At 53.9% G+C, this 260,356-nt stretch overlaps 1 protein-coding gene and 1 non-coding gene across 2 annotated transcripts; both read left to right on the top strand.

The window, feature by feature from the left end:
* The first annotated feature begins 5,633 nt into the window (after positions 1-5,633).
* Positions 5,634-5,705, top strand: trnac-gca (transfer RNA cysteine (anticodon GCA)). Its single transcript has one exon. It is a non-coding gene; the product is annotated as a tRNA-Cys (tRNA).
* Positions 5,706-20,444: 14,739 nt separating this feature from the next.
* Positions 20,445-222,327, top strand: LOC125456372 (vitellogenin-like). Its single transcript, XM_059647698.1, has 37 exons — positions 20,445-20,484; positions 20,590-20,604; positions 20,697-20,848; positions 145,751-146,002; positions 148,141-148,302; positions 149,578-149,726; positions 151,548-151,698; positions 155,228-155,367; positions 156,071-156,526; positions 157,311-157,482; positions 159,846-159,971; positions 160,060-160,278; positions 163,622-163,839; positions 163,938-164,035; positions 168,518-168,642; positions 168,760-168,861; positions 174,154-174,273; positions 174,528-174,717; positions 178,759-178,843; positions 179,003-179,188; positions 182,167-182,299; positions 188,473-188,692; positions 189,526-189,635; positions 190,886-191,128; positions 193,858-193,911; positions 196,487-196,559; positions 198,186-198,322; positions 204,328-204,540; positions 205,164-205,306; positions 205,392-205,521; positions 205,630-205,759; positions 210,087-210,279; positions 214,504-214,595; positions 216,306-216,397; positions 217,048-217,198; positions 217,499-217,650; positions 222,253-222,327. The coding sequence occupies exons 1-37, from the start codon at positions 20,445-20,447 to the stop codon at positions 222,325-222,327; spliced, it is 5,499 nt and encodes a 1,832-aa protein (XP_059503681.1).
* The last annotated feature ends 38,029 nt before the right edge of the window (positions 222,328-260,356 follow it).

Here is a 260,356-nt window from a genome sequence, read left to right as displayed (position 1 = left end):
TTTCCCGGATTCCTTCTGCCAAGCCTTTCTCGTGCCCCTTCCTGGCTCTCCTCAGACCATTTTTGAGCTGCTTCCTTGCCTGCGTGTAATCCTCTCTAGCTGAACTTGACCCTAGCTTCCTCCACCTTCCTAGCTACCTTCTTCCTTTTCACAAGAAGCTCCACCGCTCTCGTCATCCAAGGTTCCTTTATCTTACCCCTTCTTGCCTGTCTCAGAGGGACATATTTACTCATCACTCGCAACAACTGTTCCTTAAACAGTCTCCACATGTCTATAGTTCCCTTACCATGGAACAACTGCTCCCAGTCCATGCTTCCTAACTCGTGTCTAATCGCATCATAGTTTCCTCTTCCCCAATTAAATATCCTCCCATTCTGCCTAATCCTCTCCTTCTCCATAGCTATGTAGAATGTGAGGCAGTTATGGTCACTATCACCAAAATGCCCTCCCACCACAAGATCTGATACCTGCCCCGGCTCGTTTCCGAGCACCAAGTCTAGAATGGCCTCTCCCCTCATCGGCCTGTCAACGTACTGAGTTAGGAAACCCTCCTGAACAGACCTTACAAAAACAGCTCCATTCAAATCTTCTGCTCGAAGGAGGTTCCAATCAATATTAGGAAAGTTAAAGTCACCCATTACAACAACCCTACTGCGTCCACACTTTTCCAAAATCTGTCGACCTATGCTTTCTTCAGTCTCCCCGCTGTTATTGGGGGGCCTGTAGTAAACCCCTAACGAGGTGACTACTCCCTTGCTGTTCCTAATTTCCACCCATACTGACTCAGTAGGCAGATCTTCCTCGACAATGGAAGCTTCTGTAGCTGTGATGCCCTCTCTGATTAGTAGTGCTACACCCCCTCCTCTTTTTCCCCCCTCCCTATTCTTTTTAAATGTTCTAAACCCTGGAACATCCAGCAACCATTCCTGCCCATGAGAAACCCATGTCTCTGTTATGGCCACAACATCATAGCACCAGGTACTGATCCATGCTCTAAGTTCATCACTTTTATTCCTGATACTCCTTGCGTTAAAGCAAACACACATTAACTGATCCCTTGGTTCCTTCCCAGGAAAATCCTTCCCACTGGCTGGTCTACCTCTTGCTACTGCCTCACCTGCATCAACTCTCACCTCTGGTATACAGCTCAGGTTCCCACCCCCCTGCCATACTAGTTTAAACCCTCTCGAACTACTTGAGCAAACCTTCCACCCAGGACATTGGTCCCCTTCCAGTTCAGATGCAACCTGTCCTTCTTGTACAGGTCCCACCTTCCCCAGAAGGCATCCCAATTGTCTACATATCTGAAGCCCTCCCTCCTACACCAGCTGCGCAGCCACGTGTTAAGCTGCGCCCGCTCCCTGTTCCTCGCCTCGCTATCTCGTGGCACCGGTAGTAAACCAGAGAACACTACTCTGTTCGTCCTGCTCTGCAGCTTCCATCCTAACTCCCTGAAATCACTTTTTATTTCCTCAATCCTATTTCTGGCTATATCATTAGTGCCAATATGTAACACGGTTTCTGGCTGTTCGCCCTCCCCTTTTAGAACCTTGTACACCCGATCGGAGGCGTCCCGGACCCTGGCACCAGGGAGGCAACATACCTTCCGGGAATCCCGATCTTGCCCACAAAATCTCCTGTCGATTCCCCTAACTATCGAGTCCCCTACCACAAGTACTTTTCTATTCTGCCCCCTTCCCTTCTTTGCCACAGTGTCAGGCTCAGTGCCAGAGAACTGACTACTAATGGCTTTCCTCTGGTAGGTCATCCCCCCAGCAGTATCCAAAACGGTATACTTATTGCTGAGGGGAATGCCCAAAGGGGATCCCTGCACTACCTGCCGGTTCCCTTTCCTCCCCCTAACTGTAACCCATCTATCCTTGTCCTGAGCCTTAGGAGTGACCAACTCCCGGTAACTCCTCTCAATTAGCCCCTCTGCCTCCCGAATGATCCGTAGTTCATCCAGCTCCAGCTCCATTTCCCTAACGCGGTTTTCAAGGAGCTGTAGTTGGGTGCACTTCCCGCAGATGTAGCCAGCGGAGACGTGTGCCACGTCTCCCAACTGCCACATTCTGCAGGAGGAGCAAACAACTGCCCTAGCATCCATACCCCACTTATCTGAACACCCACTCAGTACTAAAGTAGAAAGCTTACTTCAAGTTGCTATAAAATTAATAACAAACTTATATTCAATTGAGAAAGTTTAGAATAAACCTTACCTTATTAACTAGGTTAGAGGAGGAGGACAGGTGGGAGACTCCACAGTTGTAGAGTCTCGGGTTTAGCCGCCTTGCTGATATATATGGTCACTGCTTTCCTTCCCGGCTGCCCCTCTGGTCCTCGTCACTTCCTCCGCTGCTTGGATAGATTTGGATAGTTTTCACTAGACAGTCAGAAGGTGAGGGACAACCTGATGGAAGTGTAACAGGTGTATGGAACCTGGCCAGGTGGTCAGCATCTCAGTTGGGGTGCAGCTTGGGAACAGTGATCACAATTCAGTAAGCTTTAACGTACTAATAGATAAAGATGAGTGTCAGGTAAAGGTGCTAAATTGGGGGAAGGCTAATTATGAGATGGTCCTTATGTTCGCTGTGTAACTGTTTCAACTCAAAAGGTGGCAGCCATCCTCTGGTTCATTGGTGAGAGCAATTTCTTGATCATTCAGTCAACCTTCCTGGTTTGAATTTAAACAAATTTGGCAGTTAATTGTCCACTACCTGGTGTTATCTCTATTTTAGTCTACCACTCTGAGTTCACCAGCCCCCTTCATACGGTATAAATGCTGGTTTTCCCTTTGAATTAGTATGCTTGTGAATTATCCTGACGAGTACAAAATTAGCAAGTTTTGAGAAGATTTGTGGCTCAGGTTAAGTTTCTGGATGTGAGTTTGCTCGCTGAGCTGGAAGGTTAGTTTTCAGACGTTTTGTCACCATTCTAGGTAACATAGGTAGTGCAAAATTAGTGGAAAATCAGTGAAGATGTGGGGTGCGGTTGGGCGTGGTGGAGGAGTAAACAATGGCTGGGGATGGAACCTAGAGAGAGTTGAGCAAAGAGGTGAATAATGGTGAGCAGGATAAAAAGCAAAGCTGATTTTTTAAAAAGTATATATTAATTAAGAGCACGCTGGATGAGGTGTCTTTTTTAACAATTCTCAAATGGGATATTGATGTTGCTGGTTGGGCCCAGCATTTATTGCCGTTCCCTAGTTATTCTTGAGAAGATAGTCAATAGCCAATAGGTGCAGGAGTAGGCCATTCGGCCTTCAAGCCAGCGCCACCATTCATTATGATCATGGCTGATCATCCATAATCAGTATCCTGTTCCCGCCTTATCCCCATAACCCTTGACTCCACTATCTTTAAGAGCTCTATCCATCTTTTTCTTGAAAGTATCCAAGACTAGGCCTCCACTGCCTTCTGGGGCAGAGCATTCCATATATCCACCACTCTCTGGGTGAAGAAGTTTTTTCTCAACTCTGCTCTAATTGGCCTACCCTTTATTTTTAAGCTGTGTCCTCTGGTTCTGGACTCACCCATCAGCGGAAACATGCTTCCTGCCTCCACAGTGTCCAATCCCTTAATAATCCTATACACCTCAATCAGATCCCCTCTGATTGCGGTGGGATGCCTTCATCCTACAGCCCTCCTCCAGTAGCTTTCTATTAGCATCATCTCATTGACAGGACAAGCTGGAGGAGCTGAAGAGCCAACAGGCAGTCCACTGTGAACAGGTTCTGAACCCAATGTAGCATGATATAAAGTAGCCTTTTCCAAGTACAGAAAATGTTGGTATGTTGGATATTTAAAATTACACCCTTGTGTAGGATGCATTTGTAAGTACAAACTTGCATAAGTCAGATGTTTGTAAATCCAGCACCCACCTGTACTCCTGTTCCTGAGTGTCTGTTGACCTGCTGTGGTGACCAACTTCTACTACTAGATGGAGCCTTTCAATAAGCATCCATTCGCTCCATCGATGCTCAGTAGCAGCAGTGTGTACTATCTACAAGATGCACTGCAGAAATTCACCAAAGATCCTCAGAAAGCACCTTCTAGAAGGACAAGGGCATCAGATATGTGGGAACACACCACTTCCAAGTTCCTCTCCAAGCCACTCACTCATCACTGGAAATATATCACTATTCCTTCACTGTCACTGGGTCAAAATCATAGAATTCCCTCCCTAAGGTCATTGTGGGTCAATCCATAGCAGTTGGACTGCAGCGGTTCAAGAAGGCAGTTCACCACCACCTTCTCAAGGGCAAATAGGGACAAGCAATAAATGCTGGCCAGCCAGCAATGCCCTCATCCCATAAAATGTGTTCAGATCCGTGGTCAAGAGAAAATGGAAAGGCTTTTAATGTTGAAGGCAGGTCATGACAGAGGGATAGATAGGGTCAATAGCAGGAAGTAAGGCCAGCATAACCTGGGAGGTAATGATATTAACTCAGAAATACCATCACTATTTTTGTGAGACAATATAAAATTGTATGTTCCACATGCCTGGTCATTTTTATCCCCCCTGAGGTCTGCTGTTCTATGCCCATCTATGAAGCTTAGAATGCCAAATGTTTTTTTAACAGCTATGTCAACTTGCCCTGCTCCCCTTTAATGACTGTGAATGTGCACTGAAATGTCTCTGTTCCTACACAGCCTTTAAAATAGTATCCTTTGTACTGTCTGTCCATTGTCTTTGTCAAAAGTGCATCCACCTACTTCATCATGCCAAGATCCTTTTTAGATCTACATTTGTCCTCACAGTTTGCAGTTCTCCCAAGTTCTGTGCTATTTACAAATTTTGAAATTGTCTGCTGCAGTTTTAAAATTGATTCACAGGATGTGGGCCAGCATTTATTGCCCATCCTTCATTGCCCCAGAGGGCAAGAGTCAACCACAAAACTGTGGGTCTGGAGTCACATGTAGGCCAGAAGCGGTAAGGCCAGCAGTTTCCTTTTCCAAAGGCATTGGAGAGCCAAATGGATGTTTCCAACAATTCACAGTTATCATCAGACTGTCAATTCCAGATATTTTATCTGCTGTAGTGGGATTTGAACCCAGGTCTCCAGATCATTACCTGAGTCCCTGGACTAATACTTCAGCAATAACACAACTAGAATATCACCTCCTGATTGTGACCAAAATTTTGAACATTTATAGATATTCCTTCTGGAGTACTGCATACTGTACTGGTCACCATAGTTACAAAAGGATATTAATGCATTGGAGATACCACAATGTGGATTTGGAGGAACACAGCAGGCCAGGCAGCATAGAGGAGCAGGAAAGCTGACGTTTCCGGGCAAGACCCTTCTTCAGAAATAGGAAGATCCACTTTGTGGATGATTGAGAGTAGAAGCCATTTGATTTTTCTAATTATGTATATAGTTGGATATTATCAGGTAGATAAAAGTGATGGCCTCGTGCTATTATCACTAGACTATTAATCCAGAGGCCCAGGTAATGTTCCAGCGACTTGGGCTCAAATCCTGGCATAGCAGATGGTGGGATTTGAATTTAATAATAATCTGGAATGAAGAGTCTAATGATGTCAACTGCTAGGAAAGACCCATGAGATTCACCAATGTCTTTTAGGGAAGGAAACTGCTATCTTTACCTACTCTGGCCTATCTTAATGGGGCTATAGCTCAGTGGTACAGCATTTGACTGCAGATCAAGAGGTCCCCGGTTCATATCCGGGTGCCCCCTAATTTGCTCTGGTTGTGTGATGTTGTTGTCAACACGCTGGTCTCAGAGCCCTGCGATCCGAGTTCAAGTCTGGGTGCAGCCATTTCCTGCCCAGGTTAAGGCTGAGCCTCAGGAAGAAAAGAAAAATTCTCAGGGTGGCACGGTGGCTCAGTGGTTCGCACTGCAGCCTCACAGCGCCAGGGACCCGGGTTTGATTCCAGCCTCAGGTGACTGTCTGTGTGGAGTTTGCACATTCTCCCCGTGTCTGCATGGGTTTCCTTCGGGTGCTCCGGATTCGTCCCACAGTCCAAAGATGTGCAGGCTAGGCGGATCGGCCATGCTAAATTGCCCATAGTGTTCAGGGGTGTGTGGGTTATAGGGGGATGGGTCTGGGTGGGATGCTTCAAGTGGCAGTGTGGGCTTGTTGGGCCGAAGGGCCGGTTTCCACACTGTAGGGAGTCTAATCTAATCTAATCTAGGAGAGGGGGAAGAGAGCTCTGAAATAAATAGCCAGAGGAAGGGTGGGGTTGAGGAAGGTAGTTGGGATGGTGATGGGTGAGTGCAGGTGGGCATTGGCGGGGATTAGCCAGGTGAGATGGGAGAGAAGACAGACAGATCAAGGAGGCAGTGTAATCCTGATTTAGACTCCGTCCTGATTTAGATTCCATGACTTCCTCTCTTACTCCAGCTCTACCTATAGGACGGAAGGCAATGGCCCAATGGTATTAATGCTGGACTGTTAATACAGAGACCCAGATAAATGTTTCTGGGACCTGGGTTTGAATCCTAACAGGGCAGATGGTGGAATTTTAATTCAATACAAATCTAGAATAGAGAATCTAATGGAGACCACGAATCCATTGTCAATTGTTGGAAAAACCCATCTGGCTCACTAATGTCCTGTAGGGAAGGAAACTGCCATCCTTACCTGGTCTGGCCTACATGTGACTCCAGACCCACAGCAATGTGGTTGACTCTTAACTGCCCTCTGGGCAAGTTGGGATGGACAATAAATACTAGCCTATCCTTGTTCCATGAATTAATTTTCTTTTAAAAACTCTTACTATTCTCTATTTGAATGCTCTCTGCCTCTCTCAGTATCTTGTGTACCCAGGTGTTACATTCCAATATTCTCTCCTAGTTGCCACATCTCTGCTGAGTTTGATTAAACATGCCCTAACAGCAGTAGCATCCGTAATACAAGCAGCAAGAAGGGAATTCCTTTATCCCAATTACTAGGACCTGAAAGAGGTCTACAAAATTATGAGAAGCATAGATAGGGTCGATAGTCAGAGGGTTTTTCACAAGGTAGAAGCTTCCATTACAAGGGGGCACAAGTTCAAGATGCGAGGGGGAAGTTTAAGATAGATGTGTGAGGGAAGTTTTCATAGACAGTGATGGGAGCCTGGAACGCATTGCCAGAGGAGGTGTTGGAAGCAGGCACATTGACAACATTTAAGAGGCATCTGAATGGTTAGATAAATAGGTAGGAAATGAAGGGATATGGACCAAATAAGGTCAGAAGGTTTGTTTTTTTAGTTTAGTCAGAGCATGCTGATGGGGTGGCCCAGTGGCTCAGTGGTTAGCACTGCAGCCTCACTGCACCATGGACCTGGGTTCGATTCCAGCCTCAGGCAACTGTCTGTGCAGAGTTTACACATTCTCCCTGTATGTGCATGGGTTTCTTCCAGGTGCTCTGGTTTCCTCCCACAGCCCAAAGATGTGCAGGCTAGGTGGATTGACCATGCTAAATTGCCCGTAGTGTTTAGGAGGATGGGTCTGGATGGGATGCTCCAAAGGGTGGTGTGGACTTGTTGGGCCAAAGGGCCTGTTTCCACACTGTAGGGAATCTAATCTAATCCAATGAGCATGTTCCTGTACTGTATTTCACTTTTGCTCTTTTGTATTCCCAATAGGATGCTTGACTCATGCTATTTACATTTGATGCTCCTAAGATTTTAGTTAAGCTAAATACGTAAATTCATAAACCATTCTTCATTGAATATGAATATAAAGAAATAAATATTTGTGACAAAATTTTGAATCTTAATCTGATTATAATCCATATTTTGATTAAAAATAGTTGAACTAACTTTTCCACTCTATTTTTACCATAATTTCACCAAAGGAACTGCTTGAGGAAATCTTGTCCCAGCACCTGTGATTGTTAAAAGATTCTTGGTTTGACTTATGGAATACGGTGTGCAATTCTGGTCTCCCTGCTTTAGGAGGATATTGTGAAATTTGAAAGGGTTTGGAAAAGATTTACAAGGATGTTGACATTGTTGGAGGGTTTGAGCTACAGGGAGAGGCTTGATACTCCAGGACTATTTTCACTGGAGCATCGGAGGCTGAGGAGTAATCTTACAGAGGTTTATAAAATCATGAGGAGCATGGTAGGATAAATAGTCAAGGTCTTTTGCCCAGCATGAGGGTGTCCAAAACCAGAGGGTATAAGTTTAAGATGAGAGGGGAAAGATTTAAGAGGGACCGAAGGGGCAACTTTTTCACACAGAGTATGGTGTGTGGATGGAATGAGCTGGCAGAGATGGTGGAAGGAGTCTGGTACAATAGCAACATCTAAAATGGATCTGGATGAGTACATGATTTGAAAGGGTTGAGGGATGTGAATCAAATGCTGGAAAATGGGAATATCTGGTTGGCAGGGATGAGTTGAACCAAAGGATCTGTTTCCGTACTATGTGACACTATGATTCTAAGACCTTCTCCCTTGCTGTCAGCCACCCGGCCAATTTTTGTGTCATCCGCAAACTAACTTATCGCGCCCTGTCACATTCTCATCTACATTGTTTGTGACATTCAGAAACGATAACAGACCCAGCACTAATTCCCCCACCTTTGCCACTCCACACTGGGTTCCCATCACACAAACAGCCTTCTACTACCACCCTCCGTCTCCTGTCACTGAGCACAGTCAGAATCCAACTTGGGCAGTTACCCTGGATCCCATGAGCTATTACCTTCTTTATCTGCTTACCATGTGGGACATTGTCAAAGGCCTCCCTGAAAATAACATAAACTACATAAATTACCCTACCCTCATCTACTCACTCGATCACCTCCTCGAAACAGATTTGTGAAGCATGACCTTTCCATGACAAAGTCACATTGACTATCCCTGATCAAACTTTGTCTCTAAATGGAGATTCATTTCCTCCTTCACTGTTTTCTCCAATAGTTTCCCTACCAGAAATGTTAGACTCACTAGTCTGTAATTCCCTGGTCTACCTCTAACTTGTAACTACCTCGACCTCTAACTCGAACCATGTTAGCTGTTCTCCAAACTCTGGCACTCCCCTGTGACCAGATTCAACTTGAAAACTTGGATCAAGCCCCTGTTAGTTCCTTCTTCATTTTCCACAATAGTCTGGACTGCAACGTATCCAAAACAGTGATGTATCCACTTTGAATCCTTCTAAACCTCCAATACCTTCTCACCTCTTTCATCAATCTGCTAAGCTGCGATTTATATTCTCCTCCAAGAGTACTATCATCTCTCTTCAGAAAGGCAGTCACTCAAACTCCTGAGATAATTTTCCAGAAGTTCAATTATTCAGCCCATGGATTTACAGATTTTCTGCAATGTCCCTTTTGTTGTTTTATCAACAAGAACTGACTGCAAAACACTATAGCGGAGAGCTTAAAGGTATCCTCAAACCAGACCATTTAGGGTTACTCATTAATTGCACTTTGCAAAGAGTAATCGAAGGAAAATGAAAAAGTGAGAAACAAGCCTAATACAAAAACAAAAACCGAAAGAACTGCGGATGCTGTAAATCAGGAACAAAAACAGAAGTTGCTGGAAAAGCTCAGCAAGTCTGGCAATATCTGCGAAGAGAAAATCAGAGTTAACATTTTGGGTCTGGTGACCCTTCCTCAGGCCTGAATACTAAAACAGCCTGTTTTAACTGGGAGGTAACCACCTGATACTGAATTGCCTGTGACAACTGTACCATTGTAAGAAGGCACGTGGGTCTGTTTTCCAGACAGTTTTGAAGGCCATTATGAAGTGGAGAATCTAGCAAATAATCTTAGAATCCGAACGGTATGAATATTAGAGACTTTGTCCCACTCATTGCACTTTTCACCTTTGGGCTGGGGTTCATCGACGGTGCCATAGAATCTGAGATAGAGCTCTGAGTGCTACTATTGCTAAAATCCCTGATGAATAGAACACAGTATGAGTGATAATGGGAACTGCAGATGCTGGAGAATCCAAGATAATAAAATGTGGGGCTGGATGAACACAGCAGGCCCAGCAGCATCTCAGGAGCACAAAAGCTGACGTTTCGGGCCTAGACCCTTCATCAGAGAGCTGTCATCAGACAGTATGAGACTCACTTGTTTGTATAGATATGTATATTTTGCAGTTTGAGCAAATAGATTCATTTATTCATTTGCATTTGTCTCTAATATATAAATAGATTAAGCTAATAAATTTACTTCACAGAACATAGAACAGTACAGCACAGTACAGGCCCTTCGGCCCACGATGTTGTGTCGAAATTTTACCCTAAACCCAAGTTCTATCTAACCTCCACCCCAACCTATACTGTCATCCATTTGCCAATCTAATAGCCACATAAATGCCCCCTAATGAGAATAACTCCACTACCCTCTCCGGCAATGCATTCCACGCCCCGACCACTCTCCGAGTAAAGAACCTACCTCTGACATCTCCCCTGTATCTACCTCCACTCACTTTAAAAATATGCTCCCTTGTAATAGCTACCTCCACCCTAGGAAAATGTATCTGGCTGTCCACTTTATCCATACCTCTGATCATATTGAAGTGCATGTGCCTTCTTGTATTAATTTTGACCAAAATTTTAAGAAGCATGAATTCAATAAAGGTAATGGTTATGTTGTTCTAATAGGGCAGCAGAACTAGGTAGATAGCTTAAGACTCAGTAAATGACCCAAAAAAAGCAAGATTGCCATTGCTAGGATTACCTTTATTTACCCCCAAATTATTGAAAAATTTCAAAAAGATCACTAACTTTTTATCCATCAAAAAGAACATTAAAGAACCCATCAGGTATTTTCAGCCTCTTCCTGGGCAGCTACAGCACAATGCTGGCTGCAGGACACTCTTCCCAGAGTACTTCACCATGATGCTGCCTGCGGTATGCTCTTCCCAGACCGATTCATCATGATGCTGACTGTGGGACACTCTTCCCAGACCGATTCATCACGATGCAGACCACGGGATACTATTCCCAGACCAATTCACCCGTGATGCTAACTCAGGGAGGCTCTTCCCAGACCACCGTGATGCGGACTGCGAGATGCTCTTCTCAGAGTGCTTCACTGTGATACTGACCTGGCCAGCCGAGGCCCTCTTGTTTCCAGCGGCAGCAGCATGAGTCAGAGTGTCGGTGGGAAGGGGAGGTCTTTTTTTTCTCCAGTATAACAACTTACCTCGTGCAGCAGAGGCCCTCTTGTTTTCAGCTGCAGGTGTGTGGACAGAATGCGAGCCAAGAAGGAACTGATATATTCCGGCATTCGGGCATTAGCTAAACCCGAAATACTACACGTGTAGTGTCTCCCACCCATTGCCCTCCTCCTCTAACCAAAGAAAAAGACTGAGTGGAGGGTCAGTAAGGTAAGGCTTTTTTTTATTCTTCTGGAAATCTAGAGTAGAGGGAATGGGAGCTAGAGCAGTTGCATGCTCCTCTTGCAGGATGTGGGAGGTAAGGGTCATTGCTGGTGCCCCTCTGACTTCACCTGCGAGAATATGGGGCGGCACGGTGGCTCAGTGATTAGCACTGCAGCCTCACAGCACCAGGGACCCAGGTTCGATTCTAGCCTCAGGCGACTGTCTGTATGGAGTTTGCGCATTCTCTCCGTGTCTGTGTGGGTTTCCTCCGGGTGCTCCGGTTTCCTCCCACAGCCCAAAGATGTGCAGGTTAGGTGGATCGGCCATGTTAAATTGCCCGTAGTGTTCAGGGATGTGTGGGTTATAGCGGGGATGGGTCTGGGTGCGATGCTCCAAGATCGGTGTGGACTTGTTGGGCCAAAGGGCCTGTTTCCACACTGTAGGGAATCTAATGTAATCTAAAAAGCGCACCCAACTCCAGCTCCGCACAAACCATGTTCGGGAACTGGAGCTGGAGCGGGATGAACTCCGGATCAGTCAGGAGGTAGAGGAGGTGACAGAGAGAAATTATAAGAAGGTGGTCACACCCAAGGTACAGGAAAAAGGTAGCTGGGTGACTGTCAGGAGGGGGAAAGGGGATAGGCAGACAGTGCAGGGATCCCCTGTGGCCGTTCCCCTCAATAATAAGGATACTGTTGGTGGGGATGACCTACCAGGGGAAGGCCATAGCAGACAGGTCTCTGGCACTGAGCCTGACCCTGTGGCACAGAAGGGAAGGGGGGAGAATAGAGAGCAACTGTAGTGGGGGATTCAATAGTAAGAGGCACAGACAGGCAGTTCTGTGGGTGTGACCGAGATAAATGGATGGGATGTTGCCTCCCATAAATGGATGGTGCCAGGGTCATGGTCCATGATGTCTCGGATCATGCCTTCAAGAACCTTAAGGGGGAGGGTGAGCAACCAGCAGGCATGGTACACATCGGTACCAATGACATAGGTCGAAAAAGGACAGAGATTGTGAAAAACAAGTACAGGGAGTTAAGTTGGAAGCTGAAGTCCAGGACTAGCAGGGTAGTTATCGCTGGATTACTACCAGTGCCACATGATAACGAGGTAAGAAATAGGAGAGAGTGCAGCTAAACACTTGGCTACAGGGCTGGTGTAGGAAGGAGGGCTCCCATTAATTGGAGCACATTCTGGGGAAGGTGGGACCTGTACAGTAAGGACGGGTTGCTCTTGAACCAGAAGGGCACAAATATCCTGGAGGAAAGTTTGCTCGATCTGTACGTGATGGTTTAAACTAGATTGGCAGGGGGTGGGGAACCAGATTTGTAATTCAGAGGATGAGGTATTCAGCCTTCCAACCGACACAACAGAGAGTGAGACTGTTTATAATGAAATGCGGTCGATGGAGCATAATTGTGGACACAGAGATGGTTTGAGGTGTGTATACTTCAATGCTAGAAGTGTCAGCAATAAGGCAGATGAACTTAGAGCATGGGTCGGTACTTGGAACTACGATGTCGTGGCCATTACAGAAACTTGGGTAACTCAGGAACAGGAATGGTTGCTGGAAGTTCTGGGATTTAGATGCTTTAAAAGAAATAGGGAGGGTGGAAAAAGAGATGGGGGAGTGGCACGGCTAGTCAGGGCAAGTACAGCAGCTACTGAAAGGCAGTTCGAGAATGATATGTCTATAGCGTCAGTTTGGGTTGAGATCCAGAACAAGAAAGGAACAGTCACTTTGTTGGGGTTTTTTACAGACCCCTTAATAGTTGCAGAGAAGGAGAGTGAATTGGGAGGCAGATACTGGAAACGTGCAAAAGTCACAGGGTTGTAGTCATGGGTGACTTCAGCTTTCGAAGTATTGGTTGGAAACATTTTTGTTGTAATAGTTTAGATGGCAAGGATTTTGTCTGGTGCGTTCAGGAAGGATTCCTGACACAGTACATAGATAGACCAACATGAGGAAAGGCCACTTTGGATTTGGTGCTTGGCAATGAACCGGGCCAAGTGTTAGACCTGTAGGTAGGAGAGCATTTTGGCAGTAGCGATCATAACTCTGTTACTTTTACAATAGTCATGGATAAGGATAGGTACATACAGCAGGATAAGGTTTACAACTGGGGGAAGGGTAATTACAATTCTGTTAGGCAAGAACTAAATTGGGAAGAGATGCTGTCAGGGAAGAGCACCACAGAAATGTGGAGATTGTTTAAGGAATGCATACTGCGTGTGCTCGATATGTATGTCCCTAGCAGGCAGGGAAGGTGCGGTCAAGTGAGGGAGCCTTGGTTCTCAAGAGAGGTCGAACGACTGGTTAAGAGGAAGAAGGAGGCTTATGTAAGGTTTAGGAAACAAGGAACAGAAGAGGATCTAGAGGGATACATGTTAGCCAGGAAGGAGCTGAAGAAAGGGTTTAGGAGAGCTATAAGGGGGCATGAGAAAACCTTGGCTGATAGGATCAAGGAAAACTCCAAGGTTTTTTACACATATGTGCAGAACAAGAGAATGACCAGAGAAAGGATAGGGCCGATCAAGGATTGTAAAGGGAATTTGTGCACGGAGCCTAAAGAGATAGGAGAGTTCCTTAATGAATACTTTTCTTCAGTATTCACAACTGACAGGGACACAGTTGTAGAGGAGGACAGTGTGAAACAGGCAGGTAGGCTAGAAGAGGTCGATGTTAGAAAGGGTGATGTGCTAGGAATTTTGAGGAAGTCGAATATAGATAAGTCCCCCGGGCCTGGTGGGATTTATCCATGGATTCTATGGGAGGCGAGGGAAGAGGTCACAGAGCCTTTGGCAATGATCTTTTCGTCCTTACTGTCCATGGGCATAGCTCCAGAAGATTGGAAAGAGGCAAATGTCATTCCCTAGTTCAAAAAAGGGAATCGGGATAATGCTGGACATTATAGGCCAGTTAGTCATACGTCAGTAGTGGGCAAATTATTGGAAAGGGCTCTGAGAGATAGGATTTATGATCACTTGGAAAGGCACAGTTTGATTCATGATAGTCAGCATGGATTTGTGACGGGTAGATCATGCCTCACAAACCCTATTGAATTCTTTGAAGAGGTGACCAAATATGTGGATGAAGATGGAACATACATGGATGTGGTATACATGGATTTAAGTAATGCGTTTGATAAGGTTCCCCATGGTAGGCTCATGCAGAAGGCAAGGAGGCATGGGACAGGGGAAAATGTGGCAGATTGGATTCAGAATTGGCTGACCCTTAGAAGACAAAGAATGGTAGTAGATGGAAAATATTCAACATCATGCTCAGTTACGAGTGGTGTACCACAAGGATAAGTCCTCTTCTATTTGTGATTTTTGTAAATGATTTGGATGTAGGAGTAGATGGGTGGATTAGTAAGTTCGCGGACGATACAAGGGTGGGTCGCGTTGTAGACAGCACAGAGGGCTGTTCTAGGCTAGAAAGGGACATTGATAGGATGCAAAGCTGGGCTGACAAGTGGCAGACAGAGTTTAACCCTGAAAATTTTGAGGTGATTCATTTTGGAAGGACAAACTTGAAAGTAGAATACTCAGTTAATGGAAAGATCCTTGGCAGAGTGGGGGAGCAGGGGGATCCTGGGGTTCATGCTCGCAGTGCCCTGAAAGCTGCCACCCAGGTGGATAGAGTTGTTAAGAAGGCAAGTGGTGTGTTAGCTTTTATTAATAGAGGGATTGAGTTCAACAGCCGTGAAGTAATGCTCCAGCTATACAAAAGCCTGGTTCGGCCACATCTGGAGTATTGTGTCCAGTTCTGGTCACCTCATTACAGGAAAGATGTGGAAGTGTTGGAAAAGGTGCAGAGGAGCTTTACCAGGATGTTGCCAGGAATGGAGGGAAGGTCTTACGAGGGAAGGTTGAGAGACCTAGGGCTTTTCTCTTTAGAGCGGCCAAGGATGGGAGGTGGCTTTATAGAGATGTAGAAAATGATCAGAGGTATAGATAGAGTGGACAGTCAGAGACTTTTTCCTGGGGTGGAGGTAGCTATTATGAGGGGACATAGTTTTAAAGTGAGTGGAGGTAGATAAAGGGGAGACATCAGAGGTAGATTCTTTACTCAGAGAGTTGTTGGGATGTGGAATGCACTACTGGAGAGGGCAGTGGAGTCGGCCTCATTAGGGACATTTAAGCGGCTATTAGATAGGCATGTGGATGATGGTATAAGGTAGGGGTAAAGGTTAGACAGACCTTAGAATTAGGGTAAAGATCAGGCACAACATCGTGGGCTGAAGGGCCTATACTGTGCTGTACTGTTCTATGTTCTATGACTGCAGTACACTCTTCCCAGACTGCTTCACGGTGATGCCGACTGTGGGAAACTCTTCTCAGGATTGGAGTTTGGAACTTCTGTCATTTATTGTGGCATCACAGCTCACTCCTATCCTGAAACCTACATCCTTTGAGCAGCATATTTACAAGCACAGTACGTAAACTGAGTTCTGAATAAGGATCACTGGAATCAACATGTTAACTCTATTTTATCCCGAAAGATGCTGCCAGATTTACTGAATTTCCGATTTACTGAATTACTGATCCTGAAAAGGTGAGATTACATTTTTAAAATTATGGTAAAATCACTTGTTATTAAAAGCCAAAGACTTGTGAGTCTGTCTCTGCTGACGGGAGGAAGAAAGAATGAGACTGATAGCGTTAGCCCAAGCTCTAGAAAACAAAAGGTACAAAAGTAGCGATAGTCTTGCCAGACCATCGGGTCACTCTCACTCTGATTAGAGAGAGACCAGTGGTTGTGGTTTAACCTGAAAGTCACTGTGCCTCAGGCGAGCAGAGAGTTTGAGAAAGAGAGTCCTTCGTTGTAAGCTCAGCTGATGTAGGAATCAAACTCACACTGTTGGTATCACTGTACATCACAATCCAGTCAATGAGCTAACTGATCATCTTCGAAAGAAATACAGCAGATCAATCTGGAGGTGATAGTTCCGTATCAAACAACCCGTCTCAGAAATTGAATCGCTGGTGTCTGAAGGACCTGGTGACAATGAGGAAATGGAGGCCGCTTCACACAACAGTCAATGAGGAACAGGCAGCAATTTACTGATTGGTAATTCCATCTGAGATGTGACAAAATTCTCCTATTGGATCACCAAATCCCAATAGCAGGTCATTGAGATACAAAGAAAACACAAGCTAAAATAGCAAAACATTTTCTGTTGCACAGGATTGCATGAAGGTATGGTGAAGTCTTACTCGCCAAGCCAGGTAACGTGATAATTTCAAACAAGAATTGCACCTATGCCTTTAGTTTTGATATCAGCTTTCAAAGAACCATTTAACAGAGTTTCAATGTGTGACCATAACCAGGATTCATAGAGTCATAGAACTGTAGAGTATGAAAATAGACCACTCAATCCACTTATCCATGCCAATCAGATATCCTAAATTAATAAAATCCCATTTGCCAGCATTTGGCCCTTCCTGTTCACACACTTATCCAGATGCCTTTTAAATGTTGTAATTGTACCAGCTGCCACCACTTCCTCTGGCAGCTCATTCCATACATGCACCACCCTCTGTGTGAAAACATTGCCCCTTAGGTCCATTTCAAATCTTTCCCCTCTCACCTTAACCCTATGCCCTCTAGTTTTACACTCTGCTACCCTGGGGAAAAGGCCTTGGCTATTCACCCTACCCATGCCCCTAATGATTTTACAAACTTTGAGAAGGTCACCCCTCAGCCTCCAATGCTTCAGGGAAAATAGCCCCAGCCTATTCAGCCTATCCCTATAGTTCAAACCCTCCAACTCTGGCAACTTCCTTGTAATTTTTTTCTGAACCCTGAAGTCCTAAAACAAGTGGTTCTGGATGCATTTGGTGGTTCTTTTCCAAAATTCAATAGACCCTGGAGCAGTTCCTACAGACTGGGGGCTCCCAGATGTAACCCCACTATTTAAGAAGGAGGGAGAGGAAAAACAAACAGAGAATCATTAATCTGCTACAAACGTGTCACTAACATCAATAACAAGGAAAATACTACAGTTTATTAAAATATGTAATAATAGAATATTTAGAAAGCATTAACTGGATTGGACAAAGCCAACATGGGTCTATGAAAGGCAGTTCATGCTTAACAAATTTACTGGAGTATTTTGAGGATGTGACGAATAGATCTGGGAGAACCAGTGCCAGCAGTAAATTTGGATTTTCAGAAGGATTTTGATAAGGTTCCTCACAAGAGCTAAGAGGCAAAGTTAAAGCACATGGGATTGGGGGTGGGGTAATGTATTCACATGGATTGAGAATTGGTTAATAGATAGGAAACAGAGAGTAGGAATAAATGGTCTTTTTCTGAGTGGCAGGTGATGACACTGATGGAGTATCTCAATGGCCAGAGCTTGGACCTGGATGAGAGAACCAAATGTAACATTGCCAAGTTTACTGATGTCACAAGGCTGTGCAGGATTGTGAGTTGTGAGGAGGATGAACAGGGGCTTCAAAATGCCTGAGGCAAGTTGTGTGAGTGGACAAATACACGGTAGATATATCACAATGTGGCTATGTTTAAAGTTATACACTTCAGTGCAAAATTTAGAGGTAGAGCATATTTATATGGTTATATATTAGGAAATGTGGACATACCAAGGGATCTGGGGGTCCTTGTGCACCAGTCAATGAAAGTAGACAGGCAGATCCAGCAAGCAATTAGAAAACCAAATGGTACGTTGGTCTTCATTGCAACAGGATTGGAATGCAGAGGCGATAGCTTACTGCAGTTACAAGGGCCTTGGTGAGACCACACTTGGAGAACTGTGTGCAGTTTTGGATGTACTGTCATAGAGTGAGTGCAGCAAAGGTTCACTGGGCTGATACCGGGGATGGTAGCACTGTCCATGAGGAGAGATTGGTTGGAATTTTAGAAGGATGAGAGAGGATCTGATTCAAATGCATAAAATTCTAACAGGGCTGGACAGACCAGTCATAAGGAGGATGTTTTCCCTGGTTGGGAGTCTGGAACCAGGGACACAGTCTCAGGATATGGGGTTCATCATTTGGGACTGAGACACAGAAACATTTCTCCACTCAGAGGGAAGGGAATCTGGAATTCTGTGCAACAGGAGGCCAAGCCACTGAATGTATTCAAGAAAGAGATAGATACTTTTGTAGGTTTTAAACTTATCAAAGGTATGGGGAGAAAATTGGCATATGAAATTGAAATAGAGGATCGGCCATGATCATATTGAATGGTGGAGCAGGATCAAAGGGCCAAATGGCCTATTTCTGTTCCTAGCTTCAATGTTTCTATGTATTCATCTTCATTGCCCTCTGTAAACTGCTAGCATGCAAAATTGTGGCCCTGTCTCCTTGCTACATTTCCAAGATGTTACATAAACATCTGCTACTTCGCGTTCTCTCCTCTCAGTTATAACAGCCCCATGACATATTCAGCCCCATGCCACTGAGGCAAAAGGTTGTGGGTGAATCTTTACTCCCTGGATTGAAGCAAACAATACAGACTGATACTCCCAGTGTAGACTGCGTGAAATGGGGAGTGGTGCACTGTTGATATTCTTTCGATGGGGCATGTAAAAGTTTCAGATCTGAGGAATTCCAGCTCAGCGAGCCAACCAACCTCAACAAACTCAACACTCACAACCCGAGCTACATATCTACTCCAAAACCTTACAGAGGAATTCCTCCCTGTGTCCCTGCTAATAGAGAACTTTTATTATTCATTCAGGCATGTTGATGTGGTGACAATCAACAGGCTTCTGTGTCCTGGGTGGTGTCGAGCTTCCTGAGTCTTGTTGGAGCTGCACTCATCCAGGCAAATGGAGAGAATTCCATCAAGCCCCTGACTAGTGCCTTGTAGATGGTGTACAGGCTTTGGGGAGTGAGGAGGTGAGCTACACATCGCAGGTTTCCTAGCCTCTGACCTGCTCTTGTAGCCACTACATTTAGTCCAGTTCAGTTTCTAGTCAATGGTAGCCCCCAGAACTGTGGGGAATTCATTTTGATTGCTGGAGTGTGTAACATTGAATTTCAAATGTTCCTTTCTTACTCCAGTTTTTGTTTTAGTACAATCAAAATGCAGCTACTTTAGTGCTATTGGTATCTAAAGGTTGTGATAAGGATGTGTTAGTTTGAACTAAACATAATGTAGGTACATGGGAATGAGAGGAGATTGTGCTCTCCCTTGAGCCTGTTTTGCAATCTGTTAGATCATGGCTGATGTGTATTTGAAGTACAAGGGTAATTAAAAAAAAGATCTGTAGTGCAACTGGGGACTGAGCCTTTAATCAGTAGATCTCCAGCTTTGGACAATTAAGTATATTTTGCGTAATTGTTGTCACTCACAACCATAGAGGCGTAATAAGCTAGAAGATCAGCCCAACACAAGTATTACTTGGAGATAATAAGGACTGCAGATGCTGGATGTCAGAGTCTATAGGTGTGAGGCTGGAAAAGCACAGCATTCAGCCCAAAATGCTGACTTACCTGCTCCTCTGATGCTGTCTGACCTGCTGTGCTTTTCCAGCATCACACCTATACATACAAGTATTACCTAAAGGACCAGGTACCTAGTGGTGAGTTCTTGGATTCTAACAGGAAGCCTAACTGCAATCTGCCAGGCAGGACAGACATGGTGATGAACTACTTTTAAATTACAGCTACCCTGCAACGCAACAAATGTTAAACTTTAATTTTGTAACTGTACTTTAACTACAATTGCATACATAGACTCCTAAGTCACTTTGCCGAAAACCTCCTGGTCTCCTTACTATTAAGAAAGCATTGCAATCTTCCCAAAATTAATACCTATTTTCCATAGTTTTCAGTTAGTCAGCAGTGACTGCCCTTCACAAGTCCACACTAATATTCTTTAGCCATACTCAACCTAGTCAGTCAACAGAGAAGCTTGATTAAACAAACATGTACCACATATTTGTTGTCTCAGTGAAGACTACAGGTCACCATAACCTGTGCCATTATATTTGATCTCCATCAGATCGATGATATTTTCTAACCAAATTGTACAGTTCCAAGTAGAATTTGACCCTGTGATCCACAAGAAGTCAGATACTCAACAAATTAACATAGTCAGGTGGTGTTGAATTAAACTTATATATCACAAGCCAGAGTTCCTAAAATCTCATTTGACTGTCGACATGAGGGCCATTATTTTCATGCTGATTGTATGCGTTGTAGGTGAGTTCCCACCACTGTTTGTGATACACTATTTTTGTATCCATCTTTCTCATTTTCGAATCTGATATTTGATATTAAATTCATGTTCTTCATTTCTCTTTCTAGGCAGTCAAAAATATGGTAAGTACCACTTCTGTCAGTTCAGTTTTACAACGACAGCTTCATTCAGCAGGCTTTGTTGCTGGTCTTTTACTGCTATTTTAATTTTGCAGAACCTACTTTTACCGAAGGTATGATGACTGTTTACACGTATGAAGGTGTTATTCTGACTGGACTTCCAGAAAGTGGCTTAAACAGAGCTGGTGTGAGAATTAACTGTGGATTGAACATTATTCCAATGGGGCAGAACACCTACCTCCTTAAGGTACTTCCTTGACCACACCCTAGGAATATGTTTACAATGTTTATGCTCTTGAAAGAAAATGTTCAGTATGCCCTCTTCTATCCTAATAATTGTATCTTCTAAAAAAAACCCGGTAGATATGTCAAACACAGCTTTTTCACAAATTGATGTTGAGTTTTCTGTAATGCTGCTGGTATTTTCTAACTGAAAATGTCACGTGCTTTACAATAAACTTCAGCCTTTTACCTTCTACTGCTGATAGGCTGACAGTTTTGTAATTCTCCTCTGTCGTTTTTAAACAGTGATGATACTTTTGGCACCCTTTAATCTGTTCCGACTATTTCATAATCTATAGAATTTTGGATGATGTCAACTAACACACCAACTATCTCCATGATCAACTTCTGTAGCACCCTGGGATTGGAATTATCGGGCCCTGGGGATTTATCAGCTTTCAGTCACTCTCATTTCTCCAACACTATATTTTTCTCTGATACTAATTTATTCCGTTCCTCCTTTCCAATTTTCAGAAACATTTTGATGCTGAAAATCAAAACACATGGAATTGGGGGTAATATACTGACATGGATTGAGAATTAGTTAATAGGAAATAGAGAATAAGGATAAATTGATCTTTTTCCGAATGGAAATCGGTGGGTGACAAGTGGGAATACTGTGGGTATCAGTGCTTAAGCCCTAGCTATTCACAAAATGACCAACACTTGGGTAAAGGAGTCAAAATTAGCATTCCCAAGTTTGTTCATGACACAAAATAGGAAGGAAGTGTGGGAGGTGAGGAGATTGTAAAGACACTCCAGGGCAATTTAGACAAGTTGTGAGTGAGTGACTGAAGAAGACTGTGGGGGCCAAGTATTTAAGAAAAAAATAGATTTGTTGAGGCTAAAGGCGTCAAGGGATACGGAAGGAGTGTATGAGTAGAGGATTGAGATAGAGGGTCAGCCACAAACCACAATCATTATGAAGCCTATTCCTGCTCCTATTTTACATTTTTCTATTTAAGTTTTGGAGAAACTGAATTTGAGACATTAGCACCATGAGAGGACCTTAAGAGGCTCATAAAATTGTGAGGGGCATGGATAGGGTGAATAGCCAAGGTCTTTTCCCCAGGGTAGGGGAGTCCAAAACTAGAGGGATAAGGTGGGAGGGGAAAGTTTTAAGAGATTTAAGGGGCAACTTTTTCATGCAGCAGGTGGTGTGTGTATGGAATGAACTGTCAGAGGAAGTCGTTACTGGACGCTGGAACAATTACAACATTTAAAATACATTCAGATGGGTATGTGAATAGGAAGGGCTTAGCGAAATGCTGGCAAACATCCTAAATTAATTTAGTATATCTAGTTGGCATGAAGAAGTTGGACTGAAGGGTCGGCTGTCCATCTCTATAACCATAGGTATCCATGAATTAAAAAGAAAAACTGCCTAGTAACACAGTGTGGAGCTGAAGGAATGCAGCATGCCAAGCATCATCGGGGGACCTGACCCAAAATGTCAACTTTCCTGCTTCTCTGATGCTGCCTGCTCTGCTGTGTTCCTCCAGCTCCACACAGTGTTATCTCCGACTCCAGCATCTGCGGTTCTTACTATTATCGTCTAATAACAGCTTTTTAGTTAAGCTGCGGTTTGTCACAGAAAAGTAGATAGCTGCACTCTGATCTCCTGAAAGCCGCAAGCCAAGACAGGTCTCTATCCCTCTCCTTGTGTTGTTTCAAATCTCTAGTGCCTGTATTATTCTATTGGATTTTTTTATTATTTGCTCCTGGAGGTTCCCCCAAATGAATCCATTGGGTTCTGTACATTTTGTTCCATGATCATGAGTTAAGAGGTCCATTAAAATTGTTCAAGTTTTAGAAGTTTTTCAGACAAAACAACAAACTTTCAACGAAAACAAAGTTGCTGGAAAAGCTCAGCAGGTCTGGCAGCACCTGTGAAAAAAAAATCAGAGTAACTGTTTCAGGTTCAGTGACTCTTCCTCAGGTAAGGCAAAACAGCAGGTTAGCAGGTGAAGAGGAAGCTTCAACTCCATTGAAAATTAGGAAAAAATGTTAAAGGGAAGGAGAACTCAAGAGCTGTTAGTAATGGAGGTGATAAGACCCAAAAGAAAGGTGCAAAAAGTGGCATAAGAGCACTTCATCTGAATGCTTGGAGCATTCGAAACAATGTGGATGAGCTGACGGTACAAATCATGGCAAATGGGTATGATTTAGTGGCCATTACAGAGACATGGTGGCAGGATGGTCATGACTGGGAGTTAAATATCCAGCGGTATCAAACTGTTCGGAAAGACAGACAGGAAGGTAAGGGAGGTGGTGTCGCTCTGATTTTTGAGGATGATATCAGGGTGGTAGTGAGAGACGATATAGGTTCTACTGAACAAAAGGTTGAATCCATGTGGGTGGTAATTAGGAATAGCAGGGAGAAGAAGTCTCTGATAGGTATAATGACATCGTGGTGGGGCGGGCAATAAACATAGAAACAGCTAATGCATGTAAAAATGATACTGCAATTATCATTCACTCCCTGTGTCTGCGTGGGTTTCCTCCGGGTGCTCCATTTCCTCCCACAGTCCAAAGATGTGCAGGCTAGGTGGATTGGCCATGCTAAATTGCCTGTATGTTCAGGGGTGAGTGGGTTATAGGGCAATGGGTCCGGGCGGGATGCTTCAAAAGATGGTGTGGACCGGTTGGGCCGAAGGGCCTGTTTCCACACTGTAGGGAACCTAATCTAATCATGGGGGATTTTAATCTACATATCGATTGGTCAAACCAGGTCAGTCATGGCAGCCGTGAGGAGGGGTTCATAGAATGCATCCATGATAATTTCCTTGAACAATATGTAATGGAGCCTATGAGGAACAAGCTATCCTAGATCTAGTCCTGTGTAATGAGACAGGAATAATTAATGATCTCACAGTTAGGGATCCTCTCGGAAGGAGCAATCACAGTGTGGTCGGATTTAAAATACAGATGGAGCGTGAGAAGGTCAAATCCAGTACCAATGTCCTTTGCTTAAACAAAGGTTACTATGATGGGATGAGGGAGGAGTTAGGTAGGGTAAAATGGGAGCAAAAACTTTATTGTGGGTTCAACTGAGGAACAGTGGAGGACTTTCAAAACGATTTTTCACTCTGCTCAGCAGAAGTATATTCCAGTGATAAGGAAGAACTGTGGGAAAAGAGAGAGCCAGCCATGGATGTCTAAGGAAATAAAGGAAAGTATCAGATTGAAAAAAAAAACACATACAAAAAGCAAAGAATAGTGGGAAACTGGTAGACTGGGAAATCTTTAAAGGCCAACAGAAAGCCACAAAAAAAGTTAAATCAAAACAGGCAGCAAACATTTCTTTAAATATGTAAATCGTAAAAGAGTGGTGAAGGTAGACACTGGTCCTTTAAAGGATGAGAAGGCCAACTTAATAACTGGGAATGAGGAAATGGCCGAGACATTAAACAGTTATTTCGTGTCGGTCTTCACAGTGGAAAGCACAATAACATGCCGAAAACTTTTGGCAAGGATGTTATAGCAGGTGACGACCTAGAAACTATCATTATCACTAAGCAGGCAGTGCTGGGCAAGCTAATGGGGCTAAAGGCAGACAAGTCTCCTGGCCCTGATGAAATGCATCCCAGGGTACAAAAACTAGTAATTATTTACCAAAATTCACTGGACTCTGGGGTGGTTCCATAGATTGTAAAACAGCTAATGTGACGCCACTGTTTAAAAAAGGAAGTAGACAAAAAAGCAGAAAACTATGGGCCAGTTAGCTTAACTTTGGTAGTGGGGAAAATGCTTGAAACTATCATTAAGAAAGAAATAGCAAGATGTCTGGATATAAATTGTCCCATCCCCAGCATGGGTTCATGAAGGGTAGGTCATGTTTAACTAATTTGATAGAATTCTTTGAGGACATTGCTTGCGTGGTGGATAATGAGGAACCTGTGGATATGGTGTATCTGGATTTCCAGAAGGCATTTGACAAGGTGTCACACCAAAGGCTGCTACACAAGATAAAGTTGCATGGTATTACAGGTAATATATTGGCATGGATAGAGGATTGGTTGACCAGTCGAAAGAAAAGAGTAGGGGTAAATGGGTGTTTTTCTGGTTGGCGATCAGTGGCTAGTAGTGTGCCTCAGGGATCAGTGTTGGGACCTCAATTATTTGCAAATTATGTAGACAATTTGGAGCTGGGGATTAAGTGTGGTGTGTCAAAATTTGCAGATGACACTAAGGTGAATAGTCAAGCAGAGTGTGCAGGAGACACTGAAAGTCTGCAGAGGGATATAGATAGTCTAAGTGAGTGGGTAAAGGTCTGGCAAATGGAGTACAATGTTGATAAGTGTGTGGTTATCCATTTTGGTAGGAATAACAACAAAATGGACTATGTTTTAAATGGTAAAAAATTGATATATAAGTCTTTGGAATTTAACTGGGGCAATTTTGACCTGAATGCCATGACTCATCATTGATACAATGCCTTTTGTGTAGCAAAAGCTGACATTTCTTCAGCTCTTGATGTTAATGGTACTTGCCTGTACAGGGGGTGCAGAGGGGATTCACTTGGTTGATTCCAGAGTTGAGAAGGTTAGATTATGAGGAGAGACTGAGTAGGCTGGGATTATACACATTGGAATTCAGAAGAATGAGGGGAGATCTTATAGAAACATATAAGATTACAAAGGGAATAGATAAAGTGGAGGCAGGGAGATTATTCCTGGGCATCACCTCAAAATAAAGAGAAGTAGATGTAGGACTGAGGTCAGGAGGAACTTCTTCACCCAAGGGCTTGTGAATCTGTGGAATTCCCTGCCCAGTGAAGCGGTTGAAGCTACCTCACTGAATGTTTTTAAGGCAAGGCTAGATACATTTTTCAAAAGTAATGGAATTAAGGGTGATGGTGAGTGGGCAGGTAGGTGGAGCTGAGTCTCCAAAAGATCAGCCATGATCTTATTAAATGGCGGGGCAGGATTGAGAGGGCAGATGGCCTAACCCTGCTCCTAGTTCTTATGTTCTTATTCTAATTCATTTGTTGAACTGGTACAGGCAAGTACCATTAAAATCAAGAGCTGAAGAAATGTCAGCTTTTGCTACACAAAAGGCATTGTATCAGTGATGAGTCATGGCACTCAGGCTCAAAAGTGCCCCAGTTAAATTCCAAGGACTGACACATCAAGTCACAGTGAGTGTGCCCAGCTGTGTAGTTTATTTTGATGATTACTTGATATGTAGGAACACCTGGGAAAAACATATAAAACTATTAAGAGACATTTTTTAAGCAGCTACAGTAAGTTGACTTGATAAGATTTCCAAGATTTTTAGCCAATTCCTACGCAATGTGCAGGAGGAGGTTTCGCAACTTTGAAAAATTGAACATAATTTTTTTTAACCAACCCCCGAGACAACTTGTAAGTTTGCCTGTGCCATATCGTTTTCAGCATTCATAATCTCCCCTCCCCCCACTGCATTCCAAACCCATCCCCTCCGCCCCACTGCATCCCAAAACCAGCCCAGCCCATCCCCTTCCCCCACTGCATCCCAAAACCAGCCCAGCCCATCCCCTCCCCCCACTGCATCCAAAACACAGCCCAGCCCATCCCCTCGCCCCACTGCATCCCAAACCCAGCCCAGACCATCCCCTCCCTCCACCGCATCCCAAACCCAGCCCAGACCATCCCCTCCCTCCACCGCATCCCAAACCCAGCCCAGACCATCCCCTCCCCCAACTGCATCCAAAAATGAGCCCATCCTCTCCCCCCACCGCATCCCAAAACGACCCCATCCCCTCCCCTCACAGCATCCAAAACCCAGCCCAGCCCATCCCAAACCCAGCCCATCCCCTCCCCCCACCATATCCCAAACCCAGCCCAACCCAACCCCTCCCCCCCACTGCATCCCAAAACCAGCCCAGCATATCTCCTCCCCCCACTGCATGCCAAACCCAGCCCATCCCCTCCCCCCACTGCATCCCAAACCCAGCCCATCCCCTCCCCCCACTGCATCCCAAACCCAGCCCAGCCCATCCCCTCCCGCCACTGCATCCCAAAACCAGCCCAGACCATCCCCTCCCCCACCACATCCCAAAACCAGCCCAGGCCATTCCCTCCCCCGACTGCATCCCAAACCCAGCCCAGCCCATCCCCTCCCCACACTACACCACACAACCAGCTCAGCACATCCCCTCCCCCCACTGCATCACAAAACCACACCAGCCGATCCCCTCCCCCCCACCGCATCCCAAACCCAGCCCATCCCCTCCCCCCACCATATCCCAAACCCAGCCCATCCCCTCCACCCCACTGCATCCCAAAACCAGCGCAGCCCATCACCTCCCGCCACTGCATCCCAAAACCAGCTCAGCCCATCCCCTCCCCGCCACTGCATCCCAAAACCAGCCCAGCCGATCCCCTCCCCCCCACTGCATCCCAAAACCAGCCCAGCCCATCCCCTCCCCACCACTGCATCCCAAAACCAGCCCAGACCATCCCCTCCCACCCCCGCATGCCAAAATAAGCCCAGCCCATCCCCTTCCCCCCACTGCATCCCAAAACCAACCCAGCCCATCCCCTCTCCCCACCGCATCAAAAACCCAGCCCATCCCATCCCCCCACTACATCCCAAAACCAGCCCTGCCCATTCCCTCCCCCCACTGCATCCCAAACCCAGCCCAGACCAACCCCTCCCCCCACTGCGCCACACAACCAGCCCAGCCCATCCCCACCCCCCCACTGCATCCCAAAACCAGCCCAGCCCATCCCCTCCCCCCACCGCACCCCAAACCCAGCCCATCCCATCCCCTCCCGCCACTGCATCCCAAAGCCAGCCCAGCCCATCCCCTCCCGCCACCGAATCCCAAACCCAGCCCATCCCCTCCCCCGACCATATCCCAAACCCAGCTCAGCCCATCCCCTCCCCCCACTGGATCCCAAAACCAGCCCAGTCCATCCGCTCCCCCCACTGGATCCCAAAACCAGCCCAGCCCATCCCCTCCCCCCGACTGCATCCCAAAACCAGCACAGCCCATCCCCTCCCCCCACCGCATCCCAAACCCAGCCCATCCCCTTCCCCCCACTGCATCCCAAAACCAGCCCAGCCCATCCCCTCCCCCAACTGGATCCCAAAACCAGCCCAGCCCACCCCCTCCCCCCACTGCATCCCAAACCCGGCCCATCCCCTCCCCCCACCATATCCCAAACCCAGCCCTGCCCATCCCCTCCCCCCACTGGATCCCTAAACCAGCCCAGCCCATCCCCTCACCCCACTGGATCCCAAAACCAGCCCAGACCATCCCCTCCCCCCACTGCATCACAAAACCAGCCCAGCCCATCCCCTCCCCCAACTGCATCCCAAACCCACCCCAGCCGATCCCCTCCCCCCCACTGCATCCCAAAACCAGCCCAGCCCATCACCCCCCCCCCACTGCATCCCAAAACCAGCCCAGCCCATCCCCTCCGACACCCGCATGCCAAAACCAGCCCAAGCCATCCCCTCCCCCCCACTGCATCCCAAAACCAGCCCAGTCCATCCCCTCCGCCCACTGCATCCCAAAACCAGCCCAGCCCATCCCCTCCCCCAATTGCATCCCAAAACCAGCCCATCCCCTCCCCCCACTGCATCCCAAAACCAGCCCAGCCCATCCCCTCCCCCCACTGCATCCCAAAACCAGCCCAGCCCATCCCCTCCCTCCACGGCATCCCAAACCCTGCCCATCCACCCCCCCACCGCATTCCAAACCCAGCCCAGCCCATCCCCTCCCCCCACTGCATCCCAAACCCAGCCCAGCCCATCCCCTCCCCCCACCGCATCCCAAACCCAGCCCATCCCCTCCCCCAACCATATCCCAAACCCACCCCAGCCCATCCCCTCCCCCCACTGCATCCCAAAACCAGCCCAGCCCATCCGCCCCCCACCACAGCATCCCAAAACCAGCGCAGCCCATCCCCTCCCCCCACCGCATCCCAAACCCAGCCCAACCCCTCCCCCCACTGCATCCCAAAAGCAGCCCAGTTCGTCCCCTCCCCCCACTGCATCCCAAAACCAGCCCAGCCCATCCCCTCCCACCCGAGCATGCCAAAACCAGCCCAGCCCATCCCCTCCCCCCACTGCATCCAAAACCCAGCCCAGCACATCCCAAACCCAGCCCATCCCCTCCCCCCACCATATACCAAACGGAGCCCAACCCAACCCCTCCCACACCCGCATCCCAAAACCAGCCCAGCATATCTCCTCCCCCCACTGCATGCCAAACCCAGCCCATCCCCTCCCCCCACTGCATCCCAAAAACAGACCAGCCCATTCCCTCCCCCCACTGCATCCCAAACCCAGCCCAGCCCATCCCCTCCCACCACCGCAACCCAAACCCAGCCCAGCCCATTCCCTCGCCCCCAATGCATACAAAAACTAGCCCAGCCCATCCCCTCCCCCCACTGCATCCCAAAACCAGCCCAGACCATCCCCTCCCCCACCACATCCCAAAACCAGCCCAGGCCATTCCCTCCCCCGACTGCATCCCAAACCCAGCCCAGCCCATCCCCTCCACCCCACTGCATCCCAAAACCAGCGCAGCCCATCACCTCCCGCCACTGCATCCCAAAACCAGCCCAGCCCATCCCCTCCCCACCACAGCATCCCAAAACCAGCCCATCCCATCTCCCCACTGCATCCCAAAACCAGCCCAGCCCATCCCCTCTCCCCACCGCATCCCAAACCCAGCCCATCCCATCTCCCCACTGCATCCCAAAACCAGCCCAGCCCATCCCCTCTCCCCACCGCATCCCAAACCCAGCCCATCCCATCTCCCCACTGCATCCCAAAACCAGCCCAGCCCATCCCCTCTCCCCACCGCATCCCAAACCCAGCCCATCCCATCTCCCCACTGCATCCCAAAACCAGCCCAGCCCATTCCCTCCCCCCACCACACCCCAAACCCAGCCCAGCCCATCCCCTCCCCCCACTGCATCCCAAAACCAGCCCAGCCCATCCCCTCCCCCCACCGAATCCCAAACCCAGCCCATCCCCTCCCCCAACTGCATCCCAAAACCAGCCCAGCCCATCCCCTCCCACCACTGCATCCCAAAGCCAGCCCAGCCCACCCCCTCCCCCCACCGCATCCCAAACCCAGCCCAGCCCATCCCCACCCCCAACTGCATCCCAAACCCAGCCCAGCCCATCCCCACCCCCCACTGCATCCCAAACCCAGCCCAACCCATCTCCTCCCCCCACTGCACCACACAACCAGCCCAGACCATCCCCTCCCCCCACTGCATCCCAAAACCTGCCCAGCCCATCCCCTCCCCCAACTGCATCCCAAACCCAGCCCATCCCCTCCCCCCACCATATCCCAAACCCAGCCCAGCCCATCCCCTCCCCCCACTGCATCCCAAAACCAGCCCAGCCCATCCCCTCCCTCCACGGCATCCCAAACCCTGCCCATTCCCTCCCCCCACCGCATTCCAAAACCAGCCCAGCCCATCCCCTCCCCACACTGTATCCCAAACCCAGCCCATCCCTTCCCCCGACCATATCCCAAACCCACCCCAGCCGATCCCCTCCCCCCCACTGCATCCCAAAACCAGCCCAGCCCATCACCCCCCCCCCCACTGCATCCCAAAACCAGCCCAGCCCATCCCCTCCGACACCCGCATGCCAAAACCAGCCCAAGCCATCCCCTCCCCCCCACTGCATCCCAAAACCAGCCCAGTCCATCCCCTCCGCCCACTGCATCCCAAAACCAGCCCAGACCATCCCCTCCCCCCACCATATCCCAAACCCAGCACAGCCCATCCCCTCCCCCCACTGCATCCCAAAACCAGCCCAGCCCATCCCCTCCGCCCACTGCATCCCAAAACCAGCCCATCCCCTCCCCCCACTGCACCCCAAAACCAGCCCAGCCCATCCCCTCCCCCCACTGCATCCCAAAACCAGCCCAGCCCATCCCCTCCCCCCACCGCATCCCAAACCCAGCCCATCCCCTCCCCCCACTGCATCACAAAACCACATCAGCCCATCCCCTCCCCCCCACTGCATCCCAAAACCAGCCCAGCCCATCCCCCCACTGCATCCCAAAACCAGCCCAGCCCATCCACTCCCCCCACCGCAACCCAAACCCAGCCCATCCCCTCCCCCCACCATATCCCAAACCCAGCCCAGCCCATCCCCTCCCCACACTGCATCCCAAAACGAGCTCAGCCCATCCCCTCCCTCCACGGCACCCCAAACCCTGCCCATCCCCTCCCCCCACCATATCCCAAACCCAGCCCAGCCCATCCCCTCCCCCCACTGCATCCCACAACCAGCCCAGCCCATCCCCTCCCCCCAATGCATCCCAAAACCAACCCATCCCCTCCCCCCACTGCATCCCAAAACCAGCCCAGCCCATCCCCTCCCTCCACGGCATCCCAAACCCTGCCCATCCACCCCCCACACCGCATTCCAAACCCAGCCCAGCCCATCCCCTCCCCCGACTGCATCCCAAACCCAGCTCATCCCCTCCCCCCACCAGATCCCAAACCCAGCCCATCCCCTCCCCCCACCATATCCCAAACCCACCCCAGCCCATCCCCTCCCCCCACTGCATCCCAAAACCAGCCCAGCCCATCCGCTCCCCGCCACTGCATCCCAAAACCAGCCCAGCCCATCCCATCCCCCCACCGCATCCCAAACCCAGCCCAACCCCTCCCCCCACTGCATCCCAAAAGCAGCCCAGTTCGTCCCCTCCCCCCACTGCATCCCAAAACCAGCCCAGCCCATCCCCTCCCCCCACTGCATCACAAAACCACACCTGCCCATCCCCTCCCCCCCAATGAATCCCAAAACCAGCCCAGCCCAATCCCCTCCCCCACCGCACCCCAAAACCACCCCAGCCCATCCCCTCCCCCCCACTGCATCCCAAAACCAGCCCAGCCCAACCCCTCCTGCCACTGCTTCCCAAAACCAGCCCAGCCATTCCCCTCCCACCCCCGCATGCCAAAACCAGCCCAGCCCATTCCCTTCCCCCCACTGCATCCCAAAACCAGCCCAGCCCATCCCCTCCCCACACCGCATCCCAAACCCAGCCCATCCCCTCCCCCCACTGCATCCCAAAACCAGCCCAGCCCATTCCGTCCCCCCAATGCAACCCAAACCCAGCCCAGCCCATCCCCTCCCCCGACTGCATCACAAAACCACATCAGCCCATCCCCTCCCCCCCAGTGCATCCCAAAACCAGCACAGCCCATCCCCTCCGGCCACTGCTTCCCAAAACCAGCCCAGCCCATCCCCTCCCAACCCCGCAAGCCAAAACCAGCCCAGCCCATTCCCTCCCCCCCACTGCATCCCAAAACCAGCCCAGCCCATCCCCTCCCCCCACCGCATCCCAAACCCAGCCCATCCCCTCACCCCACTGCATCCCAAAACCAGCCCAGCCCATTCCCTCCCCCCACTGCATCCCAAACCCAGCCCAGCCCATCCCCTCCCCCGACTGCACCACACAACCAGCACAGCCCATCCCCTCCCCCGAGTGCATCACAAAACCACACCAGCCCATCCCCTCCCCCCGACTGCATCCCAAACCCAGCCCAGCCCATCCCCTCCCCCAACTGCATCCCAAACCCAGCCCATCCCCTCCCCCCACCATATCCCAAACCCAGCCCAGCCCATCCCCTCCCCCCACTGCATCCCAAAACCAGCCCAGCCCATCCCCTCCCTCCACGGCATCCCAAACCCTGCCCATTCCCTCCCCCCACCGCATTCCAAAACCAGCCCAGCCCATCCCCTCCCCACACCGTATCCCAAACCCAGCCCATCCCTTCCCCCGACCATATCCCAAACCCACCCCAGCCGATCCCCTCCCCCCCACTGCATCCCAAAACCAGCCCAGCCCATCACCTCCCCCCCACTGCATCCCAAAACCAGCCCAAGCCATCCCCTCCCCCCCACTGCATCCCAAAACCAGCCCAGTCCATCCCCTCCGCCCACTGCATCCCAAAACCAGCCCAGCCCATCCACTCCCCCCACCGCAACCCAAACCCAGCCCAGCCCCTCCCCCCACCATATCCCAAACCCAGCACAGCCCATCCCCTCCCCCCACTGCATCCCAAAACCAGCCCAGCCCATCCCCTCCGCCCACTGCATCCCAAAACCAGCCCATCCCCTCCCCCCACTGCATCCCAAAACCAGCCCAGCCCATCCCCTCCCCCCACTGCATCCCAAAACCAGCCCAGCCCATCCCCTCCCCCCACCGCATCCCAAACCCAGCCCATCCCCTCCCCCCACTGCATCACAAAACCACATCAGCCCATCCCCTCCCCCCCACTGCATCCCAAAACCAGCCCAGCCCATCCCCCCACTGCGTCTCAAAACCAGCCCAGCCCATCCCCTCCCCACACTGCATCCCAAAACGAGCTCAGCCCATCCCCTCCCTCCACGGCACCCCAAACCCTGCCCATCCCCTCCCCCCACCATATCCCAAACCCAGCCCAGCCCATCCCCTCCCCCCACTGCATCCCACAACCAGCCCAGCCCATCCCCTCCCCCCAATGCATCCCAAAACCAACCCATCCCCTCCCCCCACTGCATCCCAAAACCAGCCCAGCCCATCCCCTCCCTCCACGGCATCCCAAACCCTGCCCATCCACCCCCCACACCGCATTCCAAACCCAGCCCAGCCCATCCCCTCCCCCGACTGCATCCCAAACCCAGCTCATCCCCTCCCCCCACCAGATCCCAAACCCAGCCCATCCCCTCCCCCCACCATATCCCAAACCCACCCCAGCCCATCCCCTCCCCCCACTGCATCCCAAAACCAGCCCAGCCCATCCGCTCCCCGCCACTGCATCCCAAAACCAGCCCAGCCCATCCCATCCCCCCACCGCATCCCAAACCCAGCCCAACCCCTCCCCCCACTGCATCCCAAAACCAGCCCAGCCCATTCCGTCCCCCCAATGCAACCCAAACCCAGCCCAGCCCATCCCCTCCCCCGACTGCTTCACAAAACCACATCAGCCCATCCCCTCCCCCCCAGTGCATCCCAAAACCAGCCCAGCCCATCCCCTCCCCCCACCGCACCCCAAAAACACCCCAGCCCATCCCCTCCCTGCCACGGCATCCCAAAACCAGCACTGCCCATCCCCTCCGGCCACTGCTTCCCAAAACCAGCCCAGCCCATCCCCTCCCAACCCCGCAAGCCAAAACCAGCCCAGCCCATTCCCTCCCCCCGACTGCATCCCAAAACCAGCCCAGCCCATCCCCTCCCCCCACCGCATCCCAAACCCAGCCCATCCCCTCACCCCACTGCATCCCAAAACCAGCCCAGCCCATTCCCTCCCCCCACTGCATCCCAAACCCAGCCCAGCCCATCCCCTCCCCCGACTGCACCACACAACCAGCCCAGACCATCCCCTCCCCCAACTGCATCCCAAACCCAGCCCATCCCCTCCCCCCACCATATCCCAAACCCAGCCCAGCCCATCCCCTCCCCCCACTGCATCCCAAAACCAGCCCAGCCCATCCCCTCCCCCCACTGCATCCCAAAACCAGCCCATCCCTTCCCCCCACTGCATCCCAAAACCAGCCCAGCCCATCCCGTCCCCCCACTGCATCCCAAACCCAGCCCAGCCCATCCCCTCCCTCCACGGCATCCCAAAACCTGCCCATCTCCTCCCCCCACCATATCCCAAACCCACCCCAGCCCATCCCCTCCCCCGCACTGCATCCCAAAACCAGCCCAGCCCATCCCCTCCCCCCTCTGCATCCAAAAACCAGCCCAGCCCATCCCCTCCCCCGCACTGCATCCCAAACCCACCCCAGCCCATCCCCTCCCCCGCACTGCATCCCAAAACCAGCCCAGCCCATCCCCTCCCCCCTCTGCATCCAAAAACCAGCCCAAGCCATCCCCTCCCCCCACCGCATCCCAAACCCAGCCCATCCCCTCACCCCACTGCATCCCAAAACCAGCCCAGCCCATCCCCTCCCCCAACTGCATCCCAAAACCAGCCCAGACCATCTCCTCCCCCCACTGCATCACAAAACCACACCAGCCCATCCCCTCCCCCCACCATATCCCAAAACCAGCCCAGCCCATCCCCTCCCCCCTCTGCATCCAAAAACCAGCCCAAGCCATCCCCTCCCCCCACCGCATCCCAAACCCAGCCCATCCCCTCCCCCCACTGGATCCCAAAACCAGCCCAGCCCATCCCCTCCCGCCCACTGCATCCCAAAACCAGCCCAGCCCATCCCCTCCTCCCACCGCATCCCAAACACAGCCCATCCCCTCCTCCCACCATATCCCAAACCCAGCCCAGCCCATCCCCTCCCGCCACAGCATCCCAAAACCAGCCCAGCCCATCCCCTCCCCCGACTGCATCCCAAAACCAGCCCATCCCCTCCCTCAACTGCATCCTAAACCCAGCCCAGCCCATCCCCTCCCCCCACCGCATCCCATACCCAGCCCATCCCCTCCACCCACCATATCCCAAACCCACCCCAGCCTATCCCCTCCCCCCACTGCATCCCAAAACCAGCCCAGCCCATCCCCTCCCCCCACCGCATTCCAAACCCAGCCCAGCCCATCCCCTCCCCCGACTGCATCCCAAACCCAGCTCATCCCCTCCCCCCACCAGATCCCAAACCCAGCCCATCCCCTCCCCCCACCATATCCCAAACCCACCCCAGCCCATCCCCTCACCCCACTGCATCCCAAAACCAGCCCAGCCCATCCGCTCCCCGCCACTGCATCCCAAAACCAGCCCAGCCCATCCCATCCCCCCACCGCATCCCAAACCCAGCCCAACCCCTCCCCCCACTGCATCCCAAAAGCAGCCCAGTTCGTCCCCTCCCCCCACTGCATCCCAAAACCAGCCCAGCCCATCCCCTCCCCCCACTGCATCACAAAACCACACCTGCCCATCCCCTCCCCCCCAATGAATCCCAAAACCAGCCCAGCCCAATCCCCTCCCCCACCGCACCCCAAAACCACCCCAGCCCATCCCCTCCCCCCCACTGCATCCCAAAACCAGCCCAGCCCAACCCCTCCTGCCACTGCTTCCCAAAACCAGCCCAGCCATTCCCCTCCCACCCCCGCATGCCAAAACCAGCCCAGCCCATTCCCTTCCCCCCACTGCATCCCAAAACCAGCCCAGCCCATCCCCTCCCCACACCGCATCCCAAACCCAGCCCATCCCCTCCCCCCACTGCATCCCAAAACCAGCCCAGCCCATTCCGTCCCCCCAATGCAACCCAAACCCAGCCCAGCCCATCCCCTCCCCCGACTGCATCACAAAACCACATCAGCCCATCCCCTCCCCCCAAGTGCATCCCAAAACCAGCACAGCCCATCCCCTCCGGCCACTGCTTCCCAAAACCAGCCCAGCCCATCCCCTCCCAACCCCGCAAGCCAAAACCAGCCCAGCCCATTCCCTCCCCCCCACTGCATCCCAAAACCAGCCCAGCCCATCCCCTCCCCCCACCGCATCCCAAACCCAGCCCATCCCCTCACCCCACTGCATCCCAAACCCAGCCCAGCCCATCCCCTCCCCCGACTGCACCACACAACCAGCACAGCCCATCCCCTCCCCCGAGTGCATCACAAAACCACAACAGCCCATCCCCTCCCCCCGACTGCATCCCAAACCCAGCCCAGCCCATCCCCTCCCCCAACTGCATCCCAAACCCAGCCCATCCCCTCCCCCCACCATATCCCAAACCCAGCCCAGCCCATCCCCTCCCCCCACTGCATCCCAAAACCAGCCCAGCCCATCCCCTCCCTCCACGGCATCCCAAACCCTGCCCATTCCCTCCCCCCACCGCATTCCAAAACCAGCCCAGCCCATCCCCTCCCCACACCGTATCCCAAACCCAGCCCATCCCTTCCCCCGACCATATCCCAAACCCACCCCAGCCGATCCCCTCCCCCCCACTGCATCCCAAAACCAGCCCAGCCCATCACCTCCCCCCCACTGCATCCCAAAACCAGCCCAAGCCATCCCCTCCCCCCCACTGCATCCCAAAACCAGCCCAGTCCATCCCCTCCGCCCACTGCATCCCAAAACCAGCCCAGCCCATCCACTCCCCCCACCGCAACCCAAACCCAGCCCATCCCCTCCCCCCACCATATCCCAAACCCAGCACAGCCCATCCCCTCCCCCCACTGCATCCCAAAACCAGCCCAGCCCATCCCCTCCGCCCACTGCATCCCAAAACCAGCCCATCCCCTCCCCCCACTGCATCCCAAAACCAGCCCAGCCCATCCCCTCCCCCCACTGCATCCCAAAACCAGCCCAGCCCATCCCCTCCCCCCACCGCATCCCAAACCCAGCCCATCCCCTCCCCCCACTGCATCACAAAACCACATCAGCCCATCCCCTCCCCCCCACTGCATCCCAAAACCAGCCCAGCCCATCCCCCCACTGCGTCTCAAAACCAGCCCAGCCCATCCCCTCCCCACACTGCATCCCAAAACGAGCTCAGCCCATCCCCTCCCTCCACGGCACCCCAAACCCTGCCCATCCCCTCCCCCCACCATATCCCAAACCCAGCCCAGCCCATCCCCTCCCCCCACTGCATCCCACAACCAGCCCAGCCCATCCCCTCCCCCCAATGCATCCCAAAACCAACCCATCCCCTCCCCCCACTGCATCCCAAAACCAGCCCAGCCCATCCCCTCCCTCCACGGCATCCCAAACCCTGCCCATCCACCCCCCACACCGCATTCCAAACCCAGCCCAGCCCATCCCCTCCCCCGACTGCATCCCAAACCCAGCTCATCCCCTCCCCCCACCAGATCCCAAACCCAGCCCATCCCCTCCCCCCACCATATCCCAAACCCACCCCAGCCCATCCCCTCCCCCCACTGCATCCCAAAACCAGCCCAGCCCATCCGCTCCCCGCCACTGCATCCCAAAACCAGCCCAGCCCATCCCATCCCCCCACCGCATCCCAAACCCAGCCCAACCCCTCCCCCCACTGCATCCCAAAACCAGCCCAGCCCATTCCGTCCCCCCAATGCAACCCAAACCCAGCCCAGCCCATCCCCTCCCCCGACTGCTTCACAAAACCACATCAGCCCATCCCCTCCCCCCCAGTGCATCCCAAAACCAGCCCAGCCCATCCCCTCCCCCCACCGCACCCCAAAAACACCCCAGCCCATCCCCTCCCTGCCACGGCATCCCAAAACCAGCACTGCCCATCCCCTCCGGCCACTGCTTCCCAAAACCAGCCCAGCCCATCCCCTCCCAACCCCGCAAGCCAAAACCAGCCCAGCCCATTCCCTCCCCCCGACTGCATCCCAAAACCAGCCCAGCCCATCCCCTCCCCCCACCGCATCCCAAACCCAGCCCATCCCCTCACCCCACTGCATCCCAAAACCAGCCCAGCCCATTCCCTCCCCCCACTGCATCCCAAACCCAGCCCAGCCCATCCCCTCCCCCGACTGCACCACACAACCAGCCCAGACCATCCCCTCCCCCAACTGCATCCCAAACCCAGCCCATCCCCTCCCCCCACCATATCCCAAACCCAGCCCAGCCCATCCCCTCCCCCCACTGCATCCCAAAACCAGCCCAGCCCATCCCCTCCCCCCACTGCATCCCAAAACCAGCCCATCCCTTCCCCCCACTGCATCCCAAAACCAGCCCAGCCCATCCCGTCCCCCCACTGCATCCCAAACCCAGCCCAGCCCATCCCCTCCCTCCACGGCATCCCAAAACCTGCCCATCTCCTCCCCCCACCATATCCCAAACCCACCCCAGCCCATCCCCTCCCCCGCACTGCATCCCAAAACCAGCCCAGCCCATCCCCTCCCCCCTCTGCATCCAAAAACCAGCCCAGCCCATCCCCTCCCCCGCACTGCATCCCAAACCCACCCCAGCCCATCCCCTCCCCCGCACTGCATCCCAAAACCAGCCCAGCCCATCCCCTCCCCCCTCTGCATCCAAAAACCAGCCCAAGCCATCCCCTCCCCCCACCGCATCCCAAACCCAGCCCATCCCCTCACCCCACTGCATCCCAAAACCAGCCCAGCCCATCCCCTCCCCCAACTGCATCCCAAAACCAGCCCAGACCATCTCCTCCCCCCACTGCATCACAAAACCACACCAGCCCATCCCCTCCCCCCACCATATCCCAAAACCAGCCCAGCCCATCCCCTCCCCCCTCTGCATCCAAAAACCAGCCCAAGCCATCCCCTCCCCCCACCGCATCCCAAACCCAGCCCATCCCCTCCCCCCACTGGATCCCAAAACCAGCCCAGCCCATCCCCTCCCGCCCACTGCATCCCAAAACCAGCCCAGCCCATCCCCTCCTCCCACCGCATCCCAAACACAGCCCATCCCCTCCTCCCACCATATCCCAAACCCAGCCCAGCCCATCCCCTCCCGCCACAGCATCCCAAAACCAGCCCAGCCCATCCCCTCCCCCGACTGCATCCCAAAACCAGCCCATCCCCTCCCTCAACTGCATCCTAAACCCAGCCCAGCCCATCCCCTCCCCCCACCGCATCCCATACCCAGCCCATCCCCTCCACCCACCATATCCCAAACCCACCCCAGCCTATCCCCTCCCCCCACTGCATCCCAAAACCAGCCCAGCCCATCCCCTCCCCCCACCGCATTCCAAACCCAGCCCAGCCCATCCCCTCCCCCGACTGCATCCCAAACCCAGCTCATCCCCTCCCCCCACCAGATCCCAAACCCAGCCCATCCCCTCCCCCCACCATATCCCAAAACCACCCCAGCCCATCCCCTCCCCCCACTGCATCCCAAAACCAGCCCAGCCCATCCGCTCCCCGCCACTGCATCCCAAAACCAGCCCAGCCCATCCCATCCCCCCACCGCATCCCAAACCCAGCCCAACCCCTCCCCCCACTGCATCCCAAAAGCAGCCCAGTTCGTCCCCTCCCCCCACTGCATCCCAAAACCAGCCCAGCCCATCCCCTCCCCCCACTGCATCACAAAACCACACCTGCCCATCCCCTCCCCCCCAATGAATCCCAAAACCAGCCCAGCCCAATCCCCTCCCCCACCGCACCCCAAAACCACCCCAGCCCATCCCCTCCCCCCCACTGCATCCCAAAACCAGCCCAGCCCAACCCCTCCTGCCACTGCTTCCCAAAACCAGCCCAGCCATTCCCCTCCCACCCCCGCATGCCAAAACCAGCCCAGCCCATTCCCTTCCCCCCACTGCATCCCAAAACCAGCCCAGCCCATCCCCTCCCCACACCGCATCCCAAACCCAGCCCATCCCCTCCCCCCACTGCATCCCAAAACCAGCCCAGCCCATTCCGTCCCCCCAATGCAACCCAAACCCAGCCCAGCCCATCCCCTCCCCCGACTGCATCACAAAACCACATCAGCCCATCCCCTTCCCCCCACTGCATCCCAAAACCAGCCCAGCCCATCCCCTCCCCCCACCGCATCCCAAACCCAGCCCATCCCCTCACCCCACTGCATCCCAAACCCAGCCCAGCCCATCCCCTCCCCCGACTGCACCACACAACCAGCACAGCCCATCCCCTCCCCCGAGAGCATCACAAAACCAGCCCAGCCCATCCCCTCCCTCCACGGCATCCCAAAACCAGCCCAGCCCATCCCCTCCCTCCACGGCATCCCAAACCCTGCCCATTCCCTCCCCCCACCGCATTCCAAAACCAGCCCAGCCCATCCCCTCCCCACACCGTATCCCAAACCCAGCCCATCCCTTCCCCCGACCATATCCCAAACCCACCCCAGCCGATCCCCTCCCCCCCACTGCATCCCAAAACCAGCCCAGCCCATCACCTCCCCCCCACTGCATCCCAAAACCAGCCCAAGCCATCCCCTCCCCCCCACTGCATCCCAAAACCAGCCCAGTCCATCCCCTCCGCCCACTGCATCCCAAAACCAGCCCAGCCCATCCACTCCCCCCACCGCAACCCAAACCCAGCCCATCCCCTCCCCCCACCATATCCCAAACCCAGCACAGCCCATCCCCTCCCCCCACTGCATCCCAAAACCAGCCCAGCCCATCCCCTCCGCCCACTGCATCCCAAAACCAGCCCATCCCCTCCCCCCACTGCATCCCAAAACCAGCCCAGCCCATCCCCTCCCCCCACTGCATCCCAAAACCAGCCCAGCCCATCCCCTCCCCCCACCGCATCCCAAACCCAGCCCATCCCCTCCCCCCACTGCATCACAAAACCACATCAGCCCATCCCCTCCCCCCCACTGCATCCCAAAACCAGCCCAGCCCATCCCCCCACTGCGTCTCAAAACCAGCCCAGCCCATCCCCTCCCCACACTGCATCCCAAAACGAGCTCAGCCCATCCCCTCCCTCCACGGCACCCCAAACCCTGCCCATCCCCTCCCCCCACCATATCCCAAACCCAGCCCAGCCCATCCCCTCCCCCCACTGCATCCCACAACCAGCCCAGCCCATCCCCTCCCCCCAATGCATCCCAAAACCAACCCATCCCCTCCCCCCACTGCATCCCAAAACCAGCCCAGCCCATCCCCTCCCTCCACGGCATCCCAAACCCTGCCCATCCACCCCCCACACCGCATTCCAAACCCAGCCCAGCCCATCCCCTCCCCCGACTGCATCCCAAACCCAGCTCATCCCCTCCCCCCACCAGATCCCAAACCCAGCCCATCCCCTCCCCCCACCATATCCCAAACCCACCCCAGCCCATCCCCTCCCCCCACTGCATCCCAAAACCAGCCCAGCCCATCCGCTCCCCGCCACTGCATCCCAAAACCAGCCCAGCCCATCCCATCCCCCCACCGCATCCCAAACCCAGCCCAACCCCTCCCCCCACTGCATCCCAAAACCAGCCCAGCCCATTCCGTCCCCCCAATGCAACCCAAACCCAGCCCAGCCCATCCCCTCCCCCGACTGCTTCACAAAACCACATCAGCCCATCCCCTCCCCCCCAGTGCATCCCAAAACCAGCCCAGCCCATCCCCTCCCCCCACCGCACCCCAAAAACACCCCAGCCCATCCCCTCCCTGCCACGGCATCCCAAAACCAGCACTGCCCATCCCCTCCGGCCACTGCTTCCCAAAACCAGCCCAGCCCATCCCCTCCCAACCCCGCAAGCCAAAACCAGCCCAGCCCATTCCCTCCCCCCGACTGCATCCCAAAACCAGCCCAGCCCATCCCCTCCCCCCACCGCATCCCAAACCCAGCCCATCCCCTCACCCCACTGCATCCCAAAACCAGCCCAGCCCATTCCCTCCCCCCACTGCATCCCAAACCCAGCCCAGCCCATCCCCTCCCCCGACTGCACCACACAACCAGCCCAGACCATCCCCTCCCCCAACTGCATCCCAAACCCAGCCCATCCCCTCCCCCCACCATATCCCAAACCCAGCCCAGCCCATCCCCTCCCCCCACTGCATCCCAAAACCAGCCCAGCCCATCCCCTCCCCCCACTGCATCCCAAAACCAGCCCATCCCTTCCCCCCACTGCATCCCAAAACCAGCCCAGCCCATCCCGTCCCCCCACTGCATCCCAAACCCAGCCCAGCCCATCCCCTCCCTCCACGGCATCCCAAAACCTGCCCATCTCCTCCCCCCACCATATCCCAAACCCACCCCAGCCCATCCCCTCCCCCGCACTGCATCCCAAAACCAGCCCAGCCCATCCCCTCCCCCCTCTGCATCCAAAAACCAGCCCAGCCCATCCCCTCCCCCGCACTGCATCCCAAAACCAGCCCAGCCCATCCCCTCCCCCCTCTGCATCCAAAAACCAGCCCAAGCCATCCCCTCCCCCCACCGCATCCCAAACCCAGCCCATCCCCTCACCCCACTGCATCCCAAAACCAGCCCAGCCCATCCCCTCCCCCAACTGCATCCCAAAACCAGCCCAGACCATCTCCTCCCCCCACTGCATCACAAAACCACACCAGCCCATCCCCTCCCCCCACCATATCCCAAAACCAGCCCAGCCCATCCCCTCCCCCCTCTGCATCCAAAAACCAGCCCAAGCCATCCCCTCCCCCCACCGCATCCCAAACCCAGCCCATCCCCTCCCCCCACTGGATCCCAAAACCAGCCCAGCCCATCCCCACCCGCCCACTGCATCCCAAAACCAGCCCAGCCCATCCCCTCCTCCCACCGCATCCCAAACACAGCCCATCCCCTCCTCCCACCATATCCCAAACCCAGCCCAGCCCATCCCCTCCCGCCACAGCATCCCAAAACCAGCCCAGCCCATCCCCTCCCCCGACTGCATCCCAAAACCAGCCCATCCCCTCCCTCAACTGCATCCTAAACCCAGCCCAGCCCATCCCCTCCCCCCACCGCATCCCATACCCAGCCCATCCCCTCCACCCACCATATCCCAAACCCACCCCAGCCTATCCCCTCCCCCCACTGCATCCCAAAACCAGCCCAGCCCATCCCCTCCCCCCACCGCATCCCAAACCCAGCCCAACCCCTCCCCCCACTGCATCCCAAAAGCAGCCCAGTTCGTCCCCTCCCCCCACTGCATCCCAAAACCAGCCCAGCCCATCCCCTCCCCCCACTGCATCACAAAACCACACCAGCCCATCCCGTCCCCCCACTGCATCCCAAACCCAGCCCAGCCCATCCCCTCCCTCCACGGCATCCCAAAACCTGCCCATCTCCTCCCCCCACCATATCCCAAACCCACCCCAGCCCATCCCCTCCCCCGCACTGCATCCCAAAACCAGCCCAGCCCATCCCCTCCCCCCTCTGCATCCAAAAACCAGCCCAGCCCATCCCCTCCCCCGACTGCATCCAAAAACCAGCCCAGCCCATCCCCTCCGACACCCGCAAGCCAAAACCAGCCCAAGCCATCCCCTCCCACCACCGCATCCCAAACCCAGCCCATCCCCTCACCCCACTGCATCCCAAAACCAGCCCAGCCCATCCCCTCCCCCGACTGCACCACACAACCAGCACAGAGCATCCCCTCCCCCGAGTGCATCACAAAACCACACCAGCCCATCCCCTCCCCCCCAATGAATCCCAAAACCAGCCCAGCCCAATCCCCTCCTGCCACTGCTTCCCAAAACCGGCCCAGCCATTCCCCTCCCACCCCCGCATGCCAAAACCAGCCCAGACCATTCCCTTCCCCCCACTGCATCCCAAAACCAGCCCAGCCCATCCCCTCCCCCCACCGCATCCCAAACCCAGCCCATCCCCTCCCCCCACTGCATCCCAAAACCGGCCCAGCCCATTCCCTCCCCCAACTGCATCCCAAAACCAGCCCAGCCCATCCCCTCCCCCCACCGCATCCCAAACCCAGCCCATCCCCTCCCCCCACTGCATCCCAAAACCGGCCCAGCCCATTCCCTCCCCCAACTGCATCCCAAAACCAGCCCAGCCCATCCCCTCCCCCCACCGCATCCCAAACCCAGCCCATCCCCTCCCCCCACTGCATCCCAAAACCGGCCCAGCCCATTCCGTCTCCCCACCGCATCCCATACCCAGCCCATCCCCTCCACCCACCATATCCCAAACCCACCCCAGCCTATCCCCTCCCCCCACTGCATCCCAAACCCAGCCCAGCCCATCCCCTCCCCCCACTGCATCGCAAAACCACATCAGCCCAACCCCTCCCCCCCACTGCATCCCAAAACCAGCCCAGCCCATCCCCCCACTGCGTCTCAAAACCAGCCCAGCCCATCCCCTCCCCCCACTGCATCCCAAAACGAGCTCAGCCCATCCCCTCCCTCCACGGCACCCCAAACCCTGCCCATTCCCTCCCCCCACCGCATTCCAAAACCAGCCCAGCCCATCCCCTCCCCACACCGTATCCCAAACCCAGCCCATCCCTTCCCCCGACCATATCCCAAACCCACCCCAGCCGAACCCCTCCCCACCACTGCATCCCAAAACCAGCCCAGCCCATCACCCCCGCACCCACTGCATCCCAAAACCAGCCCAGCCCATCCCCTCCAACACCCGCATGCCAAAACCAGCCCAAGCCATCCCCTCCCGCCGACTGCATCCCAAAACCAGCCCAGTCCATCCCCTCCGCCCACTGCATCCCAAAACCAGCCCAGTCCATCCCCTCCCCCCACCATATCCCAAACCCAGCACAGCCCATCCCCTCCCCCCACTGCATCCCAAAACCAGCCCAGTCCATCCCCTCCGCCCACTGCATCCCAAAACCAGCCCAGCCCATCCACTCCCCCCACCGCAACCCAAACCCAGCCCATCCCCTCCCCCCACCATATCCCAAACCCAGCACAGCCCATCCCCTCCCCCCACTGCATCCCAAAACCAGCCCAGCCCATCCCCTCCGCCCACTGCATCCCAAAACCAGCCCATCCCCTCCCCCCACTGCATCCCAAAACCAGCCCAGCACATCCCCTCCCCCCACTGCATCCCAAAACCAGCCCAGCCCATCCCCTCCCTCCACGGCATCCCAAACCCTGCCCATCCACACCCCACCGCATTCCAAACCCAGCCCAGCCCATCCCCTCCCCCCACTGCATCCTAAACCCAGCCCAGCCCATCCCCTCCCCCACCGCATCCCATACCCAGCCCATCCCCTCCACCCACCATATCCCAAACCCACCCCAGCCTATCCCCTCCCCCCACTGCATCCCAAAACCAGCCCAGCCCATCCGCTCCCCGCCACTGCATCCCAAAACCAGCCCAGCCCATCCCCTCCCCCCACCGCATCCCAAACCCAGCCCAACCCCTCCCCCCACTGCATCCCAAAAGCAGCCCAGTTCGTCCCCTCCCCCCACTGCATCCCAAAACCAGCCCAGCCCATCCCCTCCCACCCCCGCATGCCAAAACCAGCCCAGCCCATTCCCTCCCCCCACTGCATCCCAAACCCGGCCCAGCCCATCCCCTCCACCCACTGCATCACAAAACCACACCAGCCCATCCCCTCCCCACCAATGAATCCCAAAACCAGCCCAGCCCAATCCCCTCCCCCCACCGCACCCCAAAACCACCCCAACCCATCCCCTCCCCACCACTGCATCCCAAAACCAGCCCAGCCCATCCCCTCCTGCCACTGCTTCCCAAAACCGGCCCAGCCATTCCCCTCCCACCCCCGCATGCCAAAACCAGCCCAGCCCATTCCCTTCCCCCCACTGCATCCCAAAACCAGCCCAGCCCATCCCCTCCCCCCACCGCATCCCAAACCCAGCCCATCCCCTCCCCCCACTGCATCCTAAAACCGGCCCAGCCCATTCCGTCTCCCCACTGCAACCCAAACCCAGCCCAGCCTATCCCCTCCCCCCACTGCATCCCAAACCCAGCCCAGCCCATCCCCTCCCCCCACTGCATCCTAAAACCGGCCCAGCCCATTCCGTCTCCCCACTGCAACCCAAACCCACCCCAGCCTATCCCCTCCCCCCACTGCATCCCAAACCCAGCCCAGCCCATCCCCACCCCCACTGCATCCCAAAACCACATCAGCCCATCCCCTCCCCCCCACTGCATCCCAAAACCAGCCCAGCCCATCCCCCCACTGCGTCTCAAAACCAGCCCAGCCCATCCCCTCCCGCCACTGCATCCCAAAACGAGCTCAGCCCATCCCCTCCCTCCACGGCACCCCAAACCCAGCCCATCCCATCCCCTCCCGCCACTGCATCCCAAAGCCAGCCCAGCCCATCCCCTCCCCCCACCGAATCCCAAACCCAGCCCATCCCCTCCACCCACCATATCCCAAACCCACCCCAGCCCATCCGCTCCCCGCCACTGCATCCCAAAACCAGCCCAGCCCATCCCCTCCCCCCACCGCATCCCAAACCCAGCCCAACCCCTCCCCCCACTGCATCCCAAAAGCAGCCCAGTTCGTCCCCTCCCCCCACTGCATCCCAAAACCAGCCCAGCCCATCCCCTCCCACCCCCGCATGCCAAAACCAGCCCAGCCCATCCCCTCCCCCCACTGCATCACAAAACCACACCAGCCCATCCCCTCCCCCCACTGCATCACAAAACCACACCAGCCCATCCCCTCCCCCCCAATGAATCCCAAAACCAGCCCAGCCCAATCCCCTCCCCCACCGCACCCCAAAACCAGCCCAGCCCATTCCCTTCCCCCCACTGCATCCCAAAACCAGCCCAGCCCATCCCCTCCCCACACCGCATCCCAAACCCAGCCCATCCCCTCCCCCCACTGCATCCCAAAACCAGCCCAGCCCATTCCGTCCCCCCAATGCAACCCAAACCCAGCCCAGCCCATACCCTCCCCCCACTGCATCACAAAACCACATCAGCCCATCCCCTCCCCCCCACTGCATCCCAAAACCAGCCCAGCCCAGCCCCTCCCCCCACTGCACCCCAAAAACACCCCAGCCCATCCCCTCCCCGCCACGGCATCCCAAAACCAGCACAGCCCATCCCCTCCGGCCACTGCTTCCCAAAACCAGCCCAGCCCATCCCCTCCCAACCCCGCAAGCCAAAACCAGCCCAGCCCATTCCCTCCCCCCAACTGCATCCCAAAACCAGCCCAGCCCATCCCCTCCCCCCACCGCATCCCAAACCCAGCCCATCCCCTCACCCCACTGCATCCCAAAACCAGCCCAGCCCATTCCCTCCCCCCACTGCATCCCAAACCCAGCCCAGCCCATCCCCTCCCCCGACTGCACCACACAACCAGCACAGCCCATTCCCTTCCCCCCACTGCATCCCAAAACCAGCCCAGCCCATCCCCTCCCCACACCGCATCCCAAACCCAGCCCATCCCCTCCCCCCACTGCATCCCAAAACCAGCCCAGCCCATTCCGTCCCCCCAATGCAACCCAAACCCAGCCCAGCCCATACCCTCCCCCCACTGCATCACAAAACCACATCAGCCCATCCCCTCCCCCCCACTGCATCCCAAAACCAGCCCAGCCCAGCCCCTCCCCCCACTGCACCCCAAAAACACCCCAGCCCATCCCCTCCCCGCCACGGCATCCCAAAACCAGCACAGCCCATCCCCTCCGGCCACTGCTTCCCAAAACCAGCCCAGCCCATCCCCTCCCAACCCCGCAAGCCAAAACCAGCCCAGCCCATTCCCTCCCCCCCACTGCATCCCAAAACCAGCCCAGCCCATCCCCTCCCCCCACCGCATCCCAAACCCAGCCCATCCCCTCACCCCACTGCATCCCAAAACCAGCCCAGCCCATTCCCTCCCCCCACTGCATCCCAAACCCAGCCCAGCCCATCCCCTCCCCCGACTGCACCACACAACCAGCACAGCCCATCCCCTCCCCCGAGTGCATCCCAAAACCAGCCCAGCCCATCCCCTCCCCCCACTGCATCCCAAAACCAGCCCAGCCCATCCCCTCCCCCCACCGCATCCCAAACCCAGCCCATCCCCTCCCCCCGACTGCATCCCAAACCCAGCCCAGCCCATCCCCACCCCCCACTGCATCCCAAACCCAGCCCAGCCCATCTCCTCCCCCCACTGCACCACACAACCAGCCCAGCCCATCCCCTCCCCCAACTGCATCCCAAACCCAGCCCATCCCCTCCCCCCACCATATCCCAAACCCAGCCCAGCCCATCCCCTCCCCCCACTGCATCCCAAAACCAGCCCAGCCCATCCCCTCCCCCCACTGCATCCCAAAACCAGCCCATCCCTTCCCCCCACTGCATCCCAAAACCAGCCCAGCCCATCCCCTCCCTCCACGGCATCCCAAAACCTGCCCATCCACCCCCCACCATATCCCAAACCCACCCCAGCCCATCCCCTCCCCCGCACTGCATCCCAAAACCAGCCCAGCCCATCCCCTCCCCCCCTGCATCCAAAAACCAGCCCAGCCCATCCCCTCCGACACCCGCAAGCCAAAACCAGCCCAAGCCATCCCCTCCCCCCACCGCATCCCAAACCCAGCCCATCCCCTCACCCCACCGCATCCCAAACCCAGCCCATCCCCTCACCCCACTGCATCCCAAAACCAGCCCAGCCCATTCCCTCCCCCCACCATATCCCAAACCCAGCCCAGCCCATCCCCTCCCCCCACTGGATCCCATAGCCAGCCCAGCCCATCCCCTCCCGCCCACTGCATCCCAAAACCAGCCCAGCCCATCCCCTCCTCCCACCGCATCCCAAACACAGCCCATCCCCTCCTCCCACCATATCCCAAACCCAGCCCAGCCCATCCCCTCCCGCCACTGCATCCCAAAACCAGCCCAGCCCATCCACTCCCCCGACTGCATCCCAAAACCAGCCCATCCCCTCCCTCAACTGCATCCTAAACCCAGCCCAGCCCATCCCCTCCCCCCACCGCATCCCATACCCAGCCCATCCCCTCCACCCACCATATCCCAAACCCACCCCAGCCTATCCCCTCCCCCCACTGCATCCCAAAACCAGCCCAGCCCATCCGCTCCCCGCCACTGCATCCCAAAACCAGCCCAGCCCATCCCCTCCCCCCACCGCATCCCAAACCCAGCCCAACCCCTCCCCCCACTGCATCCCAAAAGCAGCCCAGTTCGTCCCCTCCCCCCACTGCATCCCAAACCCGGCCCAGCCCATCCCCTCCCCCCACTGCATCACAAAACCACACCAGCCCATCCCCTCCCCCCCACTGCATCCCAAAACCTGCCCAGCCCATCCCCTCCCCCAACTGCATCCCAAAACCAGCCCAGCCCATCCCGTCCCCCCACTGCATCCCAAACCCACCCCAGCCCATCCCCTCCCCCGCACTGCATCCCAAAACCAGCCCAGCCCATCCCCTCCCCCAACTGCATCCCAAAACCAGCCCAGCCCATCCCCTCCGACACCCGCAAGCCAAAACCAGCCCAGCCCATCCCGTCCCCCCACTGCATCCCAAACCCACCCCAGCCCATCCCTTCCCCCCACTGCATCCCAAAACCAGCCCAGCCCATCCCGTCCCCCCACTGCATCCCAAACCCACCCCAGCCCATCCCCTCCCCCGCACTGCATCCCAAAACCAGCCCAGCCCATCCCCTCCCCCCTCTGCATCCAAAAACCAGCCCAGCCCATCCCCTCCCCCGACTGCATCCAAAAACCAGCCCAGCCCATCCCCTCCGACACCCGCAAGCCAAAACCAGCCCAAGCCATCCCCTCCCACCACCGCATCCCAAACCCAGCCCATCCCCTCACCCCACTGCATCCCAAAACCAGCCCAGCCCATTCCCTCCCCCAACTGCATCCCAAACCCAGCCCAGCCCATCCCCTCCCCCGACTGCACCACACAACCAGCCCAGACCATCTCCTCCCCCCACTGCATCACAAAACCACACCAGCCCATCCCCTCCCCCCACCATATCCCAAACCCAGCCCAGCCCATTCCCTCCCCCCACTGGATCCCAAAACCAGCCCAGCCCATCCCCTCCCGCCCACTGCATCCCAAAACCAGCCCAGCCCATCCCCTCCTCCCACCGCATCCCAAACACAGCCCATCCCCTCCTCCCACCATATCCCAAACCCAGCCCAGCCCATCCCCTCCCGCCACTGCATTCCAAACCCAGCCCAGCCCATCCCCTCCCCCGACTGCATCCCAAAACCAGCCCATCCCCTCCCTCAACTGCATCCTAAACCCAGCCCAGCCCATCCCCTCCCCCCACCGCATCCCATACCCAGCCCATCCCCTCCACCCACCATATCCCAAACCCACCCCAGCCTATCCCCTCCCCCCACTGCATCCCAAAACCAGCCCAGCCCATCCACTCCCCGCCACTGCATCCCAAAACCAGCCCAGCCCATCCCCTCCCCCCACCGCATCCCAACCCAGCCCAACCCCTCCCCCCACTGCATCCCAAAAGCAGCCCAGTTCGTCCCCTCCCCCCACTGCATCCCAAAACCAGCCCAGCCCATCCCCTCCCACCCCCGCATGCCAAAACCAGCCCAGCCCATTCCCTCCCCCCACTGCATCCCAAACCCAGCCCATCCCCTCCCCCCACTGCATCCCAAAACCGGCCCAGCCCATTCCGTCTCCCCACCGCATCCCATACCCAGCCCATCCCCTCCACCCACCATATCCCAAACCCACCCCAGCCTATCCCCTCCCCCCACTGCATCCCAAACCCAGCCCAGCCCATCCCCTCCCCCCACTGCATCGCAAAACCACATCAGCCCAACCCCTCCCCCCCACTGCATCCCAAAACCAGCCCAGCCCATCCCCCCACTGCGTCTCAAAACCAGCCCAGCCCATCCCCTCCCCCCACTGCATCCCAAAACGAGCTCAGCCCATCCCCTCCCTCCACGGCACCCCAAACCCTGCCCATTCCCTCCCCCCACCGCATTCCAAAACCAGCCCAGCCCATCCCCTCCCCACACCGTATCCCAAACCCAGCCCATCCCTTCCCCCGACCATATCCCAAACCCACCCCAGCCGAACCCCTCCCCACCACTGCATCCCAAAACCAGCCCAGCCCATCACCCCCCCACCCACTGCATCCCAAAACCAGCCCAAGCCATCCCCTCCCGCCGACTGCATCCCAAAACCAGCCCAGTCCATCCCCTCCGCCCACTGCATCCCAAAACCAGCCCAGCCCATCCACTCCCCCCACCGCAACCCAAACCCAGCCCATCCCCTCCCCCCACCATATCCCAAACCCAGCCCATCCCCTCCCCCCACCATATCCCAAACCCAGCACAGCCCATCACCCCCCCACCCACTGCATCCCAAAACCAGCCCAAGCCATCCCCTCCCGCCGACTGCATCCCAAAACCAGCCCAGCCCATCCCCTCCCCCCACTGCATCCCAAAACCAGCCCAGCCCATCCCCTCCCCCCACTGCATCCCAAAACCAGCCCAGCCCATCCGCTCCCCGCCACTGCATCCCAAAAGCAGCCCAGCCCATCCCCTCCCCCCACCGCATCCCAAACCCAGCCCAACCCCTCCCCCCACCGCATCCCAAACCCAGCCCATCCCCTCCCCCCACCGCATCCCAAACCCAGCCCAACCCCTCCCCCCACTGCATCCCAAAAGCAGCCCAGTTCGTCCCCTCCCCCCACTGCATCCCAAAACCAGCCCAGCCCATCCCCTCCCACCCCCGCATCCCAAACTGAGCCCATCCCCTCCCCCCACCATATCCCAAACCCACCCCAGCCCATCCCCTCCACCCCACTGCATCCCAAAACCAGCCCAGCCCATCCCCTCCCCACCACTGCATCCCAAAACCAGCCCATCCCATCTCCCCACTGCATCCCAAAACCAGCCCAGCCCATCCCCTCTCCCCACCGCATCCCAAACCCAGCCCATCCCATCTCCCCACTGCATCCCAAAACCAGCCCAGCCCATCCCCTCTCCCCACCGCATCCCAAACCCAGCCCATCCCATCTCCCCACTGCATCCCAAAACCAGCCCAGCCCATTCCCTCCCCCCACCGCACCCCAAACCCAGCCCAGCCCATCCCCTCCCCCCACTGCATCCCAAAACCAGCCCAGCCCATCCCCTCCCCCCACCGCACCCCAAACCCAGCCCATCCCATCCCCTCCCGCTACTGCATCCCAAAGCCAGCCCAGCCCATCCCCTCCCCCCACCGAATCCCAAACCCAGCCCATCCCCTCCCCCCACTGGATCCCAAAACCAGCCCAGTCCATCCCCTCCCCCCCACTGCATCCCAAAACCAGCCCAGCCCATCCCCTCCCCCCACCGCATCCCAAACCCAGCCCATCCCCTCCCCCAACTGCATCCCAAAACCAGCCCAGCCCATCCCCTCCCACCACTGCATCCCAAAGCCAGCCCAGCCCACCCCCTCCCCCCAACGCATACCAAACCCGGCCCATCTCCTCCCCCCACCATATCCCAATCCCAGTCCAGCCCATCCCCTCCCCCCACTGGATCCCAAAACCAGCCCAGCCCATCCCCTCCCCCCACTGGATCCCAAAACCAGCCCAGACCATCCCCTCCCCCCACTGCATCACAAAACCAGCCAAGCCCATCCCCTCCCACCACTGCATCCCAAAGCCAGCCCACCCCACCCCCTCCCCCCACCGCATCCCAAACCCAGCCCATCCCCTCTCCCCACTGCATCCCAAACCCAGCCCAGCCCATCCCCACCCCCCACTGCATCCCAAACCCAGCCCAACCCATCTCCTCCCCCCACTGCACCACACACCCAGCCCAGACCATCCCCTCCCCCAACTGCATCCCAAAACCTGCCCAGCCCATCCCCTCCCCCAACTGCATCCCAAACCCAGCCCATCCCCTCCCCCCACCATATCCCAAACCCAGCCCAGCCCATCCCCTCCCCCCACTGCATCCCAAAACCAGCCCAGCCCATCCCCTCCCTCCACGGCATCCCAAACCCTGCCCATTCCCTCCCCCCACCGCATTCCAAAACCAGCCCAGCCCATCCCCTCCCCACACCGTATCCCAAAACCAGCCCAGCCCATCCCCTCCGCCCACTGCATCCCAAAACCAGCCCATCCCCTCCCCCCACTGCATCCCAAAACCAGCCCAGCCCATCCCCTCCCCCCACTGCATCCCAAAACCAGCCCAGCCCATCCCCTGCCCCCACCGCATCCCAAACCCAGCCCATCCCCTCCCCCCACTGCATCACAAAACCACATCAGCCCATCCCCTCCCCCCCACTGCATCCCAAAACCAGCCCAGCCCATCCCCCCACTGCGTCTCAAAACCAGCCCAGCGCATCCCCTCCCCCCACTGCATCCCAAAACGAGCTCAGCCCATCCCCTCCCCACACCGTATCCCAAACCCAGCCCATCCCTTCCCCCGACCATATCCCAAACCCACCCCAGCCGAACCCCTCCCCACCACTGCATCCCAAAACAAGCCCAGCCCATCACCCCCCCACCCACTGCATCCCAAAACCAGCCAAGCCCATCCCCTCCCCCCAATGCATCCCAAAACCAACCCATCCCCTCCCCCCACTGCATCCCAAAACCAGCCCAGCCCATCCCCTCCCTCCACGGCATCCCAAACCCTGCCCATCCACCCCCACCACCGCATTCCAAACCCAGCCCAGCCCATCCCCTCCCCCCACTGCATCCCAAACCCAGCTCATCCCCTCCCCCCACCAGATCCCAAACCCAGCCCATCCCCTCCCCCCACCATATCCCAAACCCACCCCAGCCCATCCCCTCCCCCCACTGCATCCCAAAACCAGCCCAGCCCATCCGCTCCCCGCCACTGCATCCCAAAACCAGCCCAGCCCATCCCATCCCCCCACCGCATCCCAAACCCAGCCCAACCCCTCCCCCCACTGCATCCCAAAAGCAGCCCAGTTCGTCCCCTCCCCCCACTGCATCCCAAAACCAGCCCAGCCCATCCCCTCCCCCCACTGCATCACAAAACCACACCAGCCCATCCCCTCCCCCCCAATGAATCCCAAAACCAGCCCAGCCCAATCCCCTCCCCCACCGCACCCCAAAACCACCCCAGCCCATCCCCTCCCCCCCACTGCATCCCAAAACCAGCCCAGCCCAACCCCTCCTGCCACTGCTTCCCAAAACCAGCCCAGCCCATCCCCTCCCCCCACCGCATCCCAAACCCAGCCCATCCCCTCCCCACACCGTATCCCAAACCCAGCCCATCCCTTCCCCCGACCATATCCCAAACCCACCCCAGCCGAACCCCTCCCCACCACTGCATCCCAAAACCAGCCCAGCCCATCCACTCCCCCCACCGCATCCCAAACCCAGCCCATCCCCTTCCCCCCACTGCATCACAAAACCAGCCCAGCCCATCCCCTCCCCCAACTGCATCCCAAAACCAGCCCAGCCCATCCCCTCCCCGCACTGGATCCCAACACCAGCCCAGACCATCCCCTCCCCCCACTGCATCACAAAACCAGCCCAGCCCATCCCCTCCCCCAACTGCATCCCAAAACCAGCCCAGCCCATCCCCTCCCACCACTGCATCCCAAAGCCAGCCCAGCCCACCCCCTCCCCCCACCGCATCCCAAACCCAGCCCATCCCCTCTCCCCACTGCATCCCAAACCCAGCCCAGCCCATCCCCACCCCCCACTGCATCCCAAACCCAGCCCAACCCATCTCCTCCCCCCACTGCACCACACAACCAGCCCAGACCATCCCCTCCCCCCACTGCATCCCAAAACCTGCCCAGCCCATCCCCTCCCCCAACTGCATCCCAAACCCAGCCCATCCCCTCCCCCCACCATATCCCAAACCCAGCCCAGCCCATCCCCTCCCCCCACTGCATCCCAAAACCAGCCCAGCCCATCCCCTGCCTCCACTGCATCCCAAACCCTGCCCATTCCCTCCCCCCACCGCATTCCAAAACCAGCCCAGCCCATCCCCTCCCCACACCGTATCCCAAGCCCAGCCCATCCCTTCCCCCGACCATATCCCAAACCCACCCCAGCCGATCCCCTCCCCCCGACTGCATCCCAAAACCAGCCCAAGCCACCCCCTCCCCCCGACTGCATCCCAAAACAAGCCCAGTCCATCCCCTCCGCCCATTGCATCCCAAAACCAGCCCAGCCCATCCACTCCCCCCACCGCATCCCAAACCAAGCCCATCCCCTCCCCCCACCATATCCCAAACCCAGCCCAGCCCATCGCCTCCCCCCACTGCATCCCACAACCAGCCCAGCCCATCCCCTCCCCCCAATGCATCCCAAAACCAACCCATCCTCTCCCCCCACTGCATCCCAAAACCAGCCCAGCCCATCCCCTCCCTACACGGCATCCCAAACCCTGCCCATCCACCCCCCCTACCGCATTCCAAACCCAGCCCAGCCCATCCCCTCCCCCCACTGCATCCCAAACCCAGCTCATCCCCTCCCCCCACCAGATCCCAAACCCAGCCCATCCCCTCCCCCCACCATATCCCAAACCCACCCCAGCCCATCCCCTCCCCCCACTGCATCCCAAAACCAGCCCAGCCCATCCGCTCCCCGCCACTGCATCCCAAAACCAGCCCAGCCCATCCCATCCCCCCACCGCATCCCAAACCCAGCCCGACCCCTCCCCCCACTGCATCCCAAAAGCAGCCCAGTTCGTCCCCTCCCCCCACTGCATCCCAAAACCAGCCCAGCCCATCCCCTCCCCCCACTGCATCACAAAACCACACCAGCCCATCCCCTCCCCCACAATGAATCCCAAAACCAGCCCAGCCCAATCCCCTCCCCCACCGCACCCCAAAACCACCCCAGCCCATCCCCTCCCCCCTACTGCATCCCAAAACCAGCCCAGCCCAACCCCTCCTGCCACTGCTTCCCAAAACCAGCCCAGCCCATTCCCTTCCCCCCACTGCATCCCAAAACCAGCCCAGCCCATCCCCTCCCCCCACCGCATCCCAAACCCAGCCCATCCCCTCCCGCCACTGCATCCCAAAACCAGCCCAGCCCATTCCGTCCCCCCAATGCAACCCAAACCCAGCCCAGCCCATGCCCTCCCCCCACTGCATCACAAAACCACATCAGCCCATCCCCTCCCCCCCACTGCATCCCAAAACCAGCCCAGCCCAACCCCTCCTGCCACTGCTTCCCAAAACCAGCCCAGCCCATCTCCTCCCCCCACTGCACCACACAACCAGCCCAGCCCATCCCGTCCCCCCACTGCATCCCAAAACCTGCCCAGCCCATCCCCTCCCCCAACTGCATCCCAAACCCAGCCCATCCACTCCCCCCACCATATCCCAAACCCAGCCCAGCCCATCCCCTCCCCCCACTGCATCCCAAAACAAGCCCAGCCCATCCCCTCCCCCCACTGCATCCCAAAACCAGCCCATCCCTTCCCCCCACTGCATCCCAAAACCAGCCCAGCCCATCCCGTCCCCCCACTGCATCCCAAACCCAGCCCAGCCCATCCCCTCCCTCCACGGCATCCCAAAACCTGCCCATCTCCTCCCCCCACCATATCCCAAACCCACCCCAGCCCATCCCCTCCCCCGCACTGCATCCCAAAACCAGCCCAGCCCATCCCCTCCCCCCTCTGCATCCAAAAACCAGCCCAGCCCATCCCCTCCCCCGACTGCATCCCAAAACCAGCCCAAGCCATCCCCTCCCCCCACCGCATCCCAAACCCAGCCCATCCCCTCACCCCACTGCATCCCAAAACCAGCCCAGTCCATTCCCTCCCCCAACTGCATCCCAAACCCAGCTCATCCCCTCCCCACACCAGATCCCAAACCCACCCCGTCCCCTCCCCCCACCACATCCCAAACCCACCCCAGCCCATCCCCTCCCCCCACTGCATCCCAAAACCAGCCCAGCCCATCTGCTCCCCGCCACTGCATCCCAAAACCAGCCCAGCCCATCCCATCCCCCCACCGCATCCCAAACCCAGCCCAACCCCTCCCCCCACTGCATCCCAAAAGCAGCCCAGTTCGTCCCCTCCCCCCACTGCATCCCAAAACCAGCCCAGCCCATCCCCTCCCCCCACTGCATCACAAAACCACACCAGCCCATCCCCTCCCCCCCAATGAATCCCAAAACCAGCCCAGCCCAATCCCCTCCCCCACCGCACCCCAAAACCACCCCAGCCCATCCCCTCCCCCCCACTGCATCCCAAAACCAGCCCAGCCCAACCCCTCCTGCCACTGCTTCCCAAAACCAGCCCAGCCATTCCCCTCCCACCCCCGCATGCCAAAACCAGCCCAGCCCATTCCCTTCCCCCCACTGCATCCCAAAACCAGCCCAGCCCATCCCCTCCCCCCACCGCATCCCAAACCCAGCCCATCCCCTCCCCACACCGTATCCCAAACCCAGCCCATCCCTTCCCCCGACCATATCCCAAACCCACCCCAGCCGAACCCCTCCCCACCACTGCATCCCAAAACAAGCCCAGCCCATCACCCCCCCACCCACTGCATCCCAAAACCAGCCAAGCCCATCCCCTCCCCCCAATGCATCCCAAAACCAACCCATCCCCTCCCCCCACTGCATCCCAAAACCAGCCCAGCCCATCCCCTCCCACAACGGCATCCCAAACCCTGCCCATCCACCCCCACCACCGCATTCCAAACCCAGCCCAGCCCATCCCCTCCCCCCACTGCATCCCAAACCCAGCTCATCCCCTCCCCCCACCAGATCCCAAACCCAGCCCATCCCCTCCCCCCACCATATCCCAAACCCACCCCAGCCCATCCCCTCCCCCCACTGCATCCCAAACCCAGCCCAGCCCATCCGCTCCCCGCCACTGCATCCCAAAACCAGCCCAGCCCATCCCATCCCCCCACCGCATCCCAAACCCAGCCCAACCCCTCCCCCCACTGCATCCCAAAAGCAGCCCAGTTCGTCCCCTCCCCCCACTGCATCCCAAAACCAGCCCAGCCCATCCCCTCCCCCCACTGCATCACAAAACCACACCAGCCCATCCCCTCCCCCCCAATGAATCCCAAAACCAGCCCAGCCCAATCCCCTCCCCCACCGCACCCCAAAACCACCCCAGCCCATCCCCTCCCCCCCACTGCATCCCAAAACCAGCCCAGCCCAACCCCTCCTGCCACTGCTTCCCAAAACCAGCCCAGCCCATCCCCTCCCCCCACCGCATCCCAAACCCAGCCCATCCCCTCCCCACACCGTATCCCAAACCCAGCCCATCCCTTCCCCCGACCATATCCCAAACCCACCCCAGCCGAACCCCTCCCCACCACTGCATCCCAAAACCAGCCCAGCCCATCCACTCCCCCCACCGCATCCCAAACCCAGCCCATCCCCTTCCCCCCACTGCATCACAAAACCAGCCCAGCCCATCCCCTCCCCCAACTGCATCCCAAAACCAGCCCAGCCCATCCCCTCCCCGCACTGGATCCCAACACCAGCCCAGACCATCCCCTCCCCCCACTGCATCACAAAACCAGCCCAGCCCATCCCCTCCCCCAACTGCATCCCAAAACCAGCCCAGCCCATCCCCTCCCACCACTGCATCCCAAAGCCAGCCCAGCCCACCCCCTCCCCCCACCGCATCCCAAACCCAGCCCATCCCCTCTCCCCACTGCATCCCAAACCCAGCCCAGCCCATCCCCACCCCCCACTGCATCCCAAACCCAGCCCAACCCATCTCCTCCCCCCACTGCACCACACAACCAGCCCAGACCATCCCCTCCCCCCACTGCATCCCAAAACCTGCCCAGCCCATCCCCTCCCCCAACTGCATCCCAAACCCAGCCCATCCCCTCCCCCCACCATATCCCAAACCCAGCCCAGCCCATCCCCTCCCCCCACTGCATCCCAAAACCAGCCCAGCCCATCCCCTGCCTCCACTGCATCCCAAACCCTGCCCATTCCCTCCCCCCACCGCATTCCAAAACCAGCCCAGCCCATCCCCTCCCCACACCGTATCCCAAGCCCAGCCCATCCCTTCCCCCGACCATATCCCAAACCCACCCCAGCCGATCCCCTCCCCCCGACTGCATCCCAAAACCAGCCCAAGCCACCCCCTCCCCCCGACTGCATCCCAAAACAAGCCCAGTCCATCCCCTCCGCCCATTGCATCCCAAAACCAGCCCAGCCCATCCACTCCCCCCACCGCATCCCAAACCAAGCCCATCCCCTCCCCCCACCATATCCCAAACCCAGCCCAGCCCATCGCCTCCCCCCACTGCATCCCACAACCAGCCCAGCCCATCCCCTCCCCCCAATGCATCCCAAAACCAACCCATCCTCTCCCCCCACTGCATCCCAAAACCAGCCCAGCCCATCCCCTCCCTCCACGGCATCCCAAACCCTGCCCATCCACCCCCCCTACCGCATTCCAAACCCAGCCCAGCCCATCCCCTCCCCCCACTGCATCCCAAACCCAGCTCATCCCCTCCCCCCACCAGATCCCAAACCCAGCCCATCCCCTCCCCCCACCATATCCCAAACCCACCCCAGCCCATCCCCTCCCCCCACTGCATCCCAAAACCAGCCCAGCCCATCCGCTCCCCGCCACTGCATCCCAAAACCAGCCCAGCCCATCCCATCCCCCCACCGCATCCCAAACCCAGCCCGACCCCTCCCCCCACTGCATCCCAAAAGCAGCCCAGTTCGTCCCCTCCCCCCACTGCATCCCAAAACCAGCCCAGCCCATCCCCTCCCCCCACTGCATCACAAAACCACACCAGCCCATCCCCTCCCCCACAATGAATCCCAAAACCAGCCCAGCCCAATCCCCTCCCCCACCGCACCCCAAAACCACCCCAGCCCATCCCCTCCCCCCTACTGCATCCCAAAACCAGCCCAGCCCAACCCCTCCTGCCACTGCTTCCCAAAACCAGCCCAGCCATTCCCCTCCCACCCCCGCATGCCAAAACCAGCCCAGCCCATTCCCTTCCCCCCACTGCATCCCAAAACCAGCCCAGCCCATCCCCTCCCCCCACCGCATCCCAAACCCAGCCCATCCCCTCCCGCCACTGCATCCCAAAACCAGCCCAGCCCATTCCGTCCCCCCAATGCAACCCAAACCCAGCCCAGCCCATGCCCTCCCCCCACTGCATCACAAAACCACATCAGCCCATCCCCTCCCCCCCACTGCATCCCAAAACCAGCCCAGCCCATCTCCTCCCCCCACTGCACCACACAACCAGCCCAGCCCATCCCGTCCCCCCACTGCATCCCAAAACCTGCCCAGCCCATCCCCTCCCCCAACTGCATCCCAAACCCAGCCCATCCACTCCCCCCACCATATCCCAAACCCAGCCCAGCCCATCCCCTCCCCCCACTGCATCCCAAAACAAGCCCAGCCCATCCCCTCCCCCCACTGCATCCCAAAACCAGCCCATCCCTTCCCCCCACTGCATCCCAAAACCAGCCCAGCCCATCCCGTCCCCCCACTGCATCCCAAACCCAGCCCAGCCCATCCCCTCCCTCCACGGCATCCCAAAACCTGCCCATCTCCTCCCCCCACCATATCCCAAACCCACCCCAGCCCATCCCCTCCCCCGCACTGCATCCCAAAACCAGCCCAGCCCATCCCCTCCCCCCTCTGCATCCAAAAACCAGCCCAGCCCATCCCCTCCCCCGACTGCATCCCAAAACCAGCCCAAGCCATCCCCTCCCCCCACCGCATCCCAAACCCAGCCCATCCCCTCACCCCACTGCATCCCAAAACCAGCCCAGCCCATTCCCTCCCCCAACTGCATCCCAAACCCAGCTCATCCCCTCCCCCCACCAGATCCCAAACCCACCCCGTCCCCTCCCCCCACCACATCCCAAACCCACCCCAGCCCATCCCCTCCCCCCACTGCATCCCAAAACCAGCCCAGCCCATCTGCTCCCCGCCACTGCATCCCAAAACCAGCCCAGCCCATCCCATCCCCCCACCGCATCCCAAACCCAGCCCAACCCCTCCCCCCACTGCATCCCAAAAGCAGCCCAGTTCGTCCCCTCCCCCCACTGCATCCCAAAACCAGCCCAGCCCATCCCCTCCCCCCACTGCATCACAAAACCACACCAGCCCATCCCCTCCCCCCCAATGAATCCCAAAACCAGCCCAGCCCAATCCCCTCCCCCACCGCACCCCAAAACCACCCCAGCCCATCCCCTCCCCCCCACTGCATCCCAAAACCAGCCCAGCCCAACCCCTCCTGCCACTGCTTCCCAAAACCAGCCCAGCCATTCCCCTCCCACCCCCGCATGCCAAAACCAGCCCAGCCCATTCCCTTCCCCCCACTGCATCCCAAAACCAGCCCAGCCCATCCCCTCCCCCCACCGCATCCCAAACCCAGCCCATCCCCTCCCCACACCGTATCCCAAACCCAGCCCATCCCTTCCCCCGACCATATCCCAAACCCACCCCAGCCGAACCCCTCCCCGCCACTGCATCCCAAAACCAGCCCAGCCCATCCACTCCCCCCACCGCATCCCAAACCCAGCCCATCCCCTTCCCCCCACTGCATCACAAAACCAGCCCAGCCCATCCCCTCCCCCAACTGCATCCCAAAACCAGCCCAGCCCATCCCCTCCCCGCACTGGATCCCAACACCAGCCCAGACCATCCCCTCCCCCCACTGCATCACAAAACCAGCCCAGCCCATCCCCTCCCCCAACTGCATCCCAAAACCAGCCCAGCCCATCCCCTCCCACCACTGCATCCCAAAGCCAGCCCAGCCCACCCCCTCCCCCCACCGCATCCCAAACCCAGCCCATCCCCTCTCCCCACTGCATCCCAAACCCAGCCCAGCCCATCCCCACCCCCCACTGCATCCCAAACCCAGCCCAACCCATCTCCTCCCCCCACTGCACCACACAACCAGCCCAGACCATCCCCTCCCCCCACTGCATCCCAAAACCTGCCCAGCCCATCCCCTCCCCCAACTGCATCCCAAACCCAGCCCATCCCCTCCCCCCACCATATCCCAAACCCAGCCCAGCCCATCCCCTCCCCCCACTGCATCCCAAAACCAGCCCAGCCCATCCCCTGCCTCCACTGCATCCCAAACCCTGCCCATTCCCTCCCCCCACCGCATTCCAAAACCAGCCCAGCCCATCCCCTCCCCACACCGTATCCCAAGCCCAGCCCATCCCTTCCCCCGACCATATCCCAAACCCACCCCAGCCGATCCCCTCCCCCCGACTGCATCCCAAAACCAGCCCAAGCCACCCCCTCCCCCCGACTGCATCCCAAAACAAGCCCAGTCCATCCCCTCCGCCCATTGCATCCCAAAACCAGCCCAGCCCATCCACTCCCCCCACCGCATCCCAAACCAAGCCCATCCCCTCCCCCCACCATATCCCAAACCCAGCCCAGCCCATCGCCTCCCCCCACTGCATCCCACAACCAGCCCAGCCCATCCCCTCCCCCCAATGCATCCCAAAACCAACCCATCCTCTCCCCCCACTGCATCCCAAAACCAGCCCAGCCCATCCCCTCCCTCCACGGCATCCCAAACCCTGCCCATCCACCCCCCCTACCGCATTCCAAACCCAGCCCAGCCCATCCCCTCCCCCCACTGCATCCCAAACCCAGCTCATCCCCTCCCCCCACCAGATCCCAAACCCAGCCCATCCCCTCCCCCCACCATATCCCAAACCCACCCCAGCCCATCCCCTCCCCCCACTGCATCCCAAAACCAGCCCAGCCCATCCGCTCCCCGCCACTGCATCCCAAAACCAGCCCAGCCCATCCCATCCCCACACCGCATCCCAAACCCAGCCCGACCCCTCCCCCCACTGCATCCCAAAAGCAGCCCAGTTCGTCCCCTCCCCCCACTGCATCCCAAAACCAGCCCAGCCCATCCCCTCCCCCCACTGCATCACAAAACCACACCAGCCCATCCCCTCCCCCACAATGAATCCCAAAACCAGCCCAGCCCAATCCCCTCCCCCACCGCACCCCAAAACCACCCCAGCCCATCCCCTCCCCCCTACTGCATCCCAAAACCAGCCCAGCCCAACCCCTCCTGCCACTGCTTCCCAAAACCAGCCCAGCCATTCCCCTCCCACCCCCGCATGCCAAAACCAGCCCAGCCCATTCCCTTCCCCCCACTGCATCCCAAAACCAGCCCAGCCCATCCCCTCCCCCCACCGCATCCCAAACCCAGCCCATCCCCTCCCGCCACTGCATCCCAAAACCAGCCCAGCCCATTCCGTCCCCCCAATGCAACCCAAACCCAGCCCAGCCCATGCCCTCCCCCCACTGCATCACAAAACCACATCAGCCCATCCCCTCCCCCCCACTGCATCCCAAAACCAGCCCAGCCCAACCCCTCCTGCCACTGCTTCCCAAAACCAGCCCAGCCCATCTCCTCCCCCCACTGCACCACACAACCAGCCCAGCCCATCCCGTCCCCCCACTGCATCCCAAAACCTGCCCAGCCCATCCCCTCCCCCAACTGCATCCCAAACCCAGCCCATCCCCTCCCCCCACCATATCCCAAACCCAGCCCAGCCCATCCCCTCCCCCCACTGCATCCCAAAACAAGCCCAGCCCATCCCCTCCCCCACTGCATCCCAAAACCAGCCCATCCCTTCCCCCCACTGCATCCCAAAACCAGCCCAGCCCATCCCGTCCCCCCACTGCATCCCAAACCCAGCCCAGCCCATCCCCTCCCTCCACGGCATCCCAAAACCTGCCCATCTCCTCCCCCCACCATATCCCAAACCCACCCCAGCCCATCCCCTCCCCCGCACTGCATCCCAAAACCAGCCCAGCCCATCCCCTCCCCCCTCTGCATCCAAAAACCAGCCCAGCCCATCCCCTCCCCCGACTGTATCCCAAAACCAGCCCTAGCCATCCCCTCCCCCCACCGCATCCCAAACCCAGCCCATCCCCTCACCCCACTGCATCCCAAAACCAGCCCAGCCCATTCCCTCCCCCAACTGCATCCCAAACCCAGCTCATCCCCTCCCCCCACCAGATCCCAAACCCACCCCGTCCCCTCCCCCCACCACATCCCAAACCCACCCCAGCCCATCCCCTCCCCCCACTGCATCCCAAAACCAGCCCAGCCCATCTGCTCCCCGCCACTGCATCCCAAAACCAGCCCAGCCCATCCCATCCCCCCACCGCATCCCAAACCCAGCCCAACCCCTCCCCCCACTGCATCCCAAAAGCAGCCCAGTTCGTCCCCTCCCCCCACTGCATCCCAAAACCAGCCCAGCCCATCCCCTCCCCCCACTGCATCACAAAACCACACCAGCCCATCCCCTCCCCCCCAATGAATCCCAAAACCAGCCCAGCCCAATCCCCTCCCCCACCGCACCCCAAAACCACCCCAGCCCATCCCCTCCCCCCCACTGCATCCCAAAACCAGCCCAGCCCAACCCCTCCTGCCACTGCTTCCCAAAACCAGCCCAGCCATTCCCCTCCCACCCCCGCATGCCAAAACCAGCCCAGCCCATTCCCATCACCCACTGCATCCCAAAACCAGCCCAGCCCATCCCCTCCCCCCACCGCATCCCAAACCCAGCCCATCCCCACCCCACACCGTATCCCAAACCCAGCCCATCCCTTCCCCCGACCATATCCCAAACCCACCCCAGCCGAACCCCTCCCCGCCACTGCATCCCAAAACCAGCCCAGCCCATCCACTCCCCCCACCGCATCCCAAACCCAGCCCAGCCCATCCCCTCCCCCAACTCCATCCCAAAACCAGCCCAGCCCATCCCCTCCCCCCACTGGATCCCAACACCAGCCCAGACCATCCCCTCCCCCCACTGCATCACAAAACCAGCCCAGCCCATCCCCTCCCCACACCGTATCCCAAACCCAGCCCATCCCTTCCCCCGACCATATCCCAAACCCACCCCAGCCGATCCCCTCCCCCCGACTGCATCCCAAAATCAGCCCAAGCCACCCCCTCCCCCCGACTGCATCCCAAAACAAGCCCAGTCCATCCCCTCCGCCCATTGCATCCCAAAACCAGCCCAGCCCATCCACTCCCCCCACCGCATCCCAAACCAAGCCCATCCCCTCCCCCCACCATATCCCAAACCCAGCCCAGCCCATCCCCTCCCCCCACTGCATCCCACAACCAGCCCAGCCCATCCCCTCCCTCCACGGCATCCCAAACCCTGCCCATCCACCCCCCCTCCACCGCATTCCAAACCCAGCCCATCCCCTCCCCCCACTGCATCCCAAACCCAGCCCAGCCCATCCCCTCCCTCCACGGCATCCCAAACCCTGCCCATCCACCCCCCCCCACCGCATTCCAAACCCAGCCCATCCCCTCCCCCCACTGCATCCCAAACCCAGCTCATCCCCTCCCCCCACTGCATCCCAAACCCAGCCCATCCCCACCCCCCACCATATCCCAAACCCACCCCAGCCCATCCCCTCCCCCCACTGCATCCCAAAACCAGCCCAGCCCATCCGCTCCCCGCCACTGCATCCCAAAACCAGCCCAGCCCATCCCATCCCCCCACCGCATCCCAAACCCAGCCCAACCCCTCCCCCCACTGCATCCCAAAAGCAGCCCAGTTCGTCCCCTCCCCCCACTGCATCCCAAAACCAGCCCAGCCCATCCCCTCCCCCCACTGCATCACAAAACCACACCTGCCCATCCCCTCCCCCCCAATGAATCCCAAAACCAGCCCAGCCCAATCCCCTCCCCCACCGCACCCCAAAACCACCCCAGCCCATCCCCTCCCTTCCACTGCATCCCAAAAGCAGCCCAGCCATTCCCCTCCCACCCCCGCATGCCAAAACCAGCCCAGCCCATTCCCTTCCCCCCACTGCATCCCAAAACCAGCCCAGCCCATCCCCTCCCCCCACCGCATCCCAAACCCAGCCCATCCCCTCCCCCCACTGCATCCCAAAACCAGCCCAGCCCATTCCGTCCCCCCAATGCAACCCAAACCCAGCCCAGCCCATCCCCTCCCCCCACTGCATCACAAAACCACATCAGCCCATCCCGTCCCCCCCACTGCATCCCAAAACCAGCCCAGCCCATCCCCTCCCCCCACCACACCCCAAAAACACCCCAGCCCATCCCCTCCCCGCCACGACATCCCAAAACCAGCACAGCCCATCCCCTCCGGCCACTGCTTCCCAAAACCAGCCCAGCCCATCCCCTCCCCCCACCGCACCCCAAAAACACCCCAGCCCATCCCCTCCCCGCCACGACATCCCAAAACCAGCACAGCCCATCCCCTCCGGCCACTGCTTCCCAAACCCAGCCCAGCCCATCCCCTCCCCCCACTGCATCCCAAAACCAGCCCAGCCCATCCCCTCCCCCCACTGCATCCCAAAACCAGCCCATCCCTTCCCCCCACTGCATCCCAAAACCAGCCCAGCCCATCCCGTCCCCCCACTGCATCCCAAACCCAGCCCAGCCCATCCCCTCCCTCCACGGCATCCCAAAACCTGCCCATCTCCTCCCCCCACCATATCCCAAACCCACCCCAGCCCATCCCCTCCCCCGCACTGCATCCCAAAACCAGCCCAGCCCATCCCCTCCCCCCTCTGCATCCAAAAACCAGCCCAGCCCATCCCCTCCCCCGACTGTATCCCAAAACCAGCCCTAGCCATCCCCTCCCCCCACCGCATCCCAAACCCAGCCCATCCCCTCACCCCACTGCATCCCAAAACCAGCCCAGCCCATTCCCTCCCCCAACTGCATCCCAAACCCAGCTCATCCCCTCCCCCCACCAGATCCCAAACCCACCCCGTCCCCTCCCCCCACCACATCCCAAACCCACCCCAGCCCATCCCCTCCCCCCACTGCATCCCAAAACCAGCCCAGCCCATCTGCTCCCCGCCACTGCATCCCAAAACCAGCCCAGCCCATCCCATCCCCCCACCGCATCCCAAACCCAGCCCAACCCCTCCCCCCACTGCATCCCAAAAGCAGCCCAGTTCGTCCCCTCCCCCCACTGCATCCCAAAACCAGCCCAGCCCATCCCCTCCCCCCACTGCATCACAAAACCACACCAGCCCATCCCCTCCCCCCCAATGAATCCCAAAACCAGCCCAGCCCAATCCCCTCCCCCACCGCACCCCAAAACCACCCCAGCCCATCCCCTCCCCCCCACTGCATCCCAAAACCAGCCCAGCCCAACCCCTCCTGCCACTGCTTCCCAAAACCAGCCCAGCCATTCCCCTCCCACCCCCGCATGCCAAAACCAGCCCAGCCCATTCCCATCACCCACTGCATCCCAAAACCAGCCCAGCCCATCCCCTCCCCCCACCGCATCCCAAACCCAGCCCATCCCCACCCCACACCGTATCCCAAACCCAGCCCATCCCTTCCCCCGACCATATCCCAAACCCACCCCAGCCGAACCCCTCCCCGCCACTGCATCCCAAAACCAGCCCAGCCCATCCACTCCCCCCACCGCATCCCAAACCCAGCCCAGCCCATCCCCTCCCCCAACTCCATCCCAAAACCAGCCCAGCCCATCCCCTCCCCCCACTGGATCCCAACACCAGCCCAGACCATCCCCTCCCCCCACTGCATCACAAAACCAGCCCAGCCCATCCCCTCCCCACACCGTATCCCAAACCCAGCCCATCCCTTCCCCCGACCATATCCCAAACCCACCCCAGCCGATCCCCTCCCCCCGACTGCATCCCAAAATCAGCCCAAGCCACCCCCTCCCCCCGACTGCATCCCAAAACAAGCCCAGTCCATCCCCTCCGCCCATTGCATCCCAAAACCAGCCCAGCCCATCCACTCCCCCCACCGCATCCCAAACCAAGCCCATCCCCTCCCCCCACCATATCCCAAACCCAGCCCAGCCCATCCCCTCCCCCCACTGCATCCCACAACCAGCCCAGCCCATCCCCTCCCTCCACGGCATCCCAAACCCTGCCCATCCACCCCCCCTCCACCGCATTCCAAACCCAGCCCATCCCCTCCCCCCACTGCATCCCAAACCCAGCCCAGCCCATCCCCTCCCTCCACGGCATCCCAAACCCTGCCCATCCACCCCCCCCCACCGCATTCCAAACCCAGCCCATCCCCTCCCCCCACTGCATCCCAAACCCAGCTCATCCCCTCCCCCCACTGCATCCCAAACCCAGCCCATCCCCACCCCCCACCATATCCCAAACCCACCCCAGCCCATCCCCTCCCCCCACTGCATCCCAAAACCAGCCCAGCCCATCCGCTCCCCGCCACTGCATCCCAAAACCAGCCCAGCCCATCCCATCCCCCCACCGCATCCCAAACCCAGCCCAACCCCTCCCCCCACTGCATCCCAAAAGCAGCCCAGTTCGTCCCCTCCCCCCACTGCATCCCAAAACCAGCCCAGCCCATCCCCTCCCCCCACTGCATCACAAAACCACACCTGCCCATCCCCTCCCCCCCAATGAATCCCAAAACCAGCCCAGCCCAATCCCCTCCCCCACCGCACCCCAAAACCACCCCAGCCCATCCCCTCCCTTCCACTGCATCCCAAAAGCAGCCCAGCCATTCCCCTCCCACCCCCGCATGCCAAAACCAGCCCAGCCCATTCCCTTCCCCCCACTGCATCCCAAAACCAGCCCAGCCCATCCCCTCCCCCCACCGCATCCCAAACCCAGCCCATCCCCTCCCCCCACTGCATCCCAAAACCAGCCCAGCCCATTCCGTCCCCCCAATGCAACCCAAACCCAGCCCAGCCCATCCCCTCCCCCCACTGCATCACAAAACCACATCAGCCCATCCCGTCCCCCCCACTGCATCCCAAAACCAGCCCAGCCCATCCCCTCCCCCCACCGCACCCCAAAAACACCCCAGCCCATCCCCTCCCCGCCACGACATCCCAAAACCAGCACAGCCCATCCCCTCCGGCCACTGCTTCCCAAAACCAGCCCAGCCCATCCCCTCCCCCCACCGCACCCCAAAAACACCCCAGCCCATCCCCTCCCCGCCACGACATCCCAAAACCAGCACAGCCCATCCCCTCCGGCCACTGCTTCCCAAAACCAGCCCAGCCCATTCCCTCCCCCCCACTGCATCCCAAAACCAGCCCAGCCCATCCCCTCCCCCCACCGCATCCCAAACCCAGCCCATCCCCTCACCCCACTGCATCCCAAAACCAGCCCAGCCCATTCCCTCCCCCCACTGCATCCCAAACCCAGCCCAGCCCATCCCCTCCCCCGACTGCACCACACAACCAGCACAGCCCATCCCCTCCCCCCCACTGCATCCCAAAACCAGCACAGCCCATCCCCTCCCCCCACCGCACCCCAAACCCAGCCCAGCCCATCCCCTCCCCCAACTGCCTCCCAAAACCGACCAAGCCCATCCCCTCTCCCCACTGCATCCCAAACCCAGCCCAGCCCATCCCCACCCCCCACTGCATCCCAAACCCAGCCCAGCCCATCCCCTCCCCCCACTGCATCCCAAAACCTGCCCAGCCCATCCCCTCCCCCAACTGCATCCCAAACCCAGCCCATCCCCTCCCCCGACCATATCCCAAACCCAGCCGAGCCCATCCCCTCCCCCCACTGCATCCCAAAACCAGCCCAGCCCATCCCCTCCCCCCACTGCATCCCAAAACCAGCCAATCCCTTCCCCCCACTGCATCCCAAAACCAGCCCAGCCCATCCCCTCCCTCCACGGCATCCCAAAACCTGCCCATCTCCTCCCCCCACCATATCCCAAACCCACCCCAGCCCATCCCCTCCCCCGCACTGCATCCCAAAACCAGCCCAGCCGATCCCCTCCCCCGCACTGCATCCCAAAACCAGCCCAGCCCATCCCCTCCCCCGACTGCATCCAAAAACCAGCCCAGCCCATCCCCTCCGACACCCGCAAGCCAAAACCAGCCCAAGCCATCCCCTCCCCCCACCGCATCCCAAACCCAGCCCATCCCATCCCCTCCCGCCACTGCATCCCAAAGCCAGCCCATCCCCTCACCCCACCGCATCCCAAACCCAGCCCATCCCATCCCCTCCCCCCACCGCATCCCAAACCCAGCCCATCCCCTCACCCCACTGCATCCCAAAACCAGCCCAGCCCATTCCCTCCCCCCACTGCATCCCAAACCCAGCCCAGCCCATCCCCTCCCCCGACTGCACCACACAACCAGCACAGCGCATCCCCTCCCCCGAGTGCATCAAAAAACCACACCAGCCCATCCCCTCCCCCCACTGCATCCCAAAGCCAGCCCAGCCCATCCGCTCCCCCACCACATCCCAAAACCAGCCCAGCCCATCCCCTCCCCCCACTGCATCCCAAACCCAGCCCAGCCCATCCCCTCCCCGTCACTGCATCCCAAAACCACCCCAGCCCATCCCCTCCCCCCCACTGCATCCCAAAACCAGCGCAGCCCATCCCCTCCTGCCACTGCTTCCCAAAACCAGCCCAGCCCATCCCCTCCCACCCCCGCAAGCCGAAACCAGCCCAGCCCATTCCATCCCCCCACTGCGTCCCAAAACCTGGCCAGCCCAACCCCTCCCCCCACTGCATCCCAAAACCAGCCCAGCCCATCCCCTCCCTCCACGGCATCCCAAACCCTGGCCATCCCCTCCCCCCACTGCATCCCAAAACCAGCCCAGCCCATTCCATCCCCCCACTGCGTCCCAAAACCTGGCCAGCCCATCCTCTCCCCCGACTGCCTCCCAAAACCGACCAAGCCCATCCCCTCCCGGCACTGCATCCCAAAACCAGCCCAGCCCATCCCCTCCCCGACCACATCCCAAAACCAGCACAGCCCATCCCCTCCCGCCACTGCATCCCAAAGCCAGCCCAGCCCATCCCCTCCCCCCACCGCATCCCAAACCCAGCCCATCCCCTCCCCCCACCATATCCCAAACCCAGCCCAGCCCATCCCCTCCCCCCACTGGATCCCAAAACCAGCCCAGCCCATCCCCTCCCCCCACGGCATCCCAAACCCAGCCCATCCACCCCCGCACCGCATTTCAAACCCGGCCCAGCCCATCCCCTCCCCCCACTGCATCCGAAACCCTACCCATCCTTCCCCCCACCGCATTCCAAAACCGACCAAGCCCATCCCCTCCCTCCAGGCATCCCAAACCCTGCCCATCCACCCCCCCACCGCGTTCCAAATCCAGCCCAGGCCATCCCCTCCCTCCACGGCATCCCACACCCTACCCATCCTTCCCCCCACCGCATTCCAAAACCCAGCCCAGCCCATCCCCTCCCCGCACTGCATCCCAAAACCAGCCCAGCCCATCCCCTCCCCGACCACATCCCAAAACCAGCACAGCCCATCCCCTCCCGCCACTGCATCCCAAAGCCAGCCCAGCCCATCCCCTCCCCCCACTGCACCCCAAACCCAGCCCAGCCCAACCCCTCCCCCCACTGCACCACACAACCAGCCCAGCCCATCCCCTCCCCGCACTGCATCCCAAAACCAGCCCAGCCCACCCCCTCCCCCACCACATCCCAAAACCCGCCCAGCCCATCCCCTCCCCCCACCGCATCCCAAACCCAGCCCATCCCCTCCCCCCACCATATCCCAAACCCAGCCCAGCCCATCCCCTACCCCCACTGGATCCCAAAACCAGCCCAGCCCATCCCCTCCCCCCATTGGGATCCCAAAACCTGCCCAGACCATCCCCTCCCCCCACTGCATCACAAAACCTGCCCAGCCCATCCCCTCCCCCCACTGCACCCCAAACCCAGCCCAGCCCACCCCCTCCCCTACCACATCCCAAAACCAGCGCAGCCCATCCCCTCCCGCCACTGCATCCCAAAGCCAGCCCAGCCCATCCCCTCCCCCCACCGCATCCCAAACCCAGCCCATCCCCTCCCCCCACCATATCCCAAACCCAGCCCAGCCCATCCCCTCCCCCCATTGGGATCCCAAAACCTGCCCAGCCCATCCCCTCCCCCCACTGCATCCAAAAGCCAGCCCAGCCCACCCCCTCCCCCGACCGCATCCCAAACCCGGCCCATCCCCTCCCCCAACCATATCCCAAACCCAGCCCAGCCCATCCCCTCCCCCCACTGCACCACACAACCAGCCCAGCCCATCCCCTCCCCGTCACTGCATCCCAAAACCACCCCAGCCCACCCCCTCCCCCCCACTGCATCCCAAAACCAGCCCAGCCCATCCCCTCCCACCCCCGCATGCCGAAACCAGCCCAGCCCATTCCATCCCCCCCACTGCGTCCCAAAACCTGGCCAGCCCAACCCCTCCCCCCACCGCATCCCAAACCCAGCCCATCCCCTCACCCCACTGCACCACACAACCAGCCCAGCCCATCCCCTCCCCCCATTGGGATCCCAAAACCTGCCCAGACCATCCCCTCCCCCCACTGCATCCCAAAGCCAGCCCAGCCCACCCCCTCTCCCGACCGCATCCCAAACCCGGCCCATCCCCACCCCCCACCATATCCCAAACCCAGCCCAGCCCATCCCCTCCTCCCACTGGATCCCAAAACCAGCCCAGCCCATCCCCTCCCCCCACTGGATCCCAAAACCAGCCCAGCCCATCCCCTCCCCCCACTGGATCCAAAACCAGCCCAGCCCATCGCCTCCCGCCCACTGCATCCCAAAACCAGCCCAGCCCATCCCCTCCCCCCACTGCATCCCAAAACCAGCCATTCCCCGCCCCCAACCGCATCCCAAACCCTGCCCATCCACCCCCCCACCGCATTCCAAACCCAGCCCAGCCCATCCCCTCCCCCCACCGCATTCCATACCCAGCCCAGCCCATCCCCTCCCGCCACTGCATCCCAAAGCCAGCCCAGCCCATCCCCTCCCCACACCGCACCCCAAACCAAGCCCAGCCCATCCCCTCCCCCCACTGCATCCCAAAGCCAGCCCAGCCCATCCCCTCCCCCCACCGCATCCCAAACCCAGCCCATTCCCTCCCCCCACCATATCCCAAACCCAGCCCAGCCCATCCCCTCCCCCCACTGGATCCCAAAACGAGCCCAGCCCATCCCCTCCCCCCACTGCACCCCAAAACCAGCCCAGCCCATCCCCTCCCCAAACCGCATCCCAAAACCAGCCCAGCCCATCCCCTCCCCCAACTGCATCCGAAAGCCAGCCCAGCCAACCCCCTCCCCCCACCGCATCCCAAACCCGGCCCATCCCCTCCCCCCACCATACCCCAAACCCAGCCCAGCCCATCCCCTCCCCCAACTGGATCCCAAAACCAGCCCAGCCCATCCCCTCCCCCCACTGCATCCCAAAACCAGCCCAGCCCAATCCCCTCCCCCCACCGCACCCCAAAACCACCCCAGCCCATCCCCTCCTGCCACTGCTTCCCAAAACCAGCCCAGCCCATTCCCTTCCCCCCACTGCATCCCAAAACCAGCCCAGCCCATCCCCTCCCCCCACCGCATCCCAAACCCAGCCCATCCCCTCCCCCCACTGCATCCCAAAACCGGCCCAGCCCATTCCGTCTCCCCACTGCAACCCAAACCCAGCCCAGCCCATCCCCTCCCCCCACTGCATCACAAAACCACATCAGCCCATCCCCTCCCCCACCACTGCATCCCAAAACCAGCCCAGCCCATCCCCCCACTGCGTCTCAAAACCAGCCCAGCCCATCCCCTCCCCCCACTGCATCCCAAAACGAACTCAGCCCATCCCCTCCCTCCACGGCAACCCAAAACCTGCCCATTCCCTCCCCCCACCGCATTCCAAAACCAGCCCAGCCCATCCCCTCCCCACACCGTATCCCAAACCCAGCCCATTGCTTCCCCCGACCATATCCCAAACCCACCCCAGCCGAACCCCTCCCCACCACTGCATCCCAAAACCAGCCCAGCCCATCACCCCCCCCACCCACTGCATCCCAAAACCAGCCCAGCCCATCCCCTCCGACACCCGCATGCCAAAACCAGCCCAAGCCATCCCCTCCCCCCGACTGCATCCCAAAACAAGCCCAGTCCATCCCCTCCGCCCATTGCATCCCAAAACCAGCCCAGCCCATCCACTCCCCCCACCGCATCCCAAACCCAGCCCATCCCCTCCCCCCACCATATCCCAAACCCAGCCCAGCCCATCCCCTCCCCCCACTGCATCCCACAACCAGCCCAGCCCATCCCCTCCCCCCACTGCATCCCAAAACCAACCCATCCCCTCCCCCCACTGCATCCAAAACCAGCCCAGCCCATCCCATCCCCCCACCGCATCTCAAACCCAGCCCAACCCCTCCCCCCACTGCATCCCAAAAGCAGCCCAGTTCGTCCCCTCCCCCCACTGCATCCCAACACCAGCCCAGCCCATCCCCTCCCACCACTGCATCACAAAACCACACCAGCCCATCCCCTCACCCCCAATGAATCCCAAAACCAGCCCAGCCCAATCCCCTCCCCCCACCGCACCCCAAAACCACCCCAGCCCATCCCCTCCCCCCCACTGCATCCCAAAACCAGCCCAGCCCAACCCCTCCTGCCACTGCTTCCCAAAACCAGCCCAGCCATTCCCCTCCCACCCCCGCATGCCAAAACCAGCCCAGCCCATTCCCTTCCCCCCACTGCATCCCAAATCCAGCCCAGCCCATCCCCTCCCCCCACCGCATCCCAAACCCAGCCCATCCCCTCCCCCCACTGCATCCCAAAACCAGCCCAGCCCATTCCGTCCCCCCAATGCAACCCAAACCCAGCCCAGCCCATCCCCTCCCCCCACTGCATCGCAAAACCACATCAGCCCATCCCCTCCCCCCCACTGCGTCCCAAAACCAGCCCAGCCCATCCCCTCCCCCCACCGCACCCCAAAAACACCCCAGCCCATCCCCTCCCCGCCATGGCATCCCAAAACCAGCACAGCCCATCCCCCCTGGCCACTGCTTCCCAAAACCAGCCCAGCCCATCCCCTCCCAACCCCGCAAGCCAAAACCAGCCCAGCCCATTCCCTCCCCCCCACTGCATCCCAAAACCAGCCCAGCCCATCCCCTCCCCCCACCGCATCCCAAACCCAGCCCATCCCCTCACCCCACTGCATCCCAAAACCAGCCCAGCCCATTCCCTCCCCCCACTGCATCCCAAACCCAGCCCAGCCCATCCCCTCCCCCGACTGCACCACACAACCAGCCCAGCCCATCCCCTCCCCCCACTGGATCACAAAACCAGCCCAGCCCATTCCCTCCCCCCCACTGCATCCCAAAACCAGCCCAGCCCATCCCCTCCCCCCACCGCATCCCAAACCCTGCCCATCCCCTTCCCCCACTGCATCCCAAAACCACACCAGCCCATCCCCTCCCCCCCACTGCATCCCAAAACCAGCCCAGCCCATCCCCTCGCACCCCCACAAGCCAAAACCAGCCCAGCCCGTTCCCTCCCCCCCACTGCGTCCCAAAACCAGGCCAGCCCATCCCCTCCCCCCACCGCATCCCAAACCCAGCCCAGCCCAACCCTCCCCCCACTGCATCCCAAAACCAGCCCAGCCCATCCGCTCCCCCACCACATCCCAAAACCAGCCCAGCCCATCCCCTCCCCCCACTGCATCCCAAAGCCAGCCCAGCCCATCCCGTCCCCCCACCGCATCCCATATCCAGCCCACCCCTCCCCCCACCATATCCCAAAACCAGCCCAGCCCACCCCCTCCCCCTACCGCTTCCCAAACACAGCCCATCCCCTCCTCCCACCATATCCCAAACCCAGCCCAGCCCATCCCCTCCCGCCACTGCATCCCAAAACCAGCACAGCCCATCCCCTCCCCCGACTGCATCCCAAAACCAGCCCATCCCCTCCCGCCACTGCATCCCAAAACCAGCACAGCCCATCCCCTCCCCCGACTGCATCCCAAAGCCAGCCCATCCCCTCCCCCCACTGCATCCCTAAACCAGCCCAGCCCATCCCCTCCCCCCACTGCATCCCAAAACCAGCCCAGCCCATCCCCTACCTCCACGGCATCCCAAACCCTGCCCATCCATCCCCCCACCGCATTCCAAACCCAGCCCAGCCCATCCCCTCCCCCCACTGCATCCCAAAACCAGCCCAGCCCATCCCCTCCCCACACCGCACCCCAAACCCTGCCCATTCCCTCCCCCCACCGCATTCCAAAACCAGCCCAGCCCATCCCCTCCCCACACCGTATCCCAAACCCAGCCCATTGCTTCCCCCGACCATATCCCAAACCCACCCCAGCCGAACCCCTCCCCACCACTGCATCCCAAAACCAGCCCAGCCCATCACCCCCCCCCACCCACTGCATCCCAAAACCAGCCCAAGCCATCCCCTCCCCCCGACTGCATCCCAAAACAAGCCCAGTCCATCCCCTCCGCCCATTGCATCCCAAAACCAGCCCAGCCCATCCACTCCCCCCACCGCATCCCAAACCCAGCCCATCCCCTCCCCCCACCATATCCCAAACCCAGCCCAGCCCATCCCCTCCCCCCACTGCATCCCACAACCAGCCCAGCCCATCCCCTCCCCCCACTGCATCCCAAAACCAACCCATCCCCTCCCCCCACTGCATCCCAAAACCAGCCCAGCCCATCCCCTCCCCCCACTGCATCCCAAAACCAGCCCAGCCCATCCCCTCCCTCCTCGGCATCCCAAACCCTGCCCATCCACCCCCCACACCGCATTCCAAACCCAGCCCAGCCCATCCCCTCCCCCCACTGCATCCCAATACCCAGCCCAGCCCATCCCCTCCCCCCACCACATCCCAAACCCAGCCCATCCCCTCCCCCCACCATATCCCAAACCCACCCCAGCCCATCCCCTCCCCCCACTGCATCCCAAAACCAGCCCAGCCCATCCGCTCCCCGCCACTGCATCCCAAAACCAGCCCAGCCCATCCCATCCCCCCACCGCATCTCAAACCCAGCCCAACCCCTCCCCCCACTGCATCCCAAAAGCAGCCCAGTTCGTCCCCTCCCCCCACTGCATCCCAACACCAGCCCAGCCCATCCCCTCCCGCCACTGCATCCCAAAACCAGCACAGCCCATCCCCTCCCCCGACTGCATCCCAAAACCAGCCCATCCCCTCCCCCCACTGCATCCCTAAACCAGCCCAGCCCATCCCCTCCCCCCACTGCATCCCAAAACCAGCCCAGCCCATCCGCTACCTCCACGGCATCCCAAACCCTGCCCATCCATCCCCCCACCGCATTCCAAACCCAGCCCAGCCCATCCCCTCCCCCCACTGCATCCCATAACCAGCCCAGCCCATCCCCTCCCCACACCGCACCCCAAACCCTGCCCATTCCCTCCCCCCACCGCATTCCAAAACCAGCCCAGCCCATCCCCTCCCCACACCGTATCCCAAACCCAGCCCATTGCTTCCCCCGACCATATCCCAAACCCACCCCAGCCGAACCCCTCCCCACCACTGCATCCCAAAACCAGCCCAGCCCAACACCCCCCCCACCCACTGCATCCCAAAACCAGCCCAGCCCATCCCCTCCGACACCCGCATGCCAAAACCAGCCCAAGCCATCCCCTCCCCCCGACTGCATCCCAAAACAAGCCCAGTCCATCCCCTCCGCCCATTGCATCCCAAAACCAGCCCAGCCCATCCCCTCCCTCCACGGCATCCCAAACCCTGCCCATCCACCCCCCCCACCGCATTCCAAACCCAGCCCAGCCCATCCCCTCCCCCCACTGCATCCCAATACCCAGCCCAGCCCATCCCCTCCCCCCACCACATCCCAAACCCAGCCCATCCCCTCCCCCCACCATATCCCAAACCCACCCCAGCCCATCCCCTCCCCCCACTGCATCCCAAAACCAGCCCAGCCCATCCGCTCCCCGCCACTGCATCCCAAAACCAGCCCAGTCCATCCCATCCCCCCACCGCATCTCAAACCCAGCCCAACCCCTCCCCCCACTGCATCCCAAAAGCAGCCCAGTTCGTCCCCTCCCCCCACTGCATCCCAACACCAGCCCAGCCCATCCCCTCCCCCCACTGCATCACAAAACCACACCAGCCCATCCCCTCACCCCCAATGAATCCCAAAACCAGCCCAGCCCAATCCCCTCCCCCCACCGCACCCCAAAACCACCCCAGCCCATCCCCTCCCCCCCACTGCATCCCAAAACCAGCCCAGCCCAACCCCTCCTGCCACTGCTTCCCAAAACCAGCCCAGCCATTCCCCTCCCACCCCCGCATGCCAAAACCAGCCCAGCCCATTCCCTTCCCCCCACTGCATCCCAAAACCAGCCCAGCCCATCCCCTCCCCCCACCGCATCCCAAACCCAGCCCATCCCCTCCCCCCACTGCATCCTAAAACCAGCCCAGCCCATTCCGTCCCCCCAATGCAACCCAAACCCAGCCCAGCCCATCCCCTCCCCCCACTGCATCGCAAAACCACATCAGCCCATCCCCTCCCCGCCACTTCGTCCCAAAACTAGCCCAGCCCATCCCCTCCCCCCACCACACCCCAAAAACACCCCAGCCCATCCCCTCCCCGCCACGGCATCCCAAAACCAGCACAGCCCATCCCCCCTGGCCACTACTTCCCAAAACCAGCCCAGCCCATCCCCTCCCAACCCCGCAAGCCAAAACCAGCCCAGCCCATTCCCTCCCCCCCACTGCATCCCAAAACCAGCCCAGCCCATCCCCTCCCCCCACCGCATCCCAAACCCAGCCCATCCCCTCACCCCACTGCATCCCAAAACCAGCCCAGCCCATTCCCTCCCCCCACTGCATCCCAAACCCAGCCCAGCCCATCCCCTCCCCCGACTGCACCACACAACCAGCCCAGCCCATCCCCTCCCCCCACTGGATCACAAAACCAGCCAAGCCCATCCCCTCCCTCCATGGCATCCCAAACCCTGCCCATCCCCTTCCCCCACTGCATCCCAAAACCACACCAGCCCATCCCCTCCCCCCCACTGCATCCCAAAACCAGCCCAGCCCATCCCCTCGCACCCCCACAAGCCAAAACCAGCCCAGCCCATTCCCTCCCCCCAACTGCGTCCCTAAACCAGGCCAGCCCATCCCCTGCCCCCACCGCATCCCAAACCCAGCCCAGCCCAACCCTCCCCCCACTGCATCCCAAAACCAGCCCAGCCCATCCGCTCCCCCACCACATCCCAAAAACCAGCCCAGCCCATCCCCTCCCCCCACTGCATCCCAAAGCCAGCCCAGCCCATCCCGTCCCCCCACCGCATCCCATATCCAGCCCACCCCTCCCCCCACCATATCCCAAAACCAGCCCAGCCCACCCCCTCCCCCCACCGCTTCCCAAACACAGCCCATCCCCTCCTCCCACCATATCCCAAACCCAGCCCAGCCCATCCCCTCCCCCGACTGCATCCCAAAACCAGCCCATCCCCTCCCACCACTGCATCCCAAAACCAGCACAGCCCATCCCCTCCCCCGACTGCATCCCAAAACCAGCCCATCCCCTCCCCCCACTGCATCCCTAAACCAGCCCAGCCCATCCCCTCCCCCCACTGCATCCCAAAACCAGCCCAGCCCATCCCCTACCTCCACGGCATCCCAAACCCTGCCCATCCATCCCCCCACCGCATTCCAAACCCAGCCCAGCCCATCCCCTCCCCCCACTGCATCCCAAAGCCAGCCCAGCCCATCCCCTCCCCCCACCGCATCCCATACCCAGCCCACCCCTCCCCCGACCATATCACAAACCCAGCCCAGCCCATCCCCTCCCCCCACTGGATCACAAAACCAGCCCAGCCCATCCCCTTCCCCCACTGCATCCCAAAACCAGCCCAGCCCATCCCCTCCCCCCACTGCCTCCCAAAAGCGACCAAGCCCATCCCCTCTCCCCACTGCATCCCAAACCCAGCCCAGCCCATCCCCACCCCCCACTGCATCCCAAACCCAGCCCAGCCCATCTCCTCCCCCCACTGCACCACACAACCAGCCCAGACCATCCCCTCCCCCCACTGCATCCCAAAACCAGCCCAGCCCATTCCCTCCCCCCACTGCATCCCAAACCCAGCCCATCCCCTCCCCCCACCATGTCCCAAACCCAGCCCAGCCCATCCCCTCCCCCCACTGCATCCCAAAACCAGCCCAGCCCAACCCCTCCCCCCACTGCATCCCAAAACCAGCCCATCCCTTCCCCCCACTGCATCCCAAAACCAGCCCAGCCCATCCCGTCCCCCCACTGCATCCCAAACCCAGCCCAGCCCATCCCCTCCCTCCACGGCAACCCAAAACCTGCCCATCTCCTCCCCCCACCATATCCCAAACCCACCCCAGCCCATCCCCTCCCCCGCACTGCATCCCAAAACCAGCCCAGCCCATCCCCTCCCCCGCACTGCATCCCAAAACCAGCCCAGCCCATCCCCTCCCCCGACTGCATCCAAAAACCAGCCCAGCCCATCCCCTCGGACACCCGCAAGCCAAAACCAGCCCAAGCCATCCCCTCCCCCCACCGCATCCCTAACCCAGCCCATCCCCTCACCCCACTGCATCCCAAAACCAGCCCAGCCCATTCCTTCCCCCCACTGCATCCCAAACCCAGCCCAGCCCATCCCCTCCCCCGACTGCACCACACAACCACACCAGCCCATCCCCTCCCCCCGACTGCATCCCAAAACCAGCCCAGCCCATCCCCTCCCCCCACTGCATCCCAAAACCAGCCCAGACCATCTCCTCCCCCCACTGCATCACAAAACCACACCAGCCCATCCCCTCCCCCCACCATATCCCAAACCCAGCCCAGCCCATTCCCTCCCCCCACTGGATCCCAAAACCAGCCCAGCCCATCCCCTCCCGCCCACTGCATCCCAAAACCAGCCCAGCCCATCCCCTCCTCCCACCGCATCCCAAACACAGCCCATCCCCTCCTCCCACCATATCCCAAACCCAGCCCAGCCCATCCCCTCCCGCCACTGCATCCCAAAACCAGCCCAGCCCATCCCCTCCCTCCACGGCATCCCAAACCCTGCCCATCCACCCGCCCACCGCATTCCAAACCCAGCCCAGCCCATCCCCTCCCCCGACTGCATCCCAAACCCAGCCCAGCCCATCCCCTCCCCCCACCGCATCCCAAACCAAGCCCATCACCTCCCCCAACCATATCCCAAACCCACCCCAGCCCATCCCCTCCCCCAACTGCATCCCAAAACCAGCCCAGCCCATTCCCTCCCCCCACTGCATCCCAAACCCAGCCCAGACCATCCCCTCCCCCAACTGCACCACACAACCAGCCCAGCCCATCCCCACCCGACCACCGCATCCCAAACCCAGCCCAGCCCAAACCTCCCCCCACTGCATCCCAAAACCAGCCCAGCCCATCCGCTCCCCTACCACATCCCAAAACCAGCCCAGCCCATCCCCTCCCCCCACTGCATCCCAAAGCCAGCCCAGCCCATCCCGTCCCCCCACCGCATCCCATATCCAGCCCACCCCTCCCCCCACCATATCCCAAAACCAGCCCAGCCCACCCCCTCCCCCCACCGCTTCCCAAACACAGCCCATCCCCTCCTCCCACCATATCCCAAACCCAGCCCAGCCCATCCCCTCCCGCCACTGCATCCCAAAACCAGCCCAGCCCATCCCCTCCCCCGACTGCATCCCAAAACCAGCCCATCCCCTCCCCCCACTGCATCCCTAAACCAGCCCAGCCCATCCCCTCCCCCCACTGCATCCCAAAACCAGCCCAGCCCATCCCCTACCTCCACGGCATCCCAAACCCTGCCCATCCATCCCCTCCCCCCACCGCATTCCAATCCCAGCCCAGCCCATCCCCTCCCCCCACCGCATCCCAAACCAAGCCCATCCCCTCCCCCAACCAGATCCCAAACCCACCCCAGCCCATCCCCTCCCCCCACTGCATCCCAAAAACAGCCCAGCCCATTCCCTCCCCCAACTGCCTCCCAAAACCGACCAAGCCCATCCCCTCCCCGCACTGCATCCCAAAACCAGCCCAGCCCATCCTCTCCCCCCACCGCACCCAAAAACCACCCCAGCTATTCCCCTCCCCCCCACTGCAGCCCAGCCCATCCCCTCCCTCCACGGCATCCCAAACCCTGCCCATCCACCCGCCCACCGCATTCCAAACCCAGCCCAGCCCATCCCCTCCCCCGACTGCATCCCAAAACCAGCCCATCCCCTCCCCGACCACATCCCAAAACCAGCACAGCCCACCCCCTCCCGCCACTGCATCCCAAAGCCAGCCCAGCCCATCCCCTCCCCCCACCGCATCTCAAACCCAGCCCATCCCCTCCCCCCACCATATCCCAAACCCAGCCCAGCCAATCCCCTCCCGCCACTGGATCCCAAAACCAGCCCAGACCATCCCCTCCCGCCACTGCATCCCAAAGCCAGCTCAGCCCATCCCCTCCCGCCACTGGATCCCAAAACCAGCCCAGCCCATCCCCTCCCCCAACTGCATCGCAAACCCAGCCCATCCCTTCCCCCCACCATATCCCACACCCACCCCAGCCAATCCCCTCCCCGGCACTGCATCCCAAAACCAGCCCATCCCCTCCCCCCACTGCAAACCATACCCAGCCCAGCCCATTCCCTCCCCCCACTGCATCCCAAACCCAGCCAAGCCCAACCCCTCCCCCCACTGCACCCCAAACCCAGCCCAGCCCATCCCCTCCCGCCACTGCATCCCAAAGCCAGCCCAGCCCATCCCCTCCCCCCACCGCATCCCAAACCCAGCCCATCCCCTCCCCCCACCATATCCCAAACCCAGCCCAGCCAATCCCCTCCCGCCACTGGATCCCAAAACCAGCCCAGCCCATCCCCTCCCGCCACTGCATCCCAAAGCCAGCCCAGCCCATCCCCTCCCCCCACCGCATCCCAAACCCAGCCCATCCCCTCCCCCCACCATATCCCAAACCCAGCCCAGCCCATCCCCTCCCCCCACTGCATCCCAATACCAGCCCAGCCCATCCCCTCCCCCCACGGCATCCCAAACCCTGCCCATTCACCCCCGCACCGCATTTCAAGCCCGGCCCAGCCCATCCCCTCCCCCCACTGCATCCGAAACCCAGCCCAGCCCATCCCGTCCCTCCAGGCATCCCAAACCCTGCCCATCCACCCCCCCCACCGCATTCCAAACCCAGCCCAGCCCATCCCCTCCCCCCATTGGGATCCCAAAACCAGCCCAGCCCATCCCCTCCCCCCACTGCATCACAAAACCTGCCCAGCCCATCCCCTCCCCCCACAGCATCCCATACCCAGCCCAGCCCATCCCCTCCCCCCACTGCATCCCAATACCAGCCCAGCCCATCCCCTCCCTCCACGGCATCCCAAACCCTGCCCATCCACCCGCCCACCGCATTCCAAACCCAGCCCAGCCCAACCCCTCCCCCGACTGCATCCCAAACCCAGCCCAGCCCATCCCCTCCCCCCACCGCACCCCAAACCCAGCCCATCCCCTCACCACACTGCATCCCAAAACCAGCCCATCCCCTCCCCGACCACATCCCAAAACCAGCACAGCCCACCCCCTCCCGCCACTGCATCCCAAAGCCAGCCCAGCCCATCCCCTCCCCCCACCGCATCTCAAACCCAGCCCATCCCCTCCCCCCACCATATCCCAAACCCAGCCCAGCCAATCCCCTCCCGCCACTGGATCCCAAAACCAGCCCAGCCCATCCCCTCCCGCCACTGCATCCCAAAGCCAGCTCAGCCCATCCCCTCCCGCCACTGGATCCCAAAACCAGCCCAGCCCATCCCCTCCCCCCACTGCATCCCAAACCCAGCCCAGCCCATCCCCTCCCTCCACGGCATCCCAAACCCTGCCCATCTCCACCCCCCACCGCATTCCAAAACCAGCCCAGCCCATCCCCTCCCCCAACTGCATCGCAAACCCAGCCCATCCCTTCCCCCCACCATATCCCACACCCACCCCAGCCAATCCCCTCCCCGGCACTGCATCCCAAAACCAGCCCAGCCCATCCCCTCCCCACACTGGATCCCAAAACCAGCCCATCCCCTCCCCCCACTGCAAACCATACCCAGCCCAGCCCATTCCCTCCCCCCACTGCATCTCAAACCCAGCCAAGCCCAACCCCTCCCCCCACTGCACCACACAACCAGCCCAGCCCATTCCCTCCCCCCACTGCATCTCAAACCCAGCCAAGCCCAACCCCTCCCCCCACTGCACCACACAACCAGCCCAGCCCATCCCCTCCCCACACCGCACCCCAAACCCAGCCCAGCCCATCCCCTCCCGCCACTGCATCCCAAAGCCAGCCCATCCCCTCCCCCCACCATATCCCAAACCCAGCCCAGCCAATCCCCTCCCGCCACTGGATCCCAAAACCAGCCCAGCCCATCCCCTCCCGCCACTGCATCCCAAAGCCAGCCCAGCCCATCCCCTCCCCCCACCGCATCCCAAACCCAGCCCATCCCCTCCCCCCACAATATCCCAAACCCAGCCCAGCCCATCCCCTCCCCCCACTGGATCCCAAAACCAGCCCAGCCCATCCCCTCCCCCCACGGCATCCCAAACCCTGCCCATCCACCCCCGCACCGCATTTCAAGCCCGGCCCAGCCCATCCCCTCCCCCCACTGTATCCGAAACCCAGCCCAGCCCATCCCGTCCCTCCAGGCATCCCAAACCCTGCCCATCCACCCCCCCCACCGCATTCCAAACCCAGCCCAGCCCATCCCCTCCCCCCATTGGGATCCCAAAACCAGCCCAGACCATCCCCTCCCCCCACTGCATCACAAAACCTGCCCAGCCCATCCCCTCCCCCCACTGCATCCCATACCCAGCCCAGCCCATCCCCTCCCCCCACTGCATCCCAAAGCCAGCCCAGCCCACCCCCTCCCCCGACCGCATCCCAAACCCGGCCCATCCCCTCCCCCCACTGCATCCCAAACCCAGCCCAGCCCATCCCCTCTTCCCACTGGATCCCAAAACCAGCTCAGCCCATCCCCTCCCCCGACTGGATCCCAACACCAGCCCAGCCCATCCCCTCCCCCCACTGGATCCAAAACCGGCCCAGCCCATCCCCTCCCCCCACTGGATCCAAAACCGGCCCAGACCATCCCCTCCCCCCACTGCATCACAAAACCAGCACAGACCATCCCCTCCCGCCCACTGCATCCCAAAACCAGCCCAGCCCATCCCCTCCCCCCAACTGCATCCCAAAACCAGCCCAGCCCATCCCCTCCCCACACCGCACCCCTAACCCAGCCCAGCCCATCCCCTCCCCCCACTGCATCCCAAAACCAGCCCAGCCCATCCCCTCCCCCACCACATCCCAAAACCAGCCCAGCCCATCCCCTCCCGCCACTGCATCCCAAAGCCAGCCCAGCCCATCCCCTCCCCCAACCGCATCCCAAACCCAGCCCATCCCCTCCCCCCACCATATCCCAAACTCAGCCCAGCCCATCCCCTCCCCCCACTGGATCCCAAAACCAGCCCAGCACATCCCCTCCCCCCACGGCATCCCAAACCCTGCCCATCCACCCCCGCACCGCATTTCAAACCCGGCCCAGCCCATCCCCTCCCCCCACTGCATCCGAAACCCAGCCCAGCCCATCCCGTCCCTCCAGGCATCCCAAACCCTGCCCATCCACCCCCCCACCGCATTCCAAACCCAGCCCAGCCCATCCCCTCCCCGCACTGCATCGCAAAACCAGCCCAGCCCACCCCCTCCCCCACCACATCCCAAAACCAGCGCAGCCCATCCCCTACCGCCACTGCATCCCAAAGCCAGCCCAGCCCACCCCCTCCCCCGACCGCATCCCAAACCCGGCCCATCCCCTCCCCCCACCATATCCCAAACCCAGCCCAGCCCATCCCCTCCTCCCACTGGATCCCAAAACCAGCCCAGCCCATCCCCTCCCCCCACTGGATCCCAACACCAGCCCAGCCCATCCCCTCCCTCCACGGCATCCCAAACCCTGGCCATCCCCTCCCCCCACTGCATCCCAAAACCAGCCCAGCCCATCCCCTCCCCCCACTGCATCCCAAAACCAGCCCAGCCCATCCCCTCCCGCCACTGCATCCCAAAGCCAGCCCAGCCCATCCCCTCCCCCCACCGCATCCCAAACCCAGCCCATCCCCTCCCCCCACAATATCCCAAACCCAGCCCAGCCCATCCCCTCCCCCCACTGGATCCCAAAACCAGCCCAGCCCATCCCCTCACCCCACGGCATCCCAAACCCTGCCCATCCACCCCCGCACCGCATTTCAAACCCGGCCCAGCCCATCCCCTCCCCCCACTGCATCGCAAACCCAGCCCAGCCCATCCCCTCCCCCCACTGGATCCCAAAACCAGCCCAGCCCATCCCCTCCCCCGACTGGATCCCAAAACCAGCCCAGCCCATCCCCTCCCCCCACTGCACCCCAAACCCAGCCCAGCCCAACCCCTCCCCCACTGCACCACACAACCAGACCAGCCCATCCCCTCCCCGCCACTGCACCCCAAAACCAGCCCAGCCCATCCCCTCCCCCCACCGCATCCCAAACCCAGCCCATCCCCTCCCCCCACCATATCCCAAACCCAGCCCAGCCCATCCCCTCCCCCCACTGCACCCCAAACCCAGCCCAGCCCATCCCCTACCCCTACTGCATCCCATACCCAGCCCAGCCCATCCCCTCCCCCCACTGCATCCCAAAGCCAGCCCAGCCCACCCCCTCCACCGACCGCATCCCAAACCCGGCCCATCACCTCCCCCCACCATATCCCAAACCCAGCCCAGCCCATCCCCTCCTCCCACTGGATCCCAAAACCAGCCCAGCCCATCCCCTCCCCCCACTGGATCCCAACACCAGCCCAGCCCATCCCCTCCCCCCACTGGATCCAAAACCAGCCCAGACCATCCCCTCCCCCCACCACATCACAAAACCAGCCCAGACCATCCCCTCCCGCCCACTGCATCCCAAAACCAGCCCAGCCCATCCCTTCCTCCCACCGCATCCCAAACCCAGCCCATCCCCACCTCCCACCATATCCCAAAACCAGCCCAGCCCATCCCCTCCCCCCATTGGGATCCCAAAACCAGCCCAGACCATCCCCTCCCCCCACTGCATCACAAAACCTGCCCAGCCCATCCCCTCCCCCCACTGCATCCCATACCCAGCCCAGCCCATCCCCTCCCCCCACTGCATCCCAAAACCAGCCCAGCCCATCCCCTCCCCCCACTGCATCCCAAAGCCAGCCCAGCCCACCCCCTCCCCCGACCGCATCCCAAACCCGGCACATCCCCTCCCCCCACCATATCCCAAACCCAGCCCAGCCCATCCCCTCCTCCCACTGGATCCCAAAACCAGCCCAGCCCATCCCCTCCCGCCACTGCATCCCAAAACCAGCCCAGCCCATCCTCTCCCCCCACCGCATCCCAAAACCAGCCATTCCCCGCCCCCCACCGCATCCCAAACCCTGCCCATCCCCTCCCCCCACTGCATCCCAAACCCAGCCCACGCCATCCCGTCCCTCCACAGCATCCCAAACACTGCCCATCCACCCCCCCACCACATTCCAAACCCAGCCCAGCCCATCCCCTCCCTCCACGGCATCCCAAACCCTGCCCATCCACCCCCCAACCGCATTCCAAAACCAGCCCAGCCCATCCCCTCCCCCCACTGGATCCCAAAACCAGCCCAGCCCATCCCCTCCGACACCCGCATGCCAAAACCAGCCCAAACCATCCCCTCCCCCCACCGCAACCCAAACCCAGCCCATCCCCTCCCCCCACTGCATCCCAAACCCATCCCCTCCCCCCAACTGCACCCCAAACCCAGCCCAGCCCATCCCCTCGCCCCACTGCATCCCAAAGCCAGCCCAGTCCATCCCCTCCCCACACCGCACCCCAAACCAAGCCCAGCCCATCCCCTCCCCCCACTGCATCCCAAACCCAGCCCAGCCCATCCCCTCCCCCCACCGCATCCCAAACCCAGACCATCCCCTCCCCCCACCATATCCCAAACCCAGCCCAGCCCATCCCCTCCCCCCAAAGATCCCAAAACCAGCCCAGCCCATCCCCTCCCCCCACTGGATCCCAAAACCAGCCCAGCCCATCCCCTCCCCAAACCGCATCCCAAAACCAGCCCAGCCCATCCCCTCCCCGCACTGCATTCGAAAGCCAGCCCAGCCAAACCCCTCCCCACACCGCATCCCAAACCCGGCCCATCCCCTCCCCCAACCATACCCCAAACCCAGCCCAGCCCATCCCCTCCCCCACCACATCCCAAAACCAGCCCAGCCCATCCCCTCCCCCCACTGCATCCCAAAACCAGCCCAGCCCATCCCCTCCCCCCACTGCCTCCCAAAACCGACCAAGCCCATCCCCTCCCCCCACTGCCTCCCAAAACCGACCAAACCCATCCCCTCCCCCCACTGCATCCCGAAACCAGCCCAGCCCATCCCCTCCCGCCACTGCATCCCAAAACCAGCCCAGCCCATCCCCTCCCCCCACCGCATCCCAAACCCAGCCCAGCCAATCCCCTCCCGCCACTGGATCCCAAAACCAGCCCAGCCCATCCCCTCCCCCCACTGCATCCCAAAGCCAGCCCAGCCCATCCCCTCCCCCCACCGCATCCCAAACCCAGCCCATCCCCTCCCCCCACCATATCCCAAACCCAGGTCAGCCCATCCCCTCCCCCCACTGGATCCCAAAACCAGCCCAGCCCATGCCCTCCCTCCACGGCATCCCAAACCCTGCCCATCCACCCCCGCACCGCATTCCAAACCCGGCCTAGCCCATCCCCTCCCCCCACTGCATCCGAAACCCAGCCCAGCCCATCCCGTCCCTCCAGGCATCCCAAACACTGCCCATCCACCCCCCCACCGCATTCCAAACCCAGCCCAGCCCATCCCCTCCCTCCACGGCATCCCAAACCCTGCCCATCCTTCCCCCCACCGCATTCCAAACCCAGCCCAGCCCATCCCCTCCCTCCACGGCATCCCAAACCCTGCCCATCCTTCCCCCCACCGCATTCCAAAACCAGCCCAGCCCATCCCCTCCCACCACAGGATCCCAAAACCAGCCCAGCCCATCCCCTCCCCCGACTGCATCCCAAAGCCAGCCCAGCCCATCCCCTCCCCACACCGCACCCCAAACCAAGCCCAGCCCATCCCCTCCCCCCACTGCATCCCAAACCCAGCCCAGCCCATCCCCTCCCCCCACCGCATCCCAAACCCAGCCCATCCCCTCCCCCCACCATACCCCAAACCCAGCCCAGCCCATCCCCTCCCCCCACTGCATCCCAAAACCAGCCCATCCCCTCCCTCCACGGCATCCCAAACCCTGCCCATCCTTCCCCCCACCGCATTCCAAAACCAGCCCAGCCCATCCCCTCCCACCACTGGATCCCAAAACCAGCCCAGCCCATCCCCTCCCCCGACTGGATCCCAAAACCAGCCCAGCCCATCCCCTCCCCCCACTGCACCACACAACCAGCCCAGCCCACCCCCTCCCCCACCACATCCCAAAACCAGCGCAGCCCATCCCCTCCCGCCACTGCATCCCAAAGCCAGCCCAGCCCATCCCCTCCCCCCACCGCATCCCAAACCCAGCCCATCCCCTCCCCCTACCATATCCCAAACCCAGCCCAGCCCATCCCCTACCCCCACTGGATCCCAAAACCAGCCCAGCCCATCCCCTCCCCCCATTGGGATCCCAAAACCAGCCCAGACCATCCCCTCCACCCACTGCATCACAAAACCTGCCCAGCCCATCCCCTCCCTCCACGGCATCCCAAACCCTGGCCATCCCCTCCCCCGACTGCATCCCAAAAGCAGCCCAGCCCATCCCCTCCCCCAACGGCCTCCCAAAACCGACCAAGCCCATCCCCTCCCCCCACTGCATCCCAAAACCAGCCCAGCCCATCCCCTCCCCGACCACATCCCAAAACCAGCCCAGCCCATCCCCTCCCCCCACCGCATCCCAAACCCAGCCCATCCCCTCCCCCCACCATATCCCAAACCCAGCTCAGCCAATCCCCTCCCCCCACCATATCCCAAACCCAGCCCAGCCAATCCCCTCCCGCCACTGCATCCCAAAGCCAGCCCAGCCCATCCCCTCCCCCCACCGCATCCCAAACCCAGCCCATCCCCTCCCCCTACCATATCCCAAACCCAGCCCAGCCAATCCCCTCCCCCCACTGGATCCCAAAACCAGCCCAGCCCATCCCCTCCCTCCACGGCATCCCAAACCCTGCCCATCCACCCCCGCACCGCATTCCAAACCCGGCCCAGCCCATCCCCTCCCCCCACGGCATCCGAAACCCAGCCCAGCCCATCCCGTCCCTCCAGGCATCCCAAACCCTGCCCATCCACCCCCCCACCGCATTCCAAACCCAGCCCAGCCCATCCCCTCCCTCCACGGCATCCCAAACCCTGCCCATCCTTCCCCCCACCGCATTCCAAAACCAGCCCAGCCCATCCCCTCCCCCCACTGCATCGCAAACCTAGCCCAGCCCATCCCCTCCCCCCACTGGATCCCAAAACCAGCCCAGCCCATCCCCTCCCCAGACTGGATCCCAAAACCAGCCCAGCCCATCCCCTCCCCCCACTGCACCCCAAACCCAGCCCAGCCCATCCCTTCCCCCCACCATATCCCACACCCACCCCAGCCCATCCCCTCCCCGACCACATCCCAAAACCAGCCCACCCCATCCCCTCCGCACACCGCACCCCAAACCCAGCCCAGCCCATCCCCTCCCCGCACTGCAACCCAAAACCAGCCCAGCCCACCCCCTCCCCCACCACATCCCAAAACCAGCCCAGCCCATCCCCTCCTCCCACTGGATCCCAAAACCAGCCCAGCCCATCCCCTCCCCCCACTGGATCCCAACACCAGCCCAGCCCATCCCCTCCCTCCACGGCATCCCAAACCCTGGCCATCCCCTCCCCCCACTGCATCCCAAAACCAGCCCAGCCCATCCCCACCCCCGACTGCCTCCCAAAACCGACCAAGCCCATCCCCTCCCCGCACTGCATCCCAAAACCAGCCCAGCCCATCCCCTCCCCGACCACATCCCAAAACCAGCACAGCCCATCCCCTCCCGCCACTGCATCCCAAAGCCAGCCCAGCCCATCCCCTCCCCCCACCGCATCCCAAACCCAGCCCATCCCCTCCCCCCACCATATCCCAAACCCAGCCCAGCCAATCCCCTCCCGCCACTGGATCCCAAAACCAGCCCAGCCCATCCCCTCCCGCCACTGCATCCCAAAGCCAGCCCAGCCCATCCCCTCCCCCCACCGCATCCCAAACCCAGCCCATCCCCTCCCCCCACCATATCCCAAACCCAGCCCAGCCCATCCCCTCCCCCCACTGGATCCCAAAACCAGCCCAGCCCATCCCCTCCCCCCACGGCATCCCAAACGCTGCCCATCCACCCCCGCACCGCATTTCAAACCCGGCCCAGCCCATCCCCTCCCCCCACTGCATCCGAAACCCTACCCATCCTTCCCCCCACCGCATTCCAAAACCGACCAAGCCCATCCCCTCCCTCCAGGCATCCCAAACCCTGCCCATCCACCCCCCCACCGCGTTCCAAATCCAGCCCAGGCCATCCCCTCCCTCCACGGCATCCCACACCCTACCCATCCTTCCCCCCACCGCATTCCAAAACCCAGCCCAGCCCATCCCCTCCCCGCACTGCATCCCAAAACCAGCCCAGCCCATCCCCTCCCCGACCACATCCCAAAACCAGCACAGCCCATCCCCTCCCGCCACTGCATCCCAAAGCCAGCCCAGCCCATCCCCTCCCCCCACTGCACCCCAAACCCAGCCCAGCCCAACCCCTCCCCCCACTGCACCACACAACCAGACCAGCCCATCCCCTCCCCACACCGCACCCCAAAACCAGCGCAGCCCATCCCCTCCTGCCACTGCATCCCAAAGCCAGCCCAGCCCATCCCCTCCCGCCACTGCATCCCAAAGCCAGCCCAGCCCATCCCCTGCCCCCACCGCATCCCAAACCCAGCCCATCCCCTCCCCCCACCATATCCCAAACCCAGCCCAGCCCATCCCCTCCCCCCACTGGATCCCAAAACCAGCCCAGCCCATCCCCTCCCCCCACTGGATCCAAAACCAGCCCAGCCCATCGCCTCCCGCCCACTGCATCCCAAAACCAGCCCAGCCCATCCCCTCCCCCCACTGCATCCCAAAACCAGCCATTCCCCGCCCCCCACCGCATCCCAAACCCTGCCCATCCACCCCCCCACCGCATTCCAAACCCAGCCCAGCCCATCCCCTCCCCCCACCGCATTCCAAACCCAGCCCAGCCCATCCCCTCCCCCCACCGCATCCCAAACCCTGCCCATCCACCCCCCCACCGCATTCCAAACACAGCCCAGCGCATCCCCTCCCCCCACTGCATCCCAAAACCAGCCCAGCCCATCCCCTCCGACCACGGTATCCCAAACCCAGCCCATCCCTTCCACCCACCATATCCCACACCCACCCCAGCCCATCCCCTCCCCCGCACTGCATCCCAAAACCAGCCCAGCCCATCCCCTCCCCCCACTGGATCCCAAAACCAGCCCAGCCCATCCCCTCCGACACCCGCATGCCAAAACCAGCCCAGACCATCCCCTCCCCCAACCGCAACCCAAACCAAGCCCAGCCCATCCCCTCCCCCCACTGCATCCCAAAGCCAGCCCAGCCCATCCCCTCCCCCCACCGCATCCCAAACCCAGCCCATTCCCTCCCCCCACCATATCCCAAACCCAGCCCAGCCCATCCCCTCCCCCCACTGGATCCCAAAACGAGCCCAGCCCATCCCCTCCCCCCACTGCACCCCAAAACCAGCCCAGCCCATCCCCTCCCCCAACTGCATCCGAAAGCCAGCCCAGCCAACCCCCTCCCCCCACCGCATCCCAAACCCGGCCCATCCCCTCCCCCCACCATACCCCAAACCCAGCCCAGCCCATCCCCTCCCCCAACTGGATCCCAAAACCAGCCCAGCCCATCCCCTCCCCCCACTGCATCCCAAAACCAGCCCAGCCCAATCCCCTCCCCCCACCGCACCCCAAAACCACCCCAGCCCATCCCCTCCTGCCACTGCTTCCCAAAACCGGCCCAGCCATTCCCCTCCCACCCCCGCATGCCAAAACCAGCCCAGCCCATTCCCTTCCCCCCACTGCATCCCAAAACCAGCCCAGCCCATCCCCTCCCCCCACCGCATCCCAAACCCAGCCCATCCCCTCCCCCCACTGCATCCCAAAACCGGCCCAGCCCATTCCGTCTCCCCACTGCAACCCAAACCCAGCCCAGCCCATCCCCTCCCCCCACTGCATCACAAAACCACATCAGCCCATCCCCTCCCCCACCACTGCATCCCAAAACCAGCCCAGCCCATCCCCCCACTGCGTCTCAAAACCAGCCCAGCCCATCCCCTCCCTCCACGGCAACCCAAAACCTGCCCATCCCCTCCCCCCACCGCATCCCAAACCCAGCCCAGCCCAACCCTCCCCCCACTGCATCCCAAAACCAGCCCAGCCCATCCGCTCCCCCACCACATCCCAAAACCAGCCCAGCCCATCCCCTCCCCCCACTGCATCCCAAAGCCAGCCCAGCCCATCCCGTCCCCCCACCGCATCCCATATCCAGCCCACCCCTCCCCCCACCATATCCCAAAACCAGCCCAGCCCACCCCCTCCCCCCACCGCTTCCCAAACACAGCCCATCCCCTCCTCCCACCATATCCCAAACCCAGCCCAGCCCATCCCCTCCCGCCACTGCATCCCAAAACCAGCACAGCCCATCCCCTCCCCCGACTGCATCCCAAAACCAGCCCATCCCCTCCCGCCACTGCATCCCAAAACCAGCACAGCCCATCCCCTCCCCCGACTGCATCCCAAAGCCAGCCCATCCCCTCCCCCCACTGCATCCCTAAACCAGCCCAGCCCATCCCCTCCCCCCACTGCATCCCAAAACCAGCCCAGCCCATCCCCTACCTCCACGGCATCCCAAACCCTGCCCATCCATCCCCCCACCGCATTCCAAACCCAGCCCAGCCCATCCCCTCCCCCCACTGCATCCCAAAACCAGCCCAGCCCATCCCCTCCCCACACCGCACCCCAAACCCTGCCCATTCCCTCCCCCCACCGCATTCCAAAACCAGCCCAGCCCATCCCCTCCCCACACCGTATCCCAAACCCAGCCCATTGCTTCCCCCGACCATATCCCAAACCCACCCCAGCCGAACCCCTCCCCACCACTGCATCCCAAAACCAGCCCAGCCCATCACCCCCCCCACCCACTGCATCCCAAAACCAGCCGAGCCCATCACCCCCCCCACCCACTGCATCCCAAAACCAGCCCAAGCCATCCCCTCCCCCCGACTGCATCCCAAAACAAGACCAGTCCATCCCCTCCGCCCATTGCATCCCAAAACCAGCCCAGCCCATCCACTCCCCCCACCGCATCCCAAACCCAGCCCATCCCCTCCCCCCACCATATCCCAAACCCAGCCCAGCCCATCCCCTCCCCCCACTGCATCCCACAACCAGCCCAGCCCATCCCCTCCCCCCACTGCATCCCAAAACCAACCCATCCCCTCCCCCCACTGCATCCCAAAACCAGCCCAGCCCATCCCCTCCCCCCACTGCATCCCAAAACCAGCCCAGCCCATCCCCTCCCTCCACGGCATCCCAAACCCTGCCCATCCACCCCCCACACCGCATTCCAAACCCAGCCCAGCCCATCCCCTCCCCCCACTGCATTCCAATACCCAGCCCAGCCCATCCCCTCCCCCCACCACATCCCAAACCCAGCCCATCCCCTCCCCCCACCATATCCCAAACCCACCCCAGCCCATCCCCTCCCCCCACTGCATCCCAAAACCAGCCCAGCCCATCCGCTCCCCGCCACTGCATCCCAAAACCAGCCCAGCCCATCCCATCCCCCCACCGCATCTCAAACCCAGCCCAACCCCTCCCCCCACTGCATCCCAAAAGCAGCCCAGTTCGTCCCCTCCCCCCACTGCATCCCAACACCAGCCCAGCCCATCCCCTCCCGCCACTGCATCCCAAAACCAGCACAGCCCATCCCCTCCCCCGACTGCATCCCAAAACCAGCCCATCCCCTCCCCCCACTGCATCCCTAAACCAGCCCAGCCCATCCCCTCCCCCCACTGCATCCCAAAACCAGCCCAGCCCATCCCCTACCTCCACGGCATCCCAAACCCTGCCCATCCATCCCCCCACCGCATTCCAAACCCAGCCCAGCCCATCCCCTCCCCCCACTGCATCCCATAACCAGCCCAGCCCATCCCCTCCCCACACCGCACCCCAAACCCTGCCCATTCCCTCCCCCCACCGCATTCCAAAACCAGCCCAGCCCATCCCCTCCCCACACCGTATCCCAAACCCAGCCCATTGCTTCCCCCGACCATATCCCAAACCCACCCCAGCCGAACCCCTCCCCACCACTGCATCCCAAAACCAGCCCAGCCCATCACCCCCCCCCACCCACTGCATCCCAAAACCAGCCCAGCCCATCCCCTCCGACACCCGCATGCCAAAACCAGCCCAAGCCATCCCCTCCCCCCGACTGCATCCCAAAACAAGCCCAGTCCATCCCCTCCGCCCATTGCATCCCAAAACCAGCCCAGCCCATCCACTCCCCCCACCGCATCCCAAACCCAGCCCATCCCCTCCCCCCACCATATCCCAAACCCAGCCCAGCCCATCCCCTCCCCCCACTGCATCCCAAAACCAGCCCAGCCCATCCCCTCCCCCCACTGCATCCCAAAACCAACCCATCCCCTCCCCCAACAGCATCCCAAACCCAGCCCATCCCCTCCCCCTACCATATCCCAAACCCAGCCCAGCCCATCCCCTACCCCCACTGGATCCCAAAACCAGCCCAGCCCATCCCCTCCCCCCATTGGGATCCCAAAACCAGCCCTGACCATCCCCTCCACCCACTGCATCACAAAACCTGCCCAGCCCATCCCCTCCCTCCACGGCATCCCAAACCCTGGCCATCCCCTCCCCCGACTGCATCCCAAAAGCAGCCCAGCCCATCCCCTCCCCCAACGGCCTCCCAAAACCGACCAAGCCCATCCCCTCCCCCCACTGCATCCCAAAACCAGCCCAGCCCATCCCCTCCCCGACCACATCCCAAAACCAGCCCAGCCCATCCCCTCCCCCCACCGCATCCCAAACCCAGCCCATCCCCTCCCCCCACCATATCCCAAACCCAGCTCAGCCAATCCCCTCCCCCCACCATATCCCAAACCCAGCCCAGCCAATCCCCTCCCGCCACTGCATCCCAAAGCCAGCCCAGCCCATCCCCTCCCCCCACCGCATCCCAAACCCAGCCCATCCCCTCCCCCTACCATATCCCAAACCCAGCCCAGCCAATCCCCTCCCCCCACTGGATCCCAAAACCAGCCCAGCCCATCCCCTCCCTCCACGGCATCCCAAACCCTGCCCATCCACCCCCGCACCGCATTCCAAACCCGGCCCAGCCCATCCCCTCCCCCCACGGCATCCGAAACCCAGCCCAGCCCATCCCGTCCCTCCAGGCATCCCAAACCCTGCCCATCCACCCCCCCACCGCATTCCAAACCCAGCCCAGCCCATCCCCTCCCTCCACGGCATCCCAAACCCTGCCCATCCTTCCCCCCACCGCATTCCAAAACCAGCCCAGCCCATCCCCTCCCCCCACTGCATCGCAAACCTAGCCCAGCCCATCCCCTCCCCCCACTGGATCCCAAAACCAGCCCAGCCCATCCCCTCCCCAGACTGGATCCCAAAACCAGCCCAGCCCATCCCCTCCCCCCACTGCACCCCAAACCCAGCCCAGCCCATCCCTTCCCCCCACCATATCCCACACCCACCCCAGCCCATCCCCTCCCCGACCACATCCCAAAACCAGCCCACCCCATCCCCTCCGCACACCGCACCCCAAACCCAGCCCAGCCCATCCCCTCCCCGCACTGCAACCCAAAACCAGCCCAGCCCACCCCCTCCCCCACCACATCCCAAAACCAGCCCAGCCCATCCCCTCCTCCCACTGGATCCCAAAACCAGCCCAGCCCATCCCCTCCCCCCACTGGATCCCAACACCAGCCCAGCCCATCCCCTCCCTCCACGGCATCCCAAACCCTGGCCATCCCCTCCCCCCACTGCATCCCAAAACCAGCCCAGCCCATCCCCACCCCCGACTGCCTCCCAAAACCGACCAAGCCCATCCCCTCCCCGCACTGCATCCCAAAACCAGCCCAGCCCATCCCCTCCCCGACCACATCCCAAAACCAGCACAGCCCATCCCCTCCCGCCACTGCATCCCAAAGCCAGCCCAGCCCATCCCCTCCCCCCACCGCATCCCAAACCCAGCCCATCCCCTCCCCCCACCATATCCCAAACCCAGCCCAGCCAATCCCCTCCCGCCACTGGATCCCAAAACCAGCCCAGCCCATCCCCTCCCGCCACTGCATCCCAAAGCCAGCCCAGCCCATCCCCTCCCCCCACCGCATCCCAAACCCAGCCCATCCCCTCCCCCCACCATATCCCAAACCCAGCCCAGCCCATCCCCTCCCCCCACTGGATCCCAAAACCAGCCCAGCCCATCCCCTCCCCCCACGGCATCCCAAACGCTGCCCATCCACCCCCGCACCGCATTTCAAACCCGGCCCAGCCCATCCCCTCCCCCCACTGCATCCGAAACCCTACCCATCCTTCCCCCCACCGCATTCCAAAACCGACCAAGCCCATCCCCTCCCTCCAGGCATCCCAAACCCTGCCCATCCACCCCCCCACCGCGTTCCAAATCCAGCCCAGGCCATCCCCTCCCTCCACGGCATCCCACACCCTACCCATCCTTCCCCCCACCGCATTCCAAAACCCAGCCCAGCCCATCCCCTCCCCGCACTGCATCCCAAAACCAGCCCAGCCCATCCCCTCCCCGACCACATCCCAAAACCAGCACAGCCCATCCCCTCCCGCCACTGCATCCCAAAGCCAGCCCAGCCCATCCCCTCCCCCCACTGCACCCCAAACCCAGCCCAGCCCAACCCCTCCCCCCACTGCACCACACAACCAGACCAGCCCATCCCCTCCCCACACCGCACCCCAAAACCAGCGCAGCCCATCCCCTCCTGCCACTGCATCCCAAAGCCAGCCCAGCCCATCCCCTCCCGCCACTGCATCCCAAAGCCAGCCCAGCCCATCCCCTGCCCCCACCGCATCCCAAACCCAGCCCATCCCCTCCCCCCACCATATCCCAAACCCAGCCCAGCCCATCCCCTCCCCCCACTGGATCCCAAAACCAGCCCAGCCCATCCCCTCCCCCCACTGGATCCAAAACCAGCCCAGCCCATCGCCTCCCGCCCACTGCATCCCAAAACCAGCCCAGCCCATCCCCTCCCCCCACTGCATCCCAAAACCAGCCATTCCCCGCCCCCCACCGCATCCCAAACCCTGCCCATCCACCCCCCCACCGCATTCCAAACCCAGCCCAGCCCATCCCCTCCCCCCACCGCATTCCAAACCCAGCCCAGCCCATCCCCTCCCTCCACGGCATCCCAAACCCTGCCCATCCACCCCGCAACCGCATTCCAAACACAGCCCAGCGCATCCCCTCCCCCCACTGCATCCCAAAACCAGCCCAGCCCATCCCCTCCGACCACGGTATCCCAAACCCAGCCCATCCCTTCCCCCCACCATATCCCACACCCACCCCAGCCCATCCCCTCCCCCGCACTGCATCCCAAAACCAGCCCAGCCCATCCCCTCCCCCCACTGGATCCCAAAACCAGCCCAGCCCATCCCCTCCGACACCCGCATGCCAAAACCAGCCCAGACCATCCCCTCCCCCAACCGCAACCCAAACCAAGCCCAGCCCATCCCCTCCCCCCTCTGCATCCCAAAGCCAGCCCAGCCCATCCCCTCCCCCCACCGCATCCCAAACCCAGCCCATTCCCTCCCCCCACCATATCCCAAACCCAGCCCAGCCCATCCCCTCCCCCCACTGGATCCCAAAACGAGCCCAGCCCATCCCCTCCCCCCACTGCACCCCAAAACCAGCCCAGCCCATCCCCTCCCCCAACTGCATCCGAAAGCCAGCCCAGCCAACCCCCTCCCCCCACCGCATCCCAAACCCGGCCCATCCCCTCCCCCCACCATACCCCAAACCCAGCCCAGCCCATCCCCTCCCCCAACTGGATCCCAAAACCAGCCCAGCCCATCCCCTCCCCCCACTGCATCCCAAAACCAGCCCAGCCCAATCCCCTCCCCCCACCGCACCCCAAAACCACCCCAGCCCATCCCCTCCTGCCACTGCTTCCCAAAACCGGCCCAGCCATTCCCCTCCCACCCCCGCATGCCAAAACCAGCCCAGCCCATTCCCTTCCCCCCACTGCATCCCAAAACCAGCCCAGCCCATCCCCTCCCCCCACCGCATCCCAAACCCAGCCCATCCCCTCCCCCCACTGCATCCCAAAACCGGCCCAGCCCATTCCGTCTCCCCACTGCAACCCAAACCCAGCCCAGCCCATCCCCTCCCCCCACTGCATCACAAAACCACATCAGCCCATCCCCTCCCCCACCACTGCATCCCAAAACCAGCCCAGCCCATCCCCCCACTGCGTCTCAAAACCAGCCCAGCCCATCCCCTCCCTCCACGGCAACCCAAAACCTGCCCATCCCCTCCCCCCACCGCATCCCAAACCCAGCCCAGCCCAACCCTCCCCCCACTGCATCCCAAAACCAGCCCAGCCCATCCGCTCCCCCACCACATCCCAAAACCAGCCCAGCCCATCCCCTCCCCCCACTGCATCCCAAAGCCAGCCCAGCCCATCCCGTCCCCCCACCGCATCCCATATCCAGCCCACCCCTCCCCCCACCATATCCCAAAACCAGCCCAGCCCACCCCCTCCCCCCACCGCTTCCCAAACACAGCCCATCCCCTCCTCCCACCATATCCCAAACCCAGCCCAGCCCATCCCCTCCCGCCACTGCATCCCAAAACCAGCACAGCCCATCCCCTCCCCCGACTGCATCCCAAAACCAGCCCATCCCCTCCCGCCACTGCATCCCAAAACCAGCACAGCCCATCCCCTCCCCCGACTGCATCCCAAAGCCAGCCCATCCCCTCCCCCCACTGCATCCCTAAACCAGCCCAGCCCATCCCCTCCCCCCACTGCATCCCAAAACCAGCCCAGCCCATCCCCTACCTCCACGGCATCCCAAACCCTGCCCATCCATCCCCCCACCGCATTCCAAACCCAGCCCAGCCCATCCCCTCCCCCCACTGCATCCCAAAACCAGCCCAGCCCATCCCCTCCCCACACCGCACCCCAAACCCTGCCCATTCCCTCCCCCCACCGCATTCCAAAACCAGCCCAGCCCATCCCCTCCCCACACCGTATCCCAAACCCAGCCCATTGCTTCCCCCGACCATATCCCAAACCCACCCCAGCCGAACCCCTCCCCACCACTGCATCCCAAAACCAGCCCAGCCCATCACCCCCCCCACCCACTGCATCCCAAAACCAGCCGAGCCCATCACCCCCCCCACCCACTGCATCCCAAAACCAGCCCAAGCCATCCCCTCCCCCCGACTGCATCCCAAAACAAGCCCAGTCCATCCCCTCCGCCCATTGCATCCCAAAACCAGCCCAGCCCATCCACTCCCCCCACCGCATCCCAAACCCAGCCCATCCCCTCCCCCCACCATATCCCAAACCCAGCCCAGCCCATCCCCTCCCCCCACTGCATCCCACAACCAGCCCAGCCCATCCCCTCCCCCCACTGCATCCCAAAACCAACCCATCCCCTCCCCCCACTGCATCCCAAAACCAGCCCAGCCCATCCCCTCCCCCCACTGCATCCCAAAACCAGCCCAGCCCATCCCCTCCCTCCACGGCATCCCAAACCCTGCCCATCCACCCCCCACACCGCATTCCAAACCCAGCCCAGCCCATCCCCTCCCCCCACTGCATTCCAATACCCAGCCCAGCCCATCCCCTCCCCCCACCACATCCCAAACCCAGCCCATCCCCTCCCCCCACCATATCCCAAACCCACCCCAGCCCATCCCCTCCCCCCACTGCATCCCAAAACCAGCCCAGCCCATCCGCTCCCCGCCACTGCATCCCAAAACCAGCCCAGCCCATCCCATCCCCCCACCGCATCTCAAACCCAGCCCAACCCCTCCCCCCACTGCATCCCAAAAGCAGCCCAGTTCGTCCCCTCCCCCCACTGCATCCCAACACCAGCCCAGCCCATCCCCTCCCGCCACTGCATCCCAAAACCAGCACAGCCCATCCCCTCCCCCGACTGCATCCCAAAACCAGCCCATCCCCTCCCCCCACTGCATCCCTGAACCAGCCCAGCCCATCCCCTCCCCCCACTGCATCCCAAAACCAGCCCAGCCCATCCCCTACCTCCACGGCATCCCAAACCCTGCCCATCCATCCCCCCACCGCATTCCAAACCCAGCCCAGCCCATCCCCTCCCCCCACTGCATCCCATAACCAGCCCAGCCCATCCCCTCCCCACACCGCACCCCAAACCCTGCCCATTCCCTCCCCCCACCGCATTCCAAAACCAGCCCAGCCCATCCCCTCCCCACACCGTATCCCAAACCCAGCCCATTGCTTCCCCCGACCATATCCCAAACCCACCCCAGCCGAACCCCTCCCCACCACTGCATCCCAAAACCAGCCCAGCCCATCACCCCCCCCACCCACTGCATCCCAAAACCAGCCCAAGCCATCCCCTCCCCCCGACTGCATCCCAAAACAAGCCCAGTCCATCCCCTCCGCCCATTGCATCCCAAAACCAGCCCAGCCCATCCACTCCCCCCACCGCATCCCAAACCCAGCCCATCCCCTCCCCCCACCATATCCCAAACCCAGCCCAGCCCATCCCCTCCCCCCACTGCATCCCAAAACCAGCCCAGCCCATCCCCTCCCCCCACTGCATCCCAAAACCAACCCATCCCCTCCCCCAACAGCATCCCAAAACCAGCCCAGCCCATCCCCTCCCCCCACTGCATCCCAAAACCAGCCCAGCCCATCCCCTCCCTCCACGGCATCCCAAACCCTGCCCATCCACCCCCCCCACCGCATTCCAAACCCAGCCCAGCCCATCCCCTCCCCCCACTGCATTCCAATACCCAGCCCAGCCCAGCCCCTCCCCCCACCACATCCCAAACCCAGCCCATCCCCTCCCCCCACCATATCCCAAACCCACCCCAGCCCATCCCCTCCCCCCACTGCATCCCAAAACCAGCCCAGCCCATCCGCTCCCCGCCACTGCATCCCAAAACCAGCCCAGTCCATCCCATCCCCCCACCGCATCTCAAACCCAGCCCAACCCCTCCCCCCACTGCATCCCAAAAGCAGCCCAGTTCGTCCCCTCCCCCCACTGCATCCCAACACCAGCCCAGCCCATCCCCTCCCCCCACTGCATCACAAAACCACACCAGCCCATCCCCTCACCCCCAATGAATCCCAAAACCAGCCCAGCCCAATCCCCTCCCCCCACCGCACCCCAAAACCACCCCAGCCCATTCCCTCCCCCCACTGCATCCCAAACCCAGCCCAGCCCATCCCCTCCCCCCAGCATATCCCAAACCCACCCCAGCCCATCCCCTCCCCCCACTGCATCCCAAAACCAGCCCAGCCCATCCGCTCCCCGCCACTGCATCCCAAAACCAGCCCAGCCCATCCCATCCCCCCACCGCATCTCAAACCCAGCCCAACCCCTCCCCCCACTGCATCCCAAAAGCAGCCCAGTTCGTCCCCTCCCCCCACTGCATCCCAACACCAGCCCAGCCCATCCCCTCCCGCCACTGCATCCCAAAACCAGCACAGCCCATCCCCTCCCCCGACTGCATCCCAAAACCAGCCCATCCCCTCCCCCCACTGCATCCCTAAACCAGCCCAGCCCATCCCCTCCCCCCACTGCATCCCAAAACCAGCCCAGCCCATCCCCTACCTCCACGGCATTCCAAACCCAGCCCAGCCCATCCCCTCCCCCCACTGCATCCCATAACCAGCCCAGCCCATCCCCTCCCCACACCGCACCCCAAACCCTGCCCATTCCCCCCCCCCACCGCATTCCAAAACCAGCCCAGCCCATCCCCTCCCCACACCGTATCCCAAACCCAGCCCATTGCTTCCCCCGACCATATCCCAAACCCACCCCAGCCGAACCCCTCCCCACCACTGCATCCCAAAACCAGCCCAGCCCATCACCCCCCCCACCCACTGCATCCCAAAACCAGCCCAGCCCATCCCCTCCGACACCCGCATGCCAAAACCAGCCCAAGCCATCCCCTCCCCCCGACTGCATCCCAAAACAAGCCCAGTCCATCCCCTCCGCCCATTGCATCCCAAAACCAGCCCAGCCCATCCACTCCCCCCACCGCATCCCAAACCCAGCCCATCCCCTCCCCCCACCATATCCCAAACCCAGCCCAGCCCATCCCCTCCCCCCACTGCATCCCAAAACCAGCCCAGCCCATCCCCTCCCCCCACTGCATCCCAAAACCAACCCATCCCCTCCCCCAACAGCATCCCAAAACCAGCCCAGCCCATCCCCTCCCCCCACTGCATCCCAAAACCAGCCCAGCCCATCCCCTCCCTCCACGGCATCCCAAACCCTGCCCATCCACCCCCCCCACCGCATTCCAAACCCAGCCCAGCCCATCCCCTCCCCCCACTGCATCCCAATACCCAGCCCAGCCCAGCCCCTCCCCCCACCACATCCCAAACCCAGCCCATCCCCTCCCCCCACCATATCCCAAACCCACCCCAGCCCATCCCCTCCCCCCACTGCATCCCAAAACCAGCCCAGCCCATCCGCTCCCCGCCACTGCATCACAAAACCACACCAGCCCATCCCCTCACCCCCAATGAATCCCAAAACCAGCCCAGCCCAATCCCCTCCCCCCACCGCACCCCAAAACCACCCCAGCCCATCCCCTCCCCCCCACTGCATCCCAAAACCAGCCCAGCCCAACCCCTCCTGCCACTGCTTCCCAAAACCAGCCCAGCCATTCCCCTCCCACCCCCGCATGCCAAAACCAGCCCAGCCCATTCCCTTCCCCCCACTGCATCCCAAAACCAGCCCAGCCCATCCCCTCCCCCCACCGCATCCCAAACCCAGCCCATCCCCTCCCCCCACTGCATCCTAAAACCAGCCCAGCCCATTCCGTCCCCCCAATGCAACCCAAACCCAGCCCAGCCCATCCCCTCCCCCCACTGCATCGCAAAACCACATCAGCCCATCCCCTCCCCGCCACTTCGTCCCAAAACTAGCCCAGCCCATCCCCTCCCCCCACCGCACCCCAAAAACACCCCAGCCCATCCCCTCCCCGCCACGGCATCCCAAAACCAGCACAGCCCATCCCCCCTGGCCACTACTTCCCAAAACCAGCCCAGCCCATCCCCTCCCAACCCCGCAAGCCAAAACCAGCCCAGCCCATTCCCTCCCCCCCACTGCATCCCAAAACCAGCCCAGCCCATCCCCTCCCCCCACCGCATCCCAAACCCAGCCCATCCCCTCACCCCACTGCATCCCAAAACCAGCCCAGCCCATTCCCTCCCCCCACTGCATCCCAAACCCAGCCCAGCCCATCCCCTCCCCCGACTGCACCACACAACCAGCCCAGCCCATCCCCTCCCCCCACTGGATCACAAAACCAGCCCAGCCCATCCCCTCCCTCCATGGCATCCCAAACCCTGCCCATCCCCTTCCCCCACTGCATCCCAAAACCAGCCCAGCCCATCCCCTCGCACCCCCACAAGCCAAAACCAGCCCAGCCCGTTCCCTCCCCCCCACTGCGTCCCAAAACCAGGCCAGCCCATCCCCTCCCCCCACCGCATCCCAAACCCAGCCCAGCCCAACCCTCCCCCCACTGCATCCCAAAACCAGCCCAGCCCATCCGCTCCCCCACCACATCCCAAAACCAGCCCAGCCCATCCCCTCCCCCCACTGCATCCCAAAGCCAGCCCAGCCCATCCCGTCCCCCCACCGCATCCCATATCCAGCCCACCCCTCCCCCCACCATATCCCAAAACCAGCCCAGCCCACCCCCTCCCCCCACCGCTTCCCAAACACAGCCCATCCCCTCCTCCCACCATATCCCAAACCCAGCCCAGCCCATCCCCTCCCGCCACTGCATCCCAAAACCAGCACAGCCCATCCCCTCCCCCGACTGCATCCCAAAACCAGCCCATCCCCTCCCGCCACTGCATCCCAAAACCAGCACAGCCCATCCCCTCCCCCGACTGCATCCCAAAGCCAGCCCATCCCCTCCCCCCACTGCATCCCTAAACCAGCCCAGCCCATCCCCTCCCCCCACTGCATCCCAAAACCAGCCCAGCCCATCCCCTACCTCCACGGCATCCCAAACCCTGCCCATCCATCCCCCCACCGCATTCCAAACCCAGCCCAGCCCATCCCCTCCCCCCACTGCATCCCAAAACCAGCCCAGCCCATCCCCTCCCCACACCGCACCCCAAACCCTGCCCATTCCCTCCCCCCACCGCATTCCAAAACCAGCCCAGCCCATCCCCTCCCCACACCGTATCCCAAACCCAGCCCATTGCTTCCCCCGGCCATATCCCAAACCCACCCCAGCCGAACCCCTCCCCACCACTGCATCCCAAAACCAGCCCAGCCCATCACCCCCCCCACCCACTGCATCCCAAAACCAGCCCAGCCCATCCCCTCCGACACCCGCATGCCAAAACCAGCCCAAGCCATCCCCTCCCCCCGACTGCATCCCAAAACAAGCCCAGTCCATCCCCTCCGCCCATTGCATCCCAAAACCAGCCCAGCCCATCCACTCCCCCCACCGCATCCCAAACCCAGCCCATCCCCTCCCCCCACCATATCCCAAACCCAGCCCAGCCCATCCCCTCCCCCCACTGCATCCCACAACCAGCCCAGCCCATCCCCTCCCCCCACTGCATCCCAAAACCAACCCATCCCCTCCCCCCACTGCATCCCAAAACCAGCCCAGCCCATCCCCTCCCCCCACTGCATCCCAAAACCAGCCCAGCCCATCCCCTCCCTCCACGGCATCCCAAACCCAGCCCATCCACCCCCCACACCGCATTCCAAACCCAGCCCAGCCCATCCCCTCCCCCCACTGCATTCCAATACCCAGCCCAGCCCATCCCCTCCCCCCACCACATCCCAAACCCAGCCCATCCCCTCCCCCCACCATATCCCAAACCCACCCCAGCCCATCCCCTCCCCCCACTGCATCCCAAAACCAGCCCAGCCCATCCGCTCCCCGCCACTGCATCCCAAAACCAGCCCAGCCCATCCCATCCCCCCACCGCATCTCAAACCCAGCCCAACCCCTCCCCCCACTGCATCCCAAAAGCAGCCCAGTTCGTCCCCTCCCCCCACTGCATCCCAACACCAGCCCAGCCCATCCCCTCCCGCCACTGCATCCCAAAACCAGCACAGCCCATCCCCTCCCCCGACTGCATCCCAAAACCAGCCCATCCCCTCCCCCCACTGCATCCCACAACCACCCCAGCCCATCCCCTCCCCCCACTGCATCCCAAAACCAACCCATCCCCTCCCCCCACTGCATCCCAAAACCAGCCCAGCCCATCCCCTCCCCCCACTGCATCCCAAAACCAGCCCAGCCCATCCCCTCCCTCCACGGCATCCCAAACCCTGCCCATCCACCCCCCACACCGCATTCCAAACCCAGCCCAGCCCATCCCCTCCCCCCACTGCATTCCAATACCCAGCCCAGCCCATCCCCTCCCCCCACCACATCCCAAACCCAGCCCATCCCCTCCCCCCACCATATCCCAAACCCACCCCAGCCCATCCCCTCCCCCCACTGCATCCCAAAACCAGCCCAGCCCATCCGCTCCCCGCCACTGCATCCCAAAACCAGCCCAGCCCATCCCATCCCCCCACCGCATCTCAAACCCAACCCAACCCCTCCCCCCACTGCATCCCAAAAGCAGCCCAGTTCGTCCCCTCCCCCCACTGCATCCCAACACCAGCCCAGCCCATCCCCTCCCGCCACTGCATCCCAAAACCAGCACAGCCCATCCCCTCCCCCGACTGCATCCCAAAACCAGCCCATCCCCTCCCCCCACTGCATCCCAAAACCAGCCCAGCCCATCCCCTACCTCCACGGCATCCCAAACCCTGCCCATCCATCCCCCCACCGCATTCCAAACCCAGCCCAGCCCATCCCCTCCCCCCACTGCATCCCATAACCAGCCCAGCCCATCCCCTCCCCACACCGCACCCCAAACCCTGCCCATTCCCTCCCCCCACCGCATTCCAAAACCAGCCCAGCCCATCCCCTCCCCCCACCATATCCCAAACCCACCCCAGCCCATCCCCTCCCCACCACTGCATCCCAAAACCAGCCCAGCCCATCACCCCCCCCACCCACTGCATCCCAAAACCAGCCCAAGCCATCCCCTCCCCCCGACTGCATCCCAAAACAAGCCCAGTCCATCCCCTCCGCCCATTGCATCCCAAAACCAGCCCAGCCCATCCACTCCCCCCACCGCATCCCAAACCCAGCCCATCCCCTCCCCCCACCATATCCCAAACCCAGCCCAGCCCATCCCCTCCCCCCACTGCATCCCAAAACCAGCCCAGCCCATCCCCTCCCCCCACTGCATCCCAAAACCAACCCATCCCCTCCCCCAACAGCATCCCAAAACCAGCCCAGCCCATCCCCTCCCCCCACTGCATCCCAAAACCAGCCCAGCCCATCCCCTCCCTCCACGGCATCCCAAACCCTGCCCATCCACCCCCCCCACCGCATTCCAAACCCAGCCCAGCCCATCCCCTCCCCCCACTGCATCCCAATACCCAGCCCAGCCCAGCCCCTCCCCCCACCACATCCCAAACCCAGCCCATCCCCTCCCCCCACCATATCCCAAACCCACCCCAGCCCATCCCCTCCCCCCACTGCATCCCAAAACCAGCCCAGCCCATCCGCTCCCCGCCACTGCATCCCAAAACCAGCCCAGTCCATCCCATCCCCCCACCGCATCTCAAACCCAGCCCAACCCCTCCCCCCACTGCATCCCAAAAGCAGCCCAGTTCGTCCCCTCCCCCCACTGCATCCCAACACCAGCCCAGCCCATCCCCTCCCCCCACTGCATCACAAAACCACACCAGCCCATCCCCTCACCCCCAATGAATCCCAAAACCAGCCCAGCCCAATCCCCTCCCCCCACCGCACCCCAAAACCACCCCAGCCCATCCCCTCCCCCCCACTGCATCCCAAAACCAGCCCAGCCCAACCCCTCCTGCCACTGCTTCCCAAAACCAGCCCAGCCCATCCCCTCCCCCCACTGCATCCCAAAACCAGCCCAGCCCATCCCCTCCCCCCACTGCATCCCAAAACCAACCCATCCCCTCCCCCAACAGCATCCCAAAACCAGCCCAGCCCATTCCCTTCCCCCCACTGCATCCCAAAACCAGCCCAGCCCATCCCCTCCCCCCACCGCATCCCAAACCCAGCCCATCCCCTCCCCCCACTGCATCCTAAAACCAGCCCAGCCCATTCCGTCCCCCCAATGCAACGCAAACCCAGCCCAGCCCATCCCCTCCCCCCACCGCACCCCAAAAACACCCCAGCCCATCCCCTCCCCGCCACGGCATCCCAAAACCAGCACAGCCCATCCCCCCTGGCCACTACTTCCCAAAACCAGCCCAGCCCATCCCCTCCCAACCCCGCAAGCCAAAACCAGCCCAGCCCATTCCCTCCCCCCAACTGCATCCCAAAACCAGCCCAGCCCATCCCCTCCCCCCACCGCATCCCAAACCCAGCCCATCCCCTCACCCCACTGCATCCCAAAACCAGCCCAGCCCATTCCCTCCACCCACTGCATCCCAAACCCAGCCCAGCCCATCCCCTCCCCCGACTGCACCACACAACCAGCCCAGCCCATCCCCTCCCCCCACTGGATCACAAAACCAGCCCAGCCCATCCCCTCCCCCCCACTGCATCCCAAAACCAGCCCAGCCCATCCCCTCGCACCCCCACAAGCCAAAACCAGCCCAGCCCGTTCCCTCCCCCCCACTGCGTCCCAAAACCAGCCCAGCCCATTCCCTCCCCCCACTGCATCCCAAACCCAGCCCAGCCCATCCCCTCCCCCGACTGCACCACACAACCAGCCCAGCCCATCCCCTCCCCCCACTGGATCACAAAACCAGCCCAGCCCATCCCCTCCCTCCATGGCATCCCAAACCCTGCCCATCCCCTTCCCCCACTGCATCCCAAAACCACACCAGCCCATCCCCTCCCCCCCACTGCATCCCAAAACCAGCCCAGCCCATCCCCTCGCACCCCCACAAGCCAAAACCAGCCCAGCCCGTTCCCTCCCCCCCACTGCGTCCCAAAACCAGGCCAGCCCATCCCCTCCCCCCACCGCATCCCAAACCCAGCCCAGCCCAACCCTCCCCCCACTGCATCCCAAAACCAGCCCAGCCCATCCGCTCCCCCACCACATCCCAAAACCAGCCCAGCCCATCCCCTCCCCCCACTGCATCCCAAAGCCAGCCCAGCCCATCCCGTCCCCCCACCGCATCCCATATCCAGCCCACCCCTCCCCCCACCATATCCCAAAACCAGCCCAGCCCACCCCCTCCCCCCACCGCTTCCCAAACACAGCCCATCCCCTCCTCCCACCATATCCCAAACCCAGCCCAGCCCATCCCCTCCCACCACTGCATCCCAAAACCAGCACAGCCCATCCCCTCCCCCGACTGCATCCCAAAACCAGCCCATCCCCTCCCGCCACTGCATCCCAAAACCAGCACAGCCCATCCCCTCCCCCGACTGCATCCCAAAGCCAGCCCATCCCCTCCCCCCACTGCATCCCTAAACCAGCCCAACCCATCCCCTCCCCCCACTGCATCCCAAAACCAGCCCAGCCCATCCCCTACCTCCACGGCATCCCAAACCCTGCCCATCCCCTCCCCCCACCGCATCCCAAACCCAGCCCAACCCCTCCCCCCACTGCATCCCAAAAGCAGCCCAGTTCTTCCCCTCCCCCCACTGCATCCCAACACCAGCCCAGCCCATCCCCTCCCCCCACTGCATCACAAAACCACACCAGCCCATCCCCTCACCCCCAATGAATCCCAAAACCAGCCCAGCCCAATCCCCTCCCCCCACCGCACCCCAAAACCACCCCAGCCCATCCCCTCCCCCCCACTGCATCCCAAAACCAGCCCAGCCCAACCCCTCCTGCCACTGCTTCCCAAAACCAGCCCAGCCATTCCCCTCCCACCCCCGCATGCCAAAACCAGCCCAGCCCATTCCCTTCCCCCCCACTGCATCCCAAAACCAGCCCAGCCCATCCCCTCCCCACACCGCATCCCAAACCCAGCCCATCCCCTCCCCCCACTGCATCCTAAAACCAGCCCAGCCCATTCCGTCCCCCCAATGCAACCCAAACCCAGCCCAGCCCATCCGCTCCCCCCACTGCATCGCAAAACCACATCAGCCCATCCCCTCCCCGCCACTTCGTCCCAAAACTAGCCCAGCCCATCCCCTCCCCCCACCGCACCCCAAAAACACCCCAGCCCATCCCCTCCCCGCCACGGCATCCCAAAACCAGCACAGCCCATCCCCCCTGGCCACTACTTCCCAAAACCAGCCCAGCCCATCCCCTCCCAACCCCGCAAGCCAAAACCAGCCCAGCCCATTCCCTCCCCCCCACTGCATCCCAAAACCAGCCCAGCCCATCCCCTCCCCCCACCGCATCCCAAACCCAGCCCATCCCCTCACCCCACTGCATCCCAAAACCAGCCCAGCCCATTCCCTCCCCCCACTGCATCCCAAACCCAGCCCAGCCCATCCCCTCCCCCGACTGCACCACACAACCAGCCCAGCCCATCCCCTCCCCCCACTGGATCACAAAACCAGCCCAGCCCATCCCCTCCCTCCATGGCATCCCAAACCCTGCCCATCCCCTTCCCCCACTGCATCCCAAAACCACACCAGCCCATCCCCTCCCCCCCACTGCATCCCAAAACCAGCCCAGCCCATCCCCTCGCACCCCCACAAGCCAAAACCAGCCCAGCCCATTCCCTCCCCCCAACTGCATCCCAAAACCAGCCCAGCCCATCCGCTCCCCCCACTGCATCCCAAAGCCAGCCCAGCCCATCCCGTCCCCCCACCGCATCCCATATCCAGCCCACCCCTCCCCCCACCATATCCCAAAACCAGCCCAGCCCACCCCCTCCCCCCACCGCTTCCCAAACACAGCCCATCCCCTCCTCCCACCATATCCCAAACCCAGCCCAGCCCATCCCCTGCCGCCACTGCATCCCAAAACCAGCACAGCCCATCCCCTCCCCCGACTGCATCCCAAAACCAGCCCATCCCCTCCCGCCACTGCATCCCAAAACCAGCACAGCCCATCCCCTCCCCCGACTGCATCCCAAAACCAGCCCATCCCCTCCCCCCACTGCATCCCTAAACCAGCCCAGCCCATCCCCTCCCCCCACTGCATCCCAAAACCAGCCCAGCCCATCCCCTACCTCCACGGCATCCCAAACCCTGCCCATCCATCCCCCCACCGCATTCCAAACCCAGCCCAGCCCATCCCCTCCCCCCACTGCATCCCAAAACCAGCCCAGCCCATCCCCTCCCCCCACTGCATCCCAAAGCCAGCCCAGCCCATCCCCTCCCCCCACCGCATCCCATACCCAGCCCACCCCTCCCCCGACCATATCACAAACCCAGCCCAGCCCATCCCCTCCCCCCACTGGATCACAAAACCAGCCCAGCCCATCCCCTCCCTCCATGGCATCCCAAACCCTGCCCATCCCCTTCCCCCACTGCATCCCAAAACCAGCCCAGCCCATCCCCTCCCCCCACTGCCTCCCAAAAGCGACCAAGCCCATCCCCTCTCCCCACTGCATCCCAAACCCAGCCCAGCCCATCCCCACCCCCCACTGCATCCCAAACCCAGCCCAGCCCATCTCCTCCCCCCACTGCACCACACAACCAGCCCAGACCATCCCCTCCCCCCACTGCATCCCAAAACCAGCCCAGCCCATTCCCTCCCCCCACTGCATCCCAAACCCAGCCCATCCCCTCCCTCCACCATGTCCCAAACCCAGCCCAGCCCATCCCCTCCCCCCACTGCATCCCAAAACCAGCCCAGCCCAACCCCTCCCCCCACTGCATCCCAAAACCAGCCCATCCCTTCCCCCCACTGCATCCCAAAACCAGCCCAGCCCATCCCGTCCCCCCACTGCATCCCAAACCCAGCCCAGCCCATCCCCTCCCTCCACGGCATCCCAAAACCTGCCCATCTCCTCCCCCCACCATATCCCAAACCCACCCCAGCCCATCCCCTCCCCCGCACTGCATCCCAAAACCAGCCCAGCCCATCCCCTCCCCCGCACTGCATCCCAAAACCAGCCCAGCCCATCCCCTCCCCCGACTGCATCCAAAAACCAGCCCAGCCCATCCCCTCCGACACCCGCAAGCCAAAACCAGCCCAAGCCATCCCCTCCCCCCACCGCATCCCTAACCCAGCCCATCCCCTCACCCCACTGCATCCCAAAACCAGCCCAGCCCATTCCTTCCCCCCACTGCATCCCAAACCCAGCCCAGCCCATCCCCTCCCCCGACTGCACCACACAACCAGCACAGCGCATCCCCTCCCCCGAGTGCATCACAAAACCACACCAGCCCATCCCCTCCCCCCGACTGCATCCCAAAACCAGCCCAGCCCATCCCCTCCCCCCACTGCATCCCAAAACCAGCCCAGACCATCTCCTCCCCCCACTGCATCACAAAACCACACCAGCCCATCCCCTCCCCCCACCATATCCCAAACCCAGCCCAGCCCATTCCCTCCCCCCACTGGATCCCAAAACCAGCCCAGCCCATCCCCTCCCGCCCACTGCATCCCAAAACCAGCCCAGCCCACCCCCTCCTCCCACCGCATCCCAAACACAGCCCATCCCCTCCTCCCACCATATCCCAAACCCAGCCCAGCCCATCCCCTCCCGCCACTGCATCCCAAAACCAGCCCAGCCCATCCCCTCCCTCCACGGCATCCCAAACCCTGCCCATCCACCCGCCCACCGCATTCCAAACCCAGCCCAGCCCATCCCCTCCCCCGACTGCATCCCAAACCCAGCCCAGCCCATCCCCTCCCCCCACCGCACCCCAAACCCAGCCCATCCCCTCACCACACTGCATCCCAAAACCAGCCCATCCCCTCCCCGACCACATCCCAAAACCAGCACAGCCCACCCCCTCCCGCCACTGCATCCCAAAGCCAGCCCAGCCCATCCCCTCCCCCCACCGCATCTCAAACCCAGCCCATCCCCTCCCCCCACCATATCCCAAACCCAGCCCAGCCAATCCCCTCCCGCCACTGGATCCCAAAACCAGCCCAGCCCATCCCCTCCCGCCACTGCATCCCAAAGCCAGCTCAGCCCATCCCCTCCCGCCACTGGATCCCAAAACCAGCCCAGCCCATCCCCTCCCCCCACTGCATCCCAAACCCAGCCCAGCCCATCCCCTCCCCCAACTGCATCGCAAACCCAGCCCAGCCCATCCCCTCCCACCATATCCCACACCCACCCCAGCCAATCCCCTCCCCGGCACTGCATCCCAAAACCAGCCCAGCCCAACCCCTCCCCCCACTGCACCACACAACCAGCCCAGCCCATCCCCTCCCCCCAACTGCATCCCAAAACCAGCCCAGCCCATCCCCTCCCCACACCGCACCCCAAACCCAGCCCAGCCCATCCCCTCCCGCCACTGCATCCCAAAGCCAGCCCAGCCCATCCCCTCCCCCCACCGCATCCCAAACCCAGCCCATCCCCTCCCCCCACCATATCCCAAACCCAGCCCAGCCAATCCCCTCCCGCCACTGGATCCCAAAACCAGCCCAGCCCATCCCCTCCCGCCACTGCATCCCAAAGCCAGCCCAGCCCATCCCCTCCCCCCACCGCATCCCAAACCCAGCCCATCCCCTCCCCCCACAATATCCCAAACCCAGCCCAGCCCATCCCCTCCCCCCACTGGATCCCAAAACCAGCCCAGCCGATCCCCTCCCCCCACGGCATCCCAAACCCTGCCCATCCACCCCCGCACCGCATTTCAAGCCCGGCCCAGCCCATCCCCTCCCCCCACTGCATCCGAAACCCAGCCCAGCCCATCCCGTCCCTCCAGGCATCCCAAACCCTGCCCATCCACCCCCCCCACCGCATTCCAAACCCAGCCCAGCCCATCCCCTCCCCCCATTGGGATCCCAAAACCAGCCCAGACCATCCCCTCCCCCCACTGCATCACAAAACCTGCCCAGCCCATCCCCTCCCCCCACTGCATCCCATACCCAGCCCAGCCCATCCCCTCCCCCCACTGCATCCCAATACCAGCCCAGCCCATCCCCTCCCCCCACTGCATCCCAAAGCCAGCCCAGCCCACCCCCTCCCCCGACCGCATCCCAAACCCGGCCCATCCCCTCCCCCCCACTGCATCCCAAACCCAGCCCAGCCCATCCCCTCTTCCCACTGGATCCCAAAACCAGCTCAGGCCATCCCCTCCCCCCACTGGATCCCAACACCAGCCCAGCCCATCCCCTCCCCCCACTGGATCCAAAACCGGCCCAGACCATCCCCTCCCCCCACTGCATCACAAAACCAGCCCAGCCCATCCCCTCCCCCCACCACATCACAAAACCAGCACAGACCATCCCCTCCCCCAACTGCATCCCATACCCAGCCCAGCCCATCCTCTCCCCCCACTGCATCCCAAAACCAGCCCAGCCCATCCCCTCCCCCCACTGCTTCCCAAAGCCAGCCCAGCCCACCCCCTCCCCCGACCGCATCCCAAACCCGGCCCATCCCCTCCCCCCACCATATCCCAAACCCAGCCCAGCCCATCCCCTCCTCCCACTGGATCCCAAAACCAGCCCAGCCCATCCCCTCCCGCCACTGCATCCCAAAACCAGCCCAGCCCATCCACTCACACCACTGCATCCCAAAACCAGCCATTCCCCGCCCCCCACCGCATCCCAAACCCTGCCCATCCACCCCCCCACCGCATTCCAAACCCAGCCCAGCCCATCCCCTCCCCCCACTGCATCCCAAACCCAGCCCAGCCCATCCCGTCCCTCCACGGCATCCCAAACACTGCCCATCCACCCCCCCACCGCATTCCAAACCCAGCCCAGCCCATCCCCTCCCTCCACGGCATCCCAAACCCTGCCCATCCACCCCCCAACCGCATTCCAAACACAGCCCAGCGCATCCCCTCCCCCCACTGCATCCCAAACCCATCCCAGCCCATCCCCTCCCTCCACGGCATCCCAAACCCTGCCCATCTCCTCCCCCCACCGCATTCCAAAACCAGCCCAGCCCATCCCCTCCCCCAACTGCATCGCAAACCCAGCCCAGCCCATCCCCTCCCACCACGGTATCCCAAACCCAGCCCATCCCTTCCCCCCACCATATCCCACACCCACCCCAGCCCATCCCCTCCCCCGCACTGCATCCCAAAACCAGCCCAGCCCATCCCCTCCCCCCACTGGATCCCAAAACCAGCCCAGCCCATCCCCTCCGACACCCGCATGCCAAAACCAGCCCAAACCATCCCCTCCCCCAACCGCAACCCAAACCCAGCCCATCCCCTCCCCCCACTGCAAACCATACCCAGCCAAGCCCAACCCCTCCCCCCACTGCACCACACAACCAGCCCAGCCCATCCCCTCCCCCCAACTGCATCCCAAAACCAGCCCAGCCCATCCCCTCCCCACACCGCACCCCAAACCCAGCCCAGCCCATCCCCTCCCCCCACTGCATCCCAAAACCAGCCCAGCCCATCCCCTCCCCCACCACATCCCAAAACCAGCCCAGCCCATCCCCTCCCGCCACTGCATCCCAAAGCCAGCCCAGCCCATCCCCTCCCCCAACCGCATCCCAAACCCAGCCCATCCCCTCCCCCCACCATATCCCAAACCCAGCCCAGCCCATCCCCTCCCCCCACTGGATCCCAAAACCAGCCCAGCCCATCCCCTCCCCCCACGGCATCCCAAACCCTGCCCATCCACCCCCGCACCGCATTTCAAACCCGGCCCAGCCCATCCCCTCCCCCCACTGCATCCGAAACCCAGCCCAGCCCATCCCGTCCCTCCAGGCATCCCAAACCCTGCCCATCCACCCCCCCACCGCATTCCAAACCCAGACCAGCCCATCCCCTCCCTCCACGGCATCCCAAACCCTGCCCATCCTTCCCCCCACCACATCCCAAAACCAGCCCAGCCCATCCCTTCCCCCCACTGCATCGCAAACCCAGCCCAGCCCATCCCCTCCCCACACTGGATCCCAAAACCAGCCCAGCCCATTCCCTCCCCCGACTGGATCCCAAAACCAGCCCAGCCCATCCCCTCCCCACCACTGCACCCCAAACCCAGCCCAGCCCATCCCCTCCCGCCCACTGCATCCCAAAACCAGCCCAGCCCATCCCCTCCTCCCACCGCATCCCAAACCCAGCCCATCCCCTCCTCCCACCATATCCCAAAACCAGCCCAGCCCATCCCCTCCCCCCATTGGGATCCCAAAACCAGCCCAGACCATCCCCTCCCCCAACTGCATCACAAAACCTGCCCAGCCCATCCCCTCCCCCCACTGCATCCCATACCCAGCCCAGCCCATCCCCTCCCCCCACTGCATCCCAAAACCAGCCCAGCCCATCCCCTCCCCCCACTGCATCCCAAAGCCAGCCCAGCCCACCCCCTCCCCCGACCGCATCCCAAACCCGGCCCATCCCCTCCCCCCACCATATCCCAAACCCAGCCCAGCCCATCCCCTCCTCCCACTGGATCCCAAAACCAGCCCAGCCCATCCCCTCCCGCCACTACATCCCAAAACCGGCCCAGCCCATCCTCTCCCCCCACTGCATCCCAAAACCAGCCATTCCCCGCCCCCCACCGCATCCCAAACCCTGCCCATCCACCCCCCCACCGCATTCCATACCCAGCCCAGCCCATCCCCTCCCCCCACTGCATCCCAAACCCAACCCAGCCCATCCCCTCCCCCCACCGCATCCCAAACCCTGCCCATCCACCCCCCAACCGCATTCCAAACACAGCCCAGCGCATCCCCTCCCCCCACTGCATCCCAAAACCAGCCCAGCCCATCCACTCCCCCCACTGGATCCCAAAACCAGCCCAGCCCATCCCCTCCGACACCCGCATGCCAAAACCAGCCCAAACCATCCCCTCCCCCCACCGCAACCCAAACCCAGCCCATCCCCTCCCCCCACTGCATCCCATACCCAGCCAGGCCCAACCCCTCCCCCCACTGCACCACACAACCAGCCCAGCCCATCCCCTCCCCCCAACTGCACCCCATACCCAGCCCAGCCCATTCCCTCCCCCCACTGCTTCCCAAACCCAGCCAAGCCCAACCCCTCCCCCCACTGCACCACACAACCAGCCCAGCCCATCCCCTCGCCCCACTGCATCCCAAAACCAGCCCAGCCCATCCCCTCCCGCCACTGCATCCCAAAGCCAGCCCAGCCCATCCTCTCCCCCCACCGCATCCCAAACCCAGCCCATCCCCTCCCCCCACCATATCCCAAACCCAGCCCAGCCCATCCCCTCCCCCCACTGGATCCCAAAACCAGACCAGCCCATCCCCTCCCCCCACTGGATCCCAAAACCAGCCCAGCCCATCCCCAAACCGCATTCCAAAACCAGCCCAGCCCATCCCCTCCCCCCACCGCATCCCAAACCCAGCCCATCCCCTCCCCAAACCGCATCCCAAAACCAGCCCAGCCCATCCCCTCCCCGCACTGCATTCGAAAGCCAGCCCAGCCAACCCCCTCCCACCACCGCATCCCAAACCCGGCCCATCCCCTCCCCCCACCATACCCCAAACCCAGCCCAGCCCATCCCCTCCCCCCACTGCATCCCAAAACCAGCCCAGCCCATCTCCTCCCCCCACTGCACCACATAATCAGCCCAGCCCATCCCCTCCCCCCACCGCATCCCAAACCCAGCCCATCCCCTCCCCCCACCATATCCCAAACCCACCCCAGCCCATCCCCTCCCCCCACTGCATCCCAAAACCAGCCCAGCCCATCCCCTCCCCCCACCGCATCCCAAACCCAGCCCATCCCCTCCCCCCACCATATCCCAAACCCACCCCAGCCCATCCCCTCCCCCCACTGGATCCAAAACCAGCCCAGCCCATCCCCTCCCTCCACGGCATCCCAAACCCTGGCCATCCCCTCCCCCCACTGCATCCCAAAACCAGCCCAGCCCATCCCCTCCCCCCACTGCCTCCCAAAACCGACCAAGTCGATCCCCTCCCCCCACCACATCCCAAAACCAGACCAGCCCATCCCCTCCTCCCACCGCATCCCAAACCCAGCCCATCCCCTCCTCCCACCATATCCCAAAACCAGCCCAGCCCATCCCCTCCCCGCCACTGCACCCCAAACCCAGCCCAGCCCATCCCCTCCCCGCACTGCATCCCAAAACCAGCCCAGCCCATCCCCTCCCCCACCACATCCCAAAACCAGCGCAGCCCATCCCCTACCGCCACTGCATCCCAAAGCCAGCCCAGCCCACCCCCTCCCCCGACCGCATCCCAAACCCGGCCCATCCCCTCCCCCCACCATATCCCAAACCCAGCCCAGCCCATCCCCTCCTCCCACTGGATCCCAAAACCAGCCCAGCCCATCCCCTCCCCCCACTGGATCCCAACACCAGCCCAGCCCATCCCCTCCCTCCACGGCATCCCAAACCCTGGCCATCCCCTCCCCCCACTGCATCCCAAAACCAGCCCAGCCCATCCCCTACCGCCACTGCATCCCAAAGCCAGCCCAGCCCATCCCCTCCCGCCACTGCATCCCAAAGCCAGCCCAGCCCATCCCCTCCCCCCACCGCATCCCAAACCCAGCCCATCCCCTCCCCCCACAATATCCCAAACCCAGCCCAGCCCATCCCCTCCCCCCACTGGATCCCAAAACCAGCCCAGCCCATCCCCTCACCCCACGGCATCCCAAACCCTGCCCATCCACCCCCGCACCGCATTTCAAACCCGGCCCAGCCCATCCCCTCCCCCCACTGCATCCGAAACCCAGCCCAGCCCATCCCCTCCCCCCACCGCATCCCAAACCCAGCCCAGCCCATCCCCTCCCCCCACTGCATCGCATACCCAGCCCAGCCCATCCCCTCCCCCCACTGGATCCCAAAACCAGCCCAGCCCATCCCCTCCCCCGACTGGATCCCAAAACCAGCCCAGCCCATCCCCTCCCCCCACTGCACCCCAAACCCAGCCCAGCCCAACCCCTCCCCCCACTGCACCACACAACCAGACCAGCCCATCCCCTCCCCGCCACTGCACCCCAAAACCAGCCCAGCCCATCCCCTCCCCCCACCGCATCCCAAACCCAGCCCATCCCCTCCCCCCACCATATCCCAAACCCAGCCCAGCCCATCCCCTCCCCCCACTGCACCCCAAACCCAGCCCAGCCCATCCCCTACCCCTACTGCATCCCATACCCAGCCCAGCCCATCCCCTCCCCCCACTGCATCCCAAAGCCAGCCCTGCCCACCCCCTCCCCCGACCGCATCCCAAACCCGGCCCATCACCTCCCCCCACCATATCCCAAACCCAGCCCAGCCCATCCCCTCCTCCCACTGGATCCCAAAACCAGCCCAGCCCATCCCCTCCCCCCACTGGATCCCAACACCAGCCCAGCCCATCCCCTCCCCCCACTGGATCCAAAACCAGCCCAGACCATCCCCTCCCCCCACTGCATCCCAAAACCAGCCCAGCCCATCCCTTCCTCCCACCGCATCCCAAACCCAGCCCATCCCCTCCACCCACCATATCCCAAAACCAGCCCAGCCCATCCCCTCCCCCCATTGGGATCCCAAAACCAGCCCAGACCATCCCCTCCCCCCACTGCATCACAAAACCTGCCCAGCCCATCCCCTCCCCCCACTGCATCCCATACCCAGCCCAGCCCATCCCCTCCCCCCACTGCATCCCAAAGCCAGCCCAGCCCACCCCCTCCCCCGACCGCATCCCAAACCCGGCACATCCCCTCCCCCCACCATATCCCAAACCCAGCCCAGCCCATCCCCTCCCGCCACTTCATCCCAAAACCAGCCCAGCCCATCCTCTCCCCCCACTGCATCCCAAAACCAGCCATTCCCCGCCCCCCACCGCATCCCAAACACTGCCCATCCACCCCCCCACCGCATTCCAAACCCAGCCCAGCCCATCCCCTCCCCCCACTGCATCCCAAACCCAGCCCACCCCATCCCGTCCCTCCACAGCATCCCAAACACTGCCCATCCACCCCCCAACCGCATTCCAAACACAGCCCAGCGCATCCCCTCCCCCCACTGCATCCCAAAACCAGCCCAGCCCATCCCCTCCCCCCACTGGATCCCAAAACCAGCCCAGCCCATCCCCTCCGACACCCGCATGCCAAAACCAGCCCAAACCATCCCCTCCCCCCACCGCAACCCAAACCCAGCCCATTCCCTCCCCCCACTGCATCCCAAAACCAGCCCAGCCCATCCCCTCCCCCCACTGGATCCCAAAACCAGCCCAGCCCATCCCCTCCGACACCCGCATGCCAAAACCAGCCCAAACCATCCCCTCCCCCCACCGCAACCCAAACCCAGCCCATTCCCTCCCCCCACTGCATCCCAAAACCAGCCCAGCCCATCCCCTCCCGCCACTGCACCCCAAACCAAGCCCAGCCCATCCCCTCCCCCCACCGCATCCCAAACCCAGCCCATCCCCTCCCCCCACCATATCCCAAACCCAGCCCAGCCCATCCCCTCCCCCCACTGGATCCCAAAACCAGCCCAGCCCATTCCCTCCCCCCACTGCCTCCCAAAACCGACCAAGCCCATCCCCTCCCCCCACTGCCTCCCAAAACCGACCAAGCCCATCCCCTCCCCCCACTGCATCCCGAAACCAGCCCAGCCCATCCCCTCCCGCCACTGCATCCCAAAACCAGCCCAGCCCATCCCCTCCCCCCACCGCATCCCAAACCCAGCCCAGCCAATCCCCTCCCGCCACTGGATCCCAAAACCAGCCCAGCCCATCCCCTCCCCCCACTGCATCCCAAAGCCAGCCCAGCCCATCCCCTCCCCCCACCGCATCCCAAACCCAGCCCATCCCCTCCCCCCACCATATCCCAAACCCAGGTCAGCCCATCCCCTCCCCCCACTGGATCCCAAAACCAGCCCAGCCCATGCCCTCCCTCCACGGCATCCCAAACCCTGCCCATCCACCCCCGCACCGCATTCCAAACCCGGCCCAGCCCATCCCCTCCCCCCACTGCATCCGAAACCCAGCCCAGCCCATCCCGTCCCTCCAGGCATCCCAAACACTGCCCATCCACCCCCCCACCGCATTCCAAACCCAGCCCAGCCCATCCCCTCCCTCCACGGCATCCCAAACCCTGCCCATCCTTCCCCCCACCGCATTCCAAACCCAGCCCAGCCCATCCGCTCCCTCCACGGCATCCCAAACCCTGCCCATCCTTCCCCCGACTGCATCCCAAAGCCAGCCCAGCCCATCCCCTCCCCACACCGCACCCCAAACCAAGCCCAGCCCATCCCCTCCCCCCACTGCATCCCAAACCCTGCCCAGCCCATCCCCTCCCCCCACCGCATCCCAAACCCAGCCCATCCCCTCCCCCCACCATATCCCAAACCCAGCCCAGCCCATCCCCTCCCCCCACTGGATCCCAAAACCAGCCCAGCCCATCCCCTCCCCCCACTGGATCCCAAAACCAGCCCAGCCCATCCCCTCCCCAAACCGCATCCCAAAACCAGCCCCGCCCATCCCCTCCCCGCACTGCATTCGAAAGCCAGCCCAGCCAAACCCCTCCCCACACCGCATCCCAAACCCGGCCCATCCCCTCCCCCCACCATACCCCAAACCCAGCCCAGCCCATCCCCTCCCCCCACTGCATCCCAAAACCAGCCCAGCCCATCCCCTCCCCCACCACATCCCAAAACCAGCCCAGCCCATCCCCTCCCCCCACTGCATCCCAAAACCAGCCCAGCCCATCCCCTCCCCCCACTGCCTCCCAAAACCGACCAAGCCCATCCCCTACCCCCACTGCCTCCCAAAACCGACCAAGCCCATCCCCTCCCCCCACTGCATCCCGAAACCAGCCCAGCCCATCCCCTCCCGCCACTGCATCCCAAAACCAGCCCAGCCCATCCCCTCCCCCCACCGCATCCCAAACCCAGCCCAGCCAATCCCCTCCCGCCACTGGATCCCAAAACCAGCCCAGCCCATCCCCTCCCCCCACTGCATCCCTAAGCCAGCCCAGCCCATCCCCTCCCCCCACCGCATCCCAAACCCAGCCCATCCCCTCCCCCCACCATATCCCAAACCCAGGTCAGCCCATCCCCTCCCCCCACTGGATCCCAAAACCAGCCCAGCCCATGCCCTCCCTCCACGGCATCCCAAACCCTGCCCATCCACCCCCGCACCGCATTCCAAACCCAGCCCAGCCCATCCCCTCCCCTCACTGCATCCGAAACCCAGCCCAGCCCATCCCGTCCCTCCAGGCATCCCAAACACTGCCCATCCACCCCCCCACCGCATTCCAAACCCAGCCCAGCCCATCCCCTCCCTCCACGGCATCCCAAACCCTGCCCATCCTTCCCCCCACCGCATTCCAAAACCAGCCCTGCCCATCCCCTCCCCCCACTGCATCGCAAACCCAGCCCAGCCCAACCCCTCCCACCACTGGATCCCAAAACCAGCCCAGCCCATCCCCTCCCCCGACTGGATCCCAAAACCAGCCCAGCCCATCCCCTCCCCCCACTGCACCCCAAACCGAGCCCAGCCAAACCCCTCCCCCCACTGCACCACACAACCAGCCCAGCCCACCCCCTCCCCCACCACATCCCAAAACCAGCCCAGTCCATCCCCTCCCCACACCGCACCCCAAACCCAGCCCAGCCCATCCCCTCCCCGCACTGCATCCCAAAACCAGCCCAGCCCACCCCCTCCCCCACCACATCCCAAAACCAGCGCAGCCCATCCCCTCCCGCCACTGCATCCCAAAGCCAGCCCAGCCCATCCCCTCCCCCCACCGCATCCCAAACCCAGCCCATCCCCTCCCCCTACCATATCCCAAACCCAGCCCAGTCCATCCCCTACCCCCACTGGATCCCAAAACCAGCCCAGCCCATCCTCTCCCCCCATTGGGATCCCAAAACCAGCCCAGACCATCCCCTCCACCCACTGCATCACAAAACATGCCCAGCCCATCCCCTCCCTCCACGGCATCCCAAACCCTGGCCATCCCCTCCCCCCACGGCATCCCAAAACCAGCCCAGCCCATCCCCTCCCCCCACCGCATCCCAAACCCAGCCCATCCCCTCCCCCCACCATATCCCAAACCCAGCCCAGCCCATCCCCTCCCCCAACTGGATCCCAAAACCAGCCCAGCCCATCCGCTCCCTCCACGGCATCCCAAACCCTGCCCATCCACCCCCCCACCGCATTCCAAACCCAGCCCAGCCCATCCCCTCCCTCCACGGCATCCCAAACCCAGCCCATCCCGTCCCTCCACGGCATTCCAAAACCAGCCCAGCCCATCCCCTCCCCCCACCGCATTCCAAACCCAGCCCAGCCCATCCCCTCCCTCCACGGCATCCCAAACCCTGCCCATCCACCCCCCAACCGCATTCCAAACACAGCCCAGCGCATCCCGTCCCCCCACTGCATCCCAAACCCAGCCCAGCCCATCCCCTCCCCGACCACATCCCAAAACCAGCACAGCCCGTCCCCTCCCGCCACTGCATCCCAAAGCCAGCCCAGCCCATCCCCTCCCGCCACCGCATCCCAAACCCAGCCCATCCCCTCCCCCCACCATATCCCAAACCCAGCCCAGCCAATCCCCTCCCGCCACTGGATCCCAAAACCAGCCCAGCCCATCCCCTCCCCCCACTGCATCCCAAAGCCAGCCCAGCCCATCCCCTCCCCCCACCGCATCCCAAACCCTGCCCATCCACCCCCCAACCGCATTCCAAACACAGCCCAGCGCATCCCGTCCCCCCACTGCATCCCAAACCCAGCCCAGCCAATCCCCTCCCGCCACTGGATCCCAAAACCAGCCCAGCCCATCCCCTCCCCCCACTGCATCCCAAAGCCAGCCCAGCCCATCCCCTCCCCCCACCGCATCCCAAACCCAGCCCATTCCCTCCCCCCACCATATCCCAAACCCAGCACAGCCCATCCCCTCCCCCCACTGCATCCGAAACCCAGCCCAGCCCATCCCGTCCCTCCAGGCATCCCAAACCCTGCCCATCCACCCCCCACCGCATTCCAAACCCAGCCCAGCCCATCCCCTCCCTCCACGGCATCCCAAACCCAGCCCATCCTTCCCCCCACCATATCCCAAACCCAGCCCAGCCCATCCCCTACCCCCACTGGATCCCAAAACCACCCCAGCCCATCCCCTCCCCCCATTGGTATCCCAAAACCAGCACAGACCAACCCCTCCCCCAACTGCATCCCAAAACCAGCCCAGCCCATCCCCTCCCCCGACTGCATCCCAAACCCAGCCCAGCCCATCCCCTCCCCCGACTGCATCCCAAACCCAGCCCAGCCCATCCCCTCCCCCCACCGCACCCCAAACCCAGCCCATCCCCTCACCACACTGCATCCCAAAACCAGCCCATCCCCTCCCCGACCACATCCCAAAACCAGCACAGCCCACCCCCTCCCGCCACTGCATCCCAAAGCCAGCCCAGCCCATCCCCTCCCCCCACCGCATCTCAAACCCAGCCCATCCCCTCCCCCCACCATATCCCAAACCCAGCCCAGCCAATCCCCTCCCGCCACTGGATCCCAAAACCAGCCCAGCCCATCCCCTCCCGCCACTGCATCCCAAAGCAAGCTCAGCCCATCCCCTCCCGCCACTGGATCCCAAAACCAGCCCAGCCCATCCCCTCCCCCCACTGCATCCCAAACCCAGCCCAGCCCATCCCCTCCCCCAACTGCATCGCAAACCCAGCCCAGCCCATCCCCTCCCCGGCACTGCATCCCAAAACCAGCCCAGCCCAACCCCTCCCCCCACTGCACCACACAACCAGCCCAGCCCATCCCCTCCCCCCAACTGCATCCCAAAACCAGCCCAGCCCATCCCCTCCCCACACCGCACCCCAAACCCAGCCCAGCCCATCCCCTCCCGCCACTGCATCCCAAAGCCAGCCCAGCCCATCCCCTCCCCCCACCGCATCCCAAACCCAGCCCATCCCCTCCCCCCACCATATCCCAAACCCAGCCCAGCCAATCCCCTCCCGCCACTGGATCCCAAAACCAGCCCAGCCCATCCCCTCCCGCCACTGCATCCCAAAGCCAGCCCAGCCCATCCCCTCCCCCCACCGCATCCCAAACCCAGCCCATCCCCTCCCCCCACAATATCCCAAACCCAGCCCAGCCCATCCCCTCCCCCCACTGGATCCCAAAACCAGCCCAGCCGATCCCCTCCCCCCACGGCATCCCAAACCCTGCCCATCCACCCCCGCACCGCATTTCAAGCCCGGCCCAGCCCATCCCCTCCCCCCACTGCATCCGAAACCCAGCCCAGCCCATCCCGTCCCTCCAGGCATCCCAAACCCTGCCCATCCACCCCCCCCACCGCATTCCAAACCCAGCCCAGCCCATCCCCTCCCCCCATTGGGATCCCAAAACCAGCCCAGACCATCCCCTCCCCCCACTGCATCACAAAACCTGCCCAGCCCATCCCCTCCCCCCACTGCATCCCATACCCAGCCCAGCCCATCCCCTCCCCCCACTGCATCCCAATACCAGCCCAGCCCATCCCCTCCCCCCACTGCATCCCAAAGCCAGCCCAGCCCACCCCCTCCCCCGACCGCATCCCAAACCCGGCCCATCCCCTCCCCCCCACTGCATCCCAAACCCAGCCCAGCCCATCCCCTCTTCCCACTGGATCCCAAAACCAGCTCAGGCCATCCCCTCCCCCCACTGGATCCCAACACCAGCCCAGCCCATCCCCTCCCCCCACTGGATCCAAAACCGGCCCAGACCATCCCCTCCCCCCACTGCATCACAAAACCAGCCCAGCCCATCCCCTCCCCCCACCACATCACAAAACCAGCACAGACCATCCCCTCCCCCCACTGCTTCCCAAAGCCAGCCCAGCCCACCCCCTCCCCCGACCGCATCCCAAACCCGGCCCATCCCCTCCCCCCACCATATCCCAAACCCAGCCCAGCCCATCCCCTCCTCCCACTGGATCCCAAAACCAGCCCAGCCCATCCCCTCCCGCCACTGCATCCCAAAACCAGCCCAGCCCATCCCCTCACACCACTGCATCCCAAAACCAGCCATTCCCCGCCCCCCACCGCATCCCAAACCCTGCCCATCCACCCCCCCACCGCATTCCAAACCCAGCCCAGCCCATCCCCTCCCCCCACTGCATCCCAAACCCAGCCCAGCCCATCCCGTCCCTCCACGGCATCCCAAACACTGCCCATCCACCCCCCCACCGCATTCCAAACCCAGCCCAGCCCATCCCCTCCCTCCACGGCATCCCAAACCCTGCCCATCCACCCCCCAACCGCATTCCAAACACAGCCCAGCGCATCCCCTCCCCCCACTGCATCCCAAACCCATCCCAGCCCATCCCCTCCCTCCACGGCATCCCAAACCCTGCCCATCTCCTCCCCCCACCGCATTCCAAAACCAGCCCAGCCCATCCCCTCCCCCAACTGCATCGCAAACCCAGCCCAGCCCATCCCCTCCCACCACGGTATCCCAAACCCAGCCCATCCCTTCCCCCCACCATATCCCACACCCACCCCAGCCCATCCCCTCCCCCGCACTGCATCCCAAAACCAGCCCAGCCCATCCCCTCCCCCCACTGGATCCCAAAACCAGCCCAGCCCATCCCCTCCGACACCCGCATGCCAAAACCAGCCCAAACCATCCCCTCCCCCAACCGCAACCCAAACCCAGCCCATCCCCTCCCCCCACTGCAAACCATACCCAGCCAAGCCCAACCCCTCCCCCCACTGCACCACACAACCAGCCCAGCCCATCCCCTCCCCCCAACTGCATCCCAAAACCAGCCCAGCCCATCCCCTCCCCACACCGCACCCCAAACCCAGCCCAGCCCATCCCCTCCCCCCACTGCATCCCAAAACCAGCCCAGCCCATCCCCTCCCCCACCACATCCCAAAACCAGCCCAGCCCATCCCCTCCCGCCACTGCATCCCAAAGCCAGCCCAGCCCATCCCCTCCCCCAACCGCATCCCAAACCCAGCCCATCCCCTCCCCCCACCATATCCCAAACCCAGCCCAGCCCATCCCCTCCCCCCACTGGATCCCAAAACCAGCCCAGCCCATCCCCTCCCCCCACGGCATCCCAAACCCTGCCCATCCACCCCCGCACCGCATTTCAAACCCGGCCCAGCCCATCCCCTCCCCCCACTGCATCCGAAACCCAGCCCAGCCCATCCCGTCCCTCCAGGCATCCCAAACCCTGCCCATCCACCCCCCCACCGCATTCCAAACCCAGACCAGCCCATCCCCTCCCTCCACGGCATCCCAAACCCTGCCCATCCTTCCCCCCACCGCATCCCAAAACCAGCCCAGCCCATCCCTTCCCCCCACTGCATCGCAAACCCAGCCCAGCCCATCCCCTCCCCACACTGGATCCCAAAACCAGCCCAGCCCATTCCCTCCCCCGACTGGATCCCAAAACCAGCCCAGCCCATCCCCTCCCCACCACTGCACCCCAAACCCAGCCCAGCCCATCCCCTCCCGCCCACTGCATCCCAAAACCAGCCCAGCCCATCCCCTCCTCCCACCGCATCCCAAACCCAGCCCATCCCCTCCTCCCACCATATCCCAAAACCAGCCCAGCCCATCCCCTCCCCCCATTGGGATCCCAAAACCAGCCCAGACCATCCCCTCCCCCAACTGCATCACAAAACCTGCCCAGCCCATCCCCTCCCCCCACTGCATCCCAAAACCAGCCCAGCCCATCCCCTCCCCCCACTGCATCCCAAAACCAGCCCAGCCCATCCCCTCCTCCCACCGCATCCCAAACCCAGCCCATCCCCTCCTCCCACCATATCCCAAAACCAGCCCAGCCCATCCCCTCCCCCCATTGGGATCCCAAAACCAGCCCAGACCATCCCCTCCCCCAACTGCATCACAAAACCTGCCCAGCCCATCCCCTCCCCCCACTGCATCCCAAAACCAGCCCAGCCCATCCCCTCCCCCCACTGCATCCCAAAGCCAGCCCAGCCCACCCCCTCCCCCGACCGCATCCCAAACCCGGCCCATCCCCTCCCCCCACCATATCCCAAACCCAGCCCAGCCCATCCCCTCCTCCCACTGGATCCCAAAACCAGCCCAGCCCATCCCCTCCCGCCACTACATCCCAAAACCGGCCCAGCCCATCCTCTCCCCCCACTGCATCCCAAAACCAGCCATTCCCCGCCCCCCACCGCATTCCATACCCAGCCCAGCCCATCCCCTCCCCCCACTGCATCCCAAACCCAACCCAGCCCATCCCGTCCCTCAACAGCATCCCAAACACTGCCCATCCACCCCCCAACCACATTCCAAACCCAGCCCAGCCCATCCCCTCCCCCCACCGCATCCCAAACCCTGCCCATCCACCCCCCAACCGCATTCCAAACACAGCCCAGCGCATCCCCTCCCCCCACTGCATCCCAAAACCAGCCCAGCCCATCCACTCCCCCCACTGGATCCCAAAACCAGCCCAGCCCATCCCCTCCGACACCCGCATGCCAAAACCAGCCCAAACCATCCCCTCCCCCCACCGCAACCCAAACCCAGCCCATCCCCTCCCCCCACTGCATCCCATACCCAGCCAGGCCCAACCCCTCCCCCCACTGCACCACACAACCAGCCCAGCCCATCCCCTCCCCCCAACTGCACCCCATACCCAGCCCAGCCCATTCCCTCCCCCCACTGCTTCCCAAACCCAGCCAAGCCCAACCCCTCCCCCCACTGCACCACACAACCAGCCCAGCCCATCCCCTCGCCCCACTGCATCCCAAAACCAGCCCAGCCCATCCCCTCCCGCCACTGCATCCCAAAGCCAGCCCAGCCCATCCTCTCCCCCCACCGCATCCCAAACCCAGCCCATCCCCTCCCCCCACCATATCCCAAACCCAGCCCAGCCCATCCCCTCCCCCCACTGGATCCCAAAACCAGACCAGCCCATCCCCTCCCCCCACTGGATCCCAAAACCAGCCCAGCCCATCCCCAAACCGCATTCCAAAACCAGCCCAGCCCATCCCCTCCCCCCACCGCATCCCAAACCCAGCCCATCCCCTCCCCAAACCGCATCCCAAAACCAGCCCAGCCCATCCCCTCCCCGCACTGCATTCGAAAGCCAGCCCAGCCAACCCCCTCCCACCACCGCATCCCAAACCCGGCCCATCCCCTCCCCCCACCATACCCCAAACCCAGCCCAGCCCATCCCCTCCCCCCACTGCATCCCAAAACCAGCCCAGCCCATCTCCTCCCCCCACTGCACCACATAATCAGCCCAGCCCATCCCCTCCCCCCACCGCATCCCAAACCCAGCCCATCCCCTCCCCCCACCATATCCCAAACCCACCCCAGCCCATCCCCTCCCCCCACTGCATCCCAAAACCAGCCCAGCCCATCCCCTCCCCCCACCGCATCCCAAACCCAGCCCATCCCCTCCCCCCACCATATCCCAAACCCACCCCAGCCCATCCCCTCCCCCCACTGGATCCAAAACCAGCCCAGCCCATCCCCTCCCTCCACGGCATCCCAAACCCTGGCCATCCCCTCCCCCCACTGCATCCCAAAACCAGCCCAGCCCATCCCCTCCCCCCACTGCCTCCCAAAACCGACCAAGTCGATCCCCTCCCCCCACCACATCCCAAAACCAGACCAGCCCATCCCCTCCTCCCACCGCATCCCAAACCCAGCCCATCCCCTCCTCCCACCATATCCCAAAACCAGCCCAGCCCATCCCCTCCCCGCCACTGCACCCCAAACCCAGCCCAGCCCATCCCCTCCCCGCACTGCATCCCAAAACCAGCCCAGCCCATCCCCTCCCCCACCACATCCCAAAACCAGCGCAGCCCATCCCCTACCGCCACTGCATCCCAAAGCCAGCCCAGCCCACCCCCTCCCCCGACCGCATCCCAAACCCGGCCCATCCCCTCCCCCCACCATATCCCAAACCCAGCCCAGCCCATCCCCTCCTCCCACTGGATCCCAAAACCAGCCCAGCCCATCCCCTCCCCCCACTGGATCCCAACACCAGCCCAGCCCATCCCCTCCCTCCACGGCATCCCAAACCCTGGCCATCCCCTCCCCCCACTGCATCCCAAAACCAGCCCAGCCCATCCCCTACCGCCACTGCATCCCAAAGCCAGCCCAGCCCATCCCCTCCCGCCACTGCATCCCAAAGCCAGCCCAGCCCATCCCCTCCCCCCACCGCATCCCAAACCCAGCCCATCCCCTCCCCCCACAATATCCCAAACCCAGCCCAGCCCATCCCCTCCCCCCACTGGATCCCAAAACCAGCCCAGCCCATCCCCTCACCCCACGGCATCCCAAACCCTGCCCATCCACCCCCGCACCGCATTTCAAACCCGGCCCAGCCCATCCCCTCCCCCCACTGCATCCGAAACCCAGCCCAGCCCATCCCCTCCCCCCACCGCATCCCAAACCCAGCCCAGCCCATCCCCTCCCCCCACTGCATCGCATACCCAGCCCAGCCCATCCCCTCCCCCCACTGGATCCCAAAACCAGCCCAGCCCATCCCCTCCCCCGACTGGATCCCAAAACCAGCCCAGCCCATCCCCTCCCCCCACTGCACCCCAAACCCAGCCCAGCCCAACCCCTCCCCCCACTGCACCACACAACCAGACCAGCCCATCCCCTCCCCGCCACTGCACCCCAAAACCAGCCCAGCCCATCCCCTCCCCCCACCGCATCCCAAACCCAGCCCATCCCCTCCCCCCACCATATCCCAAACCCAGCCCAGCCCATCCCCTCCCCCCACTGCACCCCAAACCCAGCCCAGCCCATCCCCTACCCCTACTGCATCCCATACCCAGCCCAGCCCATCCCCTCCCCCCACTGCATCCCAAAGCCAGCCCTGCCCACCCCCTCCCCCGACCGCATCCCAAACCCGGCCCATCACCTCCCCCCACCATATCCCAAACCCAGCCCAGCCCATCCCCTCCTCCCACTGGATCCCAAAACCAGCCCAGCCCATCCCCTCCCCCCACTGGATCCCAACACCAGCCCAGCCCATCCCCTCCCCCCACTGGATCCAAAACCAGCCCAGACCATCCCCTCCCCCCACTGCATCCCAAAACCAGCCCAGCCCATCCCCTCCCGCCCACTGCATCCCAAAGCCAGCCCAGCCCATCCCTTCCTCCCACCGCATCCCAAACCCAGCCCATCCCCTCCACCCACCATATCCCAAAACCAGCCCAGCCCATCCCCTCCCCCCATTGGGATCCCAAAACCAGCCCAGACCATCCCCTCCCCCCACTGCATCACAAAACCTGCCCAGCCCATCCCCTCCCCCCACTGCATCCCATACCCAGCCCAGCCCATCCCCTCCCCCCACTGCATCCCAAAGCCAGCCCAGCCCACCCCCTCCCCCGACCGCATCCCAAACCCGGCACATCCCCTCCCCCCACCATATCCCAAACCCAGCCCAGCCCATCCCCTCCTCCCACTGGATCCCAAAACCAGCCCAGCCCATCCCCTCCCGCCACTGCATCCCAAAACCAGCCCAGCCCATCCTCTCCCCCCACTGCATCCCAAAACCAGCCATTCCCCGCCCCCCACCGCATCCCAAACACTGCCCATCCACCCCCCCACCGCATTCCAAACCCAGCCCAGCCCATCCCCTCCCCCCACTGCATCCCAAACCCAGCCCACCCCATCCCGTCCCTCCACAGCATCCCAAACACTGCCCATCCACCCCCCCACCACATTCCAAACCCAGCCCAGCCCATCCCCTCCCTCCACGGCATCCCAAACCCTGCCCATCCACCCCCCAACCGCATTCCAAACACAGCCCAGCGCATCCCCTCCCCCCACTGCATCCCAAAACCAGCCCAGCCCATCCCCTCCCCCCACTGGATCCCAAAACCAGCCCAGCCCATCCCCTCCGACACCCGCATGCCAAAACCAGCCCAAACCATCCCCTCCCCCCACCGCAACCCAAACCCAGCCCATTCCCTCCCCCCACTGCATCCCAAAACCAGCCCAGCCCATCCCCTCCCCCCACTGGATCCCAAAACCAGCCCAGCCCATCCCCTCCGACACCCGCATGCCAAAACCAGCCCAAACCATCCCCTCCCCCCACCGCAACCCAAACCCAGCCCATTCCCTCCCCCCACTGCATCCCAAAACCAGCCCAGCCCATCCCCTCCCGCCACTGCACCCCAAACCAAGCCCAGCCCATCCCCTCCCCCCACCGCATCCCAAACCCAGCCCATCCCCTCCCCCCACCATATCCCAAACCCAGCCCAGCCCATCCCCTCCCCCCACTGGATCCCAAAACCAGCCCAGCCCATTCCCTCCCCCCACTGCCTCCCAAAACCGACCAAGCCCATCCCCTCCCCCCACTGCCTCCCAAAACCGACCAAGCCCATCCCCTCCCCCCACTGCATCCCGAAACCAGCCCAGCCCATCCCCTCCCGCCACTGCATCCCAAAACCAGCCCAGCCCATCCCCTCCCCCCACCGCATCCCAAACCCAGCCCAGCCAATCCCCTCCCGCCACTGGATCCCAAAACCAGCCCAGCCCATCCCCTCCCCCCACTGCATCCCAAAGCCAGCCCAGCCCATCCCCTCCCCCCACCGCATCCCAAACCCAGCCCATCCCCTCCCCCCACCATATCCCAAACCCAGGTCAGCCCATCCCCTCCCCCCACTGGATCCCAAAACCAGCCCAGCCCATGCCCTCCCTCCACGGCATCCCAAACCCTGCCCATCCACCCCCGCACCGCATTCCAAACCCGGCCCAGCCCATCCCCTCCCCCCACTGCATCCGAAACCCAGCCCAGCCCATCCCGTCCCTCCAGGCATCCCAAACACTGCCCATCCACCCCCCCACCGCATTCCAAACCCAGCCCAGCCCATCCCCTCCCTCCACGGCATCCCAAACCCTGCCCATCCTTCCCCCCACCGCATTCCAAACCCAGCCCAGCCCATCCGCTCCCTCCACGGCATCCCAAACCCTGCCCATCCTTCCCCCGACTGCATCCCAAAGCCAGCCCAGCCCATCCCCTCCCCACACCGCACCCCAAACCAAGCCCAGCCCATCCCCTCCCCCCACTGCATCCCAAACCCTGCCCAGCCCATCCCCTCCCCCCACCGCATCCCAAACCCAGCCCATCCCCTCCCCCCACCATATCCCAAACCCAGCCCAGCCCATCCCCTCCCCCCACTGGATCCCAAAACCAGCCCAGCCCATCCCCTCCCCCCACTGGATCCCAAAACCAGCCCAGCCCATCCCCTCCCCAAACCGCATCCCAAAACCAGCCCAGCCCATCCCCTCCCCGCACTGCATTCGAAAGCCAGCCCAGCCAAACCCCTCCCCACACCGCATCCCAAACCCGGCCCATCCCCTCCCCCCACCATACCCCAAACCCAGCCCAGCCCATCCCCTCCCCCCACTGCATCCCAAAACCAGCCCAGCCCATCCCCTCCCCCACCACATCCCAAAACCAGCCCAGCCCATCCCCTCCCCCCACTGCATCCCAAAACCAGCCCAGCCCGTCCCCTCCCCCCACTGCCTCCCAAAACCGACCAAGCCCATCCCCTACCCCCACTGCCTCCCAAAACCGACCAAGCCCATCCCCTCCCCCCACTGCATCCCGAAACCAGCCCAGCCCATCCCCTCCCGCCACTGCATCCCAAAACCAGCCCAGCCCATCCCCTCCCCCCACCGCATCCCAAACCCAGCCCAGCCAATCCCCTCCCGCCACTGGATCCCAAAACCAGCCCAGCCCATCCCCTCCCCCCACTGCATCCCAAAGCCAGCCCAGCCCATCCCCTCCCCCCACCGCATCCCAAACCCAGCCCATCCCCTCCCCCCACCATATCCCAAACCCAGGTCAGCCCATCCCCTCCCCCCACTGGATCCCAAAACCAGCCCAGCCCATGCCCTCCCTCCACGGCATCCCAAACCCTGCCCATCCACCCCCGCACCGCATTCCAAACCCAGCCCAGCCCATCCCCTCCCCCCACTGCATCCGAAACCCAGCCCAGCCCATCCCGTCCCTCCAGGCATCCCAAACACTGCCCATCCACCCCCCCACCGCATTCCAAACCCAGCCCAGCCCATCCCCTCCCTCCACGGCATCCCAAACCCTGCCCATCCTTCCCCCCACCGCATTCCAAAACCAGCCCTGCCCATCCCCTCCCCCCACTGCATCGCAAACCCAGCCCAGCCCAACCCCTCCCACCACTGGATCCCAAAACCAGCCCAGCCCATCCCCTCCCCCGACTGGATCCCAAAACCAGCCCAGCCCATCCCCTCCCCCCACTGCACCCCAAACCGAGCCCAGCCAAACCCCTCCCCCCACTGCACCACACAACCAGCCCAGCCCACCCCCTCCCCCACCACATCCCAAAACCAGCCCAGTCCATCCCCTCCCCACACCGCACCCCAAACCCAGCCCAGCCCATCCCCTCCCCGCACTGCATCCCAAAACCAGCCCAGCCCACCCCCTCCCCCACCACATCCCAAAACCAGCGCAGCCCATCCCCTCCCGCCACTGCATCCCAAAGCCAGCCCAGCCCATCCCCTCCCCCCACCGCATCCCAAACCCAGCCCATCCCCTCCCCCTACCATATCCCAAACCCAGCCCAGTCCATCCCCTACCCCCACTGGATCCCAAAACCAGCCCAGCCCATCCTCTCCCCCCATTGGGATCCCAAAACCAGCCCAGACCATCCCCTCCACCCACTGCATCACAAAACATGCCCAGCCCATCCCCTCCCTCCACGGCATCCCAAACCCTGGCCATCCCCTCCCCCCACGGCATCCCAAAACCAGCCCAGCCCATCCCCTCCCCCCACCGCATCCCAAACCCAGCCCATCCCCTCCCCCCACCATATCCCAAACCCAGCCCAGCCCATCCCCTCCCCCAACTGGATCCCAAAACCAGCCCAGCCCATCCGCTCCCTCCACGGCATCCCAAACCCTGCCCATCCACCCCCCCACCGCATTCCAAACCCAGCCCAGCCCATCCCCTCCCTCCACGGCATCCCAAACCCAGCCCATCCCGTCCCTCCACGGCATTCCAAAACCAGCCCAGCCCATCCCCTCCCCCCACCGCATTCCAAACCCAGCCCAGCCCATCCCCTCCCTCCACGGCATCCCAAACCCTGCCCATCCACCCAACAACCGCATTCCAAACACAGCCCAGCGCATCCCGTCCCCCCACTGCATCCCAAACCCAGCCCAGCCCATCCCCTCCCCGACCACATCCCAAAACCAGCACAGCCCGTCCCCTCCCGCCACTGCATCCCAAAGCCAGCCCAGCCCATCCCCTCCCGCCACCGCATCCCAAACCCAGCCCATCCCCTCCCCCCACCATATCCCAAACCCAGCCCAGCCAATCCCCTCCCGCCACTGGATCCCACAACCAGCCCAGCCCATCCCCTCCCCCCACTGCATCCCAAAGCCAGCCCAGCCCATCCCCTCCCCCCACCGCATCCCAAACCCTGCCCATCCACCCCCCAACCGCATTCCAAACACAGCCCAGCGCATCCCGTCCCCCCACTGCATCCCAAACCCAGCCCAGCCAATCCCCTCCCGCCACTGGATCCCAAAACCAGCCCAGCCCATCCCCTCCCCCCACTGCATCCCAAAGCCAGCCCAGCCCATCCCCTCCCCCCACCGCATCCCAAACCCAGCCCATTCCCTCCCCCCACCATATCCCAAACCCAGCCCAGCCCATCCCCTCCCCCCACTGCATCCGAAACCCAGCCCAGCCCATCCCGTCCCTCCAGGCATCCCAAACCCTGCCCATCCACCCCCCACCGCATTCCAAACCCAGCCCAGCCCATCCCCTCCCTCCACGGCATCCCAAACCCAGCCCATCCTTCCCCCCACCATATCCCAAACCCAGCCCAGCCCATCCCCTACCCCCACTGGATCCCAAAACCACCCCAGCCCATCCCCTCCCCCCATTGGTATCCCAAAACCAGCACAGACCAACCCCTCCCCCAACTGCATCCCAAAACCAGCCCAGCCCATCCCCTCCCCCCACTGCCTCCCAAAACCGACCAAGGCCATCCCCTCCCCCCACTGCATCCCAAAGCCAACCCAGCCCATCCCCTCCCCCCACCGCATCCCAAACCCAGCCTATCCCCTCCCCCCACCATATCCCAAACCCAGCCCAGCCCATCCCTCCCCCCACTGGATCCCAAAACCAGCCCAGCCCATCCCCTCCTCCCACCGCATCCCAAACCCAGCCCATCCCCTCCTCCCACCATATCCCAAACCCAGCCCAGCCCATCCCCTCCCGCCACTGCATCCCAAAACCAGCCCAGCCCATCCCCTCCCCCCACTGCATCCCAAAACCAGCCCATCCCCTCCCCCGACTGCATCCCAAACCCAGGCCCGCCCATCCCCTCCCCCCACTGCATCCGAAACCCAGCCCAGCCCATCCCCTCCCCCCACTGCCTCCCAAAACCGACCAAGGCCATCCCCTCCCCGACCACATCCCAAAACCAGCACAGCCCATCCCCTCCCGCCACTGCATCCCAAAGCCAGCCCAGCCCATCCCCTACCCCCACTGGATCTCAAAACCAGCCCAGCCCATCCCCTCCCCAAATTGGGAACCCAAAGCCAGCCCAGCCCATCCCCTCCCCCCACCGCATCCCAAACCCAGCCCATCCCCTCCCCCCACCATATCCCAAACCCAGTCCAGCCCATCCGCTCCCCCCACTGGATCCCAAAACCAGCCCAGCCCATCCCCTCCCTCCACGGCATCCCAAACCCTGCCCATCCACCCCCGCACTGCATCCCATACCCAGCCCAGCCCATCCCCTCCCCCCACTGCATCCCAAAACCAGCACAGCCCATCCCCTCCCGCCACTGAATCACAAAGCCAGCCCAGCCCATCCCCTCCCCCCACCGCATCCCAAACCCAGCCCATCCCCTCCCCCCACCATATCCCAAACCCAGCCCAGCCAATCCCCTCCCGCCACTGGATCCCAAAACCAGCCCAGCCCATCCCCTCCCCGCACTGCATCCCAAAGCCAACCCAGCCCATCCCCTCCCCCCACCGCATCCCAAACCCAGCCTATCCCCTCCCCCCACCATATCCCAAACCCAGCCCAGCCCATCCCCTCCCCCCACTGGATCCCAAAACCAGCCCAGCCCATCCCCTCCTCCCACCGCATCCCAAACCCAGCCCATCCCCTCCTCCCACCATATCCCAAACCCAGCCCAGCCCATCCCCTCCCGCCACTGCATCCCAAAACCAGCCCAGCCCATCCCCTCCCCCCACTGCATCCCAAAACCAGCCCATCCCCTCCCCCCACTGCATCCCAAAACCAGCCCAGCCCATCCCCTCCCCCGACTGCATCCCAAACCCAGGCCCGCCCATCCCCTCCCCCCACTGCATCCGAAACCCAGCCCAGCCCATCCCCTCCCCCCACTGCATCCCAAAGCCAGCCCAGGCCACCCCCTCCCCCCACCGCATCCCAAACCCGGCCCATCCCCTACCCCCACCATATCCCAAACCCAGCCCAGCCCATCCCCTCCTCCCACTGGATCCCAAAACCAGCCCAGCCCATCCCCTCCCCCCACTGGATCCCAAAACCAGCCCAGACCATCCCCTCCCTCCACGGCATCCCAAACCCTGCCCATCCTTCCCCCCACCGCATTCCAAAACCAGCCCAGCCCATCCCCTCCCCCCACTGCATCGCAAACCCAGCCCAGCCCATCCCCTCCCCCCACTGGATCCCAAAACCAGCCCAGCCCATCCCTTCCCCCGACTGGATCCCAAAACCAGCCCACCCCATCCCCTCCCCCCACTGCACCCCAAACCCAGCCCAGCCCAACCCCTCCCCCCACTGCACCACACAACCAGCCCAGCCCATCCCCTCCCCGCCACTGCATCCCAAAACCAGCCCAGCCCATCCCCTCCCCACACCGCACCCCAAACCCAGCCCAGCCCATCCCCTCCCCGCACTGCATCCCAAAACCAGCCCAGCCCACCCCCTCCCCCACCACATCCCAAAACCAGCGCAGCCCATCCCCTACCGCCACTGCATCCCAAAGCCAGCCCAGCCCATCCCCTCCCCCCACCGCATCCCAAACCCAGCCCATCCCCTCCCCCGACCATATCCCAAACCCAGCCCAGCCCATCCCCTACCCCCACTGGATCTCAAAACCAGCCCAGCCCATCCCCTCCCCCAATTGGGAACCCAAAACCAGCCCAGACCATCCCCTCCCCCCACTGCATCACAAAACCTGCCCAGCCCATCCCCTCAATCCACGGCATCCCAAACCCTGGCCATCCCCTCCCCCCACTGCATCCCATACCCAGCCCAGCCCATCCCCTCCCCGCACTGCATCCCAAAACCAGCCCAGCCCATCCCCTCCCCGACCACATCCCAAAACCAGCACAGCCCATCCCCTCCCGCCACTGCATCCCAAAGCCAGCCCAGCCCATCCCCTCCCCCCACCGCATCCCAAACCCAGCCCAACCCCTCCCCCCACCATATCCCAAACCCAGCCCAGCCAATCCCCTCCCGCCACTGGATCCCAAAACCAGCCCAGCCCATCCCCTCCCCCCACTGCATCCCAAAGCCAGCCCAGCCCATCCCCTCCCCCCACCGCATCCCAAACCCAGCCCATCCCCTCCCCCCACCATATCCCAAACCCAGCCCAGCCCATCCCCTCCCCCCACTGGATCCCAAAACCAGCCCAGCCCATCCCCTCCCTCCACGGCATCCCAAACCCTGCCCATCCACCCCCGCACTGCATCCCATACCCAGCCCAGCCCATCCCCTCCCCCCACTGCATCCCAAAACCAGCCCAGCCCATCCCCTCCCCCCACTGCATCCCAAAGCCAGGCCAGCCCACCCCCTCCCCCGACCGCATCCCAAACCCGGCCCATCCCCTCCCCCCACCATATCCCAAACCCAGCCCAGGCCATCCCCTCCTCCCACTGGATCCCAAAACCAGCCCAGCCCATCCCCTCCCCCCATTGGATCCCAAAACCAGCCCAGACCATCCCCTCCCCCCACTGCATCACAAAACCAGCACAGACCATCCCCTCCCGCCCACTGCATTCCAAAACCAGCCCAGCCCATCCCCTCCTCCCACCGCATCCCAAACCCAGCCCATCCCCTCCTCCCACCATATCCCAAACCCAGCCCAGCCCATCCCCTCCCGCCACTGCATCCCAAAACCAGCCCAGCCCATCCCCTCCCCCCAATGCATCCCAAACCCAGCCCATCCCCTCCCCCCACTGCATCCCAAAACCAGCCCAGCCCATCCCCTCCCCCCAATGCATCCCAAACCCAGCCCATCCCCTCCCCCCACTGCATCCCAATACCAGCCCAGCCCATCCCCTCCCCCCACTGCATCCCAAACCCAGGCCCGCCCATCCCCTCCCCACACTGCATCCGAAACCCAGCCCAGCCCATCCCCTCGCCCCACTATATCCCAAACCCAGCCCAGCCCATCCCCTCCTCCCACTGGATCCCAAAACCAGCCCAGCCCATCCCCTCCCCCCATTGGGATCCCAAAACCAGCCCAGACCATCCCCTCCCCCCACTGCATCACAAAACCTGCCCAGCCCATCCCCTCCCTCCACGGCATCCCAAACCCTGGCCATCCCCTCCCCCCACTGCATCCCAAAACCAGCCCAGCCCATCCCCTCCCCCGACTGCCTCCCAAAACCGACCAAGCCCATCCCCTCCCCCCACTGCATCCCAAAACCAGCCCAGCCCATCCCCTCCCCGACCACATCCCAAAACCAGCACAGCCCATCCCCTCCCGCCACTGCATCCCAAAGCCAGCCCAGCCCATCCCCTCCCCCCACCGCATCCCAAACCCAGCCCATCCCCTCCCCCCACCATATCCCAAACCCAGCCCAGCCCATCCCCTCCCCCCACTGGATCCCAAAACCAGCCCAGACCATCCCCTCCCGCCCACTGCATCCCAAAACCAGCCCAGCCCATCCCCTCCTCCCACCGCATCCCAAACCCATCCCATCCCCTCCTCCCACCATATCCCAAACCCAGCCCAGCCCATCCCCTCCCGCCACTGCATCCCAAAACCAGCCCAGCCCATCCCCTCCTGCTACTGCATACCAAAACCAGCCCATCCCCTCCCCCCACTGCATCCCAAAACCAGCCCAGCCCATCCCCTCCCCCCACTGCATCCCAAACCCAGCCCAGCCCATCCCGTCCCTCCACGGCATCCCAAACCCTGCCCATCGACCCCCGCACCGCATTCCAAACCCAGCGCAGCCCATCCCCTCCCTCCACGGCATCCCAAACCCTGCCCATCCACCCCCCAACCGCATTCCAAAACCAGCCGAGCCCATCCCCTCCCCCCACTGCATCGCAAACCCAGCCCAGCCCATCCCCTCCCCCCACCGTATCCCAAACCCAGCCCAGCCCATCTCCTCCCCCCACTGCACCACACAATCAGCCCAGCCCGTCCCCTCCCCCCCACTGCATCCCAAACCCAGCCCATCCCCTCCCCCCACTGCATCCCAAACCCAGCCCAGCCCAACCCCTCCCCCCACTGCACCACACAACCACCCCAGCCCATCCCCTCCCCCCAACTGCATCCCAAAACCAGCCCAGCCCATCCCCTCCCCACACCGCACCCCAAACCAAGCCCAGCCCATCCCCTCCCCCCACTGCATCCCAAAGCCAGCCCAGCCCATCCCCTCCCCCCACCGCATCCCAAACCCAGCCCATCCCCTCCCCCCACCATATCCCAAACCCAGCCCAGCCAATCCCCTCCCCCCACTGGATCCCAAAACCAGCCCAGCCCATCCCCTCCCCCCACTGCATCCCAAAACCAGCCCAGCCCATCCCCTCCCCAAACCGCATCCCAATACCAGCCCAGCCCATCCCCTCCCCCCACTGCATCCGAAAGCCAGCCCAGCCAACCCCCTCCCCCCACCGCATCCCAAACCCGGCCCATCCCCTCCCCTCACCATATCCCAAACCCAGCCCAGCCCATCCCCTCCCCCACCTGGATCCCAAAACCAGCCCAGCCCATCCCCTCCCCGCACTGGATCCCAAAACCAGCCCAGCCCATCTCCTCCCCCCACTGCACCACACAATCAGCCCAGCCCGTCCCCTCCCCCCCACTGCATCCCAAACCCAGCCCATCCCCTCCCCCCACCATATCCCAAACCCACCCCAGCCCATCCCCTCCCCCCACTGCATCCCAAAACCAGCCCAGCCCATCCCCTCCCCCCACTGCATCCCAAACCCAGCCCATCCCCTCCCCCCACCATATCCCAAACCCACCCCAGCCCATCCACTCCCCCCACTGCATCCCAAAACCAGCCCAGCCCGTCCCCTCCCCCCCACTGCATCCCAAACCCAGCCCATCCCCTCCCCCCACCATATCCCAAACCCACCCCAGCCCATCCCCTCCCCCAACTGCATCCCAAAACCAGCCCAGCCCATCCCCTCCCCGCACTGGATCCAAAACCAGCCCATCCCCTCCTCCCACCATATCCCAAACCCAGCCCAGCCCATCCCCTCCCGCCACTGCATCCCAAAACCAGCCCAGCCCATCCCCTCCCCCCACCGCATCACAAAACCAGCCCAGACCATCCCCTCCCGCCCACCGCATCCCAAACCCAGCCCATCCCCTCCTCCCACCATATCCCAAACCCAGCCCAGCCCATCCCCTCCCGCCACTGCATCCCAAAACCAGCCCAGCCCATCCCCTCCCCCCACTGCATCCCAAAACCAGCCATTCCCCGCCCCCCACCGCATCCCAAACCCTGCCCATCCACCCCCCCACCGCATTCCAAACCCAGCCCAGCCCATCCCCTCCCCCCACTGCATCCCAAACCCAGCCCAGCCCATCCCCTCCCTCCACGGCATCCCAAACCCTGCCCATCCACCCCCCAACCGCATTCCAAACACAGCCCAGCGCATCCCGTCCCCCCACTGCATCCCAAACCCTGCCCATCTCCTCCCCCCACCGCATTCCAAAACCAGCCCAGCCCATCCCCTCCCCCAAATGCATCGCAAACCCAGCCCAGCCCATCCCCTCCCACCACGGTATCCCAAACCCAGCCCATCCCTTCCCCCCACCATATCCCACACCCACCCCAGCCCATCCCCTCCCCCCACTGCATCCGAAAGCCAGCCCAGCCAACCCCCTCCCCCCACCGCATCCCAAACCCGGCCCATCCCCTCCCCCCACCATATCCCAAACCCAGCCCAGCCCATCCCCTCCCCCAACTGGATCCCAAAACCAGCCCAGGCCATCCCCTCCCCCCACTGGATCCCAAAACCAGCCCAGACCATCCCCACCCCCCACTGCATCACAAAACCAGCCCAGCCCATCCCCTCCCCCCACTGCATTCCAAAACCAGCCCAGCCCATCCCCTCCCCCCACCATATCCCAAACCCACCCCAGCCCAACCCCTCCCCCCACTGCACCACACAACCAGCCCAGCCCATCCCCTCCCCCCACTGCATCCCAAAACCAGCCCAGCCCATCCCCCCACCATATCCCAAACCCAGCCCAGCCCATCCCCTCCCCCACCACATCCCAAAACCAGCCCAGCCCATCCCCTCCCCCCACCGCAACCCATCCCAGCCCATACCCTCCCCCCACCATATCCCAAACCCAGCCCAGCCCATCCCCTCCCCCCACTGCATCCCAAACCCAGCCCAGCCCATCCCCTCCCCCCACTGCATCCCAAACCCAGCCCATCCCCTCCCCCCACCATATCCCAAACCCAGCCCAGCCCATCCCCTCCCCCCACTGCATCCCAAAACCAGCCAAGCCCATCCCCTCCCGCCACTGGATCCCAAAACCAGCCCATCCCGTCCCCCCACTGCATCCCAAAACCAGCCCAGCCCATCCCCTCCCCCCACCGCATCCCAAACCCAGCCCATCCCCTCCCCCCACCATATCCCAAACCCAGCCCATCCCCTCCCCCCACCGCATCCCAAACCCTGCCCATCCCCTCCACCCACCATATCCCAAACCCACCCCAGCACATCCCCTCCCCCCACTGCATCCCAAACCCAGCCCAGCCCATCCCCTCCCCCGACTGCATCCCAAACCCAGCCCAGCCCATCCCAACCCCCACCGCATCCCAAACCCAGCCCATCCCCTCCCCCCACCATATCCCAAACCCACCCCAGCCCATCCCCTCCCCCCACTGCATCCCAAAACCAGCCCAGTTTGTCCCCTCCCCCCACTGCATCCCAAAACCACCCCAGCCCATCCCCTCCCACCCCCGCATCCCAAACCCAGCCCAGCCCATCCCCTCCCCCCTACTGCATCCCAAAACCAGCCCAGCCCATCCCCTCCCCCCACTGCATCCCAAAACCGCCCAGCCGATCCCCTCCCACCCCCGCAAGCCAAAACCAGCCCAGCCCATCCCCTCCCCCCACCGCATCCCAAACCCAGCCCATCCCCTCCCCCCACTGCATCCCAAAACCAGCCCAGCCCATTCCCTCCCCCCACTGCATCCCAAACCCAGCCCAGCTCATCCCCTACCCCCACTGCATCCCAAAACCAGCCCAGCCCATCCCCTCCCCCCACTGCATCCCAAAAACAGCCCAGCCCATCCCCTCCGACACCCGCATGCCAAAACCAGCCCAAGCCATCCCCTCCCCCCCACTGCATCCCAAAACCAGCCCAGCCCATCCCCTCCCCCCACTGCATCCCAAAACCAGCCCAGCCCATCCCCTCCCCCTACTGCATCCCAAAGCCAGCCCAGCCCACCCCCTCCCCCCACCGCATCCCAAACCCGGCCCATCCACTCCCCCCACCATATCCCAAACCCAGCCCAGCCCATCCCCTCCCCCCACTGGATCCCAAAACCAGCCCAGCCCATCCCCTCTCCCCACTGGATCCCAAAACCAGCCCAGACCATCCCCTCCCCCCACTGCATCATAAAACCAGCCCAGCCCATCCCCTCCCCCCACTGCATCCCAAAACCAGCCCAGCCCAACCCCTCCCCACACCGCATCTCAAAACCAGCCCATCCCATCCGCTCCCCCCACTGCATCCCAAAGCCAGCCCAGCCCACCCCCTCCCCCCACCGCATCCCAAACCCGGCCCATCCCCTCCCCTCACCATATCCCAAACCCAGCCCAGCCCATCCCCTCCCCCCACTGGATCCCAAAACCAGCCCAGCCCATCCACTCCCCCCACTGGATCCCAAAACCAGCCCAGCCCATCCACTCCCCCCACTGGATCCCAAACCCAGCCCAGCCCATCCCCTCCCCCCACTGGATCCCAAAACCAGCCCAGCCCATCCCCTCCCCCCACTGGATCCCAAAACCAGCCCAGCCCATCCCCTCCCCCCACTGCATCCCAAACCCAGCCCAGCACATCTCCTCCCCCCACTGCACCACACAATCAGCCCAGCCCATTCCCTCCCCCCACTGCATCCAAAAACCAGCCCATCCCCTCCCCCCACTGCATCCCAAAACCAGCCCAGCCCATCCGCTCCCCCCCACTGCATCCCAAAACCAGCCCAGCCCATCCCCTCCCCCCACCGCATCCCAAACCCAGCCCAGCCCATCCGCTCCCCCCCACTGCATCCCAAAACCAGCCCAGCCCATCCCCTCCCCCCACTGCATCCCAAAACCAGCCCAGTTTGTCCCCTCCCCCCACTGCATCCCAAAACCAGCCCAGCCCATCCCCTCCCTCCACGGCATCCCAAACCCAGCCCATCTCCTCCCCCCACTGCATCACAAAACCACACCAGCCCATCCCCTCCCCCTCACTGCATCCCAAAACCAGCCCAGCCCATCCCCTCCCCCCAACGCACCCCAAACCCAGCCCAGCCCATCCCCTCCCCCCACTGCATCCCAAAACCAGCCCAAGCCATCCCCTCCCCCCCACTGCATCCCAAAACCAGCCCAGCCCATCCCCTCCCCCCACTGCATCCCAAACCCAGCCCAACCCCTCCCCCCACTGCATCCCAAAACCAGCCCAGCCCATTCCCTCCCCCCACTGCATCCCAAACCCAGCCCAGCCCATCCCCTCCCCCCACTGCACCACACAACCAGTCCAGCCCATCCCCTCCCCCCACTGCATCGCAAAACCACACCAGCCCATCCCCTCCCCCCCACTGCATCCCAAAACCAGCCCAGCCCATCCCCTCCCCCCACCGCACCCCAAACCCAGCCCAGCCCATCCCCTCCCCCCACTGCATCCCAAAACCAGCCCAGCCCATCCCCTCCCCCCACTGCATCCCAAAACCAGCCCAGCCCATCCCCTCCCCCACCACATCCCAAAACCAGCCCAGCCCATCCCCTCCCCCCACTGCATCCCAAAATCAGCCCAGCCCATCCCTTCCCCCCACTGCATCCCAAAACCAGCCCAGCTCGTCGCCGCCTCCCTAACCTGTTCTTCCTCTCACCCATCCCTTCCTCCCACCTCAAGCTGCACTTATATTTCCTCCCTACCTATCTCATCTCACCCTCCTTGACCTTTCCGTCCTCCCCAGACTGACCTATCCCCTCCCTACCTCCCCACCTATACTCTCCTCTCCACCTATCTTCTTTTCTCTCCATCTTCGGTCCGCCTCCCCCTCTCTCCCTATTTATTTCAACACCATCTCCCCTTCCCCCTTTTATGATGAAGGGTCTTGGCCCGAAACGTCAGCTTTTGTGCTCCTAAGATGCTTCTTGGCCTGCTGTGTTCATCCAGCTCCATACTTTGTTATCTCGGATTCTCCAGCATCTGCAGTTCCCATTATCTCTGATTGCAACTGCTTCATTTTGTTTTCTAAGATCTCCCATGCTCAGATTTTGGAGTACAACGGCATTTGGCCAAGCGATCCCTTCATCTCAGCACATAAACTCACACAGAAGCTGGCTCCAGAGCTGACCAAGCCTGTGAAGTTTGAGTACTCCAAAGGCCGAGTTGGAAACATCCAAGCCCCTGCAGACTTGCTTGAAGATGTCCTGAACATTCACCGTGGGATCCTTAACATCTTTCAAATCACCACGAAGAAATCACAAAACTTCTATGCATTGCAAGAGGTACGTCTTTTGTTTTATTCCACGATGTCAGTAGCCCTTGCCCCAACACTTGTTTGTGTATTATGTACAAAACATCATAAGAAACAGAAGCAGGAATAGACCATTCAGCCCCTTGAGTTTGTTCCACGACTCAAATGATCACGGCTTATCTGCTGCCTCAGCTCCACATTCCCCTCCATTCCCCACACCCATTGATTCCAGAAATCTCTTAGAAACAGAAAACTCTTTACCACAACCTTAAATATCCTCATGATTGAGCATCCCCAACTCTCTGGGGTAGTAAATTCTGAAGATTCAGAATGCCTTGAGTGAAGAAATTACTATTCACCTCTACGGACAAAGAACAGTACTGTTTTGGAACAGGCCCTTCGGCCCACCAAGACTACATGGGCACATGATGCCTTTCTAAGCTAAAAATCTTTTGCCTCTACAAGGCTCATATCCTCTGTTCCCTGCTTATTCATTTATCTGTCAAGATGCCTCTTCAATGTTGTTACTATATCCAACTCCTCTGGCAATACATTCCAGACACTTACCACACTCCATGTAAAAAAAGCAAGCCTCTCACATCTCCTTTAAACCTACCCCTTTTACCTTAAACCCATATCTGCTAGTAATTGACATTTCCACTTTTGGAAAAATACTCCAACTATCCATTGTATCCATACCACTCACAATTTTGTAAAACTCAATCAGGTCACCCCTCATCCTTTGAAGTTAAGTGAAAACAAACCAAGTTTGTCCAATCTCTTCTCATCACTAATACTCTCCAAACCAGGCAATACCCTGATAAGATAATAAAATGTGAGGCTGGATGAACACAGCAGGCCAAGCAGCATCTCAGGAGCACAAAAGCTGACGTTTCGGGCCTAGACCCTTCATCAGAGAGGCTCTCTGATGAAGGGTCTAGGCCCGAAACGTCAGCTTTTGTGCTCCTGAGATGCTGCTTGGCCTGCTGTGTTCATCCAGCCTCACATTTTATTATCTTGGAATCTCCAGCATCTGCAGTTCCCATTATCTCTAATACCCTGATAAACTATTTCTTACCCTCTCCAAAGCCTCCACATTCTTCTGGTAGAATGGCAACAAGAGCTATTCACAATATTGCAAATGTGGCCTAACAAAAAGTCTATACAGTTGCAATATGACTTGCCAATTTTTATACGCTATGCCCGGAACAATGAAGGCAAGCATGCTGTATGCCTTCTTGATCACCTTACCACTTGTGTTGCTAGTTTTAGGGAACTAGGGAACTGTACACTACATCCCTCTGCATGTTGATGTTCCTAAGAGTTCTGCCATTTACTGCAAACTTCACTCCTGTATTACATCTTCCAAAATGCATCACCTCACATTTGTTCAGATTAAACTCCATCAGCCACTTCTCCACCCAAATCTCTCGCCTATCTACAGCCTGGTTTATTCTCTGACAATTTCCTTCACTATCTGCAGTTCCCCCAGTTTTTGTATCATCCGCAAAATTACTAATCAGGCCACTTACAGTCTCCTCCAAATCACTTAAATATACTATAATCTCAGTCCAAAATTAATAAGCTCCTGTCCTGAGACTGTGATGTGTATTTCTCTCGGCAAAGGGAGACAACCTCTGTGTCTAACCTCTCACGCCTGTCCACATTCTTATCCATTTCAATGAGATCACATCTGATTCTTCTAAACTCCAAAGAATATAAACCCAATTTACTCAGTCCCTCTTTATAAGGCATTTCTCTCATCTCAGGAACCACCCTAGTGAAACCTTGCTGTGCCATCTGCAACTCAAGTGTATCCTCCTTGAAATAAAATACCCAAAGTTTTGCACATTATTGGAGATGTGGTTCTGTCTAAGCCTTGTACAGTAATAGCAAGACTTCTTTATTCTTGATCAGTCGGAGAATCAAGGATTACAGGGAAAATGCAGCAAAATGGATGTGAAGAATGTTGGATCAGCCATGATCCTATTAAATCGAAGGGTTGAGCAGTCTACTCTTGTTCCCATTTCATCGGGTCTTATGGTCTTGAACTTGCCCAGAAATGATAAGCCACTTAAACTGGTGAATGAGATATCCTAGTCTGACATGTTGTATACTTCAAAATGGAGGACCAGTATGAAATAAAGCCATTTCTTTTCCCATCTACAGGCTGGAATTGAAGGTGTTTGTCTCACAAATTACATCATTCAGGAAAACAAGAAAGCCAACCGAATTATTGTCACCAAGGCAAAAGACTTGAATAACTGTCAGGAGAAAGTTATGTTGTTCACTGGTGCCATCTACGCTGAACTCTGCCCAATCTGCCAACAGGTAAACTTCACCAACTCAAATCTTTCTTCTCTCTTCATAAAACTAACTGTTATCTCCAAAACTCATAAAATAAACAAAAAAGAGAGTTTGTGTTTTACTACATTCTGGAAATTGGGCCCGAACATGGCAAAAAATTATACTGATTGCATTAGTCTTCAACCTTTCACAAAAGTTAACTTGCAAATTTTCCATAAACCAACAAAATTTATCCAAAAAATATTTGTTACCTCCATGCTTGACTATTTCAAAGTATCCCTGGTTGTGCTTCCATATCCTCCCCCCCGCCCATGTAATTATATCTAATTCTCTTTCAATATTCATTCATGGCTGGGCAGCATTTATTGCCCATCCCTACTTGCGCAGACGGCACTTAAAAGTCAACCACATTGATGTGAGCCTGGAGTCACATGTAAGCCAGACCAGGTAAGGATGGCAGGTTCCTTCCTGAAAGGATATTAGTGAATCAGATGGGTTTTTCCTATAAATGAATCTGCCATCATTGGACTCTTAATTCCAAACTTTTATTAAATTCAAATTCCACCATCAGCCATTGAGAGATTCAAACCCAGGCCCCCAGAACATTACTTGGGTCTCCGGATTAACAGTCAGCAAAAATACCACTAGCCCATCACCTCCCCTTGTTGTCTTGTCCTCACTCTCACCAGGTTCTGATCACTATCTCCTAGGCAATCTCTCAAGATTCAGGGTGACTTGCTTGCAGCCCCAGTTTAATTCTGGGTTCAAGTTCTGAGATGGCTGTTAAGTCTAATACATGATCTGAATGTCCATCCATGTTGGCGTTCACCCAACAAATCTGTTCTCATGGACCCACATTCAATTCCAGTTAAGGACTGCCTCGATTTTAAATTCACATCATTTTCAAATCTTTCCTTGGCCAAACCCCAATCTTTTTCAATCTCCCCCATCCATAACACCTTCTGAGATATCTGTGCTCCTCTAACTCTGATCTCTTGAATATTTCCAGTCTTAAATACCCCACCATTAGTTACCATACGTTAACTCTGAAGGATATAAGCATTGAAATATTCTTGGTAAATCTCTCTGCCTCTTTATCATGTTTTCCTACTTAAATATTTAAATTTCCTTTCCAACAGAGCTGATGGATATCAGTACTAATATCGCCTTATTGTCATTTCTGGGGAACACCATACAAACATTTAATTACATCCAGACAACCACAAAAACACAAGTTGTTGTTGATGCTCTGAATGGAGGCGCACAAAATGATAACATGATGTCGTTTTCTATTTTCAGAGGAGTAGGAATATACGAGCATCTGCAACTTTCACCCATACCCTAAAACCTACAGCAGCTGGCGCAATTCTTCAGGAAGCAAGGGTTCAAGAAGTGCATCAATTTACACCATTCAATGAACGTGATGGAGCTGCTATCATGGAAGCTAGGTTGGTCTTTGGATATGAATCTGTTGTATTAATTTTTATTCATGCAAAACTCGTGCGTTGCTGAAAAAGACATACTTTGTCAAAGCTTTGTGTCTTCCACTCATCAGGAAAGTTCATAAGACAAAACCAACATAGCAAGAATACACCCTTTTGAACTCAATGAGAAAAGAGTACCGATTGATTGGCAGGAGAGTACTTCAGAAAATGCACCAGTTAGATGATGACTGACAGTTAATTGCCAAACTTTATTGGAATCATAGAATCCCTACCATGTGGAAGGAGGCCACTCAACCCCCTGAATCCACATTGACCTTCCAAAGGACATGCCACCCTATCCCCTGTAACTCTGCATTTCCCATGGCTAACCCACCTAGCCTGCACATCCCTGGACACTATGGGCAATTTAACATGGCCAATCCACCTAATCTGCACATCTTTGGACTGTGGGAGGAAACCCACACAGACATGAGGAGAACGTGCAAACTCCACACAGTAGTCTGAGGGTGAAATTGAACCCAGGATCCTGGTGTTGTCAGGCAGAAGTGTTCACCACTGAGCCACTGTGCTGTCTCCCAAGCTTAAACCAAACAGGTTGATTCTGATGGGTCAGGGCATTGCTCTGAGAAATGAATCAGAGAATGGCCATCATTTTTTTTTGAGTTGGTACAGGCAGTGTATGTTCATGTTCTTTCAGTCTGACAAGAACAGGCTCTTGTTCATTAGTATATGTAGCTTTCAATACTCAAAAGTGTGCCATACTGACAGCCCAACAACAGCCTTGTATTGGTCGGTCAGCGTAACTCATAGCATACTCAAGACTATTTGTCAACAAAAAAGAATTTTGAATCACATCTAATATTGGGCCCTGTGTTTTGGGTTTGGAAGTTTGGACTGGCTGGGTGCATTCAGTACATTGTTTCTTATGAGGAGTGGAAGGAATATGCTTTTTGATATGATCTCCTGGTATTTGGGACATCACTGAAATTCATATGCTCTATTACTTCTTTGTATATGGACAGACATCCTCTTAGCTTGACAGCAACATCCTGTTAATTTCAGTTTCTCATGATGTCTGTAATGAAATACGATTCCTTTTGTTTGAAATTCCATCTGATGTAAGTTGTCCTCAAAACTCAGACACAGACAGTTACATAAAACCCTGGTTAGACCCCAGTCAGAGCACTGTGAGCAGATCTGGGCACCACACCTTAGGAAAGATAAATTGGCCTTGAATAGAGTACAGTGTAGGTTTACAAAAATGATACCTGGACTTCAGGTGTTAAGTTATGATGAGTGATTATATAAATAAGGTTAAAGGGTGATCTGATTGAAGCCTTCAAACTATTAACAAGAAAAGACAGGGTAGATGAGGGAAACTGTTTCCACTGGTGTGGTATTCCAGAACTAGGGGCATAATCTGATAATTAGGGACCGACCTTTCAGGAGAGACGTTAAGAAGCAAGTCAATTAACAAGGGGTGCGAGATGTTTGGGGTGCTCTTCCACAAATAGTAGTTGATGCTGGATCAGTTGTTTATTTAAAGTCTGAGATAGATGCATGTATTAAGGGGTATGGGCCAAAGGCAGGTTTTTGGAGTTAGGTCATAGATTAGCTGTAATCTCATTGAATAGCAGAACAGGCTCAAGGAGCTGAATGGTCTAATCCTGTTCCCATGTTCCATATTCCTATCACTGGCTTGCTGCTAAATAACAGGTTATTGTTCTTAGTATTTCCAACATCTGATAATTGAATTCTGATTTATACTTGAAAAAAGGTTGAATTTTTCCCCTGGTCAATAACCTTTCTACATCCAATCTACAGGCAACACCTTGTGATGGTTAACATCAGGCCAGCAGTAATACGTGAGCAGCAGGTTCAGTTCGTGAACCGAGGAACCTTGAAATATCGCTTTGCCGAGAATATACTTCTCAAACCAATAAAATTAATGAAAATCCAGAATGTGGAAAAAGCGGTAAATGTCACAACAAGAAGGCAAATTGCTTCATCTCGTGCAGCTTTAGACCTCCTAAAGAACATAGAACACTGAACAGGAGAGCACAGGAACAGGTCCTTCGGCCCACCATGGCTGGGCTGACCATAATATCACCCTAAACTGATCCCATCTGTCTACAAATAATCCATATCCCTCTATTCCCTGTCTATTCAAGTGTTTATCTAAATGCCTTTGAAATGTTGCTATGTATCTGCTTCTACCATCTTCCCTGGCAGCATGAAGACAATAAGACCCTGATCAGGAGTAGATCGTACAGCTCTTTTACCAATTATTTTGAATTGATGTCATTTGTTTTCGATCCCTGAAATTCTGATTGTAGAAACATTCACTTGTCCATCTGCCTTATTAAAGAATGTTGTGTCTCAGTATCATCTCCCATTTCTCTAACATGTAGAGAGTGTTCCATCATCTCTCCTCCCTTTAGTTCAGCAATGAATTGTGTGAAAACCCTTGTATATAACAAGTATATCCTTTACCCAGAATCTCAGAAGCATTACTTTGCAGATGGAGACCATTCAGCCCCTAGTGTTTGCACTAGGTCTTCAAACGAGCATCATTACCTCATGCCAATCTCCTGCTTTGCCCCCATTTCCTTGCACACGTTTTCTATCCAAAATGACCACACAATGCCCTCTTGAATGTCCCAGTTGAAACTGCCTCCATGACAATGCCAGGCTGTAGATTTCATACCGTAACTACTTGCTGTGTGACAGATTTTTTCAACAGTATTCACTCTAGAAAACGACAATGTTGTCACGGAGAATACTGAGATACAGGCTACTAGACATGGTGGGATTGAGGTTCACAAGGAAGAGGTATCAGAAATCCTTCAGAGGGGGAAGATAGATAAGTCCCCTGGGCCGGATGGGATTTATCCTCGGGTCCTCTGGGAAGCTAGGGAGGAGATTCCCGAGCATCTGGCATTGATCTTTAACTCGTCATTGCCTACAGGAATAGTGCCAGATGACTGGAGGATAGCAAATGTGGCTCCCCTGTTCAAGAAGGGGAGTAGAGACAACCCTGGTAATTATAGACCAGTGAGCCTTACCTCAGTTGTTGGTAAAGTGTTGGAAAAGGTTATAAGGGATAGGATTTATAATCATCTGGAAAAGAATAAATAGGTTCGGGATAGTCAGGACGGTTTTGTGAAGGGAAGGTCGTGCCTCACAAACCTTATTGAGTTCTTTGAGAAGGTGACCAAACAGGTAGATGGGAGTAAACCGGTTGATGTGGTGTATATGGATTTCAGCAAGGCGTTCAATAAGGTTCCCCACAATAGGCTATTGTACAAAATGCGGAGGAATGGGATTGTGGGAGATATAGCAGTTTGGATCGGAAATTGGCTTGCTGAAAGAAGACAGAGGGTGGTAGTTGATGGGAAATGTTCATCCTGGAGACCAGTTACTAGTGGTGTACCGCAAGGGTCGGTGTTGGGTCCACTGCTGTTTGCCATTTTTATAAGTGCCCTGGATGAGGGCATAGAAGGATGGGTTAGTAAATTTGCAGACGACACTAAGGTCGGTGGAGTTGTGGATAGTGACGAAGGATGCTGTAGGTTGCAGAGAGACATAGATAAGCTGCAGAGCTGGGCAGAGAGGTGGCAAATGGAGTTTAATGCAGACAAGTGTGAGGTGATGCACTTTGGTAGAAGTAACCGGAAAGCAAAGTACTGGGCTAATGGTAAGATTCTTGGTAGTGTAGATGAGCAGAGAGATCTCGGTGTCCATGTACACAGATCCTTGAAAGTTGCCACCCAAGTTGACAGGGCTGTTAAGAAGGCATACAGTGTTTTAGCTTTTATTAATAGAGGGATCGAGTTCCGGAACCAAGAGGTTATGGTGAAACTGTACAAAACTCTGGTGTGGCCGCACTTGGAGTATTATGTACAGTTCTGGTCACCGCATTGTAAGAAGGATGTGGAAGCTTTGGAAAGGGTGCAGAGATGATTTACTAGGATGTTGCCTGGTATGGACGGAAGGTCTTACGAGGAAAGGCTGAGGGACTTGAGGCTGTTTTCATTAGAGAGAAGAAGGTTGAGAGGTGACTTAATTGAGACATATAAAATAATCAGAGGGTTAGATAGGGTGGATAGGGAGACCCTTTTTCCTAGGATGGTGACGGCGAGCACGAGGGGGCATAGCTTTTAATTGAGGGTTGAAAGATATAGGACAGATGTCAGAGGTGGTTTCTTTACTCAGAGTGTAGTAAGGGAATGGGACGCTTTGCCTGCAACGGTAGTAGATTCGCCAACTTTAGGTACATTTAAGTCGTCATTGGACAAGCATATGGATGTTAATGGAATACTGTAGGTTAGATGGGCTTCAGATCGGTATAACAGGTCGGCACAACATCGAGGGCCGAAGGGCCTGTACTGTGCTGTAATGTTCTATGTTCTATGTTCTAGTTTTTAATGCATATCTTTTTGCTAATCAATTTCAATCTACACCGTCTTGTTCTGGTTCCTTTAATGTTTGGGAAAACCTCAATCAGATTTCATCTTAGCTTTCTTTTCTCCAAACAGAAAAGTCTCAATACATCTACCCTCATAACTGAAGTTCCTCATCCATGGGACCATTCTTTCTGCAGTACAGATATTTAAATAGTGCAATGTTTGTTTTATTTGTTTATGGGATATCAGCATTTATTGCCCATCCTGTACTGCAGTTGATTTCACTATGGCCTCATAATTGTAGCACTCCAACTCACTTGTAATCAGGACTAACATATAACGAGCATTCTTAATTTTCTTTGTGGCATTTACATATTAATTCATGATTCATAACACCCAATTCTGTCTAATTGCGAACTTTTTTCCATTTCTTCCAAAAAATATTCTGCCTTTCCATTTGTCCTGCCAAAGTGATAATGCCACACTCACATATTACTCTTACCAAATCACATTGTATTGTTTTGTAGACTCCTGAGCTTAGTTCACGTCAGCTTAGCTTGCCATGTGACATACAAAAGAGATTGAAGAAATTGCTTGATGCATCGGTTTAAGTTAAATCCAGTTCTGATCACAAGGAAGAACTGAGTTGGGGAATATGCGGGTGGGCTGAGAATATGAGGGTTGGACAAGGTTTGAGAGGTAAGATGTAGGAGCAGAAGAAAGCCATTCAGCCCTTCAAGTCTGCTCTGCCATTCAATAACTGCTCTGATAAACCTCAGCTCCACTTTCCTGCCTTTCCCCCATAACCCTCCATCCCTTTACTAATTAAAATCTCTGCCAGGAATACACTTAATGTCCCATTCTAGACAGCCTTCTGTGGTAAAGAGTTCTACAGATTTACTACCCTCTGGGAGAATAAATTCCTCCTCTTTGCTGGCTTAAAGGTGCAACACTTTGTTCTAAGATTCTGCCCTCTGGTCCTAGACATTCCCAAAAGGGGCAACAAGGATTTGTGTGGGTATAAGCTGCTTGGGCTGAATGGCCTGTTTCTGAGCTGTGAAATTGTGAGTGATTTGAGGTAATCTCCAATTTTTGTAGATCCAAGACACCCTGACACACCTGGAGAGAGTCCATTCTGATACTGCTGCCAAATTCCTGCAGCTTGTTCAATTACTCCGATCCGCAACGGAGGAAACCATTGATACCTTGTACAGAAAGTCCCACAACCACCAGCTCCAGTAAGTAGTTGACTCTTACCTTTCCTGTTTACTGGTTTATGGAAAAAAAGAAAACATCGAACAAAGTGTTGTTCCTCTGTCTGGTTAAATTTAGGACAATCCGAAATACTGTTCAATTTATTTACCTTGATTTCTGACAGACTTAATGAATTAAAAAAACGTGAGAAGCAAGTTTTGAAAATTTCATATGGCCATGAAATATTAATGTCCAGTTAGGTCCAGTAATGTTTGTAAATGTTTTTATTTGAGCTTAAAGAGAAACTTCTTGGCTGTTAATTAAGTAGCTATTAATTATCTGAGCAAATATATAGAGCCAACATCCAAAACAAAGGGGTTGATGAGGGTTTAGGTGCAAGGAGCTATAAGACTGAGTAGTTAATAAACTCTACCCACAGAAGAATATGCCTTGCATCTCTGTCCAACTGACTGGCTTGGGTACAGATTAACACTCCCTACTCTTGGAATTAGAATTAGAATTAGAATTAGAATTAGAATTAGAATTAGCCTTTATTGACACGTCTACTTAAATGAGTTCAGTGAAATGTTTACTTGTCGCCACTTACAGCCCTATCTGATGTACAAAGGTATCTGGGTGCAATTTCTTTAGTTACAAGATCTTGGAAAATAGAAAAATGAAATGTCAAATGCTGCAGAAGTAAAAGCTCAGAACAATGGTCTTTGAATGCTGGCACCTACCCTCTAGCTGCACCGGGCCCTGGTTCCAGACCTTGAGGATCATGAGGCCGAGAGATCACTTCAGACCACCACGCCGGGCCCAGGACACCACGCCAGGCTGGGAACCCCACCGAGGCCCAGGGCACCACACCAGGCCAGGGCACCACACCAGGCCCAGGGCACCACACCAGGCCAGGGCACCACACCAGGCCCAGGGCACCACGCCGGGCTCTGGACACCATATCGGGCCCAGGACACCACACCAGGCCCAGGGCACCACGCCAGGCCCAGGGCACCACACCAGGCCCAGGGCACCATATCGGGCCCTGGACAGCACACCAGGCCCAGGGCACCACGCTGGGCTCAGGACACCATATTGGGCTCAGGACACCACACTGGGCCAGGGACACCACACCAGGAGCTACCCTGGGAAGCGGCTGCACCAGGCCAGCTGGTCGCTGGTTGCCAGAGCCCAGGAATTGTTGTAAGAGCCTGGGAATCATCACAGGCCAGGAGAGAAGAAGAAGGAAAAACACTAAGAGGAAAAGGAAGTGAAGAAAAGGCAATGAAGAATGAGCTCCTGCTAGAATGTTTTACTACACTCCTGTCTTGGTCAAAAGAGAGAGAATTACAGATTTCCGTGCCCTTTCGAAAGCCCATCTTTTGTTCTTGAGTCCGATACTGGAGTTACAGTCTCCAAGTTTTATTATTTTAAATAGTTTCAAGTGTACATCTTCGATAATCAAGGTAATACAAGCTGACACAACACAACCGGTGAACATGATGTGATTATTCATTATGGTGAGACTGTAAACAGATAAACATTAAATAAGGCTTCTCCCTTTCTGAAGTATTGTCTCCAATATAGTGATATAAAATGTCCATGTGGTTTCCCTGTCCAAAGGTCCTGAGAAGGGTGTGGTGAGCTGCCTTCTTGAACCACTGCGATTCACATGCTGTAGATTGATCCACAATGCTGTTGGTGAGGTAATTCTAGGATTCTGACTCAGTGGCAGTGAAGGAACAAAACTAGAAGTTTAAACTTAATTTTAAAAGTCCCTGGTTTCCCTTTTAGACCGTAGCACCATCCCTTACTTTGATCCTTGCAACCTTTGTAACAACCCGATTATTCACACATAACCATAGCAACGGGGGGAGGTCATTCAGCCCTCCATAGCTATTGTGGCTTTTTTTTTGTGTGAATACAACAAGAAAATGTAGAATTAAGCATATAAAAACAAGAAGACATTTTGGTCTATATATTGTAGCACTTGGCACTGGATTCTGTCTGCACTTCCTGCTGTTGGAACATCTGCCGCATTGAATTTCCTCAAAACGAAAATTCAGAATTTGGACATCTCGATGGCTGATACAGCTCAGGTTTTGACTCTTGCCATGCATCAAATCACAGCTGACCGTCAAAGCCTATCGATAGTCAGAGTAAGTATGAGCACATTTCACTCACAGATACATAGAGTGGGACAGTTCTGAAGGAAACCATTTGGCCCATCATGCCTGTTCCATCTCCTGGATAGGGCGATGCAATTAGTTCCTCAATCTTTCCCCAGACATTTTTCCTTCAAAGATTTGTCTAATTCCCTCCTTAAAATTATGATTAAATCTACTGCTGCCAGTCTTTTGGGATGGCTCACTCAAGATCCCAAAAATTGCAATGTAAAAATATCTCTTGATTTCTCCTTTGCTCTTTTGTTTGCCTTAAATCCCTGACTTCTTTTTACTGAAGCTTCTGCCAGTGACTGACTCTATCAAAATTTCTCATGATTTTGGACACCTAATTATCTATCCTATCAATAACAGAAGTCCCTCATCCCCGCTACCATTCTTGCATCTATTAAAACTGGGCTGGCAGTAATGTGGTTTTGATACTTTTATGATCCCAGCAGATATTATTCCTGAACTAGTCAGGTCCCAGACTGAAATCTGATTTGATAAATCATAGCTTGTAGAATAGAACATCATAGAATCCCCACAGTGTGGAAACAGGCCCTTCGGCCCAATAAGTCCACATCGATCCTCAAAGCATCCCACCCAGAACTACCCCACTATAGCACACCTAATCAGCACATCCCTTGAACACTACGGGCAATTTTGGACGGCCAATTTACCTACCTTGCTCATCTTTGGACTGTGGGAGGAAACTCGAGCATCTGGAGGAAACCCGCACAGACACAGGGAGAATGTGAAAACTCCACACACAATTTCCCGAGGGTGGATTCGTACCTAGTCTCTGGCGTTATGAGGCAGCAGTGCTAACCACTGAGCCACCGTGCCACTGTTTGATTTTTATTTCATGCAACCATTTCTCACTGAAACATGAGCACACTATGCTGCAGGTTTGATCTTAACACTAAATCTGAAGTTTCATATATGCAACACAAAAGAAGATAAAGAAAACAAACCAGATTATTTAGATTTAACATGAGTTTAAAGATTTTGAATCACGTGGTAAAATACAATTGCAATTATTCCTGTAGAATCCCTGTACAATAATTCATCATCACAGAGGATAACTTCTTTATCACCTCTGGAGTTTGACTGGACTGTTCCTTTCAATTCCCTGTCTTGACAGACTGATTACCTCATCCTTGAATATTTTTACAACTGAGCTTAGAGTTTCTCAGCTTCAATTAACCACTTTATGATTTTAGCCAAACACTTCTGGTCTGGAACTTTCTAAGTAAACCCCTTTCAGTGTGGTAAATAATTTTTCAGTTTTAAATTACCCCCTTTCTTCAGAAACAACTGTTTTATGCAGAGATAGAAAGAACTGAAGATGCTGGAGAATCTGAGAGAACAAGGTGTAGAGCTGGATGAACATGACATCCCAAGCAGCATCAGAGGAGCAGAAAAGCTGACATTTTGGGCCTAGACCCTTCTTCAGAAAAAAAAACAGTTTTATGCATTCAGCTTTAACTTCCACAGCACTGGAACCAAAAAACTTTCTAAATGTTCCCTAAGGCAAAAGGAAATTGAGATCCTTTTAACGTAAACTTGATGCACAACTGTTTAAGATAAAGTGTGAAGCTGGATGAACACAGCAGGCCAAGCAGCATCTCAGGAGCACAAAATCTGACGTATCGGGCCTAGACCCTTCATCAGATGAAGGGCCTAGGCCCAAAACGTCAGTTTTTGTGCTCCTGAGATGCTGCTTGGCCGGCTGTGTTCATCCAGCTTCACACTTTGTTATCTTGGATTATCCAGCATCTGCAGTTCACATTATCTCTGTTACAACTGTTTACTCTGTTTGCCTGTTAAAATCTCTCCCGATGAAAATAAAACCCATAATACTTCAGGAAGTCTCACTCATATATACCACTCCAGAATACTTTGCATACTAATTATTAATCCCCTTCACTTACACAGACCAGATTCCAAATGCTACGAGTTCAGAATCCAAACTTTAAAATAATAGTTACCTATGTACGTATAAACACACACCATACATCACAATAGAGGTAACAAGGTGTAGAGCTGTATGAACACAGCAGGCCAAGCAGCATCGTAGGACCAGGAAGGTGACGTTTCGGGCCTAGGCCCTTCTTCAGAAAAAGGGTCTGAAGAAAGAACTAGGCCAAAAACGTCAGCTTCTGTGCCCCTCTGATGCTGCTTGGCCTGCTGTGTTCATACAGCTCTACACCTTGTCATCACAAATTCTCCAGCATCTGCAGTTCCTACTATCTCTCCCCATGGCTCCCGTGTTCTATGTTCTATGTTCTTATACATCACAATATTCATTTTTGCTCTAAGGGGTAACAGCTAACCTGATTTTGATTTTTCTGCAGGAACTATTTGGCATGAATCATGTGCAGCAGATCCCCCTACTTCGTCAGATTGTTTACCTCGGCTATGGCTCCATGGTTTTCAGATTCTGTGCACAGAAGGACATGTGCCCTGACAGCCTACTTAAGGTGAGGTGATGTGGCACACTGACTATCTGTGACTGAACTGTGATGATACAAATCCTACATGTTTCTCATGGAAGCTCTCCTCTTCCAGCCTCTCCACGACTTGCTCAGTGTAGCTACAGCACATGCCAATGAGGAGGACATTGTACTTGGCCTCAAGGCAATTGGCAATGCGGGGCAGCTAGCGAGCATCAAGAACATCATGAAACTGTTACCTGGCTTCGGCACAGCGGCTGCCAGTATCCCACTGAAAGTTCAGGTTGATGCTATCATGGCTCTGCGTAACATTGCAAAGAAAGACCCAGGAAAGGTAACGCAAAACTTCAGGTTGTTGTAAACATGTTAAGCACCAACTTTAATGGGTTTGGAATCAATGGTGTTGACCTTTTCTCTTATCATCTGAGTGTGAATATACTTTGGCAGGTTTTTGACTTCAAGTTAGACCTTAATACATTTGTAATTTGAGTTTTTTTTTCTTTCTTCATTTTTAAGATATTTTGTTTGTCATTCCCTCCTCTTCATATTGAATCCCATTTTCCTTTTAATACATAGGAACAGAACGAGGCTATTCACCTCCTCGAGTCTATTCTGACATTGAATTAAACAGTGGTTGATCTAAATTCCATTTTCACCTTCAATCTATATCCCTGACTAAGCAAAAAAAACTTCTGCTTCGCCCTTGAAGGCTCCAATTTCCAACGTCCCCAATGTCTACTGACATTTGGAGAAGTAATCTCATATTTCTGCTAGCATTTGCAATTCCCTCTATCACCTCTCCAGCTCCAAACTACATTCCCCTCCATTAACAGTGTTCTAAAACACGATCTCTCTGAATCTACTTTCAGTTATCTGTCCTCATGACACTTTTTGGAGTTTGTTGTCATTTTTCAGTGAAGCACCTCTCCTATTCTTTCATGAATATGTGGGCATCACTAGCAAACCCATATCCCTAATTGCCCTTTAAGTGAATGGCTTGTTGGGGCCATTATCAATTGGAGTGGGTTCGGAGCTATGCATAGATCAGACTAGGTAAGGATGGCAAATTTCCCTCCCTAAAGGGCATTAGTGAGTCAGTTGAGTTTTTAATGACAATCAAAGATAGTTACATATTCCATACTTATGAACTGAATGCTAATTCAAACTCATGAGCTGTCCTTGTCTATAGCCGTAAACTGCAGTAGTTGCCCTGAGGTGAGATATGAAAGTCATGTCCACACACCAATAACCTCGCAATCACTAAACCGGTGAAATGATCACAACTCCACCACCTCCTCCTTACTGTTCATGGGACATTTATTTATCTGACAGGTGCTACATAAAAATAAGCTGCTGTTGCAGCCTTAGTTTGAAAAATAAATGCTTCCTTATTTCACTCCTAAATGGCTTTGACTTTATGCTAATCTCATGGCCATTGTTCTCTGTTCACCCATTGAGTCACAGATTATTGTATCCTGTCATTATCATTAACTGAATTATTTAGGTCATCCCTCAAACCCAGGAGTTTAAAAGAACACAGATTAATTTATTGCAACTTTTCATCATAGTTGGGTTGTTAAAGGACCTCCTAAGGCTGTCATCACTATTACTATGTATTGTCTGGCCTGACCATTTTCTATTGTGCAGTTTGCAGACCATTCACCATGTTAGTAAACTCATTCTGTGATTAGTACATCTTGCTCTTTAAATTTTCAACCCATTTAAGGTGCCTTTTTCTTCAAATTTCAGGCTTCACTTCTGATCCTGCATATTGCCCAATAAACTGTAACCTGCTTTTTCCTCTTTTCCTGATGATCTTTGAACTATTCAGTGTTTTGCAAATAAGTTACACTTTCTTCCAGATATCCTGCATTTGCAACTTCTTTCATTCTCATTCTGCTTATGTTAAACTGGTCAAAGTTATGACACTTGTAACCTCTCCAATCTTGAAGTCAATTGCCTGATGACAGTTTGAACAGACACAGGCAATTTTGTCCAGAACCTTGGAGTGAGAACATGGAAGACACAGTTTTTAAATAATTAAATGATCTTGCAACTTTTGTCACTATTTCATGTTTCAGATAAACATTTATGCCTCCAGGTGTTTTCCACTTTTACATTCTTCCATAATGCAGAAAATTATGATATTCAGAAATATCATGTTATAGAGTTATAGAGCTGTACAGCACAGAAAGCACATGAGAGCATGGAATGCGTTGCCAGCAGCAGTTGTGGAAGCAAGGTCATTGGGGTCATTTAAGAGACTGCTGGACATGCATATGGTCACAGAAATTTGAGGGTGCATACATGAGGATCAATGGTCGGCACAACATTGTGGGCTGAAGGGCCTGTTCTGTGCTGTACTGTTCTATGTTCTATGTTCTATGTTCTAGAAACAGGCCCTTCAGAACAACTCGTCCATGATGACCAGATATTCTACATTAATCTAGTCTCATTTGGCTCATATCACTCTAAACCTTTTATATTCATGTGCCCATCCAGATGCCTTTTAAGTATTGTAATTGTACCAGTCTCCATCATTTCCTCTGGCAGCTCATTTCATATACGCATCACTCTCTGCATGAAAATGTTGCCTATTAGGTCCCTCTTAAATCTTAACCCTCTCACCTTAAACCTATGGCCTCTAGTTTTGGACTGTTCTACCCTGGGCAAAAGACCTTGACTATTCACCCTACCCATGCCCCTCATGATTTTATAAACACCAATCAGCCTTTGATGCTCCAGGGTAAATAGCCCCAGCCTATTCAACATCTCCCTATAGCTCAAACCCTCCAATCCTGGCAGCATCCTTAGAGATCTTTTCTGAACCCTTTCAAGTTTCACAACATCTTTTCTATAGCAAGGAGACCAGAACTGAATGCAGTGTACCAAAAGTGGCCTAACCAATGTCCTATTCAGCTGCAACACAACATCCTAACTCCTATGCTCAATGCACCAACCAATAAAGGCAAGTGTACCAGATGCCTTCTTCACTACATTGTCTACCTGTGACTCCAACTTCAAGGAACTGAGAAACTGCACTCATTGTTTGCCAACACTCCCTAGGTTCCTACCAGTAGCTGTGTCAGTCCTGCCCTGATTTGCCTCACCAAAATGTAGCACCGCACATGTATCTGGTCCATCCTTGGTCCTCCAGCCCATCACTGTACTCTGAAGTAACCTTCTTCACTCTCCACTGCACCACCAATTTTGGTGTCATCTGCAAACTTACTAACTACACCTCCCATGATCACATCCAAATCACTAATATAAATGACAAACACCAGTGGACCCAGCACTGATCCTTGTGGTAAACTGCTGATCAGAGGCCTCCAGCCTGAAATACACCAACATCTGTTTCCTACCTTGTGGCCAATTTTGCATCCAAATGACTAGCTCTCCCTGGATCCCATATTGTCAAACCTCACAAACCAGTCCACCATGTGGTACCTTGTCAAACACCTTGCTGAACTCCATGTAAACAATGTCCACCGTTCTGCCTTCATCAATCTTCTTTGTCACTTCTTCCATTTTCCCAAGTGTTGCAAATTGGAGTGGTTACTGAAAGTTCAATGTCAGCTTTACAAAAATAGGAAAATGCAATCAGAACACCGTACACACTTGGCAATGTGAACGTGTGTTGTTCAATGGCTATTACCTGCTTTCTTTTGTATCAGGTACAAGCCATCACGATACAGTTATTCATGAATCGAAAGAATCATCCTGAATTGCGAATGTCTGCGTGTGCAATATTCGTGTGCACTAAGCCACCTTTGAACTCCTTGTTGGTCCTGGCTGATTCGCTGTTAAAGGAGACCAGTTTACAAGTGGCAAGCTTTGCTTATTCGCAGTTCAGATCCTTGGCAAGGAGCTCACTCCCTTCTCTCAGGTCCCTGTAAGTGCATGGGCCTGGGCTGGACTTCTAAGTCATTTAAAGTTTCCTGGATGTGATATTTTTTATGGCTGTAACACATTTTCTATTCATTTTAACAGGGCAGCTGGGTGCAATATAGCTGCAAAACTCCTGAGCGCCAAATTTGACCGACTTGGCTTGCGATTTAGCCGCCTTTTGCATCCTGACAAATTCTGCTGTAAGTTTGCTGCCAGAGAGGTTTATCTCCCATTGACACAGGTGCAAAATGAATTGATCATCCTAGAGACATAGTTTTGACAGCAAGGAAGCATAGAAACATAAAAGATAGAGTAGGCCATTCGACTGCTACGCCATCCATTAGACGTGGCTGATTGTTGCGTTCAATACCCTAATCCCGCCCTACCCCATAAAAGAGGCCATTCAGTCCGTTGTGCCTATATCATCCCTCTAACCCCTTTACCAGCACTTGGCCTGTAGTCTTCTGTGCCCTGACATTTCAATTGCTCATTTAAAGAGTATTAATCATCTGCAGGGTTTACATCTCTGCCATCCTTTTAAGCAGAGAGTTTCAGATACCCATGAGACTCTGTGTGAAAAGATATATCCTCAAATCCTCTCCAAAGCCTCCTGCTCCTTACGTTAAAACTTTGGTCCCTGGTTATTGACATCTCTACGAAGGTGGCATATTTCTCTGGAATGATAAGAAATGTTTCTCTGCCCTGACTATGCCCTTCAGAGCATTGTACACCTCAATCAGACCCCAGCCACCCTTAGCATTCTGCACTTGGAGGAAAACCACCCCAGCCTGTCTAGCTTCCCTTCACAGTTGAATGACTTCATCCCAGGCAGCATTCCAGTGAATCTTGGGCCAATCAGATATCCTACAGCTGTGAGATCCTGGCCTATGGAATTCCCTCTGTATTCTTCTGTCTTCTCCTTAACACTTTCTGCTGGTCAAGCTTTTGGTCATTGATCCTGACATCTCCTTGCGTGGCTCAAGACTACATTTTCTTTGGTTATGAGGCCATAAGCTATAAGATATAGGAACAGCTTTAGGCCATTCAGCCCATCAGATCTGCTTCATCATTCAATCATGACCGAAATGTTTCTCAACCCCATTCTCCTGCCTTTTCCCTGTAACTCTCAATCTCCTCACTTATCAAGAACCTGTCTATCTCTGTCTTAAATACACACAATGACCTGGCCTCCACAACCCTCTGTGGCAATGAGTTCCACAGATTCACCACCTGCTGGCTGAAGAAATTGCTCCTTATCTCAGTTCTAAAAGGTCAGGCCTTCACTCTGGAGTTTGTGCCCTCAAGTCATAGTCTCTCACACAAGTGGGAAAGTCTTCTCCACCTCCATCCTATCCAGGCCTCTCAGTATTCTGTAAGTTTTAATCAGATACACCATAATCCTTTGGATTCCATCAACTACAGGCTCGGACTCCTTAACCACTCCTCATATGACAACCCCTTCATCCCCAGGATCATTCTTGGAAATCTCCTCTGGACCTCCTCCAATGCCTGCTCATCCTTCCTTAGATACAGGGCTCAAAACTGCTCATAATATTTCAAACGCATTCTGACCAGAGCCTTTTACAGCCTCTGTAGTATACCTCTGCTCTTGTATTCTAGCCCTCTTGAAATGATTGCTGACATTGCATTTCCCTTCCTAACTACTATCTGAACCTGCACATTAGGCTTAAGAGAATTCTGATCTAGGACTCCCAAGTCCCTTTGTACTTCAATTTCCAAAGTCTTTCCTCTTTTAGAAAATATTCTATCCCTCTATCCTTTCTGCCAAAACACATAACCTCACACTTCCCCACATTGCTTTCTATCTGCCTCTTCTTTACTCACTCTCCAAACCTGTCTAATCCTTCTGCAGCCTCCCAGCTTCCTCAACACTACCTGTCCCTCCACCTATCTTTATGTCATCTACAAACTTAGCAACAATGCCCTTGGTCCCTTTGTCCACATTGTTAATATACATTATGAATAACGGTGGTCCCAATTCTGACCCCTGTGAAACTCCAGAAGTTACCAGCTACCATTCTCTAAAATACCCCTTTATCCCACTCTCTGCCTTCTGCCAGTCAGCCAATTCTCTATCTATGCCAGTACCTCACCTCTAACACTATGGGCTCTTGTCTTATTTAACAGCCTCCTGGGCAGCAGCTTATCGAAGGCCTTCTAGAAATCCAAATAGTTCACGTCCACTGGCTCTCCCTTGTCTAACTTTCTCATTAGCTCTTTATAGAATTCTGACAGATTTATCAGGCATGACCTCCCTTTGATAAAGCCATGCTGATTCAGCCCAATTTTACCATGCATTTCCAAGTACTCTGCAATCTCATCCTTAAAAATGGACTCTAAAATCTTAATAACAACTGGGTCTGACTAATCAGTCTATAGTTTTCTGACTTCTGCCTCCTTCCTTTCTTAAACAAGGGTGTTACATTAGCCATTTCCTCATCCTCTGGGACTCTCCCTGACTCCAATTATTCCTGAGAGATCACTGCCATCTCCTCAGCTATATGCTTTAGCATCTGGGGTGTTGTCCATCTGGTCCATGTTATTTATCCACCTTCAGACCATTCAGCTTACTTAGCACCTTCTCCTGAGTGATGGCCACTACACCTCTGCCACCTCTCTCTCTTGAAGTTCTGGTTTGCTGCTGATGTCTTCCCCTGTGAAAACTGATCCAAAGTACCTAATGAGTTGCTACTTCATCAACCTCATTTTCCAGCAGTTTAATGCCCAGTCTTGCCTCTGTCTTACCTTTGGATTGTCTAAAAAAACACTCTTGCAACCTTCCTCTACACTACTAGCCAGATTACTGCCTGGACTGGAGGGCAGGTCTGATGAGGAAATGGTGAGGGAGCTAGGGCATTTTTCATTGGAGTGAAAAAGGATGAGAGGTAACTTGATAGAGGTTTACAAGATGATGAAAGGCATAGATAGGGTGGATAGTCATAGACTATAGTCATAGAAATGACTATTATGATGGGGTATAGTTTTAAGGTGACTGGAGGAAAATATAGGGGAGGTGTCAGAGGTGGGTTCTTCACACAGAGAGTGGGGCGTATGGAATACGCTGCTGGTGGTGGTCGTGGAGTCAGATACTTTAGAGACTTTTAAATGACTCTTGGATAGGCACATGGAGGATAGTAAAATGAAGGGTACACAGGGTAGTTTGATCTTAGTAGGATAATAGGTTGGCACATCATTGGCCAATGGGCCTGTACTATGCTGTACTGTATTGTTCTATGTTATACGTTCCATATTTCATCTTCTCCCCCTATTGGTTCTTTAGGTATCTTCTGTTGGTTTTTAAAGGCTTCCCAATCCTCTAGTTCCCCCTTTATCTTCAGAAAATTGTATTTTTTTTTCTTTTGCTTTTACACTGTCCCTGACATCCCCTGTCAGCCACGGTTGCCACATCTTCCCCTTAGTCTGTTTCCTCTTCTTTGGGACAAATTTCTGCTGTGTTTCCTGCATTACCCCAAGAAACTCCTGCCATTGTCAATCCACCGTCTTCCGTGCTGTGTTCCCCTTCCAATCAACTCTGGCAAACTCTTCCCCTATGTCTTTGTGGCTATCTTTACTCAGTTGTAATAGTGTTACATCTGATTCCAGTTTTTCTCTCTCAAACTGCAGGGTGAATTCTAACATATTACGGTCACTGCCCCCCTAGGGGATTTTTCACCTTAAACCTCCGAATCAAGTCAGCCCCATTACACATCACCAAATCCAGGTTTGCCTGTTCCCTACTGGGGTCTACCACAAGATGCTCTAATAAACCATCTCGTAGAGATTCCACAAATTCCTTTTCTTGAGGTCTGCTACGAACCTGATTTTCCCAATCCAACTGCATATTGAAGCCCTTCATTATTATTATTATAAGCCATGTTAGTAGTGCCTTTCTTACACGCCTTTTCTATCTCCTGGTTTATTTTCTGCGCCACATCTTGACAACTGCTAGGAGGTCTGTACTTAACTCCCATCAGGATCTTTTCTCTTTTCGGTTCAACAACTCTACCCACACAGATTCTAACCCTTCTGCCTCTATGTCACTTCTTGCTAGCGATATAATTTTATTGCTAACAAACAAGGCAACTCCGCACCCCCCCACCCATCTGCCTGTCCTTTTATTTAGTTCCCAGCTCTGCTCCCCATGCAGCCACGTCTCTGTAATACCCACAACATCATATCCATCAATTTCAATCTGTGCTACAAACTCATTTACCTTGTGTCGGATGCAGCATTTATTTAAGTACAACACCCTCAGTCCTGCATTGCATGCCCCCTTTCTCATCATTGCCCCCTTATCTGCTGTGCCTGGAATAGAATTCCCTTTTCTATACCCTCTGCCCTATTATTTGTTCTGCAAAATTTTTAAAAATCTCTGCTGACCTCTATACAACTGACCCTCACTGCTTAGATTCAACCTCCTGTGAAGCAATTTGGAATGACATTCCCTCCACAATGTATGTGGAGTGTGAGGGCAATTTGTTTAACAGCAATGATGTTCAAAATTGTGTGCAGCGATTTAAAGAGACTGACTTGTGTGCGAGATTGAGATGGTACAAAGGTAGCGTTATCCGTTGAAGGTGCAAGAAAACGCAGGTTTCGTTTATCTCAATAAGATATTCTGAGCGACTGGGTGATTTTCTGCCTGTTTTTTTTTGATGCAGTCAAGCTGATGTCAGGATTATCTGCTAAAGCTATTCTGCTGAATAATGCTGGAACTCCCATCCCAACAGTAGCAGCAGCCAAAGTCACGGGTCATACGTTGGGATCTGCTGCTAATCTGGCAGAGGTAATGTATCCTCCAGCTGTGAAACTCCAATTGATGTGAAACTTTGTCTCCTCTGCAAATTCATCTCGTGTATGTGTGGATTGCTCCAATGCTTTCCTCTTCTGCTTTATGCAAAAGGTCAGCTTTCGAATGGAAGGCCTTCAAGAGGTCATCATGAAAATCCTCACACCAGTCACAGGAGTCCCTGATCTGAAGCAAATTCAGCGTATCTTAAATAAGGTAATATCAAGTTAGCACTGGCAGTACTATCACCATAGAAAAGTCAGCAGGCTGTACAATTAAAATGGAGAACTTTAGAGTGAGGGTTCAGAAGGGTGACTCTTTGTCAAATTTGTGAGATATCAGAGATTAGCATTTGCAGACTTAGGCAGTAAAACGGTGAACAAAATTTCAGGTCCGCTAGGATCCCCTTCAGTTTTCTGCCCAAAGATCTGACACACAAGGCCATGATCTCCGCCATAGGTACAGGCAGGAGGCAACTCCCAACTGTCCTCCAGGCAGAGCAGAGATTGAACCCCATGCTGCCAGCACTAATCTCATTCCCATTGACTACCCAGTTGACTAACCCAACCGGCCCTCTCCCCAAAGGGGAAAAACAGAAGTTGCTGGAAAAGCTCAGCAGGGCTTGCAGCATCTGTAAAGAAAAAAAATCAGAGTTAATGTTTCAGGACCGGCGACCCTTCCTCAGAACTGTCTCCCCAAAGGAGTGTGCCCAGCTACAGCAGCATCCAACTGTATGTTGATATAGTAGCCTGCAGCTATGGACAGAGATATTAGAGGCCTGAGTGTTGTTATCACATGCCTGACCCAGGAATCTCTCCCACTCTTATTTTCTGCCTTTGGTGTGTGTTGGAAGGATCGTTCTTCAACCACATTTTAAATGCACCTAAGTAAAAACCAAACAAAAGCCCCACCAATGCTGAGAATCAGGAACAAAAACAGAAATAGCTGGAAAAGCTGACAAGCTCTGGCAGCATCTGAGGAGAGAAATCAGTTAACTTTTCGGATTGAGTGATCTTTTATCAGAACCACTCAGAATAGTTCTGATGAAGGATCGTTCGATCTGAAAGTTTAACTCTGATTTCTCTGGATAGATGCTGCCACACCCTTTCCAGCAATTTCTGATTTTGTTATAAGTGCATCTTCCTTGGTCATGACATCTTAAAATAAGGAACAGGGTGAGAATGAGACTTCACCTGAGTGAAACAGAGGCTATGAGTATTTATGTGAATTTGCTTCAAACTAGGAATTTGAATCAAGAAGGAAGGAAATGCTTTGAATAAGGTTTTCTGCAAGAAGTAAAGATTTTAGAGCATACGGTGCATAGGAGAGGCGAAAAGAGAAGGATCAAGGGGCTACCTTGCAGTGAGACCAGCAGCTAAGTGCCCGCATTGAACCACAACGTGAGACCAATGCAGGGAAAGCAGCTGATTGGTGATAGGATTGGTGAGTAGGTCTGGTAAAGTAAAAGTTAGGTCTTAGTTTGTGTTTAAGCCTCTAGTGTTTCTTTTCTCTCTTTTACTGAAGTTTGTTAACTATAAGATTGGCTCTGGTGTGTAAAATAAAATGAGGCATAAACAACGTGGAATCCCAGGAACAGGGGACTAATTAATTAATTAATTAGTTAGTATATCATGGCTATGGTAGGATAAGTGGTGTGTTGCTGCTGCAGTCTGTGGAAGCTGTTGGACAACATGGTAATGCAGACCAAATGTAAAAACAGCATGTAATCGCAGCTCAGGGAATATCTGATTCAAATTGGGGAGATCAAGGAAGAGACTCAGACAATACTTCACATTAAGCAGGAGGAGCATTACCTGGAGTCTTGACTCCTAGAGGCAGTCACACCCCTCAGACAACGTAATTCAAATTTGGTTTGTATTCGGGGGCAGGAGGGTGTGTCTAGATGTGAGGAAGTTATAAACACTCAGCAGTCGCATTCAAGCTTGGCCCCTGTGATTGTCAAACTGTTATGAGGTTCTTGCAAGCTCTATGGACAACAGTGGGATGCGTGAGCAAATTGACCATGGCATCATAACACGGGAGCCATTGAAGAGGAGTGTAGAAATGGGAATGGAATAGTGATAGATAACTGTATAATTAGGGGGATAGATGTTGTTTTCTGCAGGCATGAGTGTGAGTCCCAAAGGCTGTCTTACCTGGATTGTGCCAAAGTTAAGACCATTGTTTCTGGGCTGGAGAAGACCTTTCAGTGGGAAGGGAAGAATCCAGTTGTCATCATCCACACTGTTACTAATGACATTGGAAGGAATGGAAAAGGAGTACTGCTGAAAGAACTTGTCCAGTTAAAAACTGCTAAATTAAAAAAGTAGAACCCCCAAGGTAATAATCTCAGATAATATTGCATGGTTCAAAGATTGGTGTGTTAATTCACAATGGGAGGCATTAAAAGTATCCTATAAGTATCAAATGATCAAAAGGAAAAGAGGGAGGGCTAATAAATACAGCGACACTGACTGGAGAAAATGTACCTGGGAAACTAACAGGGTGAAAAGCCAATAGGTCTCCTAGACCGATGGGAATGTATCCGAGGACTGTAAAACAAAAATTACCACATAAACAATGGGTGGACTGGCACTAATCTTGTAAGAATGGACAAGCATATGGACGTACATGGAGTAGTGTAGGTTAGAAGGGCTTCAGATCGGTATGACAGGTCGGCACAACATCGAGGGCCGAAGGGCCTGTACTGTGCTGTAATGTTCGATGTTCTATGTTCTAATGCTTAGATTCTGGAAAATCTGAAAAATTGCCAAAATTATACCGTTATTCAAAAAGGGTTTTAGACAAAAAACGTAACTATAGGCCAGTGAGCTTAACATCTGTCTTTGTGAAAATTTGAAAGCCTTTTCTAAAGGATATGATAGCAGAACATTTAGATACATGCAATAGAAACTAGCAGAGTCAGTATGGCTTCCTGAAAGGCAATCATACCCAACAAATCAACTAGAATTCTTTACGGAGGTATCAAGCGGGAATGAGAAAGGGGAAACAGCAGATATAAGACATTTGGATATATGGTGTTGTTATGATCCAGATAAAACCCCCTTCAAATACGGCAAGGAGATAGCCTAGACCCTAACTTTTATCATATTTTAAGGCAAATGCAAGGTGCTTTGCTCCAGTTGTAATTCGATTGGTTATACTACTCATCTTTAAGCAAAATACACTTTATTCTGACCCTACAGATAAAATACAAACAACAGAAAGAAGAATTGGTATAACTTTAGCTCTACTGGAAAGTTTAACAGAACAATAGAATATTTAACAACTAAACAGTAACTGTTCCAATATAGTAACATCCCACAAACACACCTTGGCAGGGGCAAAGTCAGTAAAATAGATTGTCTCACATGCAATGTTTCTCCAGTCCAGAGAAAATTCTGGCAAAGAGACAGTAAATTCAAGTGTTTTTCCATAACAGAGAGAGATGAATGGCAGCTTCCAAACCCCAACAACTACTGAAATCTAAACTAAAACTCTGGTTCTATAGGATCCTGATCCCACCCATTCATGCTTCTTCTGTTGTTCTCACATTAAAAAATAGACCAAGGCCTCACAAGCCTTCACTTTATTGGCTTGGAAAAGACTGCTCATCACATCTGTCTCAACCTCTTCATAAAAAAAAGGATAAAATACACTTCTCAAAGTATGGTCACGGTGTATTTTTAAGGTATCACAGGTTTGGATACAATAGGGCCGGAGGCTACATGTTGCCATGGATAATCTATTGACTAACTATTAGAAGACAGGGATTTGGGATAAAGGTAGTGACCTGCAATCAGTGGAGTGTCATAGGAACCAGTGCTGTAATGATTTTCAATATATATTAATTACTTTGATGAGGAAAATGAATGCACTCTAGCCAAATTTGTGAATGGCACAAATAGCTTGGAAGACAAGTGGTGAGGGTGAGACCAAGTCTTCTGAGGGTTACAGACGTAAAACAAGTGGCAAAAACTTGGCAGATGGAATATGAGAATATATAGGTTATCAGGGAGCATAGAGGAGCTGAATATTATTTAAGTGGGGAATGGCTAGAGAAATCTTAAAGGATAGAGGGATATGGGCGTCCTTGTTATAAACCACAAGAAGCTAACATCCAACATTAGTGGGTAAAAGGAAAGACAAGTGGAACATTGGATTTTATCTCAAAGGGATGGAATATAAAAGTAGGGACGTTTAGCAGTAGCTATCCAAGACATAAGTCAGAAAAAGGCTGGAATACTGTCAAGTTTTTGGACCCTTTATCTATGGAAGGATACAGTGACATTGCAGTCAGTGCAGAGTAGGTTTACTCAGCTGCTCATGGGAATGGAGGAATTTTCTTAAGAGGTTGAGTAGATTGAGCCTATACAATTTGGACTTTAGAAAAATGAGTGGTGACATTTACTGGAACATACTGGATTTTTAGAGGACTTTTCAGGGTAGATGCAGACAGATTGTTTTATCTTGTGGGAGAGTCTAGCATTAAAGGGGATAATCTCAGAATGAGAGGTTGTACATTTAAGGTAGAGATGAGGAGGAATTTCTTCTCTCAGAGAAGAGTGAACCTCTGGAATTTTTTCACCACGTGGGATTGTTGAGGCTCAGTCATTAAGTATTTTAAAGACTGAGACAGAGAGATTTTTTAATCAGGGAGGGAATTGAGGGAAAAGGCAGGAAAGTGGAGTTGAGGATTGTCAGAACAGCCAAGACCTCATGAAATGGCTGAGCATACTAGATGGGCTGAACGGCCTACTTCTGCTCCCACATCTTATGGGACTTGAACTGGAGATTGTGGTCCAGAGGTAGAGGAGCTTGAGGTGCAATGCAAGACTGTCAGGTGTAGTGGGTAAACACTGACATAGGAAATAATGATGTAAGGAAACAGTAAGTGATAAAGAGACAATAAAAAAAATGGGTTGACAGGATCCTCATAAAATCCCTACAATGTGGAAACAGATCATTCAACCCACACTAACTCTCCAAAGAGCATCCCCCGACCCCATTGTGCCCCTATAACTCTGCATTTCGCATAACTGACCCACCTAGCCAGCACATCCCTGGGTACTATTGGGCAATTTAGCATGGCCAATCCACCTAGCCTACATATCCTTCGACTGTGGGGGGGAACTCTAACACCCAGAGGGAACCCACATAGACATAGGGAGAATGTGCAAACATCACATAGTCACTTGTGGGTGGGATCAAACCCAGATCCCTGGTGATGTGAGGCAGCAGTGCTAACCACTGGGCCACCATGCCACCCCTTAGAACCTCAGAACCATTATGATATAGAAGGCGGCCATTCAGCCCATCATATCTGCAGTAGATCTCTGTGCAACTTAATTTAGTGCCAATCTCCTGCCTTTCCCTGTAAACCTGCACATTGTTTCTGCATAACCAGCATTGAAATTGACTGACAATGCTGGTGACTCAATATTTTAACTGAAGTCTTGAGAATTGCTAATATTGCATTTTTTTCACTCAAAATACATTCTTTTTCAGTTCCCAGGTTGGAAGTCCTTGCCAGAAAAAGTACCTCTAGCTTCAGCGTACCTGAAACTGTTCGATCAAGAGATAGCCTTTGTGGAGTTCAAAAGGAATGACATTCAGAAAGCCATTCAAGTAAGGGTGAATCATGGCAAGTTTACGGCAGCTTAAAGTAGGGTGGCATTTGCCTGAGCTGCTCTGCGGGTGATTTTTCCAGTCTGGTAACAATCACATGAAATGCTGTGATATACGAGGTGTAGAGCTGGATGAACACAGCAGGCCAAGCAGCATCAGAGGAGCAGGAAGGCCAACACTTTGTATATTTCAGATTCTCCAGCATCTGCAGTTCCTACTATCTCTAACATGAATTGCTGTATTTGTTCTCGTAGTCAGTCACTGATGCACGTGGAAAACGCAGCACATTGACGAAGCTGCTCACATGGCTACAGAAGCCAGTTGAATTGCACCCTGCAGCAGCATTGATGGGTGCCGAGCTGAGACGGTTTGTCCCTACCTGTGTTGGTCTGTCCATGGAACTCTCCTTCCTTTCAACTGTTGTGGCAAATGCCAATATCAACGGTAAGACTTTTTCTCACAATTTCTTTCTCTCCACAGGCATATGAGGAAGGATTGGATCGACTGGGCTTGTGCTCGCTGGAATTTAGAAGAATCGGGGGTGGGGGGCGGCGGGGTTTGTGGTGGTTCTCATAGAAACATATAAAATCCTGATGGGACTGGACAGACTAGGTGTGGAAAGAATGTCCCTGATGTTGGGGAAGTTCAGGAATCCAAGAATAAGGGGAAAGCCATTCAGGACTGAGATGAGGAAGAATTTCTTCACTCAGAGAGCTGTGAACTTGTGGAATTCTCTCCCACAAGAAGCTGTTGGGACCATTTCATTTGATATATTCAAGAAGGAGCGAGATGTGGCTCTTGTGGCTAAACGGGTCAAACGATATGGGAAGAGGGAGGGAATGGGATACTGAGATTGCATGATCAGCCATGATCGTATTGAATGCTGTTGCAGGCTGTATGGCCTACTCCTGAATCTATCTTTTATGTTTCTAAAGCATTTTGACCACTCAGCTTCATTTTTCTGGAAAAGTAGACAACTCACCTATTGCTCACAGTAGAGTTATGGTTGTAATACTAGACTAGTAATCCACTGGGCATATTAGGGAGGTGATGGCCGAGTGGTATTATCATTGAACTATTAATCCAGAAGCTCATCTGGGGATAATAAAATGTGAGGCTGGATGAACACAGCAGGCCCAGCAGCATCTCAGGAGCACAAAAGCTGACGTTTCGGGCCTAGACCCTTCATCAGAGAGGGGGATGGGGTGAGGGTTCTGGAATAAATAGGGAGAGAGGGGGAGGCGGACCGAAGATGGAGAGAAAAGAAGATAGGTGGAGAGAGTATAGGTGGGGAGGTAGGGAGGGGATAGGTCAGTCCAGGGAAGACGGACAGGTCAAGGAGGTGGGATGAGGTTAGTAGGTAGGAGATGGGGGTGCGGCTTGTGGTGGGAGGAAGGGATGGGTGAGAGGAAGAACAGGTTAGAGAGGCAGAGACAGGTTGGACTGGTTTTGGGATGCAGTGGGTGGAGGGGAAGAGCTGGGCTGGTTGTGTGGTGCAGTGGGGGGAGGGGACGAACTGGGCTGGTTTTGGGATGCAGTAGGGGAAGGGGAGATTTTGAAACTGGTGAAGTCCACATTGATACCATTGGGCTGCAGGGTTCCCAAGCAGAATATGAGTTGCTGTTCCTGCAACCTTCGGGTGGCATCATTGTGGCAGTGCAGGAGGCCCATGATGGACATGTCATCTAAAGAATGGGAGGGGGAGTGGAAATGGTTTGCGACTGGGAGGTGCAGTTGTTTGTTGCGAACCGAGCGGAGGTGTTCTGCAAAGCGGTCCCCAAGCCTCCGTTTGGTTTCCCCAATGTAGAGGAGGCCACACCGGCTCATCTAGGGACCTGGGTTTGAATCTCGACCATAGCAGATGATGGAAAAGGAATCCAATTTTTTTTAAATCTGGAATTAAGTCAGGAGGAACTTCTTCACCCAAAAGGTTGTGAATCTGTGGAATTCCCAGCCCAGTGAAGAGGTTGAAGCTACCTCAATGAATGTTTTTAAGGCAAGTCTGGAAAGATGTTCGAACTGTAAAGGAATTAAGGGTTATGGTGAGTGGGCGGGTAAGTGGAGCTGAGCCTCAAAAAGATCAGCCATGATCTTATTAAATGGCGGGGCAGGCTCGAGGGGCCAGAAGGCCTACTCCTACTTCTAGTTCTTATGTTCTCAAGTCTAGGGGTGACCATGAAACCATTGCCAATTGTCATGAAAAGCCAGGCTGTGGATTTCATACCCTAACTACTTGCTGTGTGACAGATTTTTTCAACAGTATTCACTCTAGAAAACGATGTTTTCAAGGAGAATACTGAGATACAGGCTAATAGACTAGGTGGGATTGACGTTCACAAGGAAGAGATATTAGAAATCCTTCAGACGGTGAAGATAGATAAGTTCCCTGGGCCGGATGGGATTTATCCTCAGGTCCTCTGGGAAGCCAGGGAGGAGATTGCCGAGCCTTTGGCATTGATCTTTAACTCGTCATTGTCTATAGGAATGGTGCCAGATGACTGGAGGATAGCAAATGTGGTTCCCCTGTTCAAGAAGGGGAGTAGAGACAACCCTGGTAATTATAGACCAGTGAGCCTTACCTCAGTTGTTGGTAAAGTGTTGGAAAAGGTTATAAGGGATAGGATTTATAATCATTTGGAAAAGAATAAATTGATTAGGGATAGTCAGCACAGTTTTGTGAAGGGAAGGTCGTGCCTCACAAACCTTATTGAGTTCTTTGAGAAGGTGACCAAACAGGTAGATAAGAGTAAACTGGTTGATGTGGTGTATATGGATTTCAGCAAGGCGTTCAATAAGGTTCCCCACAATAGGCTGTTGTACAAAATGCGGAGGATGGAATTGTGGGAGATATAGCAGTTTGGATCGGAAATTGGCTTGCTGAAAGAAGACAGAGGGTGGTAGTTGACGGAAATTGTTCATCCTGGAGACCAGTTACGAGTGGTGTACCGCAAGGGTCGGTGTTGGGTCCACTGCTGTTTGTCATTTTTATAAATGACCTGGATGAGGGCTTAGAAGGATGGGTTAGTAAATTTGCAGACGACACTAAGGTCGGTGGAGTTGTGGATAGTGACAAAGGATGCTGTAGGTTGCAGAGAGACATAGATAATCTGCAGAGCTGGGCTGAGAGGTGGCAAATGGAGTTTAATGCAGACAAGTGTGAGGTGATGCACTTTGGTAGAAGTAACCGGAAGGCAAAGTACTGGGCTAATGGTAAGATTCTTAGCAGTGTAGATGAGCAGAGAGATCTCGGTGTCCATGTACACAGATCCTTGAAAGTTGCCACCCAGGTTGACAGGGCTGTTAAGAAGGCATACAGTGTTTTAGCTTTTATTAATAGAGGAATCGAGTTCCGGAACTCGATTATGGTGAAGCTGTACAAAACTCTGGTGCGGCCGCACTTGGAGTATTGTGTACAGTTCTGGTCAACGCATTAGAAGAAGGATGTGGAAGCTTTGGAAAGGGTACAGAGGAGATTTACTAGGATGTTGCCTGGTATGGAGGGAAGGTCTTACGAGGAAAGGCTGAGGGACTTCAGGCTGTTTTCATTAGAGAGAAGAAGGTTGAGAGGTGACTTAATTGAAACATATAAAATAATCAGAGGGTTAGATAGGGTAGATAGGGAGAGCCTTTTTCCTAGGATGGTGATGGCGAGCATGAGGGGGCATAGCTTTAAATTGAGGAGTGAAAGATATAGGACAGATGTCAGAGGTAGTTTCTTTACTCAGAGAGTAGTAAGGGAATGGAACGCTTTGCCTGCAACGGTAGTAGATTCGCCAACTTTAGGTACATTTAAGTCGTCATTGGATAAGCATATGGACGTTCCTGGAATAGTGTAGGTTAGATGGGCTTGAGATCGGTATGACAGGTCGGCACAACATTGAGGGCTGAAGGGCCTGTACTGTGCTGTAATGTTCTATGTTCTATGTGCAGGCTAGGCGGTATCCTCCATGCAAAATGGAAGATTATGGGATTAGGGTAGGGGTCTGGATGGGATGCTGTTTCAAGAGTTGATGCATTACTTGATGGTCAAATGGCCTCTTTCTGAACTGTAGAGCTTCTGTGATTCTCCTGTGTCCATATATGAAGCACAAGTCAGGGAAGTGATGGAATACACTCCCAATTAGAGAAAGTTGCCATAGGCTCAGAAGAACTTGACTGCTCTTATTATACAGAGAGTGACTCAAAACTGGTGCTGAGTTTATTCTGAAGATCATCACACTTCAGGGAGAGTTAGGTTGAGAAATTGGGGTTTTCATGGCTATTTCAGCCATTCTGAGAATTGTACCCTGCCGTTGGCATCACTAACCAACTCCAATGTGATCATCTTTTTTCAATGGTGGTTGAAGGGACAGGTGATCTCCCCCAGCTCTGTTTCCTTATATTCTCAAGAATGTGACTTGTTTTAAATAGAAACATGGGTTAACTTACAGGAAGGAGATAACAATGCAATTATGACTGACATTTCTCACTCCCTTTCTCAAATAGTTGATGCACGTATCCCTTCATCCATCTCTTCCTTTTCTCAATTGCTCAGTGCTGATATCCAGCTGAAGGCTCAGCTAAACCCAAGGTAAGCATTACAAACCTTCTCTCCAAGGCTATCTTAGATTTCAAGGCTCAAACAGCTTGCATTTTACTTTAATAATTATTATTCACCAAAGTGATTTCATACTTTGTAGCCATATTTCCTGGCTGGACCAATTTACAGTTTCTCTTCTTCCTCTCTCAGTGTGTCTGTGTATGGTAAAGCCATCATTGGAATAAATACTCCCTTTGTCCAGTCTGGCTTAGAACTTGATGCAAAACTCCGTTCTGCTTTCTCCGTCGATGTGACAGTGAATGCGAATGTAAAAGAAAGAAATTTGAAAATTGAAACAACAGCAGTTGAACAGGAAAATCAAATCTTGTCTTTAAGGTAATGACTACCACATTTATTTTATTCTAATTACCTTCCATTCCTCAGCTTTTTAGGGACATTGTGACCCACTTGAGGATGTAGAGGGAATTTTTCACTGCTATACCATGGTTAGGAGCCCTTGAGGAGATGACATACGTGTCATTCTATTTTCAAAACTCATCCTTCTTTTCCAATCCCTCTATGGTCTCACCCCTTACTATCTACAATCTCTTCCAAGCCACCACCTTCAGCGATCTCTGTGTTCATCCAAATCCTACTGCTCTACCATTGATAGCTGTGCCTGCAGCTATCCTAAACTCTAGAATGCCCTCCCTTGGTCAGAATTTAATGCCCTTCCCTCATGGCAAGTTGGGATGTGGACAGGACATTATCCAGAATCAAGGGTGGCAGGTGAGGACCGTGCTGTGATGGCAAGGCCTGAAGACCACTAACCCACCCTGACACTGAGTTATAGCCACGATAGCCCTACCACTATCCACCCAGCAAAAAACTGGAAAGTTGGACCTTGTTGGAGTTGCCTGCAAGCATCCAACGTAAACCTTCTTTTGGAAGGAGCCAACATTGGAAAGGTGGGGCGCTCCCAGCCCTTCCCCTGTTTCTGACCCTCTGTTTCCCTGCCCAGGGGACTGCCCCCATGATCCACCCTCCTCCATCACTCACCAGTGCTGGGGTTCGCATGTGACCTTGAGCCTCAGGTGGGTGCATTATTGGCAGCAACCACCACATCCCTAGCGGGGCTGCTGAGGAATGAAGAACCGTTAGCCACTAGCTGGTCAACAGATCCAGGTGGAGAGACAGACATTCAGCCCATTATTGTCATTGATACACAATTCACCGGGCATCCCAAAACGAGGAGAGACAAGAGCCCTTACCAGATCATGGAGGTGAGACCATTGTTGCCATCAATGAATTCCACCCTTTTTGTGGCTTTGTTTCTAATATTGCATTATAATGACCCAGTAGTGTCCTTGCCAGGTTTACTTATGGTTTTATGACATGAGATTGCTTTCTTGGAAAGGGGAAGGCTAAGACAAGATCCGATGGATATTACTTGTCTATAACGGCTAGCGTAAAACTGTTAAGAAGTCATACCACTCCCCTGGCCTGAAAAACAAAAACATGTATAGAGTTCACATATTACGTTAAAGATTTATAAATCAATGGCTAAGACCTAACTGCAGTGTTATGGCTAGGTGTAGGCATCACACTGTAGGAAATGTGTTAGTATGTTAAAGAAAGGGCAAAGGGATGGTCCAAGGTTGAGCCAGTTAAGTTAGATGAAGAGATAGATAAGTGGTGCTTATTCTTCCTAGAACAAAGATTGGGAGATGATTTGATCAGAGGGCTCAAGGGAATTATAGCTACAAGGAGAGGTTGGAGTTGTTTTCCTTGGAACAGAGAAGGCTAAGGGGTGACATGATTGAAGTACAAAACAGTGAAGGGTAGGGATACAGCAGACAGGAGGAACGTATGGTTCAAGCTGACTGGCAGAAGGATCAAAGGGGATGTGAGGAAAAACATTTTTATGCAGAGGGTGGTGGGTGTCTAGAATTCATTGCCCGAGTTGGTGGTGAAGGCATTGACGCCAAACTCTTTTTAAAAGTATCTGAATCTGCACCTTAGGTGCTGTAAACTGCAGGGCTATGGGCCGTGTGCAGGAAGATGGGATTAGAAAGGGCATCTTGACATCTTTGGGTCAGCATGGACAAGTTTGGCTGAATGGCCCCCTTCTGTGCTGTATCATTTCTGAGGTTCTACTGTTCTAAGTCATGAAAAGTTTGAATGAATAAATATGGAGAAATTGATTATAGTGGCAGTAGGGTCAGCAGTCAGAGGATATGGAGTTAACACGAATGGCAAAACAATCCACCTAAAACACAAAGAAACTTAAATTTCTACGAAGCTGGAAGGTATTGCCTGAAAAGTTGGTAGAAGCAAACGCAGTCGTAACTTTCAAAAAGGTGGGAGTTGGAGAAATATTGGAACAATAAATGTTACCGGAAGAAGCGGAGCAGTGGAGCTAACAGGATAGCTGTTTTAAAGAGCCAACACAGGTGCAATATCTTAGAATCATATACAGCACAGAAACAGACCCTTCAGTCCAACTTATCCATGTCGACCAGATATCCTAAAGAAATCTAGTCCCATTTGTCTGCATTTGGTCCATATCCCTGTAAACCTTTCCTATTCATGTACCAATCCGGATGTCTTTTAAATGTTGTCATTGTACCAGCCTCCACCACTTCCTCTGGAAGCTTATTCCACGTACCACCCTCTGCATGAGGAAGTTGTCCCATTGGTCCCTTTTAAATATTTCACCTCTCACCTTAAACCTATGCTCTCTAACTTTGGATTCACCTACCCTGGGGAAAAGACCTTGAATATTCACCCTGTCCATGCCCCTCATGATTTTATAAATCTTTGTGAGATCAGCCCTCGGCTTCCGATGTTCCAGGGAAAACATTCCCAGTCTATTCAGCCTCTCCCTATATCTCAAACTCTCCAATCCCAGCAACATCCTTGTAACAGAGATAATGGGAACTGCAGATGCTGGAGATTCCAAGATAATAAAATAGTGTCTGTACCTTATCATTTAGTGATTGTATTGTTGATGTGGTGATCATTCTAGTGAAATAATAACTAGACTATTAACTCAGAGACGCAGATCATGTTCCCTGACCAGTGGCTTGAATCCTATCATGGCAGATGATGGATCCAATAAAAATATAGAATTAAGAGTCTAGTGATGACCTTGAAGCCGTCGTCGATTGTCAGGAAAACCCATCTCGTTCACTAGTATTAGTTAAGGAAGGATGCTGCTCTGACTACATGACTCCAGACCCTAGTCATGCGATAGATTCTTAACTGCCAACTGTACAATTAGAGATGAGCAATAAATGATGACCTAGTCAGTGATATCCATGGACCCTGAATGAACAGAAAAAGAACTGATCAATGCAATTTTTCAATCACAGATCAGAAGTATTTGCTGTTTCAAGAAACATTGAGAATTTGTCTGCAGCAAAATCAGTCCTGATTTTACCTGAAGCAGAAGAGCCAAGCATCACAAATCAAAAATTCAAGGCAACCTGGCGCAACCCAACAGATGTAAGTTTTGTTTCCCACGAAGTAACGTGAAGTAATTATAAAGGTAGGTGGGTATTGCTGTGGACTTCCACTGAACTTTGTCATACAAGGAACAGAAAAATAGGATAAAATAGAACAATAACTTATCGTCACCTGTAAATTTACAAAAAAAATACAGTGAAAGAGTTTAAGTTGCCACTATCCAATGCCATTTTCATAACAAATTACGTGTTTTAAATAAATTAGAGTATAAAAGACTGCAGATGTTGAAGAGTACATGATTTCTGTGAGGTAGGAAGACTATAATACAATTTGAATCTAGGAAAGTAAATATGGTTGTAACACTATTACATTATTGTATTTGACTAATTGCAGACACACGCGATGTCTTTCAACAGTAGATATGGATGGTTAAGAAATGTTTCCAATCTATATGGGTTTTTCATCATACACATTCCCTTTGCTAATTCTTTGTGGCATGCCAAATGTTATAGTGGATCACAATCCACAGAATGACACAGTAGCTACTAAGTACTATTTCTGCAATCTTGCTTACAATACTGGCCAGCTGTCCCTTCACTCCCATCTCAAGTCTGAGTCATTATCTTATTTTGCAATACAGCAGCATAAATAGCTTATTTGGCTGGACAGCTGGCTTCTAATGTAAAGCAATATCATCAGTGTGGGTTCAATTCCTGTTTCAGCTGACGTTACCACAAAAGGTCCTATCTTCTCATTCTCTCCTTCCTCCTAAGGCATGGTGACCCTCAGGTTACAGCCATCTCCATCTGTGGCCCTCTGGGAATATGACATCTCTGCCTTTGGAGACCTCTTAGTGTCCCTAACTCTGGGCCTGACAATCTGGGTTCAACTCCCACCTGCTCCTGAAGTGAGCCATTAAATCCATAAACTGGATGATTTGGAAAAAATGTAGGTGTAAATCTGAAATGGATAAATGTGCAGCTCACAGCAAGAAGTGAACTTCTAATTTGGAGAGCTAGTAGAAACATGATGGTCTGAATGGCCTCTTGCTGAATCAAACATCTTGTAACCTGAACAAAGAATGAAGGCTGAACACAGGTTGTTTACTGCAACTGAAGTTTAACCCATATCAAGGGTGAACCACTTCAACCATCTTCGTTATTTACTTGACATATAACACAAATCCACAAATCAATTATCTTCGTATAAAATTAAACCAGATCCTAACATGGCATACGCTTGATTGCATTGCTGGAGTGTCTCTTCAGCATCAAGGGATATGGAGCAAAGAATGAGTCATACAGTCATATCCATTTGGAAGGACAAGGGCATCAGATGTATGGGAACTCCACCACCTCCAAGTTCCCCCTCCAAGTCACTCCCCATCCTGACTTGGCAATACATCGCCATTCCTTCACTGTCGCTGGGTTCAAATCCTGGAATTCCCTCCCTAATAGCATTGTGGGTCAACCCACAACAGTTCAAGAAGGATGTTCACCACCACCTTCTCAAGGTGCAACTAGGGACGGGCAAGAAATGCTGGCCAGCCAGCGACACCCACAAACCACAAATGAATAGAAAAAAACTGCCGACCAGACACTCTAAATTAATCTAGCCCCATTTGCCAGCATTTGGCTCATTTTCCTTTAAACCCTTCCCGTTCATGAACCCATCCAGATGCTTTTTACATGTTGCAATTATATCAGCCTCACCACTTCCTCTGGCAGCTCATTCCATACATGCACCACTTCTGTGTGAAAAAATTGCCCCTTAGGTCCCTTCTAAATCTTTCCCCTCTTACCTTCAACCTATGCCCTCTAATTTTGGACTCTGCTACCCTGGGAAAAGATCGTGGCTATTCACTCTAGTTGTGCCCCTCATGATTTTATAAACTTCTGTAAGGTCACCCCTCAGCCTCCAACACTCCAGGAGCATAGCCCCAGCCCGTTCAGTCTCTCCCTACATCTCAAACCTCCAGCCCTGGCATTATCCTTGTACATCTTTTCTGAACCCTCTCAAGTTTAACATCATCTTACCTATCGCAGGGAGACCAGAATTGAACGCAATATTCCTAAAGTGGCCTAACCAATGTCCCATACAGCTGCAACATGATCTCCCAACTCTACCTGTGATGTTACTTCCAAGGAACTATGAACCTGCACCCCATAGTTTTTTTGTTCAGCAATACTCCCCAGGACCTTACCATTAAGTGTATGAGTCCTGTCTTGAACAAAAACAAAGGTCTGGCAGCATCTGTGGAGTAAAAAAAACAGAGTTAACATTTCGGGTCCAGGGGCCCTTCCTCAGTCGTGTCCTGATTTGCCTTCCCAAAATGCAGCACCTCACGATCATCTAAATTAAACTCCATCGGCCACTCCTCGGCCCATTTGCCCATCTGATCAAAGATCTTGTTGTATTCTGATGTAACCTTCTCATCTGTTCACTACACACCCAATTCTGGAGTCATTTGCAAACTTACTAACCATACCAACTGTATTCACATCCAAATCCTATGATCGGCAGCGGACCCAGCACTGATCCTTGCGGAACACCACTGCTCACAGACTTCTAGTCCAAAAAGAAACCCTCCACCACCAGCCTCTCTCTCTCATAACTCCAAGGCAATTTTGTATCCAAATGGCTAGCTCTCCATGTATCCCACATGATCTTGCTTACCAGTCTACCATGTGGTACCTTGTTGAAGTCCATTCAGACAATGTCCACTGCTCTGCCTACATTAATCATTTTCATCACTTGTCCAAAAAACTCAATCATTGGGACCTCTTCTGGGGTAGGGGTGACCTGTACCAGAGGGTTGGGTTGCACCTAAACTGGATGGGATGGCCTAGTGGTAGGCAATGGCCTGGTGGTGTTAAAGCTGGACTGTTAATCCAGATAATGTTCTGGAGTCTGGGGTTCGAAATGGTGGAATTTGATTTCAATAAATATCTGGAATTAAGAGTCTAACAATGGCTATGAATCCATTGCTGATTGTTGGAAAAACATAACTGGTTCACTAATGTCCTTTAGGGAAAGAAACTGCCATCCTTACCTGGTCTGGTCTATATGTGACTCCAGACCCACAGCAATGTGGTTGATTCTTAACTGCCCTCTGGGCAATAAATGCTGCCTAGCCAGTGACACCTTCATCCTGTGAATGAATAAAGAAAGAAAAATATACTTCCCAAGTGGAAGTACAACAAAGGGTTGATTGCTGGGCTGGAGGGATAATCACATGAGGAAAGATACGTACCATAGAACCACAGGAAAATCACAGCAAAGCAAGAGGCCATTCATCCTTTCATATCAGCACCATCTAAGCAAAAAAAACTATCTGACCATTTCAATCCCACCTTCCAGCACCTGGTCAATAGCCTTGTGGTCAAGTAGCCAGCAGCAGTAATGACCGGTTCAGAGCTACGATGAAGAATGCTGGAAACTTTGGTCCAGGTAGTTTAAACTCTGACCTGGGTTAAAACTGCAACCAGGACCTGCTGTGACCTGTAGTTTGCTGTGTTGACCAAAGAAGTCAAGCGCCACAGTGTCTAGACAGCCCGACATCGCATTACCTTCTATGCCGCATGGAATGTCACTGTTTCTGACTTGCTGTAAACTTTTGGGGCAGCAAGAACTGCAGATGCTAGAGCCAGAGATAACACAGTGTGGAGCTGGAGGAACACAGCACAGACAACATCAGAGGAACAGAAAAGTTGATGTTTCGGGTCAGGACCATTCTTCAGAAATGAGGTGGGGAAAGGGAGCTCAGAAATAAATCGAGGCGGGGTGGGGCTGGGGAAGGTAGGTGGAATTGTGATAGGTTAGTGCAGGTAGGCAGTGATGGGAATTGGTCAGTGACGTGGGAGGCATGGATAGGTGGGAGAGAAGCTGGACAGCTATGTCAGGTCAAGGAGGCAGGGATGAGAGGGAGGGTTGGACTTGGATTGAGGCCTGGAGTGGGGAGATTTTGAAACTGGTAAAATCCATATTTAGGCCATTGGGCTGTGGTCTCAAAGGCAGAATATGAGGTGCAGCTCTTCCAGTTTCTGGGTGATGTCATTGTGTCACTGGGGAGGGCTCAGGATGGACGTGTCACCCAGGGAGTGGGAGGGGGAATTAAAATGTTTCACTGCTGGAAGGTGTTGTCATTTGTCGTGTACAGAGCACAGGTGCCCCACAAAACAATCCCCGAGTCTTCGTTGGGTCTCACCAAACTAGAGAAGGAGGATGTTGGGTGTTGTTTAGCACTAAAATCCATTAAATAGGATCAAACAATGTGATTAGGCTTTGATCAATTCATGGCTGAGTGCTGCAGAACATTCTGAAAATCGAGCATATTTTCAGATAAGCTCACATAACAAAGGAATTTTCTCTGGAGAAGCCTTCCAGACCAAATTAGACAATAAAAGAAATAAATGTTGCAATGAATGTATTTTTTATATTGAGTATTGGTTCTTAAATGATTACGTGGTTAGTACTGCAGCCTCACAGCACCAGGGACCCAGGTTCGATTCCAGCCTCGGGTAACAGTCTGTGCAGAGATTGCACATTCTCCCCGTGTCTGCGTGGGTTTCCTCCGGGTGCTCCGGTTTCCTCCCACAGTCCAAAGATGTGCAGGCTAGATGGGTTGGCCAATTTAAATTACCTGTAGTGTTCAGAGGTGTGTGGTTTATAGGGGGATGGGTCTGGGTGAGATGGTCCAAGGGGCAGTGTGGACTTATTGGGCCAAAGGGCCTGTTTCCACACTGTAGGGAATCTAATCTGAAAAAAAAAGTAAAGTAGGATTAGTTTAATTCAATTCTGAGTCAGTTCCCTACCCTTTGTCCTTCACACAAGGGAAAGTACCCATGTGAAAAGTTTGAGTACACCTTTTCAGGCAACACCTTACTGGTAACAGCACTTCAGGTGCAGAACTGAGGACTTTCAGAATGAATTGCGGGTTTCTGCCTCTATTGTCAAACTGGAAAGTAAATTCCAAACCCAATCTCTCTCCCACTGCAACTCTCTTGTAATCTTCGGTCTGCCTCCCCCTCTCTCCCTATTTATTTCAGAACCCTCTCCCCATCCCCCTCTCTGCTGAAGGGTCTAGGCCCGAAACATCAGCTTTTGTGCTCCTAAGATGCTTGGCCTGCTGTGTTCATCCAGTTCCACACTTTGTTATCTTGGATTCTCCAGCATCTGCAGTTCCCATTATCTCTGATCTTCTGATGATAAAGCTTTTTTTCATGTTCCCTCTAATCTTTCCATTAATGTCCTTAAGTCCGTGCCTTTCTGGTAATTTACCTCTACTTCGAGGGGCAACAGGTCTTGTCTGCACTGTCCACTTTCTGGAGGTCATTCATTTTTTTTTACATTTCAATTAGAACATCCCTGAACCTTCTCTGTTCTGAGGAAGACAGCCCCACCCTTCCTCAAGCCCTGACAACATTTTTATCAATCCTCTTTGCCCGCTGTCTGGTACAATTATGCCCTTCCTGTGAGCAGAACTGAGGAAGAAAATTCCAGCTGGGACCTCAACAGTATTTTATGTGCTTCCAAACACTTCCTTCACCATTTTATACAGCTATCCTGCCACGGACTTGTACATGCACTCCAAGGTCCAGATCTATTCTCAGGAGTTTGGAAGAATGAGAGTTGATATCATTCGCACATACAAAATTAATGCGGGGATTGACAGCATCAGTGCAGGAAGGGTTTCTCCCTTGGCTGAAGGGAAAACCAAGAGCCACAGCCTCATGGTAAGGGGTTAACCATTTAGGACTGAGATGAAGTGGAATTTCTTCCATGGCGGGTGATGAATCTTTGGAATTCTCTGCTGCAGTGGACTGTGAAGACCCTAGACATTAAAAACATCAAAGTACATGGGGATGGTTAATGACAATTATACTGAAGCAGAAGATCAGTTACGACACCAGTGGATGGCGGAGTGCTGAATTGCTGAATGGCTTCCTCCTATTTCTTTCAGTGTCAATTGCCTATGCCCGATCCTGTGGTTCTTATCTTGTTACTAGTTGATGAACAGAAAGAAAGAAACTATTGTATTTGTCCAATACTTATTTAGGTTCTATAGTCAATGAAATACCTTGGAATGGGGGTCACTGTCCCAGTTAGGTGCCTTTATTTGCAAATGTCAGCTGTAAAATCATGAGATAATTCAATAAAACTTGTGCAATGCTCGCAAATAAATTGTTCCTTGTTTACTTCCTTCTCTACAGTCAGCACCTTGCTCAGGAATCATAGCTGATGAAGATGAGTGTCGTGATCAAGCACAGCGGCGAGCCCCAAGGCCCTCATTGAGCAACACTTGTGCTAGAATGACTACATTTGGCTTTGATGTGTGCCTGAACGCAAAATCAGCAAGTGCTGTTTACATCCGCCATGCTCCACTGTACAGGCTGATGGGAGGGCACAACATCAGAATCATAATCAGACCAGGTACACACTTAATAAGACTGTAAGCATTAGGAACAGGTGTCAGCTATTCAGCCCCTCGAGCCTGCTCTGCTTTTCAATGTGATCATGGCCCCTCTGTCATTCCTCACGCCCACATTCCTGTCCTTTCCTCATAAACCTTAATTCCCCGACTGACCAAGAATCTGTCTCAGTCTTAAATATACACAAGGACTGTGTCCCCACAGATCTCTGTGGTAAGGAGTTCCAAAGACTCACAAGCCTCTGAGAGAAGAATTTCCTCCTCATCTTGATCTTATATTGGTACCCCTTTATTCTGAGATTGTGCCCTCTGGTGCTAGACTCTCCCATGAGGGGAAACATCCCCTCAGCATTTACCCTGTCAAACCCCTTAAGAATCCGATATGTTTTAATAAGATCACCTCTCATTCTTCTAAACTCCAGTGAGTGGAGTCCCAATCTTTGTTCATAAAACAATCCGTCCATACCAGGGATAATCCCAGTGAACATTTTCTGATCTGCCTCCTATTAAATGATGTATTTCCTTAAATAAGGGGACCAAAACTGCTCACAGTGCTCCGAATGTGCTCTCACCAGCATCTTGTACAGTGACAGTACGACTTTCATACTCTTTCACTCCAACTGCTTTAACATAAGGGTTAATATTCCATGAGCCTTCCTGATTACCTGCTGTCCCTGTGTGCTAGCTTTCTGTGTATTGTGCACATGCTCCCCTCAAGCCCCTTTGTGCTGCAGCTTTCTGCAGTTTCTCTCCATTTAACTCACCAAGAGCTCTTGCACTGCTCATTGCACACAGCCACACAACTTATAACAAAGCCCCTTCTTTTGTTTCCCAGTCCAATCAGAGACAAGAATCGAAAGGTTGCGGCTGGAAGTGCAGACAGGTCCCAAAGCAAGTGCTAAGATGATTCGGCTTCTGGAGGTAGAGGAACTGCTCCCCGAAAGAGTCCGTACGCATACAGTCCTGATAGAGGAATCCCACTCACAGGTCAACCTGTTATATTCTTTAATGCATTCAGAGAAGTCTTAAATTGCTCTTGTAATTTTACAATCAAAAATTTACATTTCTATAACAGCTTTCATGACCTAAGGTGTTTATATAGTCAATGAATCATAGTGACTTTATTGCACAGAACTTAGGTATTGTCAAAACAAAGACATAGATGGAGATTTTATTGTTGCATTTGTCAGGACTAGAATGCAAGAAACCAAAGTTGGGAGGAGAACAACAATGTTTGCAGCATGAAATGATGTGTTGGTGATTAGTTGGATCATGATTGGCTGTGGGGACTGTTAACTATCGATTCTGTTTAACTGATTAAACTCAGAGATTAATCAATTAACTAAGATTGATCATTAATAGTCCCCAGCGTATATCCATGTCTACAATAGTCCAGCCAATCAGCAAGCTCTTGTATAAATTATTGTTCCACATCTAACATTGTTTTCTTGCATCCAGCTCTGATGAGTACAAGACAGCAAACAGCCACTTTGTGTCTCTTTTAAGTAAATAAATACCTCTTTATCATGTAAGTTCACAATGTGACAATGGAAAAGGAGTCTGTCATATCCTGAAAATGTTCTTTGTGGATTGTACGAGAAATAAAGGGATGGGGTGAAAAGAAGTGGAAATTTTCTTTCTGGATCACAGTATGAGGGCATAGCTGAGTATTCAGAGGGTGAAGATGCAGGTGACATGTGAATGAGTTTCAACCTTAGCATTATCATTGACAGAGATGAAGAGGGATTCCTTCTGTTAGTGGCGGTGAATCTGTGGAATTCTGTACTGCAGAGCACTGTCAAGAATGGGCTACTAAGTATACTCAAGGCTGAGATAGACAGATTCCTAATCAGGAAGGAAATCAAGGGTTATGGGGAAATGGCAGGCAAGTCGAATTGAGAATTATCAAATCAGCCTCGATCTCATTGAATAGTGGAGCAAACTGAATGGATTGAAGGGCCTGTTTCTGCTCCTGTGCCGAATGATCATATCATGAATTGAAAGCAATTTCAATCTAGTTCAGTGTTAAATTAGAGAACTGAGCCAATGTTTTACCATACTCCCTCACCCCTGTGATGCATGTATGTCAAACCTGCTGAAAGAATTCAAATGTCCTTCAAACTCTCAGTTTCTGCTGATTTCATGGTCCACAGTGAAACATACACATCTATTCTAAAGTGGTGTCTCATTTACAGGCTAGAATGGAAAACCACGCTTGGGACAAAAGCTCCTCATCCAGGTCAATTTCTACAAGTTTGTCAGGAAGCAAGTCCACCTCTCAAAGATCTTCGGTGTCAAATGATAATTCACACAGTGAGCATCACAACATTCACCAGAAGGAAGATCGACAGTCTCCAATATCTGAAAAGAGCAGCAACAGCACCAGTCATCACACAGATATCAGCTCCAGCGGATACAGGTTCTCCACCAGTGCATGGGTACAGACTCGTCTAACTTATCAGTTTTTCAAAGCTTCAGTTTTGAAATATTACTTTGAAGCAGTTGTACAGTAGTGGTGATGGGCGAGGTTAATGTCCCACTCTGTGTGTTTGGGGAGCAATATTTAAAGTTTGAGTGAGCTTATTCTACTACTATCTCCAGGTTTGGATGAGTACGAGGATGGGGTTTCTAAACACTTTAATTTGTAAATTTATCTTTGAACAATGCCTCTCATACCAATTTGCACTAATGAGCTGCTACTGCCTTCAACTCCCCTTTTGCTGGAGGTGGTGTTTGATATTTTTGCCTAGCAATAGATAAGGTGACATACGCGCCTCGGTTGTCCAATTGGAGAAAGCAAAAACAGTGAGATATAGTCGCAACCAATGTCTGAATTTTACATTGCTCAAATCAAAGGATAGCATTTCACATTTTAAGACTATTACTCTAACAAGAAAAATAAAAATCAGCACAGATCAGCAGTTTATGTTCAAATACAACATGACCTGGACAATATCTAGTACAGGACTGACAATTGGTAAGTAACATTCATGCCACACAAATCCAGGCTATGACCATCTCTAATCAGAAGCAATCTAACCACCACCCTTGACATTCAATGGTGTTAGGATCCCTGAATCCTCCACGTTTAACATCCTGGGGTTCATTGTTGACCAGAAATTCAACTCCATTAGCCATACAAATACAGGGACTACAGGAGCAGGACAGAAGTTAAGAATACTTCAGCAAGTGAATCACCTCCTGACTCCTCAAAGCCTGCCCACCAAATCAACAGGTAGGGATGTTCCAAAATTGAGATGTTTGTCATGAATTTCCTATTCATCTTTTCAGGATGGTTTGTTCTATATTACGTTAAAGACAATGTTTTAAAATAATTGAACCACAAAGTTTAGCATTAATGACAACACGTGTCTCCTACAAGTATGATCCCCAAATTTGTTAATGCCTCCCAGAAATGCCGATGCACTCTCTTCCCATTTAAACATCATGTGGAGATGCCAATACTGAACTGAGGTGAACAAAATCAGAAGTTACACAATACCAGGTTAGAATCCAACAAGATTAATTAAAATCACAAGCTTTCTGAGTGCTGCTCCTTTGTCAGGTGAAGTAGAGGGAGATGCACAGGCGCATAATATATAGGCAGAGAGATAATGGTAAAAAAATTTGCAGATAATTAAGCATGTCAGTAGATAAGTATAAATAGTGTGAGTAGATACTGTTGATACTCTTAATTACCTGGAATTATCTTGTCATTATCTCTGCGCCTATATATTCTGTGCCCGTGTGCCTCCCTCCACTTCACCTGTTGGAGGAGCAATGTTCTGAAAGTTTGTGATTTTAAATAAAGCTGTTGGGCTATAACCTGGTGTGATGTGATTATTTAAACGTCTTTAGTTCCATGCCCAGTAATTGCACACTTCCAAGGACTAATATACCACATAGGGAGGGCAGTAGTGATAAATGCACATATTCAAATCAAGGCCAACAGCCAACCATGTTGAACAAATGTTTGAGAGCCTACAAAGACCAGTCATTTATTCTGTACCTCATTATGGTGACCATAAATAAACACAGCAAACATAGCCATGGCACCAGATATTGTGAAATCAATCACAATCATCCTTTTCTGCCACTAGCCAACTGCTACAGTGTTCAGGCTTAAGTTGATCTCATTGCAGTATGCCTATTGCATCTAATATGGCTAACTGAACATTGCATTTGTGCAAATGTCTGTATCATGCTCCAGAGCAGTCCTAAATGACCTGCCCTGTATCCTGTCCTCTGATTCTAGACTCTCTAAGCGGGGAATGGATCCTTCCTGCATCTAGCTTGTCTGTTATTTGAATTAGCGATGTTTGTTGTGATTTGACGAGAACAGATCTTCATCCTTATTTCAGCATTTCACCCATAAAGACTCTTAGCCTTAAGTTGATTGGTTTATTTGAGATTATGTTTAAGGCTGAATTGACTCCCACCCCCTCCCCACCAACACACCACCCACCCAAGCCTTACATGGATACAGCTTGTGGCAGGAAAATGTGAAGCCTTTGAGCTACCTTTGAGCTATCAAGCTACCTTGATCTTAAGTTCCTTCTATTTCCTACTGCTGTGTAACCAAGCCCCCAGCAGGGAGGCTAATGGTTAGCTGGGTTCCTCATGGACTGTAATTTGGTTCCAACAGTAAGCTGGGGTCTGAATTCCATCGTACCGGAGGACCCATTGGTCATAGGCACTGGTACGAATCTCATAGATGTTGCTACTTCTTAAGATGACTGGAAGGAAGAAGGCCCAGTCATGGCCTCCTCTATCATTCTCCCACATCAGCCGCCAGTACACATCGGATTTTATCGGGTCTAAGGATTGAATAGGGTGCAGAAAAAATGTTGCCATGCCCTTGTCACGCAATTTCCAACCCTCACGTTTCCAAAGTAAAGTTGAGTTCACTCCTGATGGCTTTGCCAACAGCCCATGAAGCCCATATCTGGAAGCTGAATGAAGACCATAGACTTGATCAGAGTGACAACCAGAGATTCTATCACAGCTGCCTTGAGCAGGATTAGGAAATCTACGCCTTATTGATATCCAACGGTTTTACCATCAATTTCTATGTAGCATTGTGGAGCTGATTAAACATCACTGCAATCTGATGGATTCTGTGGAAAACAGTGACTGACATTATTTTATAAAAATATGTTTTTTACAGAGAATGAACCAGGACCTCATGGATATTGAGTTCAAGTCAGTTGGAAAGGTTAAGGTAAGAATATTCTGCTCTAATCTTTCAAAATTATTTTTCATCCTTGTGTACTCTCACTGGGCAGCACTTAATCTAGGTTAATACGCCCATGAGGTGTTGTCCGGTGCTTTGAGTCTGCCCTCTCAGGTGGATATAAAAGATCTCTTGTACTTGAAAGGTATTGGGACTATCTCGAGTGTCCATGACAATATTTATCCTTTGATCAACATTACACAGAAACAGACAAACACATAAACAGTGGTAACAAGTGGAAGTCACAGGTTAGGAATACTGTGGAGTGACTTGCTTCATGATTCCCCAAAGCCTGCCCACCATCTAAAAGGCACAAGTCAGGAGTGTGATGGAATACTCCCCACTTGCCTGGATGAGCGCAGCCCCAACAACACTCAAGAAGCTTGACACCATCCAGGACAAAGCAGCCACTTGATTGGCACCACATCCACAAACATTCACTTCCTTCACCCCGACACTCAGTAACAGCAGCGTGTACTATCTACAAGATACACTGCAGAGATTCACCAAAGATCCTCAGATAGTGATTTCCAAACCCAAGACCACTTCCATCTAGAAGGGCATCAGACACATGAGAACACCACCACCTGCAAATTCCCCTCCAAGCCACCCTGACCTGAAAATACATCTTCATTCCTTCACTGTCTCTGGGTCAAAAAACAGAAACTCCCTCCCTAAAGAATACTGTGGAGAGTGAGAGCTGAGATGAGTACTAAGGATCAATCTACAGCACATAGACCTTTTATTCCCTTTATTCATTCACGGGATGAGGGCATCACTGGCTAGGCAGCATTTATTGCCCAGAGGGAAGTTAAGAGTTAACTGCATTGCTGTGGGTCTGGAGTCACATGTAGGCCAGAGCAGATAAGGATGGCCGTTTCCTTCTCTAAAGGACATTAGTGAATCAGATGGGTTTTTCCAACAACGAACAATGGATTCATGGTTATCATTAGATTATTAATTCCGGATACTTATTGAATTCAAATTCTTCCATCTGCTGTGGTGGGATTCGAACCCAGGTCCCCAGAACATTCTCTGGGTCTCTGGATTAGTAGTCCAGTGATAATACCACTAGGCCATCGCCTCCTACTGTAGCAGTTCAAGAAGGCAGCTCATTACCACCTCCTGAAGGGCAACTAAGAATGGGTAATAAATGCTGGCTCAGCCAGCAATGTCCATGTCCCATAGATTGAATAAAGAAAAACAAGGCTGGTTCCTGGGATGAAGAAGTTGACATATCAAGAGCAGCTAGACAGACTAGGCCTTTATTCTTGACATTTTAGAAGAATGAGTAGTACTCTATTGAAACAGATAAGATTCTGAGTGGGCTTGGTTTTGAAGTGTTGCAATTGTAATGAGATCAGCTAGGTGGGCATCATTGAAAATGAGCTCCCAGACTTGGGATCTTCACTCAGTCCAATCAGATATAAACAGGAGTGTCAGACATCTTGCTCACTCTGAGAGCTGGCTCTGAGGGAGCTGTATCAGTGTCAATGACTTCTCATGTGTAAATAAAGGGTGACTTGGTGATAGGATACCAGCCTCTGGGGAGTTATTTCATTGGCGATGAGAGATAAGCACACTCCTGAAGAAATTCCCTCACAACAGTCAACTTTGAGTTGGGGTAAGCATTTCTGGCATCAGAACATTATTTGGGAAGCTTGACTCATTCAATCCAATCACAGCTGAGCCCACTATATGGAAAGAGGGTGTTTTTTTTTCCAGGCAAATGACATTGCGGCCAATGAAAAGCGATGAATAATTCTTCTGACAGCTTGTGGAACCGTAGCTTTTTTGGTTGTTAGGAGTCTAACTTTCCTTGAAGCACCAGACACCGAAACATTTGATGGAATTAGCTAAAGATTATTAAAATGCCAAACCTCCTCTAATTCTGAGATGCTATCAGTTTTACTCAGCAATTTTAGAACCAGGGAAGTCAGTATTAGTATTTTTGACTAGGTTCAGGCAACTGCCTGAAGTATGTGACTTTGGTTTAACCCTCAATGGGATGCTGAGAAACCATTTTGTGTGTGATATTTATGATGTAACTATGCAAAAGTGCCTACCAGCTGAAGTCCAACTGGACTTCAAACAGGCACAACAACTGGCTTTGTCATTGGAGAATGTAGTAAGTGGAGCATATACGTTGTAGGGTATTCTGATGGAAGTGGATACCCACACCAGTCTGACTGAGCTTGGGGGAACACCACTCAAGCGAAGACAATTTCATAGCCTCACTCAGGATATGTCCGGAACAGAGGGACTCCAGGGCAGCCCACAGCAAAACCCCAAAACCAGTCCACGTCTTGGCCAAACTGTTGACATCTTCTTCAGGATCCAGGATGACAAGCCATTGTAGCTGCTGCTGGTATGTGCGCTCAACACAGCAAGACAGTCCCATTCGGACTAAATCAGGGAAGAAAACACATGGGCTGGTATCCAAGAGAGTGCACCCCCTATAAAATAACTTACATCTGGTTTGGAACAGTTAAATTGCCTGGCAGCATCCAAATCAGAACCAATCAAAATAAACATGTGGTTAAATTTTCACCTGCTTCTACAGGAGATCGATGTTGGTGTGGCTGTAACAGTTATCGCAGAACCAATCATTAACAAAATTCATCTGGACTCCAATCGTTAAGTTGGTGCACGACCTCGGCTAGACTGAGAACCTATGCCAGAAATACCTTACAGATTAGGGGTCCAACTTTGGTTCCATTTTCTAATTAAAAGCAGCTGTAAAAGTTTTGGGCCCAAGTTTGATGGGCAAAAATGGTTGGGGAAGATTTGTCTAGATTGGCTCATCATTTTTATATTAGAAGATGGCTGCCAAAATCAAGTCCTAATTAAGTACCTGGAAGTTTTTTCAGGAATGTCTAGGGACTATCAAAGGTGACAAAGCCATCCTGTATATTAACCAGGAGGCAATTCAATGATTCTGCAAGGGCTGTCCTGTGCCTTTTGCCTTATGAGCAAAAGTAGAGGCAGAAATCAGGAGGCTAGAAAGTGAAGGAATCATCAAACCTGTCCCGTTTGCAGAATGGGCAGCACCAGTTGTACTGGTTGTCAAGCCCAATAGGCTGGTTTGCCTCTGTGGAGATTTTAAACAAATGGTAAACTGCTTCTCACAGCTGGATAAACACACAATCCCTCATATCGAGGATATATATGCAAAGCTAAAAATGGGGGCTGACCTTCATGCAGCTGGAGATGAGCCATTTGTACCTGTAATTGTGGTTGGATGAGCATTCTCAGAAGTATGTTACAATTAATTCCCATAAGGGTTTGTACCAATATACAAGACTGCCATTTGGGATATCGTCAGCCTGTCTACCCTAGGTCACCATTTACCTAAATGATGTGCCAGTTACAGGGAAGACCAATAAGGAGCACTTGGAGAACTTAAACATAGTCCTTAGATATTTCTCCCAGGCTGGCATATACCTTAGAATGGAAAAATGTGTGTTGCAAGCACCCTAAATGACCTACGGCAGTTACAGAGTCAACAGGACTGCGTTACACTTATTGGAAGATATCTGTACTAGAGCTTAGATAACGTAGTGTGGAGCTGGAGGAACACAGCAGGCCAGGCAGCATTTGAGGAGCAGGAAAGCTTATGTTTCGGTACCAGAGCTTTGGTCTATCCTCTGACTGGTGCATAATTATGGAAAGTTCATACATAACTTGGCCTCCATTCTGGCTCCTTTCTATCAATCTTATAAAAAGGGTTACATAGCCAAGCAAGGCCTTCAGGGAAGTGAAGCAACAGTCATCATTCTCTAAAGTAGTGGCACACTATGATCCCAAGTGTGATCTGGCATTGACATGCAATGCTTCCCCATAAGACAACAGGGTAGTATTAGCTCATAGGTGACCCAAAGGAGAGGAATGCCCAATAGCATATGCACCCAGGACTTTAGTTATTGCTGAGCATGAATATGCCCAGATGGAGAAGGAAGGTTTGGCAGTCATATTTGGAGTCAGGAAGTTCCACTAATGCCAATACGGATGTAGACTTGTAGCAATAACGGACTACAAACTCCTGTTAGGTCTACTTAAAGAGGACAAGGCAGTGGCTTCAGGCAAAATTCAGCAATGGATTCTAATACTAAATGCATATTATTACAAGTTGGAACACTGACCAGAAGGCCAAGTAGAGAATGCAACTGAATTAAGCCTCTTCCTGCCAGTAGATACATGACCGATGGTAGCAATACTGAACTAATCCGTAGTAGTTTTAAATTTTCTCGACACATTTCCAGTCACAGCCGACAATACCAGAGTTTGGACACAGAAAGATCTGGTCCTGGCAGCACTGACACAGCTGGTGGGGAGGAGGGAAACCAAATGGCCACAACGAGAACTGAAACTTATTTGGACCCGGAGAGACCAAATCACGGTAGAGAACAGCACATTATTATGGGGAGCAAGAGTGATTGTCCTGAGAAAAGCTCACCACCAGATACTGGCTGAAAGCCACCAGGGTCATCCAGGAGTTTCCAAAATGAAGATGTTGGTGGGTAGTTATGTCTGGTGGCCAGGATTAGTCGCTGACATAGCCACATTGGTGGACAGTGCCCGGAGTGTCAACAAGGACAGAAACAACTGCCAGCAGCTCCCCCACACTCATGGGAATGGCCAGACAGACCCCGAACTTGGCTACATGTTGACTATGTAGGTCCCTTCATGGGATCAATGTTCTTAGTCATTGTGGACATCCTCTCAAAATGGCTGGACGTGCACTGAGTTCATTTGTTAAAACCAGGGAGAACAATAGAAAAACTGCATGTATCTTTGACAATACAGGGAATCCCAGAAGTGTTGGTCCCAAATAAGGGGCCATTGTCTACCAGCAGCCAATTTGAGTATTTCCTAAAGTTGAATGGCATTCGACATATACGGCTAGCTCCATACCATCCATCTTCTGAAGGTTTGGCAGAAAGACCTTTCCAAACTTTGAAGGAAAGCTTAAAGAAACAGCTTACAGCTTCACTCAATAGCAATCTGCCATGATTCTTATTTGTTTATAGGCCCACCCCTCAAGCACTACAGGGATAACTCCAGCAGAGTTGCTAATGGAGGAAAGACTCCAGGCCAGTATAAATCTAATCCTCCTGATCCTGGTGGCAGAGAGGTTGAAACGGCTCAGGAATGCTAATGCCGGACACAAGATGCTAAGTGAGAGAGACAGTTTACTTCAGGGATGAAGTTTGGTCTAGGAACAATGGAAATGGCCATGCATGGATAAGAGGCATGGTCAATGTGAGGTCAGGTCCACTGACATATAAAGTTTGGGCATGTGCAAAGGTCCTAAATAAGCACATTGACCAGATGAAAGCCACAAAGTCACAAACAATGCTGGAGAAAAACCTGGTGCAGCAGTGGCGAAGAAGGTTACCTCAGGTCAATTGGCCATGCTAAATTACACATTGTGTTCAGGGGTGTATATGTTAGATGTGTTAGCCATGGGAAATGCAGGGTTACAGGGATAAGTTGGGGACTGGGTATTAATAGGATGCCCATTGGGGGTCAATTTGGAGTCAATGGGCCAAATGGCCTGTTTCCAAACTGTAGGGATTCTATAAAAATAACTTTGATTGGATAGGCCAAAAGGGTGAGGAATGGCAGATAGAGTTAAATTTAAATAAATGTAAGGTGCTGCATTTTGGTAAGGTAAATCAGGACAGGACTTACACACTAAACAGTAAGGTCCTGGACTTGACCTCACATTGACCATGCCTCTTATCCATGCATGGCCATTCCCACAGTTCCTCGATCAAACTTCATCACTGAAGAAAACTGTCTCTCACCCCAAAGAGGTTTTGGGGTGTTGGTTCATAGTTCCTAGAAAGTGGAATCACGAGTAAACAACATAGTGAAGAAGGCATTTGGTACACTTGCCTTTATTGGGCAGTGCATCGAATATAGAAACTGGGAGGTCATGTTGTGGCTATACTGGACATTGGTTAAGCCACATTTGGAATATTGTGTTCAGTTCTGTTCTCCCTGCTTTAGGAAGCATGTTGTGAAATTTGAAAGAGTTCAGAAAAGATTTACAAGGATGTTGCCAGTGTTGCAGGTTTTGAGCTATAGGCAAGAGATTGGTGAATACAAATGTTAGTCTCCTACAGACAGAAATGGGGGAATGTATAAAAGTGGACAAAGAAAAGTGCTGAGCAACTGAATACATATTTTAGTCCTGTCCTCACAAAAGAGGACACAAATCAGATACTAGAAATATTAGAGAATGCAAGATATAGTGAGAGGGTAGAGCTGACAGAGATCAATATTAGTAAAGAAATGGTGCTGAGAAAATTGTTGGGATTGAAAGCTGATAAATCCCCAAGACCTGATAATCTACATCCAAGACTACTTAAGGAAGTAGCTGTAGAAATAGTGGACACATTGGTGGTCATCTTCCAGGGTTCTATAGACTCAGGAACAATCCCTGCAGATTGGAGGGTAACTAATGTGACACCAGTATTCAAAAAGGGTGGTAGAGAAAACAGGGAATTATAGACCGGTGAGCCTAATATTGGTCGTAGGGAAAATTCTCAAATCCATATTAAGGACTTTATAGCAGAGCATTTAGGAAGCACTGGCAGGATCAAATTGAGTGAGCTTGGATTTACAAAGGGGAATATTGCTTGAAAAACCTGTTGGAATTCTATGACAATTTAACTAGTAGAGTTGACAAGGGGGAGCCAGTCGATGTGGTATATTTGGACTTTCAGAGAAGCATTTGACAAAGTCCTACATTAGAGATTACTGTGCAAGATTAAAATGTTTGAGGAATTGTATTGAGATAGATACAAAACTGGACTGGCAGAGAGGAAAAAATAGTATAAAGTAATGGAACAAAAACAGAAGTTGCTGTTAAATCTCAGCAGGTTTGACCATTCTCCAAAATGTTAACTCTGATTTTTTCTTCACAGATGCTGCTCGCCCTGCTGAACTTTTCCAGAAACGTCTGTTTTTCTTCCCGATTTACAGCATCTGCAATTCTTTCAGTTTTTATGTAGAAATTCACGTGTCCTTTTCAAATTGGCGGGCAGTAACTAATGGGGTGCCAGGGATTGGTGCTGGGACTCCAACTATTCACAATATATATTAATGATTTGGTTGAGGGAACCAAGTTGTGTGTGTGTGGGGTGGGGGTGTGGGGGGTTGATGAACTGTACCAAGGATGTTTAGATCCTTCAGCATGATCTGGACAGGTTGAGTGAGTGGGCAAAACAATGGCAGATGCAGCATAATTTGGATAAATGTGAAGTTATTAACTTTGGAAGCAAAAATAAGAAGGCAGACTAATACCTGACTGGCTGTAAACTAGAGTGGGGAATGTGCAGTGGGACCTGGGTGTCCTTGTGCACCAGTCACTGAAGGTAAACATGCAGGTGCAGCAGGCGGTAAAGAAGGCAAATGGTTTGTTGGTCTTCATTGCGAGAGGTTTTGAGTACAGGGGCAGGGATGTGTTGTTGCACTTGTGCAGGGCCTTGGTGAGGCGACACCTGGAATATTGCGTGCAGTTTTGGTCTCCTTTTCTGAGGAAGGTTGCTCTTACTCTCAAGGGAGTGCAGCAAAGGTTTACCAGGCTGATTCTGGGGATGGTGGGGCTGACATCCGAGGAGAGATTGAATATGTTAGGATTGTTTTCGCTGGAGTTCAGACGAAGGAGGGGGGAATCCCACAGAGATTTATAAAATTCTAACAGACTAGACAGGGTAGATGTAGGGAGGATGTTCCTGAAGGTGGGTGTGTCCAGAACTAGGGGTCACAGTCTGAGAATTTGGGTTAGACTAATATGTATGAGGAGACATTTCTTCACACAAAGAGTGGTGAGCCTGTGAAATTTATTACACAGGAAATAGTTGATGCCAAAACATTGAATGTATTAAAGAAGAGGCAAGATATAGCACTTGAGGTGAATCAGATCAAAGGGAGAAAACAGGATTAGGCTGTTGAGTTGGTCAATCTATGATGAGTGGTAGAGTGGGCTCAAAGGGCCAAACAGCCACTTCTTGCTCCTGTCCTCTATGTTTCTATGCTTACTACATATTACACTCCATCCATATCATCACAGGGATGGAGGAACCTGATCCAATGTTAAAAAGCCCCAGGAGAAGTTACAAAAGAATGAACCAGGCTGTATCCTTAGACTCAGACATGGAGGGATGTAGTGATTGTAATGAGGTCAGCCAGGTGGATCTCAGTTCCCTGTTTGGGGCTGTTAATCTGGTCCAATTAGGGAGCCCTGGCTGATAGATATAAACAGCGTGTCAGACATCCTGTGCACTATGAGAGCTGGTTCTGAAGAAGCTGGATCAGTGTCAAGGGTGCCCCATGAGTAAATAAAGGGTGGCTTGGTGATGTGATACTGTCTGCTGTGAAGTTATTTCAGGAAAATGTGAAGAAGATGTTTCCACTATGCAGGAATTGGAACTGGGGACATGGCTATGAAATAAGGGGAAGCTAATTTAAAACTGAGATTCAGGGGAATTTCTTCTTCCAGAGAGTGGCAAGTGTCTGGATTCTCCACTTCAGGGAGTTGTGTAGGCCAGATCACAGGAAATATTTAAACAGGAGGTAAAGAGTTTTTTTTCTAAAATATCATGGAGTGAAATATATGGAGAAATGGCAGGAAAGATGATTGAAGCCAGGACAGATCAGTCATAAGTGTACAGAATGTGGGCTCAAGGAGCAGAATAGCCCACTGCTGCTCCTACTTCTTTTGTTCCCACATTCTTCAGAAAATAAATCTGCCATTTTCACTTTGCCTTTGGCTGGTCAGTTGAAGTTGCAATCTGCTGGAATCAAGCCAAGTAGCAAACATTAATTCAGACAGTGTAGCCATAACAGCACACTGCCTTCTGAGCAGCAGACTTTTTTTTATTGCTCTCAGCCTTTATCTTTTATGAGTGCAAAGAAGCATAAATTATTTCCAATCTACAAAACTCTGGTTATAACATCGTCTGGAGTGCCGCCTTCCAGCACAATACCTTAAGAATGATATTTAGTGACGCCCATCACTCGCACCTTAGGAACTGCAATGCAGGCTTTTTCCTTCTTTCAACATGGCTATTGAATATAGTATAATGATGTTTAATAAAATTTGAAGTTTCTTGCTTTGTGGCCGATAAAACATTCTAGCCGTCGGATATTGTATTCCAAGCACCCAGTCCTGCAGATAGAGCTGTTTCTCTGCTTCAGTGCATTCTGGGTAAAGTGTCTTCCATTGCAAAATGCCTACTTCTTCCAGATAACTGACATTTGTTTCATAATAACTGGCGAAAACCAATATCATGAGGAGTGCAGGCAGCAAGGAAGCAAATTTCAAAGGAAAACAATGCTCATCTGAACAGAGTGAAAGGATTTCTTGCATTGGAAGCTGCCTGTAGTTCACAGGTTTCCAAAGTCTAGAGTTGAGAGTGCCTCTGGCATATTTTCATACATAGTGTTGGGTACATTTGTGCAGGTCTCTGTTTAAATTGTTTCCATTGCACTGGCTTTGGAGTGGGTGTAGCGCAGAGTCATCAAAATGTTTCCGCAGCTGATGGGGTTAGATTACATGAGAGACTTCGCTGAGGATAGGAGTATATTTCCATGCGTTATAGCAATTGAGGGATGATCCAATGCAAGCATTTAGATAAATGGAGGGGCACAATGGTTAGTGGCATTGTCAATGGACAGATGGTGGAATTTGAATTTGATAAATATCTGGATTTAAGAGTTTAATGATGACCATGGACCCATTGCCGACTATTAGGGAAATCCCATCTGCTCTACGAATGCTATTTAGGGAAGGAAGCTGCTATCCTTACATGGTCTGGTCTATTCGTGACTCCAGACTCACAGCAATGTGGTTGACTCTTAACTGCCCTCTGGGCATTTAGGGGTGGGCAATAAATGCTGCCTGGCCAGTGATGCCCTCATCCTGTGACTGAATGAAGGGGAAGTAAAGAAAGCTAAATCAGTTACAGTAGAAAGAGAATAATTGTTTCCTCAGCTGAGGAGAGTCCAAAACAAGGGGACAGTGCCTTAAAATTCACGCTGGATTATTTAGAGAGCACATCCTCACAGAAAGGAGAGTGTAAATCTGCAGCAAACTGCCTCAGAAAGGCTGCTGAGAGTGTGGTCAGTTGAAATTTTCAAGCTGAAATTGCTAGATTTTTGGCAGATAATGTGGTTAACGGATACAGGCCAAGGTTTGTGGGTGGAATTAAAGATATAGATTAGCTATACAACTAATTAAGGGGGCCATGATGTGGAGATGCCAGTGTTGTACAGGGTAGACAGTGTCAGAAGTCACATGACACCTAACAGAGGAGTAGGTTCTGAGGGGCTGGATAACTTCATCCTGCATCTCGTTATTCATTTTATATTAATATTTATTTGTGGTTCTAGAGTAATCTCATTGGAGATATAGGCACACCGTCGATCACCATCCTTGCTCAAGCTAAAAGGACTGATGGCAAACAGCAAGGGTATCAGCTCACAGGATCGATGAAAAGTTCAGATGGCAGGCCTCGAATGCATCTACGAGTTGTTGAATTGAAGGAAGACAGCAACTGGAAAATGTGCACTGATGCTGTAATCCCGAAAGCACACAAAGCATTGGTAATGTAAAAATCATCAAATGATAAATCACAAAAGGAGATCATTTGGTCCATTGTGCCTCTGCCAGCTATTTGAAAGAGCTCTGCAATTTATCACACCTTCTCCTGTCTTCTCCCCATTGCCTCTGCAAATGTTTTGCTTCTCACAACTTTACAGGAATCCCTTTTGGGAAAAAAAATCTATTTGAATCTTATTCCACTGACTAGATAGGTAACACACCCAAGTAACAGCAACGCATTCTTAAAACAAATGATCTACATTTTCGGCCTCCTCAATACAGCATTCTGTAGAGTGGAACAAGCACAGACAGTGCCTGCTTGAAACCTACAGACATTGAACAGACTCTCAGGTCTCCAGCCAGACTGGATGTGATGTGCCCTCATCATTTGGGGGAGGAAGGGTGGGGAGCACACTTTCTGATGCAAGTCAGACACACAGGTTAGACAACATATGAGCAACCAGGGACCAGAGGGATACAAATGTGCAGGCAGATGGGATTAAATTAGAATGGCATCATGGTTGAAACAGAAATGTGGGCTGAAGGGCCTGTTCCTGTGCTATGCTGTCCTATGTTCTATGTTCATATCTCACCGAGTGTGACAATGTCTTTTTAAATTTCCTAGTTAATGTTCAGATGGGGTGAAGATTGCCAGAAGTTTAAAATATCTTATGAGGCATCATTGGGACATCTTGCAGGCCATCCAGCTATGAAAATTAAAACTCAATGGTCAGAAATTCCTGCTGCAATGATATCTGGTGGAAGGGTGTAAGTGGTGTGTTATATATTGTCTTACTTTCCTGCTTTCCAATTGCTCTATCCATGAAATTAAGGTAATGATCTTTTACACCAGGATCGGATCTGGACTTGCTTTTCTATTGGGATTTTCCAATAAATTCAAAAGTAATCCTTCTCATCAGATCACACAACTGATAGCCCTAACATCACCATGGACCATCGATACAATTGTTAAACTACCCCGGGTATGACAATCTTTATTTAATTTTATCAAACAGTGCTTCAATTCACTTCATCTTAATTTGAGAGTTGTTACATCTTTATGACAGTGAATCTCGTTGTTTTGTTACCAGTTCACAATCTATTACCAAGGCTTCGAGCTTCCATTGCCATTGCATGTTCATTTAATGACCCCAGTCATTCGGACGAAAGGGTTTAAAAGCATCAATGAAATTCCACAGCTGCTACTGACGATGAACCAACGTAATTATTATATCTACCATAAACTTCCTGCATGCTTCAGATTTCACCTGATCTGTGCTCTTAAAAAATATTTCCATAATCAACCTGTTCAGAGATGTTGTTGAAAACTGGAGTAGAATTGAACTATGTCCTCCTGGCTCAGAGGTGGAGACAGTACCATTGCACCACAAGAATCTCAACTGAGTGGATGCTAGGCTATTTTTGGTGGATCACATAGGATTCAACCACATGGCTGTGGATCTAGAGTCAGTTAGGACAGCAGTTACCTTCCCTAAAGAGCATTGGTGAACCAAATGGGATTTGCCTGACAGTCAGTTCACAATCATCATTAGACTCTTGATTCCAGGCTTTTTTGAATTCAAATTCCACCAACTGCCATGCTGGGATTTGAACCTGGATCCCCAGAACATTAGCTGGGTCTCTAAATTAACCACTAGGCCTCCCCTTTCTATTGTTATTTTATTATTAAGGAGGTCAATATGTTGGGAGCTGGTTAGCTCATTTGGCTAGTTGGATAGAGTCGAGTGTGATGCAGAATTAAACCAATGGCATGGCTCAATTCATGTACTGATTTGGCAATTTACTTGAAATTCAGGTTATCCCACACTTGTGGTTGTTGATCCTGAATCTACACATAGCCAATTTGCCTCTCTCATATAGACAAGATGCCCATTGAATGATGATTGCAAGAAGAAATATAATTTATGTTGGAAGAGGCCACAAAGAAAAGTATTACTCACTATTGTTCATGCTGCCATGTGTTGATTGAGGAAAAGGTACTTGGAGAATTAAAGAGTTAGCTCAATAATGTCACTGGTCCAAGCAAAGAGAATTCTTTCAAGGAAGCACAGCTCTTGAGATTCTTTAATATCAAAAAGGTGTCATATGTAAATGTGGCTTCTCCAATGGGAGAGGGGTTGGTTGAATTAAAGCCTGCTCTTTTCTTCTTTAGAGCATCTAATTTTTCTACAAATTTGAAGTGCGACAGTGGTTCACAGAAATGAAAGGCTAGATTTTTCATGTTATGTTAATGAGCAAGAATAATTTGTGTCTGTAGCAACTGTCAAATATGTAAAAGTGACAATAACAAGAGGGCCTAGATTTAAAGTAATATGCAAGCGAAGGAAAGATGTGACATATAAAAAGATTTAATTGAGTGAGTAATTTTGGGCTGGAATGCACTGACTGGAAATATGGTCATGGCCGGTTCAATTGAGACATTCAAGAGGGAATTGGATGGTTTTAGGATAGAGGTGCAGGGACATGGGGAAAGGGTGGGAAATTGGCACTAGTAATAGAACTAGGATACACCTGATGGGCTGAATGGCTTCCTTCTGCACTGTAGCAATTCTGTGGATCCAGAACTATTTGAAGCATCTTAACAGCCTTCATTGAATTGAATGTCAATGAAGTTGCATTCAAATTATATAGAACGCTGCCTAAATCATATTGAATGCACAGATGTTATCATCATACTTCAGAAGGATAATGGAATTAGAAGATGCAAAAAAAAATGCTTACACCATCAACCTTGGTAACTTCACACTTGGAGTACTGTGTATAATTCTGGTCTCCATGTTCCATAAAAGAAATCACAGCAAATAATTTCTGAAGAAGGGATTTCTGAAGAAGTGTCTAGGCCCGAAATGTCAGCCTCCCTGCTCCTTTGATGCTGCTTGGCCTGCTGTGTTCATCCAGCTCTACACCTTGTTATTACAGCAAATAAGGTTTATGACAATGCTACTGCAACAGAGAGGGTGTAACATTCGGACAAACGAGCACACAGATGCAGCAGGGAATCAGGAAAACTAATGGAATGTTGGCCCTTATTTCAGGGGGTTGGAGTGTGAGAGTAGGGAACCATACTGCAACTGGCTAAAGTGCTGCTGAGATCACATCTGGAGTGCTGTGTGCAGTTTTATCTCCACATGAAAGAAAAGACATCGTTTCAATGTGGCAGTTCAGAGAATATTCACAAGGATGATCCCTGCTACAAAGGGATGCAAAGGATAAACAATAAAAATGAAAAGAACTGCAAATGCTGTAAATCAGAAACAAAAATAGAGATTGCTGGAAAAGCACAGCAGGTCTAGCAACATCTGTGTGACCATTTCTCAAAAATGCTAAACAGGTTGGGACTCTACTCACTGAAGTTTAGAATAATGAGAGATGGTCTAATTGTAATAGGTAGGATTTTTAAGTGTTTTGAAAGGGAGAATGCTGAGAGGACGTTTCCCCTTATGGCAGAGAATGGGACAAGAGGGTATGGTCTCAGAGAAGAGAGGCAGCATTTTAAGACAGCATTTTGGACAGTGAGAGGCTTTTTCCTAGGATGCTGACGTCAGCTTGTACAAGGGGGCATAGCTACAAATTGAGGGGTAATAGATTTAAGACAGATGTCAGAGGCAGGTTCTTTACTCAGAGACTGGTAAGGGCGTGGAATGCCCTGCCTGCCAATGTAGTTAACTCAGCCACATTAGGGCATTTAAACAGTCCTTGGATAAGCATATGGATGATGATGGGATAGTGTAGGGGAATGGGCTTAGATTAGTTCACAGGTCGGCGCAACATCGAGGGCCGAAGGGCCTGTTCTGCACTGTATTGTTCTATGTTCTATGTTCTCAGACTGAAGTGAGAAGGAATTTCTTCTCTCAGAAGGTTCTGAGTCTTGGAAACTCTGCCACAGAGAGCTGTGGGGGCAGAGTCCTTGTGTATATTTAAGGCTGAGATAGATAGATTCTTAATCAGTCAGTGAATTGAAGGTTTTGGACAAAGGACAGGAAAGTGGTAGCGAGTGTTGGATCAACCATGATCCTATTAAATGGCAGATCAAGCTTGAGGGGCCCAATGGCTTACTGCTGTTCCTATTACCGATGGTCGTTACGGTCTTAAAGGGTTGATCATACTGGAGCACTCACCTCCATAAGACAGAAGGTTAAGAAATGAACTGGAAGAGGTTTCTAAAATAATAGTAGGCACACCATCTATCACCTTAAACATTCACATACTTCCTAACATTAACACACAGTGACAAAAGTGTGCACTACCTACAAGTTCCACTGCAGTTATCTGTCAAGGCTCCACTGACAATATCTTCCACGGACATGACTTATACCAACTAGAGGAATGAGGGCAACAGATTCCTGTTTATTCCACACCACATGCCTACATCCCATCCAAGTGACATATTTGGCTATCACTAGACCAGTGATCAAGTGGCTCAGTCTAATGCTTTGAAGACATGGGTTTAAGTCAAACTATGGCAAAGCAATTAGTATGTAAATGTGGAATTACAAGGATAGGGCAAGGGGCTGGGACTGGGTGGGATGGTCTTCAGAGTGTCAGTGCAGAATCAATGGGCTGAGTGCTCCTTTTCCACATTCTATAACTTAGCCAAATCCCAGTAATAGCAACATTGTTAAATTGTGCCAATGATAGTACGTGATCTGTTTGCTAGCAGCTCTATTACGTGTAAACTTGACATGTGTTTTATTAAATAGATACATTGCAAGAGTCATACAGCATAGAAACAGATGTTCAGTCCAACTCAACCATGCCAACAGGCTTGCCTAAATTATACTAGTCCCATTTGCTTGTGTTTGGCCCATATCCCTCCAAATCTTCCTATCCATGTACCTGTCCAAATGTCTTTTAAATGTTCTAATTGCACCTACCTGCACCATTTCTTCTGGCAGCTTGTTCCATATGCGCACCAAACTCTGTGTGAAAAAGTTACCCCTCGGGTCCCTTTTAATTCTTTGTGCTCTCACTTTAAAGCTATGTCCTGTAGATTTGGATTCCCCTACCTTGGCTAGTCACTTCATCAATGCCCCTCATGATTTTATAAACTTCTATAAGGTCAACCCTCAGACCCCTACTCTCCAGGAAAAAAAAAGCCCTAGCCGAACCAAGATAACAAGGTGTAGAGCTGGATGAACACAGCAGGCCAAGCAGCATCAGAGGAGCTGGAAGGGTGACGCTATCTCGCTCCCAGCCTATCCAGCCTCTTTTGAATTGAAGGCACTGATTGAATTCTTTACCACAGTGGATTGTTGAGGCTGGGTTATTAAGTATATTCAAGGCTGACAGAGACAGATTTTTAATCAGTCAGGGAATCAAGGGTGGTAGGGAAATGGCAGGATGGTGGAGTTAAGGATTATCAGATCAGCCATAATCTTAGTGAATGGTGGAGCAAATTTGATGGGCTGAATGGCCTAATTCAAACTCTATGTTTTAATGTCTAAAGAAATTATTGATCAAAATCTGCTAGGAGTTTAGGGATACAACTTTCTGGAGACCAACTTTTCTATTATTTTCATTTATGCAGGAGAATGTATTTCAGAGGGTGAACGAGTTGTTACGTTCGATGGCAATGAATTAAAACACACAATTCTTAATGATTGCTACTACATCCTGACCAAAGATTGTTCACCTACTCCAAAATTTGTTCTCTTAATGCGGCGCGCTGTTAATCAGCAAAAGAAGAAGGAAATAAAGCTGCTCATATCTGTGCCCGATATGTAAGTAGCTATCATAGGTTCATCATCACATTAATTGCAAATAAATGTACTTATTGTGTGGGAGATTTGTAACACAGGAGTTCGGCAGAAGCATTGGCTGCAACACATAGCAGGAGAGGAACCTACTTCATGCTTATATCTTTTAAAGACTAGGTCAGAAAACACACGACACCAGTTTATAGCCCAACAGGTTTATTTGAAAATACAAGCTTTCAGAGCTTGCATTTTCAAATAGCTTCAGGTGATAGTGAGGGAGGTGGTATCAGACACAGAAGTTATAAGTAAAACATCAAAAGGTCACTCCACTGATGAGGATGTACAAAACAAACCTGAGATGATGTTAAATCTTTAATCAGTTAGAATATTTTAATTGATTAACATGTATATGTAAATCCATGAACACCTTTCCACTGTCCTGAAAGAACGAAAGGTTTTATCATTGTAAAGAAGAGGTGACATTATATGTATGTTTGCGTGTGTGTGTGTGTGTGTGTGTGTGTGTGTGTGTGTGTGTGTGTGTGTGTGAGTGTGTGAGACTGTGCATGTCACAGAAAAAGTCCCAGATGATTGGAAAATTGCTGTTGTAACCCTCTTGTTTAAGAAAGGATCAAGGCAAAAGATGGAAAATTATAGGCCAATTAGCCTAACCTCGGTAGTTGGTAACATTCTCGAATCCATTGTCAAGGATGAGATTTCTAAATTCCTGCAAGTGCAGGGTCAGATTAAAACAAGTCAGCATGGATTTAGTAAGGGGAGGTCGTGCCTGACAAACCTGTTAGAATTCTTTGAAGAGGTAACAAGTATGTTAGACCAGGGAACCCAGTGGATGTTATCTATCTAGACTTCCAAAAGGCCTTTGATACAGTGCCACATGGGAGACTGCTGAGCAAGGTGAGGGCCCATGGTGTTCGCGGTGAGCTACTGGCTTGGATTGTGGATTGGCTGTCTGACAGAAGGCAGAGATTTGGGATAAAAGGCTCTTTCTCGGAATGGCAACTGGTGACGAGTGGTGTCCCACAGGGTTCAGTGTTGGGGCCACAGCTGTTCACTTTATATATTAATGATCTGGATGAAGGGACTGGGGGCATTCTGCCGAAGTTTGCCAATGATACGAAGATACGCGGACAGGCAAGGTAGTACTGAGGAGGTGAGGAAGCTGCAGAAAGATTTAGACAGTTTAGGAGAGTGTTCCAGGAAATGGCTGATGAAATTCAATGTGAGTAAATGTGAGGTTTTGCACTTTGGGAAAAAGAATACAGGCATGGACTATTTTCTAAACGGTGAGAAAATTCGCAAATCAGAAGTGCAAAGGGATCTGGTAGTGTTGGTCCAGGATTCTCTGAAGGTTAACTTGCAGGTAGAGTCCGTAATTAAGAAAGTGAATGTAATATTGTCGTTTATCTCAAGCAGCGATGTGCTTCTGAGCTTTATAAAGCTCTAGTTTGGCCCCATTCAGAATACTGTGTCCAATTTTGGGCCCCACACCTCAGGAAGGACATACTAGCCCTGGAGCGTGTCCAGCGGAAATTCACACGGATGATCCCTGGAATGGTAGGTTTAGTATATGATGAACTGTTAAGGATCCTGGGATTGTACTCATTAGAGTTTAGAAGGTTGATGGGAGATCTAATAGAAACTTACAAGATAATGTATGGTTTAGGAGGGGTGGACGCTAGGAAGTTGTTTCCATTAGGCAGGGAGACTAGGACCTGTGGGCACAGCCTTAAAATTAGAGGGGGTAAATTTAAAACTGAAGTGAGACGACATTTCTTCAGCCAGAGAGTGGTGGGCTTGTGGAATTCATTGCCGCAGAGTGCAGTGGAGGCCGGGATGTCGGATGCCTTCAAGGCAGAGATCAACAAATTCTTGATCTCAAAATGAAACAAGGGCTGCGGGGAGAGTGCAGGGAAGTGGTGTTGAAATGCCCATCGACCATGATTTAAATGGTGGAGTGGACTTGATGGGCTGAATGGCCTTACTTCCACTCCTATGTCTTATGGTCTTATGTGTGTGTGTGTGTGTGTGTGTGTGTGTGTGTGTGTGTGTGTGTGTGTTTGTGAGAGAGAGAGACAGTGTGTATGTGTGAGAGTGTGTGTACGTATATATATATGTGTCAGAGAGACAGAAAAAGAGTGTGTGTGTGTGTGTGTGTGTGTGTGTGTGTGTGCGTGTGTGTAGTGTACAGTGTGGTGGGGTCACCTGTAGTGGACATGAACCCAAGATCCCAGTTAAGACCGTCCCCGTGGGTACGGAACTTGGCTCTCAGCCTCTGTTCAGCAACTGCATTGTTGTATATCCCAAAGTGTGCTTAAACAAACACACACGTGTGCGCGCGCGCACACACACACACACACACACACACACACACACACACACACACACACACACACACACACACACACACACACACACACACAGAGTCTCTGTCTCCCTCACACATACACATTCCCTGTCCTGCTCCTCTCTCACACACTCATACAGTGTGTTTTCAGTTCCTATGCCAGCTGAGGTTACCATGAAGGACTGTCCTTCTCAACTTCTCCCCTTGACTGAAGCATGGTGACCCTCAGGTTAAACCACCACCAGTCATCTCTTAAATGAGACAGCATCCCTACGGTCCTGGAAAGCAGGGTTGGCATTCCGGGTCCCTTCTGCTTTCTCTTCATGGATGCTGCTAGACCTGCTGAGTTTTTCCAAAAATTTCTGATTGTGTGTCTGATGATTGGTAAGATTCAACATGGATTTCTAAAGGGTTGATCATACCTGGTAAATTTGAGTGAATTTTTTGATGAGGTGACCTTTTTCCTTCTTTATTCTTTCATGAGATGTGTGTGTTACTGTGCTCCCCGTCCCTAATTGCTCTTGAACTGAGTGGCTTGCTCCACCATTTCAGAGGACAGTTAAGAGTCAACAACATTGATGTGGGATTGGAATCATAGAAAAACAGACCAGGGTAAGGATAGCAAGATTCATTCTGTAACCCTGCAAAACACTTTGTGGTCACTTTTACTCAAATCAGCATCATATTTTTAAAGGAGAAACCACCTGCTTTGGCCTATCAGTTGATCTGACCTTCCATCTATTGACTCCATTTATACTTCCCACTGCCTCGTGAAAACACCCAACTTAATCAAACACCTCTCAATCCCCAGGTATACTCTCTTCTACTCTTTTCCATTGGGCAGAAGATACAAACGTTTAAATACACAAACCAACAGATTCAAGAACAGCTTCCTCTCCATTGTTATTAGGCTGAACAGACCTTCCAATTTCTAATGTTGATCTCTCTCTGCACCTTTTCTGTAGTTAGAACACTATATTTTGCAATATGTTCTGTTACTGTGATGTATTTTGTATGAAATGATCTGCCCTTATGGCACACAAAACAATACTTCTCTCAGTATCTCAGTACATGACAATAATAAACCAAAGCAAATCAAATCAGTTTACCCGTTATCTCCCTGCTATAGAAATGATGCTGTTAAACTTGGAACAGTTCAGAAAAGATGGACAAGGACGTTAAATAAGAACAAAAAGAACTGTGGATGCTGCATATCAGGAACAAAAACAGAAGTTGCTGCAAAAGTTCAGCAGGTCTGGCAGCATTTATGAAGAAAAAATCAGAGCTAACAGTGACCCAAAACATTAACTCTGATCTTTTCTTCACAAATGCTACCAAGCCTGCTGAGCTTTTCCAGCAACTTCTGCTTACAAGGACGTTGCTGAAGTTGGAGGTTTTCAGCTATAAGGAGAGACTGAATAGGCTGGGGCCATGTTCCATGGAGCATCAGAAGTTGGGAGATGCTCTGATAGAAGTTTATAAAATCATGAGAGGCATGGATAGAGTAAATAGCCAAGGTCTTTTCTCCAGGATAGGAGAGTCCAAAACAAAAGGTCATATGTTTAAGGTGAGACGGGAAAGATATAAAAGTGACCTACAGGGCAACCTTTTCACACAAAGGCTGCTGCATGTCTGGTTGCACTGCCAAAGGAAGTGGGGGAGGCTGGTGCAATTATAACATTTAAAAGGTCTCTGGATGGGCATATGAATAGGAAGGTTTCAAAGGATATGGTACAATTGGACCGAACAGTCTGTTTCTATGTTGTACAACTCTATGACTCAGTGGCTTTCAAGAACATAACCAATGCCCAAGTCTTTTTTTGCTGCATTTCTCCTGACTATTATATGATATTCTGACAGAAGTTCTATTTTAATTGTAACAGTGTAATTGAAGCATATCCAACACGGTATGGTATAAAGTTCTTGGTGGACAATGTTGAAATCACTTTGAGCAATGAAGAAAAGGTCATACAAAGTGAGTAATTCTTTTACAAGTGAAGAAAATTGTACCTTTTCTAACGTAATGCAGTATTGGGCAATTAGAATATAGACACAACTAGCATGGAGAAATGATTAATAGCAAATTGAAAATTGTATGAAGTTTCCAGAATAGAAATTTAGTGCAGAGTGTGATTCATCTGAGAGGACCAAAAGAGCTACAGATGCTGTAAATCAGGAGCAAAGCCATATTATGCTGCAGCTGTACAAAACTCTGGTGTGGCTGCCGTTGGAGTATTGTGTACAGTTCTGGTCACCGCATTATAAGAAGGATGTGGAAGCTATGGAAAGGGTACAGAGGAGATTTACCAGGATGTTGCCTGGTATGGAGGGAAGGTCTTATGAGGAAAAGCTGAGGGACTTGAGGCTGTTTTCATTAGAGAGAAGAAGGTTGAGAGGTGACTTAATTGAGACATATAAAATAATCAGAGGGTTAGATAGGGTGGATAGGGAGAGCCTTTTTCCTAGGATGGTGTCGGCAAGCACAAGGGGGCATAGCTTTAAATTGAGGGGTGAAAGATATAGGACAGATGTCAGAGGTAGTTTCTTTACTCAGAGAGTAGTAAGGGAATGGAATGCTTTGCCTGCAACAGTAGTAGATTCGCCAACTTAAGGTACATTTAAGTCATCATTGGATAAGCATATGGACGTACATGGAATAGTGTAGGTTAGATGGGCTTGAGATCGGTATGACAGGTCGGCACAACATCGAGAGCCGAAGGGCCTGGACTGTGCTGTTATGTTCTATGTTCTATGTTCTATAAAAGCTCAGCAGGTCTGGCAGCATTCATGAAGAAAAATCAGAGTTAACGTTTCGGATCCAGTGACCCTTCCTCAGAACAAAAATAATGAAATCAGGTAAAAGAGCAACTCACCCAGGTTCCTTGGACAGTACCTTCCAAACCCACAACTTTGATTACACATAAGGACAATGGAAGCAGATATATAGGAAAATCACATGCAAGTTCTCCTTCAAGAGACACGTTGTTCTATCTCAGAACTGCAATGACTGAAGGGGATCCCATTCACCGAACTTCAGAATTGAAGAAAGTCATATCGGACTCAAAACGTTGACTATTTCTTTCTCAGCAGATGGTGCCCGACCTGTTGAGTTTCTTCAGGATTCTCTGTGTTTATTTCAGAATTCTAGCATCCACAATGTTTTACTTTTATAATATTCTGTTCACCTCTGTCATAAAAATATTCCACAGCCTCTACACCTTCTGAGGCAGAGCATTCCAAGGCTGCTCTGAAAGGAAAGAAGTTCGCATTATCTCCATGAAAAGGTCTTCCTAATTTCAAACAGGCGTCCCCAGGCCTGGACACACTGACAAGAGAAAGCATCCTTTCCATGTCTCAACCATTCAGGCTCTTATACAATGTAGTCATCTCCCCAGTACTCTTCTAAACTCCAGTGGATTCAAGCCCATTCGGACCAAACTTTCCTGAAAAGACTCCCTGCTCATTCCAGCTATCAATCTAGTCAGCGTCCTCTGACTTGCTTCAAGTGCATTTCCATTCTTCCAGAGTCTCATATGGTCAATTCACATATTACCACATGCAATCATCTTCTGATTGGGCACTTGTAAGTTCTTTGTTGTGTTACACCATTAGTATAGTAGCAGCACATTATCTTTAGAGATTGCCAGAAGATCAAATGTCAACTTGAACAATCATTTTATTCCAGATGTACGCGCTTGGCAGAATGGGACAGGAATTATTTTAAAAGCATCATCAATCAATATTGAACAATTGTTCTTTGATGGAAACAGTGTGCAGGTATCTGTCATTAATTCTCAGGTTCCAGCTCTAAATGTAACCTATATGTGCAGTAGTCCAATATAAATTAATTCTGAAATGCTTTTATAATACTGCATTCAGTTCTGGCCTCCCTGCTATAGAAAAGATGTTGTTTAACTTGAAAGCATACAGAAGAGATGTACAAGGATGTTGCCAGCACTGGAGGGTTTGAGCTATAGGGCGAGGCTGAATAGACTGGGGCTATTTTCCCTGGAGTGTTGGAGGCTGAGGGGTGGCCTTATTGAGGTTTATAAAATAATTAGGAGCATAGATAGAGGGAATAGCCAAGATCTTTTTCCCAGCATAGAGGAGTCCAAAACTAGAGGGCATAGTTTTAAGGTGAGAGAGAAAAGATATAAAAGGGACCTAAGGGGCAATTTTTCTAGCAGAAGGTGGTGCGTGTATGGAAAGAGCTGCCAGAGGAAGTGGGGGAGGCTGGTAAAATTACAACATTTAACAGGCACCTGAATGGTTAAATGATTAGGAAGTGTTTAGAGGATATGGGCCAAATGCAGACAATGGGTAAAATTAATTTTGGATATCTGGTCGGCGTGGAGAAATTGGACCAGTGGGTCTGTTTCCATGTTGTACAGCTCGATAACTCTAATCAGCTTTGACTTTGTGTGTAGATTATACTCGATCACATGATGAGTAAGACATGTGGTATTTGTGGACTCAATAATGGTGAAAAAAAGCTGTTGATGCCAAATCAAGAGGAAGCCAAAGATGTCGAGTGCCTTTTCGAATCATGGACATGTCCAGGGCAAACCTGCAAAGATGGTAAGAGAATATCAACTGTTTTTTAATCATGTTAATTTGATCCATCTCTACAATCCTCTAAGTTCTCTGTGCTCTTCCCATTCTGCCTCGGGAGTATCCCCAATTCCCAAGATTTCACCATTAGTAGCTGTGCCTTCTGCTGTCTGGGCCCTAAGTTCTGAAATTCTCTCCTGAACCCTCTTTATCTTACTTCTCTCTTTTAAGGCATTCCTTAAATGACTCTATGACTGAGCTTTTACTCAAGTGCTGTGGCATTTCCTTGAATGGCTCCAGGTTTGATCACATTTTATTGAATTTCAGATTGCAAAGTTAGAAGAACATTTGTGGAACTAGGAGAACTTGTCAAGTTTGAAGGACAGGAATCCAGATGCTACTCAGTCGAACAAGTTCAACGTTGCCTGGAAGGGTGTTCACCAATTGAAACACTCTCTCGCATTGTTAATTTCCACTGTGTACCAGCTAGTAAGTTTATAGTAGTTAATTTTATTTATTATTGTATAAATGGGTAGAAAGAATTGATACCAATGAATACAAGAGTATGTCTGTGGGTCGTACTGTGGTGGCCACATTGTTTTACACAGTGGCAGTTTGGAAAATCTGGGTGACAGGTGGTAGAGGCCTGCTGTAGGACAGCACGTGTCGAGATCTGGGAAGACAAGAAGAGAGAAAGATCACACTGACCAGCTTCAAAATCACTGGATCGGCAAATAACAAGGATGTAAACTTTGAAACAATGAAGAAATTTCTGGGAGAAACTTGACAGGTCTAACAGCAAGTGGAAGGAGAAAGTGGAGATGATATTTTGAGTTCAGTTAACCCCTCTCAGCTCTTCTTTTTTTCCCGTTATGAGAAAGGGTCATTGGACTCAAAATGTTAACTCTGCCTTCTCCCTTCAAAGGTGCTGCCAGACCTGATGAGTTTCTACAGCAGTTCATGTTTTTGTTTCAGATCTCCATCTCTTCTTGTCTTCCCAAATCTCCACGCAGTTCTTTATTTCATTTTAAAGTCATAGACTGGTAGCAGGAAGGAGGGAGGCAATTGTACCCAGAATACCTGGTTATCATTAAGAACAACCCAGCTAACCTCACAATCGCCCTTTCCCCTGTAACACTGCAAAAGATATTTTGTTTAGATAATTATCTGCAGTCGTCTCTGGTTCTTAGTTTATCCACCAGTCAGCAAATACCAACACCTTGGATGTTTTAAAATGAGTCAAGCTCAGTGATTGGATTGTACTGTTACCGTAGAGTGGGAGAAACTATAATCTGAGCATCTGGCTTGGTCTCCTCCATCGGACAATACTCCCATTAAAGTTAAACATGTCCATCGCAACTCAGTAATCAGTCAGACAGGTTTTGCAGGGTCAAAGCTCATTATGAGAGTGGCTATTGGCTACTGTCAAAAGAAAAATATTGACATAAATGCTCAGAGATAGCAGGAACTGTAGATGCTGTAGTCAGAGACAACACAGTATGGTGCGGGAGAAACGCAGCAGGCCAGGCAGCATCAGAGGAGCAGGAAAGTTGGTGTTTTGGGTCGGGTCAAGGAAGGATCAAGGCAAAAGATGGAAAATTATGGGCTGATGAGCCTAACCTCGGTAGTTGATAAAATTCTTGAACCCACTGTCAAGGATGAGATTTCTAAATTTCTGGAAGTGCAGGGTCAGATTAAAACAAGTCAGCATGGATTTAGTAAGGGGAGGTCATGCCTGACAAACCTGTTAGAATTCTTTGAAGAGGTAACACGTCTGTTAAACCAGGAAAACCCAGTAGATGTTATCTATCTAGACTTCCAAAAGGCCTTTGATATAGTGCCTCACGGGAGGCTACTGAGCAAGGTGAGGGCCCATGGTGTTCACGGTGAGCTACTGGCTTGGATTGAAGATTGGCTGTCTGACAGAAGGCAGAGAGTTGGGATAAAAGGCTCTTTCTCGGAATGGCAACCAGTGACGAGTGGTGTCCCACAGCGTTCAGTGTTGGGGCCGCAGCTGTTCACTTTATATATTAATGATCTGGATGAAGGGACTGGGGGCATTCTGGAAACGTTTGCCGATGATACAAAGATACGCGGACAGGCAGGTAGTACTGAGGAGGTGGGGAAGCTGCAGAAAGATCTAGACAGTTTAGGAGAGTGGTCCAGGAAATGGCTGATAGAATTCAATGTGAGTAAATGTGAGGTTTTGCACTTTGGAAAAAAGAATACAGGCATGGACTATTTTCTAAACAGTGAGAAAATTTGCAAATCAGAAGTGCAAAGGGATCTGGGAGTGTTGGTCCAGGATTCTCTAAAGGTTAACTTGCAGGTAGAGTCCGTGATTAAGAAAGTGAATATAATGTTGTCGTTTATCTCAAGAGGGTTGGAATATAAAAGCAGCGATGTGCTTCTGAGACTTAATAAAGCTCTAGTTAGGCCCCATTTAAAATACTGTGTCCAATTTTGGGCCCCACACCTCAGGAAGGACATACTGGCGCTGGAGTTTGTCCAGTGGAGATTCACATGGATGATCCCTGGAACGGTAGGTTTAATGTATGATGAACGGCTAAGGATCCAGGGATTGTATTCATTAGGGTTTAGAAGGTTGAGGGGAGATCTAATTGAAACTTACAAGATAATGTATGGTTTAGGAGGGGTGGACGCTAGGAAGTTGTTTCCATTAGGCGGGGAGACTATGACCTGTGGGCACAGCCTTAAAATTAGAGGGGGTAAATTTAAAACTGAAATGAGACGACATTTGTTCAACCAGAGAGTGGTGGGCTTGTGGAATTCATTGCCGCGGAGTGCAGTGAAGGCCGGGACGTTGGATGCCTTCAAGGCAGAGATTGACAAATTCTTGATCTCAGAAGGAATCAACGGCTACGGGGAGAGTGCAAGGAAGTGAAGTTGAAATGCCCATCAGGTATGATTTAAATGGCGGAGTGGCCTGGATGGGCCGAATGGCCTTACTTCCACTCCTATGTCTTATGGTCTCATGGTCTGTGGGTCCCAACCCAAAATGACAACTTTCCTATTCCTCTGATGCTGCCTGTCCTGCTGTGTTCCTCCAGCTCCACACTGAGTTGACTTAAAAGCTGACATGCAAGGACAAATCTGCAGGACTAAGGGCAAATAAGAATGGGTACAGTTCAGATTCAGCAGTTCTTTCAAAGAATTGAAATAGGCATAATGGGTTAAATGGCCTCTCTCAGTATAAAAGGAAACAATACAAAACCAGAGATGTTTGATATATTATAAATTACACTCGAATGTGGAAGCAAGTATTCCTTTTAACCTAATCCTGCTCAAACCTAAATATGTCTTAATTTATTAACAGATCACTCCGTGACTGCGGCTGCTATGTTAAGTTTCTGGAAGAAGTCTGCAGATAGGATCCTCTCTGTGGATTCCCATACTGACTGTGTGTGTGACTGTGCTGAAGTGTAACCCCATTAATCAATGTTACCAAAACCTCAGCTGTAACAGCTGTGAATGTGAGACTCTTTGTTATATCAATTCTTTTTAAAAACATGAGCTCCAATTTTAACTCTTGTTGAAAGCTATACCATTCATTATTCCTGACTATCAGTTATAGCAATAAACCTTTAATTTTTGATCGATTGATTTGATTTATTGTCACATGTACCCAAGTGCAATGAAAAGCTTTGTTTGTGAGCAGTACAGGCAAAACATCATAAACAAGGACATACAAATCATAGGGTGAAAAACATCTTGGACAGAGTAAGGCATACAGGTTACACCACGCTTTCAAGGCAAGATCAACATTAACAAGATCAGCATTATTTGAAGTTACAGAATCCATTTATCAGTCCAATAACAGCAGGGAAGAAGCTGTTCTTGAACCTGTTGATTTGAGTGCTCAAGCTTTTGTATCTTCCGCCTAACAGAAGAGGTTGTAGGAGATCGTTACCAGGGTGGGAGGGATCTTTGATCATACTGGTGACCTTTCCATGGTAACTAGAAGTCTAAATAGCGTCCACGGATGGAAGAGATAACAAGGTGTAGAGCTGGATGAACACAGCAGGCCAAACAGCATCATAGGAGCAGGAAAGCTGATGTTTTGGGCCTTGACCCTTCTTCAGAAATTTCTGAAGAAGGGTCGAGGCCCGAAATGTCATCTTTCCTGCTCCTATGATGCTGCTTGGCCTGCTGTGTTCATCCAGCTCTGTACCTTGTTCTCCCAGATTCTCCAGCATCTGCAGTTCCATAGAGGGAAGGTTGGCCTCTCTGATGGTCTGGGATGTGCACACCACCTTCTGTAGCTTCTTGTGGCCCAGGGAAGAGCAGTTGCCATACCAGGCTGTTATGTCCCCAGGACAGTATGCTTTCGATGGTACATCTGTAGAAGTTGGTGAGGGACCTTATGGACATGCCAGATTTCCTGAGCCACCTGAGGAAGAAGAGGCATTGTTGTGCTTTCTTGACCGTCGCATCTACATAGAAAATCCAGGACAGGTTGTTAGTTATCATCATTCTTAGGAACTTGATGTTCTCAACCCTCTCAACATCCATTCCATTGATACAGTTTGGTGTGTGCTCTCCTCCTTTCTTTCTGAAGTCAATGATCAGTTCTTTAGTTTTGAGAAAGACGTTGTTATCATAGCATCACATCAGCAAGCCTATTGTCATCTTTCTGTATTCTGACACATTGTTGTTTGATATCCATCCTACCACAGTGGTGTTGTCAGCAAACTTGTAGATAGCATTCATTCGGAATTTGGATACAGAGTTTTGAGTCTACAGAGAGTACAGTCTGAGGACATATCCTTGGGAACATCTAGTGTTGAGCGTTATGGTGGAGGGGGTGCAGTTACCTATCCTCACAGATCGCGGTCTGTGGGTCAGAAAGCTGAGAATCCAGTTGCAGAGAGCGGAGCCAAGAAACTAGGTCCCGGAGTTTTGTGATCAGTCTGGAGGGGATAATGATGTTGAAGGTGGAACTGTAGACAATGAGCTGGAATATGACATGGGTGTCTTTGTTGTCCTTATTCCCAGGATGAGTGCGGGCCTAGGGAAATAGTGTCTGCTCTGAACCCTTTACTTTGGTAAACAAATTGCAGGGGATCGAGGCAGGCTGGGAAACTGGCTTTAATGTGGGCCACGACCAGCCTCGCGAAGCACCTCTTGATTATTGAAATCTAAACCACTGGGTGGTACTCATTAAGGCACGTTGCATGTGCTTCCATAGGTGTGGGGATGATGGTGGTCTTCTTGAAGCAGGTGAGGACTTCAGTTGTAGAAGGGAGAGGTTAAAGATGTCAGTGAATACCTCGGCCAGTAGGTTCACACAGGATCTGAGTGCTTGGCCTGGAATACCATCCGGGCCCATCGCTTTCCTTGGTTTGTCTCCCAGGAAGTTTGATCTGATGTCTGCAGTGGTGACCGAGGGAATGTGTGTGTCTGGTGCTGTCAGGGCAGGTGACATTGCACCGCTGGCATTCTGCTCAAACTGAGCATAGAGAGCATTGAACGCATCAGGGAGGGACCATGGAGAACTGGAGTTAATGAAAATATGTTGATTATTTACTTGATGTTTTATTGTTTACTCTTGGGGAGATGGTGGCATCATGGAAATGCTGATGAGCTGGTACTCCAAAACTGTGGGTTAATGTTCTGAGGACATAAGTTTGAATCTCATCACAGCAGATGGGGAAATTGAATCCAATATAAAAAAAAGTCTGGAAATTAAAGTCAGCTAGTCTAAGGTGACTGTGCAACCATGTTAATATCCTTTAGGGAAGGAAATCTTCCATCCTTACCTGATCTGGCCCTCATATGACTCCAGACACAGAGCAATATGACAGACTCTTAACTGCCATCTGGACAATTAGGCATGGGCAATAAATGCTGCCTAGTCAGTGAGACCCTCATCCCATGAACAAATAAAAAGAAACTCACATTTTCCAGCCAGAACCTGAGCGCAAAACTCTAAAATGACATTCTAGAGTCATACTGAGGGAGGGCTACACCGATCGACATGCATTTTTAAAGATATGTTAAACTGAACCCTCAACTGTCTTATCAAGTTGACATAAAAGATAACTTGACATGATTTTTGAAGAAGTGCAGGGAGAGATATCCCCTGGTGTCCTGCACAATATTTGACCAACAAACAACATCACAGAAGAAAAGCAGATTATTCGGTCATCACATTGGTGTTTGTGGAGGATTTCTGAGTGTGATTTGGCTGCCATGTTTCTTATATGACCGCAGTCATTACATTTATGAAGTAATTTATTTGTTTAAAAGTGATTTGAGAGATCATTGTGATGTGTGCACTGAAATTGTCATTTGGTTTTGCTTGGTGCTGTTAGAAAGCAGAGAGGTTGTTTCCTCTTCTCGGACAATCTAGAATGAGAGGTCATTGTTTTGGGATAAAGGCCTGCAGATTTAAGACAAATATGAAGAGAAATTACTTCTCTCAAAGGGCCATGAATCTGTGGATTTCACTCACCCAGACTGCAGTGGCTGCTGGGACTTTGAGTAAATTTAAGGACGAGACAGACAGATTTTTAATTAGCGATAGGTTGAAGGGTTATGGACGGCAGGCAGAAAAGTGGAGCTGAGGCCGAAATGAGATCAGCTATGATTGGATTAAATGGAGCAGACTAAAGGAAGTGAATGGCCTACTCCTGCTGCTAGTTCTTATGGTCTGAGATAATAGGAACTGCAGAAGCTGGGGAATCCGAGATCACAAGGTTTGGAGCTGGATGAATACAGCAGGCCAAGCAGCATCAGAGGAGCAGGAAAGCTGACGTTTCAGGCCTGGACCCTTCATCAGTTCTTATGGTCTTATTTTTTTATAAGAACACTGACTAGTTACTCGACAATCCAGAATATTGTTCTATGAATCCTTTGAATCTCTTTTTGTATAAATTGTGATCAATAAAAAGAATAACAATAACATCTTGTATTTCTAAAGCACATTTAACATATAATAAACCATTCCAAGGTAAGACCCTAAGAAATAGGAACAGGAGTAGGCCACTCAACCCCTCAAGCCTGCTCCACCATTCAATAGAATCCTGGCTGATCACATCTACTTTCCTGTGTTTCTCCTTAACCGTTGATTACCCAACTGATCGAAATTCTATCTATCACAAGAATTCTGTCCCCGCAGCTCTCTGTGGCAAGAAATTCCAAAGACTCTTAACCCTCTGAGAGAGGAAATTCCTCCTCATCTCAGTCTTAAATTGGCACCTCTTTATTCTGAGACTGTGCCCTCTGGTCCTAGATTCTCCCATGAGAAAGATCTTCTCAGCATTTACCCTGAAAAGATCCTTAAGAACCCTATATGTTTCAATGAAATCACCTCTCATTCTTCTAAACCTCAGTGAGTAGAGTCCCAAACTGTTTAGCCTTTACTCATAAGACGGTCCACCCATCCAGGGTTCATCCTAATTAACCGTCTCTGAGCTGCCTTTAATGAATTGATGTATTTTCTTAAATAAGGGGATAAAAACTGCTCACAGTGCTCCAGATGTGGTCTCACCAGCACCTTGTACAGTTGCAGTAAGACATTCCCACTCTTATACTCCAACCCCATTGAAATAAGGGCTAACATTTTCTCCTCACAAGCCGCATAGATAGGTTGAAGCAGCAGTTAGATGCACGTAGGAGTATGGGGGAGGGATGCAGAAAACATCATTGCCGGGAGTTTTGGAGATATGGTGACACGCAAGGTGCAGACAGATAGATGGGGCAGGCAACCAGTGCAGGAATCCCCTGTGGCTGACACCTTCTCTAACAAGTATACCGTTCTGGATACTGTTGTGGGGGAGGGGATGACCTATCGGGGGCAACAGCAGCAGCAGGCAGATTGGTGGCACCACAGCTGGCTCTGTTCTTAAGAAGAGAAGGACAAAGAGCACTAGAGCAGTAGTTATAGGGGACTCTACAGTTAGGGGTACAGATAGGCACTTCTCTGGATGTAAAAGGGCGGTATGTTGCCTCCCAGTTGCCAGGTTGCAGGATATCTCTGAATTGGCAGAAAGGATTCTGAAGTGATAGAGTGAACAGCCACAGGTTGTGGCACGTATCTGTACTAACAGCAGGTATAAGATGAGTGATGAGGTCCTACAGCAGCACTTCAGGGAGTTAGGTAGAAAGTTAAAAAGAAGGACCTCCAAGGTTGTAATGTCAGGATTACTCCCTGTGCCACACGCCAGTGAGGCAAGAAATAGGAACATAGTACAGCTCAAGGCATGGCTAAATGGATGGTATAGGAGGGAGGGTTTCAGATATCTGGACCATTGGGATCTCTTTCAGGACAGGTGAGGCCTGTGCAAGAAGAACGGGTGGCATCTAAACTGGAGGCACACAAATATTCTGGCTGAGAGGTTTGTTGGTGTCACACTGGGGGATTTAACCTAGCTTGGCAGGGGTGTGCGAATCAATGCAAAGTGAATGGGCTGAAAGGGGATGAGAGAATAGGGCCAGTAAGACTCAGAGGAAGAGTAGGCAGGGTGTGGTGCTGTTTAAATGCCCCTAATGTGGCTGAGTTAACTACACTGGCAGCTACAAATCTTCTCAAAACTCTCTATTCTTCCACACTGTCTACCACTCCACCGACTTTTGTATCATCTGCAAACTTACTAACCCATCCACTAATGCCTGCGTCCAAGTCATTTATAAAAATGACAAACAGCAGTGGTCCCAAAACAGATCCTTAAGGCACACCACTGGTAACTGGACTCCAGGCTGAATATTTTCCATCAACCACCACTCGTTGCCTTCTTACAGAAAGCCTGCTAAATCTCCCTCAATCCCGTGCCTCTGTATCAAAGGCTTTACTGAGATCCATGTACACCACGTCAACTGCCCTACCCTCAAAGTGGATCTGGTGGGCTGAGGTGTATCTGTTTCAATGCGAGAAATGTAACAGGTAAGGCAGATGAACATAGAACCTAGAACATAGAGCACAGAACAATACAGTGCAGAACAGGCCCTTCGGCCCTCGATGTTGCGCTGACCTGTGAACTAATCTAAGCCCAACCCCCTACACTATCCCATCATTATCCATATGCTTGTCCAAGGACTGTTTAAATGCCCCTAATGTGGCTGAGTTAACTACATTGGCAGGCAGGGCGTTCCACGCCCTTACCACTCTCTGAGTAAAGAACCTGCCTATGACATCTGTCTTAAATCTATCACCCCTCAATTTGTAGCTATGCCCCCTTGTACAAGCTGAAGTTATCACCTTGGAAAAAGACTCTCACTGTCCACCCTATCTAACCCTCTGATCATCTTCTATGTCTCTGTTAAATCCCTCTTAGCATCCTTCTCTCCAATGAGAACAGACCCAAGTCCCTCAGCCCTTCTTCATAGGGCCTGCACTCCAGACCAGGCAGCATCCTCGTAAATCTCCTCTGCACCTTTTCCAATGCTTCCACATCCTTCCACTCCTAGTGTTTTGTACAGTTGCAGCATTATATCACGTCTCCAGAACTCAATCCCTCTACCAATAAAACCTAAAACACCCTAAGTCTTCTTAACAGCACTATCAACATGGGTGGCAGCTTTCAGGGATCTATATACATGGACACCAAGATCCCTCTGCACATCTACACTACCAAGAATCTTTCCATTGACCCGGTATTCTGCCTTCCTATTATTCCTCCCAAAGTGAATCACCTGACATTTATCCATATTAAACTCCATTTGCCACCTTTCGGCCTAATTCTGCAGTTTATCCAAGTCTCCCTGCAACCTGCAACATTCTTCCACACTCTGGATGTGAGTTTGCTCGCTGAGCTGAAAGGTTAGTTTTCAGACGTTTCGTCACCATTCTAGGTAACATCATCAGTGAGCCTCCGATGAAGCTGCAATAGGGTTATCGTCGGAGGCTCACTGATGATGCTACCTAGAATGGTGACGAAACATCTGAAAACTAACCTTCCAGCTCAGCGAGCAAACTCACATCCAGAACCTCAACCTGAGCTACAAATCTTCTCAAAACTCTCTATTCTTCCACACTGTCCACCACTCTATCAACTTTAGTATCATCTTCAAACTTACTAACCCATCCACTAATGCCTGCGTGCAAGTCATTTATAAAAATGACAAACAGCAGTGGTCCCAAAACAGATCCTTAAGGCACACCACTAGTAACTGGACTCCAGGCTGAATATTTTCCATCAACCACCACTCATTGCCTTCTTACAGAAATCCAGCTAAATCTCCCCCAGTCCCGTGCCTCTGTATCAAAGGCTTTACTGAAGCCCATGTACACCACATCAACTGCCCTACCCTCATCCACATACTTGGTCATCTTCTCAAAAAACTCCATGAGGTTTGTGAGACACAACCTGCCCTTGACGAATCCACGCTGACTATCTCCAATCAAATTGTTGTTTGCTAGATGATTATAAATCCTATCTCTTAAAATCCTTTCCAAAAATTTTCCTACAACAGACGTAAGGCTCACAGATCTATAATTACCTGGGTCATCCGTACTGCCCTTCTTGAACAAGGGCACAACGTTTGCAATCCTCAAGTCCTCTGGTACTAAACCTGTAGACAATGAGGACTCAAAGATCAAGGCCAAAGGCTCTGCCACCACTTCCCTAGCTTCCCGGACAATCCTCGGAAAAATCCCATCTGGCCCAGGGGTTTTATCTACCTTCACACCTTCTAGAATTGATAACATCTCCTCCTGACTAATGTTAATCTTTTCAATTCTAGTAGCCTGTAACTCAGTCATCTCCTCTACAATATTCTCCTGTTCCTCAGTAAAAACAGATGAGAAATAATCATTTAGCACCTGTCCAATCTCCACAGGGTCCACACACAACTTCCCACTTCTGTCTTTGACTGGCCCTATTCCTCCCCTAGTCATCCTCTTATTCCTCACATACCTATAGAAAGCTTTGGGGTTCTCCTTTATTCTACCTGCCAATGTCTGCTCATGTCCCCTCCTTGCTCTTCTTAACTTTCTCTTTAAATCCTTCCTAGCTAATCTGTAACTCTCCATCGCCTCATCTGAACCATCTCGTTTCATTGTCACATAAGCCTCCTTCTTCCGCTTAACAAGAGGTATAATTTCTTTAGGAAACCACAGTTCCCTTACTTTATCGCTTCCTCCCTGCCAGACAGGGACATACCTATCAAGGACTCGCAATATCTGTTCCTTAAACCAGCTCCACATTTCTATTGTCCCCATCCTTTGCATTTTGCTAACCCATTCTATGCCTCCTAAGTCTTGCCTAATCTCATTATAATTGCCCTTCCCCCATCTATAACTCTTGCCCTGTGGCATGTTCCTATCCCTTTCCATTGCTAAAGTAAACACAACCGAATTATGGTCACTATCTCCAAAGTGCTCACCTATCACTAAATCAAACACCTGGCCTGGTTCATTACCAAGTACTAGATCCAGTGTGGCCTCCCCTCTTGTCGGCCCTTCGAAATACTGAGTCAGGAAACCCTCCTGCACACATTGGACAAAAACTGATCCATCCGACGTACTAGAGTTACAGCATTTCTAGTCAATGTTAGGGAAGTTAAAGTCTCCCATAATGACCACTCTGTTCCTTTCACTCCTGCCCAGAACAGTTTTGCTGATCCTCCCCTCCACATCCTTGGAACTTTGTGGGGGCCTATAAAAAACTCCCAGCAGCATTACCTCTCCTCTCCCGTTTCTGACCTCAGCCCATACCACCTCAGAGCTTAGAGCTTGGATTAGTACTTGGAACTAAGATGTTGTTGCTATTACGGAGATTTGGTTAAGGGAGGGACAAGATTGGCAGCTTAATGTTCCAGGATACAGATATTTCAAGTGGGATAGAGGGGGATGTAAAAAGGGTGGGAGAGTTGCACTACTTGTTAAGGTGTATATCACAGCTGTATTGCAGGGGGACACCTTGGATGGCTCATATAGTAAGGCATTATGGGTGGAGCTTAGGAACAGGAAGGGTGTAATCACAATGTTTGGGGCTCATCATAGGTCTCCCAACAGCCAGCAGCAGATAGAAGAATGGATATGTAGGCAGATTTTGGCAACTTGTAAAAGTAACAGAGTTGTTGTCGTGGATGATTTTAACTTCCAATATATTGACTGGGACTCACTTAGTGCTTGGGGCGCAGACGGGAAAGAATTTTTAAGGATCATCCAGGAGGGCTTCTTGAAACAATATGTAGATATTCCAATGAGGAAAGGGGCCGTACTGGGCCTACTGCTGGGGAATGACCCTGGCCAGGTGGTCAATGTCTCAGCAGGGGAGCAGCTCGGGAACAATGATAACAATGCAGTAAACTTTAAGATACTGATGGATAAAGATAAGTGTAGTTGTGAAGTGAAGATATGTGGAAGGCTTTCAAGTGTAAGTTGCTGGGAACTCAGAACCGACATATTCCTTTAAGGATGAAGGATAAATATGGCAAGTTTAGGGAACCTTGGATAATGAGAGATATTGTGAGCCTAGTCAAAAAGAAAAAGGAAGCATTTGTCAAGGTTAGGAGGCTGGGAACACACAAATCAAGGGTGGAATACAAGGAAAGTTGAAAGAAATTTAAGCAAGGAGTTAGGAGGGCTAAAAGGGGTCATGAAAAGTCATCAGCCAACTGGATTAAGGAAACCCCAAGGAATTTTATACATATAAAGAGCAAGAGGGTAGCCTGGCAGAGGGTTGGCCCACTTCAGGACAGGGAAGGGAATTTATGTGTGGAGCCAGCGGAAATGAGCGAGGTATTAAATGAGTACTTTGCATCATATTCACCACAGAGAAGGACTTGGTGGATGATGAGTCTGGGAAGGGGTGTGCAGATAGTTTGGGTCATGTTGAGATCAAAAAGGAGGAGTAGTGGGGCTCTTGGGGACTGATAGGATATAGCCCAGAATACTAAGGGAGGCAAGGGAGGAAATTGCTGGACTTCGGTATGACCTTTGACAATGTCCCTCATGACAGGCTGATACAGAAGGTATGGGGTCAGAGGTGAGCTTGCAAGATGCATAAAAAAACTGGTTCTGTCATCGAAGACAGAGGGTAGCAGTGGAAGGGTGCGTTTCTGAATGGAGGGCTGTGACTAGCGGTGTTCTCAGGAATCAATGTTGGGACCTTTGTTATTTTTAGTATATATAAATCCATCCATAGAATCCCTACCGTTTGGAAACAGGTCCTTTGGCCCAACAAGTCCACACCAAACCAGACCCATTCTCCAAACCCACCTAATCTACACATCCCAGAACACTACGGGCAATCCACCTAGCCTGCACATCTTTGGACTGTGGAAGGAAACCAAAGCACCCGGAGGAAACCCACGCAGATGCAGGGAGAATATGCAAGTTCCACACAGACAGTTACCTGAGGGGGAATCAAAGCCTGAGGGATTCTATGATCTCTGATGGTTAGTTGGTTACTTGTGCAGAGAGATGGTAGATGGAGTTTAATCCAGAAATTTCTTTTTTAATTCATTCGTGGGATGAGGGCGTCACTGATCAGGCAGCATTTCTTGCCCATCCTAATTGCCTAGAGGGCAGTTAGAGTCAACCTCATTGCTGTGGGTCTGAAGTCACATTTAGGCCAGATCCAGGTGAAGACATCAGTGAACCAGATGGGTTTTTCCAACAATCAACAATTAATTCATGGCCATCATTAGATTCTTAATTCCAGATTTTCACTGAATTCAAATTCCACCATCTGCCATGGTGGGATTCAAACCCACATTCCCAGAACATTATCTGGGTCTCTGGATTAACAGTCCAGTGCTAATACCACCAGGTCATCACTTCCCCAAAAATGTGATATAATTCATTTCAAAGGTCTAATCCAAATGGAAAATACACAGTAGATGGCACAGTACTGATAGGCAGAGGGATCTTGGTGTACAGGTACACAGGTCACTTAACGCAGGTGGAGAAGGTAGTCAACAAGGCATACGGCATGCCTGCCTTCATCGGCCAGGGCATTGAGTTTAAAAATTGGCAGGTAATGTTGCAGCTTTGTAGAACCTTAGTTAGGCTGCATTTGGAATATTATGTTCAATTCTGGTTGCCACACTACCAGAAAGATGTGGTGGCTTTGGAGAGGGCACAGAAAATATTTACCAGGATGTTGCCTGGTATGGAGGGCTTTAGCTTTGAGGAGATGTTGGAGAAACTTGGGTTGTTCTCACTGGAACAATGGAGATTGAAGGGTGACCTGACAGAGGTCTACAAGCTTATGAAGGGCATGGACAGACTGGAAAGTCAGAATCTTTTTCCCAGGGTGCAAGAGTCAGTTACCAGGGCCATGGGTTAAAGGTGCGAAGGGCAAGGTTTAAAGGTGATGTACGAGACAAGTTTTTTTACACAGAGGGTGGTGGGTGCCTGGAACTTGCTGCCAGGGGAGGTAGTGGAAGCAGATATGATAATAACTTTTAAAGGGCATCTTGACAAATGCATGAATACGACGGGAATAGAGGGATACGATCCCCAGAAGGGTAGGGGGGTTTTAGTTGTGATGGGCAGCATGTCGGTGCAGGCTTGGAGGGTTGAAGTGCCTGTTCCTGTGCTGCAATTTTTTTTGTTCTTCGTTAACATTCCATTAGCCTTCCTGGTTACCTGCTGCACCTATGCTTTCTGTGTTTCATGCACAAGTTCCTCCCAAATCCCTTTGTGTTGCATGTTTCTGCAGTGTTTGTCCATTTAAATAATATTCCATACTTTTGTCCTCACTTCCAAAATAAACAACTTCACATTTTTCCACATTGTACTCCTTTTGCCAACTTTTTTCCCCATTTACTTAACCCACTAATACCTCACTATAAACTGTTTGTATCCCTGTCACAACCCACCTTTCCATTTATTTTTGTGTTATCTGCAAATTTAGCTATAATAGATTCACTTCCTTTTAACAAGTCAATATATAATGTAAAAGGTGCAGTCCCAGCCCTGACCCCTGCCACTGGACACAGGTCACCAGCCTGAAAAAGACCCCCTTATCCCCACTCACTGTTTCCAGCCCGTTATCTAATTCTCCATCTACATCAATACACTCCCTCCAAAACTATGGGCTCTTATCATATGACTATTTTTTTGTGGAGTATATTGTCAAATGCCTTCTGGAATTTCAAATATATACATTGACTGGTTCCCCTCTATCCACTCTGATTGAGGCTCCTTTGAGAAACTCTAATAAATTTGACACAATTTGACTTTCATGAAGCCAAGCTGACTCTGCTTGATTAGAACATAGGACATAAAACAGTACAGAAGAGTACAGGCCCTTCAGCCCACGATGTTATGCCAACCTATTATCCTACTAAGATCAATCTACCCTCCATTTTACTATCCTCCTACCCAAGAGTCGCTTAAAAGTCCCTAAAAATCTGACTCCACTACCACCACCAGCAGCATATTCCACACGCCCACCACTCTCTGTGTGAAGAACCTACCTCTGACATCTCCCCGATACCTTCCTCCAATCACCTTAAAATTATGCCCCCTCATAATAGTCATTTCTGCTCTGGGAAAAAGTCTCTGACCATCCACTCTATCTATGCCTCTCATCATCTTGTAAACCTCTATCAAGTCACCTCTCATCCTTCTTCACTTCAATTAAAAAAACCCTACCTCCGTCAACCTTTCATCATCAGACCTGTCCTCCAGTCCAGGCAGCATCCTGGCACCTCCTTCACAAATGATTCCAGTTTTTCCAACAATAGATGATAGGTAATCAGCCTATAGTTACCCTCTTTTTCCCTCCCTTTTTGAATAGGGGTGTCACATTAGCATTTTTCCCATCCTCTTGTACCTCTCCGGACTCTAGTGATTTTATGGAAAATTACCAACATTACTGTAGCTACCTCTTGTAGAATCCCAGGAATCAAACCATCAGAGCCAGGGGTCTTATCTGCCTTTAGCCCCATTAGTTTGTCTAACATAACTTTTCCCCAGGGCAGGATTGACTGCCACGAGGGGTCATAGTTTTAAGGCGTTAGGAGGAAGGTATAGAGGATACATAGGAGGGAGGTTCTTCACCCAGAGAGTAGTGAGCGCATGGAATAGTTTACCAGTGGTAGTCGTGGAAGCAGAGTCATTAGTGACATTTAAGCGACTGCTGGACATGTACATGGACAGTAGTGAATTGAGGGGAATGTAGGTTAGGTTATTTTATTTTTGGATTAGGATTATTCCACGGCACAACATCGTGGGCCGAAGGGTCTGTACTGTGCTGTACTTTTCTATGTTCTATAACTTCTTCAGTCATTGTGCTGGCATTTAAGTCGTCTGCAGTATTCTTCTGTGTTAATGGAATGTTCAAAACATTTTCCATCCTAAAGACTGATGTAGAATATCTGTTTAATTATTCTGCCACTTCCTCATACCCAAAACTACTTCCTTAGACTCATTTTCTAAGTTCACTCTGACCTTTTTCTTTTTTTTTATATATTTGCTTTGCAGGAACATTGTCAAAATAGAAGTTGATACCAGACGCAAAGGAAGGCTTTAGGACAAACGACTGGGTTATTTTTAAAGAATGTCTTAATAGAGTGGAGACTGAAAAGAGAGGCATAGGGAAGGAATTTGAGAGAAATAAAGCACGTACATCATAGCTGGCAGTCATGGCACGATGACAAAATCTCATTAGATTCACAAATGTCCTTTAGGGAAGCCAACTGCCATCTTTACCTGGTCTGGGCTACATGTGACTCCAGGCCCACATAAAAGTAATGGTTACTTACCTGCTCTCGAAGGTGGCACTAAGTGAGCAATTCAGTACAAGGGCAATTGGAGATGGGCAACAAATGTTGGCCTTGTATTAGAGATAATGGGAACTGCAGATGCTGGAGAATCCAAAATAATAAAATGCGAGGCTGGATGAACACAGCAGGCCCAGCAGCATCTCAGGAGCACAAAAGCTGACGTTTCGGGCCTAGACCCTTCATCAGAGAGGGGGATGGGGTGAGGGTTCTGGAATAAATAGGGAGAGAGGGGGAGGCGGACCGAAGATGGGAGAGTAAAGAAGATAGGTGGAGAGGAGAGTATAGGTGGGGAGGTAGGGAGGGGATAGGTCAGTCCAGGGAAGACGGACAGCTCAAGGAGGTGGGATGAGGTTAGTAGGTAGATGGGGGTGCGGCTTGGGGTGGGAGGAAGGGATGGGTGAGAGGAAGAACAGGTTAGGGAGGCAGAGACAGGTTGGACTGGTTTTGGGATGCAGTGGGTGGGGGGGAAGAGCTGGGCTGGTTGTGTGGTGCAGTGGGGGGAGGGGATGAACTGGGCTGGTTTAGGGATGCAGTTGGGGAAGGGGAGATTTTGAAACTGGTGAAGTCCACATTGATACCATTAGGCTGCAGGGTTCCCAGGCGGAATATGAGGTGCTGTTCCTGCAACCTACGGGTGGCATCATTGTGGCAGTGCAGGAAGCCCATGATGGACATGTCATCTAAAGAATGGGAGGGGGAGTGGAAATGGTTTGCGACTGGGAGGTGCAGTTGTTTGTTGCGAACTGAGCGGAGGTGTTCTGCAAAGCGGTCTCCAAGCCTCCGCTTGGTTTCCCCAATGTAGAGGAAGCCACACCGGGTACAGTGGATGCAGTATACCACATTGGCAGATGTGCAGGTGAACCTCTGCTTAATGTGGAAAGTCATCTTGGGGTCTGGGATAGGGGTGAGGGAGGAGGTGTGGGGGCAAGTGTAGCATTTCCTGCGGTTGCAGGGGAAGGTGCTGGGTGTGGTGGGGTTGGAGGGCAGTGTGGAGCGAACAAGGGAGTCACGGAGAGAATGGTCTCTCCGGAAAGCAGACAGGGGTGGGGATGGAAAAATGTCTTGGGTGGTGGGGTCGGATTGTAGATGGCGGAAGTGTCGGAGGATGATGCGTTGTATCCGGAGGTTGGTAGGGTGGTGTGTGAGAACGAGGGGGATCCTCTTTGGGCGGTTGTGGCGGGGGCGGGGTGTGAGGGATGTGTTGCGGGAAATACGGGAGACGCGGTCAAGGGCGTTCTCGATCACTGTGGGGGGTAAGTTGCGGTCCTGGAAGAACTTGGACATCTGGGATGTGCGGGAGTGGAATGTCTTATCGTGGGAGCAGATGCGGCAGAGGCGGAGGAATTGGGAATAGGGGATGGAATTTTTGCAGGAGGGTGGGTGGGAGGAGGTGTATTCTAGGTAGCTGTGGGAGCCTGCCTTATGATGCTTACATCCCACGAGAGAGCAACAAAGTATTTGCCCAATTTTGGTTTTAGCGTCAGTGAGAGATAGAGTGATACAGTTATGAATACACTGCACACTACAGGGTTGCACGGTGGCTCAGCGGTTTCCACTGCTATCTCACAACACCAGGGGCTCAGGCTCGGTTCCAGCCTCCGGTGACTGTGTGGAGTTTGCACATTCTCTCCTGGTGCGAGGGAAGCACACGTCTTGAGCGCTATTGCTGAAATATTGTCAGGACTCTTTGCCTTTGCAGTATCCAATATCTCCAACCGTTTCTTGATATCACGAGGAGTGAATCAAACTGGCTGAAGTCTGGTATCTTTAATGCTGGGGACCGCAGGAGGAGGCTGAGATGGATCATCCACTTGGCACTTCTGGCTGAAATTTGTTGCAAATGCTTCAGCTTTATTGTTCACACTGAATGTGTTAGTTTCTTCCTTCACTGCCCCAGTGAGTTGTTTAATTTTTCACCATCCGTTCACAACTGGATGTGGCAGGACCACAGAGCTTAGATCACTTGTGGGATCACTTAGCTCTATCTATCAGTTGCTGCTTTTGCTGTCTGGCGTGCAAGTAGTCCTGTTTGTTGGCTTCACCAGGTTGATTCCTCATCTTCAGGTACGCCTGGTGCTGCTCCTGGCATACCCTCCTGCACTCTCCATTGAACCAGGGTTGATCCCCTGGCTTGATGGTAATGGTTGAGTGGGGGATACGCTGGGCCATAAGGTTACAGATTGTGCTGGAATACAATTCTGCTGCTGTTGACGGCCCACAGTGCCTCATGGACGCCCAGCCTTGAGTTGCTAGATCTGTGTGAAGTCTGTCCCGTTGAGCACGGTGATAGTGCCACACAACACGATGGAGGTTGTTCTCAATGTGAATGTGGGACTTGGTCTCCATAAGGACTGTGCGATGGTCACTCTTACTGATACTGTCATGGACAGGCGCATCTGCAGCTGGCAGATCGGTAAGGATGAGGTCAAGTATATTTTTCTCTCTTGTTGATTCCCTCACCATCTGCCGCAGACCCAGTCGAGCAGCTATGTCCTTTAGGACCCGATCAGCTCAATCAGCAGTACTGTTACTGAGCCACACTTAGTGGTGGACATTGAAATCCCTCACCCAGAGTACATTTTGTGCCTTTGTCACCCTCAAGTGCTTCCTCCAAGTGTTGTTCAACATTGAGGAGTAGATTCATCAGCTGAGGGAGGACAGTACGTGGTAATCAGCAGGAAGTTTTCTTGCTCACGTTTAACCTGAACCCATGAAGCTTCATGGGGTCCGGAGTCAATGTTGAGGATTCCCAGAGCAACTCCCTCCTGACTGTATACCAATGTGCTGCCCCTTCTGCTGGGTCTGTCCTGCCAGTGAGACAGAACATATCCAGGGACGGTGATGGTAGCGTCTGGGATATTGTCTGTAAGAAATGATTCTATGAATATGCCAATTGAGAGTCAACCACAATGCTGTGGGTCTGGAGTCACATGTAGGCCAGACCAGGTGACAGTGGTTGATTTCCTTCCCTGAAGGACAATGGTGAACCAGATGGGTTTTTTCAGCAATGATTTCATGGCGATCAGTAGATTCTTAATTCCAGAGTGCCTCTGATAGAAGACAGCTGGAAACCATGCAAGTACAAACTAATTAATACGTACTGGCTAATTATATGGCTCACAGTAGTACAATTTACTGGAACTCCATTTGAACCTTCTTTCTTCAGGTTCCATCTCTGCGTGATCTGATATTCTATGTAACCTCACTACAGTTGCACTTTTACAATTAGTTTAATAGTTATTTAAGCCCTACACTGAACCTCTACCCATAAACTATATACATTTTCTTTGAGCAGTTTGCTATATTGATGTCACATGCAGCAAGATACAGTGGAAAGTCTTGTTTTACATGTTCTACAGGCGGATTATACCACACAACGTGCATCAGGGCCACAGATCAAAGTGCAGAATATATTGTTACAGCCGCAGAGAAAGTGCAGAGGGAGAGATTAGAATTAACATTTGAGAGGTCCATTCAAAAGTCTGATAACAGCAAGGAAGTAGCTCTTTGTATGTGTATTCAATATTTAATATCTTCTATCTGATGGAAGAGGGTGGAAGGGAGTATAACTGGTTTGGGAGGGGTACTTGATTATGTTGGTTGCTTTCTCCAGGCAGGGGGAAGTACAGCTGGAGTCAATGGATAGAAGCTTTAGAGGAGCAGGGAAGTTGACGTTTCGGGTTGGGACACACCCAAAACATCAACTTTCCTGCTCCTCTGATGCTGTATGGCCTGCTGTGTTCATCCAGCTCCACACTGTGTTCACTCTGACTCCAGCATTTGCAGTTCTTGCTACTTCTCAATGGAAGCAAGGCTGGTTTGCATGATGCACTGTGCTGGCTTCATGATTCTCTGTAGTTTATTGTGCTCTTGGGACAAGCAGTTGCCAAAGCACACTGTGATGCATCTAGATTGGATACTTCCCATGGTGTACCAATTGCTACTCCCACTCTACCTTACAGTTTCCTGCACCTAAGACCATTCCCAGAAAGAATGAAGTCAGAAGTCACACAACGCGAGTCCAACAGGTTTACTTGAAATCACATGCTTTCGTAGTACTGCTGTTCCGGGTGAAGTGGAGTGAAGAACACAAGCATTTATAGGTGGAGAGATCATTGCAAGATAATTCTAGGTAAGAGTGTCTAAAGGTAGTACAAATGGTGTGAGTGGAGTGTCGACAGGCTGAATAACAAGTCTTTGCAGGTGATCAAAAGTGTCAAATGGTGTAAGATGTCAACAGCTGGATAGCGAGTGAATGAGTGACCTACGATCCGATTAATTAAGGCAGAGATATAATTACAAAAAATGAAAAATAAGAAGCAATAGGGCAATTGCCATGGGTGACTTCAACTTCCCTAATATAGACTGGAACCTCCTAGGTGCAAGTAGTTTGGATGGAGCAGATTTTGTCAGGTGTGTCCAGGAAGGATTACTGATTCAGTATGTAGACAGACCAACTAGAAGGGAGGCCATGTTGGATTTAGTGCTTGGCAACGAACCAGGCCAGGAGTCAGACAGCGTTTCGGTGATAGTGATCACAACTCCCCGACCTTTACCACAGTCATGGAGAGGGATAGGAGCAGATGGTATGGAAAAGTATTTAACTGGAGGAGGGGGCTTACAATCCTATTAGGCAAGAACTGCGGAGCATAAATTGGGAACTGATGTTCTCAGGGAAATGCACAAAAGAAATGTGGAGGTTGTTTAGGGAGCACTTGCTACAGGCACTGGATAGGTTTGTCTCACTGAGGCAAAGAAAGGATGGTCTGGTGAAGGAACCTTGAATGACAAGACATATTGAACACCTAGTCAAGAGGAAGAAAGAAGCTTACTTAAGGCTGAGGAAGCAAGGATCAGAGAGGGCTCTACAGGTCTACAAGGTATCCAGGAAGGAACTAAAGAATGGACTTTGGAGAGCTAGTAGGGGGTATGAAAAAACCTTGGCAGGTAGGATCAAGGAAAACCCCAAGGCTTTCTATACTTATGTGAGGAACAAGAGGATGGCCAGAGTGAGGGTAGGGCCAATGAAGGATAATGAAGGGAACTTGTATGCAGAGTCCTAGGGGAGGTCCTGAATGAATACTTTGCTTTAGTATTCAACAGTGAGCGGGACCTTGACGATTGTGAGGGCAGCATGAAACAGAGAGATATGCTCAAACAGGTTGTTGTTAGGAAGGAGGATGCGCTAGGAATGTTGAAAAACATGAGGATAGATAAGTCGTCTGGGCCAGATAGGATATATCCAAGGTTTCTACGAGAAGCGAGGAAAGAGATTGCTGCCCCTTTGGAAATGATATTTGTATCATCACTGTTCACTGGAGTAGTAGCAGAAGATTGGAGGGTAACAAATGTCATTCCCTTGTTCAAGAAAGGGAATAGGGATAATCCTAGAAATTACAAACCAATCAGTCTTACTTCTGTGGTGGGCAAATTATTGGAGATGATTCTGAGAGATAGTATTTACGGTTATTTGGAAAAGCACAGTTTGATTAGAAATAGCCAGCATGGCTTTGTGAGGGGCAGGGCATGCCTCATGAGTCTTATTGAATTCTTTGAGGATGTGACAAAACACATCAATGAAGGTAGAGCTGTGGATGTGGTGTATACGGATTTTAGCAAGGCATTTGATAAGGTTCCACATGGTAGGTTCTTTCAGAAAATAAGGAGGCATGGGATTCAGGGAAATTTGGCTGTTTTCTGAATACAGAATTGGCTATCCAATACAAGGCAGAGAGTAGTAGTAGATGGAAAGTATTTAGCCTGGAGCTTGATGACCAGTGGTGTTCCACAGGGATCTGTTCTGGGACATCTGCTCTTTGTGATCTTTATAAATACGTGGATCAAGAAGTGGAAGGGTGGCAATTCAAGAACATGGATTGGTTAATCTTCAAACCAGAATATCTTTCTGTGGATCATTCAACCACTTTTTGTACAAATTGTCCCCAGTGAAAAGAATAACAATCATAGCTGTATCTTTAAAACACCTTTAACATAGTAAATCATTCCAAAGTACTTTTTAAAAATAAACCTGACCACTTCTGTTTTATTAACTAAAAGTTACAGTTTTACAGCAACTGATGAGGGGAAATAAACTGGCTCTCTTCACGTCTGAGATTTTTTTGTACTAAAGAGTAGAAACACAGATTCATCCTTTGCAAAGACCCCTCCCACACCGGTTGTAATCTCTTACAACAACCTCTTCTGTCAAGCAGAAGACACAAAAGCTAAAACACATGTGCTAACAGGTTCAAGAACAGATTCTTCCCACATTATTAGACCAGTAAATGGACCTCTCAAATTTCAAATCTAATGATGATCTTGCTTTTTGTACACCTTATGTGCGGCCATAATTTTGTATGCTTCACTCTTTTCAACCACTCTATGATCTGTATGTCCTTGTATATTATGATCTGCCTGACCTGCACACAAGAAAAAAACTTTTCACTGTACCTAGGTACATGTGACAACAATGAATCGAATCAAATCAAAATTCAAGAGGCCCAATAGCTTGCGCCCAAGCAAAAATAGAAAATTTTGGAGAAACTCAGCAGGTCTGGCAGCAACTGTGGAAAGAGATAGCAGGGTTGTCATTTCAGATCCAGTGACCCTTTACTGGAACTGCTAGAACTGGATTATATGGGGTTGGTTTTCTATGAGCTTGGCAGATGTTGGAAGGGACATTCCCAGATAAGGTGAGATTAGTGGCTATCATGTTATACATAAGGTGGAGCTAGGGGAGGTGGAAGCAGGAGATGAGTACAAATGGGGCTTCAAGGGACAAAAGGAGTGCCATGTTCCATGGTGGGTCCTGGTCCACGGGGAGATAAGAGGAAACGTTTGAGAGCTGGCAGCCAGCTTCTGCAATGTAGACATCAGTCGGCCAGAGCACAACAGGATCACCCTTATAACAGGCTTAATTACATAGTCAAGGTTGGATTAGACGGAGACAGAGGAAATGAGTGAAGGGACAGACAATAAGGCAACCTATGTTATGCTGACAGTTTGCAAAGAATAGGTCAAGTGAAAGTAAAAGGCCAGAGGGAGGCATTCAGGTGGAGGGAGAGCTTTGGAGGTGGCTGACAGGGTCTGTAGGGTGGAGAGAGAAGTTCTGTCTGAAGACACCGACACAGAGGTGAAGGTGGCAGAAGAGTTCAATATCATGTCATGACCGAAATTCATACCCTAAGCTGTTTATCTAGCTGGGAACTAATCACATAGTTGTTGGCAGGCAGGGACTTCTACCAACATTTCATGGGCCAGTCAGCTACTTAATGCCAGCGAAGCCCCATTTGTATACATCCCCTGCTTCCATCTTCCCTGGCTCCACCTTATGTATAACTTGTCTTTCCCCAGTGCTTCATCCAACAGCTGTGTAAACAACACTTACAATGAGTTTCACCCAACTTGCTTGTATAAAGTGTAGCAATCCCTTCCACAAACCAGTCCTTTACTCATTTCAGGCCACAGTCAAAAACACAGAACAATAATTCTGTGCGTAACATGAAAATTAGCGATATACTAAATAACAAGGAAAGCCTTATACCATGGGACAATATAGGACCATAAGACCATAAGACATAGGAGTGGAAGTAAGGCCATTCGGCCCATCGAGTCCACTCCGCCATTTAAATCATGGCTGATGGGCATTTCAACTCCACTTCCCTGCACTCTCCCCATAGCCCTTGATTCCTTCTGAGATCAAGAATTTATCGATCTCTGCCTTGAAGGCATCCAAAGTCCCGGCCTCCACTGCACTCTGCGGCAATGAGTTCCACAGGCCCACCACTCTCTGGCTGAAGAAATGTCTCCACATTTCAGTTTTAAATTGACCCCCTCTAATTCTAAGGGTGTGCCCATGGGTCCTAGTCTCCTTGCCTAATGGAAACAACATCCCAGCATCCACCCTTTCTAAGCCATACACTATCCTGTAAGTTTCTATTAGATCTCTCCTCAACCTTCTAAACTCTAATGAATACAATCCCAGGATCCTTAGCCGTTCATCATACGTTAAACCTACCGTTCCAGGGATCATCTGTGTGAATCTCCGCTGGATATGCTCCAGCAGCAGTATGTCCTTCCTGAGGTGTGGGGCCCAAAATTGGACACAGTATTCTGAATGGGGCCTAACTAGAGCTTTATAAAGTCTCAGAAGCACATCACTGCTTTTATATTGCAACCCTCTTGAGATAAACAACAACATTACATTCGCTTTTTTAATCACAGACTCTAGCTGCAAGTTAACTTTTAGAGAATCCTGGACCAACACTCCCAGATCCCTTTGTACTCCGGCTTTACAAATTTTCTCACCATTTAGAAAATAGTCCATGCCTGTATTCTTTTTTCCAATGTGCAAAACCTCGCATTTGCTCATGTTGAATTTCATCAGCCATTTCCTGGAACACTCTCCTAAACTGTCTAAATCTTTTTGCAGCCTCCCCACCTCCTCAGTACTACCTGCCTGTCCACCTATCTTCGTATCATTGGCAAACTTCGCCAGAATGCCCCCAGTCCCTTCATCCAGATCATCAATATATAAAGTGAACAGCTGAGGCCCTAACACTGAACACTGCGAGACACCACTCATCACCAGTTGCCATTCCTAAAAAGAGCCTTTTATCCCAAATCTCTGCCTTCTGTCAGACAGCCAATCCTCAATCCAAGCCAGTAGCTCACCTCGAACACCATGGGCCCTCACCTTGCTCAGCAGCGTCCCATGAGGCATCTTATCAAAGGCCTTTTGGAAGTCTAGATAGATAACATCCACTGGGTTTCCCTGGTCTAACCTACTTGTTACCTCTTCAATGAATTCTAACAGGTTTGTCAGGCACGACCTCCCCTTACTAAATCCATGCTGACTTGTTCTAATCTGACCCTGCACTTCCAGGAATTTAGAAATCTCATCCTTAACAATGGATTCTAGAATTTTACCAACAACTGAGGTTAGACTAATCGGCCTATAACTTTCCATCTTTTGTCTTGATCCTTTCTTAAACAAGTGGGTTACAACAGCAATTTTCCAATCATCTGGGACTTTCCCAGACTCCAGTGACTTTTGAAAGATCACAACCAAAGCCTCCACTATTTCCTCAGCCACCACCCTCAGAACTCTAGGATGTAGCCCATCGGGGCCAGGAGATTTATTAATTTTTAGACCTTTTAGCTTTTCTAGCACTTTCTCTTTTGTAATGCCTACTATACTCAACTCTGCACCCTGACTCTCCTTAATTGTTGGGATACTACTCATGTCTTCCACTGTGAAGACTGATGCAAAGTACTTATTAAGTTCTTCAGATATTTCCCTATCTCCCATCAGTAGCCTTCCAGCATCAATTTGGAGCGGCCCAATGTCTACTTTTGCTTCTCGTTTGTTTCTTATGTATTAAAAGAAACTTTTACTATCATTTCTAATATTACTAGCTAGCCTACCTTCATATTTGATCCTCTCCTTTCTTATTTCTCTCTTTGCTATCCTCTGTTTGTTTTGGTAGCCTTCCCAATCTTCTGACTTCCCAGTGCTCTTCGCCACTTTATAGGCTGTCTCTTTCTCTTTGATACATTTCCTGACTTCCTTTCTCAGCCATGGCTGTCTAATCCCACTCCGGATAATCTTTCTTTTCTTTGGGATGAACCTCTGTACTGTGTCCTCAATTACACCCAGAAACTCCTGCCATTGTTGCTCTATTGTCTTCCCCACTAGGCTCTGCTTCCAGGCAATTTTCGTCAATTCCTCTCTCATGCCCCTGTAATTACCTTTATTTAACTGTGACACTATTACATCCGATTTTGCCTTCTCTTTTTCAAACTGCAGACTGAACTCTACCATATTATGATCGCTGCCTCCTAAGTGTTCCCTTAGTTTAAGGTCTTTTATAAAGTCTGGCTCATTACATAGCACTAAGTCCAGAATAGCCCGCTCCCTTGTGGGCTCCATCACAAGCTGTTCCAAAAAAGCCATCCTGCAAACATTCCATGAATTCCCTTCCTTTGGATCCACCGGCAACATTATTCACCCAGTCCACCTGCATACTGAAGTCCCCCATGATCACCGTGACCTTGCCTTTCTGACATACCCTATCTATTTCTCACTGCATTTTGCGCCCCTGGTCCTGATCACTGTTAAGAGGTCTGTACATAACTCCCATTCTGGTTTTTTTGCCTTTGTGGTTCCTCAACTCCACCCACACAGACTCCACATCCTCTGATCCTATGTCATTCAGTGCCGTAGATTTAATTTCATTCTTAACAAACAAGGCAACCCCGCCCCCTCTGCCCACCTCCCTGACTTTTCGATAAGTTGTGAATCCTTGGATGTTTAACTGCCAGTCCTGAATTCCCTGCAACCATGTCTCTGTGATGCCTACCACATCATAATCATTCAATAGAATTCAGCTATTAAAGATGGGCTGAATGGTGAAAAATTTAATTTAATCATTAAAAGTGTGAGGTAATGCATTTTGTGAGGACTAACAAGGCAAGGGAGCACATGTTGAATGGTAGGACCCTAGAAAATACAAAGGATCAGAGGGTCCTTGCTGTGAATATCCATCAATCCCTGGAGACAGCAGGACAGGTAGATAAGCTGGTTAAGAGGCATATGGGAGACTGATCTTTATTATTCAAGGCATAGAATACTAGAGCAAGGAGGTTATATATAACATTAGTCAGGCCACAGACTGTATTGTGTGCAAGATCACAAATCACATGGCACCAGGTTATAGTCCAACAGGTTTATTTGAAAACACAAGCTTTCAAAGTCTTACTCCTCCTTCGGGTGTGTTAGCAAGAGAGGTAGTATCAGACACAAGATAATAAAATGTGAGGCTGGATGAACACAGCAGGCCAAGCAGCATCCCAGGAGCACAAAAGCTGACATTTCAGGCCTAGACGCTTCATCAGAGAGGGGGATGGGGTGAGGGTTCTGGAATAAATAGGGAGAGAGGGGGAGGCGGACCGAAGATGGAGAGAAAAGAAGATAGGTGGAGAGGAGAATATAGGTGGGGAGGTAGGGAGGGGATAGGTCAGTCCAGGGAAGACGGACAGTTCAAGGAGGTGGGATGAGGTTAGTAGGTAGGAGATGGAGGTGCGGCTTGGGGTGGGAGGAAGGGATGGGTGAGAGGAAGAACAGATTAGGGAGGTGGAGACAGGTTGGACTGGTTTTGGGATGCAGTGGGTGGAAGGGAAGAGCTGGGCTGGTTGTGTGCTGCAGTGGGGGGAGGGGACGAACTGGACTGGTTTTGGGATGCGGTGGGGGAAGGGAAGATTTTGAAGCTGGTGAAGTCCACATTGATACCATTGGGCTGCAGGGTTCCCAAGCGGAATATGAGTTGCTGCTCCTGCAACCTTCAGGTGGCATCATTGTGGCACTGCAGGAGGCCCATGACGGACATGTCGTCTGAAGAATGGGAGGGGGGGCATCATTCCACAATGATGCCACCCGAAGGTTGCAAGAGCAGCAACTCATATTCCGCTTGGGAACCCTGCAGCCCAATGGTATCAATGTGGACTTCACCAGCTTCAAAATCTCCCCCTCCCCCACCGCATCCCAAAACCAGCCCAGTTCATCCCCTCCCCCCACTGCACCACACAACCAGCCCAGCTCTTCCCCTCCACCCACTGCATCCCAAAACCAGTCCAACCTGTCTCTGCCTCCCTAACCTGTTCTTCCTCTCACCCATCCCTTCCTCCCACCCCAAGCCGCACCTCCATCTCCTACCTACTAACCTCATCCCACCTCCTTGACCTGTCTGTCTTCCCTGGACTGACCTATCCCCTCCCTACCTCCCCACCTATACTCTCCTCTCCACCTATCTTCTCTTCTCTCCATCTTCGGTCCGCCTCCCCCTCGCTCACTATTTATTCCAGAACCCTCACCCCATCCCCCTCTCTGATGAAGGGTCTCAGCCCGAAACGTCAGCTTTTGTGCTCCTGAGATGCTGCTGGGCCTGCTGTGTTCATCCAGCCTCACATTTTATTAAATTGGATTCTCCAGCATCTGCAGTTCCCTTTATCACTAGTATCAGACACAGAATTTTTAAGAGAAAGATTAAAGGGTCACACCACTGATGAGGATTTACTAGACACTGAAGTGCCCTAGGGTGCTGTTAAGTCTTTAATCAGTGAGTGAAACCAAGTAGACACTACAATAATGGACGAATGGACACCGTACAACAATCGCCAGACAGGAACGTTCCCTCCCAGTCAGGGAACACTTCAGCGGTCAAGGATATTTGGCTTCAGATCTTCGGGTAAATGTCCTCCAAGATGGACTTTGGGATACACAACAAAGCAGACTCGCTGGGCAGAGGCTGAGAGCCAAGTTCCGTACCCATGAGGACAGCGTCAACCAGGATCTTCGGTTCATGTCACACTACTGGTGACCCCCACCACACTGTACACTCACACACACGCACTCTGTCACACACACTCTGTCTCACACACACACACACACACAGTCACACACACGGTCACACACATACACACACACACACACACACATACACACACACACACACACACACATACACACACACACACACGTGAATCAAGGGGGTGAATTTGTATTTGCAGATACATTCTGTTTTGTTCAAAAAGCACACAATTTATAGACAGTCAATCAATGTGGTGTTTTATATATTCCTACGTTAGAGATAAAGCCAGTCTGACGTGAAATCGAAACACAAACAGATTCTAAACAAGGCCTCAGACCTAACACGCATTGTCTGACCGAAAATGTCACTTCTTCTTTACACTGATAAAACCTTTTAGTTCTCTCAGGACAGTGACTGGAAAGGTGTTCATAGATTTCCATACACATGTTAATTAATTAAAACCTTCAAATTGATTAAAAATCTAACAGCATCTTAGGTTTGTTTAGTGCATCCCCATCAGTGCAGTGATTTTTTGATCTTTTACTTACAAATTCTGTTTCTGATACCACCTCCCTCACTAACACCTGAAGAAGAAGTAAGACTCTGAAAGCATGTGTTTTGAAATAAACCTGTTGGACTATAACCCGATGTTGTGTGATTTCTGATCTTGCCCACCCCCCGGTCCAACACCAGCAACTCCACATCATGTATTGAGTGCCGTTCTGTTCGTAAGGAAGGATATGGTTGCACTGAAGAGGATATGGAAGAGTTTCACCAAGATGTTTACTGGGCTGGAGGGTTTCAGCGGTGAAGAGAGGCTGGATAAGCATAGCTTGCTTGTTTTCCTGAGGATGAAGGCGGCTGGGTGGGGGATTTATATGAGGTGTTTAAAGTTCTCGGTGGTAGGGATACAATAGATAGGGAGAAACTTTTCCCTTTAGTAGAGGGATTAATAACCAGGAGCAAGTTTTAATCTAAAGAGCAAGCAGGTCAGAGGAGCTTTGAGGCACGAACATTTCACCCAGAGAGTTGTGGCCATCTAGAAATCTCAGCCTGAAAGGGTGGCAAAGATACAAAACCATCAAGACATTTAGAAACTATTTAGGTGCGCACTAGAAACTCCACAGCACACAAGTAATAGAAAATGGGATGAAAGTAGATGCATTTTTAATGATCAAAGTGGACATGATGGTCCAATGGGCCTGTCTCCTGTTGTAAAACTCTAAAAATAACAGGATATATCCTTTTCATGCCCCCACCAAGGGAAGTAATTGAAACGTCACTTCCAAGATATCACTTCACTTCATGATAAAACAAACATAAAACACAACTTGGAACAAATCATCCTTCCTCTGCCATTATACGACCTTCAGACCATCTTAGCAATTCTTAAATCTTTGTTTTAATCCAACATTTTACAACTTGTGACAATACATCAGTGATTTCACTATCTTTCCCACCATTTGATGGAAGTGAGCTTAATATACGAGGAAAGCCAAAGTGAGATACTGGATCATGGTGAGCCAGAGCAAGGTGGACGTGACTTCACCCCAGCCTAGGATCTCCCAGTGGGTGTGGAGCAGAACGCAGGCTGACTCCCCATAGGCTTCAGGTTCACAAATAGGCCCAGGTGCCTGAAGGAACAGCAGTGTCAGTGGATGAACAGCAGTGAATCAACCATGGCCAAGCTGACCATGTTGGTGGACCACAGCATGGAGTTTAGCCCTCGGTCCATGGCTCGCACTGACTCAGGTGTGGCAGCTTCAGCATGGGAGTGGAGGGGCACAGAGTCAGGCCCATGGCTCCTACTCGGATGTGTTGGCCCCTGGAGCAACAGCGGTGGAGGCAGAGCCCATAATCGAGACTCGAAACCCGTTCCAGAGACCTAAGAGCTCTGACAAGAAGGAGATGCCAAATTCAAAGGAAATGTTAAGATGAACTCTATTGAATTAATATCTTGCACTATATTCTGTGTTTCAAGATGGAGCAGTGTGTGATAACAATAAACAACACTTTTCACTGTATTGTGTGCATGAGACAACAAATCTAAATCTAACCAACGTAAACAATCTTCACATTAAATGGTTGCAACAGATGACTCATTCTGAATATTTATTTACCTCTTCCAACTTGCCTCTCCTTCCCCAAGAAAGTCGGCTGAAATTCCACTCATCACAGCAGCACAGTGGTTAATACTGCTGTCTCACACTGCTAAGCATCTGGATTCTATCCAGCGATAATGGGAACTGCAGATGCTGGAGAATTCCAAGATAATAAAATGCGAGGCTGGATGAACACAGCAGGCCAAGCAACGTCAGCTTTTGTGCTCCTGAGATGCTGCTTGGCCTGCTGTGTTCATCCAGCCTCGCATTTTATTATCTTGGATTCTATCCAGCCTTGGGCAACTGTCTGTGTAGAGTTTGTACATTCTCCCCATGTCTGTGTGGGTTTCCTCCCACAGTCCAAAGATGTGCAGGTTAGGTGGATTGTCATGGTAACAACCCCAATCAGGGCTACTGGGATGGAGTGGGTCTGGGTGGGATGCTCTCCACACACTTGAACGTCCAAATGGCATCTTCTTCATTGTAAGTATTCTATGGTCATGAAGATCAGCGTGGGTACCGGGTGGTTGCAAATTACCCCTTGACTGTCCTGAACGCTACCCAAACACACCATCACAAAAATACCCTGGCACGTTCCACAGACACCTTGCTTCACAAACTTTTGTCCAAACAGCACAGGAGTCAGCGGCCTCGAACATAGAACATAGAACATAGAACAGTGCAGCACAGTACAGGCTCTTCGGCCCACGATGTTGTGCTGGTCTGTTCTCCTACGAAGATCAAACTACCCTGCATACCCTCCATTTTACTATCCTCCATGTGCTTATCCAAGAGTCATTTAAATGTCCCTAATAATGTATCTGACTCCACTTCCACTGCTGGCAGCACATTCCACACACCTACCACTCTCTGAGTGAAGAGCCCTCCTCTGACATCTCCCCTATTCCTTCCTCCAATCACCTTAAAATTATGCCCCCTCATAACTGTCATTTCCGCCCAGGGAAAAAGTCTTTGGTTATCCACTCTTATCTATGCCTCTCATAGTAGACTATGAAACCAGAAACTCAACAAATGCCCTGGCTCCAAATCCTGCCATAGCAGCAGGTTGAATTTGCACATAATTATGAAGAAATTTGGAATTCAAAACCAATTGATGAATGTGTAAACCATTGTCAGTCATCAGAAAAATCCAACTGGCTCAAGAAACAGTTGGAGACACCGGATACTGTAAAGGCTATGGGCCCTGACAACATTCTGGCAATAGTACTGAAGACTTGTACTCCAGAACTTGCCACACCCCTAGCCAAGAAATTGCAGTACAGTTACAACACTGTCATCTACCCGATAATATAAAAAATTGCCCAAGTATGTCCTGTACACAAAAAGCAGGATGAATCCAAACTGACCGATTACCGCCCCATCAGTCTACTCTCGATCATCAGTAAAGTGATGGAAGATGTCATTAACAGCGCTATGAAACAGCACCTGCTCAGCAATAACCTGCTCAGTGATACCCAGTTTGGGTTCTGCCAGGGCCACTCAGCTCCTGACCCATTACAGCCTTGGTTCAAACATGGACAAAAGAGCTGAATTCCAGAGGTGAGGTGACAGCGACAGCCCTTGATATGAAGGCCACACTCCGGAAAGCTATAATTAGCAGATATCAGGGGGGCAAAATCTTCACTGGTTGGAATCATGTGTGCTACATCTGGAATTTGAATGGGCCCAGTACAGAGGTGAATACTTACTTTTCTGGAGCAAGCACGGTGCCTGGAATGGGCTGCTACATCGGTAGAGGTGATACCAGTGAAGTAGGCCCAGCAGCAAAAGATGGCACTGAGGATTGGCAATTTTTTTGCTGGTTTTTCCGGCACTGGCAGCAGCGAAATGGTAGTAGAAGGGCATCACGGTAACGTTGATGAGATGGGCCCAGCAGGAAGAGAGGCTACTCTAATGTTGGTTGGTCTGTAACAGGTGGCGGCAAGGCAGTGGTGGGAGAATATTGGACCAGAGGTAAGGATGGCATCTAAGGATTGGCGACTGATATTCAAGGGGTCAGGTGTGGACGGCAGTGAGGAGGTGGAGAACAGATGTGGCACTGGCTTCTTCGACAGTGCTGAACTGAAGGACTGAAGGACCCTTTTCAAGTTATATTTTTCTTTTCTTATTTTTAAACAATTCAAAATGTTGCTGTTTTGTGGCAACAAATGAAAGCTTTTCACTGTATTTTGTTGCATTCCTACTGTAAAACACACATAACAATAAAATCAAAATCAAGTCATGAGTCTATACGAGACTCAACCACGCTCTCCCACACTCTTCCCCCCCCACTACCCACTCACTTTTCTCGACTGTACTGAATATAGCCCTAGCTGATATCCCATTTCTCTTCATATGTCAGTGCTGCCATCTTAGGATTCAGCCTGTCAGTTAAGACTTCATTGCACTCCCTCCATAGCCAGAGCATACTTGTTCAGATAAGGAAACTGAAACTGCACACAGTATTTCCATGTATGGTCTCTCCTGTACAACTGCACCAACACATCCCTGCGCCTGGACTCAAAACCTCTCACAATGAAAGCCAACATACCATTTACCTTCTTCACTGCTTCTGCATCTACATGCTTACCTTCAGCAACTGGTGATGGAAGGTGTCATTAACAGGGCTATCGAGCAGCACCTACTCAGCAATAACCTGCACAGTGATACCCAGTTTGGGTTCCGCCAGGGTCACTCAGCTCCTGACCCATTACAGCCTTCGTTCAGGCACGGACAAAAGGACACCCGAGGAGACTCCTCCCTTTTTCTTAATTAATCACCATTCAGATATTAACCTATCTTCTTGTTTCGGCTAGCAAAGTGGATAAACTCATATTTATCTTCATTATACATGCATTTGTCCACTCACCTCAACTTGTCCAAATCACATCAAAGCATCTCTGCATCCCCCTCGTAGCTCACTGTCCTACCCCATCTTTGCATTGTCTGTAAATTTAGAAATATGAAATTTAATTTCCTCATTTAAATCATAAATATATTTTGTGAATAGCTGGGCTGTAAGCCCTGGTGCCTGTGATAGTTCACTTGTCTCTGGCTGTACTCGGTAAAAGCCCTATTTATTCCTACTTTTTGTTTCTTATGTTGGCAGGTCAACACAAATTTCCAAACATGTTCTGGAGATTCATGACTCAAGTATCAATTCATCCCTTCAGTTGCCAGCTAGTTTGAATGTTAATAATGCTACGTGCTGTGAACTCACCATTATGCTTCCAAAGAAGATTTGGGACTTTATTTTGTAGATTTGGTTTCGAGGAAAATCTATTTACCACAAAGCCAGTGACCACTGTTTGTCAAATCTCACAAAAAGATGACATTAGTGTTATGGTCAGCAGTTGAATAAATGACATTGGGATGCATGCCCATTGTGAACTCAAGAGATAACTGTTGGCAATAATACTTCAGAAGCAGTGCATAAAAATACTCAAGGTTAGTGACATTATGATGGTCAAGTTACCCTCTAAAATTTGTTCAACAAAGTTTGCTCAGTGACTTCCAATAGCGCCTTCAATGCTCTATTCCCTGGTACATTTGAGGTTTACATTAGTGTGAATTGTACATCAAGAGAAAGTAAGAAATAAGAGTATAGCCAGTATGCAAAATATGATGGATATGGCAGGAACATGAATTTTAAAGAGTGCAGTGAATGTATAGAGAGCTTTCAAGGCTGGGTTATTAAAGTTGATTCAAGGCGGAGATGAGGAAGGGTATCAAGGGAGATGGCAGGAAAGTAGAGTTGAGGGTTATCAGATCAGCGACGATCTCATTGAATAGTGGAACAGTCTGGATGGAGCATTCACCAACTCTCCATGTCTTCTGTAACTCCAACACACTCACTGGAAACACCGCACTATCTCCTCCAATCCTCCATCACTAACAGTTATTCTTCCATCCACTTCAGTCACACTCAATCTCTCACTCTGTCTCACAGCAAAAAAAAATTGGTTTATCCCCTGGATGGAAGTCCCCGCAGACCCACTCTGATGTATGCAAACTCCTGGACTGTGTTGCATGTGGCCCCACTGATCAGACTGTGGTCCAAAACCAAGACATCGTGGAAATGGATGCCTGAACTCTGGCCCCACCACGGGCAACCCCACGGCCTGAAATGGGAAGAGCCCCTTGACTGTCTGTAACAATAGACACTGATTGACTGCAGTCCCTAACTTTCACATGATCGTTTACTTGGAGCACACATGCCGTGTACTTGCCACATAAACTGTTGGTATGTGCTGCTGGTGTGGGAACAGCCCCAACTTGTGCAATCTGATCACTGAAGTTTCTCATTCCTGGAACCATTCGTGTAAAATGTTTCTCTCCAATGTGTTCACATCTTTCCTTTAATGTGGTGTATAGAACCTGTACACAATGGTCCAGAGGAGGACTAGCAAGTGCCTGATACAAGTTCAATATCACCTCCCTGCTCTTGTGTTCAATGTCCCTATTACAAAAGCTGAGGGTACTTACACATTCACAATTTCTATTGATCTGTCCACATATTCATCTTGATCCATTTGCTGTTACACTCACTTTAGAATCGTATCCTCCCTAGAACAAAGAACAAAGAAAATTACAGCACAAGAACAGGCCCTTCGGCCCTCCAAGCCTGCATCAATCCAGATCCTCTATCTGAACCTGTCACCTATTTTCCAAGGATCTGCATCCCTCTGCTCCCTGCCCATTCATGTATCTGTCTAGATACATCTTAAATGACCCTATCGTGCCCACCTCTGCCACCTCCATTGGCAACACATTCCAGGCACCCACCACCCTCTACGTAAAGAAATTTCCACGCATATCCCCCTTAACCTTTTCCCCTCCCACCTTGAAATCGTGACCCCTAGTAATTGAGTCCCCCACTCTGTGAAAAAGATTCTTGCTATCCACCCTGTTTTATGCTGTCTTTCAATGTTCTTCTCACCAAATCACATCATCTCATACTTATCTTCATCGATCCATTTGCCACCTAATGACCCAATCCATCTTGACATGGAAATACATTGCCATTCCTTCATTCCTGCTGGATAAAAACCTGGAATTTCCTTCCTGGAAGTAGACTGAAGATCAGATCATGGACTGCAGTGTTTCAGAAGCATCACGGGATAGCACCTTTTCAAGGGCAGTCAGGGAATGGTGATATATAGAATTCTTGCCAGAGACGTCAACATAGAGTCATAGAATAATAGTGTCACAGAGTAATACAAAATGGAATCAGGCCCTTCATGCTGACCATTGTGCCTACTCAATTAGTTCCAATTGCTCGCATTTGGTCTATATCCCTCAAAACCCTTCCCATCCATGTACCTACTTTCTCTGACAGCCCATTCCATCTACACACCACTCTCTGTGTGAAGAAGTAGCCCCTCAGATCCTCCTTAAATCTTTCCCCTCTCCACCTTAAACCTATGCCCTCTCATTTTCAATTCCCCATCCCTGGGAAAAAGACTATGCATTCATCCCATCTATGCCCCTCATGATTTTATATACCTCAATAAGGTCACCCCTCATTCTCCTACATTCCAAGGAATAAAGTCCTATCCAGGCCAAGCTTCCTCTATAACACAGGCCTACCCATCCTGGCAACATCCTCATAAATCAGCTTTGCACATTTTCTAGTTTAACTATGTCTTTCCTATAACTGGGTGACCAAAACTGTACACAGTACTCCAAGTGCAGCTTCACCAATGACTTATACAACTGTAACATAATGTAACTACTCCTATACACCTATACTGAGCTGTATACCGGAGGTGAGACTTGATGCAGGTGAGGCAGTAGCAAGAGGTAGACCAGATAGTGGGAAGGATTTTCCTGGGAAGGAACCAAGGGATCAGTTAAAGTGTGTTTGCTTTAACACAAGGAGTATCAGAAAAAAAGTGATGAACTTAGAGCATGGATCAGTACCTGGTGCTATGATGTTGTGGCCATAACAGAGACATGGGTTTCTCATGGGCAGGAATGGTTGCTGGATGTTCCAGGGTTTAGAGCATTTAAAAAGAATAGGGAGGGGGGAAAAAGAGGAGGGGGTGTAGCACTACTAATCAGAGAGGGTATCACAGCTACAGAAGCTTCCATTGTTGAGGAAGATCTGCCTACTGAGTCAGTATGGGTGGAAATTAGGAACAGCAAGGGAGTAGTCACCTCGTTAGGGGTTTACTACAGGCCCCCCAATAGCAGCAGGGAGATTGAAGAAAGCATAGGTCGACAGATTTTGGAAAAGTGTGCACGCAGTAGGGTTGTTGTAATGGGTGACTTTAACTTTCCTAATATTGATTGGAACCTCCTTCGAGCAGAAGATTTGAATGGAGCTGTTTTTGTAAGGTGTGTTCAGGAGGGTTTCCTAACTCAGTACGTTGACAGGCCGACGAGGGGAGAGGCCATTCTAGACTTGGTGCTCGGAAACGAGCCGGGGCAGGTATCAGATCTTGTGGTGGGAGGGCATTTTGGTGATAGTGACCATAACTGCCTCACATTCTACATAGCTTTGGAGAAGGAGAGGATTAGGCAAAATGGGAGGATATTTAATTGGGGAAGAGGAAACTATGATGCGATTAGACATGAGTTAGGAAGCATGGACTGGGAGCAATTGTTCCATGGTAAGGGAACTAGAGACATGTGGAGACGGTTTAAGGAACAGTTGTTGCGAGTGATGAGTAAATATGTCCCTCTGAGACAGGCAAGAAGGGGTAAGATAAAGGAACCTTGGATGATGAGAGCGGTGGAGCTTCTCGTCAAAAGGAAGAAGGTAGCTTACATAAGGTGTAGGAAGCTAGGGTCAAGCTCAGCTCTAGAGGATTACAGGCAGGTGAGGAAAGAGCTCAAAAATGGTCTGGGGAGAGCCAGGAGGGGCCACGAGAAAGGCTTGGCAGAACGGATTAGGGAGAACACAAAGGCATGTTATACTTATGTGAGGAATAAGAGAATGGTTAAAGAAAGAGTAGGGCCGATCAGGGAAAGCATAGGGAACTTGTGTGTGGAGTCTGAGGAGGTAGGGGAAGCCCTAAATGAGTTTTTTGCTCCTGTCTTTACGAAAGAAACCAACTTTGTAGTGAATGAAACCTTTGAAGAGCAGGTGTGCATGCTGGAATGGATAGAGATAGAGGAAGCTGATGTACTGAAAATTTTGTCAAACATTAAGATTGACAAGTCGCCAGGCCCGGACCAGATTTGTCCTCGGCTGCTTTGGGAAACGAGAAATGCAATTGCTTTGCCACTTGCGAAGATCGTTGCATCCTCGCTCTCCACTGGAGTCGTACCTGAGGACTGGACAGAGGCAAATGTAATTCCTCTCTTCAAGAAAGGAAATAGGGAAATCCCCGGCAATTACAGACCAGTAAGTCTCACGTCTGTCGTCTGCAAGGTGTTAGAAAGGATTCTGAGGGATATGATTTATGACCATCTGGAAGAGCATGGCTTGATCAAATGCAGTCAACACGGCTTTGTGAGGGGCAGGTCATGCCTCACAAACCTTATCAAGTTCTTTTGAGGATGTGACTAGAAAGGTTGATGAGGGTCAAGCTGTGGATGTGGTGTATATGGACTTCAGTAAGGCATTTGATAAGGTTCCCCATGGTAGGCTCATTCAGAACGTCAGGAGGAATGGGATACAGGGGAACTTAGCTGTCTGGATACAGAATTGGCTGGCCAACAGAAGACAGCGAGTGGTAGTAGAAGGAAAATATTCTGCCTGGAGGTCAGTGGTGAGTGGTGTTCCACAGGGCTCTGTCCTTGGCCTCTACTGTTTGTAATTTTTATTAATGACTTGGATGAGGGGATTGAAGGATGGGTCAGCAAGTTTGCAGACGACACGAAGGTTGGAGATGTCGTTGACAGTATAGAGGGCTGTTGTAGGCTGCAGCGGGACATTGACAGGATGCAGAGATGGGCTGAGAGGTGGCAAATGGAGTTCAACCTGGATAAATGCGAGGTGATGCATTTTGGAAGGTCGAATTTGAAAGCTGAGTACAGGATTAAGGATAGGATTCTTGGCAATGTGGAGGAACAGAGGGATCTTGGTGTGCAGATACATAGATCCCTTAAAATGGCCACCCAAGTGGACAGGGTTGTTAAGAAAGCATATGGTGTTTTGGCTTTCATTAGCAGGGAGATTGAGTTTAAGAGTCGTGAGATTTTGTTGCAGCTCTATAAAACTTTGGTTTGACCGCACTTGGAATACTGCGTCCAGTTCTGGTCGCCCTATTATAGGAAAGATGTGGATGCTTTGGAGAGGGTTCAGAGGAGGTTTACCAGGATGCTGCCTGGGCTGGAGGGCTTATCTTATGAAGAGAGGTTGACTGAGCTCGGACTTTTCTCATTGGAGAAAAGGAGGATGAAAGGGGACCTAATTGAGGTATACAAGATAATGAGAGGCATAGATAGAGTTGATAGCCAGAGACTATTTCCCAGGGCAGAAAAGGCTAACATGAGGGGTCATAGTTTTAAGCTGGTAGGAGGACAGTATAGAGGGGATGTCAGAGGCGGGTTCTTTACACAGAGAGTTGAGAGAGCATGGAATGCGTTGCCAGCAGCAATTGTGGAAGCAAGGTCATTGGGGACATTTAAGAGACTTCTGGACATGCATATAGTCACAGAAATTTGAGGGTGTATACATGAGGATCAATGGTTGGCACAACATCGTGGGCTGAAGGGCCTGTTCCGTGCTGTACTGTTCTATTCTGGATGTGAGTTTGCTCGCTGAGCTGGAAGGTTAGTTTTCAGACGTTTCGTCACCATTCTTGGTAACATCATCAGTGAGCCTCCGACGAAGCGCTGGTGTTGTGTCCCGCTTTCTATTTATCTGTTTAGGTTTCCTTGGGTTGGTGATGTCATTTCCTGTTCTTTTTCTCAGAGGATGGTAGATTGGCTCCAAATCAATGTGTTTGTTGATGGAGTTCCGGTTGGAATGCCATGCTTCTAGGAATTCTCGTGCATGTCTCTGTTTGGCTTGTCCTAGGATGGATGTGTTGTCCCAATCAAAGTGGTGTCCTTCCTTATCTGTATGTAAGGATACGAGTGATAGTGGGTCATGTCGTTTTGTGGCTAGTTGATGTTCATGTATCCTGGTGGCTAGCTTCCTGCCAGTTTGTCCAATGTAGTGCTTGTCACAGTGGACAAACTGGCAGGAAGCTAGCCACCAGGATACATGAACATCATCTAGCCACAAAACGACATGACCCACTATCACTCGTATCCTTACATACAGATGAGGAAGGACACCACTTTGATTGGGACAACACATCCATCCTAGGACAAGCCAAACAGAGACATGCACGAGAATTCCTAGAAGCATGGCATTCCAACCGGAACTCCATCAACAAACACATTGATTTGGAGCCAATCTACCATCCCCTGAGAAAAAGAACAGGAAATCTCATCACCAACCCAAGGAAACCTAACCAGATAAATAGAAAGCGGGGCATAACACCAGCGCTTCGTCGGAGGCTCACTGATGACGTTACCTAGAATGGTGACGAAACGTCTGAAAACTAACCTTCCAGCTCAGCGAGCAAACTCACATCCAGAACCTCAACCTGAGCTACAAATCTTCTCAAAACTCGCTCGTACTGTTCTATGTTCTATACTCAATGCCTCAACCAATGAAGGCTAGCAGCTAATTGCCTTCTCCACCACTCTGTCTACCTGTGACACAGCGTTCAATGAACTATGTACTTGTAATCCTAGGTCCCTCTGTTCCACAACACTCCTCAGGATCTTACCATTTACTGTACAAGTCCTATCTTGGCTTGACATTCCAAAGTGCAACACCTCACACTTATCTGTTTTGAATTGCATTTGCCAATCCTCAGCCCACTTCCCTATCTGATCAAAATCCCTCTGTAATTTTTGAAAACCTTCTTTGCTATCAATGATACTTCCTAATTTTGTATCATCCATGAACTTAATAATAATGCCTTGTACATTCACATTCAGATCATTTATGTAAGTAACAAATAACAAAGGTCCCAACACTGATGTCTACGGCACACCACTAGGCGCAGGCCTCCAGTCCGAGAAATAACCTCCAACCACCATCTTCTGCTTCCTACCATTGAGCCTGTTTTGAATCCGATTAGCTGGCTCGCCTGGATCCCATGCAACCTAACTTTCATGACTAGACTGCCATGTGGGATCTTGTCAAAGGCCTTACTGAAGTCCATGTTGATAACATCCACTGCCCTACCCTCATCCATCCTCTTGGTTGCCCCTTCAAAAAACTCTAAAAGGTACGTCAGACATAACTTCCCACGTACAAACCCATGCTGACTATCCCTAATCAGACCTTACCAATCCTAATGTGATTGGTCCTGTTCCTCAGTATCCTCTCCAATAACCTGCCTACCACTGATGTCAGGCTCACAGGCCTGTAGTTCCCTGGCTTGTCTTTGCTACCTTTCTTAAACAATGGAACAACATCAGCCACTCTCCAGGCTTCTGGAACTTCACCAGTAGCTAAAGATGAAGCACAAATCTCTGCAGGGGCCTCTGCAATTTCTTCCCTCGCCTCCCACAACATCCGAGGATGGACTTGATCAGGCCCAGGGAATTTATCCACCTTAATGTGCTTTAAGGCTGCAAACACCTCCTCCCTGGTAATATGTATGCGATCTAAAACATTCCCACTTGTTTCCCTTATTTCCTTCGCATCCATGATTGTCTCCTCAGTAAACACATTATTACACTCATTAAAAAGTCTTCCCCATCCCCTGTGGCTCCGCACATAGATGGCCATGCTGATCTTTAAGGGGACCTATTCTCTCCTTAGCCACCCATTTACTCAAAGTAGCCACAGAACCTCTGTGATTGTCTTTAGCCTTATCTGCCAGATCCATCTCATACCTTCTTTTTGCTCTTCTGATTTCTATCTTAAGTGTGCTCCTACACTTTTTACAGTCATTTAAGGATGCTCTTGAGCCCAATATGCTTAATCCAATGTATGCCTTCTTCTTTTTCCTGAACAGAGCCTCAATACCCGTCATCAACCAGAGATCCCTAAACCACCCAGCTTTCCCCTTCACCCTTTCTTTTTCCTTCAAACAGACTCACCCAATCGACCACTGCTAGATCCTGTGTAATGGCCCTAAAATTGCCCCTGCTCCAGTTCAGCACCTTTACCTCTGGACCTTCCCTATCTTTTCCATAACTATGTTAAAACTAAGAGAATTGTGGTCACTAGACCCAAAGTGCTCTCTGACTGACACTTCAGTCATTTGCCCAACCTCGTTTCTTAAGAGGAGGTCCAGTGTTGCACCCTCCTGAGTAGGGCCCTCTACGCATTAATTCAGGAAACTTTCTTGGATACATTTAACAAATTCCACCCAATCCAGGCCATTTACACTCTGGGTGGCCTGGATGGCCCCACTGATACAAGGGAAATTAATCAATACTACTAATAAATACTACACTAATCAATACTACTCTGTGATAACTACAAATATCTGCAATCTTTCTACACATCTGCTCCTCTAGCACACAGTGGCCATTTGGGGGTCTGTACTACAGCCCCAACAGAGTGGCCATTCTCATCTTGTTTCTAAGTTCTAATCATATGGCCTCAATTGATGACTCCTTAAGAATATCCTCTCTAAGCACTGTTGTTATGCACTCCTCTACCAAAAGGGCAACTCACCCTCCTCACTTACTTGTACTTCTGACACGCCTGTAGATTCTGTAACCTGGAACATTGATCTGCCAGTCCTGAGCTTCTCTCAGCCATGTTTCCGTTATGGCTATAATATACCAGTCTCCAGAGTCAATCCATGCTCTGTGCTCATCTTCCTCACCAGTCAGGCTTCGTGCATTGAAATAAACTTTAAACTGTCTGAAGAAGGGTCTAGGCCTGAAATGTCAGCCTTCCTCCTCCTCTGATACTGCTTGGCCTGCTGTGTTATTCCACCTCCAAACCTTGTTATCTCACTTTAAACCATAAGTCTTTTCCCTCCTTTTACTATGCCCCTGGCTATTCTGAATAGTAAACTTGTTCCCGCTGGTTAATG

This window comes from Stegostoma tigrinum, chromosome 8 (genome assembly GCF_030684315.1).
Source record: "Stegostoma tigrinum isolate sSteTig4 chromosome 8, sSteTig4.hap1, whole genome shotgun sequence".
NCBI classification, from domain to species: domain Eukaryota; kingdom Metazoa; phylum Chordata; class Chondrichthyes; order Orectolobiformes; family Stegostomatidae; genus Stegostoma; species Stegostoma tigrinum.
The sequence above is the reverse complement of the archived record's forward strand: the minus strand, read 5'-3'. Positions and strand labels throughout refer to the sequence as shown.

What these genes read in the sequence shown, in the direction of transcription:
- LOC125456372 (XM_059647698.1), top strand. Translation starts at nt 20,445, where the DNA reads ATGAGGGCCATTATTTTCATGCTGATTGTATGCGTTGTAG. An exon ending in TCCCACAACCACCAGCTCCA is followed by an intron (nt 155,368 to 156,070) that starts GTAAGTAGTTGA and finishes CCTACCCTCTAG; the next exon opens with CTGCACCGGGCCCTGGTTCC. An exon ending in AAAGCCTATCGATAGTCAGA is followed by an intron (nt 157,483 to 159,845) that starts GTAAGTATGAGC and finishes ATTTTTCTGCAG; the next exon opens with GAACTATTTGGCATGAATCA.